Raw genomic sequence first — 288,358 nt, forward strand, 5'->3', positions numbered from 1 at the left:
CTCCAGAAAAAAATGCTTTTAACATCAAACCATTTTGGAGAAAAAAAATTTTTGCCCCAACATAAACACGTATCAAAAGATGCTCGCAAGACTGCATCGGATCTGAAGACTGCCATGAAATGCTACAAGACAGCGTCAGTGTCAAACTGAATGGAAATTATGTAACATATAAAGTGATGAAAACAGGAAATTTTACATTTCAGATTTGGTGATGAACCTTTCTGTAATTCAAATGGAATATTTAACCCCCTCCACATAATACTAGTTCTTTGAAGATTTTGAAGATGACATGGTATGCTTTAATCTCTCTGCTCTATCAGAGGTGTCAAATTATTTAGCACTTTTCCAGCTGGAAGTTTAATGAGCTTAAATGGGGTGTGCAAATGTAAATATCTTACTAAACTGATAAACACACTAAAATAACTGTAAATGAAAATGGCTGACAGTCCTAAGTAGCAACAAACCATAGCATAGCTTCCAGCAGTCTCCTGTAAAGCCTGAGTCCACTACAAGGTTGTTCTTTTGGCTGTTACTCAGTGAAAAGATTTTGTACCATTACTTTGCAATTCTAAATTAGTTCATGGAGAGATAAGCTTTCTTTAACATTCCGGAGACACACAATAAACCTTTAAAAACTAGAAGTCCCTCAAACATAAAAGTGTGTATTAACTTTTCCAAGTACTGACTTCCATCCAATATGGACCTAAAGAAAAATAAGTCTAAAAAAAAAAAACATCCAAGGCATCAAAAATATAGTGAGACACCATGAACAGACAATTCAAAAATATCAACCCAAATATCTGAGCATCATTTGAAGAATACATTATGTCTTACCAACATAAAAAAAATGGAGTGTACAGGACATTAATATCTATCTGTGATTCTGTATTTACACTTCATAATGAATCTCTGAAGAACAATAGACATTTTGGCACCCAGAAATAAATGGATGCCACACTGACATGATTTGACCAGTTGAACAATCAAACCTATGACGCACAGATTGGGTCAAGTGACTCTTCATCAGAATAAAAATAAGTGGATTTCTCAATCATAATAATTTCACCTATAATTCTCTAATACTATCTTGAAAAAAATACAATAATGCATGAAAATGTTCCAGGCGGGTAGTCATTCTTTCCCCTCTCTCTCTCTCTCTCTCTCTCTCTCTCTCTCTCTCTCTCTCTCTCTCTCTCTCTTTCTCTCTCTCTCTCACACACACACACACACACACACACTTGCTCACACACAACAGTTAAACCAGAGATGTGTAGAAGACATTTTGAGTGGTTAACCACAGAGGAGCCGACAGATGGGTGTAACCTCTGTACAACAACAGCAGCATCTCTCCCTCTTTCACTCTCTTTGACAAGAAGGAGACTCCGTCTTGGGCATCTGTGGAATCTGAACGCGTTTTGCACAAAATCCAACACACAGCCTTAACACACGTACAATATCAGCTTGGCCTCAGAGGCAAAATTGTGTGGTAAAATAAGGTGAAAAAACAACAACAACAACATTCTGTACTGTTTTTTTTCTCCTCAGGCAGTTAGAGAGGACAGTACTCAAATCTCTGTGAATCTCTCAGGACCTCTCTGATGGTCCCCAATTATCCACACACACAAAATTCCCAGCAGTGACTAAAGCCAGGAATGTTTGCTGGTATTAGGTTCTTTCTTCCCTCCTCCATACCCAGGAGGCTTAAAAAGGCCAGCAAGGATAGAAGTTCTGCCTCCTGATACAGAGGACGTGCCCAGAATGAGGACGTTTTCAACTTGTTTGGCACAGCAAATCTTACCTTACAAGAACAAAAACACACCTCAGTGATTCAAAACTCTGAAAACAGACAGGAAAATGCACTACATCTCAAAGACCACTTCCTACTAAATGCCCTGACACAGGATGTGGTTAAGGCTCATCGTTTTCGTTTTTCATCGATATTCATCGAAAAATACCTGGATTTTTTTTTTTGAAAGGAGCAGAACTGACTTGGACTCAGATTTTAAGTCCATGCTCATCCAAAAATGTTTTTTTCTTACAGAGAACACTTTTCAAAATTCTGTATATTAAACAGGGTTCTCTAGTGGAGAGGATGCTTCTGGCAATAGAGGGTGGAAAGAAAAATGGAAGGAAAATGCAGATCAGCTGCTGATTCGGCACCAAATTCACTCAATATTATGAACAATAAAAAATAAAAAATGTCACATTTTCACTTGGTCTGTTGTATTACTGTTATTCAAAAATTCTAAATAAACAACCATTCACCTTTTTTTTTTTTTTTACAGAATTAAAAACTGAAAATAATGAGCCCTAAAAATGATGAACTGGTTATAGGAAGTGGGTCAGTGCGTATTACTTATCCTGACTATTGTCTTTTTTTGTGTTAGCTGTAGCTGCTTCTTCATCTGTCCTGAAAATCTACCTCTTTAATAAATAGTAGAAAAATAATATTTTCTTCTTCTAAGTGTTTCTTTCTGTATTTATGTGAATCAATGAAGATTTTTCTTACTTTGAAGTTCACAGACATTCATGAAAATGTCAAAATATATTCCCAAACCATTTTCTGTAAGACCAGCAGATGCTCCTTTGGATAAACTTTGAGTGTCTCTCTGTAGAACCAAGCACAGTAAAGCTGCAATAGAATCCATACTGTAATCCCACATTAGATCCAGGTCAGTGTTGGAAAGTTTTAACTCTTCAGAGACATTCAGCAGTTTTCACAAATGTAAGGACTGACCGGCTCCCCTCACCACAAGTGGGCTTAGTAGGGCAAAAAACCTGTGTGGAGGGTGGGATGGAGCCCTGACGCAAAAGGGTTCACATCAGGTTCTAGATTTAATTTGATTAGGTTCCAGTTGTATCCTCTCCTCATCGAAGGCAAGTGAATGAGCTCAAACGGTGTTTTGTTTGCTCCCAAAGGTTTGTGCATGCACTTACAGAGTCCTGAATGTCAAATTTCATCAGAAAGCAAACAAAAATTCCAATTTGGTTATTTCTACTGGCCCAGGTCTGGCAATTTTCGATGTGTAAAACTGTGTATGTGTGTAAGATGTTGGCACAATGGGAAGCTAAGGAGCCATTTGTGGCGGAGGTCCCCACAGCTCATTGGCACTATAGGTTTGAGTCCAGCTGTGGCTGTCTCCCTCCGTCCATCCTGACAGTACCCACTGTGTAATCAAAATGTTTTTTTAAAAATAGTCTTTAATTTAAAAAAAAAAGTTCCATCCCTGGCAGGAGGGGCAATGCCACGCTGAGGATCAGCACTCTGCATCCACACTGTGCACGGTGACCGCGGCTTGTAGGTGGTGCGTGTGCAGCGGGTGGTGGTGTGTGTGCGTATGCCGGTAGGGGTGGAACTTGTGGCTGAGCAACGCAGCCGTTTGGGGAGGTGTGTCTAGGTCCAGGTCATCATCGTGGTTACCAACGTCGACGCCTGCTGACAGAGGATCGTTGTTTCCGGGTGGATTCTCACTATCCTCCTGTGGACTCATGGTGCTGTAACCTGGACACAAAAAACATGCAGAGCTTGGCATTAGGGGACTTTTTATCTTACAACTCTTTCTTCTAAATAAAAAACCCCAAGTTATTCCCAGGCCTAAATCTTTTCAGTATGCACAGCCCTGTTGTAAATCAGACTCTCTCAGTCTTAGGGTCATGACCCCACATGGGCTCACTGAATATACAGATGAGGCCGATGGAAAATTTGTAAAACTGATATAATCTGGTATCACTGACAGATAGATTTGTTTTGATGGGTTTGTATGTTTTCTGTGTAATCCTACACATTCATGAACACAGAATATAGTAGTATGCCGCACTCATGCTTACAACTTAAAACTTAAAAAGCATAAAATTTAAGTGATGAGTCAGAAATTGTAAAGAAACCTTGCCATAACCCCTTCTTGCTACCTGTTCTACAGTAATTAGTTTTTACTCTTAATGTCAGAGAAAAAAGAGAAAATACTTAAAAATGCTTATCATAAGCATAAAGTAACATCTCAAAATTTTTAATACTGTCCAACTCACAGTCAAAAATGCAAAGATAATCAATTTAACTGACCTACCATTTTAGTACAACTCGTAAATGAAAGCCTGAAAGTTGAGCCATGAGCCCGAAATGGTTGGAAAATCCTACCTTGAGTCCTGCTAGTAAATTCTATCATCTTTTACCCTTCACAGTGTTCATGTGTATTCACGTTTACCCAAAAATATAAACATGCAACATGTAACATAAACCAACAACATTAATATGTTGCAAGCCTCTTTTAAGCACTGGCTAGAAAAGCAAATAACAGTTTCATGTGTACCTGTTTGGCCTAGCCTTCAGTACAAAGAAATGGGAAAACACAATAAAAGAAACTACTCAGCAAAGGACATCCTCGAGTCACAGGCATTCAACGCAGAAACATGCTTGCGAAAACAGGCTAACACACAATGTTTCTGAAAGCATTACAAACCCTTTGATGGCGCACTGACAACTAAATATCCCTGCTGGGCAATTTCTTCTCCATATGAAGCAAAAAAAAAAAAGAAGCATACATATTTATGACCAATTTCCTACACATTTTGCACATACGTTTGGCCTGAGGAGACAGCATCATAAGCCAACATGGCAGTTGGGAAACGTCGGTAACTGTAGCACTGGAAGGGCTGCACTGCTGTCACAGGGAATAGGGGACTACTGGGTCAAAGAATAAGTAAATAACTGCCTGAACATAAGGAGACCAATAGTTTATGATACTACACTGTACTGATGAAGCCAAAGTAACCTCTAGGTTGTTGTCGTTTGAGATTACTCATGAGTAGTCTGACTAATTTTCACAACAACCTTGTAGTTCTAAGTTTACACAGTTTGCTTAATTGCTTACATTTCTCCACTCAAATTTGACATAACCCTTCATCTACTGAGTGGGTTTCATCACCGTCAGAGCCATGAAATCCATCTGAAACATAGTCTGACTATGAAAAAAAAATATTTGGGAGTTGATCTGGAAATAATCCCATTTTAATTCCTGCATCATCTTTTTCGGCCTCTGAAATGACACAAACAACGTGCTGCACAATGGGAACATCTGTTATTACTATTCGAGCAAACGCTGCAAGCCTGAGTGCCTCGATGATTATATTTATAGGAAAATCACTGCCATTTTGGATGATGAAACATTAAACCTCCAGAGATGCTGAACCAAGTGATTTGTGAGAGTGTGCACGCGTCTGTGTCTTGTGTATATGTGCGTGACGATGTGTGTGGCACATAGGCTGAAGGCGGTAGGTAGACGTATGTGTGTTTGTGTAGCCTTGTGTCAAATTCATCTCCCAACAACCGTTTCTATCCTCCAGACACTTTAACATCTAAACCATCAAGTAAACATATCTGATCCCTCAACATTCCTCTCAGGGTTTTGTGAGTTCACATTATAAAGCAGAAACCTTGTTTTGTATTGGCTATCTCCGGGCAAATGCTTAGTAAGCCAGGAACCAAGTCAAACTGTGTGCTGTGCTAATATTCTTGATGCTAAACAACTATTGTTTACCATAGTTTTTGTTTACTATATTCACCATCTTAGTTTAGCGTGTTGCCATGCTAAAATTTGCTAATTATCATATATACAAAGTGAAATCAAGGCTGATGACAATGGAATTAGGTTTCTAGGAATGAACCTAATTCCATAATCCATCTGAAAGTTATTGAGATATTTCCACAATGTAGTCTGGATGATGGAAATGTCTTTCATGTCTCACTGAGGTGTCCTAAAACAATGAACTAGAGTCAAACTGAAAAGTTTTCTCACATATTTCCCTCCCTGATTCTCCTAAGATCAGTCTGGCTTTGATACCAAAAGAAAGAAAACAGACAAAGAAAAGGAGAGAGAGAGAAATGAGCAGAGGGAGTGACAAGGAGAGAAAACAAGAGAAGTGAAGGCTGAGGGAGGGATAGAAGAAGGGGGTAGATTAAAGGAGAGAGAGGGGGATGGAGACTTCAAAGAGGTTCCAGACTTGGAAGATGCCATCTTCAGCATAGTTTATCCGTCATTTCCCCAGAGCAAGAGCCACAGTTTCAGGCAGGTCAACACCTCACTGTGTCCTGTTGGCAATTTTCAGTTGCACCAGGTAAGGAAAGCAAATCCCACTTAATGTCAAGAGATGTGGAGCAACAGGGAAAACTACTGCACCATGGAGACAGACTCCAAATGTCTTATTGTAAGTGGACCTTTGAGCTCTCTCTGAACACTTGGAGACTTTTCTTTAACTGCTGGAAACAAATAATTGAGACAATTATTTGACAGCTGAAAAACTGAAAGAATTTCTTTGTCATTTTGAAGAAAGAAATGCACAAAACACCATTCAAATATAATGATATGTGCCTCCTCTTCTCTCAATATATGAATGGTAAGTTGGAGATTTAGGCTACGTATTATTGCAGTGTGGAGTGTTCATTATGAAAGCAGCAGCTGAAATCCACCACTGGCAAACAGCACTCTGTATGTGTGCATCACTGATTTAACAGATGCAATGCTCTGATCCTTTGGTGATCTGCATGTGTCTATGTTTGTTACACCCTTGTGCAGTACAAGTGTGTGGATTGTGGTAGGTGGGCACCTTTGACCGAGCAGAGGACAGCAGCAACTTTGTTGCGTCAATGTATGAATTTGTTTCACTCCCTGACGGACTAACATCCTCTCCTTCCATTACTTCAAACTCATCTTCCTCTTGCCCTTCCATTTCACTCTAATTTCCGCTTTTTCATCATTTTTGCATGTCTACATTTCTGCACTTGTCCTCCATTTCCAGTTTTTCATAATGAAGTACAGCGAAAATAACACTAGAGTCACTAAAGATGAACTTCTTTAGATCTTACTAACAAATTAATCTCATTTTCTCTGTTCCTCTATCTCACATTTCTTTGTCCTCTCTGTTTTAAGCTTACTCGTGTCTTTGTTTCACTTTAACCCACTCTCCTCTCTACATATTCATCCTCTCCGTCATCATCAGTTATGCAACAAGTAACAGAGACACTCATTGCCAGGAAGTGGAGTGCTGCCATATGTAGGTGGTAAGAGCCCATGTGGGTGAAACTATCCATCCACACTCATCGAGTGTCAGACTTACAAGCTCCACAAATGGTTACAGTGAACATGAGCAACTCTCCCAGAGCTAGAGACAAGAGAAAACAAGGTTCTGAGCTGTGATATAATGAAAAGAACAAACCAGGATCTGAACCACAGCCAGTGAAGTGAGAGCTAACTGTGGATTTGAGACAATGCTTTAACATTCAAAAAGGAATGATATTCATTTAAAAAAGAGGAAACCTAAGTCCCAAATCTGATTTTTTTTCCCTTGTTGTTTTGTTAAGGTTTTATGTTCTATCATGAGTATTTTTACATGCACATTAGTTCCCTGGTTTTGACCAGATTTGGGGTATGGCCTTTACATGGAACATGAGAGAGCTGGTTATTCTTATCCCTGTACATATGATAAATACAGCACCAAGGTTTCTGATCATCTGTGTTTGTGTCTTGATCTCTCACCATCTCAGCCACTATGCTCTGTACCAACAAAGAATCTTTGTACTAACAAAGATTATTTAAGTTCTGGGTAAAACCTTATCCAGGTTTCTGAAACCATGATAAGAGGTTCACATGCACACCCAGCTCTTTTTTGTGGATCCAGAGGCTTTCCCAGGCCAGGTGGGATATGTAATCTGTCCAGCATGTTCTGGGTCTACCCTGGGATCTCCTCCCTGTTCGTCATGTTCAGAAAGCTTCCCGATTATATATCAAAACCTTAAGTGGTTCCTTTCCACACGAAGGAGCAGTGGCATCTGAGCTCCTCACCCTGTCCCTAACAACAAGGCCAGAAACCAGAAAACCTACACTTCTCTCCTTGGGCAACTCAGGAGAGTCCACCTCCTAATGCAGGAGTTTGGTTCCAGAGCTGTTGCTGTATGTAGAGGTGCTGCTGAGCCTACGCGGTTTTGTCAATATTCCAAATTTACAGTTGTAGCTATGCTTATATTATCTCTGCCTCAGGCAGCACAACTTGTGTGGTTAACACTTATTTTGTGCAGGATGGGCCAGTTTTGTAACCACTGAATGACACATGATACATTTTCCACAAACCAGATTCTTTTCGACTGAACAATGTGTTGTGTAACAACATGACACAACATGAACATGAGATGGGAGCTACTATCGGTCAGTTGCAAGAATCACTTCCATGGAAAACAATACCCACTGATTGTTGTGACTCAAATCTAAGCTGTCATTGAACTGTGACTTTAGCTTGACCCTCATGCATTTCAGCTTATTCAGTTAAGTTAGAAAGGATTTCGGTAATTTTCAACCTACAGAGAACCATCTGACCATTAGTGGGAATTCTATATATAGCCATAAATAGCCACAGCATTACTGGCATGCTGAGGTAATGCATGACAGTATGCAGTGCACACAGCTAGTGGTTTTGAGTGTCATCACATCTGTGCTTCCACGCCTCAGTTAATCTATGTACATGTTTGACATAGAAGTAAAATGTCTTACCATGGTCACTCTCTGTCCCAGATCGTCCCCAGTACCGCCGTCTCCGTTCAGGAGTGTGTGTGTGTCTCTCGATCACTGCAGCTATAAATCTAGTATTACTGACTGAAAGTGAAGAGAACGCACAGGTCAGCACAAAGGCCCTGTTAAGTGGTACTCAAATATGTCTACTGTCTAATACTGTGAGACCTAGCCAAGCTTAAAAACACTGTAATCACTTCAACCAAGGCTTTCAAATATTTAAATGCTTCTCCATCAGATATCAAACAGAACTTACTGATTCCTCTGTCCTCGTGGCTGTCTTCATCCCTCTCATCTCTTTCATTATCCAGGTTAGACATTCTCACTGACATTTCTGGAGCAACATGGAGGTGAAGAGAGTGGGAGGAAAGAAGCAGAAGGCCGAGATGAGATAGATGCTGCTGTTCTAAAAATGTGAGGTATTACAAGCATTGCAAGTAGGAATGAAATGTGAACAGGAACTTCTATATCCAAACAAAACCAAGAACAGTGGAATTACAGCTAAAGTGGAGTAACATTTAGCTCCTCAGAGCCAGATGATAACCTGTGTACAAAAATTATTATGCTGAAGGAAGGCTTGTTTGTGTAGTTAGAGCATGTGCATTTAAGTGTTCAATTGTACAAAAGGGAGGGCATGCATGCTGTGCCTAAAAACTGCAATTACAATTACTGTTAACCTTGCTTTGCCTCATGTATGTGTGAACTGATGGTTGGTTAAACCTGCAGCTTCAAAAAAAGACTGAATGCACAGCACATGCACACAGATACACACGCACGCACGCGCACACACACACACAGACAGAGACAGACACACATGCACACACAAACAGATTCAAACAGTTGGTTAATACAACCAACTAGCAGACATATTTTCATTGCTGACCTTGCGTTTTTTTGGCACGACAGGTCAAACAGTTGATATATACGACACAGAAAAGAAGGCTAAACAATAGACAGAATTCACCTATCAGCCATACTCACCCTGTGCTGCCAGTGGTGACATGTGCTGGTGAGAGCGCCTATGGATCTGGTGTCTGTATGCATACACAGCCAGCACCAACACCATGATGCATCCCATAATTCCCCCGGCAACTGGACCCACAGGGGCGCTCTTGATCATATTCAGAGATGCCACCTCCTCATCTGCAGAAGAAAGAGAGAAGAAGCGAGAAGAGAGATACAGGCAGAAGGTTGTTTAAAGAAGTTACAAAAGATTTCAGATGGCTCAAGATGTGACAGTACAACAAGCCAGTATCAAGCAGCTCAGGCTCAGATTCTAACTCATGCTGTGATGCTGGTACATTTCTACTTCGTTTCTATTCTGTCAACAGTGTGAAATGCCACAGAAAAATCATTCAACAGCAGGAAAATGGCCAATTCCCCTTTTGAAAAAACTCGGAACCAAAGAAAAATAACCAAGCAACAGAAAAGTTTCAGTCTACAGAAGTAATATTTCTGCTGTCTCAAGGACCATGGTACATTTAGGAAAAACGTCTCATAACTGTGGAATTGAGCTTAAGTACTATATGTGGGCAGATGTTCCTGAAATGAGAGGATGCAAAGAGTTTGAAGGACTCGCCCACTTTGCAGAAAAAAATCACAATATTTACAAAAGAGATGTCAGCAGTTGATCTATTTCTTTGGGGTAAGTAACTCACCTAGAAGCCCCAGGCCATCCGCGTATGGACTCTTGGCGCCAACGATGCCTCCGAAGCACTCCTTCTGCAGGGCACAGTATGGCTTGTCCAGGTGAGTCTTACCATCACTGTCCACCATGCACCACTCACAGTCCAACACGCCAAAACAGTCACTGTAACAGGGAACAGAATACAGAAATATGTATGTATATATATATATATATATATATATATACACACACACACACACAAAGCCTGCTTGTTGCTTGTAGTTTAATTAAAAGTGCTTTAGTTTCTCTTTCTCCCTCCCAGCACAGTTCTGTGAATCACGCAGACTAACAAAGTCAAGCGGCTGGGTAAAAAAGACGGAATCAACCCAAATCTACACTTTCAATTTGTTTCCACTGGGTGGCACTGTGCTGTACCATATTCTCATTGTTGGTCATGTAACTTTGTTTAAATTCACACTCTGTTCTCTTTCTGTTCTATGTGTCTGCTGGTATTTAGCTCTGTAAGAATGTGTGAGTTTATACTGGCAGTGTGTGTAGTTTGGTGCATGTACCTGCTGGTGTATCTCTGGCTACAGCGGGTATTGATGCACTGGGGCAGGGTATCATGCAGACTGGGATCAATCACATTCAGACTGACTGGCTCCTGATGCACCTCACAGCTGGGGTTCCTATGCAACAGAAACGCACAATCATAAAACACACAAGGTGAAAAATACAGAGAGGTGCATGTACAGTACATATTCTTGGTCAAAATATACAGGCAAAATCCATCCAAATCCTAGCATGAAACATGATTATATTCAACAAAAGCAAACACTGTAAAACTGACAAAAAAAGAAAATAAATCAAAACACACAAAGTAATGTCTCTGGCATGTCAGTGTATGCAAATCAGCTCTAAAAAGGACAAATGTCAGAGCTGCTTGACACAAAACAGAGAAAAATCTGAAAAAAAAGATAATTGCATGTCTTCCCAAAATAAAACAGGAATTGGCATTTGAAAAACTGACGTGCTGTCAAAGGCTGCTGATGGCTGATGAAAGGATTTGGGTAAAACAAGAGAGAGTGGGCGATGTGAGAGACAGAGAATGATGGACAGAGTGGCAAGAACAGAAGAGGAAAAGACTTAGACAGATAAAACATGAAAGACAGTGAGAGAAAAATAAAACTGAGGAAACACCCACAAACATTTACATAGCGCCCAAAATGACTATGTAAAGACACATTGTTTACATTGATGACATAAGTAATAGAGTAATTTTTGACACTATGTGACTTTGCATGACTTGAAATGCTCCAACATTCACACCTCCCATGCTAGCTCTTTCCATCCATCATCAATGTCCACAGCACAGAAGTTATAAACAAACAAAAAAAAAAAACAGTTAAAAGAACACTCTAGTAATGCAGACATGATTAACAATAAAAATTTTAAGTGAATGTAAAATGCTAGCATTTTGAACTGTTGCTTCCCATTAGCCTCTGTTATTATGTGCGCTGCTTTTAAGGAAGCCATTTAGGCACAAAACATCTTCAAGCATTTAAGAGACAATGGAGATATGACCACACCTCAGATCTAGCTACATTACTGCTCTAACAGTCCGCACTTCAAAAGAAAAGGGATCAGGTGTCAACTGAAAATTTCCATGTTACGTCATTATGTTTCATTCATAAGAAATGCAGAATTTGTGGGTGTAAATGTAGCGCCTGTGTGGCTCATACATCATGTATTTTCCACTGACCTGTTTTCAGCATTTGTGAGGTTGCCTGTGCACTCGTTGACCTCTAGAGGGCACTCACATGGACACTCACACTCATTCTGCTCCATTCTGAAAAATACAATGTTATGTTCAATGAGAAACAATGTCAACATAGCTTACTGTTATGGCATTTTAATCTTGATTTTGGTCAAATAATAACTACTTTTACACATCTACATGTGTAATTGTCACAGAATGAATTTCTGTTTGATTGCATGATGTGATTGTAAATACAACACACGCAATCTATAATGACTCTGCTGAGGCAGTATACGATCATATCTGGATCTTTATTAAACTGATAGGTTATTCTTGTGAACTTGTACAAAAAACATGCAAAAATCAAATTTGTTCTCTGATGTTTTCCAAATACTGTCATCTCACAGTAAATCCCTCATGAGTGTGTGGGTGAAGCAAAGACCTGTGGCAGTTGAGGCAGAGACGATCCACGGTGCTGCAGGCACAGAACGCCAGAGAGTCACACGTCTCGTTGACAATACCAGCAAAGGCGTTAGTACCAGGGATTCTGGTCAGACGGTACTTGGAACAATGGCTACCATGAACCAGATTGGTGAGGTCGCCCTGAAAGAAAAAGAGTTAGAAAGTAAGATCAGCATGTTGTCCCACTGGGTATCTGGAAGTTTAACTTACTTTTTAATCCTGTCCTATTTATAATCCTATCTATTTTTTTTGTAATAACCCATAATAAAATAAACACTTGATCCATAAACAGAACATAAAAATTAACAAGACATCGATAAAGCAACTACTAAGGAGCAGGTATTTAGACAAAGTCAAATTTGTGGCATTATATTCAAGAACTTATTGTTAATCTAAGAGCAGGCACGAATGAAAAAGAATTGCATGTTTAAAAAAATGATCCTCATACTTTGAAAGCTGCAGACTTTACACTGGGATAATACGCTTTCAGGATCTCTAACTACACAAAAACACTCCACAGTTCCAATAGAACTATAGCATCTAGGAATAATTCATGGTTGCAACACCAATGATCACCACTAGGTAGCAGTGTAATACTATCAAATTTTAACATATTGTTTATGTAGGCCTGGAGGAGTGTGCTGGGTCATTCTAATACTAAGTGTATCAGTCTGAATCTGAATCTGTGTTGTCATTCATACAAGCAGTTACCCTACTATGTCTCTGGCTTACCACTATGCTTGTGTTGAACTTGTAGAAGCGCTGCACGGTGCGGTCGCTGAAGCTGTTACACAGGTTTTTCTTGACAAAATTGGGATGGTTAAGGATGTCATTAGCCACCAGTGGCTCCTGCCATCAAAAAGCCAGAATGAGCAGTTGAGGACAGGAATATAAAAAGGTGAGAATCAGATACAGTTCCAAAATAAATCTTGCAAGGAAGCTCCTCGTATTGATCGTTCGCTGGTTTATGGACAAGAATAAATGTGTTTGGGAAATTTTCCTGTAGGTTGAGCACTACAATGAAATCTTTCTGCAGTTAGCCCATTCATTTAGTTATTGGACATGTTTAGAGTGAGTTCTGATGTTACTGTTGCATGTCTGTGTGACAGATGTTACTAATAAATTTGGTTGTGTTACATTTGCGTATTTGTCTCTGGGTGCTTTACCTTGTGTGTGATGTGCTGTTGCTCTGCAGGGGCGTGACCTTTGGGATCAATGAGAGTAGGATGTGCTACCAGGTACCCTCTGTCCTCCATTATGAAGCACCTACAATGTACACACACAGATATAACAGAGCAGACAGCGACCCTTAATTCTTTAAGGGCCAAGGCAGAAGAGTAGTTGGGATCAATTAAAACTAAATATGTCTATTTTCTTTTTTTAGATTCTTCTTTTTCCCAGTGCTAAATTCATCTGCATGACACAGCTCCATTCTGCTTCCCTCTGTTCCTTAAACATTCTGCCAAATATTGCTCCTCTCTCCGCCCCACACCCCCTTTGAGCTAATCCTGTTTTATATGGCCCCTGAACACCAACAGAGAGAGCATGATGGAAGTAGAGAGAAGGAGGGGAAAAAGACAGGAGAAGACGAGGGCACTCGGAGTGGAGGGGGGTGGAACAGAAAACATGAAGGAAAAAAAAACAAAAAGGGAGACATTAAAGCTGGAGAAGGACTAAGGCAGCAGCAACGCCACATCTCTAGCAGGAATGCTGTGATAATCAGCTTATCTCTTTTTCTCCTCTTTCATTTTTCTTCTCAGTCTCTCTGCAAGTTGAATTCTTGCTCAGTAAAACAGAAATATAACCCCCCCCCCCCCCACACACACACACACGCACACCCCAAAAGGGATTCAGGGGTGAGGGAAAAAGAAGAAAGAAGCATCGATTAGCATACAGAAGAGAGAAGAGCAGAATCATCGCATCCATCCCGCACTTACCTGATCTTGTTGCCTTTGTCTTGGTTGCAGATGGGCAGCAAGTCGAGCAAGACTTTATAGAAGTAGCGAAGGGTAAAGTCGATGCCCATGACTGCAACTGCATAACCAGGGGCCATCTGAGAGCTAAAGAGGGAGAGCAGAGAGGACAGAGAAGAAGACACCAAGAGAAGGCATGAAAGGATTAAAAAATACTGGAAACTTTTCAGGTAAACTGTTTGCTGTGATTCTGTGATAAATTTTAAGCTGATAGAAGTCATCGTCAGTTACATTGTAGGTCTGTAGGTCACCTCTCTGCTGACCTTGAGGATAACATGAATGTTTACTCAAAAAGAAAAAAAAACATACCCAAAATACACAATATATGAAAGTAGTCTCAGTCTTCTGGACCTTGCTGTACACATATACAATACACACCACACACATAGATCTGCACATCCTGCTAATCTGTGTTTACAGAATACAGACTGCATGATTACATGCTCACTGAGCCAGTATACAGTACAACACCGCACTAATCCTGGTTTATCACACGCTGATACTGAATGTTTGTGTGTATAGCGAACATTTGCATGGACCATGCAACGGTTCTTATTGCACTGATTCAAAAACAGTGCTAGGCCATTGTGATGAGCTGCATTTTAAGCTCACTGAACTAGAAACATAAACATGTTAATCTAAGCCACAGTAACAGGGTTTTTAAATCCTCCACCTCACACAGGCTGTAGAAAACATTTTGCAATAACTTTTATTATTGGCCAAAGGGAGTGATATCATTTTTCATTTGGCCTTTCCTCCTTCACACCACCATGACTTGGTAGGAATACAGCAACTCGCTCGAGGGCACTTTGGGAGAGCAGATACTTGAAGATAACTATGACTGAACCCAGACGATCTGGTTAAAGAATATCATGTCACTCACTACACAGCCCCCAAGCAAAAATGGTCAACAGTCTCCTTCAGTTTCCCTGAAATTACTTCCTGTTTTGAGAGGTGGTGAAGTCTGGTTCAAGTAACTTACATCCAACAATGATGTCAGGACTCATAACAACAGTGAATGTGTTAATGAGCAATAACTAATAAGGAGAGCTGATAATTTTACTGCCAAAGTGTAAAAATTCACGCAAATTTGTCAGTCATGAGTCATACTTTTATTAAACAGATGCTTCAGGAAAAGACTTGACTATTCAGACATGATTTCCTCCGATGCAGTCAATTAGTTTGATAGCAGAGTTGTAAAACTACACATTATTTCTCTTACCTAGAGGCATGGATGGTGTGGCTGATTGTGACAACGTATCCTGCCCCACCCACATCCAGGTATGGCCCCGTGAAGGTGATGAGGCCAGGGTTAGCCACAGCATGCTGATACCTGTACAACACATCACACAGGCAGAGGGTTATCTCACAAAGTTTGGACCATCTCATAACTTTTTCCTGACTAACAAAGTAAATGAGATATACCTTACTTTGGAAAAATGTACTGTACTATCGGCTAAACTTGAAGACAAAACTAAAAATAATATTAACAAAACTTGCAAGAATAACATAACATTACTAAAAACCTTACTAAAAACACTGTTATGTTGAAAAAGTACTTTGGTTTAAGTTTTGCCTTCTGCCTATTCAACTGGCTATTTGTCAGCTCATTACAATATGATGAGAAAATAACTGGACTGAACTCAGTAAAGACTGTAGATCATTTTTAAGCACAAACATGCACCTGCAGTTTGCACACATTTTAACTCTTACCTACCCAAAACTGTTTCATACCTCCTAATGCGAGAGCACACACACACACACACACACACACACACACACACACACACACACACACACACACACACACACACACACACACACACACACACAGACAGACAGACACACATCTTCCCTCCTTTCTCCCCCTCTTCACACCCTCCAGAGTAAGCCTCACCATTGTCTGCGGGTCGGGTCGAAGGCTTTGTCCATCAGTGATCCTGGGTAAATCCGGAGCACCCCACTGGGGGTTGCTATGTAACGGCGCACAATGTAGCAGTTGAGGCTACTCATTTCCATTAGTGTCATCCACTCATCCGTGACGTGACTGGTCGCCATAACTTCGTTCCTGACAGAGGACTGCAAGAGCAGGGATGTAAGGACGGAGGGACAGAGGAGAAGGAAGGCAGAAAGAGAAGAGAGATGTTGAGGGTGAGGGAGAAGGGTGAAAGGACATAGAGTTTTAGTCAATGGTTGGCTTAAGAAGTAAACTGGCTAAAACTTTTGGCAAGTTTCCTTCCAGTCAAACCACAAAAAATACAAGAAAAAAGTTAATCCTGTTTTCAAACAGGTGCAACTATGCCGCACCTAAACTTGAAATTATCGTGCTGTATAAGAAATCACTATAAGTAGGGATCATACAACTACTATTTAGTTAATAAGTTGAACTTGGTAAGACTTAACCCCCCCCCTCAAAAAAAAAAATCCTGAAAAATCATCTCAGTACCAGTTTCACAGAAGTTTCTAAGTTTGAAAGAGTTGATGAGGTCGCTGGAGGGGGGCTTTAAGACTAGCCTGGGAATCAGAACTGGAACTGGGGCTTAGAGTTCAAACTCTAACCTCCTACTCCCCCCAGGACAGGAATGCACATGGACTGCCAAAACCACGAGGGGGTATATCCCCCTTCTTAAAGATGCAGAACTTCATTTAAAGTTTGCTTTAACTGTAAGCAGCCTGAAAAGCTAGACGTGCTTGTCAGATTCTGTAAGAAATAAGGTGGTAAAAAGTACTTCACACATTACAAAAATAAATTGTGTTTAATAGTGTTTGTACCTACTTGCATGGAGAAATATTTGTGTACATGTCTGTAACCTGACCGCAGGGATGGCCGTGCGCCATGTGTCTGTCAGGTAAATAAATTTAACCCTTGTATTGGAGCGTGTGTACCGCCAGACTGGTTTTCTGCCATTAGTTGCATGTATGCTCTCAGATTCGTGTGCTTGTGTACCTTGAGGCCTGGGTTGGCTATGAGCCTGGTGTTATCACTCAGGTAGGCGGTGTAGTGCTCCACCATGCGCTTTGTTTCTGGCTGGCTGAGGTGCTCATAGGGAGAGGAAAAACTACCAGCTGCCAACATCACTGTGGGGGACTCTGGGAAAGACACAGAAAGGGAAAGAGAGACAATCACAGATGTCCAATGCAATCAATATTTTAGAGCTGTTCATGGAAAAAAAAAAAAGACCTAGTAGACAACGTTATTACTTTAAGTTATTATCCATTAGTTCAGGTTTAGAATTGGGTGCTTTTCTTACCGACAGTGGCAAGCTGTTTGAAGTGAAGGCAGGAACTGGGTTGACCCAGCAGGTCTAAACGATGGTAGAGCAGCTTTGAGCTGGGAGCTGTGTTCAAGTTCTTCAGCTGCTTTACTGGGATCTCGGGCTGCACGTACACAATGCACAGGATGAACGACGTGTCCTGAACCTAGAGGATAAGACAGGGGAGGAGAAGCGTTTACGCTAACATAAACACTATACCAGACACTGCTGCAAAATGTGGAGATGAGGGCCGAGAGAGGGTAACTGATACACAAATGTTTACAGATAAGTAGATTTAAATGTAGGGTTACCTACCTTTGATTCCTGACTTTAAGTATGATCATTTTCACTCTGCTTTAATCACTGATAACACAACTTTCACCACAAGAACTCTGACTTTGAACTAATGAATGACACATTTACCTTTTGTGGCCAGGCTTGTAAATAAAACAGGATGTTAATATTACTTACAGACGCCACTCCAACATATTTTGTGCAAAACTAGACACCAGGGAGACTGTGACATTACACAGTCTCTCCATTCCTATCTGTCCTCTTTTTTCAGTGTTTAGTGTCAGACATCACAGCCAGTGTTTTATAGGCTGCAGGCATCTTCTTCAGATACATGTGTGTGGTTTAACAACTGCTTTCACTCGACTGATTCTAAACGAACCATGAAGGGCTAGTCCGGTTTTAAATTTGTTGTTAACTCATGCAAACAGAAAACAGAACAACTTAGGAGCTTTTGATGCCAGAGAGAAAAGACGGGAAAATCACCTTAGCTCCTAATTTTTACAATGAATTACGAATACAATAATATGAAATACTCATAAATGAATCCCCTGATATTATCTGGCAGACGAAAAGGGCAGAATGCTGTGGGAAACAACAGACTCCATTGGATTTATGTTTTCAGTCAGTTTACTATTTTTCTGGCTCTGCAAAGTTCACTTTAAAAAACAGAGACAGCTGCCAAACTCATGGCAAATGTGACGTGTTTGAACTTGCCTGTGTGGAAAAAACAAAAAACAAACACAAAATGTCAAAAGCTTTTAAAAAAGGCTAAAAGTGAAATGGCTAAATTAAGTGTGATATTCTCACTCCTGCCAAAAGTCTAAATGTCAGCAAGCAAAAAAGACTCAATATGGCATGGTGTTATTGCTGTCCTGATGCCATTTGTTCCTAAAACATGACACTTTGGGGTCTGAGAGGAAAAGCAGATTCGAGGGATAGACAGTGTCTGGGTGTGGGAGCACTTGTTTTTTATTACACCAACTAATTTAAGGTGGCGGAGGTTTGGTGGAGACACAAAGGCTGGGAACATAAATCTCTACTGCATTTAAACAGCGGTACAGTAATGATAAATAACTTTAGACAGAAATGGAAGAGTCTGGGAAAAAGTGTATGAGTGAGTTATTGTGATAATGCTTTACTGGCCCTAAGCCAAAGATCATAATTTGTCTCTGCTCTGAGTGTGCAAGTGCTTGTTCTTAGTATCCTCATCACCATTTATTTGACTCTTCTTTCATTCATTTAGTTTTATTTTTTTCACTTTCACTAAAATAACGAGCAAAGAGTTCATGGTCCAATCTAGGCTGAAAATGTTGGACAATGAAACTAAATGTCATTAGACACCATGTAAATATGTCATATGTTGTGTCTCTGTTGTCTCAGCCATCACCTACCAGTTTCCAGGCATAGCTGACATTGTATGCATCTTTGCTGTTGTCCCTGAGTCGGTTGGTGTGCCAGGACAGAGAGGAGTTGACTGGGACAGCAATGACCTGACTGCCCAGAGGAAGGCTGCAAGACATACAAAGAATTTATCAATAATAAAATAGGTTATGGATGTATCAATAGCTGGCTGCTTCAAAATGGGTTTTGAAACTGAAGGCAACTTAAAAACCATTTTGTTTTTTTTTTTTAATTCAGTGAAATCTCTTCCTCATTCTTTCCTACCTGAGGATGTTCTGTCGGACAGCAGGGAATCCTGGGATATTCTCATAGTGGATAATGTCTGTGTGCAGGGGAGGCTCTGTCATCAGGTAGGGCCGCGTCAGCGATGGGTGCATCAGGGTGTAACCTGGGAAATCAAACAAGTTCACAACAGCAGCATCATTAATTACTGCTTATACATACTAAAACATAAACAGTAAACTGTTATGAGCCAGCACAAAATTTTCTGGTCACTGTCAAATAAGATGCTGCCAAGTGTAGTCATACTGCACAATCACTCATGCCATTATCTTTGTGTAACATTCGGACCTTTGAATAAAGATTCTATACAGCAACAGAATATACAGGTCTATTTAGTTGTTCTTATAATTACTGTTTATAATTACTGTGTAAAGGGACAGGGGACACACTACAGGTATGCAGTGCCATAAGAAGCTATGCAAACCAGTTTGACATCAATAACTAGATTATTGTTTCTGAATATGGTGAGTCTATATGCCACTTAATGTCCTACTGACCTATTCTGGAAACTTGCTTCCATATATTAAGAGTATTAACAGAATGTGCAACAGCTGATCCAAATATTGTGAGAAACATTTTTTCAAAAAAAAAATCACTTGATGCTACAAAGTCAAAGTGGGCAATGCTCATTTTTAATGCTGCTCTATGCCCAAAATCTAAAGTTCCACTGAACAGAACAACTGCATTTAACCTTCAAACCGTTCTAAAGGAGCTCAGTAGCAAACACTACTCTAGTAACGCTAAGAAGAGCAGCGCTGTGATAAACACAGCTCGTAACAGCAGCAGTAATCATTCTAGGAGAGAAAAAGCCCTCAAGAAACGGACCATCTGTTTTGAAGGGGGTAAACAAACAAAATATCATGAGCTTTTTACACAGCTCTAATACACTGTATATTAAGTGAAAAAGAGTGTGTGTATTTAACAAAGTAGCAGCAGGTGTGATGTGTCACACTCTTAGAGGGAAATAAATCCATCTGCCGTGTTATACAAGGCATCTCTGTTCTTATTAAATACAGCCAGCTACAGTACACATCATTCATAAATCTATACGTAATCCTGCTCAGGCACAAGCTTGTTTAATTCACACACAGTCTCATAAAGTCACCAAGTAAGACCCTCCATGCAAAAGATATTTCTGAAATATGCATCTACTATTTTTAGCTTCAGGTCCGGAAGCCTCTTGTCAGCAGTATATTTACCTAATTATATTTACATAAACTCTAACTGGCAGCAGACGACTTGATTGCCAGCTAATAACTTTAATAGGAGTCATTTGTCAGTGTTTACCAAGTTACTGCACTAATAAGCATGGTGTAGTAATAAACTATAATTTGATGGTGTACTTATTACAATAACAAACATTTTAGAGGGGGAAAAGAGACTCATTGAATGGTGCAGCAGAGGATCAAAGCTCACACAGCTGCAAAAATTAATTTGCAATAATTAGTTTTAATTGTGAAAAATTCTGATGCTGAACACATATTCCAACCATCTAGGTGAGTACATGTAATTTATTGTGCATGTTTTATGGCTTTCCTGCACCATGCTTTACCTCATCTCTCTACTCTAAACATTTCCCACCTGTCTGTCACTGGCTTTTTTAACTCCCTCCTCCTTCTTGCATTTAATCAGCATTGCAAAGCTTCCCAGGCTCCAAACCATACACAAGTCAACCCTGGTTATTGCAGTTTTTGTTTTGTCAGAAAAACAAAGAGCAATACCGCAAGTGAAATTTGGATCCTGTCCCAAAGAACAGGCTGGACCAAAAAATTAGCTCTGCACGGCTGCCGCTTTACATTGTTGAATTTTTTTTTGAAACAGCTGGTAGCGTTAACAATGCAGGTGTGCCACCTGTAAATGCATTAAAAATCCATTTTGAAGTTTTCAAAACTTTTATTTAATTTCATCTTATTTTCATTAGTTTTCATCTTTAGTTTTTGCAGCCAATATTACTCAGGAAAACTACCTGTCCATTAATAACGCTTGTCTACAGGCCCACAGAGCATAACGTACCCGTTATACTGCACCAGTGGTTTAGTCAAGACCCCTCAGCTGGAGCCAAGACAAACCAGAGAGCGGACATGAGCACTACCGCCCAGCACTGTGGCAAAGCACTGAGCCATGGTTGCACAGAGAATGAAATGCCAAAGAAGTGCCAGTGCAACCAAGAAGATGTCAATTAAGTCTAATAAGGGATAATGGCTGTGGAGGAAGTTGAGACAGACAAAATAAAGTGTAGTTCCACTTGTATGTGAAACAAGAACACCAAAATACACTCTTTTCCAACTATTTGGAGTGTTTCTCTAAGACTGTGACTAATGAAGACTGATACCATTGGAGTCTGTTAGATCTGCAGACTGCAAGATTTTTCCTGATGTTTGTTTTGATACTGGCTTTGCAATCTACACAACAGGCAATGTGTGACACTGACCTGTTCTGTTATGTTTTGTATGAGCTGGAGAAAACTTAATTTAAAGAAAAAGCTGTAACAATTTAAAGCTTTATTTGCAAATATACCTACAAACCCTGCTGTTAATGCTGCTGACCCCAAGCTGGAAAAAGGGAGAAGTTAATCCTGCTAATTCTTTTGTGATGAAGATCATGCACGTGTGGGAGAGTCAGGAGTCCAGTGGAGCTGATTACTACCCCTGCTCGTTGTCACATGACTGACCTTTGTTGTCAATGAGGAAGGTGTATGAAGCCAGTGAGTCTTGGTAGTAGGTGACATCCTCTAAGATGTAGGCCAGGTTCACATCCACCCCGACCACGCCCAGGAGCAGGTTACCAAAGTAACAAGGCCGGCTCACCGTCATAATAAATCCTGGAGAAAGGAGAAGAAGAATCGAAAGTTTACACAACAGCTCAGATTAGTTATGTAAACTAATCTTGTGTATTTCATATATATCTGTGTAGTTCAGTCAAACTCAGTCTAACTAATTCCAGTTAAAGTGTGTATTAGCTTGGTTGCAGACTTCGGAATCACCTCCCGTTTATGTGATTTTTTGTTTTTAGGAAACTGATGGCTTCTTCTTAGCTGAAACAATCAAGCCAACCATAGTTTTGGAGGAGAATTGGTGCTTTTTTGTAAAGTTTATGTTCATTCAGTTCCTTTTGATTTATCTCATTACAACATGCCCTGGATGAGGTTATTTGGCCATAATCTAAAATATGACTCAGTGTTAGCCCAGACCAAAGTTTATTTTGACTGCTCACCGTCTCCCATGGGGTCAGAGTAGGGCAGGCTAAAGCGCGCCAGGTCGATCATGCGGTTGGGCAGGTTAATGTAGAAGCGACCCACTGTAGTCTCCAGGTTGCTTAGCTGGTTTAGTACCATCATGCTTCCCTTTACTACCGGCATCATCAAAGCTCCTGCTGTTCCAGATGATGACGCCACAGAGGAGCGGTCTCGGTCCGTCGTTCTGTCAACGCCATACTTCACTGAATTCTGCTCTGCGAGGTCCCTCAGGAAGGCCAACTCCTTCAGGCCCGTTACTCCCTCTGAAGGAGGAGGAAATGGAACAGAGAATGAGTTTAGGATAGAGAAGGAGAGTCAATGACGGAATCTGTTTCATTTAATCAAGCAGGGACATTAAAAACAAATCTGTAACTGATGGCATGACTAAAGGCCTACTGAACAGGAGGAGGTGTATTTTGAGGACAACTAGCCTCATGTTGTTCTTGTGGTCAAGCACCAAGAGGCTAACATTAAATGGGATCATTAATCAAGGCACACATTACATGTTGCCACATGGATTTCCCAAACTGATTTGGTGTCAGCAGCAGAGATGTTTCATTCACGCAGGCCCTGACCTGTGATCCCACGTCACGGTCTCTATAGGCTTTATTCCTACATTCCATCTGTCACGCTCAGAAATCATGACATAATAAATCTCTCGTCACTGTAAGGAAAATATGTAGCGGAGACATAAATGAACACTTCAGACTTTATCTTTCCAAGCTTTACAAGGTCATTTAGAGGAGAATGCATAACTATGGCTGGGCCCTACAGCTGTCACCTGGAAAATTTGGCATCCCACAACCTATTAAGAGGGATAGGAGTATAGAATGTCTGCCAGTATCCAATCATTGACTGGATTACAGCAGAATCCCTCTTTAATGCCAGGGCTCTGCTCTGTGACTGACGGGTGCCAATGTCGTCATGGGAGGCAATGTCAAATGAACACAAAGGGGAAATTTGCTGACAACAGACGTTTCAGTTCACTTTCATTTCTGAAGGAGTAGCTTTTCCCACTTTTCTTCCTAAATGACGGTCCTCAATTTTCTTCTTATGTAGATTTATTTAAAAACAGTTCCTCTTACAGTTAGTGTTTCTCACCAGAACGTTCCAAAAGTCCACTTTTGGAACATTTAGAAAACTGAATGGTTTAGATCATATGTGCTAGAAGATTAAAAAAAAGGACAGGACCAGAAACGCTGCTCCAAAGTACCTCTAGTGGTCAAAATCTCTACGTGTTACCTTTAAGAAAACCTGACTGAAGAAAATTTGATTCAAGTGAAACTTGCTGCTTTGAAATATCTATGATGAAGGGTCCTCCAATCATATCACATCTACAAAATCTCATATACTGTGTAATGAATATTTTTGCATTTTGGACTGTTTGTCAGATAAAACAAATGTGAAGACATCATAGTGGGGAAATGAACACACACACACACACACAACTCACAGAACTGTGTATTATACTGCCAAGGGACTGCTGATCTCCTTGAACAATCAGCACTTCACATTTGGCAGGGGATGCAGGGAATAAGACATACACACACCCCCACAGTGGTCCTTTCAGCTGTGTTCTACAGCATCAGCAACAAAACAAATGTTTTTTTGGATATGCAATGCTAATAAACTCAGAGGATGATAGATTTCTGCATCCTTTTCATCATGGAGCTCTTTAGACAGCCAAGGTCCTCTGTCAGTCACACACAGTGAGCAGTGCACCCTTTGAAGTCTCACTCACTCCTCTCTTAGATGTAGCTCATTTCCATTCTCCAATGCAAAAATGATTTGTATTAATGGTGGACTAATGCATGCACAGCAGAGGTGTGTGTATGTGTGTGTGTTGCAGAGGGAGGTGGGAATTAGAGGAGGCAGATGCATGGACAAGGACAATGAAAGAGGAAAAGGAAGCACACACAAACACACACACACACACACACACACGATAGAAACAAAAAGCCTTTGAGGTTTCTGAGCACCTCTCTAACCTTCAGTCTTCTCCTGAGCATATTGTACCCAAGAACACAGAGAAAGGATATATAACAAATAATAGCAGCTCCCAACAAAACGTGTAGTACTAACCTTTGTAATATTTGAGATACATCTGAAATCTCCAACATTTCATTTAGTTTATGGTACACTACAAACACCTGCAAAAACTTTTTACATAACAACATTAAATCAATACTTGACCCAGCAAGTAAATAAAAGTTCAAACTGAAAAATGTTCCTCTCCCCTATTATCAAAGTGCAGACAGGGCTCCTCCATTTACTGCTGAGGGATAATCCGCTGTTCATTTTTGTTTTCTTTTCATTTGCCCCTTTACTTTCACATCACTACATATTCTGATCCATCCTCATCGCAAGAGAAAATCGTAACTGTTGTGAACAGCGTCTTGCAGCAGAGCATGCAACAATTTTTTAATGTGCAAACACAGAATCCATGTGAAAATCAATTTAATCCCCCGCTCTTTGTTTATGAACATGTTATGTCTTTTATGGGAGTGACCTACCATTCATGAGAGCGTAGGTGAGGATCATGACAGAGTTGTTGAGGTGTCGGTTCTCCTCTCTGACCACACTGAGCGTCGCTCTCTTCTCCTGCTCTGATGACTCTCGAGACGTGATACCAGATGACAGGTAGATGATCACCATGTCTGTCGCTGAAAACAAACACGAACACACGCCACACATTTTAGTAACATCAACTAAAATGACAAGAGAGTTGATTATGCTGTTAAATGCAAAGTGTACCAACAAAACCTCTGCACAAGAGCTGGAATTCATCACTGAGGCAGGAGATGTATACTGTATATGCAGCGACATCACAATTTAACACTATCGCTTTTTGCCATAGTTCTTACTGGTGCTTTGCTTGCTGAGGCTGGTGGTGTTTCGGAGCAGCTGGAAGGCCCTCAGGAAGCCAGCTGCGTGCTGTGTGGCTCCATCAGAAGCCTTGATGTTGGAGATGAAGGTGCTCATCTTCCTCTTGGTCTCGCTGGTGGCTGGAGACAGCAGAGTCTTATAGCACTGGTCCAGAGAACAAGAACGAACCATCTCTGCCACCGACAGAATGGAAATCTGAAAAGGTGTGACAGCGAGATTAGAATGAAAATATGAAAATTTATAAAGCAGGGTAAGAACAATAAGGTGTATTGCCTGTCACTAACCTTGTCATGTTCATCGATAGCATTAAGGATGACAAGTGCAGAGTCCTTGGCAATCTGAAGCTGGGTGTCAGTTACAGACGCTCCATGGTCGACCATCACCACGATGTGTTTAGACTGAGGACGTACTGCGGACACGTACACAGGCCTGCAGGAATACACACATGAATACACAAAAACATGCATGGCCAGATCAGATGCTGGACGAGGAAGAAATATACATACAATCCCGAACGATAATATTAACACATCCTGTAAAAGCATCTGTGCGGTGATGATTAAAAAAGTAAAATTAACAGGAAAACCAACAGTATACTAAAAATGCAAAAGAACAATGTATCCTTTTTAAAGCTGGAGCAAATATTTATCGAAAGCAGCAACGTAACTCTGATGAGTCATGAATCTTCTAACCAAACAATACATCCTTGTCTACCCTTTCCTCATCCCTCATCTTTCCTTGATGACTTTTCCTTGTCTAGCCTGCACTCTGCTACAGTTTTTTCTGTAGATTCCCTTCCCTTCACTGTTATTTTTGGTGGCGATTCAACGCTTTCTTTATTTCATGTTGTTATTGCTGAGGTCTTTATCCAACACCATGAAGAACTGTACAACTGTACAGGACATCTTCAGGCATTAAAAGTTACAAAAGGAATTTTACTTTTCATTTTATTCCCATGTATTTTTGAATTATAAAAAGATTTCAGCAGCGTTTCAGGCCTTATACGGTCATGGTTACATAGAAACCTTTAGTAATATAGAAAACTCCCAGTTTGCGGTTAGAAATACCTCCATTATCAGCACAAAAACTGAATGACGTACTGAGGGCAGACGTGTTGGCTGGGTGACAGCACAACCGATTTACAAAAAGCAGACTATGTGGCTCACTGTCGGTCGGCTGCTAGCATAATAACAGGTCTAAATCTACTATTATGAGGTAATCACTATGCCAAGAGTAAAGTAGTGTTGAAGTATAAAATATTCCTCCCTTATTCTAAAGCTAAAATTTCTGTATTTGTTGCATCTCACTGTATGTACATGTATTATCAGCTTGGCAGGGTACAGAGGGGTTCAGAGGGTAGAGGGATCAGCGCCTCTGTGTGTGTGGTCTGCTGGACAAGAGGACAGTAACACAGAGCGGAGAAGGGGAGCAATGTATTCACAAAGCCTCATTCACACTTGAAGCATGCCAGGCAACATAATTTCTCTGATGGCCATATGCCAGCTCACTGACTTGAACAGCAAGAAAAAAAAAAACATCCAACGAACGTAGTAATAAAAAAAAGAAGTGCATCATAAAATAAAAGACAATAGAGACAGAGACAGAGACATCTTTCAGCCGCGGCCATAAAAAAACCCACAACACTGGAGGTGTGAAATTCCAGTGGGCTTTAGTGGTACAAAGCCACATTCCTGCCAAGGGCATGTGTGTCAGGGTGTGTGAGGGCAGCATGCCATCAACATGCCCTCTGGGCCACCCCACAGCAACTGACAGACGAGCAGGAGGGAGAGGGGGGAAGAGGGTGAGGAAGAGGCAAGAACAAGTTGTTGTAGATTTAACCTTAGTCGGTCTGTTCTAGTACTTTGCTCAGTGAGCGAAACCTGCTGACAAACCGTATATTTGGCAGGGAGTTGGAGTTTTGTTCTTACGTCTCTTTACCCAGTCAAACAGCTGAATGACAAAAAAGAAAAACATGATTTAAACAAAGGGGAGGTTGTTCGATACCTGCTGCGGTGCTCATAGCTTCCTTTACAGTGGAACTTGTGGGCAGGGAAGACAGTAAAGATGCCCTCCTCTGAGCTGAAGTACTGCCACTTTATCCCCGGATTGGACTTCAGGTTGTCTGCCAACACTGCAGAAGAAAGAGACACGGAGAGGACAGGGAAAATTAAAAAATAAGTGGGCAGGACATATTGGAAAGAAGAAACAGAGAAAAAAAGGAGGACAAAGATTAAAGAAGGAAAAAGGGGAAATGTGAGGAGCAGAAGGGAAGGAGGGAAAACAGATGAGTAACTGAGGAGTTTGGTACTTTGACTGATTCTCTTGCTCAGGCCAATCACTACAGTTTCCAGGCAAATTTCAACCTCACTTGCATTTGGGTCTAATCTGGTCTGTCAATTGAATTCGCATGCAATTGTGCCACCTCTAAAATTTGATCTGTGTTCAGAACAAACAGTAAAATAATTTAACGATTAGTGTGACGGACAACTTGTTTTAGGGGAATCATTTTGGGAATCTCAATTAATAACTTTTGTGTACACAAATTTCCTACTCAGACATTTCTGCACTGCTTTCTGTTTCTGGCATTTTCAAACCTAGTCCAGGTGCATGTAAGCCTGCCTGTTAAGGCATGACAAGGAATTAAATACATCCCTTTTCTGGCTGGACGTAAAGGGTACACATGCAAAGGCATTTTCCTTTTCACACCTCACACAGAAAAAACATCAAGAAGAAAAAAGTTTGAACTGTTCAACTACTGCAAAGTATAGCGTACATTTCTTTCATTTGGCCTTATAATACAAACTCTCTAAGCTTTTGCTCAACACTAACAGGCAGATTTTTTTTTTTTTTTTTTACTGGGTCACAGAGTAAACAGTATCTTCACAGAGATCCCATCACAAAGCCAGCAACTTCCTTTCCGCTCACTGCAACACAAAACGGCCATTCACAAAGGGATGGGGCGGTGGGGGTGGGGGGTGTGAGGGAGACACAAATAGAAACTTTGGGCCTTTAACCAGGCAAAAAGAGAAACAGAGAGGGAAGAAACAGAGCGTAGCCATCACAGTAGGCTTCACTAAAATAAACAATGATGCAGCTGTTAAAATAACTTCTCATTAATTAAAATACAGGAATGCAATATACAAAATTACTAATCTTATCAATATACATTCACAATCTAGCAGAAATCCTGTTTGATGCAGGTTAGATAACAGGCTGAAACAGTGAAGAAAACATAGCTATGTGGCTATAATGTGCACTGGAATTTCAAATACATGTCTGTTTTTTGTCATTACTTTGACCCCGTTAGCCATACAAGACTATCAGCTCTTTTTGGTTAAAAACTTAATCTGGTCTTAGTATTAAGTATAAATAAAGTCCAGTATAATCTCTCCTAAGTGAAAGTTTGGTTTCATTTAGCCAGATTTTGTTTAATGTTTAAAATCTTACTCCTAATAAACATTCACTGTGGTTTCTGCAGCTTATTAGCAGCAGTATGCATTCACAGGCTATTTTGCTAATTAACTGACTGGATTTTCATGACCTGGGATAGGATTTCAAATATCTTGTTAATTAACTCTACAGTCTACATGCTATCCGCCATTCTTGCATGTCAGCTGGTTGTAAGCAGTCCCAAAATGTGGTTCTTGGCTTGTGGTCACACTGAATTAATCACCTGCTAAAGACAACCTGTTCTGACCTTTCTCAACACTCCAACAATACTACGAGCCAAAGAATCTTTTTTTCCTGTGGGAGAGGTGGAAAATCAAAGTCCAAATACTCAACTAACATTAAACAAATTAAGTATATACACAAACAGATAAATTACAGAACAACTGTGGAATCAACCGACTGCCAAAAATGATAAACAGTACCAAAAAGCACCTCTGGCTACATGTACTTGGCAAAGAACTACTTTTTTGAGACACAGGAGGTTCTTGCACACCGCGGTCCCCCATCATACATTATCCCCGCCCAGTCACTCCATCCATCTCCAAGGCTCATATAAACAGGAACCACTCAGTTGTGTTGACAGTGGAAGAAGGGCTCTGTATACATCTGTCAGGCTACAGTGCTCCACTCTGCCACCAATGTTTAGATCTTCCCAGAAACAGATGGGCAAGCCGAGAAATAGGACCCAAATTAGACTGATTTTCAACAACCGTACTACTCATGCCTATCCGCAAATGACCCACTTGATACATCTGTATCTACATCCATACATAAGCACACAGTACAGCTTTACCTATTGCATGTCAGTAGAGAATCATAAAGATAATGCAGAAACATGAGAGAAATGTACTCAAAGTGTCATCCAAAATGTATTACAGATTTTGACCTTACAATGTTGATACATAAAAAGTCAGGGGATCATTAGTTATACTTTATCTTGAGGGGAATATGAATACCTGTACTAAATTTCATGCACTGGCCGGATAGTTGTTTCCCATAGACATTTCACACCAAAATAAAGATGTCAGCCTTGTGGTAGCCCAAGAAGAAAATGTAAACAAAGTCCATAGAATGCATCACCTCAAAACTATCCTCTCTGAACCATGAATGAGAACAGGCTGCACCAGACTATAGTGAACAACAGCATGTCATTTGTGTGTGTGTGCTGCTTCAAAGGCAGGTGGCCCCACATATGCAGTAATTCTTGAAGTTCAGGGCACCTCAGATTAAATTCTGTTAATTACGCAGGTCTTGCAGCATGAAAAGACAATTGATTTGTTAGTACTTGCTGTCATTTCTCAGGCCCCAGTCAATTTCATTTTGCTTGTCACATACGTAGCCAAAAAATTTGGTATGGTGAATACAAGGCAGTGTGTCCATGTGTTCAAAGGCACTGCGGCATAAAGTTGGAGTTGAAGCTGATGGATAAGTTGGTCTAATCACACAGCACTCCAGCCCAGCCATCTTTCATTTACCTGTCTTTTCAGTCCCTCCTGCTGGTATCACTTCTGATGCCTCCCACATCCACTATCTCTCTCCTATCTTCCCCTTCCTCCCAATAAAAGCAAAATGGAAGATGAGAGGAGAGAAGATGGAATGAATACAATGCTGTCTTGATACAATTACTCCATTTCAATCAGCTCTCACCCCTCCTTTATTCCCCTTCATTCATCATTCTCTGCCTCTCAATTATCCCTCACTCTCTCACCCAGTTCCTCCCTCCCCTCTGTGGCTGCTTGTTTAGACTGGGCTGAGACAAATGGGAGAGAATGAATACGCTGGGAGCGTGGGGGTCAAGCACGGCTGAGTGTGAGGGGCAGGGAGAGAAGACGGGAGGCGGTGGTTGGGGTGGTAACTTGAACTACCTGTGACTGGCTTGTAAGGAAAATAAAACCCTGCTGATGGTGACGCGTTATGAATGGCAGTCATTATGAATGGTTTGCCGAGAGACGAGCAGGCTGGGATATCTGGGAGAAACAGGAGGTGGGGTGCGGCAGTGGGATGACAGAGGAAGAACAAATACAGTTGGAGTTTTCGTATGTCAGTTATATGTCATTAGCAAATTCGGCTAACAAATCTGAGAACTTTGGTTGGAGCCATAATTATCACGGGGGCAAGCATTGCCTGACAACATGTTAAAAGAGAAACAGTCCTCCACTATGTAGTTAAAAGGAAATGTGTTGGTGGAGTTTAAAGCCAGATTTTTATTTGACTTTGGCTTTTAGAAGTGGTTATGAAACTGATTATTTTCATGCAGTACTTGGTGAATTAAGCAACATTCTTCCGATCTGATCATTTTCAAAGAGGATTTGAAAACTTGCACATCTTAATAGCCATACAGTACTGACTGGGCAGAATTTGTCTGAATTCCTTCAATGACACAAATGAAAATTTGTGGACAAAAAACACTGTGCGTCAAGAGTGCATGTAGTACAGCTTGATATTTCTTCTCTGGACGTAGTAGGAGCACACTGCAAACCAAGCAATGGCAAAAGAACAGAAAAACCAGCAGAGGAAAGTTGGCCATTGCCTGCTTTTTAGTCAGTTCGGTCCATTTTCTTCTTAATCAAATGCAGACCGACATATGTGGTGCAGACACATATGGGTTTTACATGGTAATAGGCTGCAATGTGCTTTTGCAACCTGGAGCGTCAATAAATGTATTGTGGGAGCAAAGAGAACACCATCAAACAGTTTTCCGTTGCTCTTACTCATATAACTGATAACTGATTTGTTAGGAGTATGTTGAGGTTACATATATGTGCAGTTCTTGTGCCAAATGATGCAAATTTATATTTGAGGTAAAGCGAGGACAGAAACAAAGAGCTTGCAAAGCTCTTGAAAACAGGATGATAAAAACATACACCACCTGAATGCAATAGCAGACATGAGTTCAAAGTCAAACTTGAGTGCATTTGATCTCAGGCTATAAAAAAACCATTTTAAAAACAAAGGGGTGAAAAAAAGAGGAGAAACAGGAATGAGGAGGAAAGAGTGAGAGTGAGGAAGCACAGGAGGGACTAAAAAAAACTCTTTGGACATGCACAGCTCATTATTTCCAACTTAGATTAATATCCTTTCCTTTTTTAACATTTATGAAGATAAGAGGGATAGAAAAGATAATATAGCTTCTTAATTAAGAACTGGTTGCCATGGCAATTGCTGTTAAATTATTATCCGTTCGTACAGACCATTGTCAAAAAATGGATTCCAAAGTTTTAATGGTGTAAACTGTGAGTCCATTTTTCATTTGTTAAAGTAGGTCAGCTCATATAATAGAAAATTCTTTGTGCTTCACATGATGTGTGTGTGTGTGTGTGTGTGTGTGAGCAGCAAACCTGAGTTAAGGTCTCGTCCAGGGTTGAAAGCTCGGCTGTTGACGGTGGGGGAAAGTCTATCACAGCAGATGGTCTTGGAGACATTGGTATTGAAGTTTCCATCAAACCTAAACACACACAAACAGGCAACATTTGAGAAATTTATAGAGCGTGTCCAGCTCATTTGTTGGTGGAGCAGCTCTGGCTTTTCTCTCAGCATTAACAGATTTACTACTCCACAGCTTCATTTCCAATAAAACCAAACTCACAGGTTTACACATACCTCTGAATTTACGGCAATGTACATGTTTAAACTAAATTTTAAAAGAAAAAGCTTCTACTGACATACAAGATTTACACAAATACTAAAAAAAATCTATGTAAAACTGTGAAATTAATCCAATTAGACGAAACATCTGTTGAAACTAATAGACCCTGCTCGTTTCATTTGAGCTAAACTGTATCACTGGCTATATTATCTGTTGCCCAGACCTCATATTAAAGTCAAAGCTATGGCTGGTGAATAATATTTTCCATGGAAAACGGCTTGAATTCCGCTTTTCCCCCAACAAAGCTAATACCCAGTTCCCTGAATACATCTGAATGTGATTGTAGGAAAGGCTGCCTGCTTAATTCAGTAATTGAAATCATGTGTCACAGAGGCCCAACTTGTAGTGTCAGTCTTTGTCAATTTTTTTTTTAATTTTTCCCCTTAATGTCATTTTTAAAAGAACATCACACTGACAATAGTAGATTTGTAGTAAATTGACTGTTTGCCAGTGAGTCATTGTTTTTCTACAGTAATAGTGATAATGAGTAAAGTCTGCAATCTTGATTATATTAATATTCTCTCTGGCGTCATGAAAAGACAAAGATAAGGATGATGCTAAGGTGGTAACTTAGGAGCTGAGAGGAAGCACATGTGAAAGGTCTTTGTTTGAGCAACGCACTTTAAATGGGTACTTAACGCCTTGGATTAAGCTACACATGAGGCAGCAGTGAGATGCGAAAACTTGCTTTCATTCAGTTGAACATCACATAATTGTTTGCTTTATTTAAAGTAGTAATGGAGTTGAAAACTCTTTTTTTTGTCTGTCACATTATCTTAAGATAAAAAAAAATCTCAGTCGTAAATGTAAAAACCAAAATTAAATAACATGCACTCATGTATAGCCTCTTCAGTCCAGTTCCTGAGGCTCTGAACACATATGGATTCCTATATTCTTAACAATACATGTAAAAAATATCCTGTAGGGGCTGACATTGAGGCATTTCTAATGTGCAATGCAGAGTTATATTCTATATATGGCATTTGAGGAGATGAAAGTGGAAGGAGACTGGATGCTATGATCAGAGAAAAACCTAAAATAATTGCTTCAAACATTGGCGTCATCCAAGTCAGCCACAAAACTCATACAATGTAGGGCTGAGCCAGAATCTAATTGTTTTCTCTGCTTCAGCTTGTGTGGCATTTTCATTTACTCTAACATTTAATGAGCTACGGAATTTAAGCCTTCCACCAAACGGTTCCTCCTCATCAACCAGGCTTAAAACAGCCAATTAATAGAGATGCAATTAAACCGCACCAGAAGGCAGATATTCTTACAGTATGTAGGTCGCTGCATTTGCAAAATACACATACACTCTGATCCCTATCTTTTAAAAGTCTGAAATAAGTCAGAGAGAGGGAGCAAAAAAGGATGGACAGAAAGAGAAAAAAAGACGAGATCATAGGTGGAGGAGTGTGGCTTCCAAATGACTTGGATCTGTGACTCAAAAGAGCTTTAAAAAAAATGGATACATAAAATAGGAGTGTCCCACTTTTGATGGAGGCAGGATCTGGATGTAGTTATAATGCAGTGCTTCGTGCAAATATTTTGAAATAACTTTGACTACAAGAAAAGGCAAAATCAGGACAGCTGGATATGAGCCATCTGACTCCGTTATTAATGTGCACAGTACAGTCACAGTATCAATCACTGACCAGACCAATAAAGAAAATAACTGCATACAAATCCCAGTTGGTAACCTACCTATAATGTTTTCTCATTCTTTATCTGATTTGAGTGCCAGAGGACAGAGGGTGCTATATGCTGCACAGGTTATAAAGCCCCCGGAGGAAAATTTGTTATTTTTGAGATCAGGCTATGTAAATAAAACAGACTTAACTTGACTATCTCACATCACAAACTGTATTATACTCCAAGTTTGTTACAAGCATACTGCATTGGATCCTTAGCGTATCAAGGATTCTGGGTAATAATCTCAGACAATCACATCTAAACACACATAATCATTAGCCTGTCTCTTTGGTACAATTATCTGTTTAATTTGGCCCTAAACAGCAATATTTTCTAATTGCTCTTTCTCTCATGTAGTACATGATGAACGACCCTGCAAGGGCATGTGTCTCAGGAATACAGTGTTGTCCTTGGGCATACACACACCCAAAAGTGTAAAAGAGGTGTCAAACAATGAGATCTGTGTTGCAATCAGCACATCTTTAACACATTGAGTTTCCACAAACACATTCACACATGACATATCATTTTTCGCTAATTTGTTTTAGTGTTAAACAACAGCATAAGCACTGTTATTTTAAAATGTCCTCTGTGTGTGTGTGTGTGTGGATGGTAAAGCACAGTTTCCACAGCCTTCATCTCTGGAGTTAAGAGCTGACAAAAGAGAAGGTATGCAGAGGAGCAGCCAGTTCTGCACTGCACCAAGCCTGGGTGCTTTGATCCTTCCACTCCCCCCCCCCCCCACACTCCCCTCTGGCTTAGCAACACACAGACATACGTGGGCACATATAAACACATGCGCGCACGCCCGCACACACACACACACACGCACACACACACACACACACACACACACACACACACACACACACACACACACACACACACACACACACACACACACACACACACACACACACACAACGCCTTCTTTGCCTCCCTGTGCTTGCAGACCTGGCACTCGCCTGGTTTGATTGACAGGTGCTCTGATGTACAGGCTGCGTTTGAACTTCACTCATTTAAAGTCCCATAAGGCCAAAGTCATTACTACTCTCCTTCAGCCCACTTTGCATAGAAGGGGTGGGCAGGACGCTCAGCAAAATGTGTGCCAGATAAAAAATACATTTGCAGGCACTTTGAATTCCACATCAAAAAAACATATGAAAAAAAGGGAGAGAGAAAGAGAGAGAGAGAGAAGGGGAGGGAGAGGAGAGAGAGAGAGGGAGGAGGGCTTACATTCTGATCAGACATCTAAATGAGGGCAGAAATATCTGTTTTGCAAAAAGGGATTGGATTTGATATTTCATATATATATATATATATATATATGTGTGTGTGTGTGTGTGTGTGTGTGTGTGTGTATGTGTATATGTATATGTATGTAAACTCTTATCCATGAATGTTACAAATGCAATGCACAGTGCTTTACATAAGTCATCCACTGACTATGCATATTAATAATGTATTGTAGGGATGCTTGTTACCATATTTCCCAGAAGGGGAGTGATCTCCAAGCAGTAATTAGAAATGATCTTGAAGAAAATTCAACAGCCAGCACCAGTAACAGGCATATGAGTGTCCTTAAGAAACATTCAAACTAAAATTTATTGATGTTTCTTTGCATTTTTACCAAAAAAAAATATTTTTTCTATGGTTTTAAATCAGAATGAAACAACAAAATATGTATAATGCCTTCATTCCGAAGAACAAAGATGCCCTTGAGAGAGAAGACCTTAAAATTTTCTTCAGCTAGACACTAGAGAAAAAACATTAAACCCAATGTCTTATAGCATAGAGTGAACTAGGCAGACACCTCTAAATAAGCAGCACCCGTCGTGTTCAGTACTACCCATCCACTGTTTATAAAATCCATTATATTAAGCTGTACCCTGCTGCAGGAACCATGTATATCCACAGAGGAGGCAATCATACGCCATTCAAAAAACCCAGTGAGTACAATTGCCTTGAAGAGGCTTGCTGTTGTGCAAGCTCCAATGTCAAGAGTAATACCATTTCTAATGTGTTTGCGATCCCTCGGTGAATAACAGCAGTGAAGCTGGCAACATGCTAGCTGGAAAATGGAGAGTGCTTACAGAAGGCCTTTCATATGTCTGGGTCTGACAATAACTCTATCCAGACAGATTTCATTGTAATATCAATATGCAGAGAGGCATCTGGAAGCCTGTTTGGTGTCCGGCAACTCTTCAGACGGCATCTGGGGCTTTAAGTGAGAAGTCCTCTCAAAAGAAGGACAACAGAATAAAAAGCTCTTGTGGATTTTGATCCTGTCCTTTAACACGGCATTAAACTGAGAGGTACTTTGAATTTCCTGATCTCCCTTATGGCCTCTCAACACCTTTCATTGTAATACAATCCAAATCAAAACTGCAACTAGCTATGCCTTAAAAATCTCTGACAAATGAGACAACAAAAACTAAATGTAGATTCAGAATGTATTTCAGATATGTCAATAAGACCTTCGCGTTAGATTGCATAATTGTATTAGGGCATTCAGCTGTAATAATCAATTTATAACTCAGTCTGAATTTATAACTCAAAATGATGTCACAGCTCAGGCACCAAAATATTATTCAAATTTATGCTTTGGTCTTTAATTAGCACCAGATTTCAAGAATTGTTACTGTATTACTGCACTCGTGCTGACGAGCAATTATACTAGAGAACTATGGTACAGTTTTATTTATTAGATCAAACCAAGAAATTCATTCATTCATTTTCTATACTGCTTGATCCGTCAGGGTCGCGGGGGAGCTGGAGCCTCTCCCAGCTGACTATGGGCGAGAGGCGAGTGATTAGTGATTAGTTGTAAAGAAATTGTTATTATTTGACCAATTATGTATTTAGATTGTGGGTTAGAGTGTGATGGACAGTAGGCAGAACACTATCTTGATATATATATATAAGATATATATATATATATATATATATAATAAGATATATTTCTGGCTGTTTATCACAGTCAATAGTTTAAGCTTTTGATTGAGATGTTAAATACCAATATTCTACAGATTCAACTTTGAATAGGTAAAAAAAAAGGTAATGTAGACAGGCCAGACAGTGGAGTCCTTCCTACTTAATCTATCCTTGAATATCAACCAAGGAGGAAGTAAAGAAAAAGGGGACAGATTGGAAAGACAGGGGAAAGGAAGGAAGTATATAAAAAAAGGGAAACCTGAGGCTGGAAGGAGGAATAAATAAATGGAAGCATGAAAGAAAAGGAAACATTTAAGGGAGGCAAAGACAGGGGAACAAAGGAGAGCGAAAGAGGGACAGGTTGACATTAACAGATGCATGTGGAGAGAGAAAAAACACTTATGATAGTTACCCAGCATTTACACCTGTTAAGGTCACTTGTACAAAACCCCCTCCCAATCTGCCTGGTATGTTGCCATCTCCTTTTCTAATATGCAAACAGAGGTATCATCATCATGCTGACGATGATGATACCTCTACCAGTAGATCAGCTTGATCTGAAGCTCTAAGTCTGAGTAGCTGCTCATGGCTGCCACATATACTCTTGATCTAGACTGTAAATCAGCCAGGAGCTCAGATAGTGAGAATTCTTCTTTAGAAACAGGAGCTAAGTATTAGCACTATGGTGTCTTTAAACTCCACGTTTAATTTATGAGTAAAGGTACTGCAAATTCTTGGTGCAATATCATCCCTCGTATATGATACTACTACACATTGTACAGGAATGCTGTGATCATAGGAGTTAAGTTAAGCTTTTGGTGTTCAGCAACCCAGACACATGACACATTCATGTAGGAAAAAATATAATATGAAAAAATATTATTTGTTTTAATGTGGGGACAACCTGCATTTTATGGATTAGTAATTGTATGAACTTCCTGCACAGTACCAAAAAACAAAAAGCTGCTGGACACAAATGGAGGTATTAATGGAACAGACTCCATAAAAAAGCTGCACCATGAAGGTAGTTTTTAGTAAAATATCTCCATAACAACTGAATGGATTGTCGTGACATTTGGTACAAACATTCAAGTTTCCGTCAGGATGAATTGTGATAACTTTGGTGCCTTCACTTGTCCTCTAGCACCATGATCACCTCAAAATGTTTGTTTTTATTCAATACTTTTATGACCAAATATCAGCAAAGTCTTGTTCAAGAATACAGGTACTATTTAGGCGTAGTCATGGGAAAAATGTCAAACTGCACTGAGGATTAACATGCTGCTGGTCAAACACTGTGATGTGGGCAGGCCTGCACAAAGCTAGAATGGCCCAACAGTTTTTAGGTACAACTTTGGTATGTCTTGTCTCCCTCTACCTCTATCATCCCTCTACCTTTCTCTTCTTCTATTTTTGTGAGACACTTAAATATAAAATATTTTTAAAAAAAAACAAAACTAAATATAAAAATAACTCTTCAGGATCATATGAGTAACATTACTTGCACAGCCCGTTTGCAGCTTATCTCTTCAATACCTCTTGGTGAAATGAGACCATTAAATGCCATCTGGGCTGCTCCCAAGCACACTTCTCACTTTTACAGCTGCATATCAGTGGAACTGTTGAAATGAGCACCTTTAGATTGCATGTTAAAAATATAAACATGCAGACACACAAGCATGCACACCAAGAGTTACATACTTTTTCTATTTTCAGGTACAGTCTGTTGTTGAGACTGAGCAGTGATTAAAGCATACCACCAGGCGCTAAGCACTGTCCTCTGTGGCCTCTCTGTGAAATGATAGCCTGCTAGCCTGATGGCTAACAGACATGGACACCCTGCGAATCACCTGATCCGCCTCTAAACTGAGTGACCTGACTGAGACCCCCAGAAGCAGCTGATGCCTGAGATTAATGAAGGACACTCTGAGGTGGACTTCATTTTTTTTCTCTAAATATTCCAAGTGGGTCAATTAATAGTATGCCAATTTTTAAGGTAAAGTAATCTTGCATTCTACAAATTTAGTAAACTGAAAAAAACTTTAGCTAGGTTCCCTGAGGCAGAGTGCACAGGAAGACAGAGCTAAATTATTCGACTTCTATTCTTCTATTCTGGAGCTCCTGAAAGTACCTCAAGACCCTACGTAAATGCAAAAGCAAGAGAGCTCTATGCCTTTTACCCAATTGAGGCAGATCCTTTGATGTTTAGGGATCTATCAGGCACAGCTTCAGTTTGGTATTTCCAACTCCACCACCACCACCACCCATGTGACTCCCTCTGTATCATACTCTGTACCATCCTTCCGACCCAGGCCTTATATACACTCTTTCTCTCAGCAATTTCTGCCTCAAACTGTCGCTCGAAGCTGTAAATCCATAGTTTAAGGCTGCACATGATTGGACATAAAGCATGTTTGCATGTGAACAAGTGTTGAATATTTGTACAGTATGTCAAGTGCATGATTCGGCTACAGGTGGCCAGTGGCCTTCAGCCAGACAGCCTTCCCGTCTGCACGAGTGAAGGAAAGACAGGTGACCTTGCAGCCTGTGAAGTCTGCAGTGCAAAAAACGTCAGAGAGCAATAACTGGTTACATCGGCTGATAAAGGGGAGGCAGATAGAGAGAAATGGAGAGAGGGGATGAGGGGTAGAGACAGCTGCGGCTCTGTAGATTACGACAGAAAGCAGCTCTCTCTTGCTCTCTCTCTTTCTGAGCTCAGCTTTGAACTGTGTTTCTGCCTGCCTGAGCTGGTGATTGGCTGAAAAGCTGCGTCTACACTGTAGACTGGGACAATTTTAAAATCTCTCAGCACAGGATTTAAATATGACATATTCAATCTCACAATCAGTTTCATAAAAATAGACTAACACTGTTGTCATGTTGGCATCCTCTTCACAAAGCACAATGGCTTGATTCAGTCCCCAAACTGTTTGTAAGAAACACAATGAAAACAATAGGCTGAAATTGAAATTTCTGTCATTTTGTCATTAATAACTCTGGCATTGTGTTGCAAAAGGTTTAGAAGCTTTGCAATTTCATGACCAAAGTTAAAAATCTAATCAATATAAGTTGATGCCAATACAGCCATCAAATCTCCAGGCTTTCAAAAAACTTCATTACTTATGAAAACCCAATATCTCCCTGCCTTCCTGGGCTCCAAGTGCCATAAAACTTATAATTGTTGACTTACACTGCAGAAAAGCAACAGCTGGCACAACTGCTAACTGTTGAATAGGTTCTGAAATAAGTCTAAATAAGCTGCCAAGTATCAGAGTGCGCCAGCACTGCTTAAGGCTGTAAATGATGTAATTTAAACACAGCTATAACTAATCCAAGGATGATCAAAACATGTTTGAACAAGGAAGAGATGGGGGTTTGTGAGTGTAGTTGGAGAATAAAGCAATGTATAGAGAGCTGAGTGCAGGTGCTGACAGTGGGAGGTGGGTTTACACATAGAGAATGAACCTCCCGCAGAGATTTTTGTGCAAGTGAAAGAGTATATAAAGTGTATGAAAGAGAAAAAGAAAAGTATGTCTGCGTGTGTGTGAGTTACTCACTCCATCATAGATGCTGGTATGGAGCAGCAGTCCTGTATCGCGGTGAGTGGAGAGGTGAGGTGGGCAGTGTATGAGGCTTCCACCACCTGTTTGTTCCTGTTCACCACATCCAGGTAGCGGTTAAACTTCTCCCGAATCTTCTTGGCCAGCTGCACAAAGGAAACACAGACATGTCAATTAGAAGCAGTCAAAAAGTTACAAGTGTCATATAAAGGATCTACAAGTACGCACACAGACACAGATGGTCAGACAGATACTACTGATACTTTAATAAGCCTGTTCAAATACTTTGTATTGTCAGAATTTAACTTAACTTCAGCCCACCATCATCAGAGAAACAAACATCTATCAATCCAGGCTTCAAGTGTGATTAAACACTCTTATACAGACAGGTGTCCATGTGAAAAACAAGACTGATAGGCCAAATCCACACACACACTTACTTCTGAATGACTACACGCACAGCCTAAAATCGTCATTTCATCCTTACATAAATTCGTACACAAACACATACACATTAATATTCAGAAATGATGCTAAACAAGATCAAAGGTGTTCAGACCTCAGGCTGCACTAAGTGTGAAATCCATCACTGTTACAAGCAGAGCAGAATGATGGATGTCTGAGGCTGGAGAACATTAACTTCTCTCCACTTCCACACGGTAAACCCTTCATCATTTAATAAGAAAATCCACCCATAAATACAACACAGGGATGACTTAAGTGAAGCTGCAAAATTGTAAGTATTTGTGGAAAAAAACAGCTGCATCACATAGCACGTCATTTTCTCTGTCTTGTGTAGTGCATTTGTGTAGTGCATGTATATTTCTCTTGGTGATTATCATGCACGATACACGGTCAACTATTCTTCTTGTTAAAGATGAAATGTTTTCTCAATGTTAATTTAAAAAAGAGAAATGTCAAATGCAAGGTTCAAAGAAGTCTCCAGTGAGTTAGAAGTTCTGTCTTAAGAGTGTAATTTACCATTAAAAGGCATGAAAACCAGGAAGCAGGGAGGCAAAAATGGAATTTCTAAACAAAGGGAGAACAGCTAATTCTGTTGTGTCTACTGGGACCCTTAATGCAAACCCTGAACATGCATACATTATGCTTTGTCTTTCTTCCTCTGAAGGACTAGGTTCTGGTTGAGCACACATCTCACAATGCTCTTTCAAAATAGGGTTCCTGCTTCTTTGGGGAAACTAATAACCAGCACTGTGGCAGCCTCCTGGGGGACATTAATAACCAGCGCACCAGCAGCTTTTCACAACAGATCCCTGTTCTTGGTTTTTGTTTGCCAAAATGCCTTAAAGGGATGCTGTGAGGGATTGTGAGGAACTTAAACCCCCTCAATCTAAAGACATCACATGTATGTAATCTGTTACGGATTATCCTCTTAAATTGAAAGCCATCACATGATCCACTGGTTTGCTTGAGGTCCGTTAAAGAACTAATCACTTGCAGTCATTTTGGATGAACTTTTCATCTAATAACTATTAAATAATTAAAAGGACAGATTCAAAATGTTTCATATCTGTCTTAAAACAATCAACAATCAGTCATTTGCCCATATGAACATTGCAGCAGGTTTTGTTTGTTGTAATCATTTCTCCTGTTCATAAAATTAATAAATATTGTTCATAAAAATGACATATTTGACATGCTCCCAGTTTATCAACCTGGCAGATCTCTCAGGTCACAGGACAGCCGTTTCCTCCAAGCTTACATTTTTAAACTTTCCGCCCACCAGCAATTGGTCAGGCATGCAGGTAAGCAGGGTCTGAACTTCTTTCTCAAGAATGATGTTGCTTCTGAATGGCAATGCCGGTCAGCCAGTCAACCAAACACTGAAATATCCAGTCTAATAACTAGCAACTTACAAGGCTACCAAGTTTTTTTTGCAAAGAAGATTTTGTGCATAACCTTAAAATAACCTAACAAAGTTAATTTACTAAACAGGTAATATCTTCTCTTTGGGTTTGACATTATCTTATTTGTTTGGGCCACAGTAGCCTTAGTTCAGCAGAAGTCATTGGCTTGATTCAATACTTTTTGGGGTTTAAACCAAGATGTTTTTTGACCTTTTAAAAATATACTTATCTTTTTAAGTTAATAAAAAGGGGTGGCCTCTACTCAATTTCTAGAGAACTCAGGAAAGGAAGGAAGGAAAATGAAAACTCATTAGAGGTAAATGGATACATCTGACACACCGGTTACATCAAAGGGTTTTAATACATGTGTAATTTCTTTCTAAGATTAAAAATGTTTCATTATTATAATTATTTCTCATCAACAGCTATCATCATATCATATCATGAGCACCTCGATGGCAACAATAAGACAAAAAAAGTAGAAAAATGGCAGTGGTCTGAATACCTTCCAACGCCATTTTAAGTTACCTACTCAACCTTATTAAATGCAGAAAAAGGCTTATTTCCACAGTAACTGGACCCCCTTTGTTCACATCCCATAATTGCGGGTGCCTGTAAAAAGGTTGTGATTCAAGCCAGGAACAGGGAAATGTACCACGACCCACTGACCGCATGTACACCTAATCAGCTGCCCACTATTCCTATTAGGGGTTTAACAGGGGCCTGAGGCACACCCCACAATTACTGCTACTCCACCACAAGGAACACACATGCACACCAAGACATTAACATGTGCACTCTCACACACAGACTTAAACCTAAACACTACACACCCCCACTCACAGTACTGTCCATGTATGGCAGCACGGCAATTAGCTGTAGTAGACTTTGTATTAAAACGAGGAAAAAGGGCCAGTGTTCAGCTGAGGAGTGTTTCCATAGAGGGGGGAGGGAGAGACAGAGAGAGAAAGTAAGGCTCGAACTTTTAACAGTGACTTTAGAGAAACCAGAAACTTCGAGCTATGCGAGTTAAAGCTTAAGTTACAGTCTGCCACAGTGCAGCCAAAGCCAACCTGTGCTCTGCAGAATAACCACATTCTCCAGCACACAGCGCTCCTCTCTCTGCTCTCTGACCCATCCAACCATCTTGTGGGGTTTGCAACACCCATGAAAGGTTGGTCCAGCCACAGAACTGGAGTGGACGGAATGGGTGCACCCTGAAATCTTGTGCTGGAGTCTTAAAGTTCAGCAGGCTGTCGTCACAGTCACTGGCAGTAGTGTTTATGGCAAGTCCTACTTTGGATTGCAGGGTTGAAATTAATACAGGAATGAGAATAGGATGGACACAGGTCTGCTCTGCAAACATGAGAATCTCTGGCAGTGGCAGAAACTTGACTGCGAATGTTGTACTTCTCCTTGGATGAACTGATTTTGGTTATTAAATTAGTGCATTTCCACTGGTCCGAAAATGGACATGTTGCTTCCAATAATGGTCAAAAGGCTTATTAAGCTTTTACACTGAGGACTTTGTTCACTCTGCAGATGCTGATAGAAACTATCCTGCATGTTTTGATAAAGTAAGGAAATGTGTTTCAAAACAAAAATGGAAACAGGCCCTGCTTACAGGTCTGTCATGAAAACCAGTTTACACTCAAAGAAGTGCAACAGTAAAAGAATGAAGCAGATTACTTCAGAACATCCTTGTGAGACATTACTAGCTAATGGATGGAAGTAAAAACATGTTTCACATGAAGTGTTGCTGCCACACAATAAACTATATCAGTGAGACCAAGCTAAGGCTGTGGGCTGTTTGTTTACATTACCTTTATATGTCATCAAGAAGAACTGACATGAATTTAGACTTTTTTTTGCAAGATCAGAAAAACTGTGCTGTTGTGTTCCAAATGTCAATCAAGTTATTATCTTTAATTGACATCCTTTACAGTAAGCCGATAAAACTGTGCCAGCACAACATGCCAGCAGTGCAGATCTGAAAAGTGGTGAAGTTATCAGAATCTCATTTTTGAGCTGAATAGACCCAGTCCTACTTGTCCTTTTCCTTCCATTTCTTAAATGTCACCTTGTGCGGGATGCACCAACTTGAGCTGTGGCTGAAAGATGTAACACCATTTCATAAACAAAACTATTCTGAACTGCAATACTGCTGCAAATTTTAACACCTTCCATGGGCCAATTTTTATTTTATATACTTTGGAGTAACTGGGTGTGTTTTAAGCACAGTTTCTCATTCTCAACAAGTCCTTGTTGAGAATGCAAATAAGGAGAAGTGCATAACAAAGTTAAGTAAAGCTCATGCATAGTTTGTAAAGTATCCATTACATTGTCTCATAGACACTGCCTTTATGTGAGCAGCAAGTTTTAAATAGTAATAACTTAATGACTGCTACATTAGGACTGGGGACCAATCATGACAGTTTAATGGATTGTATCGGCAATGTTCTGATCTATTAATTATTTAAAAGTCTTTTTATAATTTGTCTCCATGGCACTCCACATTTGAGCAACTCTGAAAACACCTCCTTGCTTTGTTAAAACAATGGAACCTCTTGTTAGTGCAGTGTTGTGGCCATGTGAACCACGAAACAGCAAGAAAACATGAACACAGCCAGCAGTTTTAATTCATCATGTTGACTCTGTCAGCACGTCAGTGAAAGAAGCAGAATACATTCATAAAACAGACAACAACAGACTCAAAGACAGACAGAGAGAGGGAGGGCCCGAGTCATTAGAGAGGTAGAGATGTCTGTGTCTGTCTGAATAATGAATTTCCAGAGGAGAAATATGTCCGAGAAATCAGTGGCTCCTCTCTGTAACTCTTTGCCCTCTCCCCTCTCCCTCTGTCTCTCTGCAGATACACTCCTAACTGAACCTCGCCTTAGCTTGGGGACACAGCCCCTCTGCCCAGAGCCAACAAGTAAGCCAACTATGCCTTAGCTGCCATCTGAAGTAGTTGGAGTCTGCCTCAGAAGGGTTATGGGCTGAATGTATGTCTAAGAACTGCCCATGGAAATAAAATAGTTTAACTGCTTGAAGAGGGATCCATAATGAATGGAGTCAGCGCTGCCCTGGGATTGGGGCTTATTAAAACACACCAAATCCATGTGATATCAGTTTAGAACCTCATATTGAATAGTGTAGCTGAGGTTTCTGTGAAAGGAATTCCTTTTAGACAAGGCCTATTCTATATGTCTATTATATATCTATGAAAGATATGCTGTACAGCCTGGAAACTCTATGAGTTCTGAATACTGCTTATGTGCAAGTTATTGAGGAAAAAGGCCAAATTTCTACTGAGAAGAAGAAACAGCAATGCTTGGTTGCCAATTTGAGCTGCCTCTGGAATAGTAAATAACTGCAAGGTGGGAGATACCATATATTGTATGTCTCACACTCACACACACACACACTGACACAGATGGATACAGTGGTGCACAGTCACAGGAGACATACAAATAAACATCAACCTGTCTGTTCTTGCTGGTGGCTGTTTACCAGCTTGTTGTTTACTGTCACTCTTCCAATATCCCTGAGTGCACACACATAAACACACACACACATACACACATGGCATGCTTGCACACAATCATGTCTGACTTGACACCGGACGCCAGAAATTCTGCGCATAGTTTTCCAATCTAGGACCAAAATGATGCACAGAAATTCTGCCTTACAGATTCAGGGTCACTTAAAACACATCTTGAAATTCTGGCTCTACCATTCTCTCCTTCTAGCCTCCTTATTCTGTCTAACTGCAGCTCTACACTCATATTGTGAGTGAAGGGAGAGACAGAACACAGATGAGTGGGAAAGCTTCAAAACTTCAAAGCCAATGAGACAGCAGTCGTAGAATTTTAATAAACTCCCTTTTTCCTCTGATGGTAAGTGTGTGTGTGTGTGTGTGTGTGTGTGTGTGTGTGTGTGTGTGTGTGTGTGTGTGTGTGTGTGTGTGTGTGTGTGTGTGTGTGTGAGACCACAGACAGACACCATCTATGGCACATGCATGCAAAACCAGGCAGGCACACACACACATGTACACACACAGAGAGGAAAGTAGAAGCCTTTGTTACTCACCTGCTGCACCTCTGTCTCTCCGTTTGATGTCTTCTCTGTGTACACAAAAGAGTTGAAAATCCTCTGTAGGGAGACAGAGAAGGAACGAAGCAGAGACAGTCAGGTTAGATGAGGAGGAATGCTCAAGATTTAGATCCAATAACTGAAAACCACTGCCTGAGGACAAGTATTGGCAGAGTTCATTTATACAGGTAGAGTTAGGTTTGAGATGTTGTTGAGCAGAGAGCTTTATCATTAACATGCTGAAATATTTTCTAAAAAAAAAGTGCAGCAAAAAGAGGGCGATTGCATGAGTAGCCCCATTATGGGGATTTACAAACTATTGCATTATTATTACATAGCTACTGAATAGTCCAACCACTAACACATTTTTATGTTTGGTGTCATGACTGCACTTCCTCACATATGTAATGAATCCAGTCAACCCAGGACCTTTTTGTGGCTGCGTGCTAATTAAGCCCGATAGCTGTAATGAAGCCACTATTGCAACTGGGTATTGAACTTTTGAGTGCAGACCAAATCTTGTCCATAGCAGTCAGAATTGAAAAAAACAAATGTTTGCACTGGACGCTTGGTCAGATTCTCAGTGTTGAACAATCTTTGACTTGTTTTGTCATAGTCAGCATAAATAAGCGCTCAGTAACTGTGTGTCCTGAATGTTGTGAAAATTAAGTCACCCAATCTTTCTGTTAAATAATTTGGGAATATATAACTAAACACATTAACTTACTATTTTTATTTGTCAAGCAAATGTGTAGCTAAAAATTCGAATAGCAGCATTCCATGCTGCTGTTCCTCTGTCAGGGCTCTGGCATAGTGTATTTTGGCTCACTGGCTTATTGGCACATCTATATGTGTCAAAAACATTAGTTGCACTTTACAGGTTATTAGTAACAACTGTGCTTCTCCTGCTATGACAAGTCAAAATGTAGGCGAGAAGGTTAAATTAAGTCATAAATCATTTATAATTTACAGCATCACAGCATAAAACATAGGACATAAAGTAAATGACTGACTATTTTGTGAGGTATTTGGGGGTTCCCAGTGTTGTTGGACAGTGCCTAACAAAATATTGTGTGACTACAGGTAACTCACATCAAACAAACAGACTTCACTTCACAGTTCTGAGTTGATTCTAGATCTCTGAGCGAGGCCGATGTTAGCATGAGTACCGATGCATTTCTCTACACAGACAGGTGCAGAGCCATTTTTATTACTGGTCCTGAGAGAATGATAAATCTGTTTATCTTCCATAACAACCAACCCATAGACCCAGACAGTATGTTCCTGTCATTTCCATCAGTTTCTAGGTTGGGGAGGAAAAAAAATGCACCACCTGTCTAAGCCTGGAGATCAGCCATAACACAAAATGATGGCTTTCATGAGCCTGAATCATAAGGTGATGCTAAATTTCCCCATTCACCTTCCAGGCTGAAGCATTTTAATAGTCCCTGATTTATATTGTTAAGTGAATAGGAAGTGCGGTACATTAAGGCATGGAGAAAATGAGTCCTGGTGTGACCTCAGTGCTCAGAGAGCACCAGAGAAAACATGTTGAGAGTTGCCTAAATATGGACCTGCTCTCACACACACTAACACACAGGCATTTATTCAGGTGGTCTCTTGGGTCCATTCAGCTAAATATTCGTTCGTTTACACACACACACACACACACACAAAAACACACACTTCCCAAAGTACACGCAGTAGTACGATGTGGCAGCTACAAACAGAGTAAAACTAATATTTGTGTTGAGGCAGCAGGTAGACAGGTGGTTCACTGTAAGCTGCCCCACTGCACACAAAGCCTTAAATTACCTGGTTCCACACTGCAACCATTTCCTGCTGCCTGTCCACACCTTTTGTTAGACACATTCCAGAGGACACCAATTACCCAGAATGCCCCACATCCAACTAACCTTTCAACAGATTGCTACAAAGCTTGATACTGTAGCCTCCTAAACATCAGGAGAACCTGAGTTATTCCAGGATGCCTGATTTTTTTACCAACTCTTGCACAGAAATCGAAGGTCAGGCTGCAACAAAATATTATTTTTAATTCTGACATATGAGAAGCTGAAACCAGAAAATGTTTACCCCTTTTACTTGAAAGCTTTAAAGCTGATGATTAATCGATTATCAAAACAGATGATCACTTTCCTTTTGATCAACTAATTGATTCATTGACTATTTGTTGCAGTTGACTGAGGCTGATTGAAATATACCTTCATCTAATAAAAGGAAACGTACACAGATGCAAACAAACAGATGCAACAGTCCACTGAAATCTCTTTACAATGGCCTCTTCTGAGTCATAATTAGGCCATAAAGCTTACACTGACAGATTGTCTAAATGGAGTCAGAAGTCCTTGATTGTTTTTGTGCATATTGCTTTCATTTTACAGTCTGTGACAGTAGAGTGCTGTACAAACAGTTGTGTAATGTTATTATTACACACGTACTCACACACACACGCACGCACCCACACAGAGCTGCATATTTCACTACTGAGTTATTTGCAAAGTGCAAAACCAAGCCTAGACAGTCTACTGTTCCCCACCCATCTCAGTGGAAAAACAGCAGGTCCAAGATGTGGAATTGTCAAATAAACACGAACAAGCACACACAAACAGAGCTGCCACTACTTAGCAGGAATCATGTGTTCTCAAAACACTGCATTAACAAAAGGAAGGCAAAATGGGGGGAGAAATAGGCAGTGGAGTGGAAAAATATTCTGTCTCCATTAAACCAGCAATTCTGAAAAACTGAGAACAAATTGTGAAGAGAGAGAAAACTCCTGTTGTTGATTAGCCACAGGTTAGCTGTCTTTCCCCCAGTGCCTCGAGTGTTTGTTGTTCGAGCTGCTTTGCGGTTTTCACAGCTATGGAGCAGCCAGGGAGGAATGCTGGGCTCTGAAACCTGAGAGGCCTGAGGCTGCCTGGGCCACCATGGGCTTGTGGCCTCCCCGACCCAAAATCAAACACTGAAATGTACACAGACACATACACACCAGTGCATAGGCCATACAGATGGTTACACAGTCTCAGAGAAGTACTCAAACTTCTCTTGACACCTTACGACTACCTCCTCCAGCTAGGGCTGGGCAGTATGGGACAAAAAAATATCAAAAACATCTAAAGATAACAAAAATAAACACAACATTGTTCTGTTGACGTCCAGCACACAAATGGGATTTTTTTTTTTGATCAAAGAAATCTGGCTTTATAAATGTTTTAGGATTAACTTCTTCAAAAAAATAATTGTGATTAAAAACTATAAAAGGTGTCCCAAAAAAAATAACAACAACAGACAATAAACATACTCATGTATATTCTCCAGCTGTCTAACTCATAATAGCAGCAGGAAACTCCCATATTTTCCAGAAACACAGACACTCCATCTTAAACAGCGACTTTATGAACCCTTGGCCTCATTTATCAAGCTGTGGAACAAAATCATTTTGCAGTAATAGCATGTGGAGTGTGCATACAGTAGAAAAAAATCCTTTTGGATGACTAATGTCAGCTCTTTCAGAATATCCTTTTTTTTGGGGAGGGGGGAGGGTTCTAAAGCCACGTCCAAGGGAGCACCATAAAATGCACATTTAACAGACACTGGATCCAAATAGGCAGCTAAGCTCACAAGAATTGCATTCAAACTCCTGTCCAATGATCACAGAGCACAAACCTTTGTCTCATTAGGCCAGTTTTTAAATCCATCCACCTTGGGGTTAATCTTAACCACAGACGAGTGGTTCACAGGAATGGCTAAACCTCAGTGGAACCTCAAACTGCAGGTTACAAAGATAACTACCAGATCCTGCGGTTTTTCAAATCCTGTAGGACGTCTGTTGTAATGATCCAAGGCTGTTAGTTATTGTAGTGAAATTTGGCTGCATTTATCAGAACTGCCCTATCATTTAAACTCTTTTCCTTGCATTCCTATCCAGACTTATAACTCAACCTGCTCTACTCTCAATTATAGGAAAAGAAGAGGATGGAGATTAAGATTAAACAGACTACCCATCACAAGAAAACGCCTGCAATCCTATCAAGTTTTAAGAAACACCATGGGATTTAGTGAATGCTGTTAGATTGCATTGTTAACGTGCTGAGTCCCACACAAAGCACTCTTTCCATTTCTCATTTTGTTCCTCTTTCATGGCTCCTCCATTGTCTTTGCACCCTGTTATACCATCTTACAACAACGGTTACACCTTGGGAACTTGCCATGTATACGGCATCCATTTAATTGGGCTTGCCCCTTAAGCTCTTCTGTCAGGCTCACTTTGGGATGCCATAAACTACCCCAAGAGGCCCTTCTTCTGTTTTTAAGTGACTCTTTTGTTCTCACTGGAGCACTGAATAAAATCCAGACGGATGACTGACAATACCAGCCCAAGGACAGAGACATTGAGAGTCATACCCATGTATGTTTTCAGGGGAAACACACGGAGAAATGAGAGAACAGCACAGAAATGGAAAGTAAGGGAAGAAGGGAGAGAAGAGGCAAGAGTGTGAAAGGAAAGAAAAGAGGAAGAGAGGAAGTGGAAACCATTTGCAGTGGTAGGACTGAACTGGGAATATACCTATTAGCAATTCACCCATCTTCAAAGGCCAGAGTGGAGCCTTAAGCCACAGTAACTTGGAATTGGACTGCACATTACACATGTACACACACACAATCACACACACACACTGCACACACCCATTAATCCTGTCTTTAGGGCTTGTTCATCAGCGGTCCAAGGTTTTATCTGTGAACACACTGGAGGGCAAGACAGGAGCATCACTTGGGTGGGGCACATCTCAAAAGTGTGTGCATGTGTGTGTGAGCAAGGGAAAGTGACTATGTGCCAACTGTGAATCAAATAAGTATGTAGGCTATGCATAAGGAAACCTGCACAGGCCTATTGAGTGTGTTTGTAGCTCATATGTTGCTTATCTCATTTCTATGAATGTGAACATCTCTCACACACACACACACTTTGCATGCCCACATTAGATGTTTTGGAGCTGTAGGGCCTCAGAGATTGGTTTCAATACAACTGACAGATAAAAGCCTAAAGCCCAAGGGACAGTAACTGCTGCTTCCTCCATGTTGCTGGTATACAGCTCAGCCTCTCTCCTTCCTTCAGTACTTTAACCCCCCCCCCCCCCCCCCCCCAGCTTTTCCTCTCTCCATCCCTCCCTGCTCCCAGCCAACTCTCTGCTCATTGCACTACAAAGAGCTAGAAGCCTGGGATACGGCATCAGAGCCTCGCCTCTGATGTGTGTGTGTGTGTGTTTTTTTTTTTCTAGACCCTTTGCCACGTCTCCATCCCCAATCTTACCCTCCCATCCCGATCTTTTCTGAACGCTACAAAGCAGGAAACGGGCACCTGGGAGTGGGAAAAGCGGGTTGGGGTGGGAGTACAGTTTCTTTTCAGTTTTTTCTCTATAAAACAAAAAAGTCTGAAATAGTCTGTATTCATTTGTATTTATTTATTTTTCCATGGGGATAAACCTGGTGCACTAACCCAAAAACTCAGAGTTCCTTAAAAAGGATTCACTGTGTTTCCTATCAATTTTAACAATACAACCTGAGCTCAGTTATAAACCAGATAACAGATGCAGTTCTTCTCAATCTTTTCACTTGGCTTGGAAACAGCAGTTCTATTGACTTTACGCTCTCAGATGTCCGCCCACCCCCACTGACCCCAAATGGCCCAAAAAAAAAAAAATCTATTAGCACAAGTTTAAGTTTCTCAAAACTGAAGCTATGACTGAAGTTGTGTTACTCAGATTTATACATGATGGGACACTTTTCAAAATGGTCTGGGCTAAAAAATGGTGAACATAAAAGAAATCACAGGAGGAACTTGAGCACGCTTACTGAAGAAAGAAGAAAAACTAGACATATCTTCATTTTTAAGCATTGATTTTACTGAAAATATAAACAAATCAATAGATAGACTTGATTAAGATATGATTAATTCTAAAAATCCCAACAGAGTTTAATGCACAACACATGGCAAATTCTGGGCAGGTTTCCAAAGCATGCTTGAGCTCTATGGAAATAACTGAAACTCATCAAAGTTGTGACAATGGCTCCGTAAAAAAGAAGGGAAAAAGAAGGAGGGCTTGAGCAGGAAGATGCATGTCAAATCCGAATCCCTAAATATCACTATAATGGCCATAGAGAAGCCAAACCCTTGCTAATTAAGTGCGTCTCTGTTTCAACCCAGTGGAGCAGGTTGGCTAATTAAATGGCTGGCTGTCAGTGTCTGCCAACTGCTTGCTGCTGCTTTTAGAGGGTACTGGGGGTCAATTTAATTTGCTTGAATCTAACTAACGGACAATCTGAGGCAATGGTTCCAAAGCCTTGGCCCACACACCGAGCTAGCAAACGGAGTGTGTGTTTGTGCACAGCATGATAGTCAAAGGGTGGAAAAACAATGGTTAGCTCCGGATCACTGTGCTCCATTTTCCATCTTCTATACATGTATTTGTGTGCATGTGGACGTTTATGCACGCTTGAAAAAGAGGCAGAAATATGGAGGTTTGCTGCCACATGCATTTATGATTCTAAGCCTTTATGCCTTCATAAAAATATAACTTGATTGTCACAGTTATTTGACTCAACATTGTAATGGATCATTCAGTCCTTTTTTTAGGACCAAAACCTCTCATACTGCTGCTGCTGAACTAGATTTCAGTCACAGTAACACTGAGAAAGGAAGTAAAATGGCTGGATCCTCTATGCATTCACAGAAACTGGTGTAGTGATATTAAATTCTGATGTATACACATTGATTAGACTATATTTTTGTGCTAGTATAATCAGTTGGAGGAAATCAATGCCAGACCTAAAGACTGGTGGTTACTCGATCCAAGCAGTAAGGGTGTGGTGGTGGTTTGAGCCTGCTGTTAGGGTATCCAGCTTTGGGACATAAAGTGAAAACTGGGAATCTGCTCAACATTTGACAAGTTCAAGACGTTGGACAAATGTGTCACCCAGACCGCATATGATAGCTTTTCAATGTGGAGCAACTTATAAAAGAAGAATGGTTTTTAAACATTTTCCACCCTAAAGTCCCTAAATCCAAATCAAATCCCTGGAGAGGGAGAAAGAGAAACCTAAACAAGTGTTTTAAACTCACATCTTCAGATAATAAAGATATCCATGCCTCCATTAGCTACACCTCTTATTCTTTGAGGGTCGTGGGGGGCTGGAGCCAATCCCAGCTGACACTGGGCGAGGGATGGGTTACATCATGGAGTCTATCACAGGGCTGACAGATAGAGACAAATGAATCATTCACACATTCGAGCAATTCAGAGTCTCCAATTAACCTAACCTGTATGTCCTGGGACTGTGAGAGGAAGCGGGAAGACACGGATGAAACCCACACAGGCACAGGAAGAACATGCAAAATCCACACAGAAAGGCTCTGGCCAGCCGGCAGGTTAGAACCCAAAGCCTTCTTGCTATGAAGCAACAGTGCTCCCCCTCCCTCATTTCAACCAAAGATTCTTCCAGTCCAATGCAGTGGGAGAGGGAAGCTTGTCAACTATCGGGTGCTGTGGTTCTGAAATAACAAGACCCCCTTTTGTCCAAACAGCGTCAGGGCCAGAAGAGAGGGAGAGGGGGAGAGAGAGAGAGTGTCACCACCACGCAGATCCCAACAGCCTCCCCACCGCCCCCTACACCTACAGGAGAGGCTCTCAGTCTCAGCCTGGGATGTTTGCTCTCCCTCTCCACCAGACAGGATATAATGCTTTCCACATGTGAGAGAGAAAAAGGGAGGGAATGGAGGGTGGAGGAGAGAAGAGGGGAGCAAAGAGGGGAAATGAGAGAACTGTGGAAAAGTGGGGTGGGGTCAGACAAGAGCAGTAAAGAGAAGAAAAAGATAGCAGAACCGTGGTTTGATAGTAACTTCTCCACAGCACAGTCAGACTTCATGTTTACCCAAAGCTATGACTGTGAATGAAGATGGAAAATTAGAATGTCTCATGATGTTTTAGCCTTTATTTAGTAGTTAGTAATAAAGAGAAGCAGAAGAGAAGTTTGGGGAGGAGACTGAACCAAGGACATCAGAGGTACAAATGATCCATGGCTGAGCCTAGTGGCATGGATAGCATACACACTACCAGTCAAGTTTTAGAAAAGCTGCACAGTTACATGATTTAGTTTACATGATTTTCATGTTCAAAATGCTGTTCTGCAGCCACCTCTAGACACAGATTGGGATCTTAAAAAATAACTTGCGTAAAGCAAGAGAAACATGACCATAGAAAAGACACAGTTTAGACAATTAATCTTCTTTTCTCATTGGAATCAAATATACTTCTTGCATGTTTATATTACCCCATTTCACCCTCCTACAAGGACAAAGGATCATAATGAAGCATCTGAATTGCGGCTCAGCTACAGTCCAAAAATGAAGCATTGTGACTCAAATGAGAGACATAATCAAGCAGCTTAGTGAGAATAAATGAGGTTTCTGCCTCTCTCTCTCTCTCTCTCTCTCTCTCTCTCTCTCTCTCTCTCTCCCTCCCTCCCTCTCTCTCTCTCTCCCTCTCTCTCTGAGTGTTAGGAAACAAAGACAAAAGGGTTATGTGCACTCAGCATCAAACGATGGAAATGGATGGGGAGCAGACAGACATCCCAGGCAATGTGCCCTGAACTGCACTAAGTTTTTTTTTTTGTTTGTTTTTCTTAAAATAAAGGCTCGCGTAATAAGTATGACATTGTGATATCTTAGGACACATGGTTCAAAGGTCACACTTCTGAGCACAAACTATGAGGTATGTGTCTACAAGAACATATGTCAAGTAAATGTGGTAAGAGCCACTGGGGCCAAGTTATTAACTCTCCACACAAAGCCCTTTAATGTCAAAGCAGTCGAGTCATTAAAACAAGGCCTCAGGCCGCAGTAACATGCAGACTTGACTAATTAGACATACTAAAATGTGAACTTGAAAAACTAGTTCTTAATGGTGGCATTCCCAATTCTTTTGTTCAATTCAATTTTCAGTTCAATTGTATTTATATAGTGCCTTCTACAGTCAAAATAGTCTCAAAGCACTTTACAGAGACCCAGAGCCTGACCCCAGAGCAAGCGCTTAAGGTGACAGTGGCAAGGAAAAACTCCCTTTTAACAGGAAGAAACCTTGAGTAGAACCTGGCTCATATGGGGGACCCTCCTGCCGATGGCCGGGCTGGGTGAAAGGAGGAAAAGGAGGAAGGTAGGACAGCTGGGAATGGAGGAGAGGAGGAGAAGGACATGCAACATATAAAAATATGTGATGATTTACTTATTTTTTTTAAGCCCCTTGCAAAACCCATGATCTTAGGGACATGAAAATCTACTTAATATATCTAAATATACAGCATTTCTTGACATCTCGTAGAAGTTTTTAGTGTGAAAGCAGTAACACACACTGTATGTAGCAGCAGTGTCACCAGGCCAGCGGTGCATTATGGGAATAGCAACTCGCTGTTAAAGTGGAGCCAATGTGAAAACGTTCCAAAGACACATCAAAGCTGCATACCTGAGCGCCTCCATTAAGCTGATAAAATCTAAGAGTGAAAGAGGACGAAAACAAAACCTCACACACTGCGGTCAAATTAGTTCAACAAAAGAATGCAGGATAACGAGAAAATGCTGTGTTTTTATAGGGGCTTTAAATGTTCCTCCATATCAAAAGACCCATAAATGATGATGTTTATGTTCACATAGAGACTGGCCAAAGAATGATCATAGTCAAACCACTGAGCACCATGCAGGCATGCACAAAACGTCACTGACCAACATCATGACATGCTAAATGCTAGTAAATTGCTTTGGGGATCAGAGAGAGAGAGTTCATAAAAAAACTAAAAAAGGGCTTTTCCTGGATGGCTAATCTATGCCATGCATTCCTTTAACTATCTGGTGAGACCTATCGTTGGATCATAGGCCTGTTTTTAGTGGAGGAATAGAAATGCATAGAGACGATACTTTTCTTTAGGATGAATTCTGAGGTCTGCAACTTCTTACTCATAGAAAGCAGGGACCAGCTCTTTAATGACAAAACTGAGAAAAGAAAAAATACTTTCAAAACATGCCGGGATAATGTCCACTCTGTAGTTTATTTTACAGCTGGAGTTTACCACAAAATAAAAATAAACTCACCCATTACCCATTTCAGGACCAAATGATTAGAGTGGAATGACAAATGGCATGACTGAAGCAAACAGGCAGCACAGCGGTGGAAACCAAGCAAAATTCTCCAAAACACTTGACCTTCAGCCACCTCAGGGCACAATGCCAGTCTGGCAGCAGCCTCTGGCACCACGAGTCCCAGTCACACCCCAGTGGCACACCCTTGCCAAGGCAAAAACTTCATACTTCAACATACAGACTCTTTCAGGTGGTTTTAGAGACATGAGAAGGAACAGAAAGAGTATGCGAACGAACCGAGACTGATAAACTTTAAGTCAGGGTCAAAGAAAAGGCAGAGGAAGACAGAGACAGCGCAAAGGGCTTGTCAGCCAGTGCCAATAACTTTAAAACTTTGATATACGTTTCCTGCCAAGAGAGCCCCTCTCTCAGCCAAGTGAAAAGATGTTCAGATGGGGCGCCTGCTCTGTCTGCACAAACTATCCTGGATTATCTTCACATTCCTATGCTGTGGACTCATCAGTAAGGCTTTAACTTGCAGTTTACAAGCATCCCTATATATGTACGCAAGAGCCACACTACAGATAACTTGGTACAAATGTTGTCACCATAGTAACAAGAAAATAAGGAACTGCTGTGTTCAATTTGTACCAGTTCTAACTCAGATACTTCTCTGAACAGCCATTTTAACAAAAAATAAATAAATAAACGGAAGATGTGTTTCAAGAGATTTTCAAAGATTATATAAAAGTTGCCCGTGGAGACTGAGGGATACAGAGGCTCAGAGGAAAAGATCAAGATGGAAAAGGCTTTAGAAACATCTAGAACAACTAGATGTCCTCATATTAAAGCAGTGTCTTCTATGTATTGTACCATACATATATATATCTATTTCATTATTCAACCCATCAGTGTTTTGTGTGTTATTTCCAGAATATTGAGTGTTTTACAAGCAATTTCTGCCACAATGTAATAGACAGATAAACGTGAGGGAGAAGCAGAAAAAAAAACACAGACAGATGAACAGATCAGAAAGATGGAGAAGAGATAAAGAAGAGAAAGGACATAGGACAAGAGGGAAAAAATGTTCCTGGGGTGGTCTCCAGCTCAGGTTTCTGAGCATGATGTGAGATCATGTCTGGCCACTGTTATAAGGTCTCTCTATAGACAGGGTGCTTTGTTCTACTTCATGTAGTCTTAGGCCAGTTACACGCACTGATTAATAGAGGCCTGGGTCTCTCTGCACAGAGGCTTAAGCTACATATGATACTGGTTTTCCTTTTGTCAATTTAAACCTAGCACAGCTTGGCCTTGCTGACCCTTGTTTGTATGGCATACTCAAAGAAATATCTCTGAGATATGTGAATGATTAGATTGTAGTAACTCTCAGATAACAAGATAAATGAACATGACAATATGTCAATATGTGATGCACAACTGGTGTCCAGTGAATAGAGTATAAATTCAACAATTTCTAGAATCCAATTTAAAATTATATCCAAAGAGTTTGAAGCATTGCGGGTGCTGCATCTGCACTCCAGTTAGATCATATTGTTTTGCCTGCTGCATCAGATGTTTTTTGAAAAAGCACCATGGGTGGTCAAAGTTGAAAAATTTAACTCTAAGAAGAAAAATGTCCTTCGTCACTGCGGCTTTTCTTTACTATCTGGATAAATGAAGAGCAGAACTTTCTTCAGTTAGGTCTGGCTTAAGTACAGAAAATTATACAAAAAATGCCTGTTGTTCCCATCCTGTTTTCAGCACCAGACAATATCAATAAACATCATCAGCCTTTGAGTGTTGCATCTAAATTGACTACTTTTTTTGTTTAACTGGCTGTTTTGTTTAACAGTATTAATTCATGTCATCCTGTAGGCTAGTTAGGTAATTAAAAGAGCAGATTTTGCAGTTGCTTGGTCCATCCTGCATGATCTGGCCCATATGGGTATAACTCACCAGTCACAAAAAAAAGTTTTCTAGTAATAGTTGCAGATAGTTTTTAGTTTATTTGCAAAGGTTCTTAAGTCTTCTATTGCCACCTCCATGCACTGGAGGTGAACTGAATCCAGTTAATCAGGATAATCTAGAACCCCCGCCATCAGAGGCTTTCATTTGGATTATTTTTCCACTAAAATAGTTCCCAAATATTTAGTGCCTGTTGACAGAAATACAGAGAAACTCAAAAATAAACCCAGACAAATGATTGGGGCTTAAGGTTTTTACCATAACACATAGCCTAAATGACAACATGGTAAAAGAAATTTTCAGAATACACTTGTGACTATTTCTAATATAAAATGTCATTACTGCATGGAGTAATGCATGTCATAGCATAACACAGCACAGCACTATAACATGAGATGATTAACGGGATGCAGGATTTGTGTTGGCTGGTCAGCGTGCTGAGGGAGGAAACCTAGGGAGCTGTGGTGAGGCAGGAAAACATCAGCCCATGCTTTGCTAAATTACAGAAATGCGTATTCAAACACATTTATGCACAGTCATATAGACTCACACATAAAAAATGTCTCATTCGCACAAAGTGCATCATGCATCCAAAGTCAAATAACATACCGTACACTGAGAATTTTCTTCGCTCTAATTTGACACCCGACCTGTCGACATTGCAAGTGCACACACACACACACACACACACACTTTCTCTCACACAAGTGAATTAAAAGGAGGACAGCTTATAAGTTGTGACCCTTACTTGCGGCAGGAAACCACAATGCCAAAGTACACACATAAAATACATGCACAAACACAAATCCTCCTTCTCCTCTGTGCTGTCCTGCAGATGCAGTATAGTAACTCACAAATACAATCTGTATCAGAAAACTGAGACATACAGAGAAAGAAGATGTGAAAAGGAACCAAAGAAAGTCTGAAAGTACTGGAACCTATATACCTCAGTCAAAAATTCTGGAACAGAAACATTTGGAGAAGCATTTTAGAAAAGTAGAGATGTGCTGAGGGGGCAGGGGGGTCCTCTAGAGAGATGAAAGGCAGGGTGGAATAAAGATAGAGGGGAAAATAGAAATGCAAACAAAGTGAGATCAGTATCTGTATCCAGATACAGATAGTTGGTTTAGGCTGAGGTGAGGCCCAATCAGTATTTCAATCACCAACCAACAACAAGAGCATGAATAAAAAGGCTTCCAGCCTTTCAAATTTGATGAAACATACAGAGGGAGAAATATAAATAAACGTTTGTCTTTAAAAATGTCCTTGTCTCAAATGAAGGTCTCTTTCACTGCTTGAGGTAAATAAATAGTCCCAGTTATCTCACAATTTACAGTCTAACTTACTATATTTGAAATTTAACCTCTGCAGATGGCAGCTAACTAATTGTGAAGGAACACCCGTTGGAATTATACAGGTATTGCACAGGACAATGAAGTGTCCTGCAAGACTTTTTTGAATAAAACCTTCTACAGTTTGTTGTTTTGTTGTGCATGCCACTTTTCACATAGAGCTTTTCAATCGCAAAATGCAGTCTAAGCAGACTGTGTGTGAACGACTTCACTGTGACAGGAGTAATGTCCACACACTTATCACAGCAATAGTCCTGAATTCATAGCCTGCTAGGTGGAATGTTTTAAATATATAGGTACATTTCAGGTCTCTTTAATTCAGAGACACTAGGAAGTGATATATGTTCAAATAAATACCTAGAGGGTGGACCGTGGTGGACCCATGTGAGTGAGCACAACTGCCTGCAGGGGTTACTGCACTCAGAAGGAGAACAAGCACCCCTGTTCTCCTGGATACTCCAACCTGGATCACGTGAATGAAGAGAAATTGAAGCCACTGGCAGTTTCCTGTTTCTTGTCAAGTCTAAGGAGCCCAAAGTTTTCCCACTGCACCCCAAGAATATGACTTTTCAAGGATGCTGCCTGCATGATAATTTAAGAAACACGAATGGCATATGCACCTTGTATGCATCAAATTGAAAGAAAAAGAATGAACTAGGTGTATCACTCTCTGTGTCAATGGCACTGGAACTACAGGGCTGCAGTGAAGTCCAACAGCAGAGGCCGAATTTGAATTCCCTTAGTTATGAGTGTCATTCTCCCTCCCTCATTAAGCACCACAACATTAAGTCCGAAGTCTTTCACATAGTAAAGCATGGAGTCATATAAGAACTTTCAGTACAGGATATGGTTTTGAGTAAAAAATATTTACTAAAAGGGGATAACGATTCAAATCTAAGGCTTTATTTCATATGCGCATATCTCATATGTGCACAAATATATAGATAAAATATATAGTTTACATTCATTAATACTAAAGCAAACCACATGCACTCGCGCATACAGTGTTTGCGTTTCACAGACGTGTCAAGTCAAGCTCTTAGGCAGCAGGCAGGCCTATGGGGGATGTCAACTGAATATGCATCAGGGCTTTTTTTTCCTATGCTGTCTAAACATCAGAAACCTCTCCTATTCAGATTCATGAGTCGATCATTACTGTGTGCAGAAGCTAAAGTGTGAGCGCTTTCAAAAGAGAGAGAGAGAGAGCAACGGAGACAGAGAGAGCGTGTTCCCCGAGGACATTCACAAATTTCTGGTATGTAAATGATGAGTAGCTTTGCTGTTGTGAATGTGAGGAGAGGGAGAGCAGTGTTTCTGTTATGATGTATGCAGGACACATATGACAGCTCCTCTCACAGCAGAATCTTCCATTTGGCTTTCCTGCCATGACGGCCAATCCAAATGCTTTGTTTGGGACCTCATTAAACACCAAAATAATATTCACATACTCACAACCTAAGGGTGGGAGATATGACAGCACGTTATTTATATATTGATATCTATTACTATCATTATCAAGCCCTATTTTCTTTTGTACGATACAAACCTTGATGATTTAAGAAAGTTCATCTTCCATGAAATGTCTCAATGAAACCAAAATATTTGGGTGTACAGACAAATCAAAAATGACAATGTTTGTCCCTCTTTTTATGTGTTTTATTTTGCTAATATTGTCTGAAAATCCTGGAAAAGAAGATTATTTATATACATACTAATATTTAGTCTTATTTCCCCAGTACTATCTAGTTATGGTTTTTGCCAATGATTTATGAATTTTGTTGACAATAATGTAGGTCTGAAGATTCAATTGTGAAGATTTGATTTGATTTTTTTACCTTTTTTTTTATAGTACTTTGATCTCTGGTTCTGGCTTATATGAATTCAAGATGGGCAAAGTAATGTGCATTACTCGATAAATACTTCATTTTTTGATTCGGTCATTGTAATATAATTTTGATTTTTTTTTAATTAAACAGCAGATAAATAAAGACCCTTTATCCCACCAATGCAAAAATCCAGTAATACCATAAAGTTTATAGTTTCATATTTATATTCATGTTTCAGAGTTTCATATTTACCTAATACAACCAGAGAAATTAAAGGGAGAGCTTTTAAACAATATAACAAAATCAATCAACTGGTTAATGAAAATGTTTTTCTGTGAAAATGAAAATCATTACACTATTACATGTGAACACACATGGGCACAAGTGCACAAGTACACACACACACACACACACACAGGGGCACACAACACAAAAAATGAACACATTCACACAGGTTCCTGTTCCCACAGAGCTCAGTATCAGTCTAAGACCCCTTTCACACATAGACCAAGTAACACTGACAGATTAATGTGTCCGGAAAAGGTAAGAGATCTGCCTTGTTCACACAATCACCAGCTGGCAGTCTTGAAAACAGAGCAGGGTTAAGGCTGCTCCACGCTTCAATTCAAGGACTGTTCAGAATGTGACAAAGCATGAAATGTCACCAGATTCAGGGATTCTGCATCCAGATACAATTGCACCTTTATGTTGAAATTTTCTTAAACCTGGACGCTGTTGAAGTTCTATTTTGCCACGGCATCAGTTTTAGTTGCTATCTACCAAACAATTAATGTTTAATGTGCCTTTGTGATTTTTATTAATTTAATGACTCCACCACAGAGGCAGATTCATCCAAATTTTTTTCCAGTTGTTATGTGAGTCACAGATAATAATGCAGAAAACAGATTCAAGAGCCTCCTCCCTCAGGACCAAACTAAACTCACGCAAATCATACTTTCTGATGCGACAATGAAACAAAATTTGTAAGATTTCCACAGGGGATATTTGTTTGATGTTACGGAGTGTGGAAAAATGCTCAAAACTGCCTGTAAATGGCCTGTAAAATGTTATTTTCATCTCCCATAAGAAGTGACATCTTCAGTGATACATTAAGCCTTACTTATTCTGCATTGTGCCATTTATAAAATACATGTATTAAAATATCAGTAGTAGCTATTAACAGAAGAAGTTAGTGGCACTGACTGAAATATTTATACAGTCTGAAACAGCAGTTTCCATTTTCACAATGGTTATACTATAAGTATAGTTTTTATACATGTCAGTCAGGACATTCACAGAAAATTTTAATTCAAGTCTAAAGCTAATTTTCTGCAAATCTGACTATAAAATTTACTTAAATATCACCACTCCAAAAAAGTTCCATAAAATGCACAGAAAGGCTGCATGTGTAAAAGGGGATTGTCTCCTGACCAGCTGCCAAGAGATGCCAGCAGACACCTCGGCTGGCTGTTGGTGCCAACACTGGGCTAGACAGACTGAGAAAAGCTGGCATGGCACCAGACAGCCAAACTTGGCAACAAGCAAGCCTTCTGGAAAGAAAAAGTCAGTGAGATAGAAGTTTGGAAGGTTAGGAGAGGACTGGATAAGACTGGATAAAATGAGAATGCAGGTTTCTTTTAGGAAGGGGGTGACTGGGCTTCTGCTGGAGAAAAACACAAATGTAAATAGAGATACAGACCAGTTAGCCATACCATTGACTCCAAGTTGCACCTCTCAGCTGGTCTGCAAGTACTGATGTCAATTTGGACACGTACAAATACAAAGACACACACTGACAAAGGGGTTTCTTCCTCCACAAAGTACTGTTTTTCATATTGAGTTTGAAGGAGAAAAACATTCAGGAAGGATGTGGTGATATTCAACACCGGGTCTACAGGCAAGTCATCCTCACTAAAATGATTAAAATGTTTAAAATGGGTCTCCACGTTATTTTGTCTCTCTGTTTGACCCTAAACAGTCATTGCTGTGGTGTACCTATGGTCTACCAGATATGGGACATTGGTTTAATATATAATATTTAAACCAAATTTAGGCTTTACAACTGGCTTTTTGGCTAATCAAAAAAATATTTATAAATAGGGTTGAGTAGATGCTGAACAAGTGTTTGCCAGAGTTTGTCTAATGACAATCTCCTGAACCATCTCTTGTACGTTTCTCCTTCAATTGGATGTTAATGAAGTGTCTTTAGGTGGTGCGTTCTTCATTTGTCTGTCCAGAGTAGTAAACTCTTGTTGTTCAAATCAAACTGATGCTGCTGCCAGACACATAAAAAAACACATGATGTCCTTGGTGCTAAAGATTTTTCCCTGAAAATCTGATTGTAAATGGACATGGAATGCAACCAAAACCACCTTCTGAGACTGCATCAATGAATGTTAATGACAACAGGTTTAAGAGAAAGAAAAGAGCCCAGCCTGCAAACCAGCAAGGTAATCCACACAGAGACCAGATGATGCTATCCGCCTAAGCCACCAAACAACCAACTGTTTTTTGTAGCTTAGCGGTGAAATCAAACTGGAGACACCACAAAGGAAACCTGAACACAGACAGAGCCAGCCAGAAAGAAAAATCTGAGGAAAACTGGCAAACTTCTTAAGCGAGTAGCCAAGATGTAAAATGTGCTGCAAGATGATTTCAAGATGGTCCCTACGCAACAAGAGCAATATGTTTTTATGAGTCTGGGACCCACTGTGAGGTGTAATGGTTATCATTTGGGCACTGAGCTGAATAAGTTCAAAACCTAAGGGCTCATTTATTGTGCCCAGCCAAAGTGAGCTCTGTTCTCTGCTGGGATGATATCACAGTGGGGGGGAAATCTCCACTATGCAGAAAAACCACTATATTCAGACACTAGATGTGCAGGTAAATCTCTGCATTCAAATAATTATGTCAAAAACATACTGGAGTTCTCTGGAAAGACTGAGAGCAGATTTTCTTGGTAATCGTTAGTGATCTCGGTTAATGTTGACATGCCAGCAGGAGAAAGTGTTAAACACGAAGCCTGTTTGGTTTTCCTAATGCTCGTCTTCCATTACTTGTGAGTCAGTCCAGATCAAATAAGCCACTCATTTAGAAGACACATAACTGAGCTCAGAGACACTGATAGCTAAACACAGCTGCAGTCACTCCATGCATGTAGCTTTACATGCGTCTGTGTTTATGTGAGGTATGTGTCTGTATAGGTAAAGATAGTGAGACACTGTAAGAGTGTGACTTCAGGTGTTTACATGTGTTTGGAACACTGAATATGTTATTTCAGTGTCTTCCAATTTTTCATCCTACACTCAAAGCCCTGACACTCCTCCTTGCCTCCTAATTAGCAAGCTGTATCACATTTTCCCCCTTGCCATTTTCTCTGCGAGAATGAAAACACTGCATCTCTTTTCATCTTCCGACCAGCCTTGTCTTACAGAGATAGAGGCAGAAAGTCCAAAGTTCAACTCATTAGCCCCGGTCACATCCTGACTCATCTTCAAAGGTGGCAAAGCAGCAGAAGACAAAAGGCACAGGACACGGTTTCACATACCATCACCCACAGACACAATTACAGCGAGGTATAGGAATGGGTAGCAGAGAAGATGACAATAGTGGATAAGATAGACAAAGGAGAAACCAGGAACAAAAGTGCAGACAGCATGTTGTCAGACCTCAAGGTGTGAAGGAAAAGCAAAAGAAACAGAAAAAAACAGATGACACTTTTCCCCTTTTTTCCAGCCTTTATCTATTCTCTTTTAATATCACATTATAAGCTCATCTCAGTACGAAAGCATATGAACCACAGAACTTGTACATCCCATTGTATGAAGGTTATAAGCCTCACTTTTCTCCAAACAGCTTTTTCAGCAATGCTGTATCCAACAAAAACCATATGTGAAAGTTATAATATCAGACCAAGAGAGTAAAATAGCTACAGTTGCAACAAAAACATAACTGTTACCAAAATGTTTACGGTATTCTTTGATATTTTATGAAAAGAGAAAAGACTAATTTCAAAAACTTTAAGTTAAACAGTTTACATACAATAATGGCTGGAGGCAGCTCAGTGAAGCCATATTAGCCATTAATAAGGGGGCTACATATCAAAAAGACCCATGGTTGGAAGCAAACATTTGCAAACCTAAACCTTCTATCTTGTGTGGTTGATCCACAATTCAGAGTGCACAGATAGTAAAAAGAACTAGAGAGGCTCCTAGGGGTATTTCCCAGCAAATACTAAGAGTCTGCTGAGAAAGTTTGAAATCCTCAGCAGCCACTAAGGTGGCAGCAGTGACTGAAAATTTTGTGCAATTATTTCCTATTGGGCCTTTAACTTTAAACTCTAGACATTACCCAGATGTGTGTTTGAGAACACAAATGTCTGAATCAGTTGGACAGGACATTAAAAAGACATTACCCTGCCATCTCCCTAGTATAAAGTCTGTGTAATATGCAATTGATCCTAAATGTAAATGGAAGAGCAACTGGGAGTGTTGATGACGTTTCTATCCTGCCTCCTACATGCTATATCCAAGCACTACCCCTCGCCTAAGCCAAATGGAGTATTTCTAGTAGGTGAGAACGTGTCTGACAAACACGGTCTCCTCTTGTGCGCTACATGTGTGAAAAGAGAATCAGAGGGGCCACCTTATTCTCCGGGCACTGTCCGCAGTTCGCATTAGAAAACGGCTTAATTGAGCTGACATTCACAATCCTGTGACCCCAGTGTAAGAGAAGCGTCATATAATTCCTCACCACCAGAGACAAAGATGCAGACTGCAATGACAGTGGTTGTGCTTTGTGTTTGTGTGTATGAGACGCCACAGTTTGAGGACCTGCCATTTCTCAGCTTCCACACTGTCTGTTCCACTCTTCTTTCATTCCTACCCCCTGCACCTAATTTAGCATTTTTCCTTAAACTCTTAACCACCCTCTGCCTCGAGCAAGAACCCCAAAGCCTACAGCTACATATGCACAGTCAGGTCTTCACCCAAAAAAAACTGCACCTATCCAAATACAAAAATACTGCAAACAGGCATAAAAACATGGATGGAAATTCGAGACAACTTTGGAGACAGCACTTCTTCAACGACTGAAGTTTGGGTTTACCACGAGTTTATGTATGCAACACAGAGCTCTGGGAGAGAGGCATAAACAGAGAGAGAGAAAAGAGAAAAGAGGCATGAAAAACAGTCTGATCTGCTTCTCCACAGTAGGAGCTCCAACTCTCTACTCATCGAGAATGCAAAGCCTCTTCTGCAGGAGTGTGTGTGCATACTGAGGGGGATGGGGGCCTTACAAATGCATAGTGTCTGGGGGAGGGAGCTGGTCCCTCCACTCTGCTTGCCCTCCCAAACGGGTATTTTGCTCACTGCCCCTTTGCCTTCCCCACAAGCCCCCGCCCTTTTCCTTTCCTTCTCTCTCTCTCTTTCAGGGAAAGTTCATTTTGAGTCTTGCCCATTGTGGCGAGTGAAGGGACTGACTTGCTAAGGGGTGGCCTGGGGTCCCTTGGCTCACACTGCCAGGTCAGCCCTGTTGGAGCTAACTAAGTAACACTGGCAGGAATCTGGAGGAAAAAAAAAGAAAAAGAACACAAAGCCTGGATCACTAATAAAGATCCTTTTCTCTCTCTCATTGAGTGCATTTGTTATTGCTTTGTGTGTGTGTTGAGAGTGTGTGTGCCAGTGTGTGTCAGAGGGAAAGAGTGAGGCTGTGTGAAGAAAGACCAGGCAGAGTGGGTGATAGTGAAATGGAAATAAAGAGTGAGAGAGGTAATAGAGAAAGAGAGAATCCTTTTAAAAAGTGAGAATGAGCTGATTAAACACTGCCAGTTAATTAGTTCTCCTCTTTAATACGCAGAGGACGGAGTTAGCTACTTTCACAGGAAACCTTGAGGGCTCAGCCATATGAGGATAGATGGGAGTTCAATAACAAAAAATATTAGTGCTGAAAAGATTTTTTATGTCATAATAAAGTGAGTATCTGAATATATATTAATGAATCCATTTATATATAAAATACGAATAATGAATATTTATTATAAAATATTATTTGTCAAATAATGAGGAGGGATTTTAAAAAATGCGTGGACAAAAAAATGAATTGTGCAAATCAACATTTGCTTCTGTGAACTGAGAGTAAACTGGTCATGGAATTGGTAAAATGCCAACCATAATTCCTCAGATCTCAAGGTGATGCCTTCAAATTGTTTACTTTGTCTGAGCAAAAGTCTCAGACTCAAACCTTCTCAGTGCACAATGATATGAAACAAAGGGCATTTTAGCTTAAATAATAGCTGCCCTGATTAATTATTAAAATAATCCCTGATCAATTTTCTGTTGACAAAGCAATTATTCAAAAAAACACTTTAGCTTTGTACATAATTATGATACACTACACAGATGTGGACACATGTTCATGCATGCGCACATATAACTGTCATCCTCATATTTATCTCAGGTGAAAGATAACAACAGGATGTTTGAAGCTGGGAAAAAAACGGTTATTTTCCCTAATCAGACCATGTTTAACTATATTGCACTTAGATAGGAATGTTCTCTCTAGATTCTTAACAGGAGGTTGGCATTTCAGGGCAGGTCAGTACGAGACATAAGCAGGGTAAGATAGAGAGCGAGGAAAAACAGACAAAAAGGTGAAGGCTGAGGAAGCTGCAAAAACACTGCAAAACCAATTTCAGTCAAGGCCAAGCAGAGAGAGGCCTTCTTCAACTGAGAAATGTGGGAAACAGATCAAAAAGCGGTCAGATAAATGATCTGGCCACGACAGTACAGACAGATTTAAACCACAACAGCTGGTGCAGAAGGAGAAGAACATCAGTTTCATGCTCAATCCCGACCGCAGTCCAGCAGGAGCCAAGAGACAGTGCACTAGGCTGTACTTACACTGGCAAAAAAATTAAAGGGATTCTGATTGAAATGAATGGGAGTCATGTTGTCCAAAAGCTCTGGAGAAAAAAAAACATATCCCTGAAAATGTTTCTCTCCCCATTTCTTTCTTCCACCAGGCTTCTAGCACAAAGTTAACTAAAGCAGTAGGCTGCAGGTAGATTCAAAGAAAGCTGAAGTCTGACACAAAATGATACATGATGTCTGTTCAGGTCTCTGTGAAGTCAATTTGGCAAATGTTAAAAATGGATATGGCCATGTTTTGAAACTGAAAATATATGCACACCCTTCAGTTCTGGATTTTTCAATGAGGGATGAGAAGTGGTTGAAATTTTCCGACTTTTTAACTAGGAGTAATCAACCTTTTGATTCAGTGGGTTGAACCCGGCAGGAATAAGTCCATTCCTGCTGGGTTCAACCCACTGAATTAAAATTCAGTGTTTTAAAATATATATATGTAGGGGCTCTTTGAGCTTTGTTAACAATGTTGTAACTAACCCAGTACTGGTCTCCTGAAGACCAGGATCCCAACACTGTGCCACATTTTGACCCTGAAGATCGGAGCTCTAATTTCAGGCTTCTCATATCTTACTTCTAAAAAAATCAGTTGTCCAATTGTAGAACTTGAGCTACTTGGCCAGCAATGAAACAAGGATCACAGAAGGATATTGAGATGCAGGATAAGTGAAAAACTCTAACCAGCCAATGCCACTAGAGGAAATTTAGGGGATCAATAAAGTCAGGAGCATCTTCATCTTCTAGGTACCATTCATTTCTTTACAAAATTTCATGGCAATCCATCCAACAGCTGATGAGGCATTTCAGTCTAGACCAAAGTGGTGGAGCGAGTGACTGGCTGATTAACATTAAAATACTTTGAGCTGTGAAGCTTGTGTGGAAAACAACTATAATATACAGATGGCAAGGTCTTTTCAATCATGATTACACTTTATACTATATTATAGCAAAGCCCATGTAACCAACCGGTGACCCCAGGCAAGAATTCAAAAATTTAAGTCTAACAATTTGGAAATATGGTTGTTTTTCTTAAATCCAGAAGCAAGGAGGTTACTGTCTGACAGCAGCACTTAATTCCCTGTTTCGTCCAACAAGTCTGGAGACTTTACCATGTCTGGTGTGTGTTCGGTTTGGACGTTGGAGACACTGCGGTGCAAGGATGTTGGACAGAAGGGGCGCCTGAGCCGCTCGGTGCTTGGACTCAGGCCAAAACATACAAGAAGCCCCACATTTAATGAAACGTGGCCCTTTGCTCTGTTCTCTCCTGCATTGTGACAGGAAGATAAAGGTAACGGTCGACAGAACTGTGCTGTTTCCATTGGTTTTGGACAGGCCAAGAATTTTGAAGACTGATATGGAGGTTAGGCGAAGTTTTAAAACTCTGCAGACATTACTGTGGGACTTTGCAGCTATTGGCAGAGCGCCTCGCTTTTTCATTTTAAAAAATCCTTAATTTCAATGCAACTTTTACAATAGTAGAAGTTGAGTTTGGAAATAAGGTCACATGGAAACACCACCTTTCACACCAGTTACCATGTTCATTTTGAATTCAGATAGTATAAAAATGAAAAATAAAAAGAAATAACGCTAAAGTTCACACACAAACAGAACAGTATAACTCTGAGTTATACATTTTTCATGTATCAGCAGCAAACTGGGACCAAGAATCCAATAACTGAGTGTGAATGCAAGGAAGTGGAAAAAAATAGTCTCCCCGCAATAACAGTTTGGAAAAAAGAAACAGTTAAAATGGAAAAAGAACAGAGGTGCAGATGGTTCAGCACAAGCCTCAAAAGGCTCCTAAGTCACTGAGGCGCATCACGATTTATGGCTGCACTAAAAACAAGGAGCTGACTAATGTATAGCACCTGTAGCTCAGTAAACCTGAACACTGAGACTAACCTGTAAAAAATGAGCCTATAGGTCGTCTGTGCAAGCAGCATATTATGACCAATACTTGCGTTTTATTGTTAGATGACCTCTAGCGGCCATATTAATTTTGAGAGGAGTCAAGTGAAGTAGTACTTACAGTGACAAAGTCTGCGTTAGGAGAAAGTGTTGGCAAAACATACGACTTAAGGTCTCACTTAGGAGACCACTCTTTGTTTCCCCTAAAGGAAATTCTTACTTTAACCCAAACGGTTACCTTTTCCTAAACCTAAGCATGTCGTTTTTTATTTTTGCCTAATCCTGAACGTTTACTATTGTTACAATGATGGCAAAGGTTCAATATGTTTATCGCGGCACAAACCTATAGGTTTTATCTGAAAACAAGGACAACCCACCTATATAGCTGTTTAGGTTGGAGGACTTGTTGTGGACATCCCATACAAGAGAAAGGAGGGGTGAGGAACGGGAAGAAAGAAGCAGAAAGTGACGGCAATTCAGTGTGTTGGGACCACACGAGAGGTGTGGTCTACGTGATATGCAGGTATACACCATATAACCACTAAGAAAGGTCCAGGATACACGTATACCCACTTAAAAATCGGCAAAGATACGGGACAATATACTTTTGTGAAAGAACTTCAACTTCAGTGATTCTGTTTTGCAAATACCAGGTAGAATATAAATGTAATAAAAATAAGACCTCCAGGGGAAGGCATCTCCTCCATTCACTTCCATTCATAAATTTCCACATTAGCCATTTCAACCAAAAAAAATCTAATTTTCTTGACTATAAAGACACATGAATGCTACATTAGTAAATTAAATTGATAAATGTGACCACATGAAGGCATACAAAATTTTTACAAAAGTTAGATTCTCTGATTTAGCTGTGCTACGATGGTGCTACAGCTGCACAACAGGGTCTTATAGAAGATGTGCAAGGTGATAAGCAGGTACTTCATCAGCAACCTAGAGTTTAGCTCAGTAATACACTGAGTGTAACAAATAAAAAATGAAGGTATCCATCCTCCTGTATTCTGTCCTTTGCAACAGGACACTAACTGGGAATAGTTGGGTTACATTATGTAACCTGTGTGCCCTGAGGGAAGGGGAACAAAAAGAGCTCAACAAGACAAGTTCAGGAATGCACTTAGGGATATATTTGACACCTAAGTGTTCATTTGTCCTTTGGATGAGTGCTACTGTAAAGAAAAGTGTTATACATGTCCTCTCCTTTCATAAAGCCTGTGGTATATACTGTAGCATATTCAACTGAACACGGAGTCAGCGTCTACAAGCCCTGCACGGAGTGATATAACATGGCAGACTATGTGCATTGCGGTTCATACATATCTTAATATTATTATTTGAAAATAATATGCTTGGACATTCACAGTGTTGGGCAGCTCAAAAAACGAGAAAAATACAGATTTAAAGTCAAAAGAGAGAATGAGAGAGAGATTGTAATAGTCCCACATGTAGCAGAGGTCCTGTAAGGCTCAGAGTAACCTTGGCTGTCTGAGCACACAGCCATGTAGGCAAGGCAGTAAGATGCAAGAAGGCTTTGAAGCTGTACTGCAGAGAACCTAGCTGGAATTCTGATGTCCTGCTGTATATCCTCAAACCCTCCTCCTCCATCTCTGCAACGGATTCAATTTAAATTGAGAAAGAGAGAAGAAACACAGCGTATGCAGCCCAGAGACAGACAAAAGAGACAGTAGAGAAGTGGAAATAAGAAGATTAACATGAATGCAGGTGAAATGAAGAAAGACATTAAATATGTTAGAACAAACCTAATCAATTTCTCTAGTCCATGTGAAAGAAAACAACAAAGCAGGAATTTGGGCTCTGTTGCCCTTGGAGCAAACCCAAACCAGAAAATCACAGCCTAATGACAGCACCAGAGCTACCCCAATTTTCTCTTCTCCTGCACAAACCTCTACTGCCCTCAAATTACTATCAATATTCAATTAGGGGGCCGGGGATACTGGACGAGCCAGCCTCAATAACAAACCACACTTCTCTGTGGATTATGACCCTTAAAACGAACACAGTGAAATTTCCTTCATAAATAATCAGCCAGAAGGGCGTAAATACCCTGTCAGTAAAAGCAACTGGGTCTTGGACTTGTAACACAGTGATGAGTGATCTCTTTTTGGCTTCACAATCTATGTATGCCTTTACATTAAAGTCTCCCTGTATTTCCAACAGTGATCAAGTCCATGTTGCTATAGCTGTCGGTGGAAACATGTACTGGTGTGTGCCCACATGACAAGAGTCACAGCAGGCCCATGTTTTAATAATATGGAAAAGGGAAAGGAGGTTAAATTTCATATTTAGATCCAAGCCTAAATCCAGGCTGCCATGTAAAACCCTCTGCTTTATAAACCACAGAAAATCTGACATAAAGTGCTCATTAGTTTCATATCAGGCACGATTGTCTGGTTTCACAACAACCACTGAGAGTCGCACAGAAGAAATCAGTCGTGATTTTTTTTTCAGAAACATAATACAGTGGGAGATTGTGCTTATCTTTCTGATTTATACACTGTGAACCTGCAAGGCCTGAGAAAAAAAGCCAGACAACAACAAATCAAAGATACAACAGAGCGTGTGTATTTGCAACAGCCCAACAAGCTCCACAATAAGGCCTTTTCAAGTATATAGCACATTAAACACAAGGGAAATCTGACATGTAAATAATACTAAAACAACAGAATATTTCCAAATCACAGAATAATGGAAACAGAATACACATCACTACTGCACTAAACAGCTGCATGAACTGCAATAGAAGCAACATAATACACAGATCGAGGTATCAGATGTAAAATGTAGAACTTATACCATACTGAAAAACAGCTTTGAAAAGTTGACCCATCAACTTAAACAAAGTGTCAACTGTACACCCTCACGTCCCCTGATAATTGAGTAACTCAATGACAGATTGAACAAGGTTGACCCAGTGACTCAGTGAAGCACCGACAAGGCGAGCCTCAAATTACACATCTGCCGGAGAATGAAGGGTGGGGTGGAGAGGGTTAGAATTACGTTTTAAATAGAGATGCTGGGATGTTCGCTTGATAACAAAACCTTCAGATCTCTTCCGAAATAACACAACGTTAACTTTGCGTGTTGATGTCTCGGTTCCCAAAATGAAAACATAAAGAAAAAAAAATGTATCTTAGAGATAACAGATGTCAGCTGTGGCTCCAGAAATCAGAATCTGAATCAAAGTCAATGATTCTGTTTGGATCAAAATATGCGGAGAAAAAAAAAAAAAATCAATGCTTCCTGCACTGCACAGGGGAAAATGCCGAAGAGACAGAAAGATAAAGTGAAATCCAGTTCAATTGCCACACCTGCAGTCTGAGAGTCAGGCCACATATGAGCACCAGAGCAGGTGTCCACACAGCCAGCATGGCTGACAGATTCCTGCAGTTGTTTTCACGGGCAGATGCAGACTGTTTTTACTGGATGCACATCTCTTACATTTGTGGAAAACCGCCCTCACAAATCAAGGAAATGTATCGCTTCAATCAAACTCACATTAGCTTCATGCCAAGTCAGATTTTCACAGTTTGTACAACAACATGATCGCCTCCAAACTGTTTTCCCATGCTTATTTTTATGATAATTTGACAGGGCTATATGAAATTGAAATGAGTCATGAAGTATAAAGTGAGAGAGACAAAAGGCAAATTTATTTTTGCATTAATTTAATCTTCACAGCTGATAGAACAATTTGACTCTGATGAGAGAAAAATAGAAATAATGGCAGACATGGAAAGAAAAGAATAGGGAGGATAGTCATTTTCAGTATACATACCAGCACACCAGCAAAAAAAAAAAGAAGAGAAGAGAAAATAACAGGAAGAGGCGGAATAAGACAGAAGCACAAACTGGAGCTCAGGTAGGGATGAGTGGTGACAAAGGCGGATCCAGGGGATCAGAGGAAGCCCTCAAAGCTGATTCCCACAGATGGGATGAAGGCTGCTCTGTGTGGAAGCAGAGATGATGAAACACCATTTGGGGCCAGGGCCCCCCTGCTGCCTCCCCTCTGTGTTCAGAGCCTGTGAGCTCCTCTGCCTCTGAAGTGCTAAACACCCCCCCTCACACCCAGCACTGCTGCACCCTGCACCTCCTGCCATTTGGTGACTCATTGCAGCTCTGCACGGATGGACACGGCAAAGAAGTGTTTCTCCTGTGTTTTCACAGATATGTGTGTGTAACCCTAACCCCCAACCCTAAATACATATACATATACACATATACATATACATATATATATGCATAGGTATATATAATACCCACATTTGAGAAACTATAAACAGGGTATTTTTGGCATATTTGCTTTGTTGATGCTGAGATTTTTTTTGTGGATCAACTAATCAATTAATCAACTGAACATCTCAGCTTGAAAATCACTGTGTTTTTACAGAAAAAATGGCATGCATGAACCATGACACTCCTAATTAAAAAACAACAACAACAAAGGAACCACATCAGTTGGAGCTGAATCCATGAACCTTTCGTTTGACAGAAAATTGATCAGCGACGATTCTGGTAACTGAGCCATGTTCACGGCATATATCAGGAAAAAAAAAAATTCAAAGGGAAAAAAAAAAAAATCACTGGCTCCATCTTCTCAGATTTACAAATTTGCTCCTTTTCTCCTTTCTTTCTTCTATACGTAACTGTGAACTGTGAGTATGTTTGGATTTTGAACTGTTGGATGGACAAAACAAGCACTTTGTAGATGTCACCGTACGCTCTTTGAGCTCTGGGAACTTCTGAAGGCATTTCTCACAATTTTCTGACACTTTAATGACTGAGCAATTAACCAACTGAGGCATTAGCTGCAGCTGATTGCAATCAAATCTGGTCCAAATACAGCTGACGGAGAGAATATCTCTATTTACATGTTATGGTGAGAGAATCTGTCTGTATTTATTCATAAACATAATCAGTTCTCCTTATATCCAAAATCTGATTTTCTGAATGGACTTCAGGCTCCAGTCAACTCAGCTCAAAATGGATTTATTCCTGCTGATTGATGTTCAGGAGACCTACATTTTCACAGATCCTCAAACACACTGGAAGGCATACCCATCTGAATTATAACTAGCTATTTATCTGAACAATGGCATATGTCGATCTTTATATTCAGGCCTAAATCATATGACCTATGAATAAATCACAATTAACAGAATCAAGCTGATGAGGACATGATTCAATCTTTTCAAAGAAAACGCAATTAAGCGTTGCTTCATGGCTGACTGCTCCTGATGATGACTGTAGGTGACAGTTTATCCCCATTTTTCATTTCCCTTTTCAGCAGACTCAGACACGTTAAATGTGCCAAAATACATGTGCTCTTTGGTAAGAAAAAAAAAAGAAAAAAAGAAAAGCGTCTGTTTAAACAGATCGGGGAATAATAAAGGTGAAACACAAGATATCCAAGCACACCAAACCTCCAGCGTGTTGATGTCCCAGATAAATGCGTCCTAACTTCAAAGCGCCTGTTGTTGCACTGCAACACAGAGCGAAGCAACGCTGGCAACCAAACAGCTTATTGTTTCCTAACACCGAAACATTACTGTCAACAAAGTTTCCCTCTGTGATTAATATATTATTTTAGTGTGTGAACCTGTTTTGACAATCTTGTTTGTGCCAGTTTGGGGGTTTTAAACCCGCTACAGATCGAAGTGCCACATGGATATATCACAGTTTTACACAACAACAAATCTAAAGACATTTAAAAAAAAAAAAAATCTCTTTATCTTATACCTGCATAGTGAAGACTCCCAGTTCCTGAGAGGACAGCTTTTTCATTTGATCGGCCAAAACTTGTGCTTCTTCCAGGATGGAAAACTCCGTCTCGGCTCCGCAATATCCACAAGAAAGAGCTGAGCAGATTAACACGAACCTCAAAGAAAAAGCAAATAAGCCCCTGTGAAACTGGAGGTGTTTATCCCGGAAAGCAACGCGCGTACTCGGCTTCAAAACCACGGATCTCCCCCCTGTCCGCCTCGCCATGATGGCTGTGGGTCTGCAGGCTGGAGAAGCACGGAGTCTGAACTGGTGTCGAAAAAAAAACTTCAAGGGAAACTACTTTTACAACTTTGCAACACAGAGTACGTGTGCTCTTTCTCGCCTGTACGAGTCTCCAAAATTTCTAGCCGCGCAAACCATCGCACCTCCTCGAAATCCCTCCAGAGAAGAAAACAGATCCATGCGTGAAAGAGGATATGGTTCTTCTTTTTAGCGTTGTCGGTGTTCCGTCTTCGATCAGTCGCTCCAACTCCTGGAAGTCTGGCAAAGTGTGTGTGTGTGTGTGTGTGAGTCGGAGATTCACCACAGTGGGGGTGAAAGTAGGAGGCGTGGAAACGCAAGAATCCTACCGGCGCCTGGATCTCCGGATCAGTGGATCAGGGTTTCATTATGCCTTCAACGAATAAGAATAGACTGAACTACTGCTGGAAATCAGATTTATTATTATTATTTTTTTTTTTTATGATTTAACTTACATATAGGCAATATGATATGCAACCAGCAGGGACCCAAACGCTCCACACATCCCCTCATAACATCTTGACCAGTCATCGAAAAAAGTGTCTATCTTGCAACTAGATATTATATTTTAGTTATTAGCTTAACTGTTTAGTTAATTATTGTGATTTTCTATCATAATTTAAATATGTCCCAATGTGAATGAATAAAGTTCCAGTCGCATTATATATATGTAGAAAAATGCTTCAAAGGGGTTCACAGGGTACAGCGCCATCTAACCTTAATGATTATCTGCTAAAAACCCTAAATTTAATACACAGGGAATGACTTAACTTATAAGTTGCTAGAAGTGGTATTACTGCCCCTTACATGGTCAGTGTTTAGGCTACAAGGTTATTTCTACGCACAACACTGCCTCTGATACAGTATTGTAAGAAAAACAAACAAACAATAAAAACAATTGTGTTCAAAGTTCCAAAGCAAAGAATTAAAATAAGAAAGAGCAGATGGTTTAAAGGTTTACACAGACAGCCTGTGCTTTTAGGCGTTTCAAGAAAACCAGTGATACATGTACAATTGTGGTATCACTTCTCTGCAAAGGAAACTGATGTGTGGGAAAACAAAGTGCATTTGTATGAACAGGAGTGAAGGCAGCACTGGGTGCAGTAACCATCAGAGACTCCACTTCTGTATGAATCCAGTTCTTGGTTTTGCTACAGCTTCAATTTTACTTTGGCTGAGAACCTTTGAGAAAGAGCAAAGGCTTGTATGTATTTGGGAAATTCACATTGTGATTGGAGACTGCAAAATTAAAAAAAAAAAAAAAAAACTAACTGTGACGGATAGCTCATTTGGTAAAGGCTCTTGCAGTCAGGGCCGATAGTACAAAGCTTTGAAGCATAACAGCACTTCAACCCATCCAACAGCTGACCTCTAATCAGTGCTCTCTCTGTCTCTCTCTCTCTCTCTCTCTCTCTCTCTTTCTCACTTAGTTGCAGAGTGTATTTGATTTGCAGCCACACAACTGGTCTCTCCCCAGCCATCTCGCTGCTTCTTGTAACTTTTTGGAGATTTTCTGGTAAACCAACATTGCATTTAGACACAAAAGGTCTGTTCCATGGCTTCTGGAACAGGGAAATATCAAATCACTGAGTTTGTTTAGATTTTACAAACAACAAAAAAAAAACCAAACCTCATCATCTTACAAACTGCCATAACATGGGTTGACTTAGTGGTATTATTTCAGGTCAGTGTTTACATTTTATTTTGTGAATTTGAAATGTAGGACATTTTAAGATTTTTTTATTGATCTGCAGAGATTCTGACTACAGTGTAGTAGATTTCACTCAAGACAGACTTACCCATCAGTCGTGTAACATCTCATAAGGACAGTTTTGGTTTGGTAACCTCTTACTGAACATGTCTTTAAACACACTCTTCAGAATGAAGAGGAGCAACATTTAGAAGAAGAACAAGACAGACAGGATAAGATCAAAACATACCTTCTGCCCAGCTGAGGCCCCCAGTGGCTTTTAACTGCTTGCTTTATGAGTCATTCACATCAGAATTTACAGTATTCTTCACTGTCTTTAACTCATTATCTATTGTCATCACAGACAATTATGGGAGGCTATTAATGAAACTTATACATATTTACCGCCAATGTAGTTCTTGTAGTTCTTGAAATCCTTGTGCCAGAGTGACCAACCTCAACTAAATCTTTGCAAAGTAAATGTCTTTGTGCATCTTTAAGTTTGGTCTGAAACCCTTAAAAGCATGGATTGATTAGCATGAATGATTATTTTCATAGTGCTCATGAGACATCACTTGCTGGAGTCCTGACACACAGAAACATATAATAAATATATAATTTCTATGTTTTAGTCAGCCAGTCAACCATATTTAGTCATGGATTTGATCATCAGAGAGGATAGAGCAGCCTGCCCACCATGATCGTTTCACAATGGAGCCAAAATAACTTCAGTGCCTCTTAACTGAAATATCATCTGTCAAATGAAGAAATATTTTTGGTGTGTGATATTTAGAGCAGTACAAATCAAATCTAAAAACCTCCCATTGTTGCATGGGCTACAATGAAGCTTGTTTTGCGATCTTGCAATGTGACAGTAAGTCATTTTATTGAATATTCCAAACTGAAAGTTTATTTTTCAGAAAAACAAAAACAAAAAACTGAGCTCACCAGTGGTGCTTTTTCAGGCGATAATGCTCATAATAGGAATCACTTCTTTCTTTTACTGAAAACTTTTTTTTTTTTTTGCTTACAGTTGTCTTCTCATGACTTAACCCTGTGAGACCTGAACTATGAAAGAATGGTCAGAAAATTCTAATTTTTCAAATATGAACTCTTTATTTGTCCCTTTGACAAAATATAAAAAAAAAAATTAAAAAAAAAAAAATTCTAAGTATATTTTTTGTTTGTATCACACATGTCAAAACATTTAGAAAAGTGAGGAGTGTCTACCAGGAGTCAGTATACGAGCATAAGAGTTCATCTAAAAGGGTTAAATGCAAAGTTTATGCTTGATGGTGATGCAATGAGTCCCAGAAATGTGGGTATCATATATGATACGTACGGGCTCACAGGGTTAATACATACGGACTGCTCTACTTGTAAAAAGCAAGTGTGATTGATGCAGTCGGTGAACACACAGCTTTGCAGACCGTGGTCTGCAGCAGGAAAAGAGATCCTGACTTCAGACTTTGCTGTGTGTTGAATGGGTCGTTTGTCTGTCTTTGGCTGCAGTCTCCATCAGATGTTTGCACGGCCGTCAGATGCTTTTAGACACTTACAAACACAAGGATGTTTGTGTGCACCACATACATTATCAGTTCTCCAGAAAATCCCTGTTTTCTTGGGATTGTATTTCACTTTCAACAGGCAAAACTGTAGTTTATTTGCAAATAGTGTTAGAACCCAGCCTTTCTTTTTCATTCTTTTCATTTTCTGATTTAGAGGCAATATTTGCACAGAAGAAAATTTATAAAGATTGTTGTGCAAACATTAGAAAGAATGTATAAATTAGCATAACTTGAAGCAGACCAAAATAACTCAAAGTCAAATTTAAATGGCACAAGTAAAAAAAAAAAAAATTATATGGTCAATTTCTCTGCTCTACCCTCAGCCACAGAGGCAGAGCTGACCTCTTCAAAGCTCAGTGTGAGAAGTGTTTACGAGTTTGGAGGATTTTTAAAACATAATAAACTTTCTCTGCTCCACACCTGTTATGTATGTGTGTGTGCATGCATGTGTTCATAGTCGCGTACAAGAATGTGTGTAGTACTACAACAGGTGCACTGTGTTCACAGAGCCAAAAAAGAAATGTGCACCTGTGTCATGTCTCTGATGCAGGTAATAAATAAATATTGATCAGAGGGATCACAGATTATGAACAGAGAAGTACCACCAAGATGGAGTTACCATTGCCACAATCTGTGGGCCAGTGGTTTGTCCCTACACCACTCATGTTCCCTGTTCAGAGCATTAATTAATTTCTTACCTACATCTTCCATTAAAGATGGAGGTATCCTCCCCTGGTAGGATACCTATGATACTGACACTTGTAACGTCTTTGCCAAAAATAAGTAATCATCATACTGTAATCTGTAAATTAATGGCATCATAAAATACATCCTCAAAAATTACAGTACATTGAGTTCAAAGACTCTCAGGAATGGTCTTGGAAAAACCTGCAAACAATGAGATTCATAAAGTCAGGAACTATTGTAAGCTGGTTGTATTTGATTGTATTAGCTTGAGCTACAGGTAGATAATAAAGCGCCAATATAATGTAAGACGGACAAGACAGAGAAGGGGGATTATTTGTGTTGATGTGTTCTGGTATTTTAATTAGATTTTTTCATGCAAATCCATAAAGATTCATCCAGTAATCACAACAGCTAGATTTCCCAGTAAACACAAGAATAACAATTAAATATTTCTAATTACATGCATATCATGATCTAGAATAGGTTAGACCAACGGGAAAGTCATGTTTCATTTAAATATGATTGCTGTGATGTGAATTTCATGTCTTCACTTCATCAAGAACATTAATTTGCTCATTCCTGATTTCTAAAAAGCATCAACAGGTATGATGAACACAACGCCATCACCCTTTATCATCCTTTATCACAGAGATTTTTGGAAAAACGTGTAAAGCAGTAAAATATGTCATTATTTATGTGCTATCACAGGTGTGAGTTTATGCCAGTTTGAGTTGCTCTCATTGTTTTTTCACTTTATCTCTTGGGTCATTTTAAAATTGTAGCTCAGCCAAACCTCTGTGTCTGTCTGTGAAAGAACTAATCCTGACTGGCATATTTCTGTGGAAAAGCACTGCTGGTATATTCAGAGATAAATATGCCATTACACAAGAAAGTGGTTAGGGATCTTCTTTAACAGAGACAGGAGGATTTGTTTTACTGACTTACCCTTTTTAGCATTATTTTAATTACAACAAAGACCCACAGAGCCACCTGATTTGGGAAGATAAAGGGCAGATGGGGAGAAAGTGAGGCTGGTTATCCCAGGATTCAGGATACGTGGAGGCCCTCTTCAAAGACTGGCATTTCACACCTGGCTTGGAAGTCTATTACTGAGATTTTTTAAACATGCAAATGGGCAAGATTTGGCTCAGGATCCAGTATTACTTGTTACCTGTAGAAGTGGTGAAAAAAGACTAGATTACACCTCTTAGTATAAAAATACAATTGCATTGGGGTAGGTATATTTGTGTGCAGGAAGTAGACAATATTACAACTGGATATTCTCATGCTGAGCAAATGAAACCAAAAGCAAATGCAACTGACTGAGCATGACAGTTTCCCACTGCAATAATCAGTAAACACAGGGGTTGATACTGACACGTGGAGGCTTGCTAGACTTTTACAGCAACACTCTTCCTGGTAAACAAGGGCCTTACATAACATGGGAGGTATGGAATGCAAGTAAAAAAATAATAGGTGGAAATGAACACAGAAACAAAACAGGCACACATAGTGTATGTTGGAGTCAACTGAAGTCTAGTTGGTTTTATTACATCTTTTGACAGAGGCAGTCCACGAAACACCCTTTTACTGTGTATGTGCATGAAAGTGAGTTTTTCACAATATGTCACATTTAACTTTGGTGATACTTTAACATGACTAAGTACAGCCTCATAGAGCTGCTAGCATGACCGTAGATCCATCTGATTTTGAGGGTTCCTTTTGACTACATCAAATTTAGACTAATTCTACGTTTTTTTTTCTGTTGATTAAATTAATAGGCATAGTCCCTATAAAGAAACTTTAAAAAATTGATGTCTATAGTAAAAATTGTGGAAAACTGAATGAAGTCATTGTCTCCTCAGATGTACAGAAGGATGCCATTGTGGTAAACCGGGGATAAACTTTTCTGCCCATCCCAGCTGGCATGACATTTTAGTTTTACTCTGTACTGACTGTTGTTTACTGCTCTGGGGATCTTACAGATGCATTTCTGTTTCTTGTTGCATGTACTGCATGCAATAGTGGATTACAGCTCCACAAATATCCCTTTGATGAGAAGAGTCTGGTCACTTTTCATGATATAACAGACTCATAATTCAGGTCACACCTCCAATGGTCGAAATAAACATGACAAAATATAAAATAAATCATATTCATTAACATGGAAATCAACCTGCTTTCATCAATTATGGGGCATGTTGACTGACTGGAGAGGTTGTATGACACTGGTTATGATACATTGCATGAGTGTCCTCACCACAGCTCTCGCCATTTCTTTTTTTTCCCCAGCTGGTCCTGGGTCAGCCTCAAACCGCTCAGAGGAAATGTTCTGGGTACAGCTGCTCCTAATACTGCACTCTGGTTTAGACACCGGCCTCATCATGTCAAGGAAAATCATCATTCACTCTCTCTTCTTGTCTAATCAGAGAGCCCATCAGGGAGATGAAAGGAGTTTGCAAACAAAATGCAAAAAGTTGCACTTTTGTTGCTCTTATCCACCTATAATCATCGATGTAGTTCCGGTAGATAGCTGCTAACATAACAAACAAACTGTAAAAACATCCGACATGTTATGTAGAACATTACCCTCTTGAGTACCCTAAACACAACAATTAAATCTGATAATATACAAGTATAGAGAAATGGTCTTGACTGACTAACCTGATTTTCTCTCTTGATGACATGGCGCCTCGGTGATCACCCTGCGGTAAAAACAGAAATCGTTTTAGGCATAAACAACCTCCCAGTTCCCAGCTGATGTGAACTCACTGGCGGCTTCAGAGCTTCAGCTCCAGAGTCTCTGGGCAGCCATCCATCTGCAGACAGGAAACGCTCCCGGGACAAACTAGCTAGACCCAGTTCTTAATGCATGACAGACCCCTGTGCTTCACATGGCCATGAAAGGAGGACAAAATCAGGGAAAAAAAAAAAACAGCTGAGAAATGGATCAAAAAGGCAGAGAGGCGTACATTGTTCAGAGGTCATGGACAATCATGGAGGCACAGCTGGACATAATATTTATTGACCTGGGTGACCTTAAAACCTTTATGACATTATTACCAAAGGCCTTTCTAGGAATAATAATAAATTTTGTAAAATCAAAATTTCAACAGGAGCATAGCACAAAACTCTGGGTCATGGTTTTATACACGTCATACGTTATATTGTTACCCATGTCCAAATAACAGAGTCAACAACTAAACACCCACATCACTAGTGGTTACTAGTATTATAGGTAATGAACTATTCATAACACATTCAAGAAAATATATCAATATAAAATTAAACCTGTGCTACTGAATGTGTTTCAGTCTTCACACCCTGAAATCTCAGCTCATTTAAGCCCTCTATTATCTTCATTCTTTAGTGTCATCATCTACAGTGCAAAGGGATTACTGTATCTTTGCAAATATGTGTTAAACATACATAAGAGAACTGATCTCTCAAACTGCTTTTCATCCAACGATATCACTTTTGATCCTACCAAAAAACTTTTGCAGCTAAAAGAAATTCTAAGGCTCTTGAGGGCCCTCGGCACGTTTACACCATTCACATATTTGGGGCCGCTTTAGTTAGCCCTATCATTTCCATGACTATGTCTCGTCAGCCTTTAAAAACAGCATTAAAAAGCACAAAAAATGATTCATCATAGATTTAGAATTTCATCACTAAAACAAAACAGATAGCAAGATGTCAGCAACAGTAAGGATAAAAAGTTTTTTTCACCACATTTTCGAGATATGTATTGTACTTTTTACTCTGCTATGTTTATCAGACAGCTCGTATTTATTATAGATTAAGCCACCCATTAGTATATAACTGAGACTATATAGCTCAGAATTCCACCTTTATCTGCTGCATCTTTAAAAAGAATTGAGCCATAATTCTAATGCTAATACTTGTACACTTTTGCTTGAGTGTAATTTTAAATGCAGGATTTTTACTTGCAATAAAACATTTCTGCACTGTGGTATTGCTACTTTTACTTAAGTAAAAGATAAGAAAGAAAGTACTTTTTCCACCACTGTTTATCTCTGAAAGGATGAAGGTTTAGCTGGTGCTTAAAAATCAATTTAAAAGTCAATAAAAGAACAGCAACACACATAAAACATGGTCTGCACCATCACTGACAAGGACAAGACATACTGGGAGATGGATCTGATTACAAAAGGAATTTAGATCCACTGGCTATGAAGTGATAGCATGTCATAATTACAGGGAACAAGCCCCCAAACAGCTACACAGGAAAATCTGAAGAAGCAACCCCAGTACTGTCAGATAAGACTAAACCCATCATTTCACACAGAAAAACTAAAGCATTGGCTGCTAACCCTATTGGGTTTTAATTAGCTGCAGTAGTACCCATCACTACATGCATCAATATGATATCTGCTGGTAAAACAGTATCCATGAAAAAGATGGTGGAGATGGAAAAAATTAAAGTATTAGGGAATAAGTGTGCACCCACTTCACCACTGCTGCCATCAATTTTTATGAATACATTTGCTACATGTATGTGTGCCTGAGCGGGGGGGTGGGTTGGAGGGGGGGGGTTGGGTGGGGCTTTAAAGCAGGCACCATACAGTTACCATGGCAACATGAGTCTTTGAAGTTCTTTTGCCCCCTTTTTACAGCTGGATATAACAACCAGATCTGCTCTGTTCTCCCCCAGTATACTCCCCCATCTCCCTCTTTCACCCCTCTCTCTCTCCATCTCCCTCTCACTCTCTCACTCCCTTTGCTACATCAAAAATGTTCTCTTTGAAGACTTAAGCCGATTCCAAGTCAAACCCAATGCTATTTCTGGCTCTATTCAAGATTCGGGCTGTGGCTTTGTTGCAGTGCTGTGTTTGACATGTGTGTGCGAGGGAGAGAAAGAAATATGACTCAGTGTGCTTGTGTATAAAAGATGTGTGTGGAAAACCAGAACAGATAGGTATACGTGTGTGTTTGCAGCATTACAAACATAAACAAACAGCGTGATTACAAAGCTGCCTGCTGGCCGGGACCGATAATGAGAAATGTAGTTCCACGTGTTTATGTGTGTGTGAATATGAGTGTGTGTGTGCTGCATGCAAGTACAGACACAGACCTTAAAAAGAAGATATCAAAAGAAAAAGGAGGGGAGAGAAGAGGAGATGAAAAGAGAAGGACGGCAAGAGCAGAGGAAGAGGGGAGGAGATGAAAGGAGAATGGGGGAGGAGAGGAAGAGGAGACAGACAGTTAGAGGAAGATGGCTGGAGGTAAAGAAAAGAGAAGCATTGCAACATGCCATGTTCTGTTATTATGTTCCCAATTTTATGTCTTACACAAGTAAAGATTTTTAATGAATTAGAACATCCACAGATCTGTGACTTTTAAAGCTTGATGTATGTGAACGCATTTCAGCTTCTACTTTTACAAAAATAAGTTAACTAACTGCTGACAGTAGACACGATGTGGTATCAATCCTCTCATGTAACTCTCACTAATAAAGTAAATACATGTACTTTCCAAATCATTAAACTATTCCTTTAAACCATTACATTAATGAAATGGGGGTTTTGCAGGCTGCTTTAGATACCTGCACATAAACTGTGCTTCAGATACACATATGTTAGCCTGTTTTTATGTGCACACCCAACTGCTTTCAGAATAAGACTGGGACCCAAATACATAGGATCGACACAAGATGCTCATAAACACCATGCTCATACAATAAGTTAGCTACCAGCCATTTAGCTTAGCTTAGTATAAAGGCTGAAAATACAGAAACAGTGAGACTGATTCTGTCCAAAGTTGACAAAATCTGCCATTACTCTGTGTTTTTCTGTACAGGTTAAACAATAAGGAGGTGTAAATGAATTAGCTTTAGAGGTGCTTATAAGTAGGCTTTATAATTATAATTAATAATTTTAACAGAGCCAGGTTAGCTGTTTGCCCCTGTTTCCAATCTTTATGATAAGCTAAACTAACACACTGCTGGTGGTAGCTTCATATGTAGTGTACATGAGTTCATGATCAATCTACTCATCTAACTCTCAGCAAGAGAGCGAACAAGCGTATTTTCCAAAATATTCAAATTATTCCTCTTAGAACAGTCTTTCTCCAGACTCTTTTAATACTACAAAGACATCCAATTTCACCTTTATCACCAGGAAACAGGAGAGTGATCGTAATCACACATTTGATCTCAACAGTGATTCTGCACAGTGGAGAGGAAAGAAACCTTGAGCCAACTCACTCTCTGCTTTTAAACCAAATCAGGACATTTCCACAAAGGCAGTTTTGTTGAGACTGCAGTATTGCATTGGTCACAATGTGAGAGGAAAGATAAAAGCCGGAGCTTTTCTCACAGCACAGAGCTGCATGAATGTCTCTGCCAGCTATACAAAGCAAAATCTCCCTCAAACCATTTCTTCCATTAATTTGTTAAAATGGATGACTTTTGTTGCCACAGAATTACTGAAGAATTCCACCCTAAACAAGAATTCCCATTTTATATTTTTCTTTTAAAATGAAAATGAGGCTAATGTTGAAGTCCAGTTTCATCATCGTCACAGTCTCAAGTCTTGGTTCTCTGGACTCATCCCCTCAGGTAGGCTTATGTCATGTTCACAAACTCCGATTAATATGTTCCAAAATTAGAACATCACAGGGCTGCATTCACTTTTAGGGTGGACTCTCCCTTTGATGGCACAAGAACATTCCTCCACCATGACAAGATGTCATTATACTGTAAAATCTCCTGCAGAGTTTGGGCTGCCCTCTATACAATTAGTCTTTCTTTAAACATCAACATCACTGTCATAGTTCGCTTGCTGCATGTAGTCTCACTGGGTGGTCGGTATCATAATCACATAATTTTATTGTACAGTATGAGAGGATTTATGAGGATTTTGCTAAAGAAAATAGAAAAGACTTCACCATTCGGGTGCAACTAATATACTGTTGCAGCATTTAGATGACTTACTGTTTATTCAGTGTAAGATGTTTCACTGTCATCACATGTACATAATGCAGATAAGGGATGTTGCTAACAGTCAATTTTATTACCACTTAATCCAATTTTAACACTAAAGCACAAATCCCTCTATTTAGCATTTAAAAGCAGTGAATAAACATTTAATAAACATTTATAACACATGATGATGTATTGTCTTTTAGTTCGTAAAATGTCTAAAACATTACCATCCCAAAGTTTCCCAAAGTTCAAGCTGACATATTCAGATTGATTGTTTTATATATTTGAAATGTTTAATTTACTATGATATAGTAAACACAGTATAAACATAGTATAAACACAACAGCAACAAATTTTCACATTTGAAAATCTGGAAACAGAAGATCTGGAAACATAAGCTATGTGATTAATTGGCCCATTCATTCATTTAATCATGAATCAGAATCTCAAGGATCCAGGGTCTGCACAGATCCAGGGGCCCAACTGACCTCCCTCTGCTGCCTCAGGCCAGGAGGGGCCCCGGCGTGAAGAGGGATCTAAGACTTTAGAGCTGAGTGGAACCAGACTCTGGGTTTTGTTGGAAAGGAGTTGAAGTGGAAAGGGGGGAGTGAATAAAGAGTGGCAGGCCTTGCCCTTGGAGCCCCACCAGTAACACACACAGATGGAAAGCATTAGACCTCCATTCCAGCACAAAGATGGATGGATTATTAGATAGAGAGTCTGAGTGGAGTGGGAGGAGAAGGAGAAAAGGAGAAAGGGGAAGGAGTACAGGGTAAGAGATTGAGAGGAGACAAGGAGGCATGGAAGGGAAGAGTGAAGAGTGGGATGAATAAAATGAGAATGTGAATACGTATTCACTTCTAACAACTAAAAAATACACATTTGATGAACTGTATACAAGAATATTTAAGAGATACTATATGTTTGAAGGAGGAAGACTGAGAGTATTATGCTGAATCAAAGCACAACATTTCCACTAATGCCTTCATCACTGGCCATGCAGAAGTAATAGCTGAGAAAACCACATCATACACATTTTATATCAGCATACATTCAAAGGATCCTGCAGCATAATCACATTATTCAGCAATCAACTTATAAAAATACAACAGCACAGCAGTCCATCAGGTTTGATTCACCAAAGTGATTGTTGTTTGAAACTACATTTTAAGTGATCAAAACATCTTCTATCTATCTTTGCTACTGTTCCATGTGTGTTTTGTAAGATATAATTTTCTCTAGAGCTGCAACTAATTGTTTCATAATTAATTACACACAACATCTTTGCACAGAAATGCACACACTCACTTTACTATCAACTGCACCATGTCTCAAGATATCTATCGCATCCTCTAACAGAAGTTCGTTCACTGCATCTGGAGTGCAGCATTTAACACACAGCCAATTTAACAATCAGTGGTCTCTCCAGTCATTTAAATCTCATTAAGCTTTACTACAGTGTTTTTAGGCTTCAGGCTGCAGCCTAAGACTGGTCTGGTCTCTATTTAGTTGGCTAAACAAATCACACACAAATCACAAAACATTTAAAGCTTAAGGTCAAACTGGTGCCACTGCAGGCCAAGTGGGGTTTGATTACTGGAATAAACACCTGTGTGAAATGTGTTTCTCTATTTGACTGACAGAACAGAGAGTTTTCTAATTAATTACATGATGTATAGCACATGTTAAAAGAAATCATAAAGCTGGAAGGATACTCACAATGAAGCACTTTTGTGACCTGCTTGAATTATTCACTCTGTCAGAAGAGGACCTGAAGGTGTGTTTGTGGTAGAGTTGCCAAGGTTGGGTGACTAAACCTAACTTTAGCATTTGTGATGTCCCGCCCTCTCTGCCTGCTGCTTGTGTGGTTGGTTGGGCTTTCTGTCTCAAGAGCCAATAGGCAGCATAGGTAAGGACATCAGGAAACAGCCTTCACCTTAGCAACTTGGTTCCAGGTGTGTTTAAGTGATGTCAGTTTCTAACCTCTCTCTCTCCTCTCTTCCTCTAAAGCTTCCTTCATCCATTACCAAAATGCATTGTGTGTATCTCTGAACTATAACAAATGCAGTGAATGCATTTCCTTCCTCATGAAAAACTACTTTTTTCAGTGCTTTGAATTAATTGTTTACATCCATTTTACGGTTTATGTCATCCTTTGCTTTCCACTCCAACACTCCTGTGAAAAGATTCATTTTCATGTTAAGCTGATGTGGCAAATGTGATAGTACACTAGCCATTTTTTTTAGAAGGGTCATGTGATCTCAGACCTGTAAGGCATGAAAAGAGAGAAGGAATGTGGATCCATCTTTCACTCTATTGTTCTCCACTCATCTTTCTGACTCTGCAGCCATATGAGTATCTGTCTGACAATGAGTCTGTTAATGTTTAAAACAGCTGAATGCTTTCCACCTCAACAATGAGTTTCAGCTGTCAAAGACACAGCTAGCACAAGACCGTGCTTCAGTACTTCAGCAGATAATGTTACTAACAGGAAGTTTAGGGGTTCAGTATCATGTATGTGGCCTTGCGAGTTTTTAGACACAGTATAGCAGAGTGGTTCCATGAATGACAGTCCATGTAAATTGGTCTACCACTTTCATCCAGACTATATATAGTCTGTTTATATAAACAATATCTCAACAGCTACTGGATGGATTGTCTTGACATTTTAAAAAGACATTCGCGGTCTCCAGAGAATAAATCCTAATGACCTGAATCCTGATGACTAATCTGATTTTTCCTTTGGCATTACTATAAGTTCGACATCAAACGTTTGGATGGATTACCATGAAATTTGGTACACACATTTATGTTTCATCAAAGTTAAATAAAACTCATGAAAATTCACTATCCTAAATATATAAATTGGGATCAGTTTGTGTATAACAGTCATTGAGACTCAACCATCTTGACAGTATTTATATTATGGTTTTTATTCTTAAAAGGATTTGTTGAAGTACAAAAATAGATGTCAAAGTGAAATTTTGTTTCAAAAGTTTCAAATCATCTTGAGCAGATATCAGAAGTTACTACTTTTCAGTTTAATTTTTACAAGCTATTTTATATAAACACTTCAGGTCAGTCATTTGAAAATAAAGTTTAAACAAACCAATGGTTGAAGGTCATAAGGAAAACAAAGATTCAAATGTGTCTCTAAAGAAAATAATTTGCATGAACCAGGCAGATGACTGTACAGTCTACATGACCTGTCCTAACTGTCAAGGCCCCTGGGGAAATTAAACCAAGCACTGATAGTTCACTTGACAGTGTTCAAAGGCTTCACTTCACTTCCCCTCTTCAAGGTCAGTGTGTGTGGCAGCACGGACAGCAGAGGTCAAGCGCCTGTCAGCCCCTCAACAAAAACAGCTCATGTTCCACAACAATCGGGGGCTTGTTGGAGGCTTCCAGCGCCATCGTGACAGGGTGGGAGGGCGGTGAAACTGTATCCCTCTCTCTTCTTCTCACTCCCTCACCATGTTTCCTCAACCCATGCTCTCTGTCATTGTATGTGAAACGTACTGGGGACTCTCCCGCCCCATGATTGCTAATTATTGTCCAAACAACAGTCCAAAATGAAATGATATTCAAGTTACAATTGTAGTAATACACTGAAAAGTGTCTTTGATGAATCAGTTAAATGATTAAGTTACCATCAAAACTGCTGTACAATTTTCTGTTGATCGACTAACCAACAGTCATTTTCTACTTCCAATCTCATATCTTTTACTGGTTTTCATTAATCTTTGGGTCATAAAACTTAAAGGCCAACTCCACAGTGGATGTTGGAAGAAGGATAAAGCATAGCTGCACTGGCCTTTACAGGCTGAAAGGTAAAAGTCTCTTAAACCCCTGACAACACCCACCCAACATCACAGCTGGGTGTGGTCATAATTAGAAAGACCACACCCAGCTTTGTGGTCTTTAAAGATACCCTGTGGAGTTTTTGATCGCTTGTAGTGCTATGAAGCAATGTTTCTATGAGTGAGTCCCCAACCTGTTTGAATACACATATACAACATTCATATATCCACATGAGCAAGTGGTGCAATACCCTTTCCTTGCCATCAGTTTCAAAGTTTTCCAGTGATAAATAGAGACAGTCTCTGTCTCTATCTATCACTGGAAAACTTAGAAACCATGAACTGTGTGTCACAGCCGCTGCTGCAACTCCAACTGCTGACTGTTGATGTACAGGCCAAATCAACGTGTCAAACTAAAACTAGTTCCCGTTACTGTAGAACACCTGCATTCACCTGTCCCTCTCACCTCATGCAGTATTTCTGCCTCACGTCTCCCCCTTTGCACGGTTCCTATGACTCTCCTGTTCCCGCCCCCCCTCCCGAGGAGGCAGGTGTCACAGTCTGCTCTCTTCCACCTATTTTACGTTGACGCCCCCTTCCTGATCCTCTCATTGGGCTCAGATGAAGCCAGACCCCACAACTGGAAACAATCAGGTCCTGAATCCCTCTACATTGCACCACCCTCCTCTGATTCACTGTTTACATGTTGAATCCATAGAGACCTCATGGTAAATCTGACACACATTTAACCCTGATGGTCCCTTCACTGTATACTGTACTTTTAAACCACACATAATCCCTCTCAGCCATTCAATGCACTCTACCTGTATTGCTCTCCTTCCACCCTTTATTCATCTGTCTCTCTTGCTTTCAGCCAAATGCACATTCATTTTCTTTTTCAGCCTCTCCTTTACTTTCAAAGCCCATTACAGGACATTACCCTAAACTCAAAAGGCTAAACAAGACTCCTTTAGCAAAGAGTGCCCTCAGGGGTCGTCTGTCATTGGTGGAGAGGGATCAGTCGTCCTCAGTTACATGGTCTGGTTGCAGGAAGTTCTGACTTTGAACCAGAAGGATTTTAACATTGGGACAGGACACACCCATCCCTACTACACCAATTATTCAGACTCTTACAGTGTGATGGTTATGTCCATTTATCATTGGTGGGGAGTAAATATAAATAAATACATTAACTCAGCTGTGCCAAAGTATAACTTCAAGGTATTGTAGCACTTTATTATTTCAGTTTAATGTTACCTTTTACTCACACATTTATTTAACACATTTATTTAACAACTACAGTTACAAGTTTTACCTTCTTCTTACCTTCTTCTAATTTACCTTCTTATTTTCTACCCGGGTTAATCATCATATGACCCTCAAATTTATTTGATGACCCTTAGAATGGGCTCAACACTAGGGTTGGGAAACACTGGATTTCCTGACCTATTTTCCTCAAGTGGCCAAAAACATCAAAGTCATTGCAGGTTTAGGTGAGGAATGAGTGCAAGACTTTTACTTGTAACAGAGTTTATTTTTTTTATTTGTGTAATAGTCCTTAATGATGGGATAGCAAATGATTTTAGGTCTTGCTTTGGGAGAAAGTGCAGCCAATAGTTTCAGGGCATTGTGCCTCTGATGAAGAAGTCATGGGAGTTTACTCCTCTGCTAGTGATGATTGTTGTGCACACAGAAACACACACCCACACACATGAGAATGAATGAAAAGCTCAGTGCAAGCACTTTTTAGAATTCACTCACAAAATAAAAAGACAAAAAGGTCAATTACCTAATCATCTCAGGTGGTATCGGGTCTCGCAGTAAGCTTTGCTTTTATTTGTCCAGGTTTTGAAACATCTGTCTGTCTCTGAGATATCTGCTCCAACCTAAGCACAACAGAAGAGAAAAGAATTTATTTTCTGGATTGAAAAAAAAATCTGCTCTTCTGGAACAGAGTAACACTCTTGAAGACTCATCTCTTCTCTGTAACATCCTAACATGCCAAACTCACACTTACTGTGCACTTGTTTACCTGATCGCCTTGCACATTTTATAGAGCAGATTTAGTAGTCTCCTACTGTACTGAGGCTTTAGTGTTGTCCCAAACCTTTAAGTTGCTTTAGATAAAAACATCTGCCAAATGAGTAAATGTAAATTTAAATATGAATAGGCTCCTCTCTCTCTCTCTCTCTCTCTCTCTCACACACACACACATACACACACAGTCACCCAAAATGTGACTTTGAGCAGGGAATGAGAGAAAACACAAGCACACACAGAAGAACACTACACTAGAGTCATTTTTCCATCTTTGGCCAAATTCTAGCTGGACTAATATTATTTCCAGCTGTTTTTAAGCAGATACCTACACTAAAAGAACAGCTAAAGTGCGCCACCACCTGGCTGACAATGGTCACTGAGATAATGAGGCCAACAAATTCAATAAAATTTACAGTGGAGGTGGTTTGGTGGTACCTAGTGGATTCACACTGCCATTGCAACTCTGAAAAAACTGTGTATGCCTAGAAAAGTAATGATCATACTACTGACATATCACTGCAAGGTTAACCAAACAACATCATTTAATAAATGATTTTGCAATACAAAACATCTGTGCAAAAATGTTCAGACAAAATACAAAGACAAGGCCTCTCTTGGTCAAAAGGACAAGAATGTAAACCTTTTGTGATGGGTACTCTGTTATTGAAATATAAATTTATTTGTATGTATTTATGTAGTTCTTTAATTGCTCTAGAATATAAAAAAAAAGTAAAATAATGATTTGTTTTTGCCAAATACAAAAATACCTAGACTTGATTAAAATTCACAGTCTTGTGTACAAGTGGTTTTTGCACTGTCAGAGTAGTACACATACATCCTTTACATACTGGAGGTCAAATGTACAAAGTCAGATGCCTAGGTAGCTCAATCTGCTTCAGAGGGGGAAAAAGATACAGTACAGAGACAAAAGATAGCAATGAAATAAAAAAAAGTTGATGGAAAAATTTACCTAAAAAGATTCAAATAATTTTGGACTTTAGGAACAAATCTCCTCCAAAGTTGGAAATAAAAGCTTCTCCCTTCATATTGCTAATGGCAGACAATCAGCTTCTCTTTTGATGGTATTTGGTTTGAATTAATCATCTGGGGGTAAACTACAGCTCAATCTGATTGATGTAAATCCGATTTATTTTGATATTAAGTTTGCAGCCTAATTCGAGCAGCTGCTGTTTACTTGTAATGACATCAGATATAAGTCATGACTTTAAGACTAGATGAGCTAAATGTCTACATTCAACAAATGGCTTCTGAAAACTTGGCCATTCAACAATGAACTGCGTAGGCTTTTTTTTTTTTTTTTTTACTGTGCTTTTTGCTTGACACATTCACAGTGAAAAGCCATCAGAGTATCCTGGTGTCATGTGAAATGTGTGCTTGATTAGCAAATATAGCTGATTGGTAACACAACAGTCTGTAAACAACAGCAGAGTACAACACTTACAGTTAAGAACTTTAAAAAGACCAAAACAATGATTGTCTACTTCACAGGTACTGGGGGAATTTCATAACAATAATCACAACTAAGATCACAAACTGTTCTGTTACGGCAGCTGGTTCTATGACTTTTCTTAATGATAAAAGCTTCATATTTAGCCATGCGTCTAATCAAACATCATTATGAAATAATAACAGACAGATGAGGCACGTGTGTGATTACAGGACTGAAAGTTAATCAATTACCGAACACACACACACACACACGCACACACACACGTGCGCGCGTCTTCATGTCACAAAAGGATTATCAGAGTAAATGCATCCAAACCATACATAATTACATGCTACTGGACACTGGATGTGTGAAAATATAAATACAGCTGTAATTAGAGAGACTCAGAGAAGGAAAATTCTATTTATCCTTTTTTTTCTTTTTTAAATGGGAATCACCTTCAATTTAGAACAGTTGGTGCCAGGTGTTATAAAAATGTCTCCATTTACTGATACAGAACCAGATAAAAGCAACATACATACATCTCTCTGCACACAGTATTACAATCTGTCCCCAGCTCATAAAATTATTATTTTTTATTTCATTTCTGGTTTGTTCATGACAGCACTATCTGATATGAGTGTTGCATTTGTTTGTTTTTTTTTACCCTCCCTGCTTTGTACTTTCATTCCTCCATGCTTTTAATCGTATTTTATTTGCACAATACAGATGCACTAAAACAGGAAAGACAAGGACAGAGATATGAAGACAAGACCTGTGAATAAAAATCTGTGAATTCCTTCAAAATTTAAGCACTGAAAAAACTCTGCCATAAAAAGTATTGCATCCAATATATAATAAACATGTTCTTTTGTGAGGGTTGAAATTTCAACTTACTTTACTGACAGTAAAATTGAGCCCAGGCCTTGCATGGTGAATGAAGTGTTTGCCCTGAGAGCGGTCCAGTTTAGCTGTGCCTGTAAAGGATATGAGTGCTGTGTGATTTAATTTTTAGATCTGTCGGGGCTTTGAAGTTTGTGCTGGGAGGGTGAGTGTTAGAGAAGACTGGAAAATGAAGGGAGAATGAAAAGCTGAGGTGGGGTTTAGTATTCAATAATAAAAAAAAAAAATCTCCTTCTGTGTTTCTCAGCCTGGACAGCTTGCAGTATGATGAGGTTTGAAAAAGGCAAAGAGGCCTGTGTCTGTGTTGCAAAAGTCTCACGTAGTCATGATGAGGTTGCACAAAAACATTCAGGTGTCATTTCTGAAAAAAGGATTTTGTGTGAAAATGATGATGTATGAGTATTTTTGTTCCAGCTGCTTCGATGGACAGCTCTCATATTAACAGTCTACAATGCTAAGGTTTAGCTTCAGGTACATCACCTGTGCACCTTGTATACTGTTGCACTGGGGCAGGTCGGTGCAGGTCTTCTCAGAAAAACCAACACACCTCTGGTTTATTCAGGCTGCTGTTTCCATTCTTGCTTGCTTGGCTGTCACTCACTATCACTGTACAAGCAAATGTACTGTACATTTTAGCATTTTAATGTCCAGAAACAAGCAAGTCACACCACTGCTGCAAGGCACCTAAAGGTCATGATATGAATGTCAGTGTCTCCTTAACATCCTGCATGAAACAGCCCTTTGAGTTGTTGACATGAACTTTTTGTCAGACTGTTGTACACAGTAAGGAGACGGGAAGGACTCGCTACTTTTTCACCTTAAAGTGTTTTCCACAATAAAATGTTCTTTTGAATATATATCTTTGTATCTCATTCATTCAGGACTTATGTACCGTATTTACACAGAGGTTAAAATAATAACATTTCCAAACCATGGTAACAAGTACACTTGCTTTAAACAATAAGGCATTAAAAAGTCAAACTGCTGCGTATATACTTGTGTAGCTGCGACAGTGTTTCTTGCAGACCCAGATGTGCTTCCAGGCCTGTTTCGCCTAAGTATGACCAGAGTAGAATTATTAGACCAGGTCCCTGGCTGAGAGTTGAAACTTCTCATAGTTGGGTCCCAAGAGGAAAGAGTGTGAGTAACCATCTATCTATCTACAGGTCTGCGGTGATGACCGAGTCGTTGTACATCAGTACGTCAGAATCACCAACGAGCAGCGCTGATGTTTGGTCCAGCTGTCCCATCCCTTTCTGGGAAACTTGTCCATACACCTGAGCTGGCCCTCCGCCGCTCCCCGGCATGATGCAGTGGGAAAGCAGTGGCGCGTTGGCGTCATGGTTGGAGCCCGTGGTGGAGGGTACACCGCTGACGTGACCTGTGCTGGTGGAGCCACTAGCGCTGCTGGGTGAGCGGCTTTTAGGAGGTGGCAGGTGGTGCTGGATTACCCTGGTGGGTGGAGCTGGGGGAGGGAAGTGGGCAGGAAAAGCTGCATATCCAGGTGGAATGGGGTATCCGTTGACTGGGATAAAGCGCTGGTGGGTCTGAGGCACAGCCATGGGCGTCCAGGCTGGAATCTGAGCCATCTGGCCCGGCGAGGGAATAGCCTGGGCTGGGTAGAGGTATCCTGCTGCGGCAGCGGCAGCAGCATAACGAGGGTTGCTGAGGTTGCTGACAGGGCTGGCACTGAGTGAGGTGGTCTGAGTGGTGGCGTTGCCTCCGCCTCCAGAAGGTGTGCTGGAACTGGCGTGGGATGACAGCCCCTCCCAGGCTCGCAGGCGGGCGTGGATGTCCTTGAACCTCGGTCTACGTCCTGGTCCCTCTTGCCAGCACTCAGTCATCAAAACATAGAACCTGAGGGATAAAAGTTTTAGATTTTTAATCATGTACATCTATCAAGACAATTTAATTTAATAAACTAAACACCTAAAATTCTCATGAAGATTTGAAATTACATTTCAAGCATTAGGGTGCTCTTGAAGATAAAAAAAAAAACTAATCACAGCAAAGAAAAGAAAATGTTCTTCAGGTACTCTTAGGCAGAGCAGGGAGTGGAGAAAAGTGGTGAAGACCTGGTGTTGTCAAAACTGGTCAGCATTTAACAAGTGCCTGACAAAATAAAAGCTTATAATACGTCTCCATTCCCTGCTTGCTGCAACCCTGCAAGAAAGTGAATAGTTGTTATGTTTGAAACACAATAACACAAGAGCCATGAAGAGGGAACTGAAGGTAAAAAGGTGCTGCCTTAATCTTTCAACACAAGCTATACTGTTTGCCTAAACTTCTGAAACAAGATGAAGATGCGGCTGAAGTTCAGGTTCGAAGGTTTCGTATGCACTCTCTTACCTTCTCATAGTTAATTAACAGTTTATGTTGACGTATAATATTAACATGAACGCACCTTGGTGGGCAGTCCTCAGGGCAGGGCAGCAGCTGTCTCTTTCTCACCATCTCCATCACTTCCTGGTTGGAGAAGCCGTAATAGGGCTGCAGGCCGTAACTGAAGATCTCCCACAGCACAACTCCGAATGACCAGATGTCTGAATCTGTGGTGAACTTGCCATAGGCAATGGCCTCAGGGGGCATCCAGCGGATGGGCAGCAGGGTCTTGGGCTGAATGCAGTAGTAGTCTGAGGAGTAGATCTCTCTGGAGAGACCCAGGTCAGAAATCTTAATGTGAAGCTGTTCGCCGACTAAAATGTTCCGAGCAGCGAGGTCTTTATGGACGTAGAAGTGGCTGGCCAAGTACTCCATCCCAGCAGCCACCTAGATTAGATTAGTAAGAAAAAAACAATAAGGATTTATTAGGTGTAAAGTATGTAATGAAAGGAGCTAAGGGAGGGCAAACAGAGATCACTTAACTGATTTGTGATTTTGAATTGAATGATCAAATAGGAAAAGACACACTCATCAACTATACTGCTTCCAAATCTCACCTGTATGGCCATATGCAGGAAGTCTCCATGATCCAGGCTGGATTTCACCGTGCCGTCCTCATCACTGCTGCAGCCAACGTCAGAGTGTGGTGAACGCATAATGAGGAACTCATGGAGGTCGCCCTGAGGAAGAAACTCAAACAGCATGCACACGGGCTGCTCCTGGGTCACCACACCCAACAGGCACACCACATTTGGGTGTTGTAGCTCAGTCAGCACTGCAGCCTCCTGTGTTGGAGAACAGATAACCAATAGTGATTTTTGAGCAAAAAGAAAGCCACTCAAACAAAGATGAAGTGATACTCCATCTGAATTTATTCAGATGGAGTATCACTCCAACCTGCCAGTAGTTACGGTTTATTTTTGGAACTATTTCAAATGCATTCATCTGTTGTTCAGTGATTTTGAGCCATATACAGTCTCCCATTGCCCACCACATTTACCTTCTGTGGAAACATAAGTCATGCTTCAAGTTTTGTGGGAAGAGCAATCTTTCCACTGGGAAAGTTGTCCCTTGTAGTTTAAATCACCAGTATTTTAGTATCACATTTTATTTTACCAATCCACGCACAATTGCCAGTTAGAAGCATGTCTTTTAAAATGACTTCCTATTTAGACCTAGAGCTGTTATACTGATTTTTTTTCCTTCTTCTTTAAAATAACACTTGTTGCACACTATCCCATATATATATATATTTATATAATATTGTGTATTTCTTTATTTATTTTGTAAAATTGGAAAAAGTTAACTTAAACCTTTGGTGGCAGTGATCGATTCTGTACCTGCTGGAAGTCGCCCCACTGCTGGGCACTGGAGATATCCTTCAGGGTCTTTATGGCCACAAGCTGAGCCTGATCCATGCCAGGGAGATACAGGTGACCCTTGTAGATCTTCCCTAAAGTGCACTCTCCAAGCTCCTCCATGAAACGCACAGCTGACAAAGGTAGCTCTTTGGCCTTACTCTGCAGAGAGAAAACGAGAAAGAGGGAAAGAAAAAGGGAGAAGTGAGATCAGTGGTAGAAGAGATGTGACAGAAAAATTACATCATTATTTACTTTGTTAGGCCAGTACTCTTTCCTCACCATTATCCTCATATGGAAATATGAAATGTTGACATGATGTTTGCGTCTAATTCGATGCAGGCAAACTGCCTGATATAACACCATTAATGTGTTTGAGCTTGTGCGTGCATGTCATTGCATGTAAAAACTAGAAGTAAAGTCTGGAGAGTTGATAATTGTCATAATCAGACTCGGTCCATTACATCAGCTCCTAATGACGCCATTTAAGCCTTTGGAAAGCAATGTGGGAAAATCATGAAATCTGGCAGCTTAAAAATGTAATTTATCTGACAGGTTAGCAGCATTTATGAAAACTAAGCAATTAATCCTCTTGCCAGTAAAACTGTAGAATCAGCTGCAGAAAAACCAGAAAGAGCTTTAGCTTTCTTTGTGAGGGATGGCATCACCTTTTTAGTATTTCATGCCCAGTGAGAAACTCAGACTGGAGGTTTATTTGTGCAGCTAAATCCAACAACACTGAGCTGAGCTGTGGGGTTTTAATGGGGCAAGAAACCTTCATTACTGAATTGAAGTTAAGAAAATCTAGTTCTTTAGTATCAGTGGAAAAAAAGACAACATGCCAGTTTAAAGGGTTAAGTCTTAATACCAACAAGAATTTATTATTGTCAATGAACGTGACTTCTGAAGTTTGAGTCAGTTCCATTTTCCTGTTGTCATCAATACTCTCATAAATATATCTATGTTTTAATCTGCAGCTAAAAACATTTTCCTGTTCGATTAATAATGTTTGCTGAAAACTAAAGTGTCCAGTTGTTTTTAGAAAATTACTGAGCCTTTTTTAAAAATCAAAAATACATTTGTAACCTATTTTTACAGATTTACATCTTCAGTAGGACCAAATGGGCTTGGACATTGTTACAGACAGAATAGGGAAGCTGAGGAGTATTGAGTGATAAACTGTCACAATGTTGGGTTTTGGTGTTTTCGTGGAATTTGTTTCCTTTACAGTTAGACTGAAAACAATTTTTGGGCTGCATTATTATTATATTTTTTGTCAAGCCATTTCTAAGGAACCCCCTGGTGCTAAAGATCAAAAACCAGGGTAGATATTTAAAACATGAATTGTAGTTTGTTTAAAGAACTGCACAACTAGAAGAAACACAATCAGAGAATAAGTGTCCAGCACTTTGACTGTGTGCAAGTTTGTTTATGAATGTGTTGGAGTTCTTTGTCCCTTCTGGTTTGGTTGTTTATCCCTGGTGGCTCCAGCTAAACTCTCATATGTGAGAGCTGTCCAGGTGATCTCAGAAACAGTGGGAATGTGTGTGTGTGTGTGTAGCTGTACTTGGGAGAAGATAAAAGGTGAGGAGAGGTTGGCAGAGATTTTCAGATTCCAGGAACTCAGAGATGAATAATGAAATTCCTCTGTGAGCAGGAGACACACACACACACGTAGGCCTGTATGAGCTCTGAGGGGGGTGGTCTGTGTGTTTCTGATTGTGTGTAAAATTGTGTGTATGAGAGAAGTGTGGGGCCTGCTGATGTTATGAGAAACACAGATGTTTTTAGTTATGGGTTTGTTTCACCCCTTCTTTTCCTCCCCACACCCAAACCCTCAGATCCTCCTCACACCACCACAGTTTTGTGTGTGTGTGTGTGTGTGTGCGCGCGCGTATATTTATGTGTGTCTAAATGGATTGTCACAGGCACTGGCCCCTGGGTGACCTTGCAGCAAAGCCTGCTGGGTAGCAGCCTAACCCTAACCCAAGACAAAGTTGTAGATAAGAGGAGGCAGAGAGGAAGACCCACCTTGGCAATAATACATATAAATTATTGTATAATACGAGGATTTACAGGTATCTAAAAAGGTTTTAAAAGGCAGAAATTACATGTAAATCCTCATTTATTGAAAACTGTCTTCTAGGTTTTAGTCATTAGATACTAAGTTAGATACATGTGGTGGATAAAATAGGTGATAACTGTACTTCTGTAAAAGCTTTATTTGCTTTTGAATTGTTACAGTGAATTGTTCTGTGGTCTGATATCTGTGAACCATATCTCAAGATATGGATCCACAAAGACAATTTGAAATCAACTGTATCATTCCATAACTGCCTGGCTGTCTCTCTGAATAATTTCTTTGATGTACCGTAAACTTGCCTCTTTGCAGATACAAGGTCGTCATTTAAACACATCGAGGAAAGATTCCCTTTTTAGGTCAGTGAAACATTTGTTCCATTCGAAAAAACAGAATAAACCAGATATTAATGGCTTCTGATGCTTCTGTGATATTTTGCGGTTCACTCCACAGCTGTTGATGGTAATATCATACATTCATATCAAACACATTACCTTGAGCATCAGCTCTGGTTTTGCACAAGCAGACACGCTGTCTAGATAACCATGCCACCCACAGACATGATATGACCGAGTATGCAGCCTTGAAAGAAATATGATACAAATCCCAATGTGAGCAATGTGTTGGCTGGCAGAGCAGAGGCTTGATAATCTACATTACAAAGAGAGTCTGTGAAAGAAGGAGTGGAGGAAGGAGAGAGTGAAGGATGACAAAGAGTTCCAGGGGTAAAGGGATGGAGGGAGAGAGAGGAGAAGAGCAACAAAGAAAGATGGATTAAGTGAGAGGAGTGTGGGGAAGACGTGGAAAAAGAGACAGTGGGAGAGGAATAAACAGAGAGGGAAAGAGCTGCAGTTGAACACTCATGGACCTGCTGAGCTCTGATGATAGAGATCTGAAGCTTTGGCCGAGACAGGTCATTTCCACACACACACACACACACACTCAGCTCAGTAACCCCAGCATGCTGCGATGTATCCCAGTTGACACACAGAGGGCTGTGCCAGTGTTTTGACTCCTTCCACAGTCTGCTCTTATGACTACAAAAGATCAGTACAGCAAAACATTGCTCATTTTGAGTCACCACAGGAGAGTCCAAAGTGCTGTGTGAGTATACACTCAGTTGCCAGGTTATTAGTTAGTCCTGCAATACAGCTTCCCTTCATGAAGATTATAATCCGTTTTTGTTGAAACTATTTTAGAGAGGTGTTAATTCAACTGTACGGTCACTTCTGAGGGTCATGGTGCTGTTTTTTATTATTTTGTTCATCCCATTGGTGTCAGTGAGTAAGGCATCATTTACTTTACACACACAAAGCATCATCTACTGTGCCTCTGTACCTTTGGCTTGTATGCAGTTGTGAGCATGGACATCTCAACGTTTTGTCCTCGGACTGGTTTGGGCTGGCGGGGGGCAGGAGGCCTGGAAGACTTCTGGTTGTTGCGGCACACACAAATGAAGAAGAACAGCAAGGCAATGGCTAGTGGGATGGCAACACTGGGAACCAGGATGTACAAGATCTCCATGTTGCTGCCGCCAGACTTGTCTTTATGATCTATGGGGATGAATGGAGAGAGACGAATAATATCAGATCTAAAGATTATTGCATGATTGTGAAATACAATATGACAATTTTGCCACATTCCATACTATTATTGTTGTTGATAAAGTAATAATTCCAATAAAAAAGAAATGAAACCATCTGTCATCTGCCCTGTCATGCATGACAACATCAATAAGTGTAAATGTCATTAGAATAGACTTAAACATATTGTAGTCTCTCACCGCAGATGGGTATATCACAGAGCTCCATGCGGACAGCCTCATCCAGTGTGAAGCACCAGGGGGCCTCATGTTTGTTCCCTGGGTTGCGACAGTACGAGTGTCCCCCGTTCAGCTCTGGATAGCGGACGGCCAGGTAGGTGTGGCTGTGAGGATACTGGGAGTTCCACGGCTGACACTGACGCCCCGACTTTGTCATACTGACTGTCCCGCGGTAGTCTGCCCCACTGCTATTGTAACACTTGTGATCTGGAAAGCAAGACAAGTGATGAGCTTATTAGATTCATATTATCACTCTCCTTCTTTCTGGTTGACAAATTTCTTGTAAGCTTGACAAGAACAGCAATGATTCTCTGATTACTTGATGTGTCAATTAAAAAAAATAACTCAGCAAAAAGCTTAGCTACTACAACACACAGGGATACCTCTCCTCAGACAATAATATTAAGTAGTATTTAGCGGGAGCAATAAAAAAAGTCATGTAATCAGCAGGTGAAGTAGTCTTACTCTTGTTAATGGGCTCAGCCATGGGGATGCCTATCCTCAGACAGTTTGCAGCCTCGGGACTGTCAGAGGCAGCCAGGTCCTCACAGTTTGGCAGCTTCAGTCTCTTCAGGATTAAAGGGTTTGAACGGGCGATGATGTACTCGGTCTTACACAAGTCGTTCTCTAGGATCTCGCACTCATCCTTACACAGGTCCCGAGGTTTGTCGGTTCCGGAGCTGCGGTCGCATGTAGGGAAGGCAAAGTGGCAGAGAGAAGGGATGGCAAACTGAGAGCAACGGTCGGACAAATGGTTGGATGTCCCAATCATGGTGAAGGCCGCTGGGAACAAAGGAGGCAAAGGTGGTGTTAGAACAGAAAAAGGCCCTTGATGATTTTTGGTGATATATCACTTCAATTTATTTTAAACAGTCTGGAATCAAATTTCATAAAAAAAAATATTAAAGTTTTTATTGTTGTTAAAAAGACAGGATATCAAATAAATTTGATTGTCTTTCATTCATCAAAAGAAATAAAGACTTGAGCATCTACACACCTGAGGGATCAAAGAGGGAGATTGACAATGAAAGATGCAGCTTTAAACGTATGATTCATAGTTATACTACACATTTATTGCAAACATATGCTTTTCTATGGTTGTCACTGTCAGTAAGGCAGATCTGTGGGAGGTGGAGGAGAAGACAAGAAATTGAAAAGTAGATAAGTAAAGTTGGCTATTGTCCAGGTGCTTCTACAGCACATGTTGCTCGGATAAAATGATAGTAAAAGCAGTACAGGTGACATTAAATTTTAGTTGATGAATGGCCAGTAAATGTACATTTTCTGGCTATAAAATGAATGATTAACAGTCCCACAGTAGGCTTATTACAGCTCTGTGGCATCATAAATCTTAATTATCACTTGTCCTTGATGTTTCAGATTAGAGTCTGGGTTCATGGCCTCTTTGTCCCAGAACTGTTTGGGGGAAAAGCTGACAGCTGCATGGATGTAATCAATAACATGCACGTTACACTGACCTCTGATGACATATGCATGCAAACACCCAAAACAAAAACACAGAAGCAGAGACACAGAGATTTAGAACAGTATGAAACAGCGTGTGGGCCATGTGTGCTCCATACAGACTGGTGACCCTGCTGAACTTCCTTTGAACTCCATTAGTGATGTTCTCTTTTCTTCCTACTGCACATTAATTAAGGTTTACTTTCTAAACAGTCCTTATTTGCAGAAGGTTTTCATTGGGTTAGGGTATGCAGATTTTTCTATCTGCGCTAGCTGCGGAAGACATATGTGAACAAAGTTTTTCAAGTCAGGACAGAACCGCTAAATGATGGCTGAACTACTGAACTCACTGGATGAAAGCAGGCTTTTCCTGTCAGGCACACAACTCCTGAGAGGGAACAACTAATTTGTCCTTAAAAAAAAAACATGTAAGGCCTTGTTGTTGATCTGGCAGCATATAATTACAGATAAATCTATAAATCTAAAATAATTATGTTCAAATGGTTCCAATCGTCATCCAAGCCTCTGTGTGAATTCACATGTAAGTGTGATACCTCAGAAAAAGCAGAATTTTACAGAATCTGTTCAGCAGTACTTTCTTTCAGTACACCTGAAAGAAATACCAATGTGCTGCAGAGGAAAATGTATATTATCAATGAATGTCATCTCATCGTACATGCAGAAGTTGAATTTGGCCCATGGCCCAATGAGAAATTAACTTTTTTTTTGCAGTAAGGTGGGTCAAACCCATTAAACACATTGCCTCTTTCTCACCTGTAATCTGGGTCTCGATCTCGCCCTGCATCTGCAATGAATCAACAAAGATGCTGCGGTTACCGATGAAGCGGGCGCAGGCTATGCCTCTGTACGGTTGGCAGAAACCCTCTTCATCAAATTCCTCCCTGAGACATACAGAAACACAGAAAGGAGAGAGTTGGAATATTTAAAGTTAGTTTACATTTGTCTCAACAATAACACACCTCTCTGTCACATTTATACTCATGGGACAGAGTTAAAGAAGAACAGATGCCAAAATGTGTTGCAATGCAAAGAAAGACCACTAGATGTCAGTCTCTCTTTGTCTATCACACAGAACCAACTGGTTGCACTGGTTGCAGCTATTCCTTGTCATGGGTACTAAAATAAGAAGTCTCCCTTTGCTTGGCTAAAGATAAGTCACGCTCAATCAAAGGCAGAGATCTAAAACTCCGACACACACACATCCCAGTTCACAGTACAGATGTAAACCGCATTAAGAATGAATGTTTGGCTGTTTGACTTTATTCCTGTTTATGGCACAGAGATGCCATCACGAACCATAATTTGAAACACATGGATAGAGAGAAAGAAACGGCTGATGATTCTGTTTTCACAACTACATGACTTCCTCCTTCAGTGACTCTTGACTTTATAGCCCTTCTCTGTTTTCTGGTTATGTAGTTGTCCTGTGCTCTTGCTGTTCTTTTTTTAATCCATTTATCTCAGCTCCTCATACTTGTTCTGCCTCAGTCTCTCACCTCTTTCATTCTGAATATACACTCTCACATATGCACACACACACACAAACCACATGCTGACTAGCAGGCTATGCATTCAGTGTGAGATCACTGTGTCATGTGTTTTAAGTTGTGCCATATGAGGACTGTAAGACCAAGCGCAACCACAATATATAGGGGAGTGCATGATGCCACTGCCCATGCGCATACACACATGCACACACACATACACAGCCAAGCACAAAAGAACCATATTGTAGCTAGAAGCTGATTGAAAGTAGCTCCTCATGCTTCAGACACTAATGCTTGAGTAATGGCAAACAAAAGCTCTCCATTTGAAACTGACAGGACTGTGAAATGTTTGGAAAAACTTCAAAATTAATAAAACAGACAGATCTTTATCTTTAGCTCTGATTTGCCAGTAAATAACAAAAACACTTACTGAACTTACAAAGAAAGAGCTCTGTTTGAAATAACAACAGCCGCTTACATCTTTGTTTGCCTCACGTTGACTTAACAAACTGTACATTTCATACTTATTTGATACAGTGTTGCTCCCACTTCATGAAAACAGCAACACAGTGCTTCACATTGTGTCTAACACTAAAATTGTGGCTTGGTGCTTCATTATCACACGTCCACGGCTGCTGCCTCTGCTGACACGAGTCAGATAGTTTACAAGTGACATTACTATGTGAGAATTACTCTAATTACTCCACAAACTGTAACAGTGCTATAAAATACTTTAAAGATGCATCTGAAAACAAGGTGACAATGGTGTAGGCATGCACGCACAAACGCATGCGCACCCATCATGGCACAAGACACACACACACACAACTTTAGCAATGCCAAGGGTGTGTAAGCACGCTGTGAGTTCAGGGTCATTAGGTTCCCTCTCTCTGAGGAGTGTTAAGTGACTGAAGGGCCAAGGTCAGTTCTCTGACTCTACCCCTGTCTGTACAGATCTAAATGAGCTTTCCAGACAGGGACACACACACACACACACACATAAACAGAAATATAGAGCAGTGGCCTGCATACTGCCGATTCCACAGAGATATGGTAACATTACATTTACAGCTTAATACAGGTTTAAGCAGATTTTATCCTTGAAATATGTAATTTCCTAGTAAAATGTGGATATCAGTAATAATGAGTTCATGTTGTGGTGTGCCTGCAGACGGCTTAGCACCCCTTCATCAAACCACAAACTGCTACATCTTCAGATATTTTTCCTTTGGCGAAGGGCTTCTTCTCTTTAGGTGAAAATCCTGTCTGGCACTAAATCTGTAAGAGGAGCAAGAAAGCCACCACTCTAAGAAGTACTCGAATGATTTGACGGACAGTTGATTGATTGAGCTGCTTCCGTTCTGAATGTAATGAACCAGAATATGAAAACGCAGCTGGAGCATGAGAAAACACACACAGAGGATAAAGAGTGAGGGCTGGAGTGTGTCCAGGCAGCCGAGAGGTTAGCTTGGTTGTGCGTCACCGAAGATGGTGGACACACACATCCACGCTGACATCAAGCCACACACAGACAAGTAAATGACAAGGGAGAGTAGACGATCCACCGCAATGCAGCCAGATCCCCGCGGGCAAATTACAACTCAAGAAAGTCCAAACAGCCTCAATCGAACCAGCTCAGTCCAAATCAGAAATCGCCCCCACCGCTTTCTATATTTTAATTTCTTTCACTCTTCTTCAAGTTGAGTTAGATTGAGAATCATGTCTACGAGGCATATTAAAGTGTCTGTATCCTGTCCAGTATGGCATAAAAGACTTGTAACATGCTTAAAGAGAGAAATGGGCAGGAAAGACACATCTACAAAAACCTAATCACTGTGAGACATCTGAGGTTTTCTGAAAATCTTTTCCTAGTATCCATTTATTTCTGTGTCTGTGTAAGCTATCCCAGGCAGGGAGAGCCAAGTGCGGTTGCTATTTGTGTAAACAGTGGATGGCTGTTTAGGCCTTTTATTTTACACACCAACGCCACGGGCCCTCTGTGTAATGTTTTATAATAGTTAATTACAAGGAGAGGCTTTTCCCTCTGAGACCCAATCTATAATCCAGATCTAAACAGAAAGGCGAGCCCCACCACAGAACCTAAACAAGGTATGCAGGACATTGATTCATTGTCCAATTACATTTTTTCCAACCTCATTATTTATTCAGGGAAGCGCTTGCTAAGCAGCCATGTTCTTTTTTTCCAGCACCACCCTGATTCATATCCATAAGGTTCCATACATTTACACCTGAGTGGTGCCAATAAGAACTGAGTGAGAAAGAACTGAGTGCATCCTGATGGGTTGTGAGTTTTAAGTATGTTTTCTAAAAATGTGCACATATGCAGAGTTGACATGTAAGAAAAGAGATACAAGCAAGCAAGCATGTGCAAAAAGTGGAGAGCAAGAAAGAGAACGTTTAAAAACTTGCACCATCCATCGTACCAGAGATGCATATAGACATAGATGATGCAATAGATGATCTAGAAAGTTTTCCTCTGGGTCATGTAGGTGTTGTTAGAGAATAGTATATAAAAATGTTAAGGATCATTAAACTATTTAATATAATAAATATCTAAAAATGGATGATTCATTCACAGTCGACTCCACACTTCATCAAAAAAGAAGTTCAATTTGGCATCAAAAACAAAACAACTGGACTCTTTTAAAACTCATAATCAAAATGCAGACTTGCCCTTTTCTCGTTACCTCCACAGGACCTGTCAACAACCCCACCCCACCCCACCTCTCAACACAAGGCTCTTTCCCCTGCAAACATGACTCTTCTTCAGTTTCATCTGCTTCAAATTTTCCATACAGTCACACAGGACAGTACTGAGAGCTGCCAGATAAAAAGCAAACAGAAAAAAAATAGCAAAGTACAACAATAAAGTAAATGGAAGACAAGAGAAAGAAAGAAGCTAACTAACTGATCAGCTGCCTGTTCCAGTTCCTGATAGTCTTCTTTGGTTTTCTAACTGACCAATCAATGAATCATCTTTTTGGCAAAGCTAGTGATATGTTTTTTAGAGCTAAGCCTCCCCTTAGTTTTAAAGTTACTCTGTGTGATCTATCCAAACTCTTCTGCTGGAGCAGAAAATCTATTCCAGCATTATTGTGAAATTTCAAAGTACACTGTTGAGAGTGACTTGAATTATGCAGAAGGCTTCTAAGCATGGAAGTAGTCCTCAAATTACCTTCAAAAACAACACAAAAAGTGTGTGACATTACCAATGTAGTGCAAACACTGTTTATTCCAGAATAAGCAAACCTTTCTTTCCTTAGCGATCCTTAGTTAGGTCCATACTTTGGTTTATGTTTTGACTATGGGCAAAATCTTTAAGCTCTAAGCATGTAAACTTGGGTATTTCTCATCAACAAGCTGTGGGCTGGGATGATGGGTTTGTGTTGAGTTTTGGGGTTAAGAGCATGTGAAACTCAATACTCCTTGTTGGAGGGGATATAGAAAGGATGGGATTTGAGGGTAAGGATGCCAGGGACACATCCCAGAGACATTTTAGATTTCAGGAGCTGCCGTGGCTGATAAATGAAGAGGAGATGAGCTGCATGAGGTCACAGCTGTTGTATTGTGATTGGGGATGTCCCTCAGACTGTGTTATATGTGATAAGGTTGGTGGAAAACTGGGCATTTGCTGGCAGTATTCAACACTTGAATGAAATCAGGAAATGTGTCCTAGACAGCCAATTGTCATTCATTTCCATACAATATGAAAACCAGTTTGCAGTCCCCTTAAACCTGGTTGATCCATCACCATGAACATCAAATCTGCATTGATGTTGGTTAAAGTTGTGCTATTTCTACATATGAGAGCAGTTTGAGTGCAGATTGATTTGAAAAGTGTAAACTGTAATCAGTCTGCACTTCAACTGTTTAACCACAAAGCAAGAATGTAACAAAATGCAGCCTTGAAGTTCACTCTAATATACTGCACAACTCAAGCAAAGTTCCCTTAAAACCACAGGGAAACGAACGGAAAGAAAAGGATGCCTGAAATGTTAAAGAAAATGTATGCAAATTCCTAAAACACAGCTGTGTGGTTTAAGTATGTATGTACAGTCCTTTAAAGTCTGATTTGTAGGTTTATAGTACATTTATTTTAGGGCATTTCTGTATTAATTTGTAGAGAACTCACACTATATCATTTAAGATAAGGTGACATGCTGGAGAATCATCTAACACTACCTCCTCTGAGTTTGTGAACATGTGTATGTGTGTGAGATGGTGTGTGTGTTGTAAAGGGAAGGTATCCAACAACGAATCAAAGACACTTGTGGGTCTGGAAAGGAATGCATCGGCAAAGAGGATGAGGGTAAGAAAACAATAGACAATCGTGTGGTCACTGTCCTCAAGAGATTGTGTTTTCTCTCTAGAAGTAAGTCTGACTCAGACAATAAAAAAATTTGAAAACACAATTTGTTCAGTATCATGTCTGTTTACAGTTATCAAAGATAACACAGGATTAGTGCTCAGCTGAAACATGAATTTAGGATGTTGCCAAATTCACTTTTTCAGTTTTATCTGTACAATGTTGGTGAAATAGATACTGATATTTTTCAATGGCCAACAATGACTGAAGGGCAGTGATTCATGCGTTGGGTGCTCTCATACTGTCTCAACTCACAGACAGTGCCATTCAATTATCATAGGAAAATTGGAGAATACATGTGTGGTTGCAGCGTGTAATGATCTCTCACTGACAGGGAGCCAAAATGGCCACCAGAGGCTGAGGTTGACTGGGGTCTGTGGCTGCCAGTGGCCCATGACCGCACTGGGAATGAACAGCGAGTGAGGGCGACTGAGGCACTGCATTAGGATACAATGGAGAAAGGGAAGGCCCTCCTGGGTCCTCGTGTTACTACTGCTCACTGACTGCAACAATAGAGGCTTCTGTCAGAGAGAAGGTTGGAAAGATTCAGAGTGTACTAAAAGAACAAGGAAGCAAGAAGAAGCATACGAGAGACATTTAGAGAGGAAATTGAAAAACTAGTCACTGTGGCAATTATTTGGTTCTCTGGAGAATCTGTTACGCAGTAATCTACCTGTAATAAGCACATGCATGCGTTCGATTGGCCAATGCAGTGCCTTGCTGACATCATATAGTGTAGTGGCAAACGAATGTCTGAACACGGGCTCACAGGTTCGCTCTGACAGAAGAGCTCAGACCAAAAACAGCCATGCCTTCAAAAAAAAAAAAAAAAAAAATGCAAGAGCCTGCCTTGGTGGGGGAGTGCTGCTTCAGGTACTGGTGAGAAGACAAATATAATTCAAGAAGCCCAGTTTAAATAATATTTTCATGAGTTTGAATTTTTATCAGATGCCAAAACACTGTGAGGATGGATTTTATTGCTTTGGAAAGTTATTGAAACAATCACTGAGTAAAAAGCAGAAATACATTATTCACACAATATTATTGTACACTGTAACCATGGAGTGGAGTGAGGGGGCTGCATTTTTACACGAAGGGCTAATGTTGGCTTGAATATGGCCTAAGTCATGATGGTTATCTCTGCACATGATAAATACTGTGTGCAGTTCTTGTGTTTATTTCAAACAAGCTACTGTTTCTGTTGCCAGAAATGTAAAATGTATCACATCCAGTAAGTCAGAGGAATTTTCCCAGAAAAAGCATTGCAGGCACTGGTGGGTTTGCACAGTAAATGCTAAAGCTTTTAGGAATTGCTCACGGTTGAATTATTCTTGATTTGAGATAGAAAGTAAACATTCATTTATGTTAACATTTCACTAAATGTAACTTGGATACAAATCTGATTTAAAATAGTCCACAGAATGACTCCCAGATATAGACGCTTGTGTTTGAAGTATTGGACTGCACTCTGCAGAAGAATTTGTTTAAGGGCCCAGTCTTTGCCCACACAGGCTGGAAGTCACGACTGTGGATGAAGCTAAAGAGTTTTAATAACAGGGTTAACACATACGCGGTGATTTGACATGCGGGGAAGGACCCTACATCAATCCTGTCACTCCTCACAATGCTCCTGACCTGGTGACATCACTTCCCTGGAGGACCGCAGGGTATCAGAGGTACAGTTGGGGGAGGGTTTGGGGAGTGAGGGTGTCAATCAGTCTGTCAATTAGCAGGATAGGAGGGCAATATGTCTGCTAAAACTTAACCCCAATGATGTTTATACATACACATATACACACAAACAAATGGAGCACAGGGGTCACACAGTAGGACCCACTACTACAGAGGTGAATTAGAGCAGGAGCGGAGGAGGAAAGTGGGATGAGTTTGTTTGACTAATCACTGACCCACTGGGTGTCGAGATCACTGATAACAAATAACATAGATAGCGAATGCAGAAGGTCAAGGAAAGTAAAGAAGGAAGGAAGGAAGGAAGGGAAAGTAAAAAGTCCAACAGAGAAAAGTCAGAGAGAAAAACTAGAGGAAAGACATGGTACACACCCGCACAACAACAGTGCGTGTGTGTGTATGAGACCACAAAACAATTTTCTATTGTTGCTGTATTTTCATTATAATTTAAAGGTGACAACGTGCCACTGAAAACCTAAAAACTGTGAGATCTCAGCAGTAAAGGTGCTTTCAGACAGCGATCGTGGCTGCTGCCTTGCTACTTCCATGTTGCCTGTTTCAAATCAGTGGCGACTCCCAGCTACCTCCAGTCCTACCAGTCTGTATACCACAGGCTGCTGCTCGTCATCTAGTATGATCTCATCGCACATTGGAAATATGACACAATTAATACAGCAAGTTTTGCTCACTAGTATTATTAATGTTGTTTATTGAGGTTTGAAGTTGTATCAGTACCATTTCCCTTCATTTATCAGTATGTTTTCTTAAGAATTATGGTGAATAATTCATGGGAGTCCAGTGAAATCAAGTCTTTAACCGTTTCCCTGTCTGTGTTTTTTGTGGTTGCTATGGTTACACGGCGAGGCACAGCAGCAAGTAAGAAAAGATGAACTATCCTATGCTCTCCTTGCTGCTGCTTATGCTGCTGCCACCACTGACTTTGGCGTCATGGCCTGGGCCATATGACAGTATCTGTTGTTTTGGCTTGACTCTACCTCTTCTTTCAGGTCCTCGTTGAATGCTTACAAGATGGCTTCCCCACCCCCTCCTGGAAGGATGGTTTTATTCGGTTTGATTTTGTTTAATTTATCCTATGTTTATGCCATATGTGGTATTAGGTTAATCTATAGTTTCATTGTACCCAACACCCACACTTCACCACTGACTGCTTATTTCACTCATCACGCTTTGCTTATTTTGAGTTGACTTAACCAAACTAAGTTAAGAAAACAGATCTCCCTTCTTTATGGCCTGAATGAGTTGGACATAACTAATTTTGATCACCTCTAGCATGACACTGCAGTACATTCAATCAGGAAACGATGTATGAAAATACTTCATACACACTAAAATCTTTTACTTTTATGTTACAAAATGAGAGACACTGATTTATAGCACTGACAACAGAGTATTACAAATATAGCAGATCATAATCTATTTTTATAATAGCCTTTATCCCCGGAGCAGTGCTACAAACGTCCTTCTTGTTTTCCATTTGTGCTGCTATAAAAATTCTTGTCTCTACTTTTTTAATAGCATTCCTTGAATTGACTCCAGGCTGCTTCCAAACATCCGTGTGGAAATAATAATAACAGGAAAAGCAAAGAGTTGACAAAAGAAAGAAAAGGGGAGAGGGATAGCCGAGAGCAAAGCCACTCCCCCCCACGACATCCCACACATGCGCGCGCACGCGCGCACGCGCGCACGCACGCACGCACACACACACACACAAAACACACACTTTCCTGCATGATTTACGACAGCTTATTGCCTAGATCACAGATCCCACTCTGAACACACAAAGGCAGACACTTAAAACAGACAGGAGAACCCATGTTTTGGCTGACAACCTACTGACGGTACTTAAGGAACAAGAATACACATGTTTGAACACAAGCGTGGCTTCCTGAGGAAAGTGGAATAAGCCTTGATGAGAGCGATTAAGCGTCACTAAAGGCACGTACTGTGGGGAAGGAAAACACTGTCACACTGTGGAGCCCATAAATAATCCTTCTTTACACACTATGATGTCAAAGGTGTCTGTAGGACACAGAAAACAAACAGAATGGGTTTTAAGTCTGATTAAAGGATAGACACCATGATACATTCACGTAGTCAAACAAAGCTGCTAATAAGCTACTGGCATATACGCTTTGTTTGTTCAAAGGATCAATTTTCTGTAATGTCTTCAGGTACAAATCATCAGAGGAAACTATCAGATTTTAATGTCAATCCCTACAAATCAAACTCTCTCTGCTTTCATGAATTCACGCACTGATGTGAATTGAGGCATGAAATTTCAGAGGATTATGGGAAAAAAGTAATAAAGATATCACTTTATGAAGCTGAAGCACAAAAGAGATGTTGAAGGAATGTGGGCAGTGCAGAAAGGTAATTCACAACACTTCCTCAGAAAAACACTCCTGGAGCACACTGAATATCGCAGACAATCAGATTAGTGAAGTTAATCCTTTGCTGAAAGACAGCTTGTGTGCAACAAGTGATATTTACTTAGGTTTGCTTTGTCAAAAATCACAGGGAACTCTAAAGACACACACATCTCGACAGTTATCAAATGGATAAAATAACACGCAGGCCAAGAAATTGACATGCACATGAAGACACTGAATATTTTTGCTGCCTTTTCAAAACAGTCTGGGCAGGATACAGCTCCTGAATCTTCCAATAAAAGATAATTTACAGGCTCCTGCACTCTTAAAAACAAATAGACTGACTAGCACATTATTCAGCTGGTACAAGGGCCAGACACACACACTCAAGAGTTGTCACCCATATTTACAGCATGGTCTAAATGTATGCGCTTATGCCATGTGTGCTCTTCTGTGTGTTCAAATGAACTTGCTGCTTAGGGTCAGCTCAAGTTTAAAAAAAAAAGAAAAGAAAAAAAACCTCAACTGAAAACTGATTGAAGAAAGCGGATGAGATGATGACATTTGCAGAACAAACAAATAGAGTCTGTGCAAGTATTCACCTAAATTTCAAAGGCAGATTTGTTTTAGACGACGTAACTGTTGCATGAGGTGACATGAGGTGGGGGATTGATGTGGAACTAACAAGATAATCAGAGTGGTTGGCCTGCCATGACTAAATTAATGTAATAATGGATAATGGAAAGACTGAACTGTATAATGGCAGTCATGACATGGCCAACACCCGATCTGTTTAATAAGGTCAGTACTGGGTTTGATACGAATAAGACGAATAACGTTAGTATTGGCTAGGTGTATCCCTGCTTCAATTTGTCACTTTATATTGGTAATTAAGTGTACACATTCATTTAATTTGGGTAAATACCAGTGGTTTGTGATTTAAAATGGTAAAACAAACATATATATATACAAACAGTATATTAGAGTGGATTTAAGGTCTCTCAGAACTAGTTCTTAAAACATGATGTCGGACTACGTTGAACAACAAAAGTGATTATGGTTGTTCTGAATGGCCACACTGGAAGGTAGATTGACAAGCCAGTCACGGGGGGAATAACATTTAAAAACAGGGATTGTGGTGCCTATTTCTCTCATGGTGTTGTGCCTGGTTGTTGCACATTAAAAGTGCAACAAATAGGTTCACTAACAAATAAGAGAGCTAGACAAAGAAGTTCAGTCCTTCGCTCCTTTCTCATCTCCGCAAAGCTGGCCAATCACAGTGAGGTGAGTGAATCATCCTTAACAGAAATGGACATTGACAAAGACACCCCTTATCCAAAATCAAAAAGGTGTGTGTGTTATTTTACTAATTTCCATGTTGCTCAGTCTCTCTTAATATAATATGTATGTTTATCCCATTTTTATTGTGTAACCCCTGTGAAGCAAGCTGCTTTTGGTGTTACTCTCAGTCGTCATTTGAATGAGTCCACTGTTGTCTGAACTTGACATCCAAATGTCTTCCTACTAAAATCTTTCTCTGAGGCAGAGGTTGGAGCTAATTTTAGAGTACTGACGTTCTGATCTATCAAATCCCAAAATGTCCTCCAGTCATATGCATGTAATTTGGTAGGCGCCAGGACCAGTAACAGGACAAAATTGATTGATAAACTGACATCAGTGGATAAAGGGAAAGGGCATCTTTTATCAACACTCTCTACATCACACTGCATTGATCCTATTAAGTTCTTACAAATTACTAAACATCCCCTGGCTCAGACTCGCAGGCTACAAGTTCAAACTGCAAACAAAAGCCTCTATTTAGAACTTGAAATACTAAGGGTACACTGTCCCTCCCTCTGTTTCTCTCACACACTTCACCACCACTAATGGCAAAGAAAGAACACTTTCTGTGCATACGTGTCTGCATGTATGTGCGATTTTTTGTTTTTTTTTTCTGTGCAGGAGTGTGTGTGTGTGTGTGTTCATAGGAGGTTTAGGTCAGAGTTCAGGGAAACCCCACATACCCCATCTAGGCCTTGTAACCCTCAGGGAGAAGTCATGATTCACACACACACACACACACACACACACACACACACACACACACACACACACACACACACACACACACACACAGATTTTCTTAAATCACAGACTTTACCAGACTTGACCTTGACCAGACCTGCCAACAGGATCGCCAACAGACAGACACAGGGGATTCTGGGAAACAGGAAAAAGGAAGTGGGCCCTGTCCAAGCTAAGTGTGAAAGCCCTGTTCATAATGAGTTGCGTATGAAACTCTCTGTGTGTGGTAAAATGTGTAAAGACAGACTTGTGCCCTTACTAACGCCTAACAATGTAGATTGATTTAATGGTTAAAGCCGGCTACACATCAAGACAGTCTCCACGTGTGTGTGTGTTCACATGTGTTGGCCTGTATGTGTGTGAAGCCCTCTGAACTAGGCAGCATTTAGCAGAGAGGCATCCAGGCCTGTGGGAGGGGGCTGTAGTGGGGTTTCTAGTTTCAAACAGTGCTGGTGCCCTGGGACTGGGCCATGTCAAAGGGCCTGTCCCTGATGAGCCATATTAGGACCCTGATCCCCAATCAATCAGCACTACGCTAAAAAGAATCCACAACAAGACGGCAATTAAGCCCCACCGAGGACTTAACAAAACATATGTGAGAGATAGGGTTTGTAAGAGTAACTATGTGTGTAGTTCTTTGATTCTGTGTTTTATGTAGAGGTGCAAGTGTGTGCGTTTGTGTGAGTACTTGTGGGTAAAAAGCCTTGGGAGACAGGCAAAAAAAAAAAAAGCCTCAGTCTACTCCGGACGTGCAGAGTAGAGGACAGAGGTGAAAAAAGTCTCAGTAGGCCGTCTTTGTTTTTACTTGTGTATCAGCTTAACTACATACACACAGTGGTAGTGCACACACACATTTAACAACTGAAACCCCACCCAAAAATGAATGCAAACATGGACAGAATACCTTTTTTTACCGTTTGCCAAGAAAGTTTAATCCATTTTCCATGTTTGGCAGTTAACGGGACTACTGTGCAATTTGGGGATACTGCAACAGCTAGTGCTCTCACTCTGGGTTAAAGTATGGGTTGAGAAAGCTCCACTGGTACAGAGCCTGTTGTTGGCAGGTCCGAATAGAGCCTCAATGAGTTCCAGAGTGAGAGAAAGATTTTTTTTTTTTAACCAGATCCCAAAATTGAAATAAGTTTAGCAGAACCCCCTGCGTTAGTCTGATGTGGAGTGCTGAAGTGGATCAGTATGTGGCAGAGGGGTAGTGCATCCAAAAATTGAGTGGGCCTGTCATCCCCTCAGTCTGAATGGGTGCGATGCTTGTGGTGTGGAGCAAATCATCATCAATCCTGGCCAGCATCTGAGAACCACAGCAATGTTGACACTGGCACTGAGGTGAGGAGAAGTGAAACCAAAATCCAGAGTTTCTCAATACAGTACACACACATTCACAGTCTGAGTTAGGAGGCTATTGTGACCAAAAACAGCACTTACTCTATGCTAAGGGCAGCAGGGTGGTGGGTTGGACAGGAGGCTGGTTTTTAAACAGTGGACCTGGGTTCAAACCTGCATATATACCTCAACTGTCCTTGAGCAGGACACTCAGGATCACATTAAAGTTTTGTGCGTCATTTCAGATTTGGAACCTAGGAGGGTGTATGATTTATCAAACAGGCCCACCAACAATGTAATGTCAACTAACAAGTTACCAGCAAGCTGATCTTTCTCCTTCATGTATATGTGTTTAAAGCAATAGTTCAACATTATGGGAAATGTGCTTATTTTCTTTCTTGCAGAAAATTAAATAAGAAGATTGATACTCCAACATAAAGCTACAGTCAACAGCTGGTTGGCAAAGCTTTACATGAAGACTGGAAACAGCGAAACAACTATCCTGGCTCTACTACCAAAACCTCTAAAGATCACAAATTAACACATTACATCCCTATTATGCAATCTTTACAAAAACTAAAGTGTAAAAACTGCAATTTGTGGTTTTACAGGGAGTTGGTTATTTGAGGGAATGCTTCTTGGCTAGACGCAGTGACGTCCTGGAGTCTTGTTGTCTTTTTTGGAGGGATTAAACAAACAAGACAAAACATGCTAATCACTGAGCTTTAGAGGTACTGGTAGGCAGATTTTGTTACCTTTAGACAGAGCCAGGCTAGCTGTTTTCCCCCTGTTTCCAGTCTCTGTGTTAAGCTAAGCTACCTGGCTGCTGGCTGTAGGTTTAAACTTACGGTACAGACATGAATCAATTTTCTCATCTTGCTTTTGACAAGAAAGTGAAAAAGTATTTTCCAAAATGTCAGATTTTTTTTTCTATAAAGAGAGATTGTGGGAACATAGGGGAAAATACCATAGCTATGGTTAATTGCGTATTCCTGTGGATTTACTAAGGTACCTGCAATTTGCAAGAGCAATTTTTGTGTGAAAAATTCTCTAAAGATGCAGGTGATTAAGAGGTGCAGGTAAATTAAAAAGAAACAAATTCATCAACCTTGTATTTTACAGAGAGACAACTGAAAAAAGAGAAAGTTTCAGAAAGACAACTGCAGGGAAGCTGCAATAAATATGAAACATGCCAACACTATATGAATACAATATCTTGCAAAAGCTGATATTATCATGACATCAAGGAATTTGAGCACCTAATGCACTATGGCAGATGCACTACATTGATATGACATTTTCTTTGCGGCGACTTTTGCCAACATAAGTGGCACAAGGCAGGTAGATGCCATTGCCAGCTGGCTGATCAGTCAGTTCATTTGTGTGCCTGTCGGTCTAGATCTTGAGAGGATGATGCAAGATATACTTGAGAAAAAATGTTTGTAATGGATTCCCTAAACAGTTATCTAATTTAATAGCTTAATAGCAGCTTAAATAAATGCTGTAACATGCTGTTACTTCATTAATGAGGGTTTCTGGATGCTTCGCTGATCAACGATAAAAGCCCTTGATGGAATCTTTTGATCCTCCTTCATTTGCAGAAAACAACAAGAAGGCACTTATTGTGTAATTACCTGCCTTCTTAGTAAATCATATGTTAATTACACAGACATTGTAAGTACAAGTCTATCACAACAGCTGCTGTACAACAGAAAGGAGAAGAGAAAAGAGGTTTCAGGGTATCAGCCAATCTATTATGATTACACTACACACGTTTTTTTAGCGCCTAATACCTTTGAGCGAGTCTGAGCAAGCTTTAAGATCAACTTAGTGTGACATCTTCAAGTCATTACACATTTTGAAAACTACTTCCTTAAACTAATTTGTCAATCAACCCCTGCACTGCTGTGGGTGATACACACACGCTACAGTCCTGTCTATACAAAGTCTAACTTACTCTTGCGTTTTTTTTAACTCTTTGATGCTTCAACTGTATAATTGGAATGTCAGTGGGCCGATGGCAGTGCAGGCCTCACGGTCCTTGTCATGTCAGCTCCAAGGTCAATTTAATCCAGTGTGTTGACAACTGGCTAATTACAGAGCCATCCGCTGTGTGTTGGTTGGTTTCACACACACACACACACACACACACACACACACACACACAGGATATATATACGGAGTGTATATATCCTGTGTATCTGTGTGTATATCTATGTATCTATATCTATACACAAGTTTCAGGAAAAGTTACAGTGTATGTGTGTAAACAGTTATACACCTAATTAGAATAAACATTCTGAGTCAAGAACAAGATCTTAACAGCCAAATTAATTACAAACTTATTAAAACCTAACAAAGACCTTACTGTATTACACAGATGATTCATATACATATACATGTGCATATGAACATGTACATTTGCACGTAAAAATCACATTTTTATCAAACCAGTACTTACAGCCATGATTGAGTGGATCTAACGTCCATTTTTCAAAAAGGGCAAAATCTAGAAGCAAATGACAGTAAGATTGAAGATATGCAAGGAGCAGAAAGGTTAGAGCACAGGAAAAAAAGAAGGCAGAGAGAATCTGTTCTTTGTTAAACCTGTCTCTCCTTTATACTACAGTACAGAGCTGACAGAGGAGTAAGCAGAGAGGCACAGCGGAGGGGAAAAAAAAACAGCTATTTTTGTAATTGCTTTTTTTTGCCAGTGCTGAAAGAAAAGTGGTAGTGAAAGTTTTGAGAAATTTAAACAGCCTTGACAGCCAGGGTGTAGTGGTATTAATCTTTTCAAACAGGGAGAAAACCCCTCTATTATAAACACAGACAGAAACTCAGGGATCAGCGGCAGTGTTGCATAAAGTCTGTTTATAGCTGCTGTCAGATTAAACACTTCTATATCCAGAAAGTCAACATTTTCAGAAACGCAAAAGCAGCTGTTCACTGGAAATCTTACAAGAAATCAAGAAAAAATGAAGTTAAATCTACAGAACCGATTTTTTTGGACACCTGGAAGCAGCAGAAACTAGATGTACAGACAAGATTGATAAATTGCCAACTTTTAAGTTGGTGTTTGTGCTTATTTACACGTTCAGCAGACAACAGCCAACTATAGTAATGATTTAGTCATGTTTCTGGCCACCTGATGAATGTACGTCCAATAGTTGCTTACATTTAGTTCTGTTTTTGGTCTCTTGAGGGAAATATCTGTCTCTTTAGCCGCTAAATGCTCCACTATGTTCCCCAGCTAATTGCTAACTTTGTCCGTCTGCTGTTTGGTGCTGGCCAGGCAGCAAACAATGGATTTTTCAGAACTGACAACAACTGCCTGCTGTGGCCAAACACAAAAAAAAACATTGCTATGAGAGCAATGAATTGGAGCCAAAAAAAAATGTAGGCCATAAAACCAAAACAATGAGCTAAAAGATGGTAAAACTCCACAGAGCTGAGAGAAAACCCAGTTGAGTGAAAATTCTCAGGGGGTTTAACACTACAAGCATCATGGTTACATTACTCATAGTCATTTGATTCATCATTATTATGAAAATATTGATTACAGTCACTTTAACAGTGCACATAATGCAAACGTTACAGCTCGAGGGATTTTCGTGTCATACTTTACTCATTTTCTCCGCTCTCTATTATATTTTGATTAATTCCTTTAATATGTCTTTGTCTTGGAATATTTTCTTTCAACATTTTTTGTGATTACTTTGCTCATTCAAATGGCTGTAGGAAAAAAATACAAAAATAAAGAAAGACAGAAGAAGGTCAGCTTCAACCCCACCTGCCCAATATGCATCTTATACAAATCCAGTTAATCCTACTGATTAATTCCTTTGACAACAGACTAAGAAAAAATACAGACAGAATGAAAAGAGCATATGATTGCATCAAAGACACTTCTTTTGCTCTGCTCTGTCAGAGTGTAGGCAGTTAGCGCGCAGGCCTCAGTTAGGAGGGTTAGGGTTAGGAGTTATTAACTGCCTCTGATCTGAGCTCACAGCTAAACCTCCTGTCGGCTCACACAGCTAATCACACCTGAATGCTGCCAACCCCGCAGAACCCGGGAATCAAAGAACAACATGCAACCCAGAGTGTTAATGGTACCATCCTCCTCCTACTCCGCTAACACTGTTTTTCTTTCACTCCTTTCACCCTCCCGCCGTCTACATCGTACTTTTTTTTTTTCTGCAAACGAAGGAAGTGTGGCAGGGCACAGAGAGAGAGAAAGAGAGATGGAGAAAGTTGGGGGTCTAATTTTGGCAGGCGAGACTTTTTCCCCTCACCCTGTGTTTGTTCTAGCTCTATGAAAACATCTCCACAGAGGGGAAGGAGGAGGAAGATGGAGGGAGGAGAATGTAGAGGAGGAGCATGGGCACTACTTAGAGGTGATGCACTAATATTACTTATTTTGTAATGTCTGCTGCCATACTGATAAACTTTGGATAGGACATTAATTTGCATCTGAGTTGGCAATGTTAAACTCTAGACTTCAGTCAAGCTTAAATAACAAAAAGGGATGTGAGACTTGACTTAGAGGATTAGTTCAGAATTTTGGGAAATACGTTTTACAAGTAATAGTCCGCCACACAACCCCCAATAAAATCAGAATATGTCACTTTTATACTTTCTTTATGTTTTTTGTATGGGCTAAACAAACAAACAAGCTAATTTGTGTTAATTAGGGAGGTTAAGAAGTGCTGGTATATGGATCTTGTTACTATTACACAGAGTCAGGCTAGTTGTTCAGATATGAGTGTGGCATCAATGCTTTCATTGAACTCTTAGCAAGAATGCGAATAAGCATATTTCCCAAAATGTTAAACAAGTCCTCCACTTGACTGCAATGTTCTTGCATTAAATTCTTAAGTTTTCCGGTTGTGACACTGATCACCTTGCACAGCCACATAACTTATATATTTAATTAGTAGGCCTTGATATTGAGGGACATAAAGTTTTGAAATTTCTGAAGTTCTGCTGTGTCATTTTAATGGTCAGCATCCAGAGACCTGAGACAATGACTCAGGTTTGACTTTAGACATTGAGACACTGACTTGAGACTTGCTCTGACAGGCTTGAGACCTGACTTATAAATTTGTCTTGAATGACTTGAAACTTCAAATGGATGTCCTTTTACAGTTCTGGAAGGAAGACTTAGAAATCTAAAAATCTCTGTGCTTCAGGAAAGGTTTATGCTTCAAACTTTCCACCGCCTCTTCCCTCTTTCTCTGTCCATCTCAATCATCATCATGTCTCCTCCTTTCTGTATTTCTGATGTGCTGTCCTTCTCTGCCCTGAGCTTCCAGGATTGTAGCTGAAACCTCGAGGCTGTCAGCTTTGAGTTTGCCTGTGGCTACTCTCAAAAACCCAACCCTGAGGATATATATGAACACACACATAGTGTAATGTCCCCGCACACCACAGAGTGTATACTTGAGGCCAACGTGGAGGGGATGGAAATTGGAGCACAGACTGAAGCTAAGACAACACAGAGGATATGAGGTTCACATTATGTTCAGGTTCAACAAGGTGGGTGGTAAGAAATTTTTCCTCAAATTTGTGAGTAATATTTGTGGCTAATTTATCCCAAGAAAACGGAAGTCCCTGTGCTGTTAGTTTGGGAGAGAGAGGTGAAAAAAAAAGTAGTGGAATGCAAATGAATATATTCCATTTAAACTGACAAGCTTCTGCACCAGGTGTCTTTCTGTAAACTTTTGAGTCAAGGGGCAGAAATTTTGACGTTTGAACAGCTGCGTTATGAGGTAAGCGTAGCCACAGGTCATCATGTGTCATCATTAGGTGACCTTGTCTTCTTGACGGCTGCCACCCGAACTTTACAACTAATAAGTTGGCCGTGACACTAATGATGAGCAGCAGTGACAATCTGCCCACCACCACCGCAGCTCCACCGCTGTCAAAGGAGGCCCCTGTCTATTTAAATGAAGTCTTTAATGACTGTAATGAGACTCTAGAGCTCATGCTGGTCTTCGCTTGACTGCAACAGTTTCCTTTACAAGTTGGCAGGGGAAAAAAAAAAATCACAAGAAGTTAATTTATTTTTGCAAACTGGAATGTAGTGTGTGGCATGTAAAAGCTGTACTTCAGTGAGTTTGACTCTCAGAAATTTTGACATTAAAGCAGTCCTGAAGATGAGGCAATAATCTTGTCTAGGGTTTAATTCAAAATATTTGACTTGCATAAAAAGTAATGAATATCATCATGGTGATTTTCATGATACTAACTCAAAGAGTAACTCTTCTGTGGAAAGGGGTTGTTTCATCGCCAGTTAAGTCGATGAAGCCCTTTAAAAGTCTCTATAGTCAAAACTGCATTATGGTCTTGAAGCTAGAGAAGAAAACTTTTTTTCATTTCTGAAAAGAAAAAAAGAAAAGTTTTCACTGGACAAACAAATCCATACAAAATTTTATTTGTGCGCATGTATATAATACAGACTTCAGATTGTCCAGATAAGGACTATCTAATTTGCTGCAATATCCTCCTCTAGATAAGAGAAACTAACTGGATAAAAACAAATCTCACACAAACATCATAATAGTGCCAGCTTTGCAATGTCATCCTGATAATCTCTTAGGTCAATGTGCAACTTGAAGCCAAAATCTTTTCACTTTAATTCTCATTCAATTTTCCATTAGTTTATTTCTACTATCTGCACGACTGTGTTGTGAAGCCAAAGTCTCTTACATTTTTCTTATTGATGTTTCCCTTGAGAAATTGCGCTGTGATTTCTTTGTGAGCCAGCTGTCTCATCTTTGAAACAACTATAATTTAGTTCTGCAGGAAAAATCAAAAACATGTAAACAAAGAAACGGCAGAAACAGATGTTTGAGACGGAGCACGCGCACGTACTCAAATGTGCGCATATGTGAATCGTCCCAGCGTGTGAGTGGATTTAGTAGGTGTCTGATATCCACTTTGTGCCAGCAGTTTTGATTCACAGAACGCTGCATGGAACATGGCAGTGAGCCTTGCCATAATGTCATTGGGGAAAATCGTCCAGCTTAACCCCTTTGATCCTGCGAGAATCAAACGAGCTGAGAAAGTTCATAGAGTTTTATCCCATAACACTGGGGAGACGTCAAAACAAAGCAAAGGAAGCTCGCCAGAATCAAACAAAATTTTGATTTGGGCAGCAGTATCACTACTGCCAAAGACCACGGACATGTTTTAGTGGGATGTCATTTTTTGATACTTTCTTAAAACAGTTTGTATCATTTAGTTTTATTTGCTGCTCTCAAGACCCCCCTTGATTTGATATGCATGTTCCTATTAAGAGATCAGGACTGTGGTTGGTTTTGCTGTACATTCAGACAGCTGGCAGCTAATTGGGTGACTATAAAAAACGTTACATAACCGCAACCACAGAGACAGATGTGGGCCATTGTTCTATACAGCTCATTTTAGGAGGCCATATTTCAGGTGAAGTTCAGTTTATCAACCAAACTCCCAAGCAGACACAGGACATTCACTCCTAATTATAATAACTTCATTATAGCCCTGAAATCATATGGATGGCACAGGTTTTGAGGCTGTTAGCATTTTGAGTCATGTCTTGTTTTCTGATGTGAGTTGGCTGAAAGTAAATTAACCCAATTTCACCAATACAGTGAGGGATGGTGTGTCTTAAAGACACCATATAGCGTGTTATAGATGTCAACATCTGCATTGGCAAACGGAGCCCTACAGTCCACATGGTCCACATTCCAACTGTACACAATCTGTATTCAAATGTGAACCATGTGAGCTGTGATGGTTGGGCAGCGTAGAACATCAGAGTAAATGAGGATTTAGAGGCTCATATTAAATGTTCCTTCAGCCACACTGAGACCTAATACCAATAAAGTGTAAAATTACAGGCCAGGCCTCAATATAATGTGAGTGATCATTCAGTGAATATGCTGTATGGGACTGTATAGGGTCAGTCTTTGCAAGCAATGACTTACAATGAGAAGCACAAGATGTTTTCAGACTGCATCAGCAGCCCACAAGCAGTATGTCAATGAAGTGTGGGGACTTTGTTGAAAATGTTAGAGGCTCATTAATCTATTTCTTTTATGGCATAATCAAGATTATTTTATTATCTTTCTCTCGATGATCCAGGGTCACGTTTGACCAAAATGTGGATGAGTTCTGTAGGAACACATACATCTATCTGAAATGAGACACTGAGACCATCTGCAATCCATGTCTGATTGGTGCTCACAAATCATTTTTGTGAAACAGTCCCCTGTATTGTATTCTGGTAAGTGCAGTATGAATAGACTGATAGAGGACAGAGGAAGAGAAACTTACGTTGGCCTTCCTGGCAGAGGTGTAGGGAGGGGATCTGGAAAAGAAGACAAGGGAATTTTTTTTTTACAAAAGGATAAACAATATTGCTCCCAGACTTTTCTCTGAGCAAGCTGCCAACTACAAGCAAGAATCAGTTGAGACAGTTGTTGCAAAAAGGAGACAGATCTCTAGTAGGAAATGATGGACTGAGAAAAAAAAGACATGTCATCGTCATTGTCACAGAAAGCCTGTGCAATACTTGCCATAAAGCCAATTTATTGAGACATCTGTGTACCAGTAAGTCTTTAAAAGCTTGCCTGGCAGCTTTAGATCAAATGAAACTCTCACCACTCAAAATCCTCTCACCGAATTTGACGAACAGCACGCCCGTTGTTGACACTGTACCCTGGGAATTGGTGGCCACACACTGAAAGTAGCCTGTGTCGGTGGTGTCCAGGTTGCGGATGCGGAGGCGTGATCCGTATGGCATGGACCGATACGAGACACGCCGTGGCTCCTGGACAACAGGGGCATCGTTCTTCAGCCAGCGTACAGTGGGTGGCGGGTTGCCAGACACACGACAGAAGAGCTCGGCTGTGTGGCCCAGAGAGGTGGTGATGTTGTTCAAGGGAGCTTCAAGACGGATAAAGAAGGGCCCTGGAATAAAAAGTAGAGATAAAACAAGTCAGATAAAGGGAGAAGAGAAGGGGACAGATAAAAGCATAAAGATTGAGAGGATAAAGAGAATTAGAAGAACATAAAGAGAAGGTGGGCCATGTGAGAAGAAACATTAGGAGTGAGATGATTGAAAGAGGAAAAGACAATAATAGAGGGAAGATATTGTATTACACAAGGCCAAGAACTAAGACATAAATCAAACAACACCTACTGTACTGCATCAGAGCCAGATATTGAAAAAAAACATGCCGCTGTATGAAAAAATAGTGGTAAAACAACTCAGTGTTTTCAGACACACATTTTCAAAGACTGGTTTTGCAAGTTATTCTGTGGTTGCCACTGTGGTGACACCTAATTTCACTTTTCATCATGGCTGAATGATGCCAGCGGGTTTTCTCCAGCTTGTGTATGATCTTACGAGGCAGCACCACCTGTGTGGTGGGTGAAGACTTTGAAAAGGAAAAGACAAAAAAAAACTTAAAGCAGAGAATATGAGGCGATCAGAACCCATTGTAATCCTTCAGTGTGACACTGATTAGTTTAGAGGGTGTTGGAAAAGAAAAAGCTAAACATTTTTGCGTGATTATCTCCAGGACCACATTTTTCCTCAAGGTGGTCAGGGAAAAAAACAATCTAGAGGGCCACCTAAGAGTTTAATGTGCAGGAAAAACATTGGTGTTAATGTCATGAAAAACCTCTGGAAAGTTCCCTCAACCCCAAAACCCATCTTAGGTATGCAGAAATGCTCCTGGTTACACAAACTGGCCAAAACAAACAAAGGAGGAAAAGCACATACAGGGGAATCTCAAATACTAGTCAGAACTTCAGTGTGTGTGAATAGCGAGGCTGAGGAGTAGAAATAGAGGCACACACTTACATATGCAAGTACACCCACACATTTAAATTTTTACTATGCCATGCAAATGAATTCTTTAGGCCATCTCTACACTCAGCAACATAACTTTTAATATGCACTGCTTCCTGTTTTTGCAAATTAAAATATCAGCTCTCCATAGCTTGATATGGGATTTTGAGACATCTGTGATGAAATCACATGACAGACCAGGAAAGTTGTCAGGAATGTGGCTTTAGAGGGTAGAGGGTAGTTGGACGATTAACACATAACTACCAAAACACTTCACAATAACCAGGTCTTGCTTACCAACCAGGATTTTCCCTACCATTACATTTCATTACTTGGTACTCTCTCGGTCACCATGGCAACCTGTGTGGTTGTATGTACAGCTCGTGTGTGTGTGCATGTGTGTGTGTCCACTGTGCCCCCTAAAGCCTCAGGCTTAACGCAGCAATGTGGTACTAACAAGTGTGTGACAATATGAGGAGACTCCCACCGTCGACCACACCACCACCACTCTCCCCTCACTTCTCCCCCTTCTTACCCACTTTCTATCTGTCCTCCTTTTCTACATACACAACACCATGTCTTATTTGTACAGTGCTGCCTGTCCACATTAAAGCACTGCAATCAGAAGAAAAACAAAACAAAAAAACTCCAACATGTCAATGCAGAACATTGGGACAATGTTCAGAAATGCTGGGAAAGGTTTCAGGAAAAAAAAAACAAACAAAAAAATTAAATATTTCTGTTGCTAATAATGAGATATTTTACTCTTACTCTCCCTATCTACTTACTCTCCCTATCTACTTACTCTCCCACTCCTCAGTGCTACAATTTTAGACATAAAAAACATATCTCACTTAGGTGTGTATGGGGGAGATATGCTCTTGCATTACATCATATAGACACCATGCATGAGCCAAGCAATGTATTGTTGTATGGCAGGACTGCAGAGAACTGAACCTTTTTTTTCCTTTCATTTTTCTACACAGCCAGCAATAGAGATGCACACTTTGATCTGCTTTAATGACCAGACACAGATCCCTGTGTGTTCTGTTTGCTTTAACAAGCCTCGTAAATTGATTATAGAGGCAAAATTTGATAACGTCAAACTCTATTATGATCAAAAATGAAGAAGAATGCTCTCACAGAAAGGGAATGGAAAAGCACAAATAAAATGTACAGCGTGTATGAATGCGTGGGAGAGACTACAGGAAAGAAACTTCTTCAGTGCAGCAGTTTCTGCAGTTAAGTTGTGTCACTTCTTTCTTTTCATAACTTGTTTACTCAGCTGTTTTGCTACTTAGGGCTCTGCTTTACTTTTCAATTTAATCTGTTGAGTTGAATTTTGTTACCATTTGTAATCACTTTAAATGTCATGAGACAGCCGAATGAGTACTGAGATGAAGAACATGACTGTGTTTCTCCCATATCAAGGTCAGTTTCACGAAAATAAAGTAACAATATTTTCCCATTTCTGCTGCAATATGTGCTCTGCATTTGTCGCATTGGCCAAATCAATCTCCTCACAAAATCGAAATTTCCCATCTCCACGTGCCATGACTTGAAGCATGAAACCGTCGCCATCACTGTTCAGTGTTCTGTAAGTCTAGAATCTAAAATTTTCAGGGATCCTTGTTTCATGTGTGATAACAATTCAATTTTAGACCTCTGATTTTTTTTTCTCAAAGACTTTTACCAGTGTAGGAGGTAGAAAAATTTTCTCAGATCAGAAAAGATGCATTCATAGGCCCAGCTTAGAAAACTCTGCAGCCTCCATTAGGAGACAATCATCCTACCATTGGTAGAATCTCTGTCCTAATGTGTAGGTGGGTTCAGATTTCTTTAAAACCACATGGCTAAAGGTATGTGAGTGAATGAAATGCGAAAGGTCAATCATTTATTTTACTGCTATAATTATAATTTGTCTTTGTGTTATTTAATAAGTAACTGGTCTCTGTATAAGTGGACTCTAGGTTCTTTTGATTATGTGTCTAGCTGTGCTTTTGTTGTTGTATTCCTAAGTTTCTTAAAAAACCCCCAAAAAACTATGATACCTCAAAATGTGTGAGTCAGACAGACAGGAATAATGTTGCAACACTCATTAAAGTCACGGTTCATTAGCTCTCACAACCAGTACACACTCTAAAACATCCACACTCAACATGCACATGCTTGCACCAATTACGTTGTGTAAATGCACACACTGGTCATTCCTCCTGGGTGATAAATTCAGCTTTTTGAGAGCACAAGCGATGACAGTTTGTCTGTCTGTGCTTACTTCTGTGTGAGGGTGTGTGTTTTAATTATGATTTGTATGACTCCCAACTATCAACACAAAGTCATGGGGGCCTGCTGGGAATCGGGGCCTATGCACAGTTGCAGAGTGCAGTGGACTGAATCCTTCTTACATGTTGACGCAACATTTCACGGCCTTAATGTGCCTGTTGGGTCTGACTATATTATCGAAAAACAAAAAAGTGCTTCATATATTAAATGAGACCAGACCCGCTCTTAAAAAGACGTGTGTGTCTTGCCAAAGGCAAGAAGGTCACACAAACTGACTCACTTTATCACTGTCTCATTAGTTGAGTTGATGGAAAAGAAAATGGTTTTTGGAGTTGTGCGCCGGTACACTTCATTAGCTGTTATAATAACTGACAATAAAGCAGTGGGGAGCAGAAAGAGGGAATGAAGAGACAAGAGGATGATGAGAAGAGAAGAGGAGAAAGAGAGCAACGAGTAATTTAGCTGCAAAGATGTCCTTCCAGTGTCTGTGTAACAAAGCCACTCTGTATGTAATTGTCTCGCGGTGAGTGTTGTGGTATTTGGCACCAAGAGCACTGTGAAACTCAAACCCTTGCTGCGGACTGTCCCTTTAATGTGGCAGGCGACTAAATGGTGCCCTGTCATCAGCCTGCATTTTCTCGCACTGGTTTTACAAAATCAAACACTCACACGCAAGCACACAAACGTAAACACACGCACACCCACATGACCGCAACACACACAAATTATCCATGCTCAAAATTAGACAAGTTACACTATACCTTTTCATTTCACAAAGCAACACTGTATTCTTTTATTTATGTGAATATACGTCTATACTCAGTAACATACACGACAGTAAAGCTGTGCGAGGCAGGCTATTCTCAGCAAGACACAGGCTCAGAAACCTGAGTGGCTGCACAGCTAACTAAACATACTCAGCAGATTCACTGAGGAGCTGGGACTGTAGCACGGCCAGCTATGGTTACCGGTGAATTTCATTAAAGTTGGGTCACTCTCCAACAGAGAAAGAGAGGAGAGGAAGTAAGAGAAGAAAAAAAAAGCACAGAATGAAACAGAGAAAAAGAGGGGAAGAATGAAGGAAAGCCTGAGGGGAAAATGAGTTCAGTAAACTATCATCACCCTTGATTTTAGCCCAATAATGAGCCTCTTTCAGCATGATAACTTCCTGCTACTGATGCATACTGATAGAGCCACGCTACCTGAATCCTGTCTGCTTGGTCAATCAAAACCATTCCCTGCCTGCAGACAAAACAAGTGGTGCAATCACCATCCATCCATCAGATAAGAAACAGATGTTAGTCATGGAGCTCAGCTGAAAATGACACACACACAGATACACTACTTTGAACACACGGTTGCGCGCGTGCACACGTGTAGTCTTTGAAGGTTTTCATTTTTCATGTTGTTGTGGAAAAATAAAGCTGTCTCTATGATTTGTTTGGAACTACTGCTTATTGTATTTATGACTTTTTAAACATTCTTGATTGGTCACCATAATCATTATCTTGACAATCATGTAGAAAAACTACTGTCTTCATTCTTGCCTGTGTGTTTAACAGTGTCTGTTTTTGTGTACACAGAATCTGCTGTGGGGCGGATGTTGTGGTAGAGCTGGCTTTGCAAGAGATGAATTAAGCAAACCAGACAAAATGAGGGAGCAAAATAAAGGTCAAGATCAATAAAGTCTTATGTTGAAGATCTTCCAAGTCAGGGTGTCTTCGTGGGGGATTAGGCGGATGTCAGCTCTCCAAGCCCAGGGAAAACAGAGCAGAGGGGGCAAGATTTGACTGATAACTCTGGGCAACAGTGTTGAGAAAATATCCAGAAACCTTCACGGATCTGACTCGGTTATTCCTGCTCTGCTGACAGAATAACAGCAGTTTTAAATGCTTCCACTGTCAGGATCTGCTGATCTAAACCTGGGCAGCTCCAGGAGACATGACCAACCTCACCACAGAATAAATAATTTTAATAAACTGGAAAGAATCCTTATTGATCAAAGAAAGGAGGGAGTTAGCTGACCGAGTCTGTGTGGGAGAACCAAGCAGCCTTTAAGACATTTTCATCTCCATATTACAACCCACAGCCAATTTTTTGAGGGTTTTGGACCAGGTGGAACGCATGTGACAATGTGACTTGTTGACAACTTTCTTCTCAACAAGCCTGGCAAATGTAGAGGTTATTGCTAGACTGTGAAATCTTGAGATCTTGAACATATTAGTCCAGTGCAGTATCCTCTGCAAGTGGCCAGCTCTCACCATGTACAAATACCAACTCTGTAAGACAGATTGTGAATGCTGGTTATGTACATTCTCCGAAATGATTCCAAAAGACATCAAGAGACCACCACTTCGTCTACCATTATCTTAATATCAACACTAGTAACCGTATCGAGTGTCGTCATTTTTAATTATGTTCGTTTTGTGCAAAACGAGTGTAAAAAAGCGGTCAAGGACAATATCCTGGTGTCGCCAAGTTCCAGACCTGTTCAGCAATTCAAGAGGCTCTGGTGCTGTGATTCTTTGATGGTAGTTTCCATATAAATCAGACTTTTGTAGGTGGGATTGTGCTTAAAAGGTTGTGACATCATCTTCCGACATAGCTAGCTAGTTCAGTGCCCCCCTAAAAAACAACAGCAGCTAAAAAAAAAAATGTAGCCACAGAAATGCCCAGCGTGGATGTGGATGTACCAGCTCCACTGGTAGCTTTTGCTTAAAAGAGAGAACTAAAAGTAGGTCAGTGGAAATTAGTGAAATGCAGTGCACCTGTGGCTGTATTCCCACATGCTGAATAGATCAATGTGTAATTCGTTCCATCAATTATACTCTACAGTGGCCTACTCTGGGACAGTGGGTGTTGTCTGGGTTTCTGAAGGTGACCATTCACAGAGGATGTCTAATTTTTAACACTTCATTGAACGTAATTTCAGACAACAAATGTGGGGATACAGTTCAATCCAGCATCTGTCAGTTGCATCGTGAAAGCATCATCATTGTGTTGCCTGCAACAGATGTGTTCAACAGTTTTCTTGGGAAGAGCGTTGTCAAGGGTGTGTTCAAACTGAACCCTGCCTTTAGTGTGTGTTTATGTGTGTGCATTTACCATCACTAGAGATGTTCCATGAGGTGGCAGCTAGCACACTGGGGTCTTGGGGAAACTCAGACCCTGTAAAAAGAGGACATGGAGACAACTATTAGAATGTTTCTCTGTGTTGGGCCTTAACAAAATACATATATAAAAAGGGGTGGATGTTTAGCAGGGTGGACTTTCATTAGTTCCATTGTCATTTAAGTTGATGGATCATGGGCCTGCACTTTAAAAGTATTTTGGAGTATTTCTGTGTTACTCGTTAACGTGGAGTAAAGGCCCATAGTAAATGTGGAAGAGCAAGAAAGAAGATGTCAAACAGCTCAAACTGTGGGCTTTAGCCCTGTCCACGTACATGTTTACTGTTGAGAATGGGAAAGCGGTGCGCAGGAGCAACAACACATTGCGCTTTTTTATTTCCTCAGTTAAACAGAAGTATTGCTCTATTGACTCCACTCAACTGCATACTTTCAGTTTAATGGAAGAAACACTAGGTGTCCTCCATTAACTCAGTGACTCCCAAAATCTCTATAAATCAAATAAGCGACTGGGATTTGAATATGAGAGACAATGGTGTGAAACAAGTGTGGCACCAGGAGAAAATAACTGCCCAATAAGAGCTGCAAGTTTAAATTACTATACCAGCTCAATGCTAAACACACCTTTAAGCTTCTTTCTGAATCTGTATGTGTGAAAAGAGCTTATGTTCAAACAGGAACACTGGATACGTTGCTGTCAGCCAATTTACAACAAGAATAACAGCGGCAACAGCACAAAGGCTGCTCCATTGACATCAAATAAAGTCAAATAACAAGATAAACATTTGAACAGCGGCTAATGCTGTTTTATTTATATTATTTATAAATTATAAAATTTAAAAATAAAAGCTATAGTGTTCAGCCTCTTTTCCTGGTAAAAGACTGCATACAGAAACAAACACGTATTGCTTTAAGAGTTTCCCCATCTTAAATGTTAAACAAAGCTGATTATAGCATTGTACATTTGCTTGTGTAGATCAAAGGTTTGAATGTATAGCAATGACCCTATCAACAAGCCATGTGGGACTAATGCTGCGTTATTACCAGCTGACGACAGAGCAGCCCTCTGCTTTTCATTACAGGAGAGAGGAGACAGAAAATGAGCTTCGGTGTGTAGTGCCACAGGTCATATGGTGATTTGTGAACAAATGAAAAAGCCTGTGTGCGACTTAAAACATGCAGGATGGAACCTGAAAAAGTTTTATCTTTCCTGATTCTCAGGGCACCACACCACTGACAAACACTCAACAAACATACGTTATCCCACGGCTAAAATACACCAATGAGTTCTACTTTTGCCTGTGTGTGCGTTTTGGTGGCAGTCTGGGATAGTTTAACATGATGAATGAGTAAATGGCTGCCTGCCAACTAAGGACATGCACCCTACAGTCACAAGCACGTGCAAAAAAACGCAAGCATGTGCAGTGTCACAACTGAACACGTACAGATTTATCTGCAAACATGACCTGTTCTCAAACATGTTTCAACAGCAAAGCAGAAAGCAACTCCATAAACTTTTCAAACAGTTTACATTCTTGAATTTACAACATGAAAACAACTGTGTGTGTGTGTGTGTGTGTGTGTGTGTGTGTGTGTGTGTGTGTGTGTGTGGCATGAAGGGTGACAGTTGGGGTGTGCGAGGAGAGAAAGTCTGCACTCAAACACGACCAGCCGTCTGACACAGGGTCATGCTAATTGGGTGATAATGTGTTGTTTCACACTGTGCTGTGTTGGGATGGTAAAGACTATGTGGTAGTGCTTGTGAAATGAGCTGTGTTAATGAGCAGTGCTTTGGGCCTCTGCACCTGTTAGTGAGGGAGTCTGGAGGCTTGGCAACAGGCTCATAACAAGAGGCTGCCAGCTTTATGAGTTATGGTCAAGATCATTACAGATATGTCTAGCAACCAGCAACTGGGGGGAGATATGCCATAAAGATAGGACTGCGTTTGTTTTGCGATCTCTTTGATTAACTCATACTTATTTTGTATTCAAACAATAACTCATAATCTTGTATATCTCTGTCTCTTTGCTTATTTCACATGCTCCAGGCTCTCACAAGTTGTGCTACATTATGGGACCCAAAATGTCTTGCAGGTTTGTTCCTGATGGCTCCTAACATGACTGTGACTTATAGGGAGTCTTGGCCCCAAGGTGAGCTTAAATTTTCTCTGTGTTCTGGGTTGACAGACTTTTAAGAAGGACAGGGCTCTGTGAAAAGACAGATGAGAGGGGGCGATGCAGCTCACTAGCTTCACTAACACAAAGCTAGCCAAGCGCAGCCAGGTGAGAGTTCAATAGAGGGGGCCGGACATGCGAATAGACGTGAAGGGGAAGGAGGAGGGAAGACTGAGAGTTGCACCATGCCAAAGTTTATAAAATCGATATGATTGAGGAACAGCCACATACTTTTGTTCAGGAACAGTGTTGGATCTGCCCATTCTTACAAAATGTATTTATTCGGGAATAAACAATGGCACATGATTTTGTTGACATTACTTTGTCAGATAAGACAGTTGTCCGAACAGACAAGAGGTTATTCACTCATTTCTCTATTTCCCTTCCATTTTATTTCTCCTCTATTTGGGTCACATCTGTTAGTTCTCTTATTGAGACAATCATCTGGAATATCTCGGGATGAAATACAGAGCAATTTTGAGATTAGCTTTTTAATGTTTCTCAGCAATGGAGGGAAGCAATTGTATTAGGGCCATTTGTTAATGTGGGACTAAAAATAGGCAACTTCACAGTGCATGTGTCAGCTTAGATCAGCAGTTCTGGCAGTTGTGGTTGTAGGCCCTGATTGGATCATGATCCTGATTGTTCCCCATTTGTTGATCCTTGTCTGATGGTATGAATCATTAAAAGGCATCAAAGGCCCTGGTTCTGATGTTTGTAGAACAAAGGAAGAAACTATTATGAGCTTCCTTAGGTTTGAGATGGTATAGTCCAACATACTTAATTTTTTTAAACTGGGTGGTAATAACTATACAGCCATCGCATCACAGGTACAGTATGTGGTTCACAGCTACAGCAATTTATTTGCATTGGTCGAAGTCTGTTTCGTGCTGTCTCTCCTGCCAAGAGCAAAGCTACATTTTAGCTAGGTGTCTATCATTTCACATCACTTGCATTTTTACAGCCACAAGTCAGCTTCCTAGAACTATTTGTGCACTGATACCATCTCTGCCCGTTGGTTTTTATTAGAATGACGATTATCTCGACTGTTTAAAACCCTAATTTTACAGTAATTTCCCTTTAAGCACCTTCAAAGAAAACCAATATAACCTGGACCATAAAGTTGTGCACATATTTCCATGTCAGCAGTGATACGTTGACTTCAGGCCATTTTGGTATGGCAGTGAACACGCAAAAAATATCTGGATGTCTGACAACCTTATTATAGTATCACTTTCCCCCCCGTGGCTGATATGACATATTTCATACAGCTGAAAGTTTTGGAACGTCCTCTTTCATTTGCAACCGGGTGCCACTCAATTGCCATCCTCGTGACAAAATACACTGCAAATGGTTAACATGAAGGTTCTTTTGAGAAGTCCAGACAGCAAATCTCCATACACAAAGTTCCATGAGAGCAGCCTCTGATCCCCCTCCAGCTGTATTTGGCTTATGATGATAAAAATCACGCAGGGACATGAGCTTAACCCCTATAAAGCTCTGAGAATTTGGTGTGACTTTACTGTGACAGCAGCATATGGGAATTAGTGCAGGACTTCAAACTCAAAGGCATGGGAATGAGGGAAAGGAATGAAGCAAGGAAAAGTGAAGGAGAAAATCAGAAATGTTGAATCTGAGCGGTTATGCATAGCAACTAATACGCTGTTATATGGTCTGGGGAGCTGTGTTTGGAGCCAGGGTGGTTGGTGTGGTGAGTGAGACTGATGTATGAGCTCTCCCGCTCTGTTATTAGGGCCTCTCCCAAGGTCCTCTCCCATCCCTATTAGCTGGAAAACTGACCTAACTCAGAGGTTATCTGGAACAGTAGAGCAAAACCACTATTTTCACAGTCCAGCTATGTCATATTTCTGCCTTAAAGAGGTGGGAGATAGATGTGCATAGATGAGGAAAATTCAGAAATGATAATTATTTCCTTTTCAGATTTGTCTTAATTGAATTTCTCAAATTTTAAATTTCTTTTCTGCTGTGTGCTCACTCAATTTGATTTTTATCTTTCAAACTTGGGTGTTTCTGCAGTAAAAATGCTCTGATTTCCCCAACAAACCAGTGTCTCATTTCACTTCCCACTGCATGCTCATTTAAAGAAAAGTAATTAGAATTTTTATGTGAACACATACTCCCTTCATATACCCAAGTGCTCAGTTACAAACAATACTTTTGTGAGCATCCAGAACCAGACTAAGTACCATATAGGGCTCTAGCTGCCTTAATGACTTATTAGCACAATTAGGTTCAAGACTGGAAAACAAGTGGAAAGTTAAAGTCTTGGCGAAAGGACAAGGATCTGAGAGAATAAAGATTTTTCATGCCAAGAGGAAGAGAAAAAGAAGAGTGGCGAGAGCAAGGGAGAGAAGAAACGTCAGGGTGGACTGCAAAAGGAGAGTCGAGGTATTGGAGATAAATGGAGGGAAGAAGACTTGGAAAAAGTGACAGTGAAGAAAAAACAGAGAGAGAGAGAAAATGAAAAAAGAGAAAGTTCACAAGAAACCCAGAGTGAAGGCGCTCGTAAAATCTGCTTTTTAAGAAGTGGGCTTCTGTCCCACCGAGCAGAGCGCAGATTTGTGTTGGCTGGAGATTTTATTCACTGTCATTGTGTCAGATGTGAATAACTGTTTGACTGGTCATACAGGGGCCTCAAAGAGACGAAGGAGCGGTGACCAGTGGGAAGGAGGAGACCAAAATGAGCTTAAAGACAGAAAATGAGAAGGTAGGCGGTAATTTTACTCACTCAAATTGAGGGGTTAGGGTTTATTACAACTTGGACAGCAGCATCACTATACCACATCATTTCTAGATGACAAGCCAACTGTTTAGGCACATCATATACTGATGAATACACTGAACTTATAACTAACTTATGACCTCTGCTTTTTAACATGGTATGCCCCTTCACGGTGGACTGCTACAGACTGAACACTGCCATTAATCCTTGTGTTTTTCAGCTAAAACTGTAATAAAGCAAAGTTCAAATAACCTGAAATTACCCTTAAAAGAGGGATAAGACAAGGAGATAGTAGAGCTACTAAAGGATAATAATGTGTACCTGTGTGTGTGTGTATGTGCATGTGTGTTTGTATAGCTGCACCTGTGTGTGCGCGCAGGTGTTAGTTCCCAGGCTCAATTGGAGCGTATTGAGAAATAAAAGCAGGCCCAGTTCAGGGACTGAGTGTTCACCTGAGGACATCATGGACCAAAGAACACAGGAATCACTAAGTCACACACACACACAGACACACACACTTCTGCATCGCCTCAGAAAGTTCTGCTCTGTAACCTTATAAGACCACGGGGGGCGGGGGGGGCAGGAGGGCTGATGGAGGGTGGGTTAGGGTAGATGACAGGAGGCTGCAGGACAAGGCCCTTTTTGGATCAGAACAATAGACAACAAGAGAAAGAAAGGGCTCAAGTTGCAACAGACATTTGGCTCTAATGTGAAAAAACAGTTTAAAAAAAAAAGTAAAAACTGTTGCTTCCCCTCCAACAATCACACAGAGCTGAGCAAGGAGGATGTTTTATGTAACTTTTACTACGTGTTGGAAAGCTGCATTGCATCTGAATTTATAGTTTGGCTTGATCTCACATTCGTGTTAAATTTTGGAGCGAACTTTGGCTCTTCCCTTGAGCAAAACATGCTACGTCCGCATGTTTCTATTTTCTTTCATATTAAGGAGCTTGATTGGGGTGTCGTGGAGGCACAAACATTGAGACATTTTCAGTTTTAACTTTTTAGAAATATATCTTTAAAATAGCTGCGTACACGAAACAATGATCAGCACTTATTTGAATTGTATGTAACTTTGCAGAAACCTATCAAACATCAAATCCTGACTGCAAACCACCTCAGGAGCTTTTCTTCCAACTGCTGCAGAGATACCTCAGAGGAAACCTGAGCACACCAAGAATAAGCTATAGCTGACACAGACCAACAAGTGCAGAGAGGATCTCTTTAAATCAGCAGCATGTCACTTCACAAATTATCTCATATGCTCATATGCACACACTCACATTGACAACTGTTACTACCCGGCATTCCTCTGTCCAGGCTGCAGAGCATGACTGAGTGGACAGCACAGCAATGTCCTTATGGAAGACACTAAATCCGTACAACCTGCTGGGATGTTGGTTTGTAGCAGCTCCTGACCTCTGACTTCTCTTGAAACAGCAAACAAAACAAGAATAGAGCCATCTGTGGAGATTATCTTGTCTAAACCGTTAGTTTAATGTTTTCTCTCTGTCTCCAACATCACTCTGCGTTAACCACACCCAGCACAAACAGGCAGAGGAGGGCTCCCACTATTCCACTGAAACCCTATATCAGCATCTCTCCCACAACAAAGCCAAATTGGGTAGCATAACAGTGCACGTCATTTACTGAAAATGAGGATATAATGAAGTCGATAACAGCATGGTGGCTAGATACAGATTCTAAAATATTGTACATGTTTTTACCGGATAGAACATAAGAGGTGTATATAAACAGGAAACAGGAAAACTAGGAAAGAAGGTGGTTATACTGCTGTGTTGTTGGGACGCCTTGTAAATAAGTAGTTTAGCATCAACCATAATCAGTCTCTATGATATGATATGCTGTTCCTTTGACCTTTATAGCTGGTTAGGATCTAATTAGCTGACATGAGGGGATGGGTGATATTTTTCAGTGGAATTGAATTATGATATGATCATATCATTTTACTAAATGCTGTTTTTTGAAGTAATGATTCCAAGCTAATTGTAATTTAAAATTACATGCATCATATCTGCATGATGCACAATAATATCAACCTAATCAGGTCCACGTGCACAATCATACCAGCTGCAAATGAATATTTTCTAGTCCAGCAAACCTTAAAATATGGGAGGAAACCTGAGAGTGCTTAAGGAAAGTTATACAAATACACAGCATGGGCTGGAGCTTGGGAATTAACTTAGCTCTCAGTGGGTTTGTCTGGATTTATGCACAGTGAAGGTGATTTCACACATCTCCTCTGCATGGAAAGACTGGCTGTGTGCTGTGAATCGTACACAAGCCACAGTCCATCTAACACATTTGTTGTTTTCACCATGACATAATCTTTGCTCTTAGAGTGACTTCATGCTGTACAGACGCCTCTGCAGAAGCCCTGTCTCTAATTGTTTGTCCCTACTGGACTTTTCTAGGCCTCGTAGGTTAAACAGGCCTGTGAACTTCTGCACTGGAAACCACGTGGATGTACAGTATAAGGCCTGGTTAGTCCATTTTGGGTGAGGCTCCCCTCAGCTCGCGTTACAAGTGGTGTAAGCAGACTAGTGAGGAATCTGCACAAGCATGTTACCACCTACTGTGTAGCTCATCTGTTTTCACCTGACAGGTCTGGTACGTGTGTGTGTGTGTGTGTGCGTGCGTGTGTGTGTGCGCGCGCTCAGCTTTCTGGAAAACCTGATCGCTTCCAAGCAGACAGACTGAGCCCTGAGACCTTGACGTAATCTGCAGAGGTAGCCGTCTGTCTGTTCATCTGTCTGTGGAATGTGAATCGAGTCATCACACCTGCATGTTAGTGTGTCTTTTTATTGCAGAGTGCAACTTAGTACACTGTGCAGAATGAGTATAACATTTAATGTGACTACAGTGCACGTTTATGTTTTATGTCTGTGATGAGGACTGTGGGCGTCATGGGTCAGGTGTTGAATATAAGATTTAAAGCCAAAGACAGTCAGGCTGTCTGTGTGTGGGACATGAATGTAGTCATCTGGCTTGACTTTTTGTACGTGACTTTTTAGGAAATAGTGTATCATGTGTGCCAACAGTGTGAATAGTGTGAATAAGACACATGCCATGCTACATGCTTGCTCGTGTGCTGGACCAAAACCTGTGTATGCGAGCGCGCGTGTGTGTGTGTGTGTCTGCTCAGGTGCAGCCAGGGACACATACACACTCCATAAGCTCACTGCCGGCATTCCCAGATTCCTTGAGTATGACAAATTCAAAAGGAGAGGCCCTAGCAGATGGAATCTGGGAACGCCAGGATAATGCTGCTGGATTTCAAACGTGACTCGGATTTAGACATCATGTGACTACAGTTGAGCTGGGTGCCATTCCAAAACCATCCTTTACGTCTGTCTGTATTTCCTCACTCTCCAGGCTGAATCTCCCCTTGTCTGCAGGACATATAGAAAAGTATTTAGGCCAGAGACTATTAATGAAACACAGAGTGAGACCATTTCAAGCTGAGGATGCTTGATTTAAATGACACATAATTTGGAAAACAGCATCTCTGCTTGAAGCTAGCAGGTTGAGTCTACATAACCAACCTTCTTCTGCATCAACTTTGTTCATTTTTTATAAACTGTCCATTGAGTTAGATGGTGTTATAGGATTGCAGGGTTAGATCAGAGAACTCTTTTAAGCTAATATAAGACATCTTCCATAAAGAACTCCCTCCATTTAACCAGTGTTAACAGGCCACTGTCTGCACAGATAAACTATGCTCAATAATTCTGAGATGCTTCTGGGAAACTGAGTGTGGGACATCATGTCTCCATCAAGTGATGACTCATGGTCATGGCTGAAACTTTGCATCAGGCGAAAGTGAAAGTATGATAGGGACAGAGAGAGAAATTGGAACAGAGATATGAACAGAACAAGTAGCGGGAGAAAAGAGAGACAGAGATATAATGTGAGAGACGAAGACAGAATGAGATGTGAGAGGAAAAACCCAAAATACTCATGCCAGTAAAAATGTCCTGTTTTCTTATTCTTTGGCTTTCCTGGCCTATATCAGACACCAAGTCTAGGCTGCCAACAGCGAGAGGCTGAGGCAAACAGAGAACCTCTGAGCATTTCCAGCATCCTTAAATCCAGCTTCCCTGTCAATCACCCTGGTGCTCGACAGGAACCCTCTCCTCATCCCAGATTACGAAAATAAGCACCAGCATTCCTCCACTTGTTTGGAAGAAAAAGTAGCGGACTAATGAGGGAGACAGGAGGATGGGAGACAGAAGAGGACAGAGAGAGAGAGATGAATGGTGGGAAAGAGAAGTGAGACCTTCATGTCCCCAGAGAAAGAGCTGAAAACAAGCCAGGGAGAAAAACCCACACTCTGAGCACACACTCAACACTTTCCGCTACTGCAGATAAAATTATTTAGAGCCACGGAATTGGACTGGAGCTTTTCCACATACTATACCACAAAAACAGATTTCACATACAGCTCAGAAAGTGCTGAGAGATACAGATTCAAAATATAGAAACACTCGTAAATGTTATGAGTCATTTTGAATGAACACTGGACTTAAAAGAATCACTTTTTTCCATGTGTCCTGAGAAAAACGTGAGACAAAACCATGCAAAACTAAGCCAGTAGCCAAGTTTGTTGTTAATGCTGGAAAAGGATGAAAAGTGGATAAAAAATGGAAAATATATGGACAACTTTGAAATCTAATTTCAGCTTGCAGAAAAGGTACACTTCTGATTATGTTACTATAGTAAATTAACAACAAAATAAAAAAAAGAGTACTGGATTTTTTTTACTGTACATGTGAAGGAGGATTTAGGTGATTCAGGGTCAATAAGCCTCCCTTAATGGGAAAGATTTGTCAAAAGGGATTCTCGTCTAGAGAAATTTACCCATCTATCCTAATAAGTGAAAAACCAGATGTGGTGTGTTTGTATGAGTATACACTAGGTGCATTTTGGAGAGATAGAATCCCTGTTTCCGATTCTACTTCAACCCATCCCTGATGTCCAAAGACGGAAGGGGAGTAAGGAGGGGGGTTGGGACACCTGCTCCGGATCTGCTTTAGACTGGGGGGAAATAAAGAGGGCAACAAAATGTGAAAGAATTAAAAAAGAGAGAGAGAGAGAGAGAAAGAGAAGGAGAAATGTCAGGCAGATGTGATGAAAACTGTGCAGATGATACAATGTAAACTTGACAATGTGAGAAACCCACAGCACAGAAACACAGACTGGATTTTGAAACTGTAGGTTGGGAATCATCAGTGCATGAGGAGGAAAAAAAAACAATGTGTGAAGAAAAACAATCCTTAGAAGCAGAAAAGGGAGGAAAAGGACAGACAGGTTTCATAAGGTAATGGAGTGATGAAAAGACAGAGAGATGAATGATTGAAAACCCAGCATGAAAAGAGACACCAGGCGAGCGGAATGCCAATCTGAAGGAGAAAATAACAGAAAGAAAAATATTTGATTAAAACATAAGTGAATCTGGTTTCACATTCCTAACATATGTGTGGAGTGCTTGGTTTAGCCCACCTATCACTCTAAAAGGCATTAATGTGAATAGTATTGCATGTATTATATTTTAATATTTACTTCCTCTCATGAGCAAATAAAGCTTTTTAGCAAGTTTTTCTGTTGTTTCTTTTCCAATATTGAAGGTCTCATCATTAGGAATTTGTCATTTATTATGACAATAATTTGTGATGCATGAGGCCTGAAAGACACCGTTCACGCTGGGTGCAACATCATGCCTGATCTCGCTTTACTTGACGTAGTTTTCCAGTGGCTGCAACTATGTGCTGATAATGAAAACACTTCCACCCTAAGATATCTTTCTGGATTGAACACAGAGAACATATAAAAAGTAGAGGGGTTCCGGATTCTGGCTGAGGGATTTACAAAACCTGGATTATATTAGAGAGGGCAAATTACAGAGAGCAGAAATATGAGTGCCAGAGAGAGAGAGAGAGAGACAAAATCTGCCACAAGAGACAAAGACGATCACAGTTCTTCTCACATTTCCAGAGCTTGTTGTCATTTCCATCTCATTTCACCAGATGACCGGTGCGGGGGCTGACTAAACACACCTTGTAAAGCATCCCAGCTTGCTTCTCCAAACACAGTCTCACCTCACCTCCTATAAACCTGGTTCTCTCAAACACACACTTCATAACTGATCCACCTCCAAGCCAGACGATGGAAAGGAGGATAGGCAGATGGTGGCACGGAGAAGAAAGAGGTGTTAAAGGAGTACTACAGGCACAATGATCTCCATTGTATTACCTCATTTCCTGTCCAGAATCTCCCAGGTTGCAGTGATGAAGTCTGTTAGATTCCTCTGAGTGCAGGATCTCACAGCCTGCTACGCACCTTCATATGTTATTTCTACTCCTTTCTTCTCATCAGTTTACCAGATCTTTGAACCTCTGACTGCTTTTGGCATTTTTTTTGCTCCTTTTTTCCACAGTCATGCAGCATAGTTAATACTCTTCACCATATATTGTTATTTCCCAGATAGAAATGCCATTATTTGACATGTCCATAGAAATATACATCTTCTAGAGTTTGGGCTTTTTACTTGCATTTCTAAAAATTCTGAACACACAAAAAATATGATGATCTTAGTGACCTATGGATATAACAGCTAAGCTGATGGGACATTTTTGCCTTAGAACTGTCAAAAAACATACCGACTCCTCTGTTTTACTTGTCCATTGGGATGGATATGGTTTGCCATTTAGCACTGCAATTGTCATGTTAAGATGCTAAGATGACACTAACAGGAAGTGTGATGTTGCCATAGAGTCAAAGACGTTTGCCCTGTTTTTATACCCTGATGCTCTTTATATTTAATCTGAATCTGCACTGTACTTATTTTTTTTGAAGAGGGACAGAAGAAATGGAATGGCTGATTTATCCAATTTTGAATACAGCTGAGGTTATAAGCATTTGTAACTGTAGCGTGTGAAGTTTATTTGTAGCATATTATCGCATGCTAACTGTATTCAGAAAACACTCCAGTGCACAGAGCATGCCTCTGTAGATAAGAGGGAAAAAGAAACGCCAGAATAGTTTGCTGCTGATGCTGAAGAGTATATGAGCTAGTTTAGCTTTTTTAGTTTAGCCTAAAATATCACCAGCGTCACTGTCATGGGAATAAAAAACGTTTGCTGGTCTAACATTTAATATTAATTTTTATGAGACTGCTGTGGAGGTAAGTCAGAGAGAAAGGGTGGGGTGAGAAAATGTGTGCAATATAAGCCCTCAAATGTGGTGAGCTGTGTGAAGGCTCTTGTCATGAGCAAGCCTGCTTGTGTGTGCGAGTCCCTGCATGTGCAATGTCCATGTATGTGTTAGAATTGGCAGCAGCTTGGGGTACTCTGGCCTTGATTAGGCGTCTCTTTCCCGTCCACCAGTCGCTGACTGAAGCAGTGAATTACGCTGCCATCTCAGCAGTGTAATTGGGGACACATGCAGCCTTAAACTCCTCCACCCTTCCTCCACCGCGCCCTCCCTCTCTCCGTCTTTAGGTCAAAGCAGCAGTAAGATCAAATGCTCTCCTCAGCGGAGCATTCCTCAATAAAACAACAAGAGGGGGAAGAGTGAAAAGCAGCAAGAAAAGGAGAAAGAAAGGAAATCGAAAGAGATGGGGTGAGGCAAGCAGAGAGGAGAAAAGAAGAAGACGGGTGGAGACAGTGAGAGCATATGGAACATGTTTACAGTAATATCATTGGTCCCTGATGTTATCGTGGTGCTTCATTTGGTGGATCAGAACTTCTTGTCAAGTTACAGTATGGTCTGTCCTTTTCTTTTTTCCACCTTGCCACATTTCCTCTCTCCTCTTCTCTGTGCAGGAGAAATATGCCCCTGCATAGTTTGTCTTCTTTACCTTTGCCGGAACCCCCTTTTTCTCCAAATCTTATACTGTATACAGTGTCTCTCTTCTATACACGTTACACAGCGTCCTATTAAAAGCCATGATGTGCTCAGGTCTGGTTCATGCTAACATAAACAATCCTCCATCCTCTTCAAAAGGCAGGGAGACACAGAGGTTGAGAAATGGGCTGCTAGGCTTCTGAGAGTCCACTCGTTTGAGATCCCCAGTGACAAATGGGAACACAAAAATAGTTTGGATTAAAGAAGTTGCATAGTTTGTGAGAGCAAAAAAACAATTTATCATGTGTTTAGGACAAAGATGAAGGAATTTTCCCAGCTCTATTCCAAGTCTTTGATGATACAGTTGGAATCTAATGACGCACACAGCTAGGCAATGTCAGAATGATTTTACAGGTTTCTTAGCTGTTTTATGAAAGGTGTGAAATTGATGTCTGAGATGGGGGAAACCATTTAGGGGATAAACTGAACCCAGGTCTTGTATATTAAGTTGATAGATAGTTGGATTGTCAGTTGGAGCAAGTGAGCAAGAGAAAAAGACATAGAAACAGAGACAGAAAGAGGAGCAATGACGCTTCAAGCTCCCGATGATGAAGTGGAAAGATCTATTAATTCTACAGTTTCATGTCAGTGTGTATATGTATGTTGCTTGCTTGTCAGTGAGTGGACTGTATAGCTGCAGGCTGCAGACAGACAGCACAGACACTGGAGTGTGTCAGACTCCACATCTGGTGGATGGGCTCTGTTAGCTCAGTCTGCCTGCATATTATTATATAGTATGAAGCCTTTGAACTGAGCAGCCACTGCTGACAATCACCAGACTCCAACACACCGGGTCAGTCCCCTGATCTTAAAGAGGAGACGGGTGCAGTTCTTTCTCACTAAGTGTTTTCGTGCTGTAAAGAGACAGTACAGCATGTTCACTACCCTTCAAACTCAGAAAATATGGTGGTGCAGGAGCTTTTTATCAATTCAGAAATGTTCTCCGTTTGTATACTACATTGTTTAAGACAATCAGTTTCCAGATGTTAAAGATGGAGGTGGTGGAGAGAGAAAAAAAGTGGGGAGTTAATTATTCTTCAATCAATCAATAAATCCAAAGAAAAAGAAAGACTGCAATACTGGACTAAAGTTGTTACTAAAGAGTGAAGGAGAAAGTCAAAGTGTTGCTTCACAGAAACCTGCAGTCCAGCTGGACCTAACAACTATTTCTTAATGTGCACCTGTCATCACTTTGTATGGAGTGGCCTTGATATATTGATGAAGTGCTTCAACACATTTTGATATACACAAGACCTCCATAAGTCTTTCACAATGGGAAACTAAATGTGGTAATGCTGGGTGGTTCTCACTGGCTGGCACCATGTTGAAAAGTATGGAGGCGTTCTGCTCCTCCTGCTGTTTCTACCATGAGTCAGTCCAGCTTTTTCAGCCGTCCCCAGTGGCAGTTTAGACAAAGACTTACTAGAAATATGAGGCACAGAAATAACATTTAAAAGACTTGTTTCTAGTACTCACTAAGGATTTGAAAGGTTAAGTTCATGATCTGTTGCTCCAAATCACACTTAGAGGTCCTCTAAAAAAGGAAAATATTCAAGTGTGTTGCCCATGGCTCTACAGTGAAGCTTAGGGGTATAAATACCTCTGCCTAGGACTAACTGAGGATTAAATTCAACTAACAATAATGTTATTTGGATTATATGTATACCCCAGGAACCAGTATATAATATTCATAGCTGGTTTCTGTCTGGCTGAAGAGTTCACTAAACAACATACTTTTCTTTGATATCTCCATGAAGCTTGATAGTGTTATAAATGAACTCAGTGTCTCCAGCTTGCGGTTTGCCAGGGTCACGGCAAGTCAGCTGAAGTGGTGACTTCCTCCTGATGAGCTGAGCACACACAGAGAGAGTAGAGAAACGAATGGAGAGTCAAACTATTGCTAATGACATTTACAGCTCCACTAAGTCTATTTGTGTGACTGTAACACACTAAGAACTACACAACACCAAGAACGTTACAAAAAAGTCTTCCCTGTGCAATTGTGTGTGAGTGTCTTCACACGTGTGCACCACTGACCATGTTTACTTCTGGATTTACCAGGAGCAGCAGTGTGAAATAGAAGGTGCGTGTTAAAATCCTGTAGTAAACAAACACAGAACCAAAACAGCAGAAAAATATGTCTCATGTTACTACTGAGAGGGTAAAATACAAAATGCACGTTGTAACTTAATTAAGACGTATAAAGATGATTTCTGTTACCGACTGATTGTAGTGGTGTGACTTAGATGTAGCGTATTGGAATGAAACTCAACTAAAGCTAAGAGATAAGTGACATGAGACAAGAAATTTCGTCATGCCAGACCACAGAACAAGTATGAAATAGTGACTGCACCACGGCCCATGAGGATGTGCACCAGCAGCCACTTCCAAACCATTTCTAAGCTGACCAGAAAAAAGGGGCACGCTTGACTCTGTTTCTACAATGCAGTCAAAAGTCAGAAATCAAAAGAATTTTGATAACTGTTTATATAACTGTTTTTCTTAATTTTATAAGTAGGAGTGAAAGTGAGTGATATTTGCTAGAAGTCCAGATTTTAGTTTTTTTTGCAATTTAATAAATACTGGCCCCTGTACACACAAGATTCACCATAACCTGCTATGGAAAATACTTTAAATCCAAAAGTTTGCTATAGCTTGTTTCACACAAACTCAAATCTGAAAACAGTTTACAAGTCAAATTTCATCAGCCAACCGCTCCAGCTGCAATTGTACACAGATAGTTAGAGGGCAGCATGTGTACTGTACGTGTGTGTGTTTATTTTTTTTGCGTGAGTGTGTACTTGCACAAAACAAACCATACAAGTCCAAGAAACCATAAAATGCAGAGAAATGACTGTGAAACAAGCACATGTGAAGATACAGACACACACATACAAGCTCAGTCACACAAATTTCTTTTGGATAACAGATTCTTTATTTCTCCTCTTGTACTGGATACAACCACATACACAATCTATGAGCACCAACACATGCATGCTAACAAACACCACACTGTATTGTCAGCCCCCTGATTTAAATCACTTGCAGGCTCAGAGTTTTCCTGCTCTCCAAATGCCTTATTACTCCTCCTTTGTTTGACTGGAGCGTGATTTGAGCTTGGGCCCTTTTGCATTCTTTCATTACTCTCCAGTCAACACACAGGCCTGCCAGAGGGACTCTATGATCCACACTTCACTTACTTTGATTGTTTTTGGTAGAAATTGCTATTCTGGCTGGTACTCTCCGATTGCTGCAGCACGCCTGGGGTCTACTAAACGGGATGGTCTGTGTAAGTGGCGGTCTGCTCCAAAGCATATCACCAATGCCTCATGAAAAGGTCCTCAGACATTTGTGATTTTTATATTTTAAACTAATTTGAAGGATTTAATGCTTCTATAAAGGTCATAAATTGCACAACCGTTGGGTTTATTAACATAAAAGAAAGTGTTTCTTTCAAGACCCTTTGTGAAAAGCTGATATTTTGGGGACATTTCTGTATTTTTAGCCACACTATAGTGTCATGGCTTTAGGGTTAACAGTCAGTTAACATGGCAAATGCCTGCAAAAGTTATCAGATTTTTATCTGACTTGGGACAGAATGGACGGCAAAGCACGCAAATTCTCATTTGTGTAACTGTAGTAATATTGTGTACGTCAAATACGAATTTTCAGCTCTTCTTCATTTAGTTGATGTGTGCCAAAAGGCCCCTGTAACAAACTTTGAGCTGCTCAGCTGGGCTAAGAATCCAATATTTGTCAAGGTCACTGCAAGGACAAGCCAGTATTTATTAAGACCCTTGGTGCTGTTATTGCTTTCAGAGCAGATGACAAAACAGCAGACATAACCGCTGCCTATAAAGGCACAATAGTAGCGACTGTACCATTCATGACTATCTGACCCTTCATAAGAGGCAGAGTGACAGTGAGGCAAGGCAACCGGGCAGAGAGGAGAAAATGAGCAGTCACTGGCTATGAATAGATCTTTGTATCAGCACTTCTGTTAAGGAGGAGAGGAGAGGAGAGGAGATTGGAAAAAATGAAGAAAAAACTAGACAGGAGGTGAAAGGAAAGAAGAAATGAAACAGTAGATAAGTAGGAAGGAGAGCAGAAGAAAAGGAGTGACCTGGATGGTGTTAGGAGATAGCAGGAAGGTTCTCCAGAGTCCCATTTAACCAGTTAGGATCTGAGGGATCCTCACTGCTGTAAATCCACTGGAATTCCGAGTGTGCCCGCCGCCTCGAAAACAAAGCTTGTGTTTTCCTTCGGCCCTGTCGTCTAATCACTTGCACATGAGGGGAGGAACAACAAAGCTGGAGCAGTGGAGGCTAAAAGACAGAGAAGGAGGGAAGCGCAGGGATGAGAGGAGGAGGCCACTCGGGGCCAAAGCCTTTGATGCCCATTCTGTCTTTGAAGCTTTCCAACAGTTGGGGAGGACGGAGAAGACAACCACAACAGCTGAACAGCAAGAACAGACAATAAGAAGATCCAAACAAGGAAAGCATTGTCCACAGAGACAATGAGGAGGAACAAGATGATAAATTGTGGAAAATAGGAGGTGAGATCAGCTTTATTTACAGATACATCTGTGTTCCCTGGACTAAGAATAATGAATAGGAACTTTTAAGAAACTGTATCCCTGTGGGCCACTGGTAAGATCACCATGACTATCACCTTGACCATGAAACCTCTTTACATGCGACAGCTTACACAGATTTGTCATATTCCAACATTGTCCTTATAATACAGTCTCTTTTTAGTCAATCAACAGGTGAAAATGTTGCATCGTCTTGAAACTCAACTTTCCATCGTAAAAGTTCTTTAAACAATAAACTTCTGTGTATTAAACCTGATAACGATTCCTGTGCTGGCATTAAACACAGCAAACTATAAATCCAGTTCACTCCAGGAGCTCTCATCCCTCTCTCTCCTTCCAGGACAAAAAACTTCAGTTTTATATTCTTGCTCGGCTTCCTCCACTTATATTTGTCCCAAAGAAAACACTACAAAAAAATAACAAGCATTGCAACCCAGGAACATTGTTGTGCTTATCAGCTTCATTTTTCAAACTTTAAATTCATTTCATCACATATTTAAACTCAGATGACCTTGTTGTGCTTGGGGACTGTTGTGTTTCATGGTAATGCAAAAATCTTTCAACACGTTTACTTAAAATTTGTGTGTCTGAGGCCAAGTTTCCTCTTTGTAGATGTTTTCCAATGTCATGACAAAGTGGTGACGTGATGCCACTCTTCTGAAGTAAATTAATTTGATTTCAAATATCTGAAAAGAAGAACAATGTTTATTTTGTGTGATGTTTTCTGTTTTTAAACCTGACAGTTCAGTTGATCTCCCAAATGCAAACTATAACACAGATTTTATGTGAATTAGCAAACAGCGGCAGCTCCCTGTGAATGGTGATGAAAACACTGCACATGTGATGTATATTTCTAAATATAAACAAGTGAGAAAGACCATGTACTCCTGCGCTGTAAAATTTGTTTCAAATACTGCAGTTGAAAGCCAAAAGCTCGGCTGTTAAAATGAATTATACCCATATTGTCTTACAGGATTCCCCAAACACCCTTCATGTCTTATTTTATATTTTATTTGTGTGTCTGGTGTGCTTCCTCCCCTCTCACTGCAGTAATGCGTTTAGGAAAAAATCTCTTCTCTTTTTTTAGTTTTATTTTTATTGTTGTTTTATTGGACATTTCACTTGACACTTGTGCAAATCGTCACCTTACTTGAAATTTTAGAGAAGGAAAACAGTAATTTATAGCAGCAGTCCAACATAAAGACAGGAGCCATGGTTCTGAATTCTGGGGAATGCGAAAGACTAAACAGAACAGCCGAGGCACAGAAATTAACTTCATCTTCTCCACGACACATAAAATATCTCAAACATTCAGCCTGAGCTTTTCCACTGCACACACACACTTTATTACTTTTCATTATCTTTGATGGCTATCTGTGCTGCCAAATCCAGCTCTGTGTTGTTTTTTTGGCTCCGCAGTACAACGCTAATCCAGTGTATTGAAAGACAATCCTCCTGTGATTCAGTTTATACTTGAGCTTCCATTTCACTTTAAACTAAATGTTTATGCGAAGCAACACAAGCCAAATTTATGCTTACACAGTGGGCTCTTAATTTAACACTACCAGGAACACTTTTAAACTGTTAAGACCTTCATGCTAATTCTTCTACCATTGAGAAATAGCTCAGCAGGCTACAAACTAACGTCAAACTAAGTCAAATTTATCAACAGCATGGATTAATAAGTATCATTACATCATGTGAAACATGGGGGATATGACTGTCATTTCACATTATTGTTCTAGTATTTCTGAATGGATAAAATAACCTTGTCTACTCCTTTAACTCACAGTTAAAACAAGAACATAAGTTTCCCCGCCAATAAAAGTAAAAGGCAGCCAAACCCAAGTGCTCTTCTCTGACCCCAGTAGGAAAATCCGACATGCCCACTTCATGCGATAACGGATTTTCATGAGGGCTTGTGAACGGGAATTGCATTCCTCAAGTTTGCCCTCATGTTCTTAAGCCCTATGTTTGTTTGAATCTACAGTCTTCAGTCCCCACGGAAAACTCTCTGTTCGTGCAATATTAGCTAGCTCAAATTCTCCGAAACCCATCACACCCACCCAGAGGCCAAACTAGGCCACTGACCAGCGCTGGGAACACCAGCCATAATACTAACAGTGTTGGATTCGCACCATTACCCTTCATCATGTGCAAAATGATGGTGTGGCCAGTAAAGCAAACTTGCCTTTGTGGAACTTAGCCAGTGTTATTAGAAAGTTGTCAGCCTTGGCCTCTGACCTGCTGACCCTTTGTACTTACAAAATCCGCATTAATCATGCTTAATCAGTCAAGTCAAGACTAGATCCAAAGCAATTTACTGTCAATTTAAAACCAAGCACAGCAGTAAAAAGATTAAGTATCTCTTCTAAATGACAAAAATGCCCAACAAGGATTAAGGGATGTGTAACCAAAGGACTTTGTCTTTTTGGCAACCTTAAAAAAAAAAATACGGTATTGGAAAAATAATATCACAGAAAACCCTGATGACAGTCATCACTACATCTAGGAGCACTGACCAAAAAAGTGGCATCAATGGCCTGGTTAACAATACTACCAAGGATAAATACATGGGTCTCCGCACCAGTCAGTCAGAACTGAGGAAGCCTCTTTGATGAGAGGCAAAACGTCTTCAAGAATCTAACACCAGTCCAGTTGCCATGACCTGGATGACTGAGAACCTTCAGTGAGACAATTTCAGGACGTCATAAAAAAGACCCAGACTGTGTTCAAGTAATACCGCTCCTTCTGTATGTACAGTGTTGTGGCCAGCAGAAACTATAGTTACACATAATGAGGGTTCTGGTGTAATCTACACCCAATCGTTCACCCGCCCATAACTCTTCATCTAGTAACATTAGAAGACCTGGACCATTTAAAAGCTAAGCCCTGATCTCACTATTTATGTATCTTTTCCAGTGCCAGATGTTACAAGGTCCTAAAAAATGCTTCGGCTCTGTGTATGATGTTGGGTAATATGGATTTGTGGCGGGCAAACACAGGTAGTTAGGCCATAAAAATAGTCCAAACGCTTCCAGAGTCTGGGCCTGTAGAGCATATTGTGGGCTGTTAATGTTGCTCAAAGGACCTTTCTACCCTTTCACTCCCTCATGAGTGTGCCCTGGATATTTTCTGGAGCTGTTGGCAGACATATTACAATTCATTTGTTTCTATATGTGCATGTGTTATGTATATCTTTAATTTATCTGAGAACAAACTCCATTGATTGCTATGTGTGGATTTAAACACCATAAATTCTTCCCTGTTTTGGCACTTAAAAAAATTTCTCATTTTCCATTTTGCTCCAAGTCGAAAGGTGTGACAGCAACAAGCTCTGACTGCAGCTTCCAACAAGACAGTCCAAGTTCTCAGTGCAGTCCCATAAAAAGAGGTCTCCTAAACTTTTACAGGCTGACAACAGCCTGGCTTCCACTAGCAGCCCAAACAGTCACAGTCAGATTTATATTGTAGTTATGTGACAGTTTCACAAAATCATAAATAGTATTTCAGCATTTTCTGGGACTTTTATTTTTTGAAGCTCATTAATACAGTTAATTTTAACTGTGTGCATCCAAACCTTTTATACCTAACACTAGCTTTCACTTATGTATCTCAGTTGGGAAGTAATTTCCACTTGTTTAGTCAAAATTATGACACAGCTGACAAACCACCAGTCAAAAAGATGCAACTGTAACACTGTTTGCACTGAGTTTGGCAAAAACATCAAAGATTATAATGTATAAAATGACAAGCAGACCTCAGACTATCACTTTGAGTCATTTACAAAATATCTTATATTTATCTAGTTGACTTTAACTGGCAGATACGTTATGGCACTAGGTCATTTTTATGCTTGTATACTGATTCTCCCCTGGCACTTGACAGTTGTACAGGACAAACAAGATGATAATAACTGACCCAGCTGTTTAAGTTTGCTTTCATAATGTCGGACAAACTGTGAAAAACTACCTAAAACAAAGTACTAAATGAAACCAGGCTTGTGCAGCACCTACTGGAGGAACTGTAATAAATATAAATATTAATCTGGATGCCACTGCACTAGAAGCTACTTTACACTTGAGCCCCTGATGAGTGGTAGTAATGATTGAAAATGTGTCACTCCAGCAGAGCTGCTATAAAAAGCCGAGGCATAATCGCCAGTCTGAGTCGCCTCGCTTGTGGAAAAGAACTGTCTTTCATACTGTTGTCTAGCAGATTTGGCAGCGCTCTCCATCCGTCTGCTCAGACATACAGCCTGGCAATGCCGAGCAGCATGGAGCCAGATCCGATTGCAGGGTTTACGCATGTTGCAACATTGTCATTATCCCCAGAGACCTTCAGAAATGCTGTGCCCTGGAATAACTGCAAATAATAAGCAGGAATAACTGAGAACGGCTGGTCATTCCTTTGGTGATTTATGAATGGTGGTTGACAGTTTGTGCCATCTGAGGGTGATTGTATATCCATATTTATGACTGTATTTTTCTGGCTGATCAACACATTGGCTCCCTATGCCGTTCACATTCTCTGGGGTAAATTCAGACTTTGTGTGGCTCTTTGATGAGAGCTTTGCACGTCATTTAGAGCAGCTTGTCACAAGGTCAGTTTTAGTCCAGTCTGAGTACTGAAGAGTGAATCATCTTCGGTTTAATGGCCTGTTGAAAATGGCATCAGAGAACTGAGACAGTGAGGTCTCTAAACTATAAACCATAGATGGGGAGACCTGAGGAGGGCAAATAGATGGGAGAGAGGAGCAAGTAAAAGAAAAAAAAAGGATCGAGACAAGAAAAGACTGTAATGACTAATAAAACTAAACTATGTGTCACAAAGTACTTTCACCCTCACAGTGAGAGATGGTGAAAGCAAAGACAGAGGGGTGGAGGGGAACGGATCCAAGACAGAGAGGAAAAAGTCAAAGAAAGCTCATAAAAGTAGCATGAATCTCTTTAATTTTCACACTTGCCGTGACTTTTACAGGCTGCTGTGGCAGAGCTGGGAAGCGGGTGAGTAAGCGACACAGGAGCGAGGCCCCAGGTGCCCACATTAAACTGCAGCACACGACCCTGCTCTGGCTATAATGTGATCACAGGTGGGGCAGGTCCATTCCTGAGCTGAAATGATCCAAAGGCAGCACTGTGTAAAAGCATGTGTCGTTTCTCACACATCTCAGAGAGGGTGTTTGATGACAACACGTCAACGCACAAGCTCGTGTTAAGAACAACAAATGAAGGGGCGCGCATGAAAATTTTACTGATCTCTTAATGCTCCTTATAATCTGCCCTTATCTACAAACGTGACACGCTCTTACAGCAAGCAGAGTGTGCTGATGCTTGTAGCTGCGTGTGTGTATGTTTTGGGAGGCGTGTCATGGTACATATATTTTGCGAGGAGGTGGTGGCGAGTTGTGTGGCATTGAAGGAGGGGGATGCGTGAGCTCATTGGGGTTTGGCAATGTAACTTGATGTGCTTACAGGTGTGTGTGTGAGAGAGAGAGAGGGGGGAGAGAAAAGAAAAGTGCATTTGTATGCAGACGTGTGCCTGTGCCTAGGAAATGGTTGTCTTGTTTTGATATTCAGTTTTTAAAGAAATGCTGACTCTCTTCTTCTTGACAGACCTGTAATTTCACGCTCTTAATTCAAAGACAAGGGAGGAGGAACATTATTAGATGAAAGTGGAAGGTGTGTATGTGAGAGCTCTTGTTGGAGTGTTTGGTCATGGCTGCATGTAGTTATGTATGACTACCGTTTTGTGAGTGAGAGATAAGAGCCACTTTAAGAAACAAGCCTCAAGGTAATTCAGAGCCAATAAATCTTTGTGTGTGTCTGTTGGTGGTGTGTGTCAATCTGAGGGCTCTTTGGTGGGTGGAGGATAAGACACTGATGTCAAACTTGATATGGTAACAGCTGGAAAGTTCACTTTACCTCCGCCCTCTGCACGCTCTCTCTCTTTCTCACCTTCTTCCCCTCAGGGCAGTTGTTCTGGTTGGCATGTGGCTAATTTGGCTAAGTTCTGCCGTCTGTCTGCTTTTCGGGGGGTGCATGTTGCACACGCGTGTACATTTCTGTGTGTATTTTTATTTTATTATCTCGGTTCCTCGTTGCAAGTAACTTTTGGACCAGGTCAGTGTACATTTTCTCTTAACAATCAGAATTAAATGAGCTTAATAGTGTTGGCACCCTTATCCTTTTACCAGGCCCCAGTCCAAAATCCACGCAACTACACACTTCAGGCAGGTCAGACACGATTAACAAGATAATCACCTCTTCTACATGAGTTAACTTTGGACATCTCCATTACCTCCATGTGTTTGTGCTCTGAGCCCCCGTGAGCACTACAGGGAAATCGAACCACAAGGATGACACAAGCCCCCAAAAATGTTAGTCATGAAAACTGAACTGTTTTATTTGACTTGTGCATGATGAAACATAAATAACGCCCATTTACAAAAAACAAAAAAAAAAAATCGATCAATCTTTCAATAAGCCTTTAAAAAAAATTCCTCTCATCCTACATCGTCTAGACATCTCCAGCCACCTTTTGGTGACTAAAAAGCCTGACAGACGAAAGCCAATCAGACAGTTATTTACTGCTTTGCTGGAGTTCTGCTACTGTACTGATAAGTGGAGTAAAGGACATATCAATGGATTCCTCTTTTATCTTCACTATCTATGCTCATCTCAACCTTTTTACAAACCAAAGGCCAAGCTGCGTCTCTGAGCTCTTCCACTCCTTTTTTTTTTTTAAGTCTGGCTGTATCTTGTCTCTTTCTAAGTGGTAAGGAGTTTAGATCAAGGACGTCCTAAGGGGGACCCATTAGCTGTTAGTGGACCTGTCTACTTATGCAAGAATTCAAACCTGTGACCATGTGGTAATATGACGATCTTTTTCTGCACATTTTCTATTCATCAAGTCATTGTTGTGCTCTCCACATCACCCCTCTTTCCTCCTCCCTCCCTGTTTTCCTTTGGGGGAACCCTTGTCACTGTCTTTACACATCCCATCCTCACAGAAAACCTCACAGGACCCAGCGGCAACATTCCTACTTGCTTTACAACCTTCTTTCTACTAATGGCTCAGTATCCAGCTGCTTCCCTCTCATTTCAACCCTGCCGCTGTATTGCATGCACACACACACACACACATGCACACGCACACAGACATTCAGGGTGCAAATGAAAGAGAAATGACACATCCTCGCATTATCTGTCTGTTTATCCTTCTTCCATCTTTTTCTTGGCAAAGCAACTTATTATTAATTGTTTCTCCTAGACACAGGAAGAATGTACAAAAACAAGATGGTGTTTCACATCTGGGAAGTGCAGTGTAATTCCTAAATGGGGGAGAACAATGGGACTTCTTTACCAGCACATACAGACTGGTGACAGCAGGGCTGAGACAGATGCTGAATGTAGCCCAAAGATTACAAATGCACTTTTTGTGACGTCAGCTTCAATCTAATTAAGTTAAGCTGATGTCCAGCTAATGAATCATCAGATTCCAAGCTCCCCGGCGTATAGACTCGCTCAGTGTCCCAGAACAATCAGTTCTTCAGTCTCTAAATCATTGTCTGTCAGAAATGTTTCCCCTGTTTGCATTAAACACTGATGGATGAAGCATTTAAATACTTCACATAACTAAAGTAGCAATACCACAGTGGGAATACCACTGTTTTAACCCAGAATGGCAAACTCCTTGTGCACTGCTGTTTTGTTTTGTTTTTGTTTTTTTTTACCACTAATAAAAGTCACTTGCTGTGACTTTTGCTGTGAGAAAGACAAGGACCCATAAACAAAGCCAGTTATATTAAACTAAACCAACTGAACCAAGTTCAAACAGTGCCAAGCTGTGAAGTGATTTTTGAACGGTGGCCACAGTCAAAACTACAGAGCATGTGACATGTTTGAGTCACATCAGTATATTATTTTCTTGCCCTTCATATTTGTGAAGAGTCAAGCAGCTCAGCCAGGGAAGGACTGCATTTATTTGTCACACAAATTAGTGAAACAATAATCTTTGGGTTTTGGACCATTGGTTGAATAAAATAAACTATTTGAAAATGTCCCTTTCAGCTCTGGAAAACAGCACTCAACAGTCTCACTCTTCTGACATTTTTTATAGGCAACGTTTCTGCAGTGTTGGGCTAGGACTTTACTGCACCTCCTTTGTGCTCTAGCTTAACAAACTTATGGATTTAACAAATTCAGACAGGTCAACAGCAGGCAGTGACTAAAAAATGAAATGCTTGGACAGTGAAAGAACTGGCAACTGTCCTTTAATTAGCCCACCACACGCATGCACGCACGCACACACTTACACAATTTTAAATATTTTCAGTGTTACATGAATCTTCTGTTTTCACCCCCAGCAGTGTTAAATCATATTTATATCACATTTCATTAAGACAGCCAAAGATTGTGTATCTCCAAGGTCATGAACATGAACACAAGTCATGAACATACAGCAGTGGAGATGATGACAATGTCTCATTCAATCATACACCCTAATACATACACACATACACATACACATACACACACACACACACACACACACACACACACACACACACACACACACACACACACACACAAGACAAAGGGCCTATTGAATGCAGTGTGGTAACAGCCCTTCATAATAAAGGCAAGCTGGAGCACACTGAAAGAGGGAGCACCCAGCCAGGTCCAAAGTCTTCATGAAACTGGACATTTGATAGCTGCTTGCAGGGCTGTTTGTGTGAGATTGTGACATTGATACGTTCTAATAAAACAGCCGACTGCATCCATGCATCCAGCCCGTCGAAAGGTCACACCTAACAGGTCAACCTCGGACAGATGGGCATGGACAGAGAAGGTGGTGTTTGCGTGTGTGTGGTTGGGGGTTTGTTCCTAGAGAACTATTTGCCTCAGCATGCTTTACACTGCTCTCTCTCTTCCTCTACTAATACACGTTGATATTAAAGGTCAAGTGAGAGAGGAAGCAGTATACATATGCACACCTCATTAAGGAGACCACAGTCACCTCTGATTGTTATGGAAAAACATGGTAATGATGACAAGATGACCAGCAGTCTATAGGGTTGTGCACCAACAGAGTGTGTGTGTGTGTGTGTGGTAGGTTGGTAATTTTGTGCCATGCTGGGTTTACCATCTTTTTTAGGACTGCCCCTGTTCCGACAGCCTTTTTAAATTACTTCCAGATTTGGGATCAGTGAACACACACACACACACACACACACACACACACGCAAAAACAGTTTAGCATGCTTGAAGAGGTGTTGTGCTCATCCACATCCCTTTGCCAAGTTCTGACCAGAGATATATCTATTAAGTCTGCATGAATGTTCATGTGATCCTTCCGTGGTCTACGCCTGGACTTTTTTTGCAAAATGAGAAAAGATGCTTTCATCCAAGAATCACATTTTTTTCCTGGAGGAGAAATTTTAAATTCCTCATCTCCCTCCACCTTAAGACATGCATAACTTCCATTGCACAGCATGTCATTTCTTTTACATATGTCAAGGAAGAAGTTATATTAAAAAAAAAAAAAAATCATTTTTGTGCTTAAAAGCACCCGTGAATCTCACAGTTCTACAACTAACATACAAAGACTGTATAGAGAATAACAGGAAAGGTGGAAAAGTGAGGTTATCATGCGACATGAGTCAAAGGCCAAATCCAAACACATATGATACATGTTATTTGCTTTGGCTCACCACACCACAGGGTACCCCCCACCTCATCATTTCCTCCCATTTCCCCTCTTCATCTTAGTGAGGCATGAATGAATGATATTCTGGTCGAAGCGGGGAGGGGGGCAGAGTTTATAGCAAGACTTGGTTCAGGTGAAGCCTTTGGCTGGAGTGAAGAGAGCTATAGCAAATTACACATCTAGGGAATCTGGGCAAATGTGGAGAGGCGGGTGTGGGGTAAAGATGGGGTAAAAGAAGAAAGAGTGAGAGACAAATGAGAGAAAGATGAACAGAATAAAGTGTTTGGCAATGCTGCATTATTTCCATAGGGAACTGCTGCTCATTTTGACAGAGGAACTATTTTTGTAAGAAGCAGCTTAGGAACACACACTGAGAGACACTAAACTGATAAACTGGGAAAAAAACTAAGGTTACAGTCATTTAAACAACCTAATCTTATGCATTTCTACTCCTGCTTCTTCCCGAATTCTTTGGCTCCTTTTTGACTGTGAGTGCTTCTGCTGCATGCAGGTGTGGGTGGGTGGGATGGATAAAATCTATTATCTCAGTATCTATGTAATTTTATATCATCATGTGGATTTCAATTCTCTAAAACCTACTGCACTGCACTCACAAATAACATAAAGAACAGATGAGGGAAAATCCAATTAACAAACTGTTTTTTGACTGTGGCCGTGCAAAATGTCTGACCCCACTAATACACCTGATAGATGGCAAAATACCACATCACCACAAATAAATTACCAGTTTCCAGCAATTTACACTAGACAAAAGAAAACAGCATGCATGAACACATAATGTCAGGATCTATCAAGGCATGTCACTGATTCAATGATGGACCATTTCCTGCATCATCTGACTGGACAAAGCTTTAGCGTGCAGAAGAGCCATTGAGGTCTATTCTCTGTTGCTGGCTACAGTTATCAACCATCTGGTTGCAAGCAAGGAGAAAAACAATCCCTTAAGAGCACTTGAATGCAGCAATGACATTCAATTAATTTAAGGTTAATCATCACCGGATGTCTCTCAGGCCAACCTGTGAAGGTTGAGGAAAAGCAGGAGGATGTGGGTTGGTTCCAAGTGGAGAGTGAAGTGGTAAAAGCAGGAGGCGGCAGGAGGCAGGGAAAGAACAAGTGGTTTGTGAACTGCCATTAAAAGCAGACTGCTCAGTTATGAATGTAGGTTGTGGGATGGGTGTACAAGCTAAAGTTTCTATTGATGTATGGGGGAGTTTCCATATAAGTCCAGGGCCAACAGCCGTGACAGAGCTTCTCTTTTGTGTCAGCTTTCTTCAGTCTGGGTCATGGGTTTAAAGCAGAGGTCAAATGTTTCCTTTAAAGACCTTGTGAAGAGAAAAAATTGTTGTTGCCTAAGAGTTGTTGCCTAAGCTTCTTATAGGCGGATGATATTACTTCTTACTTTGTTGAATTCGAAACTTCTGTTATTGCCGACAGATATGTACATGAGGTTGACTTCTCAAATTAAACCAACTTACTTTATCCATCTTACAAGTTTTTGCGTAACCTATAAAACTTGTACACCCTGAAACACGTGCCTGGAATGTGCCAGTCAGGGTATGAATACAACTGAATATGATTATGTCTCTGTCTGTGCGTGTATAGATGCATATTCACACCTACAGTCTGAGAACAGAACTGTTCTGTGGTCTTTTGTAAGTCAAAAACTGCTTCAACCAGTTTTTGACTGGAGTCAGGTAGAGATCCACTCCAAAATCCTGGTCATGGAAATGACACACATAAAATGACAACGGCCGCACACTCCAATAATTTTTCTACATGACCACACATTTTGACCACACCTGGTCTGGCAAAATTTTTGAAAAAAACAAAATACACCATGACATTAACATCAAAGTCATGACACAACAATTTTCATCACAATGGTGGAGTTGAAGACAAAAACAAAGGCATGTAGGCTGAGAACAAGCAAAAGAGATAAAGACATTTCCAAGCTTTCATCTCACAGTGCTGTTATCTGCTCATCATATCACAGCCCAGAGCAGCAGGACAGCTTCGCTCACATACACAGAGCTCTTCTTTTCTGGCCTGCATGGACACAGCATACCTGGGATGCCTCTGTGCATGTGTAGTGCGTGTGTATGTGTGTTTGTGTTGGTTAGAATAGAGGACCAGGAGAGCAGGAGGTAAAGAGGGAGAAGGAATCAGATAGAGTGTACATGCAGGGTAGGTTAGGCAACAGTTAGGCAAAAAATCAGAAAACAAAAGCAAGATGAGATCTTAAAAGTTCCTGTTTTTTCTAAAAAAAAACAAAAAACAACAGTCTAAAACCTAAACATATTAGATTTAAAGCATTTGGTATGCTTGGTAGTTTTTTGGTCAACTTATTCATCAGTAAAGTGGCTAATTGTTTCAAGACTTATAAGATAAAAAGAGGTTTCAGTCAGAAAGGTGGAAGAAACAAAAATCACTTTTAAGATACAGACACATAAGCTGGAAACCAGGAAATCAATGTTTCTTTTAGCAGTCTCCTTATTTTGCCACTGTCCTGTCCCTGACCGTGAGGTCCACTCATAGTGTCCAGCACTGAAATTCAGAGGAAGATGTGGAAGAACGCGGTGTGTGTTTAAGCCAGAGAGGGATATATGCAGGGACTTGTCGGTTACGCCTCTCAGATGGCACCTCAGGGTCGGATATGATTTCTCACTAACACACTCACATACACACCTTTGATTTACTGCTCAGAAACAGATTTCACAGATTACCTGTGCAATATCCAAAATTTTCTCTAGGCTTAACACAACACACTCACCTCTAGTGTAGGGGTAACCCATCACAGTACTTTGTGGGGGAATTTTTTAACATCTTAAGTTGAAAAACTCAGGGCTATATTACACTTGAAGCTCAATGTTTTCACTTTTTACAAATGCTGAGCAAAAACACCAGAATTGTTATTTTTTTTAAAAATCCTGAAATGTGTGTTTCCTGCTGCTAAAAGAAGCAGACCATAGTTTACAGTAAACAGGATCATCTTGTGGAAAAGACAGCTCAAACAGTCTTCTAGTTAAAGAAAGTGAGGAGAAAAATGCAATGGAGACAATGCATATGCTATTCTGTGCTGGTCTTTTTAAATAATATACAATAAAATACTTTAACTACAGCGGGCTGCTAAGTACATAGAAAAGCAAAAAAAACAATATTCATACAAAGTTTGGTTTTATTTTTCTCATTTTTTTATATTCAAAATAAGCACTGAATATTTTTTGAACAAGTTTTTTTCATTTATTCTTTTTTCTAAGAAATAATGAGCTATAATTACGACCCTTTTTAGTACAACACCCTCTTGTATTATCACCAAACCACAGCCTGACATTGGCATAATTAGCTCAGTGAAACTACACTAATCTTAACTTCAGAATTCCCAAATGCCCATGTAACTGAATAGGTAAGCACAAAACAAAAGGATAGGGTTTTCCACCGCAGTACTCCATCTGCGGTGCTCCCAAGAAAACCTGAGATGGGGAAAAGTGTGGAGAAACAAAAAGAAGGTGGAAAAGAAAGAGTGAGGGAGTAACAAGGGAACAGAGAGATGGAGGGAGATGAATGGTTGTGTTTTCGCTTAGAGTCGAGCTTTTCCAGGCTACATTTTTTGCAACAGCGGTGTAAGGTATCCCGCTGTATAATCCTCTGGTGGTGACAGACACAGAAAGATGGAGGGAGTGAGGGATGGAGGTGGAGGCGATGTGTGCGAGCGCGGTTGCATGTGCGTGAGAGTCCACATGCTTGCAATAATGCTAATTTGTCACAGTGTGCCTACTGTATGTCGATACAGTGTGTGTATATGTGTGTGTGTACGTGCACGATTTGACAAGTCATCTATCCCCCTCTGAGAACAAATTAGTCTTGTTCACCTTCAGAGTCCTGCTCTGCCTCCATTACACTGTAAAACCCATTTACACTCACTCTGCATTGTAAAACCTCCTGGTCCAACTTCAAGTTTTGCAGCTGCACAAATACTCAATTTAAAGCACTTGTGACCGTAAGCTGATTAAGTGGTTTTTGGGGTCTAGGACACCTGGGGATATCATGGCTAGATGGACATGGCTATTACATTTAGATGCATCTCCAGCACACTTTATCTTTTTGTTCTAGCAGACATGCATGTACAGTATAGTTGATGGAATGATGTGTTTTGGTGACTCATTCCTCCACCCCAACCTATTCCTCATGTAGACGTTGTCACTCTTTACACAACACCTGACTTCCTGCTTTGCTCCTGTCATAATTACTATGGCTGCCAGAGATCATCTAACAACCCAACAGTCTCTAAAAAATGGAAGGAGTCCTCACACAACAACAAAGAGCTTCACTTATCAGTCAGTTGTCACCTTTACGGTGACCCCTCTGCTTCCCACATCTCCTCTAAATCTGCCCCAATCTATTTTGCCTTTATCTCTGTCTTGTCCCTCAGGAGAATTCAGTCCAAACAGCCAGTCCATTCCCCTCAGGCCTGGAAGCTTTAGTCACAAACTTAGAAGCCTCCTCTTCACTTTCTTTGACCTGGAGTCAGTGGGGGAAGGGTAGATGCATCAGCCTGGCCAAAGGAAAAGATCGGAGCCCTTCAGCCCTGTGAAGCCTGTCACTGCAGGTTAGCCAGGGTCAGGAGGACAAATTGTCACGGACTTCCTCCTTCTCAGTGTCTGCTGTGAAGGCCTGAAGCATGTTGCCCCACCGCCCCACCTGTGAAAGCTTAGGGTCTTAGCAGACCCTCAGCTTTCACAGGTGGGGCAACATGCTTCAGGAGCAAAGCAAAAAAGGTCTTCATACACTTGCCTTCAGTTTGGCTTAAATAGCACAGGTCACAGCTGCCAACATAAATCATCAGGAGATAAGGATAATTTCAAACATTTCTGTGACTTTCCATGAAATATTTACAGTTCATGCTGATGTGTGTGTATGTGAGTGAGTAATTGAATAAGAGCTATAGAGACAAATGAAAACATACAGATACAGGCAGAAAAAGACATCTTCCAACTCTGGAAGCCATCATGATTTCAACAGAAGGTCAGCTTTAAGGTAAAAACTAGTAAAAAAAAAAAAAAAAAAAAAAAAGACTTATTTGTATTGATTAGGGAGTGAGTAGAAAATTAGCAAAATGAACAACCGTGCGACTGGTTAAATACACAGAGGCAAATATTGTCACGCAGCGTCGAAACCTGAGGCCAATGTTAGGGAAGTAATTACTACCATTGGAGAGACCAGCGCCACGTGTGCTTTAGAGACATCCTGCATAATGTAGGTGCTGTGACTCAGAGAAGGAGGCAAACTGAGTGCACATTTCACATGTGATAGTGATCTTTTAATTAGTGATCTGACAGCTCACGTAAGAGCTTTCAAAGACATGTCAACTTAATTCTAACCACTGAAACTGCTGCACAAAATCTTTACAAAGATACTTTCATTCATTTATTGTGCATAAACGCCATGTAAAAAGGAGTAAATGGTACTCAGTAAGATTAGTAGTGGAAATTGGTTGGTCACTTGCAGCTCAGTGTGCCTACTGTAACTGAACAGAAGTGAAGTGCATTTTTCTCCCTTTGGACACAGACGCTGAAGTGAACATCTACGTAAGGTTCTTGGGTTTTGAGGTAACAGGATCGTGGTAGACACACTGATATTCCATCTGCTTGTCTGTGTTTACGTGCATGTGGGTGTCTACCTATAGGCAGTCAGTCTGTCTCTTGGTCTGAAGTCTGGCCAACAGGTGGTCTGGTGTTCTTTAACTGCAGTCATGGTAGGAGAAAGAGAAAGCTCTCTCTACCACACTGGCACAGGCGAAGGACTGGCACCTGGACAGGAAATATTTGCAAGTATGTGTGCACGTGTGTATTTGTATGTGCTGAAACCAGATGACCCTCAAATCTGATCTGATCAAATCGGTTTTGAAATAACTGTAGCACACTGACTGTAAAAGCTCATCTCTCTTATCCTTCTCATATCTCTCAGCAGGTATAGAGCAAAGTATCAGACTCTGATCCCTGTCTCCATTAAGACTGTGCTTTTTTCTGAATGGGATGAGGAGTTGTACGGGAGGGGGACATTAATCACTGACATGAGTACAGAGGTCATCAGCAGTTCACCGGGTAGAAGAGATCGAGGCAGGGAGAATGACTTACAAGAAAAGGAAAGGGGTAGAGAGGGAGCATGAGTGGATTAGAAGTTGAGTGCGTCAGAGAGAGCAGCAAAGAGTAAGATAAGTACAGAAAATAACAGAATTAACATGTCAGGACAAGGAGCATGAGCTGATTTTTAGACTTCTAAGGAGTCCAATTACACAGAACTAATGAAATAAGCAGACCTAAATCTTGAGCTTCACGATCCCTTTGAAGTCTTGTACATCACTACCTCAGCCCATTTACTTGTTTATTTACTTCCCAACTGCATTGCTCCAATCATTCCGAATTTCTGCATTAAAGTGCGGCATCTCTGCACACATTAAAATGTAATATGCATTAATGAAAATGTGTAGTAGCATTACCCAGTCATCCCATCGTGGAGCAGAAGCTGCATGTATGTATGCATATGTGTGTGTGTAAAAAAAAAAATAAAAAATTTCAAAGCAGGCTATCAAACATGGTAAAGAACCATACTTAGCCATTCCACAATGTGTCCTATATGTCAGAACTGCTATAAACTACATGTACTCCTATGCACACACACACACACACACACACACATCTACACACACGGTGTGGCTGAGAAAGTCCTTGTGTCTCCCCCTCTCAGTGGTTTGGATGAGTTATCTTCCTGCTGAGATGTATTTATTTGTTGGTTCGTTCCCAGAGTTCCTGTTTGCGGAGGTGAAAGTCTGCACGCAGCTCACAGTAAGGATGTACTCACACAGCCTGCAGTGATTTAAGGCAGGGTAAGAGGATGGCGTCCCCTTGTTAGTGTAATTTACTACATGCGCTCTCCGTATTTTCAAGAAACTCATTTTAGGGAAAAAAAAAAGTTTTTCCTCCCTAACCCCTTTTCACCTTCTTAAATCTGAGAGCAGAGCTGCCTGGCTTTGGGTGTTTCTGCAAAATGAAGGTCACTGGGGAGACATTAAAGACTTGTGAGGGAAAATTCTGTACAGTATCAGCAGAGGAGGTTGTTTGCTGTTGCTTTTAGCTTTTATCGTACGGTGTACAAAGATGTCAAAGAGAGAACACCTTCCTATGTCTGGACCTTGTTTCAAACCTTGTATTAGCTAAAATGAGTACATTTCAGGCACAGTCAGGTCACTGAGCTTTAGTAATCCCCCTCTGGGGAGTGTGACTGTTCCTGGATCAGTGACTATAGCAGACTCCATGAGGCTGAAATGAGCTGGCCATAACTTAGACTGGAGCACTGGGAATTCTCTGTACAGTCTGAAAAACGGCAGGGATAAATACGAGTGGAGCCATTTCTATGTCTAACACACATATACACAAACACACATATACACAGGGCTGGACTGTACTGTGCTCATTCTGTACTGGATCAAATTAGGCCTTGGGTACCTAAATTTATCAATGCATGAGCCCTAAGATATTTGAAAGAAAACTCTGGGTAGGTAGGGGTATGGTCATTGACTGTTCCAGATCCAGGACCGCTCAGTCTACATGTTGGCTGAGGAGTTCTCAGTACAGGAGAAAGCTCATAAATTATCTGCAGCAAGTGAGTGAGTGCAGAGTTAAAGCTGGTGGAACTTCACTCAACATGACTCCATGTGGAGAAAAACTGTTTCATAAAGATACTGACATAATGTCCCATAATCCCAAACACATCCCAAACTACGTAGGTTTTTCACTGTAAATGTATAAAAGAGGCAAGTATGAGAAAAATGCGATTACTGTTCAACCACTGACTCTGCAGGGGTAGAAAAAGTACTCCACTACAAGTAAAAACCCTGCATATTACGCAAGCAGAACAGAAGTATTTAAAAGCAGATCAGCACAGTACTTGAATAAATGTACTTAAATGCTTCCCACCACTGCAACTCTGTAAGCCAGAAACATTTCAGAAAATGAATGAGAATGTAGACTCAACTGCACAAAAGAGGTTAACTATAAAATGTCTTTAATTACAAAAGTCTAAACTGAACAATTCATTTAAACTAATGTACAAAATATAAGGAACACCTGCTCTCTTTTCACTGACATTTACTGGCCAAACCCCTGATAAATGACTTTGTGAGAAAGTGTGCGTCATTGAGACACTCACTTAAAACAATGGAGGTAAAGGGGAGGGGAGGGGGGGTCATATCTGATCTGGTGTGAATCAGGAGGAGGGAAAGATGTTGAGAACCACAGTGTTAAAGGCCAGCTGACCCTGCCTGAGGCTGGGAGCTGGGGTTGACAAGGGGGAGCAGAGTCCAGGAGAAGAGAATTTGGACAGCTACAGTAAGCAAGGGCTGTAAAAGAGTCATAAAACAGGGTCAAACAGAGGGGACACCGAGAGGTCTGGGAAAACACACCCTGACACACTCAGCATCCCTCACTCCCTTCTCCGCTCGCTCATTCGCTCATCCACATTCCTCCGCTGTCTCTCAGTGTGTCTGGCTCTCTTTACTCAAACCGCTGGATCTATCATCATCTCATCCCTCTGCTCCCAAACTTTCACTGCACTCATCTGCTCTCACTCCTTTTGTTTTGCAATGCCAGAAGCCATATTACTGTTTCCTTTATAGTCATTTAGATCGATTGCTTCCAGGTGGATTGGAGATGTTAAAACAGACTGCCCAGGTAACAAAATATAAATATCAAGGTGAGGGATGTTTTTGCGTGTTCCAGCTTCTCAAAATGTAATAATTTGCATAATTTTTCAGTTTCACATCTCTGTAAATTAAAAATATTTTCATTTATTGGACAGAACAAGCACAAATCACAAGTGATGGTCATTTCTTGTCATTATAAATGTAATTATAAATGAATCAATAATGAAAATGAGAACTGAATTGATAAGTTGACTGGCAACTATTTAACACTCAGTTAATTGTTAAAATTTTTTTGATGGTTCCAGCAAGTGTTTGCTTCTTTACTAGGTCTTACATTGGAGTTATTTTTGGGATTCTGGACATTTATTTGGACAAAATAATTTGACTATGTTATCTCATTCTGTGAGATACTGTTTTGGCCACTTTGCTTTATCTCATGTGATAGAAAAATGAACATCTTTGGATTTTGGACAGTTGGTTGGACTAAGCAAGCAATCTGAGTACATTACACTGTGATTGTGAAAAAACACCAAATGAAATAGACCAAACTATTTATCAAAAAAAGAAAAAAGCAGCACATTAACAATTATATGTAGAGGAGAAGCAGCATATCTAAAAGGTGAGCACACAGTTTTCTTTGGCTTGTTAAAGTTGAGAAAAACCTCACTTGAGTGAACCCTGACCTCTGTGTTGCCTTGTTCACTCACCCATCATATTAGGTACCCTCCCTCTCTCCCTAAATCCATCTCTCCGTCCTTGCCTCCCTCTCTCTCTGTACCTTCTTCCCACATGTAGATCTAGAGACTGATATATGCTGCTACTCCATTATCCCTGACAGTCCTTTCTCCCTCTTTTTTTCCTTTCATCTCTCCCTCCCTCCCTCCCTCTTGCATTCCTTTCCCGCTCATCCTCAGTCTCTGTCTTGAGGCCTGCTCTGATTATCCATAATCCACCCTGTCCCCTCCGCCCCCCAGATGATGTGTGGGCTGACTTCAACCCAGCACTGTCTTAAGTTCATGTTGAAGAATGGTGATTTGACATCACATCAAGATAAGCAAGTAAAAAGATGCCAGTGGAGGTGTGGAGAGCCTGACTCAAACCTGCCTGACTGTTATGGATAGTTCTTCGGTGACAGTGCAGGCCTGGATGTACTGTTATGCACATGTGTGGATTTAGTAGGCTTCACTTCATTTGTCTCTTCTGTGGTTCTATTCAGTCATCTTCTTTTGAATATGACTAAATAATCAACTTGGTCTTCTTTCTATTGTGATTCTTTTTTCTGTTGGCTCAACTTAGCACTGACGTGTTCAGTTTTACACTGCATTACACATTGCATTACACAATCCCACATCTTTAATAAACATTTACGATCCGCCTATAGAAGCTCACGTTTCAAAGATATGGACTTGGAAAAAGTGTACAGCTGCACCTTCAATAAAGACATTTTTAACAGTCACAACTGACTTTCCAGCAGTGCAATAAATAAGTACTGTTATATAAATACCAGCTTGGTATTTTAAAAAGGGTAGATCATCAGATAATAAGAGGATTAATTAAATTACAATGTCAGTTCTCACAGTCCTGACATTCATAGTAAGTATCTGGGAGCTCAGAACTTTCTGCAAACATATAAGGAGCTGACAAAAACTAATGAACACGCACATGAATCTCATGTAACCCCTCCTAGAAAAAGTTATCCTCCTTACACCTAACTGAAGCCAAAGTTAGGATGGACAAACAACATTCAATAAATTGCAGACATCAGAAATCTCTTACCATCCTAAATTTACTCATTTTGCGGTTTTCAATGAATGTCATTAACTGACAGCTACCACAGCCAATGACATCTCATCAGAAGTTCAACCAACTAGTCAGCCAACAGCAATAAAAACATTACCTTTAGCAACAACAGCAAGAATATCTTTAGCAAGTCGTATTTCTTTTGATTTAGATTTTGTCATTTCATTCAATCCTAAGCCAAAGTGGGACTGAGTGTCAAACTGACTGACATTACTGACCAGCACTCTCTCCAGTGGCTCTAAAAATATATTTTCCAACTTATTCTGGTCACTTTGGTTACATGAGCCTTTCCACCAAACCACAAAGTTGGTTTGGTTTGGTTAGAAACGGTTACTGTAAAAATACTGAACGCCCCTACTGAAGACCACAAGAAGACTTTGCAGCTTTACTCAAGTAAGCTCACATGGCATACAACTAGTGCTTACCTATTTTAGCCTGGTAAATTTCACACAGTGGGATCTAGAACAGCTACGGCACAGTTTTGGAAAAAGCTGACATGGTCACAAAGCCTAAATCTCACTGTAGCCAGGGGGCAAAGGTGCCTTGGGGGGGCACTCAGAAGCCCACTCTTTGTGCTTAGGACGGAGCCCCAACACATCCACCCAGTAACTCCCACCCGCCTCAGCTGGCCTTGACCGAGGCACTGCGTGTTCGGCACACAGCCCTTCTCTTGCCACCTGCCTGAGGAATGTTCCATGTGTGCAGCTGTGTATGTATGAGACTCTCTAATTGGCCAGCACCAGCTCAGATTGGCTTGTTGAGAACTCCAATTGATTGCTGTACTGACCCTGAGGTGGGTAACTGAAAGCTCATTAGTCCCTGAGTACTACTGGTCCGTGACCTGCGAGGGCCAAGCAGTGGCTGGCTGCCTGTGTGATTTTTGACCTACTGATGGTAGATAATGCAAAGACAAGTTTAGAGGAATTAGATGCAAGACTGACAAGCTGGATGCATTATTAATTCCTCGGTAAATGCTAAAGCATGAAGCATTTTTGTCTGTTTGGTCTTGCAAAAACAGCACAAATTTGTTGAACTTAAATTGTTCAGATTTGATAAGCAGAATTGACCCGAGTGACGACAGCTGCCCAAAACATTCTCAGAATTCTGGCCAGTATTTATATCATTGATTAACACTCCTGCTGCAACCTGTCCAACCTTCAGTATTAAGAATCAGATGTTCTGCTTTTAAGTGGTATATAAATTAGACTAATTACTTAAAAAAAATCTACATGACAAAACCCAAAGCTCATTTTCCTCTTTCATTTCATCTCCCTCTCGTCATTCAGCACCCAGAGGCCACAGTAACTTGATGACGTCATGCAAAACCTGGCAACTCATTTCCGTATTTCTTGCCTCAGGGCCCACCTGCCTCATTACCACTGATAAAATACAGACATAATGATCTTGTTTACAATTCAAGTACAGGAGTAGTTAATGTAATATGTAATGATTAAACACATTAAGTGTTTGTCACAACTTCTGACTTCATATCTCCAACGCAGATTGTCTGGCTCCTGTACTGAGGCTTTATAAGATCCCCGAGTGTGTTCAGTTTTCCAGGGGTGGGCCCTCGGCACAGAACACACAATTATGAAAGCAAGGCCAAATATATTCAAATCGCCTGGTATCTCAATATGCTCGTTTCCTTCTCGAGATGCTAGTTTGACTCATGTGAATCATAAAGCGCTGCAGTTCTGCATCTGCGCTAACCTTAACTCTGCTAAATGGCAAACCGTGTGAGTGAGCCAACCCTTGAGGAATGTGGGTCACATGTGATGCAAGTCAGCACGCAAGCCTGAGCACACACACACTTAACACTCTCTTTTCACCAACCCACAAACAAACTCAATCCCCAAGTGCTGTCGACTGCTTGATAGGCATGTATGTGTGTGTGTGTTAAGCCTTTTTGTATTTGTATGAAGTGGTCTGAGTTTCATATGGGGCACTATTCCTGAGCCAGCCTGTTTTCAGCACTTTGAATCTGACATGCTAACTAGATACTCTTACTCCACTCGCCAACAGCCAGTTGTTGAGAAGGCCCAGCCCCCTGCCAGATTTAGACTCATTAATGACAGCTGTCACATACACCATCAACAGAGGGAGGGAGAGAGAGCGAGACAGGAGTCAACGAAGGACACAAACTTGGTCTAAGAAAGAGGGGGGGAGTAGATAAGAGAGTGAATAAATGGATGCATGGGTGGAGGCCATGGCAAGAAGGGCTTCTGGGTTTTAGGGACTAACTGTCTGTGGGGCTGGCAAAGCAATTAGACTAGAAAACCAGGATCCATCCAGCTTAATCTGTCATCTGCCAACATTGTCCAGATCCACAAATGTTTTGAATATAAACTCTGTCCAGTGGCTGCTTCTCCTGCCCTTGACCTATTTAAAATAGCCTTCTAGATTTTCAAAAAAATCTAATATAATAACTGGTCTCCAGTTATTTATGCCAGGAAATTGTCATGATCTCTTCCCATGGAAAACAAGTGGATAAGTTAAAAAGCTAATTGCCTTTGGGCCTGGTGGTTTTTTGAGTCAGGGCTTAAAGGAAGGTAGTGGTGTAGGGAAGTAACAGTGCAGCGCAGAGAGGGACAGCGAGCATGAATGGACACTTTGTGGAGTGCAGGGTCAGTAATGACATGCAAATACAAGGTCCAGGCCACAAAATGAGAAGACAAATATCCTCCGTTTGCCTTGCCCCTACTTTAGCTGTCTGTCAGTGCAAGTTTGTACTGTTTCTTAAATCTATCACAGGAGGTGTCAGCAGACAGGTTAAATACCACTGGTATAAATCAGGATTCAGTTTTTATGTGTTTACCTGTATTTCATTAATGGGCTCTAATACTGATATTAGCACACCTATGTTTTGGTTTAGTCACTGTTTGGACTTCTCCGCTCCATATTTTCTTGATTTCTTTCCAGGAAGTGATCGATCGAACGCACAGCCATCTCTGCAGTTTAATCTGGGACCTTCCCACTTCTGCGGCACCCTAACAATTTAGATTGGCTTTTAACAGACGTTTTTGCTGACAGATAGCGGTTGCATGCTCTTTATGGGGCTTCTGTTGGACATCAAACATGTTTTTGACCAACAGTCAGGAGGCCTCTGAAGGGCGGGAGGACAGATGACACCCCTGTCAACGCTGCCACCACAAACACCATGAAAACACACAGACGACCATCCCACGATGCTATATGCCTCCCCTGTTCTGTGTTGAACATCTGTGTTGTTCTGTGCCACATGGAGCTATTCCCATAAAAAACAGAGATATGGAACCTATTAAAGCCATTGCGACTGTATTTTGGGACTGTGCGATTTTCCATTGCACAGATGAATATACGAAACTGATCATGGCCCGACATTTTACGATTTCATATATTATAGTGAGAGGAACTGGTTCCAGAAACTATAGCCAAGGATCTTTTTTATACTGTTTATTGGGGAACTGGAAAAGTGAGAGGAGGGGTGAACTGTTCTAAGGGCAACCTACAGTCCTACAGGTACCTTTGTGGTTACATGAGAGCCACAGGAGAATAGACAGATGATACAGGTAACACAGAATGAGGCCCTGATCATATGATTCCACTTTTAATGGAGTAGAAGCTCTCTGGAACAAACTAAAGACTGATAAAAGTGCTGACAAGCTCTGCAAAAACTACAGAAATAGGGTTAAGGATCTTTTAGTGGTGTGGTGGTGAAATCACTGACACACCATGTCTCATAACACTGATTTTTTCAGATGTTGTTTGATTATAATGAAATCTGATCCAAATTATATTCTGATTTGAATATATTATTAAGCTTTATCTGTAAAAACCACAGCAAATCTAACCTTTTATTCAGCTGATAAAGGTAGCCATTTCTTTAACCAATTTCTATCTTTCGAAAAAAAAGTTCTCACAAAATGAGTACTTATACAGTATATTAGAGAAAGAGAAAAGGCATTTCTATCAAAATGTGGTTTGTACTGTTGAGTCCCAGCCAGGTTCTCACCATACTAAAATAGTTTTTATCCTTTAATATGAGGGCTGTTAAATTTTTTTCAGCCTGAGACCAAGAGGAGACATTTAGTCTCTTGCCTTCGATCCAGAATCATGAAAGCATGTTTCTGTACTTGTCAAGTGAGAAAGGGGACCCAAAACAGGTAGGCCTGTGGCCAAGTGTGGCTCCCTGACCCACAGTTTCAGAAACAACATCTAATACAATCATTCATCCACAAGCTCTTAAAAAGAGAGCTTATAAAGTCAGAGGGACAGGTCTAGAGAGGCACTTATTGTTTAATATTACCAAAATGTGGCCAAATTTATGAAGACAATTCTTGCTTTTCCACCATGTAATTACACAGAATCTCTGCCACAAACTTAAACACATCACATAACAGAGAATTTTTAGTGGCTTTTTTTTTCCCGTTCATTCAACAGATCCTGGACTGAGTCGTATTGTTGTGGCCATATTGTGCCCAATAACTTTGTTTTTGTGTGAATGACAAATTTAATCAACAACCTGTAACGAGACATGCCCACTTTTTTAAAGGCCAGTACAATCAGTACCTGCTGTGGCACAGTCCCTCTTCAGCCGGACTCTAAAATACGGCCGCTGCTTCGCCAATTATTTAACTTACATCCTGTGATTTGTGTCGATGGATACATGCTGAATGTACATAGCATTAGTGACGTTTTGCTGTTATGTTTATGTGTCTCTTCATTTGTGATTTTTACACATTTAATAAGGGGAAACAATAAAAGATAAATTGTTTTCTCAAGAGCCATCCTATCAGTGCACTTCAGTAAAAGCCCTCAACACAACAGTGTTGAGATGTGCTGTAGTTCCCATAGGCAGGGGAGGTCTCACGAAGCTCTGGTCTCATGTGAGTATGGTATTAGAGGTTCGTTCCCCAGCGTTAGTCTTGATCTCCTCTCATTAACATCCCATCTATCAAATGGCTCGCTGTCATCCTGCGCTGCCACCCTGTCATTTAGCTCACTGCAGAACTACAACACACTCACACTCATTACTGTCCTTACCAAAGCCTGAAAAGCAAAAGTGCACTTTTGTACAGGGGTTGTGTTTTTTTAATCACAGCTTGTGAATGTATTCATGTGGAATTTGTGTACGTGCAATTTCCAAAACATACTTTCACTTCCATTACACACCCTCTCAATGATAATCTCAATGCTGGGGGCAGTTCTTAACCAAAAAGAGGAAAAACCCCCCACCCTGTTTAAAAACAACTTCATTATAAGACTAGTAAAAAGCACTACGTCTAATTCACTGAGAATGTGAGCCATTTTGAAGTGGCTTGTAAATGTGGTCATGTGTGGTTTATGTGAGCGAGGCTGCTTTCCCCTCCGAAGGTTGAGGCTTCGTTGAGCAGACGAAGGTGCTCCCCATGTGTTCATGCTCTGCTGATTTCAAATCCAACTCATGAACTATATCACATACCTCTCTCTGATGAAACACAATCAAAATACAACTCTTCACTGACTAAGGTCCAGCAGTATCCTTTCCCCCACACAGAGCCAAGAGATCTGTGCCTAAGAAAGTGTGTGTGTGTCTCTATGACTAAGTTGAGAATGACATAAAACAGAATATTGTGATGGCAAATTCAAGCTGGTCTTATTTTCTACAGTTCTGGCCAATATGCAAGTTAAAGAATGATTAGTCTGTATAGCAGACCTCAGTGTGCTCTCTGACTGAGACGGGACTGGGAATATGGGAAATCACACACATATACAAGGCCGGACCTATCTCTCTCTCTTGCTCCCACACAAACATACAGGGACACAATGCACCTGGTCTCTCTCTCTCACTCTCTCTCCTCATGGCTGCAGTGACACACTGCAGGTCTCAGACTCCAGAGTCCAACAAAAACAGCAGTGTGTGTGTCTGTGTCTGTGCAGTCGTACACTGCACTGTGTAAGGCATGCACAGCAATGTCAATAAACTGTGAGACGACGCAAAACCAAACAGAGAGAGCTCAGATTGAATCTACGATTTGGCAAGTATACCACCCTCACAGAAATGTCTCGAGACTGGGCTTCTTCAAAGAGTCAAGAGCTGTAATGTAAGATAATTTACACTTTGATGCCGGCACAGTAGGAAGAATCGTGGAAGGGGAGACACGCATTACATGATGCAGTTTGTTTATGAAAACACATACTTCATGTATGTTTTGGCTCAGGCGTGTCTCTCTCAGTGTCACCCAACACATAAATCAAAGTTTGCCCACTTGCTTTCAGGCTGAAACTAGCCGTTTGTGAGAAAAAAGCCTAACTAGACAGAAAAAAAAAGATTTGATATTTATTTAAAAGGGGTCACAAACAAAAGCTTTATAAATATCTGCAACATTCAAGTAGGGGCACCCGTACACATAAATTGCTAACATCTCTTAATGGCTGACCACACTCAGACACACTTCCTGCAGATTGACAGTCTTTTCAGCCAATGGCCTGAGTAAATGTAGTTACTATTCATTTCAGATTTATTGCAGTTTTATAGTATTTTTCCACTGAATGCAAAGCTCAGTCCCGAAACAGTTCTGTAAGCTCTTGTAACACACTGTCCAAACAGCAAAATGTACAGAGCAGTGGATCTAACCTTGAAAAAGATGCATTAGATGAGGATAAATGAGACTAGTGCAACATGTTGAATGCTGCTTAAAACTGATCAGTTCCAATGCTTTGAACAAGTTCCCAAAGGCGTAAGGTTATCTGGAAAAGACCGGAAAAATATGGGCCAGGAACTGAAGTCACAACATGAAGTCAAAGTCAATTATTTCTTTTTTATTTAAAAAGGGGGGGGGGGGGGGGGGCATGAAACACCTGCAAATTAAAAATAAAAAATCTTTTGCTACCCTTTCTCGCTGTGAGTTCGTCATTTCTCTCACTGCAGGTTTCAACAAATGTTCAGCATGACGGAGAGAATAACTTCCTCCTAAAACACAAATATGACGCCTCCACAATTGAAAACAGCGACGGATTTGGAATACACTTGACCAACTTGTGTTGAAAATCTTTTTATGCCTTTACTGCTGAAGCCAAGCCCCCGCCTTTTCCTCTCCCCCCTCCCCTCCCTTCATGGTTTCAGTTAGCCAGAAATGCCTGCACTTGATTAGGGCTTCAATGTCAATAATGCCTGTTTTGAAAAACACCCTCAAAGGGCCCTGGAACAAAGACGAAGACGAGGGCAAGTGGGAGACAGCAAGAGGGATATTTGAAGGCAAGAAGAAGCATAATAAGGTATTATGACTTGACATTCATGTGCAGTCCACATGTTTCTATATTGTGTTTGCTTGCCCCTCACCATGATATGACAGCTCCGCTTGAACTGCTAAAACAGAAACCTCTAATGGCTATGGCCATAGAAACAGGAGGGGACACAGTAAATATAGTATAATAAAATGTAATAAAAATGAGTGAGAAAGGAGAAATATCAGTGACCAATGAATAGGAGAGTATATGAACCATTTCAGCTTACAGGTGATGAACAAAAAGCTGTACAGACAGGAGAAAAGCTGTTTTTTTTTTGTTTGTTTGTTTGTTTGTTTGTTTTTTTACTGGAACAAAGTTAAGTTTAGTTTGGCTGACTGTTGGGTCAAGTAAATGTTTGTATGTGTAAGGAAGATAAAAATGTAAAACTGTTAATCAAGCCTTTTGCGAAACTCCTTAAATTTCATTCTCATTTCAAATAACAATCATTTGGTGGTTTTCAGACTCTCTGCTGTTGTTTTTCTTCTATCATATATAATAGTAAACTGAATGTGTTTGAATTCCGGGCTGTTATTTGAAGGAAAAAAAAGCCATCTAAAAATTGCCTCCGATAAACGACATAGACATATATTACTATTATCAGGCATTTTACTGAAAAACCACTCATCAACTGATCTAAAAAAAATTCTAGGTATAAATTTAAATGTAGGTCTAAAAAAAGTCTGACCTTACTAATTCCCATTCAACACACACACACAAGCACATTTGGAATACAGTGTTGCTTCATGAAGCTCAGACACTTTCTTTTCTGTTGTTGTTTTGCAGTGATGCGACCAGCCAATCATGGCCCACCCCGAAGCAAAACAGCTTGTTGTTTTTGAGATTCAAGTGAAATTTAGCGATGGTTGAATGCTTTGCAGCTGAAATGCACTGCAAAAACCACACGTCAAACGTCTGCATGTAGGGTCATGCTGTAACAGTGCACACTTGGCACTCAATCTGCCAGCAGCAGGTAAGCCGAGCAGTCGCTATGAATCAACAGTCAGCTGATTGGCAAATATGGAATATGTAAGTGTATATGGGATTGTGTGTTTGACTGTATGATGTTGTATTTAGGTGTCACATATCGTGTATGTGTGAACAGACAAACTGCATGTGCCTGTGTGTACTCACCAGACATCGCCTCCCTTATCAGTGTGTGTATGCTTGTTTAAATCAATGCCACAGGGGAAGTGTGTGTATATTTGTGCCAAAAGAGAAAATCCTTTGCATGGTCCCATATGAGCAGCTGAGACAGACAGTTTATTTGAAAACTATGGGTGGTCCTTTTTGTTTCACTCTCAGAAAAATAGCTTCTCTCTGATCCTTTTCTCCCTTAAAGAAAATGTGAAATTACAGCCACCAAACTGTCACCAGAGGATCTATTGGATTAAAGAAAAGGACCTTATTAGTACTTAGTGACATTAGTGATGTTCCTTCAACGGTGAACATGTCATTGATATACCTAAATATGAGAATGTGGCTCTGTGGATCAGCATATCACTTCCTCAGATTTTGAAGAATGACTTGCAGTAAACGCACTACAGGAAGGATTTTAACCTCTGCTTCAAGTTCAGCACACATCATTACAGGCGTTCACCCTCGAATGAAACATCTGCAAACATACAGCACTCTTAACCAAACCCGCAACCTCCAAATACTCTCGTGGCTGGCTTTGATTTTTTTTCTACTACTGACAAAAAAAAAAAATGTCTAAGGAGCCAAACAGCGGCCATGTCACCAGTTCACATCTCAGCATCATGCTTAATCAGAATTACTGTTGATGCAAGGGATGCATCTGCGACCAGCACTGGATTTAACGCCATGACTTGCTGGCATTGATCTATGTTAGTAACTGACCCTCAGAACAAGGAGTCCAGAACCAGATGGCCCTCAGAAGCCTGGGTAACCCAGATTTTCAGCAAGTTTAACACACCGGGTCAGTCAGTGCTTTTTCTGAATCTTTTGTTCCTGCATGATGTTATCTTCATCAAGTGAGCCAGGTACTTCCTTCACAGTTACACATTTACTCGCTCATACACAATTCATAACTTATAAACTATGACACAATGTGTGAGAGATGGAAGGAAAACGTGGTGAAAGACAGATGGACAAAAATAAAAAAAAAAACAGGACCTGTTGGTAAGTGTGAAAAAGGAAATACATGTATCCAACAGCACTAATGAAAACAGAAATATAGGTACATTCTGTTGTGTGACACATTAAAATGGACTATGAAGGATCAGAGAAAGCATGGGACGTGATGGTGGTATTGAAATGTAAGTGCCCGCAACAAGAAGTACGAAAACTAACAACATTTATTATGAGATCAAATGCATCAAACATCCTCAAAGCAGTTGGATCTTTCTAGACAGTCACTAAGAAATGGCTCCATTTCACAGCGCTGAGCATGAAATGTGGCAGGGAGAACTCACGACCTTTAATGCATATACACATACACATACACATACACAAGAAATGGCAGGACGGGTAGGGGTGTAACACCCCATGTCTCCCCCAATAACATACCAAATCCATCAAGGTGCCCCAGCATCCAGAACTGAAAGCTGCCACTGCTGGAGGCCCAGAGGGTTTAATAAACAGCACCAGAGCAAATTAAGACTTTGTGGATTAAGGCACATATTGTGTGTCAGTCATATCGTGGATCTGACCCACGATTATAATATATAATCTCATTATGGTCAAATAGTCTTCAATGCAGACATTGGGTACAAATGCCAGCCTTTCTGACAAGTAAAAACATGGAAAAAAGATTTTAACTTATCTTGAAAAAACACAAACGTGAACTTTTCACAAATTGACACAGGAATGCTCTCAATGCCGCACAACTCTCTTGTATAGCAGTCAAAATCAGTAAAACCAAGGGGCGGTGAGGCAATATGGATGTGGAGCATGTTAATAAAAAATACTGAAATACATATCAAAAACAAAATACAATTGTCTGCCAATAATTCGGACTGTCTAGTTATGTAATCTTTGCTGTTCTTTCCCAGAAATGCCATACACTTTACACAAACGCCAGAACACACACAAACACTTTACTCCATTTTGTATCTGGAAGCACATTCCACACCACACAGCAGCAGCAGGCAAAGAGTGCACTCTAAAATGAACAGCACACAGGCCGGAAAAATGTTCTCAGTGTTTACATAACCCACAAATCAATTAAAAGAATATTGCTCTCATGTAATTAAAAACAAATGAGATTATAAAAGTCAGTTCACTTCCTGGAATGTGGTTGAGCTCGGCTGGGTCAGGCCACTGGACATAGATCGACAGAGTGGTGGAATCCACATAGCAGTGGGATGGGAAGAGAAGGGAAGAAGAGAAAGAGACACACAAATGAGCAAATATTCATGTTGCTGTGCTGAGTCTCATTTCTGGCAAGGGAAATATGAATATGTGTCTTTGCTTTTTAAAAAAACAAAAAGAAATTTTAAAAAATGGCTGAACAGAAGTGAAGCTGATAGGAAATTTAGACAAAATACAGGAAAAGTAATGCTGAGACAGGTTTGGGTGTAGGCAGGTGTGTGTGTGTGTGTGTTGGCAGAATGGTGGGGGGTTAGAAGGAGAAAGAGAAGCCTGTGAATTAGGAATGCTCCCTGTTGGTTTTAATAACTAATCTCATAAGACTGAAGCCTTTATATGACAAGCCAAGCTCCTCGAAACACCTGGTGGCAAAGAGATGAGATAAGGATTCTGTTCACTACCTCAGTGGTTCTTCAGTTGATAAGGTTTCTACTGGCACCTAAATTTCACCTCATATTTGACAGAATGTGAAATCTCTAGATTTTGCCTTTGACACTACTAACATGATTAATGGCACATATGCTGTATCTTTAAAAATTCCCAATTTGTTCTTTGTTGCATCAAGTAGCAGTATCTACATAACAGAACACTGACCCTTTACATCGCTTGAATTTTTTTTGATAAAACTTCTTCTTACCATATGATAATCAAATACTAGTAGCATCAGTACAAGAACAGTAAACTAAAATTAATCAAAAAAAGAAAAAAGAAAAGATAAAGAAGATAACAAATTTGACCAGATATGTGATACCAGCTTGACAGTTTCAAATACTCTGCCCTCTGGACACATTTTGTATTATGTGTATTTTGGTTGGAACCAGTAAAGCATTGAGGTTTATTAGCCCTGCTTTTTTATAATAAACGCTAGAAGATTCATGAATCTTTCATAAAATCAAATATCAACTAAACATCAAATAAGTCAGAGTATCTTAAACAATCAGGTTTATTTTGGCATTTCATATCCATCTCTCTGATGAGTTGACACTGCAGAGTCAGGGGCCAGGCTGGTTGACAAGCATCCTACTGTATCCTTAAGGTAGTTTAAAAGGCCAAACACCCCAAGGAGTCTCATACTGGGAGCACTGGTCCAGCAAAAATTCAAATTCCATTCATCATAATCAACTTTTGTTCCTGCACGTTGTATTAGCATTGACAGGTTACAGTTGCTTCTGTGTTTTTTCTGTAAAAGGAAAAAAGTTAGGCAGCTGTGCACAGAGCAAAATCCTACAATAAACATGTCAGCAGATGTGGGATTTTAACTTTTTGCTGCTGCTTGGTAGATCAGTCGGTTTATTCAAACTGCGAGTGGAATAAACAAAGGTCTGTTCTATTCTGTCTCGTCCTTATCCAACCCTGCCTCCTAGAAATTCTGTTTATATACAACTAAAGTGCAACAGCAAAAACATTTTGTAGGAAAAATAATTGCCGACTGGATTACGTTCAGATGCAGCGCTTTTAATGAATAGAGCCGCACATTTATCAACGGCAGCGGATTCGCAAGGTGGTGGCTGGGATGGGTGGCTTGTGCACAGAGCACATGACTGTCACACCAGAGACTGGAGGTCACATCCACAGTCCAGTATGTGGAAGGGTTTATGCAACAAAGGCACTTTATTTATGGTTAGGGAAAGATGGTGGTTTTGGTTAAATGTAAACATGTTGTGTCTGAAGTTAGCGCAAACTTTTTTTTTATTAAACCAGACCACATCCTTTCCCTAACCTTAATTGAGTTCCATGAGTGCCTAATCATAACCATAAAAAAGTTTAATAATGCTGTACTCGCAACAAGGGAACATTGTACAGCAAGGTTGGATATTTTGGCAGAAAATAAATAAATTTGAACATTTTATCGATATGTTCAGAATTAATATATTTAATATAACTTCTCAGTTAGTAAATCAAAAACATATTCTCATTATTTTTTATAGAAAACATAAATGGGGTGGAGTCGTATTTCCTAAGAAATGTATTTGCTATTGCAGTATAGCTGTAAATGTAATTTTTAGGAAACAGGGTTGTACTTAGCAAAGCACAGATCTGATCAGTGTTCTATCATCATTACACAAACACATAGATGCGCACACACACACACACACACAGGATGTCTGTTTCCTGGGAGCTGATCAGTCTGCTGTCCATCAACAGTTCTCTGTTCACACTGATCCAACTGCTGTGAACAAACACGTAAAAACATGCAAAAGAAGGATTCCTGCACCCAAGCACAAACACACACAGCCACACACTACAGAAACCCCCATTCTCACACACACACACACACACACACACACACACACACACACACTGCTGCGTCTGACCTGTCCGCCTGTCAGCACACCAAAAGGCTCCTTTGTCCTTTGATAACCCTTGTCCAGCCTCCTCTACAGGAGGCTGTCTCCCTAACAAGTCGTGCCTATGGCAGGAGCTCTGAGCTGGGGGCAGAGAGCAGAACAATGCTCTCTCTCCTGAAGGAGGACCGTTCACACAGGGACCTCTAATGAAATCCGTGTCTCACCAGCTTTCTTAAACTCTAACAGCCCCTTCCTCCTTTTCTTCACCTCCTTCTCCTGATATTACATTTCCTCCTGTTGTGATTTGCGCTTCGTCAAGGAATTCATTCCTTTCTGAAAACACAGCTAGACCTGTGTTAGCTTCACACTCAAAGATGAAACCACGGCAAGATGTTACTGATGACTAACTGCACCTTCTTTTTTCTTTTCAAATCCAGGAAATAATGAACAATGCACTCTCCCTCTCTCCTGCCTACAGATAATCGAGAACAAGACATTAAACAAGCTTTTGGCCTAAAGCAGGGAAATGGCTTTAAATCATCTGGCCTTCTGGATTTGAGTAAGACAAATTTCCTGAGCCAAAAAGCAGAGAGAGAAATGGTAAGAAAGGCAGAAATCAAAAAAGACAGGCAGAATAGAGAAGGAAGAAAAGCAGAGACAGAGGGGATAAGGAAATGCTGACCTCTGTTTTGTGTGAGATGGGTTATGAGGAGTGAAAAGTGGCGGGATCATAAAAATCCCATCTTCAGTTTCCATCCGCTGTGGAAATCCGTCTGGACCAGTCACCACAACAAACATTCGACTGTCTATGAATCACATTTCTCTACTTTCTCCTCTCAGTTTATCCTTTTAAACTTCTCGACTTACGGTCAAAAATAAGAGATAAATCAGCAGATAGGTACTGTCTTTTTTTTTTTTTGCATTATTCTTTCATTGGAATACTGTATGTATTTCACAATGAAGCATACAGTAAAATGTTGTCCAAAAAGGCTGCTGACAGCTTATACTAACAACTAGTTGATGTCATTATTGTTAAAATCTGTTGTAACAATGACAATCACTAGCCAAAAACAACATTTCTGGTCTCAACATCACCATTAACGCCTAAATTCTTGTTAATGGCAAACAGCTATATATTCAGTGTCACTTTCTCCTAAATTTAATATCTCCATCCATAGTTTTTTAAGCTAATGTGAACTTGCCTTGGTCTTAAAGCCTTGCGTCAGTGACGGAGGCCTTCGTGTTTAATGTCTCTGTCAACACTTTAAAAGAGTTGGCGGTGTTGTGAAAAATGAGCCAGAGCGTATAGCGGAGGGAGGTGATTTCCCCTGAGCCGCTTGTAATTGCTTCAAGCTTGGACCAGACAGGACAAAACCAGGAGGCCTGGTGCAGGAAGTTGGACAGGAAATGGTTCGGATTCAGCCAGTGAGGCAACATGCTGGCTTCTCATGCTGGCTTCTCCTAGAAGTGGAGTGGGTACATACATAATGACATTGCCATCTTTCATGGTATCTGTTAGATGGTGCTCAGTGAGTTTTGTTCTATATTAATTCTATACTTCTCTTTTTCTAGGTCTTATGAGATCATCTATTCACCACATCACCCTTTAAATATGTTCAGTTTTTTGCTTGCCATTTGTTTTCTAGGTCATTTTAAGTCTAAGTCCATGTTCCCTTAGCTCCCAGTGGTCTGGTTCCTATCTGGGGGGGGGGTCAATCTAATGCTGCAGCTCTGTCCAGCATTCATACAGAGGCTTTGAAGATCTGCTTTAAATCAAAAGGCTCAGACTCTCTATCTCTTCCCATGCTTGGATTGAAAACATAACTGCTCATGCACACTCAGTAACCCAGCAGTATAACTGTCGTACAAACAGATTCATAAAATCTTTACATGGCCATGTGCAAAAAAAAAAAAGATACAAACATGTAAACATTTCCAGAGAAAGAATAGATGATTCTGTCCAGGAAAAATATCCAAGTTACAAGTTAGATGATTTAAGATTCTCAGCACAATCTAACAAATTTGAACAGGGATTTGTCTGGTCTAATCTAAAATCCTCCATCCAGTCATAAACAAAACAGGCTGAGGTAGGTGTTTGTTTCAACATAAATGCCACTTGAGGGTGAAAATGGCATTACTCACTCTCCTCAAGACTAAAAAGACAAGGGAGCACTGGGCCATGCAGACTGAGAAAAGCTGATCTAAAGGACTTCACCTCTCAAATAGTACAGCTGTCTCATTAACTCCAAATGCCTCCATAACTGAACAGAGACCAGTTGGACCACCAGCGAAAAAGAGAACACCCTAAAGCCATAGAGAGAAAGCAGGTGAAAGTTAGAGAGAAAGTAGTGAATGGGAAGAGGATTTTTTCTCAAGCAACCCTTTCCACTTCTGCCCAAACCATCTTTTCGTCTCCTCCCTCTCTCACTCGCTTTCCACATTTCTCCTTTCTTCCAGCTAGGATTAGCTCAGCAGGACACCAGCATTCCTTCTCTACTGGTAGTCTTTGTCTTGACAATCCCACTCCTCCCAGTGTCCTCTACAGCACCGCGTCCAACCAAGAAAACCAACTGTTCCATAAACTGCCAACAGTTCTCCTTCTCTTTTTATCCCCTAAAATGTTACCAATTTTATCAGTGATATTATACCAGAATTAAATTAAATTAAATAATAAAATATTGTTTTGTTTTTTGTTTTGTTTTTTTACTGTAAAGCACTAGTGGATTATTATAATTCACAAGTGCCTTGTGGATCTATACCACCAACATTTAGACAGGTTCATGCCTACAGAGCTGCAGCCCTGTTCAATTAACACACAAGGTTGGGGGTGTCCTTGCAGTGACTTTGATCTGGAGTCAGTCTTGCAGTCCAGACTACCTGTTGTGAGGTTTTGTGTGAGGGTAAGATAACTGATACACAGTCACACATGGAGGTTAGCTGCACTCCATACTGTTGTGCCCCATCAGGGATAGCCTGTATATTGTTGCAGTCATGTGCTAATCCTGTTAACCTAATTTTGGTGTTCATGTTTAACTTGGAATCAAAGTTTGGGCCACATGTTCCTTCTTTTGCCAAATTTTCAACTCACCATTGGACTTTAAAAAACTATCAACCAAATGTAGCTTTTTAAAGTTGTATTGGTATAAACAAGACTGTAATTAAATCAGATCAGTGCAGGAAAAGTTGAACCTATTTTTAGAGATCCAAAAAGATACTGTATAAATGTTTAAACACTGGCTATTATAGTATTTTCATACTGAATAAAATATGTTTTATAATCCACAAAGTATTCCCCCTTTCTGAGTCCCTCCTCTGACCTCAGAACTAACCACTGATAACCTTTAAAAATATCCATTCCAATAAGTGCCAGAAGATATCAGTGTGAAGTAAAAGGCCTGTCTGATTTAGCCAAGCTGTGTAATGTCTAAAATCTTTTAGAGTCAGAAACAGATTTGAGAGCAAGAAAACTGTTTATCAGGGGAATCTGTTTTTTTCCCATGTAAAGTACGGTGATATTTTCCAGGGGATTTTTGCATGATCAAGCTACTGTAGCCATCAGCCGCCCGTCCTTGACTTACAAGTGTGGGCTGTTATAACCTGTTTCGATCTTTCAATCTTGCACTTTAAAAAGTCCAGCGACTCTGAAAGTGTTGTTGTCTGTCTATTAATGAAAATCAAACCTCATTATGTCAGTGGGGCCTACACATGCAGGACTGTTTTTGGAGTTCTAGTCAAACACTGTGCAGTGATTGCATCTGTACAACAACTGAACAAATATCATGCTAGGAGCAGATACTAAAGGCTAGCGAGGTTCAGACTAGCAAGAATTTACAACAGCATGTAAGACAGGGAGATCACAGGTATAAGTACCAGCTGCATTATAGCAGCATTACAGCTGTCAGCAATGATATACCAACCACAGGATACAGCTAGGTTCTACATACAAATACACACACTCACACACAAACCTGAAAAGCACATGTTGCACTGGAAAGCAGGGAGAAGGTGGGTTTTAGTTTTAAATTCTAATCGAGGCTGAAATCTGTATATTCACGCTACTTGACCTGAGCACATAAAACAGACATAAAGAGGACAACAGGGAGAAGGAGAGAGAAAAAAAACAGCAATGAGAAGATACGATAAAAAGTAAAAGACAGACATACTGTAGCAAAACAGGAATGTTAGAGCATGGTGAAGACAAAAGGCAACCTGAGAACAGGCAGAGATGAGGAGGAGACAGATGATTGATGGAGTACCACCCCCCCCCCCCCCCCATAAAAAAAAAACATGTTCTGGCCTTGGGCCTTGACCTATCAGTGTTTAATCCTTTCACCTGCCCTTAACAACTGTGCACACACACACACACACACACACACACACACACACACACACACACACACACAAACACACACATACTATAGAAAACACACAGAGATCTATACTGCACACAAAGATAAATACTTGTGCACTGGTGCTCCAGATAAGGGTACACTGGGCTCTTTGCTCTATGTGTTGAATACTACAGTGGTTAATAGTTTTATTAGTACCACTGATTCTTCCATAAGGCTTTACTTCTTAATCTCCATGGTGATTTGGCCTCACCACACTATGAACACACATTACTCTCAGTGTGCCAGTATGTGTTCATGTGTGTGTGTGTGTAATTACACAGACAGAATTGTTCATATGCCGTCCAGGTCCCAAAAGGTCCTCTGTGTATGTGTGTGTGTGTGTGCACTGCTCTCAAGCTTAGTTTACATAAGAAGGTCATTTTAATCAGGTGAATACCAGGCTGCCTAATCTGCAGGTCTTTGCCTGAGCATAAACAGAGGATATCCCCGGGCTCAGCCAGGATCACATACCTGGAGTCATGGAAAAGTCATTTCTGGAACTGACCGGAGCAATCCAATAACCCCCTGCCCTCCGTGCTCCCTTTCTCTCCCTCCGACTGTATCACAATCACCTCAGGTGCTACACAATTCGCTCTCACATCTTTCTCTTTCACTACATCTTAACTTTCCCTCTCTGCCTCACTCTCTCTATTCCCCTGCTTCACGTAACATTATTATTGTGATGGTGTCAAATTTAGACCAATGTGCAAAAATGAAATACACTCCCTTATATGGGCATTTAAACGTATGTCAAGCATGCATCTATGACTTCGGTAATGTAGGAATTACATGCATGGTCACATACACCCCTAAAAATACACTACACGTTGTCATCTTCTCTGATTTTAGTCACTTTGCATCAGGGTTATGAATCACACACTTTGGAGGAAACGTCAGACTATAAATAATTACAACCTCTTATTAGGTTCACAGCGGCATACATGTACTAATGCATGGTGGAGGGTAAAGGGTCACTGTTGGCCTCTGTGCCTCCATCTGCCACTCTTTTTCTCTTTTCCCTACTCCTTCCATATCTTCTAACTCAATAGTGACAAAATATTTTACATACGATATCTTTTTATGAGGAAAACCATCTCACGTTAGTGCTGCAATAACCTTCAGGACACCAGGGGAAAAAAGCAGGACTATGACTGAACCATTGTCGGCTATTTCTAATCCATACAGGGATTTGTAAATACCCCCCTTCCCCTTTCTGTAACTACTCCTGTCTGGCACGTTCCCTCTCTTCCTGTGGGTGATAACACAGATAAGGTCTGGCTCATTATCACAAATGGCCACCAGTTAAGGTAGTGGAGCAGCTATGAAGTGGCGACCTTGTTATCACTGTCTTATTTGAGTTTAGATAGATAGGCATTTTGCCTCAAGTGTGTGTGTGTGTGTGTGTGTGTGTGAGAGAGAGAGATCTTGGGAAGTTTTACCTCTCCTATTCAATCAAAAAGAAAGTGTTAAATAAAATTATAGGACAAATGTTTAGAGTCACTGGATGTCATTACAGAGACAGTGATAACTGTGACATTGCCTGTGTCAGTCCTTAATCAGGACGAGTGTAGTGAATTGTTGTGGTTGTTTCTATTTCGGGTCTGACTCTTATCCAGTACTGTTTATCAGTGCTGCTCTCTTCTGGAGGGGACTGGAGCCTGTGATGACTCTGGATCGTTGAGTAGCGGCTCATTGACTAGACCAACTAACAATTCCAACCTCCAGAAAAGCATGTGCAAAAAGAAGGCAGGTAGTATTGAAATGCATGTGCATCATCTTGTGGCACAGTGAGAGATTATGAGAGAGAGAGAGAGACAGACAGAGAGACAGACAGACAGACAGACAAAAAGATGAGACAGATAAGCAAAAGAAATGAGCAAGTGAAAGCATACCAGAAGTGTTTGTGGGTATGGGCTGCTGTTGGTGCTTGATGATCTAAGTGTGAGTGTGTGTGGAGGGGACGATAAGCCGTGATTCAGACATTCAGACCAAAAAAACAGTTGCATGCCTTCCTTCCAGATGTTTTACTGAAGCTGACTGCTGTATGACGTTGCTCAAGGTCACAACAAGAAAAAACAGTCACTGTGAGACTAGAACCAACAGTATTTCAAAGACTACACCATCATCCTCTCTGCCCGCACAGACAGGCACACCTTTTATGTTTTGGCAGACCAGAAGATACACACACTTGTCAGTCATACCAACTTCCAAGCTTTCCAGTTGTCCTAAATGGGCACACACATCATTCACACAATAGAGCCTCTGTGAATCACACTTAGAGTAGAGGGGTTAAATGAAAGCTATGCTGTCTGCTATTAAGAATTCCTTTTGACTCAACTGTCTTTACAATAACAATAATACAGTTCTTACTGTGGGCAAGGCGTGAGTATGCTTAGTATTCCAAGATCTTTCCATACCACAAACCTTCACATCCTCCACACATCTTTCTGCAAAATTTCCTCAAAATCCAATCAGTTAAGTCTGAGGTATTAAATGTGACAGACTGAGTAAGCCTGCCTTAGAAAACCACAAAAACTTAAGCAACAATCACTGTGTAGACTCCACATATTAACCTATGAAAATGTGATTGTGACATGCCAAAACCAAACGCCACTGAAAGAGACGCTAACTGCATTACATTTAAAAAGGGCAAAATGTTGAATCGCAGACTGATTTAATTTCATTTAACAAAATTACAAAATGACTTCAATCGGGCACCCCCCCTGTTTTTCCAGCAATCAAAACTGGATTTGTGTACTATTCTTCTCCGGTCTTGAGCTGCGGCTTAATAACCTCTGGAACACGATGAGAGGGCGCGATTTTTACGTCAATCTAATCTAAATTAATTTGCCAGCTGGGTCAGGCAGAGTGGAGCAGTGGGAAAGCTGTCCATCTGTCTAAAGCAACAGGAGTTTTATACGATAGAAACCACAAAGCCAGGTGGTCCTGCTGCAGTGAGGGAAAGCACAGAGGAGCCCGTGGAAAGGAACCTGGGATGAAAGGAAAGGGGCACAATTTGGTAGGCTAGATTAGATCAGAAGGATAAGGTGGTTGGATAAAGGATAACAAAAGAAGGTAACAGAGAAAGAGGGAAATGACTAACAAGTGTCTGTTCTTGGGCTAGTTTGCAGTACTCTCAGTGGACCAGTGCTGGTGGGGGGAACTAGAGAAAAGGAGAGGTGGGGGGTTGTAAGGTTTGTCATGGAACACCTGCCTCCACTTAACCCCTCTCCCTCTCTTTCTGCTTGAGCTGCCTCTTTCAGCCATCTCCTCTCCTCCTACCCCACCACCCCTTTCTGCCCCAGCATTCAAGCAAGGAGTATCCTGGGGGCTCACGGGCCCAAGGCTTCTTCTTTTCCCAAACATGGGAGGGCCCCATAGTCTGAGCTGGGGTCTCTCCGGCCAGCCAGTGTGCACGGATTTTCTTACAGCTCCACTGAGCAGTAAGACTGATACAAACAGTGAATGAGAAAGAACTGGAGTTACAACTAATCCAACTGAGGATCAATATTCAGGTCTGTCAAGAGTCTGTATGTTTTTTTTTCCATTGATTCTCACCAAAATAAAATTCACTAAAAAACAATAAATACTCACATTTGAGAAGCTTGAACCAGACACACTGGCCATTTTTTTTTCTAAGAAAAATCAAAATTTCAAGATTGTTGCTGATTAATTTTACGTTGATTGATTAATCAAATACTTGCTTTGGATCTACGTAACTGTAAACATGCATTTACACACATAAGTAAATGATGCACATGTTAACTAACACTTCATCTTAAATGACAGAAAGGATGACAGAATGTGTGTATTTTCTCAATTTCACACAATACAGCCAGCATAGCACTCCAACCAACTGGTGGTTATACCAATTAAAGGCCTGTGTTAGGTCAGGAGTTATTCATTTGACATTAAAGAGGACATGGGGTCCACCTATTCAGACCCACCACATACTTCAACTCCCCCCTTCTCCTCTTTTCACCCCGTTTTCCATGCCTCATAAAAGATTTGCCCCTCACCTCCCCACTTACTCTCCCTTCTCTCTTTCACTCTCTTGTTTGTTCTTTCTCCCTGCTTCATTCACTCATTCTTTTCCTCTCACTCATTCTCTTCACCTCTTCAACTCACTACCTCTCACAGGCCCTCCTGCCCCCATCTGCTGGGCTTCAGTGTAATCTACAGTCACCAACTGCATATCAAAACAATCAGACATACAACACAGCATTTCAATGATTACCAATAACCATCTCTCTCTCTTTCCTGTTCTTGTCTGGCTCCTGCCCTTTTTTCATTTGCCGCCCTTTTACCCTCTACTGGCCTCTCCTCTATTCTTTCCATTCATGGATGGTAATTAAAGATAGAGCTGGAAAACACTACCATTAGCCCCATATCTGTGGAGCTGGTCTGCAAGTCCTATCCCACTGTTTCTGTTTGTATTAACTATAGTGGATGTGCTGTAGATGAGCCTTTGCAAGATGCACACACACACACACACACACACACACACACACACACACACACACACACACACACACACACACACACACACACACACATACAGATAAACACGACATGAGCTGCAGGGGTCAATGGCTTCCAACAGTGTGTTATACAGTAGCTTTCCCAAAGGTGTTATATTCAACACAGCTTTCAAAAACAGGAGCACAAAGATGCAGTGAGTCTCTCTTTTGCTGTTTAAACGCATCATTGCCTGACCGACGATCCAGCAGTTTTTAATGTTCTGTGAATCTCTCACTTTTTCCCTTTACAACACCAAATTCACGAAAACACAGACAAAATAGTGATGTAGGGCAAGAGTTAGTGGGATCTGGGGGCCAGTAAACTGCTAAAATAAGTGCTCAAAACTTAAATGCAAAGTGAAGTCAAATCCAATCTGTTTTCTACTCAAAAACTGTGAATCAGGCAGTCAAATAATTAATTTGTAATTTTTTTTTTTTTAAATGGCACAATAGATTCCTGTGTTTCTTGGCCTTTTGACTTCTCTTATATAGCCACAGTTCACCTTCCTGCAGAACTTTATTATTGTAAGCCAAATTGAGGAAACAAGTTAATCAAATTCCACAGCATTTACCAACACAGGTAGAACTGAGGTCAAAGTTTGAAAAAAAGTGTTTAAACAAGAATATTTTAAGGGAATGCATCAAAAATAAATTATGGAATAAGCCCAACATATATACACCATACAGAAATTCGAGAAGATGGGCAGAGGATTAAGAATAATGTGTAGCTTCAGAAAGTTTGTGGACTGTAACTACATTTAGCACTCAGCTGAGGAGACTAGAACTAGTTGAGAGTCTCGGGATTTCCACTCCAGAGCCACTGCTTCTGCACAGCTCTTGCTCGTGGAGGCTGGTTGAGGGACAGGTCTGACTGAAGTCTTGGTGGTCCAGTGGTCCACTAATGGGAGTAGGGTGAGTCAGATTTTGAGGAAGTGTACCGATTTGCATGGGCTACTTTATAGATCCCAGCAGAGACATTTTCTTTTCATTTTCCCCACTCTGCAGGGATGTCAGCGTGCAGGGTCAGTTAATGAAGAGCCCTCCAAGGGCCAGTAGGCGTTCACTGTCTTGTTTAGAGACACTTGAAGGGCGTAGGCGTTCACCAACACAGGCTCTTGAACTCAGGCCCTGTGGTTAAACAGGGGCTTTCCTGCTTACTACAGTGCACCACCCGTATGACTTATGATCTATGCTACTTGTAGATGATTCAATTTAAACTCCTTACAAAGGCGCAAAGGTAATAATAACAGGACAAAGCTGGCATGAGGGTCAAACTTTGAGGACATGTAAAACAGCTAAACAAACTATACCATACTTATTTTTGTATGGTCTGCAGAGCCTGAAACCTAAGAACTGTATTACATGATAATACAGTTCAAACAAACAGAGTGCAGAAGGTAAATTCAGCTGTGACATTTAACTGAAATTGACTGAATATTACAGAGCAGACTGCACTTTATATCTTCATTATATTCCTTTTCAGGATACTATTGTGATATCACACAAACAATTTTTTTCTCTTGATTTTTTTTTTTCTTTTACCAGAATGATGGAAATTGCAAATGGTAAAGTAAGTGCAATAGGTTCTCAATGTCTTGTCTGGGTCTGATAATGAGATTACTCTTAATGTTTGACATATGTGTTGACTGTGTCAAAAACTTGAACACATGAGTTTTACAAACAAAATGTAAGTAAGATATTGGTGTACATGTAAATACACTCAGTGGGATTTACATTGTTGTCTAAATCTTGTCTAACTCTCCTTGCAAGGGTAACTGTAGTGTGTCAGCTGCACTGGTTTATTGTTTATTCAGTGCCAACTGGTGTGAAATCTGGAAATCCTGAAATGACAGGTTAAGAGTGAAAGGCAATAAGCCTACTAAAGCTCAGCTGTGAGCCCTGCTTTGATAAACATGGTGCCTAAAATTACTCCCCGGCTAAGGCAGCTTTCTTCCTGTCTGGGCAAGAAAAAGAGTAGAGGAGGATGAGAAAGGAAATTACAAAAAAAAGAAAAGACTGTCAAGACATTAAATTGAGAAGAAATGCAAGTATCTGTCATGAAAGCACAAATAATGTTGCAGAGTAAATGATGTGAGCAGGGGAAAGGAAAGAGGGATGGCTACAGCAACCAGTGAAAACTGGCAGAAAGACTGAGGGGTGTGGATAGTTGCTGATGGAGTCTCCTATCTCTCGATGTCAGTGCTAAAGGGTACAGTCCAGACTGAGGACAGAAAACTGATAGCGTATCATGGCTCTTTTTGAGGGAATACAGGCAGAGGCACTTCTGACATTTCCATTCAATACATAAAGTGTGCAAGATACCTGATTTATTCACAGTTTGGAAAGAACTAACAAAGCCTGTGATGTTAAATTCAACATGAGATGGAATTAAAACAACTTGTAACCTTCTGTCTCTCCAACACACTGTACCTGCAGCCAAACTCCAACAACCCATCTCATCACTCAAGGTCATCATTAATCTACAATGCAAAAACTACACTGATTTATATGACTGTTGGTGTTTGATCTATAGCTGGCAACGATTCCGTTTTGTTTACTTTGCATTTCAGCTCTTTCATCGTGTTGATTTTTCTCTCCCCTTTTCTTTCCCTCGTCTTTTTTTTCCCTCTCTGCGTACACTTCTGTGTTTCCAGTTGTGCTGTATAGTTTATGATTTGCTGATAGAGCAGCCAGGCAGAGGTCTTGGAGGGCCACTTGAGACAAAAGCTGCTTTTCAGCTCTCAGGGCTGATATCTCCCAGCTCTGCTCCCTTCAGATAGCCCAAATATGCCGGCTGGAGGTTTGAGGTGAGTGGTGGGGGTGGTGGGTGGATGTTGCTCCTTGCCTCCTCTTCCCACAGCGGCCGAGGTGAAAATGACTTTACCATGTGAGGAGGCTGTGGTTGCTCCTGCTATGCATGTAGCCCTGCCAAACTGTCCTTCTTGTCTTGTCTTAATCTGACTTCTGAGGTTATGCTAGGACGTATGTACAGAATATCTTACTTAAGAATATAATCATGTTTCAGGCCTGGTCGCATGTTTGTGTGTTCATGTTAGTGCACCCATAGCTGGGCTACAAAAAGACAGGTATATACTGATAGGGGTTGTAAAAGAAGAAAAATGCAAACACAGCAGGCTGCTTAAAGTGTTTGTGTGAGTGTGTGGGTGTGTAAATCTGCATGTTTTGTGCAGTACAGTGTGGAAGAGGGAGAGTTCTGGGCAACAGAGGGTGTGAGAGAGAAAACAAGGAACTTAGACGTCTCTACACCAGGTGAGCTTTCCTGAGGGCAGCTGGGAGTATTTTTCCCCTCATTTAGCAGTTCATGAAAAAAACCACAAGCTGCCAGATGTGACAGAGGGCACGCACCCTGCTCACACACTGTAAACATACACACACACACACAAAACAAAAATCTCACACACTGAGGGAACTCAATCTAACCTAGTGTGGATGTGTGTGTGGCACTGATTTACTGTATTCCTGCACAGGTCAGAGGCAGATCTCTATCGAGGAGAATGTCAGTCTCATTAAAATGAATGTCAGATGAAGTAAACGGAGGGCAAAGACATCAAAGAGGTCTGCGGGGAGGTGAATAAATCTGGGTTTAAACTTGCTACAAACCGATTTACGTCAGGAATTTGACTATGAACCCTACCAAGAATCCAAAAATCACTTTGCTTGGAAGCTGAAAGGCTTGAAATGCATCCAACTGTTACATTTCTGTTGCTGTATGGTTCCTATTCAGTATTTTGTAACATGAACTGTTTTATCTCTTTAAGGATTTTATTGCTTAACGTTGTGGGCCAATAAGTCATGTCGCAGTATACAAAAAACTGACAGGAAAGAGCTAAATTAGCTTCAAATGTGTACCTTAAGTATCTACAGATATGTATAATAACTTCTTCAGTGTCTTAGTAGTTTGAAATAACTAGGCATGGTCCAAAAAATTGAGATGGCCACATCGTGTACCTATGGCTCATGGCTGACCTACATTCCCCTTTGTTATTCCACACATAGCGGCACTGCGTAAAACCGCTGGCTGCTAATTGCTTTCACATTACAGAGCAGCCGAGTGATCTTGGTGGCTTTCCAAGACCACCAACACTGGGACATGGGGCGTGCACATTTGCAAATGCATACCACCAATCACACTCTGGCTACATTACTTGTATAAGCACAGGCTGAGGGCAAACGTGAAGGCTGCTATCTGCTGTAACCAGCACTAAAACACTTCCCTGCTATTGTCGGGGTCCATCTTACCTCCAGCTTTTCTTTAAGTTTTATAACTGTGGAACCAGGAAATCCCATGTATCCTACATAAAAAATGCATAAATGTCCCATTAAAAGTAAGGAGGCCTCACTGCACATTTCTGGAGGTGCATGCAACTAAGTGATGTAACTCATTCAGCGAGCAGCAGAGTGCTTGGGTTACTTCCTAAACACATTTACTAGCTTACAGCACAGCAATTTACTAGCAATGGGTTATTTATGTAAATTAAACATGGAGGGCAGTGGGCAAGAAAATTGTGCTTTCCTTAAATAATCCCACAGGTCTACAGCTTATATGGAGGCACTTGCTAAAAATCTGACATGATGTCTCATTCTGTGTCATAGTGCACCCTGATTATTGTATAGTGAGGCACATAAAACCATGAAAACATGAACAACTACCAATAAAAATATGGAAACCAAAGACAAATAATTAAAAGGAAGGCAATTTCTGGAGCAGATAACAAGAGAGTGGTTTTGTGTTCAGGATGATGAGCAGGATATGCTTTTTTTTCCCTCGAATGAAATGAATTTCACAGCAATATCTAAACAGAGATTCTGAGCCACAATATCTGTTTTATATTTTCCACTCAGTGTCTATCAAGATGTGCAAGGCTGAGCATTTTTACTTATTAGAACATATTTACCACAATAATCATAACTGGTATGGAAGGAAATGGAAAAAAATGTGCACTAGGACGCTACATTATTATTTTCTTGTTACAACTCTGATCACAGAACAATAGCTTTACCCTCAAAGTTTATGGAAGAGTGTCTGCTATTCTTAGTGGCTATAAAAAGACCTTTACTTAGAAGTTTTTTTAATGCTGGTGAGCGACAAATGTTTGGAGGGGCACGTGTGTGTACTCACATGCACACAGAAGCAAATATCAAGACAAAAGACAATGTCCACTCCTGCTCACAGCCATCATGGGTAGGAGGTTAAGCTGGACACCTGGCTGGAGTTATATCAAGTTTAAATTAAAAGAGTAAATGGACTAACAACGCCTGGGGTGCAAAGCGAGGGCAGTGGGGGACAACAGGTCACTGCTGTCTGCTCGTAGACACATAGACAACTAACGTAACAATAACAATGAGCCAGAACAGAACTTGCTCCAGCATATAACCGAAATAACTGGAATACAAACACTTTTTATGACAAATCCTCTGCTTTGGACAAATTTTCAGATGCTGAGAAGAGCGAGGACAATAGGTCAAAGACAAGTAGGAGAAAAAGTTGGAGAAAGGGTAAAACAAGGAAAGCTCAGACAAACTCCTGGCCTGCCAAACTCTACTACAAGTCCCTGCCGTGAGCTGACAGTAGTCCAAACTGTTGAACAGTACCAGCAGGGGAAACTTCGGACCGACTCCACTAATGTTTGAACTTCCACTCAAACAGTCATGAATCACAGCCACGGTGATCTGTCTCGCTCCGAATTATCAGCACAGGCCCATTTTGAATCAGCGCTTCAACAGAGCATGTCAGGAATAATAAGCTGCAATGCCCATAGCTGGGATTTTGTTTTTTTTTTTTGCCACAGGACCCTTAAGGCTGCATACATCTACAGGGAAGGGCCCCAGCCTTGTTGCAAAACATCATTACACAATGCATGCAACAGTATAAACAGTTGTTCAACTCTATGAAAAGCTCAATAAATATTCTATTTAAGTGTAGTGGGACTGTGGCTAAACGTCTGGAAAGATGCTGAAGCTATGCCATCTCTCCTTTGCTCCAATTATGGTTGTAGTGACATGACAGGTTTTATGTTCCACTAAAGATTACTGTGCGACAGTGAAATGCTGGGAATCTGTTTTCTCCTGTTAGGAAATCGTACTGTCTGCATGCATTGCTCAACATTTCCAAACTGGATACTGAAAATATTGCTATTTTGCAAGCGTAAGTGTTGATGTGAGTTTAACTTATATTTTAACAGTGTACCTACTCTGAGGTCTTTAAACCCATGCACGACGCCTGGATGAAATAGTAAGCGAGACAGAGGGCTGAGAGGTAATGAGCTCTTGTGGGCAAAGCTTAGCGCCGCTGAGGCAGCCACGCAGAGGTTAAACAAACAGGCAGCGGGATCACGCGGGTCTAAGCTTCTTATATAGGCCCCTCTGAGGAGAAGATCATTGACTTCTGATAGAGGGATGAAGGTCAGGAGTTGTCAAAGATAAAGTCCTCGACTAGTGAGAGCCCCTTTCTTCGCTCTTGCTCAGCGGCTGTTTATTTCTGTCCACGTTTCTATCGTGTGTTTTTTTAATGAGTCAAATGTTTCAGCCTTTTGGTCGATGTGACTAACTGTGAGTCCATTTAAGCCTGCTGTCAGTCAAACGCCATTATGAAAATATTTTCTCATCTCAGTATCTTTCTTAGCCCTCTCAGCTTTCTCTGTGCTGAGCCAGACCCATCCCCATCCTCACTCACATCCTCACACTATCAATCTTTTCATCCCTTTCTAAAAAACTAGTATTGAACTTCTTTTTCTCAGTGAACCTCTTCCTCTTTCCCTCCCCAGGTCTCCCTCTCCTGCTGGGAGTTGCAGGGCAATGGAGTTTCATTTCCTGCCCTGCTGAAATCAATGCTCTCTGAGAGAAGGAGGGGAGTGGGGAGAGAGTCAGGGAAAGACAGAGACAGATATACTGAGAGACGGGAAAATAAGAGTGAGGTGTGAGTGGACTGTTGGCATGCAGGACACAAGAACACCAGTAAGTAAACTTAAACTCGGGTTGTTCCAAGTCAGTGTCAGCCTTGATAAACATCTACCTGGAAATTAAATGACTGTTTAAAATGGAACCATGAAAAATGGGGGGGGGGGGGGGGGGGGGGGCTGTTTTAACGGGTAAACTCAATTTTCCCCTCAACACTCACCATGATTTTTTTTTCATACGCCTCAGAGAGAGAGAGATTCTATGGAGGGCATGACCGGCATTCGGCAGCCCACAGGATAAATGTATAAATTCCTGGTAGGGAGCGTCCGAGCTGATGAGATTCCTTTCTGCCCACCCCGGGTTAAATACAGAGTTCTCCATGCATGAGCTCAACTCTCTGACTGAATGAGAAGGAGACAGAAGTGGAGAAGATAGCATAACTTCTGTCACAGTAACACAAAGACAGATTCCTGCACTATGAATATTCCATACCATTTCATTATCATTCCTGCAGATTTAACCACGAAAACCCACAGACGCTAAGACATCAAACGCAGGACTCCCTCAGTGATTCTATGAGCCTCTGGTTAAAGCATCTGGACAGTCAGTAGTGCAAAACGACTGACTGTGTCCTTCCACCCTGCTATTCTTTTCACTCACTTGTTTCCGTTTAAAACAGACCCACAATCTGGATAGCTGGGCTACAAAGAAGTCAATAGCTTTGCCTTGAAAGAAGCTGCCGTATGGCAACGCCATCAAGCCAAAATGGATTTAAGAGGCTACCAAAGAGTGTGTGGGTATGGCAACAGCTTTTTCCCCAAGACTGTGAAGAAAGCTTTGAAGATTTGCCAAAACTCTCAGCGTTGAGCATGTCATAATCTGCACACTCTCATACTCCCAGCTACTCTACTCTCCAGTTTCTGGGGGAAAAAAAGACCATGATCTTTTCAAATTTCATCTTGAATTTTTAAAAATGCAATTCAAAAGACTCGCCCAATCATTGAAGAATTTTCCTTATGCCCTATCACTAAGTTTGATTCATGAGACAATACTTGACCACTTCTAATGCCACATGGGCAATGATTTCCCAGTTGGTGCTGAATTAGACAGATGGCTAGCCAGCAGTGGTTTGGAAGATGGGCATTTAACTAACAGTACTTCAGAATTACAGCCAGTAAGACCTTTAACTCCAGATTCCTTGGTCAGTGTGGTCAACACAGGATTAGAATGGATAGAAAGGGAATTTCCATTTGTGTCAAATTTCTTATGGTCTTTGGTGCCTTTTTCTGTTCATGCTAAGTCACTGCTTTATTTATGGTTTCTGGTTCCTGTTATAATTTTTGTCCCTGGACGTTACTGTCACATTTTGCAGGTATGGTGGACGTTCAAATGGACTTTGTTTTGCTGGCAAATCACAGCAGCACTGCTTCTACGCTGGATGGTTCTGTCCGTATAGGATAAAAGAAAGTGCTGCTTAATGTGACAACATCACAACACAACAGTACTGAGCCACCAGTTCAAGGCAGCCCCTCTTAAGCCTTTTGTGTGTGACTCAAGTGGCTGTTTAAGCACTAGCTGCTGGTTAATGGGGGGTTTGCTTAGAGAACAGTGTGACAAAGCCTTTGGTTAAACAAACATGGTAAGTCCATGTCCACTCTCAAGCAGATACATTTAAATTAAACACTGTTTAAGGCCATGTCTACACTAGGCCAACTAAATCTAAAAGGCACCATTTTCCCCTTCATTTTTGGCTGCCTGTTCACACACGATTTTCACAACTAAAATTGGTGCATTTTAAGACAATTTTCCCTCACTTTTGTTCACTTAGAATTCCATTATAGCCAATCACAGAGTTATACATTTATGTTTATGCTGTTACAACTTAAAACAACTTTGAATGCTCAACATAGTCACCTGATCGATGGCTGAAGTGTGGCAGCACAGGAAACACAGTTCAATCTCAAGTTAATTATAAATTAAGTCATGCCCTGATTTGATAAAATCATGGTTATTTCTTTTCATTTTTGAGTACCACCTAATACGAACATTACAATGATGCAGTTCAGATTTGGACTTTCTTTAGATTAGAATTTTTTTTTTTAATATGGAGAAATTAAAGCAGACAGAGAAGGGAAAAATTGCCAACGAACAACGATCACAATGAATCCCATTTCATAGTTATGCAACACCTAACATACATATAGCATAAGCCTGCCAAACTTTTTCAATGGAGTAGAAAAACACATTACACAACATACAGTCAGTGCCCACAGCAATGATGGAAGATGGAGGACAACAATACATGTGGAGGCAACAGTAAATTGAAGATCTGTTGCAACACTGGCAGCAGATATTCAAGAGCTGGATCACTTCACAGTCAAACAGCCGTTTGATAAGACAATATGATCTATATACAGGTTAATTAAAAAATGATTTGATCAGGTGATAATCTGCAAGACACACTCCCTTTAAACACAATAGTTCAGTCTGTAGGTTCAAGAAGTGCCCATGAAACATATCAAATTTGAATCCCCCACAGAAAACAAGTTAAGGGGAAAAACCTCAGACAGTCACAATCTTATTGTTATGACTTCATCAGATCCACAAATCAATTTGGTGGCCAAAGCAGACTTGTTAAACTGGGAGCTTAAAAATAAAACCCATTCAGAGGAACTAATCTTCAAAAGACAGAATTCCTCAACGTCAGGCTGCAACAGGATTATAGTTTCTATAGCTACTGATTGTAATTACGAAGCCATAAAAGACCAAAGACTGCCAAACACACTTCTGTCTGTATGTTACACATATACATGCACAGACATACACACACACATTAAAACGGGAATCACTGAATTAATTTGCACTGACCACAAATCATTAAATGCCCCGTAAAATTCAATTTCCTGCAGTCCACACATCAGTTCAATAATTTCACAAGATGAGTGAACACACTTTCCCCATTACACAGTATTACAGGGGAAATGTGCTAGACAGAAACAAAGACAAAGAGAGATTTGACTGATGAAGTTGCCAAGAATAATGTTGGAAATCCACAACTGTGAAAAAAAAATACATGTGATGATGTTCTATTAATAACAGCAGAGTGATAAGTTTATATAAATGTCTCAGTGGAGCTGATGGTCCAATGGTTTCGCAGTGTAACCACAGTATTGTGTGGGCAAAACAGCAGACGTGGAGCCACAAAGACGTATCAGGACTGATACTGAGAGAGCCAAACTGTGATTAAACTCCCCCCTCATAATCATCACATAACCGTAATGAATGAACTAAAAGTATGAAGTAAGCATTTTATGTCAGATTGCATCACATAAGATCCATGTTGCTCAAACTGAAGATGCTATTTACCGAAAAACTATTACCAAAGGCCAGTGTGAGTCGTTATGGTTGTGTCTCTAAAGAGAGCAGGAGCTGGTGCGGAGCCACCCTGCTCTCAGTTATTGTTGAGTAAACACACACAGAGCAGCCAAGAGCAGCATGTCAGTCAGCCAGGCAAGAAGGGCGAAGTGGAGGAGCCACCCAACGGCCAAAATGAACTGTAGAGACACAGAGGGAAATGGACGATGTGTGTGTGTGAGAGAGAGAATCCAGCCAGGAAAGTGAGAAAGACAGCAAAAAAGAAAACAGGGAGATGGTGCCAGCTTTTGTCTTGTGCCAGCCAGATAAGAGGAGTGCCAAGGAGTTTTGATGTCATGCTGATGGTGGTGGGGTGACTGAGGGGTTGACTTTTTTTCTGATCTCTAGCAGGAAGAAAGTAGGTCTGTGCGTACTACTGAAAACATACTCTGAGGGACGAATATTAACAAGTTTTCTAAAGAAACACACATCATTTGTATCCACAAACAGCATGTACTTGACTAGTGCTTTTGACCTTTCATTGAGCTCTGACTTCTCAAAGTTGAATGCCATTTGCTGCCAAGGATACAGATGATTTGGTTAGTGTGACAATTGCACTTCACCTCCTCAGACTAAGTGGTTTGGCCAACTACTTGAGGAAGGCTGTGAAAAGGATGAGCATGCGGCAAACATAAAAAAATATGAAGGAAGAACGACTGATTTCACACAAGCAGAAGTTTGACAGTGACACATCTTTGAGCAACGGCTGATCAAAGCTGATCAAGTGAAAAAAAAACCTACACTGACTGACACATTTTTTGGAAAATAAATTCTAATATTTTTGGCAGAGAAGCCCATAAAGTTTGAGGTATTTAATACCTTGGAGGGAGTGTGGTGTTCTACAAAGACCTAATTGTGGGTGGAGGGAGATCTGCCCGTCTGCTGGCAGTGGGGGTTTCTGAAGCTCTTAATGCTATGCAAACAGGGTTTAAAAAGATTTACTCTGACACATATACAGGAACTGAAAAAGCCATGTTTCATCCTAACCCCTATTAAATGAAATGTAGCATGATCGCCACATATTAAGCCGGAGCAAAGCTAGCAGCAGAGGACGCTAGCAAAGTAGTAATTTGATAAAACTGCAACCAAGAGTGGTCTCGATGAAATTAAGACCTCTTTTCCCTGCAGTCCTCAACACTAAACTGTGCCAAGTCCATATGGGAAATTGATATGCAGTTTGTGAGGCTTATTCCATTACTCATTAAAGTGTCACTTTGTCATCAGCACACTCTTGCACTAACAGCTTGCCTTACAACTGCAGCAAAGGACTCATTGTATTTTGTGTATAAAGTACAGCAGAGAACATTTTTTATGTGGCAGGCGTAATTTGTCTTCCAGACAGCAGTTGAAAGACATCAACACAGACAGTTTTGAATAAGTGGTACAGAATGTAATTTGTAGTTGGACACACAGAGCACAGGTCAATCAATGGAAAAGGGCAAACATAATTTTATTCTATTAATGTACCCTGCACATGTGACTAAAATTAATGCTACCTTGCCGCAGCTCACTTCCTCACTCAGTCCAGACTCTCCCTCTGTTCAAATCTTTGAAGTGACACACTGTCATCTACACACCGTCTTCTCAACCGCATCACTAAAACCTCAACCAGTGTGTTTTGTTCCTTCTCTTAATCCCGTGCTACATTTCCCTGAGCCCTGTCGAGGTTTTTCTCTCTCGCACAGACTGGCCTCCTGTGCAGACAGTAAATTGCAGGAAAAAGGTTTTCACGCTTGGCTACAGTTTGTAGTGGCAGAAACTTTATCAAACGTCTCCAACAAGGATCTGACTGAGCTGTGTTTAGCTTTTGATTAAACGCTGCCTCTCCGAGGAACTCTGACCACTAGAAAACAAGCATGCTCCTCAGAGTCCGATTTGTGGAAATAAGAGCATTTTTCAGCCAATATTACGCAAATTCAGGAAATTTACACTTCTTACTACTTATACAAAGGCTTTTGCTCAACTTGGCAGAGAGTAGATCTACAAAGAAGGAAAACCTAAATCAGGCTCCTTCCAAAATTCCTCTGTAAACCAAGCATTGACAACATATTATCAGGACATTCCAGCCAGCAGCTCAATGGAAAACAACTGTACCATTACTGGCATCTCACATCATGAGGAAACTTCCTATTTCGTGAGTTCTATAGCCATAAATGATGTAGTCCTGGTTGCAAAACAACTACAACAAAAGCACAAAAAAAACAATGTACAGAAGTTAGGAAAAAAAAGCACTGAAAATCAGTTATCAGCTTTTTTTTATTGTTTAAAGAAAATCGCTCACTGGCTCCACATCAGTTAAACAATTAGCACACAATATTCACCAAACAGTTTGCCCTATGGCAACACTGAGGCACACTGAGCCTTGGCAAGCACATGTGCTTAACAACGAGTGGGAAGTAGGTAATTGCCAGGGCGCAACATGGTTTACACACCAATGTTTTAAATCAGTGACATAAAACAGAGTCGAGGCATATGATTTATGGCCATGTTCTGATTAAATTAATGTCTGACTTTCTTCCCATTTCACACGCTCAAAATGGAGTCAAACTGTCTCAAAAAAAAAAAAAAATTCACCCCCCCTTCTCCCAGAAAAAGACCATACATCTGTTTCACACATATAGTTCCTGCCACATTCTTCTGTGTCTGCCAAAAGCTTTTAGGGATGCACAGCACTTGATGCCTGAGTTGGTGTAGCGTGCACTGTGCAGAGTGGGAGTTGAGTTTTAAGCACAGCGGACTCATCTATCTGAAAGAGATGTACCACTCAGACCATGACGGAGCCCAGTATTTCCCAGACCATCTGGACAAAATATCGATAAAATGAATATGGTCATTCATAATGGAGAAATCCTAGCAATATTGCAATGATGAAATGTGCTGAGCAAACTAGAAACCACCAGAGGGGGTGGCTGATTTGCATAAATTTAAGAATGATGCATACATACATAGACCATAAACTTTGACATCTCTTTCACCTCCGTGTAAATCGCTCCCCTAATATCTGTCTGAGAAAACGCCAGAAGACATATAACAGTGCAGATAGACATCTCAGTAGCAGGGAGAGCAGGACAAGCTCCTACACACTCAGCCTGTAGGACGGAGGACATTTTTTTCCAGGGGTGAAGTGCCTTTAGTGTCAACAGTGTGTCCTGTTGAAAACTGTACTGAGGCAGTTCCACCCAACATGATTTATAGCCTTCCTGAGTGTTATTAAAAGGCTAAATGCAACTCTAAACAGATTTCACATAGTCACTGCCCTGCAGAGGACCTTTTATGTTCAGAGGTGAATGTCCCACATTCAGAAACATTTACACAGTTTATATAGTTGGAAAACATTGTTGTCAAATTATTTTTATGAACATGTCACAGACTATTACTTTGGAGCTCGAGAGCAAAGGGTGATAGATGGAATGACAGTGACTGTTTTGAAAATATGCTGCACCTACAGTATCTTAGGTTTAAATAAACTGTGCATTTACTTGCACTGTGGTAATCTGATTGTTCCCCACTCTCAGCAAAAAAAAAAAAATCTGATTTCCATGCTGCAAAACCTGTGTGGGTGTTTTAGTTTTTTTCAATTGAGCATAAACACATGGAAAAGACCACCAGAATAGGACAACTGTGATTTGCAAATGAACCAATGCTTATGAGAACAAAATCTCATGATCTGTTCCACACGATTCCATCCTTGTTTAGATTAGCACCTGGACGCAACTTGATAGTGATGCCTAAACTGCTCATGGCAATAGGAACACAAGTACAAACCTGTTTTTTTTTTTTATTTCCAGCCCGATCACTTACTCTAATCAGAATTTTGTGAGCATGTAAGTTTTCTTTTTTGAGCAGTGTATGTGGTGTGATGTCTAGTGAGCCAACCCAGTTTCAGGTATTGTAAGCAGCTTAGAGTATATACAGTTCCTTAAAATACATAAGCAATGCATGCACACGTTTTTATTGTTGGTTTATACCTCAAGTCTGCAGTGTAAACAAAACTCCCTTGCTGTGGCCAGGGGAAGCCCTGCGTGTTCCTAGAAATGCTGGCCTTTGAACCACAGTGACAGTCCAGCGACCTCTGACCTCTGGCTGATAGCTCGCAGACTGACCAGTAAACCAGACAGCACTAAAGAAAGACAGCCTTTCAGTTTCTTCCCCGTCACGTTTGCTCAGATGACTCCACAGTACAGCCATATTATATCCACTGGCCACTGATCACAGGGTGTTGCAATCTTCTCCTCACATCTGATTACAGCTGAACCACACTGTTGTTTCTCTCTGACCATTCCCATCAAAGTGTGCCAGAAAAGAGACAAGACTCCCAGTGTTATCATCTACAAACACATCCTGGAGCTGCGTCATTTGCAGTGAACAAGAGGTCAAGTTTTTGCATTGACAACTGGAGGGCACAGCATCTTAACGGGTGTCATTTTCTTGTCCATAAGTGTTAAGGCTACACTGAAGCAAGAATTATTGGGATATACAGGAAAAAAAAAGAATCCACATTCAATCACAAAACTCCACTTGAACACATGATAGCCAGCTCATCCAGTGAAGTAATGTGGATTAACATTTCTCCCTGTCCCAGAGCAAGAAAGAGAGACCGAAAGATAGACAAGAAGAAAGAGACTGTAAAGGAAGAGCCATAGCAAACCGCTTTACCGTACACCTCCACTGTAAATAACAGCCAAAAGCATTTAAGGAGGACAGAGATAATCCAAACAAACCCCCGAAAAACCTTCTGGAGATAATTCATCACTACCCATCAGGGATGGGAGGATTGTTTTATACTTCCTATACACTTAAAAGCCAGAGGACAAAAAAAAAAGAAAACGCTTTCCATGAGCGGCTTCATAAACAATTCAAATTGAATTCAAACTGAATTCAATCATACTTATATTAGTCAACCAAAAGCCAGTTAGGCCTACATTTACCATCAGGCCACTCTATCCTTCAGATGTGAATACACATACACACACACAAACAAAATATAATTTCTGAGACTGCTGAAAGAGCAAAAAATAAACTAAAACGTTCAACCATAGTGCACAGGCAATTACACTGAGGATGGATTTTAGTGTTTGTTTTGTAAAAGGCAATTAACGCAGACTCTTGTATTACTTCTTCGAGGCCACAGGCCGGGTTAGACAGGCACTACACTACTGATATCAGCCAAACCTAAATGTTAAATACAGCAGCTGTTTGCCTCTTCAATGGGACGCCATGTATCCCTTATCTTTAAATTGACCTGTATTACTGGGGGTTGCGGATAGAGGCACAATAGCTATCCAGCTGACTAGTTAAGAGCCCCCCTATTGTCCGTCAATGGAGTCAAATCTTTCCCCGTGCAGAGGGTTCAGAGTGACAATAGGGCGATAATCTAAAAACCAAAGACCATTTACATGTGAGAGGAGTCTGAATGATGGCAAACAGCTCTGCTTTAAATCGATAGAACAACAGTGTCAGGACATTAACGAGATGCGTTCAGGAGGGAAAAACAAACAAGACTGGTCTTAAAAAAATATACATCCCTCTATGAACATGCTGATGGATGACTTAAAGTATCTTTAAAGTGCAATAAAGTCACAGTGCATCCAGTGATTTTTAGTCAAACTTGACAGATTACATCGTTTAAATTCACTCGTGTTGAGATGAGCCGCAAAGTGGGTAATGCCAGCAGAGAAACAGGGGAAAGACGGGAATGATTTCCGAGGTAGGGGGGGGACAAAGTCTTGAGACTTACCAGACGCGCTCAGGTCCAGGACGCTTTGGAGGAGCAGGGCGATCCAGAGAGCGCAGGCTGGACATCTCCAGAGACGCTGGCACGCCGCTGTCCGAGTTGGATACATTCCTCCGGCTCTGTGTTAAACCTTCGCCTGTTGTTCACATCCACCGCACTCACAATTTAATTTCGAGCTCCTCCAAAAAAAATCCGACGACTCAAAATTCAGTGACTTAATAACTTGTGCGCTTTTTCCAAAGCGCACCAAAACTCTCTCCGTGAAAAATGTGAGTCTGGAAGAAAGTTGTCTCCGTCTGTCCTGGTTTCTGACTCTTCCCTCCTCTCTGGAGCCCAGCTCACTTTCCCCCTCTGTCTCTCTCTCAAACTGAGCGCAATCCTTCCTACAAATTCATCGAGGAGACTTGTGCCCACAGGAGCCACATGGCTCTGATTAGCCATGTGTCGCCTCCACGTGTTCATTACAGGAACTGTCAGAGTCATTCAGAGACATTTAAATTCTAGAAATGCATGTAGGTAAATTGAAAGTTTAGATTCACAACTCAGCAGGAAGCATCAAGATGGATGTTTTTCGAAAGATTTCAAGGTACTTTCAGTCTCAACTTTAGAGCCAGCATGGAGAAGTCCTGAGAAATGTGGAGTCCCGAGAAGAATGGAAATTTACAAAGCTCCAGAACAGCTGCTAACACAACTAACACAGCCACTGTTTATATGGCCAAGAATGACCTTCAGCTGAAAGCTGACTTTGCAATTTGCAAGGTGATCACCTACAAATTATGAAAATTAAAATGATTCAAAAAGAACAAAACCAGATTAAAAATGAACTACATAAGTACAAAAAAGCATGAAAAAAAATAAACAACCCCCTTTTGTAACTCAGTAATATTTTGTCATGCAGGGATATTATGTCATGAAGAAAATCACTAAAATATAGTGATTAAGCATGGCATTATTCTTGATTGCATTTATGGTATTTCTGAGCGTATTACTGTGCAGGCTTAGTTTTTCTGCTGTAATCGTTTGGGATCCACAACATAATTCACTGTTGTAAAAAATACACATTTTTGAAAAGACTGTCCACAAATTATCCCCAAATATTATGACACGTAGTTTAGTATCTGGTTTGTTAAACTGTGTCATGCCAGCAAGTTGTACCTTTATACTGTACAACCGTATGACTCAAAATGATGAAAACAGACCTGCCTTCCACTACACACACCCTCGTTTGACTAAGATGCAGTCCACAATGATGCTAATTAATACACAGCTGTTAATAGAGCTGAATTTATGTCTCAGGATGATCTGATAATGATCCACCTGGAGCTAATAGGATGATCACATGTGGTGGTGCTGACTTTTGCAAGTAGATCTAACTTGTTATAATAACTAGATGAATTACCTGCCATATCAAAACCATATCCAAGTGTTTAACTGAGCAAACTTCATTTGCTTCGCAGCCATGCATTATATGCACTGAGACAAAGACAGATGACTGGAGGAAAGAGTCAGTATAAAGGGAAGAGAATAAGGTTTCTTGTGCCTTGGACAATGCCGCCTGCAGACATGTTAAACACAACTACACACACACATGCACACAGACAGACACACACACCTTTACACAATTATTAATTCCAGAGCCTTACAGTATTATTAGCCCACCTCACCTTCTCCTCTATAACTCCACACCTTGTTTCATTTTACTCTCCTCACTTCTGGCTTTTGACACATGCTTTGTCTCTGCATGTGTGTCTGCACACACAGAGGACTTTGAAAGACTAATACCAGCATTTTGGGGGCAGGAAAAGAATGGTAGCAATTTTGCATCTCCGGTTCTCCCATATTGTGACCCACCCCTGCTCATTAGAGCGAAATATCATCCACTCTCAAATATGTTTTGATTTAACTGTTACAGAGGAAAGGAATAGTACGAATGAATAATGCTTTAGACCGGATTATATTTGATTGAAGATCTGAGAGAGGGTGTAGTCGGTTGCTCACAAGTGTCAGGGCTTCACCTCTGATATCCCTACTCCTCATCAGGCCCAGGGTTCCAGGATCTGGTCCATGGTTACCTTCTGAGAGCTCCTAATCAAAACCTTGCTTCCTTTCATTCCCTCTTATACCCTCTCAGAGTCATCCATTGAGAGATGCTGCTAACCAGAGTCTGGGATTCCAGTTAACCTTGAGATAACATAAGGGTGTGTCCAAGTGTTTGTTGGGACGAATAGAAGCTTGAATTTTCCAAATTTTCATTCAGTGGTCTTCATTCACAGCGTACTACTGTACACTGTGTGTCAACACATCCTTGCACTGTCCCTGGTCCACTGTAGCTCGAATGGCTGAGGAAATTAAGAATATGGTGATTATGAGGGTTGAGGGATACAGAGCAGCAGGCTGCAATAGCTGCCAAAAACTCTGATCAAAACCAGGGCTGTGGTCAATTCAAGCAATTCAACATGTAAATAGAGACTGCAGTTCATTTGCTAATGATGATTGAGCTTTCAGTCTCACTTTAATAGATTGAGCATAATTTTTTTTTTCATGCCAGAGGTTGTGATTTTGAAAAAGTGGAATTTTTAAGAATATAAATTTTCTTGATTTGATTGAATTGTACTTGAAACGGACTGAACTTTGAAATACGTACATGCTCAGCTCTAACTTCTGCAAAACTGCAGCCTGAAACTTCACAGACTTCAGGTGCTTTGAGATCAGAGCCTCTCCTGTACTGCAGAATGAAAGTGACACACCAAAAGTGTGTGTTTGCATGCAGATGTGTGCATGTGTGTGATTTCACATAATATTTCAATTAAAACAACAAAGGGTTTTTGTGCTCCAGTAATATCATAGAGAACAAATTCAAAGTAACTCTAAATAACTGTCACACCAGAGGAAATTAGGCATGACTGATTACAGTTTGGAGAAACGTGTGAGGCGATGTACAGCGTATGTCAGCTCCTTTTGAGGCACCCTTTTCAATTTTCTGTTTAAGCAGCCAAATGAAGTTAACCTAAGCTGTGTTTACGTGGTTTCCTCTGTAATAAGGAGCCTCAGAGGAGTGGAAGAGGCATCGGAGGGGGAAGACCTCACCACTGAGCCGATCAAGTAGCGAGATTATTTCTGACATTGGCCTATTTTTACTTCTTGATGTCTATCAACTTCATTTTGCCTAAAGTAGGATACGATTATTAAAATTGCAACCATGCATGGTGAAAGTCATCTGACTTTCATGGTGGAGTGGATTAGGGTTCCGCAAGTCTCTTTGAAGATCCCCGAGGCTTTCTGCACCGGCCACAGCACATGGACAGGGGGTCTCTTTGTTGCAAAGTCGGCAATGATGTCTCAGTCAATAAAAGAGAATGAAAGGATGAGGGTGTTGATGGCCTTTCAAAAATATATGCAACATATTTTTTATGTTTCTCCAAAATGTTTTCGGTCTCTTTTCCTTCACATTCCCAGATCACTCTGAGTTTGTGCTTCGACCTGACTTTCCCTGCATCCCCCTGAAAATGTGCTAGCACTTTACGCATTCTTCAATCAGCGAATAAGTGAAGACAGTTTCCGTCCCAGTGTAGGAATCATTAAATGGCTGACAGACAATGTTGGCCTCAGTGCATCCTCTGCACCTCCCTACCCACTCCTGTCCAACTGTGTGAAGATTAAAGTTTAACTCAGTGCTACACGTTGGATTACCTTTCAAATACCTGTTGCACTGTTCCAGCAAGGTGTCTTTTGGAACAAACTGCAGTCAGTGCAAACACACAACAAATGAATGATGGAGGGAACTTTTCGACACCAAAGATTGTAGTCTCCTTGCATTAAAAGAAAGGGAAATCTTCACTGTAAGCAGGCAACATCCATGTGATAAGCAAAGGAAACTATATATTCTCCCTTTCTTCTCTACAGGGCCTCCAAATACGTGACGTTTCAGGCAACAGAACAGTAACTGCTTGCAGCTGAACACATGCACCACACAATAAATTAGAGAGTTTGATTGTGTACTACATTTCCCTTCTTTTGTTTGTATCTTTAGTGCAGCACATATGGAGTGAGGATTAATGGGTTGTTGAAAGAACAGCTTTTTTGTTGTTTAAGGTTAAATTAGGCTAAAAGAGAAGAAAATCACATTCCACTGTTGCCTGCTTGCAGTTTACAATAGGTTTTAACATGCTGAGAATTTCTGGTACAGTATAAATTTACAACAACCATTTTTCTTTCATCTGAAATCCTAGTCTCTGTATCAAACATACACTTCAGAGGACAATGGGCAATAGAAGTATGGAGTCTCCTGGTGTATTTGTTTTCTCATTCACTGAGAGCGGCCTGTGGACACAATCCAGCCTCTATCCCTCACTGCTCGGTTCAACTGTGTGGTTAGAAATGTTCCAACTCATCTTGTCCCGTTGCTGACCAGTTTTTATGGCCTCACACATCATCCTGTACACTTCGGCTCCAGACCCAGAAAATTGAGAGTGTAAAGATGATGATGACTCATGTGGAGCCTCTACATCTATTAATACCAGGTTTTTTTTTTTTGCGGGGGGGGGGGACTGTCTGAGACTTTGCTAACCTCACACACCCTCTCAAATCTTCATCCAGTTCCACTGCTTATCCAGTACATCATCCACAATAAGCTATATATTGCTCAGCTGAATAATGAGGCACATCTGACCAAATAAGTAGTGAGGATTGTGGAAACCTGCCTTTGGATCTCATTAAAGAGCAGTCACAATCATCATATCAACTGGGCAAAGTGGGTAGTTCACCAGGTGCCCCAGAAGAGTGATGTTGTATGCCTGCTAACATTGTGCACTGTCCTCGTTGGCTGCATCCAGCAGATGAAACAATGTAAAATATGATGGCCGTTTAAGTTTTCAAGTGATGACATTAAATGGGAATTGAAATATTAACCTTGGAAGAAACAGTGGGATAAAATGATTTTATGTGGTCATGTGTTATGGAAGCATCACTTCTTCTAACTCTAACACTGTATCACTTGAAGCAGAAAATTGTGCTTAGGCAAAGGAAAAGGCTCACAGAAAGAACCAGAAGAACCAGAGGAGTGAGACACACTTGCATGGTACAGAACCACAGCCTGTGCTCTCCTGTGTCCTTTTTTTTTTTTTTTTTTTTTTGAGGACTTAGGAGAATGATGTCTTTGTCCACCGCGTTGCCCTCATCTTGCAAGCGAGCAATGAGCAGGCTGCTCTAAAAACACACGGCTCCATGCCAGCGCCAGAGAAAGCCATTTGGACATCTAATAGCTGTGGACCAGGCCAGCTTAATGTAAGCCTTATTGTGATTACCTGATGTAATGACAGCCAATCCAAATACAGCCTGTAAGCCATTACGAGCCGAACAAGAGGAACACATTATGCATTGCACTATGTTAACCTGACAGGGTCAGAACAATGCAGCATGAAAAAGGTTCCACCCGGTTATTGTGACCCCTAAGGGAAAAGAGAGGAACTGTTTAGGGCAGTTATATATCTCAAACACAGTGCCGACTATACCTTTGAAGGCTGGCAACAGGCCTTCAAAGCCATATCCACAATCTCAAAGTAAACACAGACAAAAGGATTGGAAACATTTATTCAGATCTGGCTGCTAAAAGCCCACCACACCATTTGAAATGTGTCTCAAAGCTTGTGTCAGTAAATCACGGGAAACGTAGAATAGCAGTAATAGTCAACTCTAACATAATGTCGTCATACATCAGACTCTTTAGTTATCTGTGAGAAAATACAACTTGATTGGCCAATTAGTTCCAGCTGAGGAACTTTAGCTATTTACCATGTGTTTTGGGGGCGGATTACTGCGAACAGGTAGAGCCGATTGTGCTGGTCAGAATGAATGACACTGACATACATGACAGAAATTGGTGGAAAATGTGCCATCTGTGATTGAGGCCAATTTTCCCTTTGGAGTTCAGAGAGAAACACGGAGCATGCACCTGATTTTCCACCGTCACTCCGATTAACTAAATTGTAGCCAATTTAAGTCTAGATATGAGAACTGTGAGAGTGAGAGAAAGTTGACAGCAGCCCAGTACTTTTAGAGTCTTGAATAGTCCAAGCTGCTTCGAACATCGTTCACTCATTCCCCTTGTGAAATACTGCATCTCAAAGCCTTTCCAAAAAAATCAAAATCTGTTTCAGCTCTTGTCTGTTTGTCTTTAGATATAGCCTGTGGGACCCCCTGACCTCTTTTGACACTTTATATCACTAATCGTTAATCAAGATTTCACTGACTATCTCATTACACCAGACAACTTGCGAGGGAGTGAGAGAAATCTGCCTCTCTCCTTGCCTCAGGAATGCCTTTGGAGAGGCTTTGACTTTTTCAAAGAACTTTATTCTTCTAGAAGCTTGTCCCACGACTTGGCTCGCTCACCGCAGGACAGGGTCTTTGCATTTATCTAGAATCATTTTCCTGACTGAAAAGAAACTATTATTAATACCACCCCATACACTCTTGTTTCAGTCCCTCAGTCTGCTCAGTTTTCTAAAACCTAGTCTGCTAAAGCAATTACAACTGGCCCCAACACTTTTTCAGGCACCAGCTGGTTTCTTGGAAGGAAAGGTACAGTATCTATGAATACTTGGGAGTTTTGTGGGTTTGTGTGCCTATGACAGACATCTCCATATTAATTAAATGCATTAAATATTGTGGAACCAGAAATTTAAAAAGACCAAAAGCAGATATGAAAAAAAATGACCAGAGAGTCTGTCATGTGAAGTTCTTTTATTAATGGTGGATGTGTTAGTTCTCAAGGCTCTGACTGTGGTTCATGGTTCACATTACAAGGCTGTTTTGGTGGTTCTGGAGAACAGAGGGAAGGGAAGGCACCAGGTCAGTAAGGGAAAAGTGGCGGGAGAGGGGTGAGGTTGCCCCAAATTGCTTTTGTGTGGTCAGTTTGGCGGTTTCTCCGTTTAATGATTTAATTCAGGGTCAGGGTTAGGACTGATCTGGACAATAACATATTTGAACAGAAATTACACGAGGCACACTCAATTTAACATTTTCAGTCTATTCTGAGTCTTTAAATTTTGTTTTCTTTAAATCTCATTACGATGTGACAGAAGGTCACTTGTTAGTAATGCCAAACCTTTTTCTATAAATTTGCCTGAACATGAGACAGTCTCTATATGTCAAACAAGTCACTTGAAAAGTGCCAGTCCAAATGATCTGACCTCTCAGGCAGATTTTATCCAGTGTTTTAAGAAAACATCATATTAGCATCCACTCCAGTCTAACATTAGGAGATGGCAGTAAATAACTTTCAGTGTGAGGTAAATCAAGAGCTCCTCATGTATTTTCTGGTATTCAAAGGGGATGCTGAGTTTCAGTTTTTCATCCAGCTCTGTTTTTAAGAGGGCCAGGAACCGAAGCCAAGACAGCGTTCAAGGGCAGCTTCACCCCCATGAGAGCGGAGGTATCCTGTTGCTGAGGGTGAGTGGAGGCAGAGGAATCATGTGATCACAGTAGGGCCGGTGCGTCCAGTCCTCTCATGGAGCTGAGAGACCTTCAGGGCGATGTCTACCAGGGGAGCCAGCATGACCTGGACAACAAAACACACACACACAGAACATATGACTTCCTGTTCAGGTCATGCTGTCCTCACACATCTTCCAAAACATGCATCATTTTATATCTATGTATTCCCTGCAGGCAATAGCTGGAGCAAATTATTTAATGTGAAGTGAAAACATTATCTCTGAATAAGTATAAAAACATATGTGATGGGAAAATTTCGCCTGCATCCAACATTTTAACTTATTTGAGACGTTTATTTGTCTATACCTCAACAAATCACTTAGCGCTGTAATGATCAGCTGATTTGACGATCTGTTGATGAACAGACAATTAATCTGCAGCTCTTTCATAATTGATTCATCATTCGAGTCTCTTTTTTAAAGCAACAATTTAAATCATTCTCTGGTTTTAGCAACTCCAGTGTGACAATTTACTGCTTTTCTGTGTTTTATATCACTGTAATATTTATGGATCTTAGACTGTTAGTAATAGTGACGGACGTTTTTCACTGTTTTCTGACATTATATAATTAAAGAAATAATCGAGGAAATAATCAGTCAATCACTAAATACAATTTTAACTCTTATTTGCAGCCGTAGTAACTGTTAGTAAATTTCAGCCAGTTGTGTGGCCTGGGGGGCATTTTAATATGCTATTATACTTAATATAAAAATCACCCCACACAAATAAATCCAGTAAAATGCTTAAAGTAAGTGATGCAATCATGTGAAGGAACAGGTCATGTATATTCCCTTGAGACGACAGCTAATCTGAACCTATGAGCAGAAACTATAACTGTAATGGTCCAACCACAGATCTGCCAGAAACAATCGTTTTCTGGTAGTGACTCTCAATCAGAGTGTGAGTCAGAGAGTGCTTCCTCTTCTCTAAACCTGCTCTTATCAAAATGTAACCCTCTGGGTGTGTAAATCAAACTAACCCAAAGTCAGCCAACTGAACCATTAACCCACTGGCAATTTATCTGTCTAGTTAAGATTCTGAAGCAATATGTTTCTGCTTATCTGTTCACTCATGATGTGTAAGCACTGAAGAGGATAAAGGGCTTGAGCAGAACTTTTATTTGCTTTTTTTTTTTTTGGGCTTGTCTCACTTTCTTGTTCTACATCACCTCCCTGTCCACACCAGTCAAAATGACTTTATGAAGTGTCTAGTTGGAACCTGCGCTCTTTTATTTTTCCCTTATGCTAAGTTTTCCTCTTTTCATGCTGGACCTGATAAGCTGCCATAACTCAAGACTTGGCCAAACCTCTCCATCATCTCCCATGTGGAATACAAACTTGAACTCGCTTTTGGAAAGCTCCATCCAATGTAAGCTGGCTGTCTCACATGTTACAAATCATTCCACTCATAAGCATAAAGGGGTTGAGGGCACATGCCTTAAAATCCACAAGGTACATCTTGACCAGTTCTGTAGAAGCTGTTACCTAGGTGAGTATTCTTTCCTTTCTCTTTCAGTGTTTTTTTTTTTTTTACATATGAAAATATTTAAGAGAAAAGAAAAAAAACTGTTGCTGGTCCCATTGATGTTTATTTTCCTATTTGATGACTTCATTGTCTCGTCTTTTTCTCACTGGATCTAGCTGGATGGAACTATTCCTTATTGTCCTGACCTGTGGATCCTGGTAAATCTTCTGGGGGTCCTTCTCATAGCTGTCTATGTAGAGCCTGATGGTTGCTCCCGCGCTGCCTGTACCGCTGAGACGGAATATAATCCTAGAGCCATCAGAGAAGATGATCCTCAGGCCCTGAGAGAGTGAGAGAAAGACAGACGAAAGACGATGATGAATGAAACTGTAAAGTCACAGGAAAACATGTGGAGGTAGAATGTACGAGGTGCAATAAATCAAGCTGTAATACACTGATAGTTATTCACTGGTCATGATTTATAGTGGGGATGTGACTTTATTATGTATTCAGTCAATTCTAACATTTACATGTTAAAAACCATTTACACTGTTTAAGATGAGATCAGTTCAAAGTATTAAGGACTAACTGCTGTAGGAATAGTAGGAATGCATTCACTAGTTGAACTGAAAGTGGACAGTAAAAAAAAAAAAATAAATTAAAGCTGCAAGCAGCGATGACGGGCCCTCGCACCCCTTGCGACCCGCGGGAGTCGCAGCCGGCGCAGCCAAGAGTACCAGAGTCCTCCTATGCCCTCTCCTCTTCTCCCCAGTACACGTCATAGTACAAACAGGTTATTTCCTGTTACCAGCAGGGGGCGCCACGAGTAAGGCGGGAGTTTGACATATGGAGGCGTTCAGGGCAGAGCCCTCATCATGCTCATGAAGTTTGACGATGTTTGGATAAAGTATGTGGATGTGAGAGCCATTCAAAATGTCATGGCAAATTCACCAAACGCCATCGAACTTTGGCGAGCCACAGAGGCCACGCCCTTTAACTTAGAGAAAAGTCTCTTATAACTTTTGATCATCATGGTCTTGAGGTGAGGTCCACCAGATATGAAGTTGATCGGGTGAAATCCCTAGCACGAGTTCATCCGCATACCAGTGGTGGAAAGCAGTGAAATTTGGCCGCCAAAAACAAAATGGTCGACTTCCTGCTGGGTTGAGGTCATGGTGTCAAGAGACTTTTTTGTGCGTCTGGAAGTGTTCTTTATGTGTACCGATTTTCATCTTCATACTCCAAAAAAACCCATATGGAGAGGGGTATTTTAAATTTTCAAGGGGGCGCAGTTGAGCCACTTTGCCCCGCCCAATTACAAAAACCCCATCAGAGTCTAGGACCAGCCCCCAAGAACGTGTGTATGAATTTTTAGGATCATAGGAGGTGGTTAAGGTCATTACAAATCCAAACGTAATTTCACGGCGAGGGATCGTCAGTTGCCGCGCCGCCACACAGATGCCATTGCACCCAGCTTCACAGCCTTTATAATGTAGCTTCACCAAGTAGTTGGGAAGGTTGTAGAGCAGAAACCAAGCCGATGGTGTCAACTATTAAGGAGCAGTACACTTCAGAGTAAAAATAGGTCATTTCCTGTTACCAGCAGGGGACGCCACGAGTAAGGCGGGACTTTGACATATGGAGGCGTTCAGGGCAGAGCCCTGATCATGCTCATAAAGTTTGAAGATGTTTGGATAAAGTATGTGGACGTGAGAGCCATTCAAAATGTCATGGAAAATTCACCAAACGCCACCAAACTTTGGCGGGCCACAGAGGCCACGCCCTTTAACTTAGAGAAAACTCTGTGATAACTTTTGATCATCATGGTCTTGAGGTGAGGTCCACCAAATATGAAGTGGATCAGGTGAAATCCCTAGCACGAGTTCGTCCGCATACCAATGGTGTAATTCGCCAAAATCGCCAACTTCCGACCACAATGGCGGACTTCCTGTTGGGTTGAGGTCATGGTGTCAAGAGACTTTTTGGTGTGTCTCGGTATGATCAACATGTGTACCAATTTTCATGCACCTATGACAAACTAAGCCCAATGGGAGGGGGGTTTTGAAAATTTCAAGGGGGCGCTGCGGAGCCATTTTGCCCCCCCCATTTACAACGACCACAAAATATCAAATTTTTCACCAGACCTGATGAGTGTGCAAAATTTCAGGCGTTTTAGAGCATGGGAAGGGGTTGAAAAATGCAGTTGTTTGGGAGGAATAATAATAATAATTAAAGCTGCAAGCAGCGATGACGGGCCCTCGCACCCCTTGCGACCCGCCGGAGTCGCAGCCGGCGCAGCTAAGTACCAGAGTCCCCCTATGTCCTCTCCTCTTCTCCTCAGTACACGTCATAGTACAAACAGGTTATTTCCTGTTACCAGCAGGGGGCGCCACGAGTAAGGCGGGAGTTTGACATATGGAGCCGTTCAGGGCAGAGCCCTGATCATGCTCATAAAGTTTGAAGATATTTGGATAAAGTATGTGGACGTGAGAGCCATTCAAAATGTCATGGCAAATTCACCAAACGCCACCGAACTTTGGCGAGCCACAGAGGCCACACCCTTTAACTTAGAGAAAAGTCTGTTATAACTTTTGATCATCATGGTCTTGAAGTGAGGTCCACCAGATATGAAGTGGATCGGGTGAAATCCCTAGCACGAGTTCATCCGCATACCAATGGTGGAAAGCACTGAAATTTGGCCGCCAAGAACAAAATGGCTGACTTCCTGCTGGGTTGAGGTCATGGTGTCAAGAGACTTTTTTGTGCGGCCCGAAGTGTTCTTTATGTGTACTGATTTTCATCTTTGTATTCCAAAAAAACCCATATGGAGAGGGGTATTTTAAATGTTCAAGGGGGCGCCGTTGAGCCATTTTGCCCCGCCCAATTACAAAAACCCCATCAGAGTCTAGGACCAGCCCCCAAGAACGTGTGTATGAATTTTTAGGATCATAGGAGGTGGTTAAGGTCATTACAAATCCAAACGTAATTTCACGGCGAGGGATCGACAGTTGCCGCGCCGCCACACAGATGCCATTGCACCCAGCTTCACGGCCTTTATAAGGTAGCTTCACCAAGTAGTTGGGAAGGTTGTAGAGCAGAAACGGAGCCGATGGTGTCAACTATTAAGGAGCAGTACACTTCAGAGTAAAAATAGGTCATTTCCTGTTACCAGCAGGGGACGCCACGAGTAAGGCGGGAGTTTGACATATGGAGGCGTTCAGGGCAGAGCCCTGATCATGCTCATAAAGTTTGAAGATGTTTGGATAAAGTATGTGGACGTGAGAGCCATTCAAAATGTCATGGCAAATTCACCAAACGCCACCAAACTTTGGCGGGCCACAGAGGCCACGCCCTTTAACTTAGAGAAAACTCTGTTATAACTTTTGATCATCATGGTCTTGAGGTGAGGTCCACCAAATATGAAGTGGATCAGGTGAAATGCCTAGCACGAGTTCGTCCGCATACCAATGGTGTAATTCGCCAAAATGGCCAACTTCCGACCACAATGGCGGACTTCCTGTTGGGTTGAGGTCATGGTGTCAAGAGACTTTTTGGTGTGTCTCGGTATGATCAACATGTGTACCAATTTTCATGCACCTATGACAAACTAAGCCCAATGGGAGGGGGGTTTTGAAAATTTCAAGGGGGCGCTGCAGAGCCATTTTGCCCCCCCCATTTACAACGACCACAAAATATCAAATTTTTCACCAGACCTGATGAGTGTGCAAAATTTCAGGCGTTTTAGAGCATGGGAAGGGGTTGAAAAATGCAGTTGTTTAGGAGGACAAATAATAATAATAATAATAATAATAATAATTAAAGCTGCAAGCAGCGATGACGGGCCCTCGCAAACCTTGCGACCCGCGGGAGTCGCAGCCGGCACAGCCATGAGTACCAGAGTCCTCCTATGTCCTCTCCTCTTCTCCCCAGTGCACTTCATAGAACAAATAGGTTATTTCCTGTTACCAGCAGGGGGCGCCACGAGTAAGGCGGGAGTTTGACATATGGAGGCGTTCAGGGCAGAGCCCTCATCATGCTCATGAAGTTTGAAGATGTTTGGATAAAGTATGTGGATGTGAGAGCCATTCAAAATGTCATGGCAAATTCACCAAACGCCACCGAACTTTGGCGAGCCACAGAGGCCACGCCCTTTAACTTAGAGAAAAGTCTGTTATAACTTTTGATCATCATGGTCTTGAGGTGAGGTCCACCAGATATGAAGTTGATTGGGTGAAATCCCTAGCACGAGTTCATCCGCATACCAATGGTGGAAAGCACTCAAATTTGGCCGCCAAAAATAAAATGGCTGACTTCCTGCTGGGTTGAGGTCATGGTGTCAAGAGACTTTTTTGTGCGTCCCGAAGTATTCTTTATGTGTACTGATTTTCATCTTTGTATTCCAAAAAAACCCATATGGAGAGGGGTATTTTAAATATTCAAGGGGGCGCCGTTGAGCCATTTTGCCCCGCCCAATTACAAAAACCCCATCAGAGTCTAGGACCAGCCCCCAAGAACGTGTGTATGAATTTTTAGGATCATAGGAGGTGGTTAAGGTCATTACAAATCCAAACGTAATTTCACGGCGAGGGATCGTCAGTTGCCGCGCCGCCACACAGATGCCATTGCACCCAGCTTCACGGCCTTTATAATGTAGCTTCACCAAGTAGTTGGGAAGGTTGTAGAGCAGAAACCAAGCCGATGGTGTCAACTATTAAGGAGCAGTACACTTCAGAGTAAAAATAGGTCATTTCCTGTTACCAGCAGGGGACGCCACGAGTAAGGCGGGAGTTTGACATATGGAGGCGTTCAGGGCAGAGCCCTGATCATGCTCATAAAGTTTGAAGATGTTTGGATAAAGTATGTGGACGTGAGAGCCATTCAAAATGTCATGGCAAATTCACCAAACGCCACCAAACTTTGGCGGGCCACAGAGGCCACGCCCTTTAACTTAGAGAAAACTCTGTGATAACTTTTGATCATCATGGTCTTGAGGTGAGGTCCACCAAATATGAAGTGGGTCGGGTGAAATCCCTAGCACGAGTTCGTCCGCATACCAATGGTGCAATTCGCCAAAATGGCCAACTTCCGACCACAATGGCGGACTTCCTGTTGGGTTGAGGTCATGGTGTCAAGAGACTTTTTGGTGTGTCTCGGTATGATCAACATGTGTACCAATTTTCATGCACCTATGACAAACTAAGCCCAATGGGAGGGGGGTTTTGAAAATTTCAAGGGGGCGCTGCAGAGCCATTTTGCCCCCCCCATTTACAACGACCACAAAATATCAAATTTTTCACCAGACCTGATGAGTGTGCAAAATTTCAGGCGTTTTAGAGCATGGGAAGGGGTTGAAAAATGCAGTTGTTTGGGAGGACAAATAATAATAATAATAATAATAATAATAATAATAAACATTAGAATTACAATAGGGCCTTCGCACCACTCGGTGCTCGGGCCCTAATAATAAACATTAGAATTACAATAGGGCCTTCGCACCACTCGGTGCTCGGGCCCTAATAATAATAATAATAATAATAATAATAATAATAATAATAATAATAATAATAATAATAAACACTACAAAAACAATAGGGCCTTCGCACCACTCGGTGCTCGGGCCCTAATAAAAAAAAGTTTTTCATCTAAGAAATGGATCACATCTGATGACAAATGGAAAACTCAGGGAGCGTAGTATAGAATTTTAACGAGATCTGCTTTGTTGGCTCTGTACCTGGTTTTTGGACACACTTCCATCAACAGGGTCTGTGTAGGCGAAGTTGTCAGCAACAGCCACCTCATAAGTCTTATCACCTGACGAAAACTTCTTTCCTACGAAGGCTGGGTCAAACATGGCTGTCTCCAGATCCTTGATCATCTTGTTGGCAGCATCTGAGTCGACCTCTTCGTAGTCGTACCTTAAGTTAAATGTTAAAATTAGATTGATGGAAAAATCTGCTAACAACTGAGATCAGAAAATTACAGATCTTTGGTTGAGTAATTGCCTGAAGTTTAATTTGAAGGGATAGAAGTGGCGATTCTGCGTTTCTATCCAAGCTACAACTTTTTACGATCTCTTTTTTATTTGCAAAAGTAAAAACTTGTTGAAATGGGTAATAGGTAATCATAAAAAAAACTTTGATTATTTTGGAGGATATAGTTTGTGGTGTAGTTGAACTACATTGCATTACACAGATAACTGTTTCTGTTACTTAGCCTATCTTCAGTGACAGAAATGGAGAAGACAAAGAAATATAAGCTCATGTCAGGGTAACACAATGCACAATGCATTTCAACCGAACCACAAACCTAGCTACCTAATCAAAACTGGCAACTGTGTGCGCATTAATTGAATGCCTCTTGGCTTGCACATGCTGCAGTTCTCTTATTAGCCACTAGACAGCAGCAGAGTACCAACTGACCAACCTACATACTTGCAGCATCTCAGTAGGTTGTACAACCCACCCAGGTCCTGGAGCTGACAAATACTAAAAACATCACTGGCAATCGGAAATACTTCTCTTTTGGGACTTAAGCCCACATTTCATAAACCATTCTACATGGTTCAGTGCTGACCTGGTGAAGAAGTTCCTGCCAAACTTCTGCCAGTGATCCTTCATGATCTCTTCCACGCTCTGTTTCCTGGAGGCTAAGATTGACAACCATGCAAGCACTGCCCACAGGCCGTCCTTCTCACGGATATGATCTGAGCCTAGTTGGTTAGCAGAGGGAGAGGAAAAGGAGTGAGTGAGCGGGTAAGTGGAGTGCACTACTTTCCCTTACTGGAATTCTGGCTACGCAAATTTGATGACTTTTACTCACCAGTGCCGAAGCTCTCCTCTCCACATAGTGAGAGTTTGCCAGCATCCATCAGGTTCCCAAAGAACTTCCAGCCTGTTGGAGTCTCGTACAGCTGCATCTGAAGAGCTTTAGCCACACTGGAACCACATAAGAAAAGATTTATCAGTACTGTTTCAGTTTACTGCAGAGGAAAACTTTACAGTGGCTCTTATGTCATGTGGTATTTACTTGTCCAGGGCTCCACTGGTGGGCATGCTGCGTGCCAGTCCTTTGACACCAGTCTTCTGGAAGTAAGGGATGCTCTTAATGTTGGCAGCAATTACAGCGACTGAGTCTGAGGGGTTCACAAAGAAGCCGTGTTTACCCAGCACCATGTTACGGTCCTGAAGAGGGGGACAGAACAAGTAGCACAGAAAGACTGGGGTCAACAATCACAAATAGCGGACACGTTTTAGTTTACTTTACATGAATTCGTGTTTCCTGAACTGTTTGTTCAGTAGGTTTATTGGTTGCAGTCTTCCTCTGTTTTCTTGAAAAGGATTCCCTTCAGATGCTGAACTACAACTGATTTTTTAAATAATATTTCATCCAAAACTAAAACCATTATGTTATATATTTCTTAGATTTCATTTTGAATTCTGAAGGTAGTAGAAGAATGACAAATTGAGCATATTTCTTATAATATAACCAATACTGTTGTATATTATAATTTGGTCTGTTCTCTTCACAAAATATGAGAAAAGTGTTGGGGGGAAAAGCTAGAGAAAAACAGCTGACTTAAAACACTCGCTGTTCTCATTAAAGCCAAAGTCAAAATGAGTTCAGTTCAACCTCAGTCCAGGACCCAGGCCCATTACTTTGGTTACTGACTCCGGTCTATTTAAAAGAAAAACCTAAAATTTAAAACTTAATAGACCACACTTTATTAAATTCATTTTATGTGATCTGACATCATAGACTGAAATCCAGTTTAAGAACTTCATAACTCTGCTCTCACCTCTCCCCAATATACTGTCTGATTTAACAGCTATAAAATCACCCTCCCTGGAAGAAAAGCTGACTTACACCATCACCATCAAAGGCGGCTCCAAAGTCATATTCTCCTCCTTTCATGGTCTTGACCAGGTCAGCAGCGTAGGTCAGGTTGGGGTCAGGGTGGTGGCCTCCAAAGTCCTCTTGGGGGACACAGTTGACTGCTGAGTTGGCAGGAGAACCCAGCTCCTCACAGACTATCTTCTTCACATAAGGACCAACCACTAGAGGGAGAGAGTGTATTGTTAAAAGAAGCCACCACACCTTGCTTGAGATATAAAGGAAACATACACTCTACCAATAAAGCCTCCTGAAACAAAAGCCTGTGTTGTGCTGTTCATACCTCCGTGCATAGCATCCAGGCGGACGTTAATGTGATTGGCTCCAGAGAGAAGCTCTTTCAGTGCAGTAAAGTCAAAGATGCCCCTCAGCATCTCTGCATAGGCCTCCACAGAGTCCACAATCTCCACTGACACAAATAAAGAGGAAACAGAATATAAATAATAGAGCAGTAGCTGATGAGAGACTTGGGTAGCAAACTAACGTTTATCGCACACTGGTCACATTAGTTAATGGGTTTCACAAGTCAAAAACATTCACTCATTATTTCAGGTGACCAGATCAGGTTTGAAAGCAAAATGTGCTGCCACATTGCAAGTCACTGGTATTCACTGTCAACACTGAACAAAGGAATTAATGAACTGCCATGAGCTGACTCTGCTCTTCATGCTGATGTACCTGTGAAAGGCTTGAAAGTGTCCACTTCAAAGGTTTGCTTGCCAATCTTGGACAGATCCACTTTCAGGTCTGGACAGATGTGATACTCCTGCAGGCCTTTGCTGATCTCAAATATTTTGTTTGTGATGCCCTCTGGAGCAGGTCCTGGGGTCAAAAAAGGCATTGTATTCTTAAAAATACGCAGCGGTACATGCAGATAGTGTTCTCAAGTCAAAGAGCATTCTTAAAATCCAAGCACATCTCTCCTCATTGCTTGCAGTGTATTAAAGTGGGTAGAGAACCCTTAGTTATTGGCGCTCCTGTGATCTGGGAGCATAATGAAGTCTCCACTCACCTCCACTGGAGATGTTGTACTTGATGCCAAAATCTCCATTGGGGCCCCCTGGGTTGTGGCTGGCTGTGAGAATGATGCCACCAACTGCCTTTATCTTGCGGATCACACAGGAGACTGCTGGGGTGGACATGATGCCATTCTGACCAATCACCAGATGATTAATCTGCAGGCAGGAACACATACACATATGTGTTTATTAATGCACACATGCACAGACTCACAGATAAAAGGAGATAAAGAAGGACATACTAGAAAAGGTTCATCCAAAAACACTAAAAGTTTAATATGAAGGGCAAGGATTGTAATTATCTTATTCTCAACTATGTGCAAACGTTATCCATGCACAATACCATCAGGCAGGCACCTGACTGGTCCAAAATTAATTCTGCAGCATGATAACAACCCAAAACATACGGCCAGAGTCACAAGAAGTCCTGCAATATATGGTATGGTCCCGACAGAGCCCTGGTCTCAACATCATGGAGTAAGTCTGGATTACAGAAGACACTGAGACAGCCTAAATCTGTGGCAAGAGAATAAAACTATGGCAAATTATCAGAGATGACTGGAACAACCTATCACTAAAGTACCTAGAAAAAATGTGCAGGTGTGCCTAAGAAAATTAGTGCAGTTGTAAAGTCAAAAGGTGGTCACACCAAATATTGATTCGATTTAGATATTTTCTGTTTCAAGTACTTTGTATGAAGTTCGCAGACTTGTGCTTTTCTGAAGTGTTACATTCCTTTACCATTACTGCAGAAGAAAAATATAATTTATGTATCCTTATGACACTATCTCAGTCCAACAACTCTCTCAACTCTGTCTATTTAAACATGCCTAGGTTTGCTTTGTGTAAACATATGAACAGCAGTGCCTCTGTCTGTGCACCTTTGGCAATGATACAGTTCCTTCACTGCTTCATTTCCCAACAACAGCCACTTGTGGAGAAACTGCTAAAAATATCAGACTGCTTTATGCAACTTGAGCTGACTGGCATCAGGGACAAATCCTGCATTTATCATTATTTTCTTTGAGGTAACTGCACCAGAGACAGGCCATCTCACGAGAAAGAAGGTCACAGATTCAGTCTAACCATAATGTCCTGTCCAAATGCGGTAAGGCTCATTTTTGCGTGCTATTACGAGTGCCTCATTTGTGATAAGACCATGGGATGATTCAATACCAAAATGGCAAATGCAACGCAATGGTGCTGTTTGTACTGTTCATTCATTTCTGCACTTGACCTTGAGGTTCCCAGCTATGGCACAGACATATGCAGAGCAACGTGACTGTCTGCACGTTGCTCGTCACGCCCCCCCAGCTCGCCTAAAACCGTTTCAGCAACATCACAGTGAAGGCAGCCAGTAGCATCTCACCGCAGTTATTATGAAACAACACAATGTCGGGTTATCATGCTTCCTTTTACAACACTAAAACCTACTTCTGCTCATTTGTAGACCTGTGCAAGACCAAGACCCGAGACTCTTTTGAAATCCAGAAAAAGGTTTCAGTCTTTTTAGGCTACAGCAAAGCTATCGCCGTGTCAGTATGTAAATGTCAAAGGTAATGGTTTGATATACAAGTGACCTCCTTCATGCACTTTCTCCAAAAGATCACCGCGGTCAAGCTGGCACCGGAGACAGTGCAGGAAAACCCAGACGGGTGTTGATGACACCTGTCATTTTAACTTTTAACGATTCTCATTTGACCTCATGAGAATCGTTGAGTAGCGCAGGCTAATATCTAATAGCTAATATCAAAGCATAACAAGTAGATGCAGGAAGGTCTTGCTTGCTACACCAGAGTGTCATTGTTATACCACAGCAACGAGGGAAGCTTGTATGGACATGCAGCGTTAATGTTAGCTAAATAAAACTCATTCATTTTAGGGCATTGCATCACTTAGCGTTACACTGTGCAAAACTTTGAACGGGGCTAACGTGTACCACACGTCAGCATCAATAACGTTATAGTAATGTTAGTTACATATATGGTATAGTATCAGTGAGTTATTTCCCTGCTTTCGCTACAAAACGTTACTGTTTGCATTTACTTGTTAAGTCACTCAACTTTTCTTGGTAGCTAAATAACACCACAAAACATAATACAGAGTACAACTTGACAGCTAGCTCGACGTTAACTTGCTAGCTGACAAGTTATTCAGTAGGAGTCTGGACAAGGGGCTGTTTTAGCTAACTTAGCTAGCGACACACAAGCGGGGGAACAGCAAAGGTGGACAGTATATGTTTCTCCAACTGACCCCGTTGGCAGCTGAAATCTGAACGATCAACTGAATGGCGTCTTTCATGAAAAACCTCCCATCTCCTCCCACCACCAGAGTGGCCGCTTGGCGCTCAGCAGGCTCGATGACAGAGATAATGCTCTGGATGAAGTTTTCCGCATAGTGCTGGTTCTGCTGAAACACAGTCACCCTCTTCCTCAGACCGCTCGTCCCGGGCTTCTGGTCCGTGTACGGCTTGGTCTTCACTGTCGTTATTTTGACCATTTTTGACCCCCAGTGAGCACCTATTAGTCGCCCCGTGTGATCCGCAGTCTCCGGTCCGACGAGGAGGCGACTGCAGTGTCAGAACAAGCCACACGTACACAGCGGACAACTCCCCCCTCCTAGACCCGCCTTCTCAGTTTAAAGGGCAAGCAGAGACCCATAGACCGTACGTAGAGAGCATGTAGGATTTCTTCACACTCAACAACAACCTGGGTGTTAGATAATTATAGTTTCCATAACTAGTGGTGCATTCTTTGGGACTGTGAAAACAAACAAAAACAGATAAATATAAGTAAACGTATTGGACCGGATTTTAGGGATAGTAGCAGAGAGTGACAGGTAATGACAGGAGACAGGATGAGTCATCCTGTGTCCTGTCATTACATGCAGCCTAACAAAGTTCCTCTGCTGGCATCAGACACGAGATGTGATTGCATGGTTTTGCCTCGTCCATGCCATATCAGAGTTAGTATGATTACAGGTTTCCAACTTCTTAACTGTGCTCATATCAATGTCCAAGTAATAATTACAAAGGAGGAACTCTGGCTTCATATTATGGGAAAGTCTGAAAATCAAGCAATACCATGTCAGCCAAAGCCTGTCATTCAGTGTCATGAAACTGAAATGTAATGGGTTTATATTGGGTATATAATTCTGGGGAGAAAGGCTGAAATTTTTATTTATGCATTTAAAATGCTGCTGTCCTAAAGTGGTCAAATTCAAATCAATCTAAAAATACTTAACCCTAGAAAACCCACCATACATTTTAGAGAGACAAATATAAAGTATTCTCATTTTGCTAAACTCCAAATTCCCAAAAAGAAAAAATACAGAGGGCAGAAAAGTGTCCTCAGTGATAGCTCTAGCCCTGATGGTGTAAAATAATGTTCCCCAAATGGACAACCCAGCTTCCACCTTTGTGCAAGCATACAGTCAGTCACCCTGCTTAAGTGCCTGTGAGCTAGGCATTGAGGCCCTTACAATCTCCTGTGGTACTCAACGCTGCAGTCTTGACCTCCATGTAGAAATGCAGGTGACAAACATCAGTGAGGCCTCACTTTGAATTCATGCTCAGCAGAACTTTGTACCTTTGAGGTCACGACACATACAAAGAGGGGTCAATGACTGCAAGGTTTGTGGTCTAAACCTTTACGCCATTTAGAATACCTGGACAGTAAATTCATTAAATAATTTATTCTCCAATAAGTCAATGCTATTTACCAAATATCAGTTATGCTTACAACTAGTGAAAGAGAAATAAATTGCATCATAACTCTATTTGAGTGAAAGGGTGAATTTTGCAGGGAGAATGTTGTGAAATAGTACTCTTCAGGCCACTGCTATTTGCCTGTTACGCCACAGTGTGTTTGATCATCATAAGCAGAACAAAGTTTGACATCAGACCTGATATCTTGACTGTGGGGTGTGTGTATGAGTGTGGAGGCTGTTGTTCAAGCATACACTAGTGGTTAAAAGTTTTATAACACCCAACTGCAACAGTGTTTGGATGAGCTTTCCAAACAATGATTGAAGTGTGTTCGGTTTCTGCATGTGTCAACTTTTAGATTAAATTTAGAATTCAGGATTAGAGATTTCATGATTCGTTTTTTATATCATTTTATCTCTTAATAGCTTTAAAAGGAAGAAATGCCAGGACATACCAACCAGAATAAACTTATTTTCAGTTATTAGTGAATCTTAGCGAATTAAAAGTTCTAAGGCAAAATATTTTTTCTCAAAACACAATGATTTCAAATTACAGTGCAGAACTATAGCCCCACAAAGTAGATGTTCAAATTGGTTTACAACTCCTGAAACCCAGCTAACCTGAGCAGTCGAGGATTATTAAACCTCTGTATTGGGAAAGGAAGAGCAGACAGGGGCTCAGGACATTAAATACACCTCACATGCCATGTGACATTTAGTTAGCTGGCTCTACTGTTTCAGCAGAGAAAGTCAAAGGGCAAATAATGACCAGAGAGAGATATAAATAGAAGGTAAAGACTGTTCTCAGCTGAAAAGGCCAAGGGCAAATAAAGTTTAGACCTGAGTGCAATGCAATGCAAAGGAATGCATTTCCTTGCCAACCGCAAATCCTCAGAGCCCCATACTGTATTAAGAGTATGGACCACTGTGACCAGTAGCTACAGTGTAGTACAGATTTCATGCAGGGCTAATACAGACTTTGATTTGGTGAATAACAGTCTAAAGATGTCTTGGTTAAAACCAGTTTTTTAATGAATATCTTTTTTATGTATAGCTATAATTTCAATGTGAAGTAAGGCCTAACTACACTACTGAAATGCTACTGAAACATTCATCTGTTATCAGATGCTTAAATGTATAAGAAACATTCACTTTTGATTGGCAGCTGTCACCGTAGCAAATAATATCAACTGTCTGTTCAATTTACCCCCTTTAAAAAAAAAAAACGGTGAAAGAAATCCAAATTCTAGATTTCCCATGATGCACTGGATGCAAACCTACTGTGGTGACTCTCAAACTGTGTGTATATCAAACACTGAGAATGTGCCTGATCACAAGGCCTTAAAGCTGCAGTGACACTACATTTGGAGAACATGTGTCTTTATTTTATGCATTTCCTGTGATAGGAATATCGGTTGGAAATTTTTATTTACATCTACATGAGGAAAGTGATAAAATAATAAATGTCTTTCAAAGTAAATATATATAAAAGCACTAGAAAATAATAAGTTCGCACCTTTGTTTTGGCGTTTCATGACTATACTGCGAAATGAAAAATTATCTTAAAAAATCATAATGTTACATTTAACTGTGATTTTAGGAAGTTTTCTCAGAAGCTAAGTTGTGATGTACAAACTAATCTAAAATTGCCTGGAAAATCTCTGACAAGGCCCAATTTCTATTATAATCTTAATAAATATACAGTACACTATACAATAAAGTAACAGCACAGCAACAGACATACGAGAAGCTTTTTTGGTTGAAAATGATTAAATTCAGCATGACAAGAGCCTTTATTTTAAATGCTAAATTAGGAATTAAAGTGCCATGTTGGCAATTTAATCTCTCTGTATTTATAATGTTAATAAATGTTAAGGAAATTTTGAAATTCTCTACATTAGCCAAACACGTCACACATACAAAGGAACAACAAAAGCAGTAATAGCCATTATCAGCTGTACCTTATTAGTGTTTTGCCTCTGCCACCAGAGTTCAATACCTCTGATGCATAGAGTCACTGAGCACAGGTGAGCTTTCAATCTTTCATAGGGATACACCTTTATGTGCAGGTTAGTATGGTCTCCACACAGTTGTAGGTCCAGTCCTGTTTGTCATTGATTGGCAGCACATGTTGGCACACCTAGAAAACAGGACAAACATGTTTGTATTAGCATTTAAAACACAATATAACCATTTTATTCCAATGTATCATCATACGCATTAGCTTAATAGTATTTTTCTTGGTCAGGATGAGCAATGCAATTGTAAATTTTAATGTAGTACAGCATCTAGTACAGCAAGACGAGCATCTAATAATAACCAAGATTTCTAAGATTGTCCAAGACCACAAGGAAAAACTTCATACCATCTTGGTCCGGCCTGGTACCTCTACAGCAAACACATTCATGCCTCTACTGCTACTGCAGTTCCTGCTCTGCTCATTGTTTATGTGCACAGTCACTTTCTGGTTGGTCTGCAACACAAAGTGTATTCGTCAGTTTTCCTCTTGACATCAATAAATAGGAGAAAATCAATTTCAACAGCTAAACATACAGGGAGGTAAATAAATAAGAATCTATAAAAAAATCTTTACTTTTTTTCTCCTTCTTTTTACTTATAAAAACATAGTAATCTGCCTCGCACTATTCTCAGAAATGCTACATCTTAACGTGCCAGTTGTCATTTGGACATAGTAATGTGGATACATACACAACATCTAAGACAGATATTCTCCAATGCTGCTAAGGTTACTGTAGTTGAACTGTAAGACAATGGGTTAATACAAAACAAAATAAATAATGAATCTAAATGAACACTCTCATGATAACCAGGTAAACAGTTTTCCCTGTTCAGTAGTTCTTTTGTGTCACTGTGCCATTCTTTTAGAATAGCTCCTGTTGCTAAGAGAATGGATACCACCTCTGCATATCAATTACAAATAGGGTGAATGGTCTCCAGCAACCACAGACTGAAGCAGTTCACTGTACTAGAAAAGAATGTCTAATAACTGTTTTCCTATATTTAGTCACACTCATTATACAATATACAATCACTCTTCTCACACTCACAGATGCTTTGTGCTCTGATCAACACCACATTCAATAAACAATAGTGTAGTATTCATTATTTCTCTCATTCAAAGTTGGACTATCATCCCTCTACTGGCCATTAAGATGCATGGCAACTTCATTTCAGAATAAAACTCTACCTGCAGAGTTAGATAATCACTCCCACACAGTTTGTTATCTACCTTGTTGGCTATAAGGGAGGAGACCCTGTGCTCTCCTCGATAGGTGTAGACAAAAACATTGTCTAGTCCCCTCAGAGCTTTGGCCCCTGTCCTGGCTATGATGGACTTCTGGAGAGCCTGGTTCAGAAGCTTGGGCCCTGACTCCATGCTGAGGGGCTGTATAGACAGCTGAGTGCCTTCACAGTGTACATCTATCTGGAATGGACAAGCCTGACAGTGAGAGGAAGAGGTTTCAATTAGTCAGTAGGACTCAAGTGAGTTACTGAAATCTAGAAGTGTTTCAGTATGTGGAAACTAAGTGGAAGAAACAAGAATGCAGATTCAAAAGAGAATGTAATGTTGTGTAGAATAACTTACTGAATGCAGGTATAAGCCTTGAATTAAAGCATATATAAGAGTATATATAAGAGTACCACCATGCCATGTTGCTTTGAGTGAAATCAGATGTGTAAACTTACCTCAACTAGCTCTAGCATGTGGTCGTAGCCCATGGCTTCTAGGTTGACCCACAGGTCTGCAGGGTCGCCATCTTTCTCTGTGGCCTCCATCAGGTTCAGCTCCATGAAGCCCTGTCGTGTCAGTTGGTTCTTTCTCATATCAAAGTTTTCTGCCCCCAAAAATCATATGGTTAATACTAATCATTGATCACTCATGCTGCTTCAAAGTGAGTCACTAGCAGTCCTACATAACCGTGCTGTAATAAAAATTATTACCTTTGCAGACAGCCCAGGCATCCTGGTCACATTTCTCTCCACTGGTCCTCAGCTCAAAGAAATTGTACTCTTCCAGACTGAGCAAACCATTTCCATCCAGGTCTATAACCTCAAAGATGCCAGACAGCGCCTCCCTGTGGCACAAAGGGAGAAACACAGAAACATTTCATGCAGGACTGAAGTTTAGACAGCCATTTTACTGTCCATCTTGCCATCCACCTAAACATTACAGTAGCTACACTGCAAGCAAAGCAGCCAAGACTTTTGTCCAGCATCCACAGGGGTGCATCAAAGAGATAGACAGATTTCATTCTAAAGCTCTGTAAAATTAAAAAGGGGAAAAAAGGAAAGTGCACACATGCACATATTTACAGACCCACACACAAACCTGAGCTCCCTGGTGAGGTCTAGTTCCTCAGTGTCCGTCCTGTAGACAAGCTCCACAGGTTTATTAGAAAGGTTCTTTTTGCTCCTTTTCTTTAGTCTGCAGCCACTGGTGAAGGGAAGCAGGTAGTAGGTCCCAGCATTCAGTTCTCCTTTCCAAACATACTTCTATGGGAACAAAAGAGTGGCCAAGTTAAAAACACTTCGCATATACTGAAATTTTCAACTGGCATTTAAATATATACAATAATAATTTCTCTATCAACACAACAAACTAACTACTAAACTAAATGAAGTATCACTGGAAAAGGATTAGAAATGTAACAGTGAATATGAACAAATGGTACATGTACATTTCTCAACACACATAAACATACCTCTTTGTCTTTTGACTCAGTGAAATACACTAAAGTTGCGTCTTCTTTGGTTTCACCAGCTGACATGACAAAAAGAGCTGTGTCCACTGTCATCCAGGATGAACCCTTGTCTGAAAAGTAAGACAGAATTACAGGGGTATGTAAGTTAAATCAGATTGTGACCTTACAACTGTCTTTCATGTCCTTTTTGTGGGTTTTGATAAAATTGTTCACTTTGATTGTGAAAATATAAATATATATAAACAGAACAAAAAAGCAAATTAATTAAATGAACAAATGATTTGTTCACTCACACCCTTTTATAAACATTTCCAATGTTCTACTATACTATACTATACTATACTATACTTCTACTATATGGTTGTTTACATATTATGTGGTTGTTTACCTGTACCACATACTATTATTTTATATTACACTATTACACATTACACTATTCTAAACAACAACAAAACTTTCAATATATTCAATGGAACACTACCACATACAAAACATACGATGGAATATGTTAACTGAGAAACCTTAATTTCTGGATTTGAACACAGAATTGTTAATGCCTGTTTTGCCCTGTAACCAAGAGCATGTTGAGAATTTGATATACCAAAACATAAACAGGAGGACTAACTTTCCACCTACTACAGCATTCCGCTACCTGCCACTGCACGCTGCAGTTTTATAAACTGAACTACACCCTGTTCTTATTGTTTGTCATAAATTATCGTCCACTGAGCTGGAACACAATCTAGCACCTTTCCTACAAAATCTGACCGGCTGCCACATGATGTAAAATATAGTCCAGAGCCCAATAATTGAAGTCAGTCTTCTGTGTGGTCTTTTTGTTTATGATTCATCATCTGAAAATTACTGGGGCGATACTTTATGTTAAAATGTCACAATAAGCCTTTTTAAAACTGTGCAACTACAGTGTTTGCTACTAAAACTGTGGTGTAGAAGTGGCGCAGAAAGCAGCACAGCAGGCAATTAAAATATGGAATTTCTAATAGATGATCCAGAGGAACAAACTATTAAATTCTTACAAGCTCCAGAGGTAATATTCTGTTCCTGACCCTAATTTCTGACTTCCTTAATCATGGGAGAGAGTGAGTCAATTTTGTTGTGGTGATTTTTGTTTGTGTGTAATGTGAAACAGTGTAAGTACCAGGTCTGTGGCTGAGGCTGACTGGTTGGATGGTTAAGTAGACGTTGGTTGTCTGGGGGACATGGAGCTGGTACTGCAGAGAACTGATACTCCCATCATCCTCCAAGAAGAAACATCCTTTCATAAAACTGTGATGCCACTCCTGGAAAAATGGATAATATTGCCACTTAACCGACAGACCCACCAAATTCATACAAAATTTCATTTGCACAGTATGGCTAACAAAGCAGAAAAATTAGGATTTCTAAACTTTATCAGACATAGTGCCAGCTGTTTGCTATTTTAAGAACTTTGAAATATCATATGCAGTATTTCATGTTATGTGTATCCTAATAGGTTTGATGATGTGTGGTCTTTGTTTAGATCGTGACATAATCCCAACAAACTGTTTTGGTGCTTGACAACAAAATGCATTTATTCATTCAACAGAAACCAAAACTAATTTGCAGTTCCTATTAAAAGAGGGACTGATCTTGTGACAGGGGAAGTATATTTTGGCATGAAAAAGTGAATTAAGCAGTCAGTCATAACAGTTAGGTTGCTCACTTGATTAACAGGAATTGCCTTCGTGATAATTACCACTCCAACCTTCAGGGGGCATATTTATTACTTCACAGTTTATGTCAGCTCAGTGTGTAAACACTTGTTATTCTCCTGCTGATCCAGAGGAGGGCAGAAGTGGTGCACTGTGTTTCTGCTGCAGGCTGATGTAAATCTCCCTCTAGTACCTGATATGGCAAATTGGAGTCCATTTAACTTTGATAAATACAGCCTTTTCAATCTTGGGCCAACAGTCATTCAAAAATATCAAGAGGCTACTTTGGCAATATTTATGAATCCTAATATTTCTCTCATTTTGAAATCCTGTTGTTCCTTTGTCTGGCAGCACAGTGGAAATGAGATAATAATTTGAAATTGAACAGGAACATCAAAACAGGGAAGTTTTCCTTCCACCCACCGGAGACACATTAAATGAAAACACAGTTGGTGTGGACACACAGTAAGAGGACATTGAGGGCCAAGCAAGTCTGGAATAGGCTATATATCCTTTTAGTGGACAAATAAATCACCAAGTTAAACAAAGAAAGTACCATAAAGACGGAGCATGTCACTCCTTTAGAGAAAAGCCATTTTCTCAAAGTATTTATCTTGGGCTATGAGAGGCATAAAAGATCAAATCATAACACTTCAGTGGTTTGTCCAGACAATATTAAATGAGGGAAATTGCCATGGGCACCCGTCTACTGCTTAAAGACATCAGAATTAATGCCCCCATTGAGAGAGGGTCAGCCTGCAGACTAATACAGGCGCTGTCACCTGCTCAGGCCACAGGTCTGATTTACTGCTACGCAGACGGTCGCTGGACACCAAACCAGCCACAAACACACACACACACACAAACACACTCGACACACATTTAAACTTTGCCTCATCATTTTAACCTATACAAAAAAATCAGTAAGAATAATCCTTACTTTCCAGTTTTCTATTCATTCAGACACATTTGCATCCCACAAGACGCACACACAGATACACACACACACACAAACTCACTCCACAACAAAAACACAGCCTACCCTCCACCCACCACCTCCCAATTATCAGCCTGTGGCAATATAGCAGCCAATACAGCGAGCAGAACTTCCCTCAGAGGTAATCTCTGGACACACATTCTTTTACCTCGATGATGTCTGGCCCTTTCCAATCTCAACACAATGCTTGGACCTGAGAGATGGAGCACGAGGCTGTTATTTTTATTTATTTATTTACTTTTTTTTCCCCTTGCTGTAAAGCAAACCAGGCGAGGTTAAGCCAAAAAGAGTGAAAACAAAGAGCGAGGGATCAATACAGTGTATATCTATCCACCCAGGGCTAAATTCGCCCATCAAAAACACTGGGCGACAGTGATACTGGGAGAGCTGTGGAGCTGTGAGGTCCTTGTTATCATGGGGTTTCTCACATGGGCCCATTTACAAAGATTTCCAGCATTTGTCACTGATGGTAAAAATGGTTAATCTTTAATATTCATAATATACATTATCAAAATGCATTGTAAATCACATAACTTATATTACTAAAATTTGTCATATTTATATTAAGGCCTGTCTAGGGACAGACATTGCAATCTAGCTTAGGCTGTCAGTGTTGCATATGTGGCAATGGTCAGTGTTATAAAATTGTCTCAACTAAAATAAATACAAAATAAACATTAAATAAACAGAACAGTGGTGTTAAATTGGGGTTTTAATGGATAAGTGACTAATGCCTATAAATCTGTTTGAGTGTTCTTGAAAGAATTTAAATTTTTATAATTATATTAAATGTAACTCCTATGGTTTACCTGTAAATCTGAAGGCTCTGGTATTTTGCTGGCCTTGATGCTGCTGGATGTCACACTGACTGAGTTCGACAGCGACGACCGTCTGCTGCGAGCGGAGGACGGACGAGAGGACGATCGGCTGTCTGAAAAAAACACAAATCAGACGCAACAATGAGAAATCACAAAGGCAGAGACATATGCTCAAAATACATGTACAGAATTATTATCAGTGAATAATGTTGCTAAAACAAAATAGAGAGCTCCAATGACTGATGAACAGATTACGTACAGCCCTCCCCTCTCCAAACAGTAAACACACTTTCAAAAGAGAGATGAGGTGCACAACATAATTGACACTGTAATCTGTCTTCTCAGAAGTCCATTCCCAAGTTCAAGTGAAGATGGCTACTTTGTATTTGGGTTCTAAAAAAAGTACGAGCTCCCCATTTTAATTAATTATGGAGGCATTTTAAATCACAAATGGCATAACAGCTCCCTCTCAAATCCATTATCTTGCACAACTTTTTTCCTTGAACACTAATTGAAGCCAGAAAATATCAATTCACTAATGAGTGGTCTGATTGTTTCCAAGCCCGGGAAATCAAGATGCGAAGTAATGTGATAGGCTGACAAGCAAATTACCGTAGCAGAGAATAAGTAGAACCACTGTCTTGGCATTTGTCATGGACCTATTTTGTATTGATGACAGTATTTTAAACTAAAGGACCAAATTGTATCTGTTTCATGAATGTGGACAAAGATGCACTGAAACGTGGCCTAACAAAAGCTTCAGTGTGAGTTTATACTGAATGTTTTGAGTATTCACACTTTCAGCACTAGTGGGTCCCTGGTGCTAGAACACAGCAAGAACTGAACTAAATAGACCAATTATCAGAGAAACACCATGACAGTTCATCAATTGGTTTAACTGTTCAACTGTACAAAATTTGATCTCATCAATTATTTGCGAAAAATCAGCCAAAATTATTCCATGTCACATTCAGTTATGCTGCATTTCTCAGGGAAGTGCTGGTTTATGCTGACAAATGTAAGAACAAATGAACAGTCAAAACAGTTTTTGAGCACCAAGAATAACCCATTCAACATGTGCAATCACGCAGCTTCTTGTGTCAGAGCCTTGTTAAAATGTAACGGGTATAAATCAATACCTGGGAGAGGCACAATAATGTGATAATCCTGACTACTATGTGGGAGCTCATTTGTTTTTCCAGTGGTGGTCGGCTGGGCCCTCCTCTCTACCACCATCTAATCCCTCATCATCTCCCCAGTGAGAAGTGGTGGAATCCTCCAAATCAATACCATGAACATGGACTGACCACTTAAATCAACCCCATCTATCTTCTCACTGTGGACCTGTCCCTGGCTTGCTCATCCAGGATCTCTGTTCTACTCTTTCCTCAAAATGCTGGTTTTAAAGTACGAAAAGTAGATTTTTACACCAATCTTCCACTGGCTTAAGGTTCTGTCTTTTACAGAAAAAAACAAAAAAACAAAAAACGTTGGCTCATTATCTGTGGTAGCAGCAGGCTGCAACTGGACTTGAACCCAGTCCTGGCTTGTTTAGGCTACAAAAACATATCTTTTTGGCAAGTGCTTACTCCAAAGCCAGAGCTGAAAGGCAACATTTTTCATCAGTTTAGACAGATCTTTTGTCAATCTCTTAACGGCAGAAGTTATTACCCAAATCACAACACTTTACAGTCTCCTCCCTCCAAACAAGCTGTTCTAATTGTGTGGCCATTGTGATGTGTGGACTGTCTTAATGAGGTGATTTGTCATACAGGGAGTGAAAAATCGATCAATAACAGAGCTATTATTTATTCATCAAAACTAATCGGTGAGGCGTATTGGGGCAATGGGTGTGCATCTTTGGAAAGAGAATTATACAGCAGTGTAATGATATCCAGCCACTGAGAACAGCAGTAAATGTCTATCGACATAAACTGATCATTAAAACATAAAAACAAACACAAATTCAGAGCCTGTCTACTTTATGTTAAAATGTTCTCACATGTTGTACCTTTCTTGAGTGTTGCGTCTGATGTGTCTGGAGGCTGAGGGTGACTTGCTGCCACTTGTGCTGCTGCTGATGATGCTGATGACACTGAGCTCTTCGGAGGGTTGTATGACTGACTGCCAAAGTTCTGTCTCTTCAGCTTGGCATCAGCCTCGAGCCTCTCCAAAGCAGCCTTCTGACATTGTTCTGCCATAGACACAAGCAATCTGCAGAACTGACAGCAACAGGAAACCATGAGTCAGAAGATGATACATGAGCACAGTTTTGAGATAATGGAGAGGATCAGAAAAGCTTGTATCTTGGGTGGAGGTAAGCATATGACACAGAATAAAGACGAGTTTGGAGCAAATGACGAGAGGGCTAAACTGTTGTTCCTTTGCACTATTGATTTTTTTTGAGTCGTTTATTCTTCTGTGTTTTATGTGAATTCAATTCAAATTTAGAGAACAAAAAGTTTTGAATGAATGAGACACAAGAAAAGGTATTTTATCCTTTGCAAATAATACTGAACAGTGTCTATTATTCATAGGGAGCGGCAACAATAAGGCTGGGAGACTGCAAATTCAATCCCATTGGCTATTGTTGGTATAATTTTACTGTTGCAGAAAATTTCTCTACTCACTGGATGGGACAGTCACCTTTGTTCTGAGGCTATGCTGGTGCATTCATTAACTTGAACTGATCAACCATCTTTGTGTATTGGTTTAAATAACTGCACAAGATGAGACAACTGTATTTAAAACACACTTTTCACAGTCTTTCACACAGAAGATAACCTGGCAAGTATAGTAGAACAGAAGCCACTTCATACTTCAAACTTACTTCTGCATAGTCCAGTTTGCCATCCCTGTTGATGTCAGCTAATGAGAAAATAGTATTCACCTCTTCACTGGTCATCTTTTCTCCTCTCTGGAAGAGTCAAGATAATTTCTTTAGTAGTAAAAACACCAGCATGAAAATATTTCTATTTAGTTTGAGCATGAGTCAATCAGTGATTTTAATCATTTTATGTTTACGCATCTGTAACACAACATGAATGGGTCCCCAGTTGATGACAAAACTCAGTTAGCTGATTGTACACCATCACTGAATTCACTCAGAATTAACGACTGTAGCCAAAACCGAAACATTAATTTGAAACAATAAATAGACAATCTATTGGAGATCTGTCTACTACAAAATGCTTTAAACTACTCACAGTCGTAAGGGCTTTCTCCAGTTCACTGTGTGTAATGTAGCCATCACCGTTCACATCCATTTTTCTGAAAGCTCTCATCAGCTCAGTTTCCTCAGTTTTCTTCTCACACTTGAGAATCTCACAGAAGTCATCAAAGTTCAATTTAGACGTTCTTGGGGTCCAGTATTTATTAAGAGTGGCCTGGGATGGATTTCTTCCCGCTTGCTGGAGAACTGAATTGGATAAAAAGCAAAAAAAATGAGTAAAGTAGTAGTAAAGACAGATTACATATGACTGTAACACAACTGTAGTTTTTTTTTCTGATACATTTTCTGACAAACCTTGCAGATGCTAGATATATTATTATTATTATTATTATTATTATTATTTTAAATCTCCCACAATGAGATGCTTTTTTGCATAATGTGACATCTGAACCACTGATTATTACAAAACTTAACCACTCAACATGCACTTTTCTGCTGTTATTCCCCTTAAGGAGCTTTGAAGGTTGGAAAAAACAATCATCTTATTTCACTCTCTCAGACAGTATCAGATATATTTTGCATGGGCTCTTTATGGAAGCTGTATGGTTTTTACAGTGAGTGAAATTAAAAAAACAACTAAATAAAAACGCTATAGCCAAAAAGAAAGAAAACTGCAGCTGTGAAACTGGCTAATGTTTAGCAGCACAGCATGGGTTTTTTTTTTAATGATGATCCACCTGCAAGTCAGTGTGGGTTTAAGAGTTTAAAGAGGAAATTTTAAACCCAAAACAAAATCATATTGGCCTCTTTCAAAAGCTTCTTGGACAAGGAAGTCAGTGTCTATAAACACAGTCAACTGGCTCTCTGAACTGGAAACTGAAGCATCAAGACGTGATATGATCAGCTGATATCTTCTGTAGAGTGGTTCATAAACACTGAATTAATGCTAAAGGCCAGCTAAGTTTGGGGGCTCATTAAAAATAAAATCGCTCATATTCCAGAAATATCATCGTCACTGCTAGCGCCCAAGGCATTATCGTATACTGTTTGTAGATATTTTTTTTCCAGATAATATCAACTCTATAGCCTGTTCCTGAACTAACGTTATATGTTTAAAAAAATAGCACGAAAATTAAATCGACCAAAGAAAAACTGACAAATGTAACATGCAAACAGTTTTTGAACGGGCAAGCTTAAGTTAGCTTACCGCGACATAACTGCTGTTTCGAAGCGATATTTGTCAAACTAGATCTGAACACAGCGAGGTACGCAGCTCTGCACTGCATGTAGAAAGCCTCCTCTTCATCGGAAGGACGAGGGGACTCTTGAAGAGACATCTTTGGGAGAAGAGTTCGACCTGTTTATCGTTAGCTAGTTCTCTCCAGCAGCCAGAAATGGTAGATAACCTAAGCTAAATGATATTATTTTACTTCTTCATCACACTGTAATAATCACCCGGAAGCATATTAGACACATTTTACTGAGTCGAAGGTGTGTTAGCAGTGCAATTTTGCTATCGTTGCTATGCGATGTCTGTTGCTACGTAAACAAAAAAACCCATTGGTGTTCACCAAAACACGATACTGAAGAAACAAACGTCAACTGTTCCCGTGGATGTAAAAAAAAATGTGATTTAATGCCTGTCGGGACATTTTCAGCTCATAAAAGTAAACATAATGTGTAGAATTTAAATAAGGATTCATTTCTATGGTTCAGAATATCTGGTGCGTGGTCCGAGTTATTTTCTAAATAAGGGGATACCGGAAACATATAAACGACATGTCGTGTTTTACACGAACTGTTTGAGTGTAGCAAAGGCGCCAGTTTCATAGATTTGGAACAAACTCTTACTGAGACTTTCTGAAACTCAAAAATGCCGTGAGTATTGTTGTCTGTATCTTTTTGATCTGTTATATCGACTATGTGAACTCTGATTTACCTCTGAAATACTTTAGTAGTACTCCTTTAGTAATACGATGCTTTTGTTGTTGTCGTACGTCCCTTAAAAGTGAAGTGGGAGGTACATGATAATACACGAACTGGGGCAAGTGAAAGGCCTTTTGTTACATGGTGTTGATTATTAAATACTACGGCAGACTGACACACGAATTTCCTGTATTTCAGTATCTTCATTTTATGATACATTAAGTTATTCATGTATTGCTTGTATTTATTTGTGTCACTGGAATACCATTCAAGTCAACTGGAGACTCAGATAACCAAGAATGGCATAGTTTCTTAATAAATTAATAACAATTCACTGACGTTTAACTTTTTTTTTTTAACAGTGTGAGAAGAGCTCTGCACATGGACAATGCCAGTCATGTAAGTAAATAAACAGTCCTTATATCAGGTGAACTAACAGTGTAATGAATACGCTGATTAGCCACAGGCAGCATTCTCCTTTCTCCTAATACAAAATGTTTCTGTGTAAAAGAATGGTTTAAAAGTTTAAAATGTAAGCTTTAGGCTGTCTGTGTTTAAAATATTAAAATAATATTTTTCAGTTTTCAGTTTTAATAACGTGTTTCAGTCAATTTTGTTTTGAATAGCATCCAGCTTCCAAAATACCAGTACCTGCAAGAAACCACTCAACTTTGACTGGGGCTTCAAGTTCTCAAGCAGGTGTGTTGACAAATGTCCTTACGTATCTCTGAAGAGATGTCCATGTGTTCACATTTATAGTTTGATAGTGATGTCGAACATGTGCATGTTTGACATCACTATCAAGCTGTAAATGTGGTCCTGTGTGCTTTGTCTTCTCCAAATCAGTTTATGAAGACCCATTTCAACAACTATGAGGCAGCTGAAGCCTAAAAGTTAGAGAAATGGGCATTTAGCTAGAAAAGCAACAGTTCATTCCCTTGAACTGGGAGTTTGTAATCTAGGGAGGGTCCCCTTGTCAGACCACAAAGTAACAATTACTTGCATATATGCTAGTGTACTCTAGATTGTGGTATTAAGGATGTGGTGCTTCATCAACAGGCAAGACCAAAATCACTGCACATCAAGAAGATGTCCAGGAGACAGAGCTGGAAAAGTGAGTACTTCAGTCACAGATTTGGAATTTATTTTAATGTGCTATTTATTTTAATCAATGAGTTAATTGTCATGAGGCTTTATTTTCCGCTATTAATTGTCTAAAAAAGAGAAGAGTGCAAAGTCTGTGTAGAGGACAGAGTTAGAGGGTTACAGTGAACTCCCTTTTATGAGTTGCTATATTTCAATTGTCACACTTTCCTGATGGTCATAATGACATATCAGAATTTAATGACAGGAGACACGGAATGACAGAGATCCATCATTGGCTAAATTATCAGTGATTTACATAGCACTAAAAATAGTTGTATAAGAGTCACTTAACACAAGAACCATTTCCTTAGCCCAGGCAGACATTTGGTGTCTGGCCCATCCATCAAGACAAGCATTAGTTTTTAATTTTATAGTGCTGTCACTAATACGTTACATGAGCTCGGTTTACAGTACATTCATAACACTCACTTGGTTATGTCATATTAGGGTCACTTGGGCCACAGCAGTGTTTTAATTTATTGTGGTTTTCAGCATATTTCAACATACATTTTATTGTGTTTGGGGAAAAAGTGGAACACCAAATGGCTAGAGTAAAAACAGATACACTTCCAAAGTAATACAGTAACAAAAAGCGGAGAAAAAAACCCCAAGAATAAAGAACAAATATATTAGTGAATAAATAAATACACAGACATTTATTCAATCCACTGTCATTCACTGATATAATCTGAAGACTTCTGAACATGTGATTGTATAGTTATCAGCCCACTTTCCTTTGCTTTGACCAGATTGGACTCTTTGCGATCTAAAGTGGAACAATCAGCAGATGCATTCATCAAGGCCAGGAAAGAGCTGGAGGAAATATACGTAAGAGACTTCTTCTTTGGTCTTAAATCTTTAGAATAGGCGGAAATTTCTTTGTCTCCTTCATATCTTCTGATTGAGAGATGATGGTTTTTATCAAATGCTGAATATTCACCTCTGACATGATTTTTCCTTTCAGAATAGCGGCTTGCAGGACTTTGTGTCTTTTTTTCTTTGTTCATTCTTTTCCAGGACAGCATGCTACCTTTTCCCTTTACTTGTTTTTTTCCTATATATTTTTGTGATTTTTGTGGTTCCCTTACTGTCCCCTTGATCTTGTATTGTAATTAGTCAGCAGAGGGCAGCAGTGAACAAGGAGGTTTCCTCACTGGATCTTCTGCTGACCTGAGGACTGAGCTTAAGAGACACAGAGAGCTGAGTAAATATGCAAAGTGACTTTTAATTGTTATATGCAATTGTGTCAGAAAGTCAGGTCAAAACTGAAGATGCATGGGATTTGCGTCATTTTTTTATGAAACCAGTTCCAATATATTTTCTGTTTGTAGTTGTTAATGGCATCAAAACGAAGGCACTCATTTTGGGTTAGGCTCCATATTTGTTTCCTCTTTTTAAAAATAAACATTATGATGTTTGTCTTTTCAGCTTCCAGAGTAGCTTCATCTTTGAAAGGGAATAAAGACCCCAACAGTCACAGTCAAGGTAATTTATCTGCTAATAAATATAACAAACCAAACACGGTTTATGAGCAAACAACATTTATTGTTTAACATTCATGTGTTATTATGCTTTTACACCATCTAGATAAACTGACCTTTTCACATTGCTAGAATCTTATCACATTGATCACTGAGAGGCTTTATGGCCACGTGCTAAGAGGAGCTCGGGGTTGAACAGTATCACAGGATTTATTGAAGACTAAAGCTGCCACACATATTTGAAGATAAGCGTTGAAGTTCAACACACATTTTCTCACAGGCAACACTGATTTTGGCCTTTCTGACAACTTGTATGTGGTTTGTGCTTTGGGGATTTTATAGTAAGATATGTCCCTGTTATATACTTGTTGAGTCAACTGACCAAGCCGCTCCACTGGAGAACGAAGGCTGGTATCCACACATTATATGGTATCACAACTGTTTTTGGTCACCCCGCCCATTTTCAATGACAGCCTTTGCCAAATTGCTCAGGGTAGACCGTTGTGATTGTGACTTTATCTGCAGGGCTGTAAAGGACAAAGAGAAAACCAATTGTTTGGTTGATTTTAAGATGAGAAGGAAAACAAATGTAGTCACGAGGGTGTTTGATTCCCAAGGACATTCACATCTGCCAATACTTTACTATTTGATTTGCATCTTCCTGGATCTTCTTTGCCGTTTAGCAAAACCAACATCAATGGATACTTGTTTGAGTTGCTCAGACAATTGTGTGCTCTGCAACCTTTGGAGAAAAACAACATTTTGTTATGGTTACACAAACAAGTCAGTGAGTAGATTTCCTAGGGAAAGAATTAATTTGATTATTTTAGGCACATGTTATGCCTGCAGCAGGGCAATTCTTGTGATCCAATCATACAATGGTGACTTGTGGAAAATGAATAGGGGCTACAGTCAGAAAGCGAGCTTGTTTTCCGATAAGGTTGTTAAATTATTTTAATTAGTTCCAGTAAGAGGGCTGAACATACATGATGCATTGTGGATCTACATCCCGGGAATGTCACATTTTTTGTCACATGGTGGATCCGTGAAATGTATCAGTTTTGCATAAACCTCCTTACAACAACAGACTTCACAATGTCAAGTCAGATAGCTGTGGGAGAGAATTGGCCCTCTGTGTGTATTGAGACACACATTTTAAGTAAACAAACTGTTATTCAAAGCTGCTGAAGAGTTCTGGCCTATATCTGCTGGGAGCATGAAATCCAGACAGATGATGCTGATGGTATCTTGAAGCGTGATTCTGCTCTAGTCTAAAATGTTTGTTTAGATTCGCTGCTATGGCCTTTAGGCTTTGAGTCCATGTGCTACATAAAAGGGAGGGAGGTATAAGAAGGTCTGAAAAGAAAAGGCTGAGTGCTTTATGAGGATGTAGGACTACAGTGGGTACAGAAAGTATTCAGACCCCCTTAAATTTTTCACTCTGTTATATTGCAGCCATTTGCTAAAATCATTTAATTACATTTTTTTCCTCATTAATGTACACACAGCACCCCATATTGACAGAGAAACAAAATTGTTGACATTTTTGCAGATTTATTAAAAAAAGAAAAACTGAAATATCACACGGCCATAAGTATTCAGTTCCTTTGCTCAGTATTTAGTAGAAGCACCCTTTTGAGCTAATACAGCCATGAGTCTTTTTGGGAATGATGCAACAAGTTTTTCACACCTGGATTTGGGGATCCTCTGCCATTCCTCCTTGCAGATCCTCTCCAGGTCTGTTAGGTTGGATGGTGAACGTGGGTGGACAGCCATTTTCAGGTCCCTCCAGAGATGCTCAATTGGGTTTAAGTCAGGGCTCTGGCTGGGCCATTCAAGAACAGTCAGAGTTGTCCTGAAGCCACTCCTTCGCTATTTTAGCTGTGTGCTTAGGGTCATTGGGTCTTGTTGGAAGGTGAACCTTCGGCCCAGTCTGAGGTCCTGAGCACTCTGGAGAAGGTTTTCGTCCAGGATATCCCTGTACTTGGCCGCATTCATCTTTCCTTCGATTGCAACCAGTCGTCCTGTCCCTGCAGCTGAAAAACACCCCCACACCATGATGCTGCCACCACCATGCTTCACTGTTGGGACTGTATTGGACAGTGCCTGGTTTTCTCCACACATATCGCTTAGAATTAAGGCCAAAAAGTTCTATCTTGGTCTCATCAGACCAGAGAATCTTATTTCTCACCATCTTGGAGTCCTTCAGGTGTTTTTTAGCAAACTCCATGCGGGCTTTCATGTGTCTTGCACTGAGGAGAGGCTTCCGTCGGGCCACTCTGCCATAAAGCCCCGACTGGTGGAGGGCTGCAGTGATGGCTTACTTTCTAGAACTTTCTCCCATTTCGTCCCAAACGTCTTCCATTTAAGTATTATAGAGGCCACTGTGCTCTTAGGAACCTTAAGTGCAGCAGAATTTTTTTTGTAACCTTGGCCAGATCTGTGCCTTGCCACAATTCTGTCTCTGAGCTCTTCAGGCAGTTCCTTTGACCTCATGATTCTCATTTGCTCTGACATGCACTGTGAGCTGTAAGGTCTTATATAGACAGGTGTGTGGCCTTCCTAATCAAGTCCAATCAGTATAATCAAACACAGCTGGACTCCAATGAAGGTGTAGAACCATCTCAAGGATGATCAGAAAAAATGGACAGTACCCGAGTTAAATATATGAGGGTCACAGCAAAGGGTCTGAATACTTATGGCCGTGTGATATTTCAGTTTTTCTTTTTTAAAATATCTGCAAAAATGTCAACAATTTCGTGTTTCTCTGTCAATACGTGTGTACATTAATGAGGAAAAGTGTTGGATTAACTCAGTTGATCCAGAGTCAAATCTTTTAATTGGGCTGTTTTACACTCACTATACTTTACAGGAAACTGTGATTCAGGACCTCAGACTTTAAATGAGTGGTCATGTTGTGTGTGGGCATGGTCTTATACTGAGCCAGGCTGAAATAGCACACAGTCACAGTATTGAAGATGTAGAACTAATTCACATTCAAATTAGTTTATGTGTATGAATATCGCTGGTACTGTTTCTGGTATAATATCTCATGCACTGATTAGAGGCACCTGTTTGTCTCCCTAAAAAAAAATTAAGACCACAATGCAAACCTCTGTTGTCATTAAAAAAAAAAAAAAAAGAAGCTATTTTTATTCTTTCCTCTGGGACATCTGGACTGGGGAGGCAAACGTGCAGTACAAAACAGAGAACAGTAGCACATGACTGTGGCATATCTGTTAAAGAGGCAACCACTGTAGCCACAAGTGACAATAATGGGATAATGGTAAGTGGTAAAACATAGTTGAACAGTAGCACAAGAAGAGGAGAGTCATAAAGTTGGCAAAAGGTCAGTTGCTGTACACATACTGTACTGTTTCTGTTTAAATCCGCTAAAATTAGCTGAGATGAGGTACCATAAGGTACTGGTCAGACCAGAATGCTGTAAATTGAAAAGAGTATGGGTGTTTTTTAATACTTCTTAGTTTTCTAACTTTTCATTTGTAAGAGGAAAAATGTCTTAGCACTCAAAAGTTACAAATTGTCTGACCGTAGTAGCCATTACACCTTTCTGCCTGTTCAGACTCAGTACGCTGGTCACTCCTCTCATAGGTGCTAAGCAAAGCCTCCGGCACCCCCACCCTGCCAAAGCAGCTGAGTAAATCTAGGAGGACTTTTAAACCTTAAAGGCCAATCCTCCAGTCCCACTTTTCCTCTTATATCTTCTTCTTCCCTCCTGCTTTCTATCCCTCTCTCTCCTTTTTTCCTGCCTTGTCATCTCCTTTTCTGCCTTATACTGTGATAGTTAGAGGTCCGTCTTTCTCAGAGAGAGAGAGAGTATGGTATTTAGAAGCGCTTACGACTGTCCTTTAAGGTTAACAAAAGTTTCAGTAAGCAGTCTAAAGAAGTCACTTTTGGTGAGCAATCAAGCTTGGGGCAAGCATAAATCCTCAGGGTATAGTCGCAGCATTACAAATACCCACAGTGCCTGTATGTGCTGATGACTACAAAATTGAAAAAGAAAGGCCCTAATAATTCTGAGGCAAGTTTCCCTCAGCTGTAGGTATTGATTATTTGTGTGTGGTGAGAGATTTGGAAAATTCAATTAAAGGAGTTGTGCAAAGGATTCATAAATTCAGCCCCTCCACCCTGTATCGAGACATGGTTATGTTCTAAATCAATGCTGCACTTCACAATATATTTTCTTAGGAACATAAAAATAAATAACATTTAAACAGTTCTGCTTACTACAGAAACAAATTTTATTTTCTCTGAAGCTTTTTAGTAACAGCCAAGTACTGACTTGTGCATGTCGTCGGGGTGGTAACGTATTTTTATTGCAGTTTTTCCCATAAGAAAATCCTATATAATATGAATTTTGAAATGACAAAATGAGGGGAAAGGGGACGGCTCAGCAGTGTAAAAATTGATCAGCCCATAGATAGGACCACATTGGGGAAGATTTGTATGTCAGCAGTAATGGACTGTATTAAAAAGAAGATTCCTTAAGATGTCATAAAAGTGATGGGGCTGTGTCGCAGGTTGTGGGCTACTGGCCCAGGCAGCTCCCAGACTCTGGTACATCAATCCTAAGAGGCCTCACAGACATATGCCACATACCCAGTGGGAGTTTTATGCTTTCTGATTGACCACACAGTTGCAATTAAAGGGGAGAGTTGTATATTAGGCTGTTTTGGTCCAACTGAAGCAGGTGGCCTTCGATCGACACCGTGGGTTGCAGAGTATGCAGTCTTTCCAGACGGGATTTCTGATTTACTGAATGTCATTGCATTTTATCTCAGGGTGCAAAAAATATACTTTCAAGATTCTTTGAAATATTAACATAACAAATAAGTACTTTCTGTAACAAGATATAGGTGAAAACACAAAAAATAGCCTTATTAGAATACATAATTCTTGTGGGGACTGTAGTTTACATTTATAGACATTTCCAATTACACAGTTCTTGCGAGAGTATTTGTCTTTGCATTTGCTTTTATTATTTTCTTGCCACTTAGGCATGTTTTTCTTAAACACTTCAATGTGTCTATACGTGCTTGATTTTAAGTTTCATAATTTCTCTTTTTAGGTCCTTTGAAGATGAGCAGCTCCTACGAGTTTCTCAAGTCCATTATGGGCTGAGGTACAATAATTTACTTCAATTCTAATTTTTAGAAATTGAATGAATTACAAATGAAGTTTAATGACTGACAGAAATCCATTACCATACATCTTGGTTTATTAACAGATAACCACGGTTTATAGAAAATATGCCTCCTGTTAATGCTCTTCTTTGTGGATATTCAATCTTGACAGCGACCGCCGTGTGTGTAATATCACTGGGTGCCAGTGGGGTTACGATCATGTTTTCTTCTCCCATATTCCCCAGGTTTTTGTTGGCGAGGCATCTCAGCTGTTGACAGCTAATGGAATTGCTCTTCACTTCTTGTGCGTACGATCCCAAGGAGATAAGGCAGGAGATGAATGTAGAATCTGTGCTGTCAGTTGTGAGGCTGAGATGTCTTGGAAGCCGTCATTCATTTGCAGGAGAAGTGTCTGAAACGGTAGGAGCGAATCCTCTGACGTGTTAGACCCCATCTACCTTCCGGAGCCTCTGCCTGGCAGCTGACAAATGTTGATTCTACATTAACCACAATGCTGCAACGCTGTGCAAATAATGTTCTTTCAGATGGCAACCCTCATCCCCTTTATGGTTAAAACTATGCAATCCTCCCCACCTGTGCAGTTTAACACCTTTGAAAAGTAAAGGTGGGGGTGCAAACTGTCTTACACAACACAGTAGTCTCTTTATTTGGCAGCGCCTGGGAAGGCCGAGGCCTCTCACTGCCCGAGTCGACCTAAGCAACAGCTGGTGTTCACAGCAACATTTCCTATTTCTGCCTAAGGTGGATCGTGTAACTCTCACTTTATCACCTTTAGAGGCCACGTGAAGGACAAAGCCAGTACGCCCATAAACAAAACTAATGTTTTGATACAAGCCCCTTAGGAGGTTGATAGAAGGATCCATGGTGTTTTTAATACCCCCTTCCCCCATCTATTAAAACACATCCACATCTTACCTATACTGTAATTATTGTGATTTTTTTTTTTAATTTCACTTTTTGTAAACAGCAGGAAAATCAGTAGAAGTAAAAAAAAAAGTACTCCATCAGTATATGATACTTTGAATGTCACAAAATAAGGTGGCATTTATATGAGTTTTCATTTGCAAACCTAATCTTTCTCAAATCAGTTTGAACAGAGCAGTGTAAACACAGCCAGACAAAGCAGTTTGATGCTTCATTGAGTGTTATATTTTGTGGCTTTATTATTGTTTATGACTGGGAATATTATGTCATACAGCAGCATGCTCCCCTTATGTTCCTCAAATGTTTATATTGATTAGCAATTAGTCTTTTGATTATTTTCTCAAATTAATCAATTACTTGTTTAGTGTCTAAAATGAAGAGCCCAAATTGATGTCTTTAAATTGCTTGCTTAATGGTTAAACATCCAAAGATATTCTCATTTAAATTAAAATAATATAAGACAGAGAAACGTGAAGGCAGCAAATCCTCACACATGAGAAGCTAGAACACACGCCTTGTGGGCATTTATTTTTGGTTGATAAATAACAAATCAAAACTGTTGTCAATGAATGGGCCGAAACTTTCTGATGGAACCACGGGTTCCACCAGCGACTGTTCTGCCGCTTTCAATCGTGTCACAGCAGATGAAGCTGCCCATATAAATGTCATATACTTAAATGTCATTTTCTTTTAACAGATTATTCAGCTGATTTTTTTAGCTCCATTTAATATTAACAAAATAGACCAAAGATTATGATTTTGTATGTTACTTTTTTATGTTTCACTTCAGCTGTATTTGTTGTTTACCTGTTTTATGACTTGCTTCCATTTCAGAAGTGAGAGGTGATAAATTCTCATTGCCCCTCGCATCTTTAAATGAATTGGCATTATGTTATATAAACACGTGTAATAAAAGAGCAAACCAATGCCTTTCACGCCACCTCTAATTGGCCCCTCGAGTTCATGTCCCATTGTAGTACCAGCTAACTCAGATCTTGGGCTTCTATTTGCCCCTATGGCCCATTAGTTGCTACCGGCCCGGAGCCTCAGATGCACAGGCAACCCTCACTGACCTGATAACATTTATAGTTGTAATGGATTTTTTTATGCCTGTCATTAACTCGCTCAGAGATTGGAGAAAGAAATTGCTTGTACCTTTTTCTGTGGTATTTCAACTTTATAGCATTATGTTCAGATATGTCACCTTCCATCATCTCTTTTTAAGGCCTCTCCTGTCACTGGTTTTGTTTTAGATGTACAGGTCTTTTCTACAGGACCCTTGTAGTATCCAGGACTTGTAATTAATATTTAATGATGTTGAGTAAAGGCTTTGAAAGATATAATTTCGGTCCAATTATTGGCTCTGTCTCTGCCAGACTGTTAGTGGGTGATTTAGCAGACTACTTGGATAATGTAGACAGTTTATATGAAGCTGCTCCAAATCAAATCATTTAACAAAGTGGCAATAAAACGGATGTTCACTTTAGATCATTGAGAAATTTTATTTATTTTCCCAAAAACCAACTTTGTACAAAATAACTTCAACGATGGATAAAAATATATAGTAGAAAACTGTAAAAAAAAAAAAGTTCACATGAATAGATAATGAACAACCATAACTAGTAGACCTGAGTACAGTCCCATAAGATGTGTGTTTAAGCACAATCCCCAGAGCAAGTGCTGAGGGTGGACAAAATAACATGAACACCACAATGTATCATTAAACCTAACCCCACCCCCAGCTATGGCTTCAAACATTACCTCAAAATTAAATCTGCCACGGTCTTAACAATAACTGAACATTAAAACAGGTGTTCCTATTATTGTGACCACCTCCTGTAGCTTAAACTTACAGGCACTGAGTTCTCTGAAAATGTTTGGGCTGTACACTGCTCATCTACTGCATGTTTACTTGTGATGTCCCCAGATGACTGAAGCCATAGCTATAGTCTAGTTTGAAGAATGAAGTATCAATGGTCCAAGCAAAAATAATTCAATAATTCAGGAGGTATATTTCTCATGAACTAGGCCATGTAGTTAAAGGAGAAATACATTAACTACATGTAAAAGCTAAAATTAGTGACTTTTTATTCATTTTAGAATTTCACAAAATCAGTTGGTCCAAACTGGAAAAATATGACTACCCTTTCCTTTTATTTGATGTCACAGCTCCTCTGAATTTGCATTTTGCAGTACAGTGATTTTTATTAGCCAACAAGATGCCTTAATAAGCACTTGTGCTATTTGTGTTTGGTACGTGATGGCATGAGTGAAAGGCATCATGCTCATTAAGAGGAGATACACCCCAAAGTGTAACACTGGCTTTCCTGAAGCAAAATTAGTTCAAAACCTTGAGGTCCGGCATCACTCAGTTGTTCTTCTTCTGGTTCTTTCTGCTGGGCGGCTCGCTGAACTGAACAATGTTAAAATATATAAATGTCCCCAAGAAGTGCAGGAAAGCAGTGATAGACACCAACACAGGAAACAAGTCAGGTAAGTGTGGCGGTGGGACCACAGCTACACTCACAATGCTCAAACCAGCCATGGCTGCAATGCTGATGTAGAACTGTAACAGAGAGAAAGAAAGAGATCGTCAGATTCAAATAAGTCCAAGGCCTCAAGATTGTGTGAAAATGCTGAGTTCACATTAAAATCCATAAAGGCTCTGGCTAAGATAAAATAGCCATGGTCAGGTTCTACTTTAGAGCTCCATAAAACAACAGCTGAAAGATCACATAACAGCTTGGCAAAATAATCTTACCTCGAGGTCTACACACTGGCTTTTTCCAGATCTTTCAGTTACATGTTATGGTCTTCATCATCTTCATCATCATCAAGGATGGAGTTTGTTAAGTTGTCATCTTGTGACCTCAGTCACATCATAAAATGCTCATACAAAAGTTTGGGCACCGGTGGACCACTGACATTTTTTTTTTTTAAGTAAATACAACCTTTGCAGCAAACAGACATGAGAAATGAGAAAATTCTTCAAAAGTTAATGCACTGGTTCTTTTTACTTTATGAACTTAAAAAAAAGTCTGAGTCTGAGTCTTCAAACCTTGCTGTTAAGTGGTAACACTCAACAACCATTGATTCCTCTTAGCAACTGACTGAGGATCTGAAAATTAAGCAAACTGATGTCTATGGAGCAGCATTTGATGAAAAGAACAGCTTGCCAACTGTTAAACATAAGGATGAAAATATTCTGCTTTGGGGTTGTGTGGCAGCCAGTGGAACAGGAAGGGCTGTACAGATAGAGGGCAGAATGGATTCCACTGAATATAAGCAAATTTGCAAGCTGTCATATCTGCCAAAGAGGGGGTGTCCAAACTTTTGCACATGCCAATTACTGTTCTTTTTTTTTATGTTTATGAAATAAAAAGGAAAAAGTGCATTAACATTTGGCTTCATGTCAAAAATAAACAAAATATGTAATTTGTCCAAACTCACACGCGATTTAAATTTTTTGGCCGATAAAGCCACTTTTTATCCTGTCACAGAGCAGCAAACAGAGGGGATGGTGAAAGTGAGATCATTCAGGTGTCTATTTGGGCTTTATGACCCATAGATAAGTCGCTGAGTAAGATGGAGGAACCACCTCATGCCCACACCCGCCTTCACTACCCCAAACCCATGAAACCTTATCGGCATCATCGGGGCTCGCTATTTATGCTGCTTGTGTAAATAAATATATCTAGGCAAACCTGTGTTAATGACATGTGCTATAAAAAGACACCTTCTCTTAATCTCTGACACCCTATCGGTGCCCCTGTCGCTAAGGGGCTGGCGGTGCAGCCACTTCAGACGCTGTGGAAACTTAAATAAGTGATAAATAATTCTTTGCCTGGCAGCGGCTTTCATCCCTGGACAGCTTACACAGCTTACAGCGGCACATGATCTTTATTTATACAGTTGGGTATATCTTCTCACACAGTTGCAATTTAGGTCTAGTGCCACTTTCAAAGTACAAGCCACCTGGGATCCTGAAATCACTATCCTTCTTATTACAAATGCATCAGCTGCACATCCTCCTCTTTCAGCGTACAAGAGCAGACATGAACTATTAACTACTAATCAAGCAGCAAAAGGTCTGCTTTGTTCACTGTTTGTCACTGAGCATGTGTCCTATCCGAAGCAAGCCTACGGCATACAAGAAAACACACTTACGTGTGCAGGATTAAAAAAATTTTTTGATTCTAGTGGCTCCTAGCGGTTGCATCAAAAAGCAACGTGGTTGACAGCAACACATGCCACAGCTAACGCAGGAAAACTTAATGGGCTGAGAGGAACACATAGATCACACCGACTTTCACTGGGATTGTCTCACTTTTCTACAAACACAAACGTGTGCCATCAGAATTAACTGAAAGATGCAGAATAAATCTGAACGTAGGGGCTTTAAAGTATTTATGTCTATGCCATTTGTCTGTGTTGGACATAGATGAAAACATGCACTATTGCAATCCCTGCCTGTGTTAAAGGATTTGAATAATTCGCATGACCTTTACCAACCTTTATTAACAACTAATGACAACTACAACTGCAGTCTCTACCTTTTGAACTACAAGATGTAACTGACATAAACCACAACACCACATAATATAATCTTTATCCCTTTTGAGGGCAATAATGTTATATCTGTTTTTAATAACATGGTTGAGGAGTTGGCAATATGCTCCTTCTTCTCCAGCAGTTAGACACACGTCTCAGTTGTGCAACATATGGCTCCTAATGCAGAATAATGTTCTGCATTTTGTAGATATGTGGGTTACATGGAACTATTTCACCAGAATTAAATTATTATGATTTTCATAGGTAGCAAATCCTGATTACATGTTAAGTAAACATCTATCATCTTGATTTACTTTACAACCAAATTTATTCTGGTTGTAACACAGACATTTAGATGTCTTTTGACCTGCAGATCACAAAATCAGTGCTGAGTATTGTACCATTAGTCAGTGTTCCAGGGCTTAAATACTGACCTTCCATCTCACTATACAGGCCAGGTCCATTTTAGGCAGGCAGAAAAACAGCTTATGGTAGGCACCCAGTCTCAGCTCTTCCTCTGAACAGTGCTCCAGTGCAGACAGCAGATAGACGCTGAGGATGAGGAAGGCCAGTGAGGTCACAACATAGGGCACCAGCAGACCGTCCTTCAGAAACAGAGGCAGCATGCTGCACAGAGGGACAAGGACAAGAACAATGGTGCATTTACAGTTTAGACTTTAGCCATTTTTGCTGATGTCTTTGTCTGAAGCAATGTACAATGGCCTAGAACGAAGCAAGATTCACATGCAGATGTAGCCACTGCAGAAGTCTTCCCCTTTTTGAACGCAAAGTGTAGCCGGAGCTCTGATACACGCTTGTACAACAGTATTATACATAGCATGAAAGTGAGTGTTAAGGATATATATTGACAACACACACATAACAAATTTTCATTTACGTCCAACAGTACATCATTAAGTACAGTATCAAGTTTATTGAGAGAAGGGCAACAAGAAACCACATAGCTTTTATCCAACAGGCCCGCACAAGCTTTATGTCCCCTGGGGAGAGATGGCTCTCACATTCATGCCAAGCTTATCTTAGTTTAGCAGAGGGGCATGGACAAGAACAACAGTTGACTCATAGTAAATCGCACATCACCTCACCTTATACAAACCTATCCACTCACAACAAACCACTCATTCTGATTTTTACTCCAACAATAAAGCTCCATTCAGTAGATAAATGTTTAACATTTGAGAAATACATACTTCTTCAATTTAAACAGACTGGCTGCATTATGTCCTCTTAAAATTGCTATGGTTGAGCATCCATTCAGCCAATTATGCTAACAAAAGATGTATTTTTTTTTTTTAAGAGGCAGAGTCTGTAGATAATGCGTCCAAGTCAGACTGTACTGGGAAGCAGCTACAGAATGACCTCCTGTCCCCACACAACGCACACTTAGACGGCAGGCATGCAGACTATGCCCTGTAATCCCCAGATATCCTTATACTAAACCACACGCACAACAATTAGTGCTGCCGGAAGAATTTAACAACAGCTGGTGAAAGTTAGATGGAGCATTTGCAGCACTACTTGTCTTTTCCATTCATGGTCCTTAGCTCAACCCACATCGCAGATCCATTTAGCTTTTTAGGATTATTTCTATGCTGTTTCTCATTTGATAGTTAGCAGAGACGAGGGACAGAATAGACTGTGAGACAGGAAGAGATGACATGGCCACTGATGTTATGTATTCTAGGGCAACTTAGCCAATTCATTTCTATCTAAACTTTAAAATTTGAGGGAAGTTGTGCTTGTCTCAATCTTGTCTGAATAAGCTTACCTTCCTTCAAGATAAAAAAAAAATGTCTCTTTTTGCACAGTTTGTCCATCTTTAAAGACATGAGGGGACTACAGCAAAGGTGCTGGTATCCTGCTGCTGGTGTTTAGCTGAAACAGCCATCACAAAACTAAGAACAAGTCCTAGTTCAGTTCTGAGCAGACATGTGACCGACCAATTAACATTTTTTCAACAGCAAAGTACACAAATGCTTGGCTGTTAGCCACCTTTATGTTTAACCATACCCGTCCATGCAGACTAATTTATTACTTTGAAGGAAAACATATAAATGATATGAAAAAAAAAAAACCCAACCCCACTAACAGCTTGGACTAAAGGTTGAGGTGGTAACAGCACAAAATGTTATAATGAGCATGGATACCAAACAAGGAAATTAAATTCATTTCCATTCTCATTTAGATTCTACCAAAAATCTATTCAGTTAAAACAGGTATCCATCTTTTAATCATCTATTGTCCAAGTGGTCCTTCCTCCACATAATCTTACCTGAATGTTGAGGCCTGCAGGAACCAAATACCCATCAGAGGCAAGTCATTCAGGATTAGGCAGACAGGCCTAGAAAGAGCAACATTTGATTTAATCACTATTGAACACAATCTGCTGTAAATACCAAATATTAAATATTAGTTTACAGTATGATGGGGAGTGGGGCAATGTTAGGCTGAAGCTGGATGTGAACCCATACCATGTGTATATAATAATAAAGCTACAGGAATCAATTATTGACAGTTGCTCACAAGACAGTCAGAGTTTGTTGTACCACTTTATTTAAACATCAGTGAAAGCCTTTTTCTGTAACTGCTCTGACATGTTTAGTGCTGTAAAATCTCCAGTAATCACAGCTAAAAAACCCAACCTTTATTGGAACATAGTATTCAGTTTCAGAATTAAGACCTCCAAATGTTTACTGCAATAAATGTATTACTGAATGGTGTGTATCTGTGTAGTACGCCTGTTGTTAACCGAACCTGGCTGCGTGTGTCGGTGTTAGTCGCACACTCTGCTCCGAGGGGGGCACTTTCCATTGGTCCCTGAGCCCATAATTACAGCCAGTGCTCTTTGGCGATCCTGTTACAGCCCAATAATTGATCCTGCACAAACAACGCCCCGAGCTGCCGCCTGCCATTCTTTCCTAATCCCGGGACATGCATTACTGATTGATTCCAGGGGACAGGTGGGAGATATAACTCAATAGTTAATAAAGCAACAATCTGCCCTAATCTAGATTAATAGATGAGCCCAGATCTAGGAACCAAATCCCTTGCTGTTCAATCTATCTAGGCTTTGCTCCCCGCCTACAGCTTTATACATATGTAGGTAAATGGTAATGAACCACACACATGCACATCTTACACTCACGTGTGCATTTAGTATGTTAAATATGATCCAACACTGACACACACCACAGCACATATCATGACAATGGAAGCTGGCACGGCTGGTTTTGTGTCTGTGCAGCACAGAGTGTGATGACAGAGGTGAACAACCTCTCAGTTAGCAAGTCTGTACTTAAATAGATTGTTCCTCTGCGACTCTGGGAGTACAGCAGGAGAATGACGTCACTTTTAACAAAGTGCACATGTATTCAACTTATTATCAGTCTGCAAGACATAACTTCAGATTTGTGGAGGGGATATGGCGAATGGCTCCTTTGTGAGTAGAAATTAAATCTATACTCATGAATATTTGAGATACCACTGCAAGATAGAGAAAGTACCATTTACATTCCTTACCATCCTTGCTGTTGCATGTCATCCAGTGGGACAAAACCTCAAAAAGTTATAGTTATCTTCTCTGTACTTACAAGGCAGCCAAGAGGATGGACTTCTCATGGACTTGATAGGAGAAGAGGAAAAATGCCAGAGATGAATTGGCCTAAAAGTGGCAATGAGATAACCAATGTAACAAATACTATTATTACTGAACAATAATACTTGTTAGAATACTTTTAATCAAACCACTGAAAAAAAAAGACATCAATAATTTTCACCTTAATGTCATATATTTAATGCTATGTTAGAAAAGACAGTGAAATGCAAAAAGGTATCAAATACATGAAAATTATTAAATTAAATATATTGTGTTAAAGCTCTTGTCTAGTCTCTCTATAAAGGGAGCATCGGTGCATTTGGCTGCTTTTGTTTAGAAATCAGTTACAGTAGACAGGCTGGTGTAATCCATGCCAAAAACACTCACCAAGGCCAGTTTAAACTGCCAGAATGTTGGCTTTGTCAGAAGTCTGATAGAGGAAGGTAGGACTGCCAGGAGAGTGAAGGCAAAACTGGGAAAACAAAACAAATGAGCATTTAGATTATCTCACATCAGCATTGTCAACAACAGTCAAGTGCACAAACATTCTGAAAATCCCCAGAGGAAGAGGAAGTGGTAGTGCAGTAGAAAAAAATATACAGTATATACTGTGGAAGACTTGTTGACAACATAAAAGCAAGAACAACAAAACACTCACAAATAACAAAGCAAGATTCATTTTTAGTCAGTGGCACTAGATGATCAGATTTTGATGTCAGTTGCAGACATTCAGTGTGTCGAACCATCTCGTTATTTTTTAGACACCGCCTGCTCTGCAACTAAGACCCCCGCTATGTGGGAAATGTCCAAATACTGGCCCTGTCTTAGGGTTACCAGGCATTAGTTTAACCCTTCAATTGTCACCTGCTGGGGGCAGAGGCACCGGAAGAGACTGACTATGTGTCAGTGTGAATGTGTATAAATGTGCTAAGAGGTCGGGCAGTGAATTAGTTCAAGGTGTGAGGGCAACAATGTGTTTGTACTACCATTTACAGAAGTGACAGAGAGAATTATATGAACACTGATAGATAGAAATAGCTAGATAAAGAGACAGAAAGACAGACAGTAGTAATAAAAGACAAGTCAGTGGGTATTCAGTGTGTTTGAAAGTGAGTGTGTTATGCGTGTGTTATGTGTAAGGGAGGGTTTTGTGTCCGGAAGGACATGGATCACTTTTCACAGCTGATTCATTCTATGTACACAGTATACCCACACCAGAGCATTTAGCAATCCAGTGCCTGCGCCAAAAAGACAAGAGTGTTTTTCATTTGTTTGAAATGCACAACAGTCAAAGTAGTCCAACTTGATCCCTGGTCTTAGCAGTCTGGCAGAAACGTGTCCATGCTGCGAACACAGGACTCCTAAATTTAGCTAGCCAGGTTATTTAAGCAGGCTCCTCCATGACAGACCTGCTGCACTGACTATTTCTCTCTCTCTCTCTCTCTCTCTCTCTCTCTCTCTCTCTCTCTCTCTCTCTCTCTCTCTCTCTCTCTCTCTCTCTCTCTCTCTCTCTCTCTCTCTGACTGCACAGGTCTTCAGCTTTTGTTCAAAATAACATGCCACAGAAGAAGACTTGCTGGGATGCACTGTGGAACAGTAGGCAGAGATACTGAAGGTTAAGCAGTGCTTAATGTTTACTACATGTTCTCACTTGATAGAACCATTTATTTCTCACCCTCTTTCTCTTCCTCACTTTATAATACAACATAATAAATCATATAATCCATCATAATATTTTTGAAAAGAAAATCTTGTTATCAGTTTGATTGACTCTGCTTCTATCTCTGTATATGACACATGCTTTAGAGGTTCCTTGGGCAATTCAAACTCTTGTCACCACATTTCCAAAAACAGCTGTGACTTCATGTTCTGAAGTTCCTCACAAGATGTTTCCTTAAGGGATGATCTAATTTCCATTCCGCTGGATCACAGTCTTCATTCCCTTGGGCAAGCTCTGCTTTCCCAGGAATTGAAAGTAAGTGAAAACAAGAGCCAGGAGGGAAGGAGTCAAGAAAAGAGCAACTGACGACACAGAAAAAGAAACAACAGTAAAAAATTAGGGGGAAAAAGTGAAAGCTTAATAGATAGATAGAGGGATTACCTGAGGTAGAGCTGAGACTCACTGGACAGAATGGATCTGACCTTTATCAGGATGTTCAAGCTGCACCATGTGTTGGCCACCTTATCCTGTACACACACATTATGTCAGGTGAAAATACAACAACATTCAAACACAGCAACAAACAAATTCTATTCAAAAATCCATTTTGAAGAGAAAGCAAATAAGTGGCATTGCTTTAAGTAATTATTTCCCCACTGAGAAAGCAATAAAAATACCTCAGGGCATTCCAGGGAGACATCTGTAAGTAACCCTCCATCATAAATTTACTCCCTTGTCAGAAAAAGCATGGCACTTATTTGTAAACTTGGGGACACAAGGTCAAGTGTCAAACCCGAGTAGTTTCTGCATAACCAGCAGATACAGACCAACCACAGAGCACTGCTACAAAATACATAATACAATTTTTAAGATTAAGAGTTACTTTATTATTATTATTATTATTATCATTGTTATTATTGTTATTGTTGTATTATTATTATGTTGAATAATTCCCTACATAATTAAAGTTCCTGAACAAAAGAAATAATTATATTTAATGAAAACTAGGGCTCCAAGTACAGTAAATTTCATTATCGAATAATCTGCAAGTTGTTTTCTTCACTAATCAATGAATTGCTTGGTTTATAAAATGTGGAAAAAAACTGTGGAAAAATCATTTTTCCCAGAATACAAATTGATATCTTCAAATTACTTGTTTTGTCTGAGCAACAGTCCAAAACTCCAAGAGATTAAATTTGACAATGATATAAAAAGGAAGAGATGCAGCAATTTCTCACATTTGAGAAGATGGAGACAGAGAATGTTTTCTTGCCTGATTAAAATGACTGAAACAATCCCATCAGTCTGTTATCAAAAGAGCAGCAGATGAATTTTTTGTAGATCAACTGATCAGTTGATTTACTAATCACTTCAGCTCTAATGAATACATCCTAAATTTTTCTCTTATGTTGGACCCTGCTCATATTGAATTGAATTGAATTGAATATTGTTTTTATGAATCTGGAAAAGCAGATCTTTATGGTTTGTGAAGGATGCGGGAGGTATGTTACAACTGTAATGTCAGCCAAAAAGTACTTGCGCGTTTATAAGCTGTGAGATCAGATGAGGAGGGCCTTGCTGTGCGATTCAGTTGATTTAAGCGCTTAAGCAGTTGTGCAGGGATCAGATGATATTGAGGCTCAAGCCGCCACTGTGCACCATGATATCACACAACATAGAGACAGTATGCCTAGATCAGCTTTACGATCCCACTGTGGATAGTTTCTCAGTGTGGCCCTGTCTAGATGCCTATTTCTGGCCTCCTCTCTCTCCTCTGTGCTACAGCTGCTCACAGCACAGCTGTGTGGATCTTAATGGCAGCCTAGTCAGCAGCACTGGGCCGTCCAGTGTTGTGTTGTCTCAGTCCCTTCCCTCTCTCTTTCCTCTTTGCCTCCTTGCTCCAAATAACCACTGCGGGAATTTTCCTGAACACCGCCTGAAGGCAACACATGAATGGGAGGGGGGCAGGGGGGCGGGGGGGGTCCCATTGGCAAATGTATGGGGGGGGGGGGGGGGGGCAGTGTGGCTCCTTCACCTATAAGCTAGCATGGAATTTCACAGGGAGAAGCATTTGGTGCCATTTTTGTGAGCAGACAGCAACGTGAGACGTCAGAATGCAGCTCAGTGGGTAAACTTACAACTGCTCCCTCCCAGAAGCCGCCGGGACCACCAGTCACCAGCCCTCTCCTTCCCCACCACCCCTTCTCACCCCTGTCCCCTTGTCCAAAGCTTCTGCTTACGTGCACAATTTCACAATTAGTTCAGGACGACTCACCCCGGCAGCCTCTCATGCTGTCGTCACAGGGGAGTATAGTGTCTCTCACACCCTGTGTATTATGTTTGCATCATTTCATTGAACAAATACTGCCGCGGTGCACGCTGGCATCCACTCCCCTGGTAGAATTTTCAATTACTTCTCACATCCATGACACCTTGCAGTGGGTGCCACCTTGGGGAGCGGGACTAGAGGGGGGTTAGAGGGTTTCAGATATGAGAACTGCAAACCTTGGCCTCTAAGCTGTCAGTCACACATTCAAGCACAGAAACACACACGGTTACTTTACCTCTGCTTCTTCCATGACAGCTTTTAACGCTGCCAGCTGTGGAAGTGTTTGCAGATCCCCTTCTCACTGTTCACTGTCGCTTTCCTTTGTAATTAATATCATATTCCTGTCCCTCATTTTTTCTCAAAGGCCATGACTTAGTGTCCACAGCATACAAATCTGCATGTGTGCTATAAAACAGTCTAACATATGCTTTCCAAAGAAGTAAGTCAGTGGCAGGGAGCAGTTGTCGGATCTGCTCTTCTACGCCTTTAAGTGTAGAGTTGGCCCTGCTCATCAGTCCATATGGATAGTGCATGGCTGTGCTATGAAGTGCTGAAAATACCCGGCCATAAATTAGTTAGATTTATCTACATCCTTCTACTGTACATCCCGAACCCCAACACCTCCCAGAGATAGAATGAAACTGATCTCCTGGCCTTTCACCATTTTATTCCTATGTTTTCTTTGATCCTGCAGGGTATCAGTTTCTAACCGGCTAAGCACTGGAAGGTGGAAGGGTGTTCACTGTGCTGCAAGTGTGTAACAACACAAGTTGTGCCTGACTTTCATAAAAGAAGCGGTCACAGCTTTGTGCTGTAAATTGTTAAAAACCCAAATTAAACGAGAGCTTTAACTCCTTTGTAATTTGATTGATCCTGCACAAACAGGGTTAAGCATAAATTCCTACAGTACCAGTAAAGCCATTATCAAGAAATCCCACATCTGTTATTTTATGTTACTGATAATTTTAGGATTTTCATTATATTTGATTTCTCACTGGAAGACTCAAGCTTCTTCTCAGTTGTGATTTTCAGGCTGAGTTTTGATTCAAGAAATTCTACTGTACCTCAAAGAGACCACGAGCCACGGGAAAGATCCTCCTGACCACCTGCAAGGCCTGGTTGGGGTCAGACAGGAAGGGCAGCCAGCAGAGGGCAAAAGTCACCAACACTGTTAGAGCAATTCTCACCAACAAGAAAAGCCTACATGAAAAGGGTCACACAGAGACATGCATTACCTGTGAGAGTAGAAGGGTCACATATAGCATAAATAAATAAAACTGAAGTTGTACTTTTACACTTTAAAAAGAATATTTTGATGGAAATTTCCAAAAATACACATGTTGACATCAGCAGGTTGTTCAAGTATGTCTGTGTCTGCTGGGATTGCTCAAACAATTAGTACACACTGTCTGCAAGTCCTAAATTTGGGATTTGACCCTGGTGTTGAGGAATGCAGTGAAAGCCATGCATCAGCTGAAAGACTTCAGTGTAGGTCAGGATATCTTGTCAGCTGTAACTGTGAAGCTGCTGGTTAAGTTGCACACACAGGCATAGCTGAGGAGTTTGGGCATGGCCAGAGTGTCATCTGGACATATCTTCCCCCCAGCTCTTCTAATCCAGCTCTCCATTTGCTACTAAATGCCCTTGGTACATTGTTACTAGATAAACAGACACTGGACACACTAGTAACAACATCCAATCTGATTACCTCAGTCATTCTGTGGCTCTCCTGAGGACACTGCTCTCTTATAGACTGTCATTACGTATCTGCTTTGAGCACTCAGTTGACACTTCTGTGCGGCATGACATGACTATATAACTAATGAATAGACAGTTGAATAATCACCGTTTTATGCTCTTGATCTTTTAAGACTTCCAAGGGGGAGCCTGGGCTGAGACACTTTTAACCAAAACCTGGAGTGATATGAGGTATAACCATCACTGACTACAAATAATGCATTCTTAAAAATCTGACTGTCCTCTAAAGCAATTTTCCTTTCCAACACAAAAAAAATCTCTTGTTCCATTTTTTTGGTCTAAGTTTTGTTAGTGCACTGTGGCTTGACCTTTGACCGATATACTGCTGGTTTCTCACTATTTTGGTCATCTAGGAACTGTAGCAGAATATTGTTGATTACATGTTGCTCTTGACAAATTAATTGACGTACTGCTAAACTGCCAGTGAGAGAGAGGAGAGAGAAATAAATAAATAAAGAAGGGACGACTGAAAAGAGTAAAAGAAAGACAATATAAACAAAAGAAGCAAATAAATAAATAGACTCACCCTCTCCCAAGCAGACCCAATTTGACACACTTTCCCAGGAGGTAGCAGAAGAAGGGTAGAGCGTGGTATAGCTCCATCTGTTTGTAGTTGAGAGCCAGGCAGAAGGCCATGGAGCCCGACATGTCCCAACCCAGACCCAGAGCCAGAACCCCCCACAGAGCAAAGCCCTGGCTCACTCCATTGTACCTGATACCGTTGAGGTCAATACTGGACTATAAGTGTCTGTGTAGTGTGTGTAAGCAACTCTGTGCTGATATGGGACAAGCACTTTAGACAGCAGTGGCTGATCCAGTGTCAGTTAAGTTCAGATCAGTCTTGTTGAACTCTTTCACTGTTGTATTTCTCTAGTGTCTGAATAACAACAGCTTAAAAAACTGGCACAAAGAGTCGTTTCTGTGGTTTTTGTCAGTACCCCCCCCCCCCCCCCCCCCTTTTTTTTTATTGCATCTTGTTGTTTTGAAGGTTGTGTCATTTTATCAGGATAAGATACAGTCCTACAAGAATGAAATACAATAACTATAAAATAAATATATATATTATGCACAATATCTATTAAGATCTGGCCTTTGAAAGGAAATGGCTTCAACTCAGTATTTGGAGTGTCTCCAATGTATATTACAATAATTGTAACACACTTTAAATAGTAGAAATGAAACTGTGCTTAAAGGATACTGGAAATGTCCATAGTCAATGAGAATTAGTCCTGGGTAGAGCAGGAAGCAGAACAGTGTTGAAACCTGTAGAAAAAGGAAGAGCATTTACAGGTTGATGGGTGGCAAACATGACTCAAATTTTATTACAATTTGCTTATTGGTCTACAATTAATAGCTGCAGTGATAGTCAATGAGGCATCAAAGCTTCGTGTTTTAAAGAGAGATCAAAAAAACATAAGCTGTTTTCTTCATTCATTCATTTATTTCTTCACAGTGCTTTCTTATTCATAGTTAGGTACCAGGAGTCTGTCCTGCCATACACTGATCAAAGGGCAATGCATGCTGGGATAACCCGTTCAAGTTCTGCCTTTTTCAGACAAAGCTAGTAAGTGTCTCTTTCATCTACTGGTCTTGTAATAACTGTTTGATAATGCAAGACACTGTCAAAACATCAGAAATTATCCTTCTAAACCGACTGCAGTGTAAAACGTATGACGACCCATTGAAATGCAGTAACTTCTTGGAAATGTAATAAGATCATATTATCATATTATATTGCAATTATGACTTCATAATTCCCCAATTTGGTGGACCAGTGCTCTAATCTGTTTTAATAAGGGTGGGTTCCCCGACTAAGAGGAAAATGTGGCTCATTGAGGTCTTTAGTTGATAAAAAAAAACAACTGTTAGATGTCATAACAGGCAAGTGTTTTACCTTTTTCTTAGAGGATCCATCAGTCAAGTATAAACAGTATAAAACCACAGCAGGGGTGTATATCAACAAATCTGCCACCAAGACTGAAATAGATAAAAATAACCATATCATATGTAATTTTTAATGCAATTAAAACACATTTTCACATTTATGATTTGAAGTTTCCATCCATATGTCATCTAAGCAGATGTAATGCATTTTAAATCATCACTGAGGTAAGTGAAGAACTGTAAGTAAATAAATTATTCTGATTTTAAGATTGAGGTAGACAGAGTTTAGTGTTTGGTGGAGTTGGTTTATTTTCCTGTACCTGTAGTCCTCATGAATAACTTGTGTGCTGGGCTTTCATAGCCTCTGGATTTGTGGAGCTCCACCCATTCAGGGTTTATCATCTTGGCTCTGCAGGAAAATGTTGATAATTTAAATTTAGACTTTTCTCTCTATTTTTTAAAAACTACTGTTGGTGTTTTATATCGTACACACTTACACATAAGCACAGATCCAGCTGTGGTAAGCAGTAAGGGGAGGGTAGTCAAGACCCCAGTAGTTCAAGTCATTGTCAGTGGTGTTGAAGTACCTGTAAGAGTACAAAGGTTGGTCTAATTCCACACCATTTGAGAGAAATGCTGATTCAACTGTATGCTAACTTTGGAGGACACAGTTTGTGCTGCAGGTGAGAGGTGTTTCTATTTTTAGCCTCTCCTCACTGATATTAATGGGGTGGGCAAAATAATAGAAACAACTGCTTGTATAACACAATGTAATTCACCAGCATCAGAGACTACATCCCCCAACATGATTAAAACGCTTCCCTATTTTACCACAAGCCTTTAAATACTTCTGTTACCGTCAAAACCCAAAGTAGCTCATACTCTTTTCAAGCTCCTGGGTGAGATTAAATTTCCTAAACATGACCCTCTGAGTAAACAAATGAAAATCAGACTAACCATTCCTGGAGAGGGAGGTTGTAGGTCACCTCTTGCCAGTGCCTTTGGGCTTCATAGTCGCCAAACATGGGAGGTTTTCCCGCCCCTGGAGAAAAATCATTCAGCTGTTAGTCTGGTGAATGTGAACCTGCTTCAGTGAATGACAGCAAGACAGCAAACACACAACAAGTAGCTGCTAATGACAGCTACTTGAGTCTGTGACTGCATGCTAACCGCAACACACTGACAAAAGTAAACCAACTCTGTCAGTAGTAAAAACAAATGAACTACACTGAAATGGGCAGTAAAAGGCAGCTGTGATTCTCTGATTGTAGCACGTTAACGCTAAGCTCCACAAACTTCCTACCTGAATAAGAATTGAACGAAACTCCCCATCGCACAACAACCCCCAACAAAACGCAGATAGATACGAGACTCCACGTCTGCATAACTTTAACCGGTAAAAATTAGCTTTTGGAGGAAAAATAAACGATAAAAATCTGCTCATTGAGACAGTTTTGAAATCTGTTTACATTTCCTGTATACGTCATCCATCAAGGCTTCGTTTCACCTTCTCATTGGGCACAGTATGTGACGTAGACGCGGATAGTCAAGAGGCGTTTGCAAGCATTTGGAAGAAAACATTTTTTCACTACATCGAACAATCGTTCCATTGATGAGGCGAGAATAACGTTATTAAACGACTTTTAACGGAGCTATGGCAGATAGAATTAAAAATACTGTTAGTCTGACGTTAAAGGTCTAGTTATATCGCCGTTGGTTATTGTCACCGTCGTCGTTTGTTGGTAGTTACAACTCGATTCAGGAAAAGTTACGGTTTCCAGGTACCACGAATGCATCATCCGTTGAGAGGCAATTTGTGATAAATTGCTGGATAGCATGCGTCAATAAATGTCTATTTCTTAAGTATCATCACTATTTTTTGTTGAGGTTGAGATGGGAAGTTGCCTTTCGTCTTTCGTTAGGTAACAAATTATCATTGCTGGAAAAGTTTAGTAATATAACAAAATAGGCTTACGACATAATGCAGACTGTGGAACTGTCAATTAATCGTTGACAGGAGAATTTCGTTCTTTCAGCATAGTAAATTTCCCCTGCTTGTTCCTTCAATTATAATATGAGTATCATAAAGCTAGCACACGCCTGTTAGTTTAAGCTTAACAATAACAAAAACTGAACACTCCAGTACACAGGCTACATTTGTTACTAGTTATTTTTGAGACATCTAAAAGTGATAAGACAAGTTATTGCAATTGTTAAACATTTCTGAAAACCCAGTCTAACCTTATTAAAACCAAGATTACTTAATATTAACTGTCAGCCTAACATAAAATTTTGTGGGTTCCAAAACTTTTCTTTTTCTGGAAATTAGGGGCAGTATTTAGTGAAAGTAGAAAAATGAGTGATTAAATGGCAGATATAACCAGCACATGTGGAACTCTGGCCATTAAAGAAGCAAAGTTCCTTGAATTAATAGTACATCTAAGTTCTGAAAAGGAAACTTAAGATATAATTTAGCAAATATGTATACTTTAAGTTCCAGAAACATATCAAGAGCACACAATTCCTTGTCTGACTACATGTGTGGCACCTATATATCCATTTTGTGTCAGCTAACCATAGTTAAGAAAACATCAGCTACATGTATGGAGAAGAAGATCAGTGGTCTCATGTGCAACTAGTTTGTTGTAACCTTCCGTATACAGATGTACGTGTGGTTATAACAGCTTCGCCTTGCCCTCCCCTCACAATGTAAATCTCAGCCCAGGGGCATTTTCTCCTCTGTGACCTTTTCTTCTGTTGACACCATCGTCTTTGTTCCCAAGGTGTTGGGATTTGTTGGGTGAGACGTGTTCCGTGTGGTTCCAGCATCAATTATGCATAAATAATAATAACCTCGGACAACTGCTGATTTGCAATGACACTTTCATTACAACGGCAGCAGCCTATAACTCACTGGTTCCCATTAGTTATTAATGCCTGGCCACACCAGCTTTACTTTGTCATTTATTGCTTCATCTCTATGCCTTTTTAAATATTCAGTAACTGCTGTACCTACATTTACTGTCTGTGATCTCCACCCAGGAGAAGGCTATAGCTTGTGGTGGAGGATGACCTAGTTATTATGGGGGCCTGGGCCTTGCTTGCCAATGCCATTGTTGTCTATCATAGCTAAAGTCTAGTTTGCTACAGCAAGTCAGAGTTGATCTTTTCTTGAAAAATTACTTGTGAGTATATCATCCTGTGATAACTTAAAATTACAGTCTACATCTAATTTCTGGAGACAGACAAGTCCTACCACTATGTCTTCACTGCAGATATGCTTTTAACTGCACCATCAGTGAATTCCGTTGAAAACACTGCTCCATACATAGTAAGCATGTACATGTAGTTTGAAGATATGAGGACTAATATTCACCATCAGCTCTTTTTGAAAACTCAGATTGCTCCTTGTTAGTTTTTTTTTTTTTTTTTAATGAAAGCAGAATGTGATTATGATCCAGTCTTTTTTCAGTGACACTCAACATGCCCTCTCTGATTCAAAAGTCACAGGTAACACAGTAACTCCTTCAATCATCAACCAGATGTTTAAAATCCTGCATGGGACAAATGGAATAGGAATCCCTCTGCTACATCAAAGCCAGTGCATCCATCTTCATATGGTGTCCTGTTAAATGTGAAGTTTTGACAAAGTGAGATGATATCATGGAGCAATTTTTTCTTTCAAGGATAAAAAAAAATGCTGACATTTTACACCTGGATATGGCAGTAACATGAAAGGACACACTGTAGGTAAACGGAGAAAAAAAATTGCGAAAATGGGTTCAGGAGACTTTTTAAAGGATCACTCAGCTGCACTGGACTTACTCTGAAAAGCCACATTGCATTTGGCAGTGGGCTTATGTCAGTAGCATTGAACAAAAGTGTTTGATTATGATTCAGACTAAAAGACATGTTTTACACCCTGTTTACAACACTGTAATCTGTCTTCAGAGTAGGTTCAGAGTAATTATTTACATCTCCTTGTTGTTGCATAGGTGTGATTCACAAATGTGTGGCTGCCCGTAACCACTCAACCATGTAAACTCCCAATGCTTTGATACTGTTTTAGGTTGAACAAATAATCAGAGTCTTCAAGTAAGTTTTTCTTACTTGTTCGTACACTTTTGTGTGGGAAACTGTGGGCCTCGGGGTCAAGAAAACCTTACAGTGAGTCGTTTGCATGCACTATCTCTAATAATAAATAAGCTTGCTTAGTCTTGTGTTAACATTTTTTTCTGTCAAACTTTGAAAATCTCAAAAATGCAAGTGAGAAATGTGGGTTTCGTCACAGACTGATAACCTTTGATTTGGTTAGGAGGTTGAAAGATGGAGGGCAAACATGACCTCCATCTTTCAACCTCCTAACCAAATCAGTTTACTGCAAACAACTGTATCCTAATTTCTGTGTCTCTTAGTGTTCTTGACAAAAAATCCCCCAGATGTCTTATCGCCATTTTCATGAAAACCCCCAGTGCTGCCACAAACAAGGGAACTTGTAAAAACTGAGTATGTTTTCTGCAGCAACTTGGGCCATATTAACCTGAACTGCTGAGTCTATATGTATTTGAAAACAGGCACATAAAACACGGCCTCTCTTTCCATCATAAATGCATGCTAATTGGACTGTTATGATGGACATGAACAATCATACTTTGGTAATGTAATAATTATCAAATAGATACATACATAATTAAAACTATTTTGTTGTTTAAAAGTTTAAATTGACTGTCATTGCCATGTTAATTCTATGCAGGCTAATTTACTTATAGAGCACAAGCTCTGTCTGCTCACGGCTTCACTGAAGTCAACAAACAAACACACAGTGTGGACTTTATCATTTTATGGACTGTCTCTCGAGACTAATATAGACCGTCCTGTGGAGCGGTGGGAACCACGGTCCAGGCTTTTCTCCACCTGTGCACAAGCACGTGCAGCTGTACAGGTCATTATTGAGTGAGCGTGCGCTCGCGAGTGGGGCTGTTTGCTCTTCTAAGACGTGTCAGCAAATAACACGAAAAAACAAATATATATATATATATATATATATTTTTTTTTTTTTTTTTTTTTTTTTTGGATAAAACAATTTAGAACTGACCAAAAGCATATGCAGATTTAAACGAGTTGCAGAGGTCTATGAAACTCTGTGTCTATCATCCAATTAAATATTTCCTTAAAATGTTATTATCGCCTGTCTTAAAAAAAACTTTTTATAATATTTTCAAGATAGTTTCAAGACAGAAAATGGTATATATACCCCTGTATGCCATTATGTTATGATGTCGTGGTCATATTTTGATTACTGATAAATGTGGATCAAAATATTTACCGTCCCTGTTGCACATCGTTATAAAAGAAAACTACTGCCAATGAACCATTAGACCTATTAATCGTTTGTTCCATTGTCCCCTCCCTAAAGTAAATTCTATATATTCAGTTATATTGGCTAATTCTAAAGATTGATTCAACTTAAAATGTGGGTTGAAAAATTGTTAATGATTTACTAAGTGTGTGAGTTGGTTTGTCCTCTATTAATTCAGGTTGTGATGTCTTCCTAAACAATTCTTTTATTTTTTGTTAACCTTAAGGGAGAGGCAGAGGTGTCAGTTAACGCCCCCTAGCGCCTCGAGTCTCGTCTCCTCCGAGGTGTTGTCAGCCTGCAGCATCACCGGTGCAACACAGACACCACCACAACGCATGGAGCGGAGACTGCCTGTGCATTTATACTAGAGGCTCTCTTATTCAGACAGGCATGTGAGCATGAGAGTCTGGCTGAGAGACCCTGCTTTGTGGAAGCTGCAACCACACATGCTATAACGTAAATATATCAGAGATGAAAATAACTGATATTATAGCTATAAAAGTGTCAGCTAAGTAAATGTCTGCTTTTTCCAAACATTTTTTTTTACTATGACTATGTTTCTTTTTTGTTTGTTTACCACAAGAAGTCATGGTGCTGCATTTGACAATGTCCCCTTTTGCTTTTCCACATACAGTTTAAATCAAAATTAAACTGTCCGACTGTTCCCTGAAACTCACCTATAGAGGTGCATAGATGTTTCCTTTTAACAACAGAACAGCCACTTTAAACTGTCTTTGAGTGAGAACCTTAAATACCCGAGAGTCAAAATAGAGGAGAGAGAGAAATTATAATAACAGAAATGATCAAGAAACCAAGAACAGAACCTGTGATTTCTATAATTTCAATTTATTTTTTTTATTTATTTTTTTTAGTTTGTTAAATGTTTCGATTTGAGGAATCATCGACTGCGGATAATGATGAGCGCTGATGTGACAAGTTTTGGCAATAAAAGTAATTCTATTATACAACAATTATATAATCCAGAACCATTATTCTACGCTAATATTACTGATAACCGTAGGCTAATAACAATAATAATAATAATAATAATAATAATAATAATAATAATAATAATAATAATAATAATAATAATAATGAAGATGTTTCGTATAAATACCGGGGTGACATTGGTGAAGCCTTGTGCATCATCAGCACCTTCTTCTGTGTCTGAAAGTGAATTGAAGCAGAGCGAGAGAGACTCTTTTCTCTTTCCCATGGGGATCAGATAAATATAGCGCGTATACACCCCCCCCCACCCCAACACACACACACGTACACACACTCTCTCTCTCTCTCACACACACACACACACACCATTTGCTGTTTGTGTAAAAGTGATTAGCCAGACACAACTGCGAAACTGTTACCTTTATAGTGGCCAAGCCGCAGAATATCCTGTAAAACGATACGAGCAGTGATGTAATGGTAAATTAAAAGGTGTCTAAACTGTGACCTCTAGTCAGGGATCATTGTCAGGAAAACAACCAGAAATATAATTTAAAAGCAATTAGACTATTTTATTATTTACTCCTACATGTTCATTTATTTCACATATGCCCACATACGGTTTGTCTTAACATCTAAAATATGGTGTCATTCAGGTTTAAGACAGCAAATGATCAGTTTGGTAAGTGTTGAGGTTTATCTGCACTAAATCTCAGGATAAATCCCGTCGTGACTTTGACGCAATAACCTGTTTCACCTATTCTTTAAATTTAAAATCCGTATAATTACCGTTGTAATTTTTCTTCATTCCTTATTTTTATGTAATAGGCAACAGGTCTCATTTAATTTAAAGAGTAACAACTGAAAATATTCCTTTACGTAATATACTGAATGGGTTAATATTGTTGACATTAGCTGTTTCCGTAACAATATAGTTTCCCTCTGTTACCTCTGCTATTATTACCAATTAAATTAAACATATTAAAAATGTAGATTTTTAATATTGTGAAAACTCGGCGATATTAATAATCATTAAGCCTGAAAATGATATATATAAGCACATAAGATCCACAAGATAAGCCAGCTTTGATTTTGTGTAATAAATACTATGATATACCAATATGTTTGATTATCAAAGTCATATTTCTATATCTTTGATCTTTTTTTAAAATAGCTGCATAGAAATTTTATGTAACAAGAACCTGATTCTCGTTAAATCTATAAAATAATTTAAAAACTCTAATAATGAAAATTTGTTTTGAATTCTTTCTTAGATTTATTTACAAATAAATTCAGTTTACAACACAATATAGCTACATAGAATTACATATGGGTTTTTTTTTTATTTATTATAAACAGTCTATTTTTTTCAGAGCTTTTTGTGTCTTGTATGAAAAGGAAGCCAAAACTGGGTCCACTTGAGCTTCCAATACAAAAAGAAAATGTAAAATAATTATCACAGATCTCAAACAAGAACAAAACAAAAGAAAAAAGACAGGTAAAAGTCAAACAGGTAAAATCATTCTTTTTTCTTTACAAATATTTACAAATATTACCTGTACAGAAATATCTCCTTTTTCTTTTTTTTTCTCTGTGTTTAAACAGTCTTTACATGACTACAGAGTCCAGTGCTGCCTATTGATTTGTGCTCTTCACACTTCCCCCAGTAATAATGTCTCTATATAAAAATAAGAGTTTATTTTTTTTTCTTGTTTTGAAGTCACTGTGAAGGCCATTTGGACACTGCCGCCGCCGTCGCTGAGGGTAAAACATGTCCAGAAATAATATTTGACGGTACGCTGAGGATAGGAGCGATCGCGGCTGAGGTCCGGGTCAGAGAGAGGGACTGCGCGCTCAGCAGGGCCGACTGAACGGTCACCGGAGGCCGCAGGAAAGCCTGAGCGGCGCCCGGTGAAGACGAGGAGGCGCTGGAGACGCCGATTATGTTCTCTATACTGAATGACGGTCTGTTGGACGGCTCTGATTTGATCATGGAGGCCGTGCTCAGGCTGTTGAGCTGGAGCTGAAGGCTCGGGCTGAGCTGAGAGTTGAACGCTTTTCTGTTCAGCTCCGCCGAGGGCAGGAGAGGGACTCCCGGGGGCAGCATGGGTCCTACAGGGGGGATGTATGGGTACTGCAAAGCCGCCGGATGGGAATATGCAGCCGGGTGAATCCCGTAGTGCCTCCCGTAAGGCCCCCCAAGGCTGTACGCACCGAAACTTTGCATCATGAGTGCAGTCTGATCCCTGAGCACGTCCGGTTGAACTCTCTTGAACCTTTTCCTTCTCCTGAGGAAGCTGCCGTTGTCGAACATGTCCTCTGAAGCGGGGTCCAAGGTCCAGTAGTTGCCCTTGCCGGGGTTGCCAGGTTCCCGCGGGATTTTCACGAAGCAGTCGTTGAGGGACAAGTTGTGGCGGATGGAGTTTTGCCACGCCGGGAACTTCTCCCGGTAATACGGGAAACGGTTGCTGATGAACTCACAGATCCCGCTGAGGGTGAGTTTTTTCTGTGGGCTCTGGAGGATGGCCATAGTGATGAGGGCGATGTATGAATAGGGCGGCTTTACCAGACTGCTTTTGGGCTTCTGGATCGCACCTCCAGGCGCTGCGCTCCCGTCGTGACCCTCTCCCTTACCGGTGCCAGTCTCTCCCTCCCCGGAGCTCTCGCAGCACGGACTCCCTCCACCGGACCTCATCTCCTCCTTCTCCACCTCGATCTCATCTTCCACATCCTCGTCTCCTGCTTCTCCTCGGAGGTCGTGCAGGATGCCTCCCCCCGGGCTGTCGCAGTCGCTGTCCACCCTCTCCATGCCCTCCTCGTCTCCCTCGCCCACCACGTCGATATCCACGTCCTCCGCTGTGAGCACAGTTTGGCCGGACATGTCGCTGGCTCTTTCGCTGCCTCCAGACAGGGTCATCTCACGGCTTACTTACACTTTTATAAAAAAAAGTCTTCCGGAGCCAAAACAACCGAGCAGCCGGGTGTGATAGTAGGTGAGACCAGCGTGGTCAGTGCGCACACACAGCGGGTCTGTTGGACTTCTGGTCGCTCCTGTCAAGAGATCGGATGTCTCCCAAAATCTAAATACGGTTGAGCCGGCAGCCAGCCAGTCAAGCCAAAGAGAAACTTCAACTTCTCCAAATATTTCTCCACTCGGTAAGTGAGCAGGCCTGTATAAAGCGGCGCGTCTTGCCTCGAAGTTGCTCGGAGATGTTGCGACTTCTGCGCTGCGACGTCCCTTCTCGGTGCGTATATTTCCTATAGGAGTGATATTTGGAGAACCAAGTCGAGTTGACACATGCTGCTTTTAAAGGCCGGAGCTTTTAAAAGATCTGTCTGATAGATTACTTTTCCCAGTATAAGATATACTATCAGTGCAGGACACGTGGTTTGGTGACGACAGACGCCCCCTTTCTTCTCCTCTCCTCCCTCCTCTGCTCTCTGTTAAACCATGCAAACTGGAGTTGTTTCATGGATTTGTCAACAATGGGACATCAGCAGTGCTGCTTTCCGCTGATTTCTGTGTTCGTCCGTCATAGACCATTTAACGGTGGCAGAGGGAGGAGGAGGAGGGGGAGAGAAAATTGGCCTGCATGATTGAAAGATCTGATGCGCATTAACGTGGCTGCGTAAAAAACAATCCAAACCTTTAACTTTGCTAATACAAACTCTGCTGAAAGCTGCAGAATGAAAACGACGACAGCTAAGTCAACGGAATCTTCCTTTAAGTTGTTTTAGCCTATGTGTTGACTTTTCTCTATATTTGTGAAATTGTGCATGCATGGATTTATTTATTTTTTCTCTACAATTTAATATAAACCAGTTTCCGTGAATGTTACTCTGCGTATAGGAGACTTTGTCAGTGCGTAAGGATTGAACATTTTTTTTACTTTATTTGGAGCTGAAATGCATGCCTCGATATTTCCAGCTTTACAGCCCGTCGTGTAAATCCAAGCAGCGAATGCAAAGCATGAATTCAAGTCTATTTATTCCCGCAGGATTAGCCGAAGGTGGGAAGGATATTGAGCAGCAGCAGCAACAGCAGCAGCACTGGCGACAATGAATGGAGAGAATAAAGAGTTTCCTTAAGAGTTTGGAAGAGGTGCTAACGACCCCAATCATTGCATGTTTTTACATTTGAAAAAAGTAGGAAATGCGGGCAGCGGGTGAATGCAAAGAGAGCATTTATTCACAAGCATTGAAGGTGAGCGGTGTAGGCTGGGCTCAGGGAGAGGATGTCACATCCAATACAGAGGAGTTCCCTGCGCCGTGTGAGAAAATTTAAGAAAGAACAGGCTTTTGTATTTCAGCTAACATTCAAAGCGGCTATCTGCTGTTGCTATCGTTTAAAGGAAAACGCGTAGTTAATAGAGAAAATGAGATTTTCCGATGATCTGCCACAAGAGATTGAAACGTACAATTGATTTTTATCGGGAGTCTTTTTTTTTAGGAGGTTAATGAAAATATCTATAATCAACACCAGTCAGTTTCTTTTTTTCCCCCTTTCATTTGCTTTCTCTTTTGTGTGTGTCAGAAGCTTAATTTGAATAAATGAAAACATAAACATAAATGAATAATGGAGATATAACCGAATTAATGATTATTTTTTTCACTTACAAGAGGTGCACTTTTTTGTCTCAATTAAAAACACAGTAAAGGCCAGAGTGTATTTTCATTTAGAATGTATTATTATTATAATTATTACAAAAATTACTAATACCACCCCCTTAATTAGATAATTACCATTAATTATTTAATTCACATGATAAAATAAGAATGCATCTTTAAAAAAAAAAAAAAAAAAAAAAAAAGCACATTTCATTAACTAATTTTGAAAACATTACCTTGCTTAAAAAGCCCATCGGTGTTCTTTTTGTATCTTACACTGACTTCGGGGTGTCAGTTTGATCCTTCGATTTGTCTTTAGCAAGTGCACAGAGGTGCTGCTTCTGCGCCTCCTCCGACATCTCTGTCGAGATAAAAAGTCGGATTAATCAAACGCTATCATTAATAATGCGCGTATGGGTCAAAGGAGGGAAACAGGGCTTCCGATTAGACTCGCCTTGTGTTAATCTCTTGGTGACCTGTGTGATCTGGAGGTTCGTCAATACGGACTACTTAGCAGATGAAACCAGAGTCTACATCAACTTTTATCCTACTTATCCGCATGGCGCATGTGTATTTAAGGAAGCACGTTCTTCTTTATACTTTCCGGTTTTCTCAGGCCAAAAATTATAAAATTATCTTCTTTTTTTAAAATGATGGTTTGTTTAGGGAATTTTTTTAAATCGAAAATTGATCAGATAATTTTTTTCTTCCTTTTCCCTGCTGCTTTTACACAGATTACTTCGTGCATTTCTTCAAATCAATTTTTATATATATATTTTTTAATATTAGAGAAGTTGTTCTTAACGGATGGCAGGTTTTACGCTCACGACAGAAACGTTTGCTACTTTAGCCATGAACAAAACCAAATCTCTGTTTAGGCATCTTTTAATCAATACAGCGAGAAATGTTTGATTCCAGCAAAATAAAATAGCTTTATGACACTTTTGGTTTATATTCGCATCATTTTTTTTTAATTTAAAGGATCTTGGAGGAATCAGGAGGTGATAGAGCCACTGTCTTAACTAACCTCTCTCTTCCTGTGTCAGTGTGCCTGTGTCGTTGTGTGTGGGGAGACAGGTGCAGGCAGCCTCCTTTTTAAAAATCCCAGAGTTGCAGTGTTGTGTGAAAGGCGGCGTAACTGCTGATATAACCTGACTGCAACAGCACCGAGAGGGGGTTTCAAACCCGTCCTTCCTGTGATCTTTTGAAGCCTCATAAATCCGCTTTTATACCTCCGCAGTTTGTTAATGAAATGTACGTTTTAAGCACACATGCACGGCTTAGCGCGACAAAACCTTTTAGTATAATAAGCCAACTCGCTCCGGCATGAAACCATTAGGGGGGGAGGCAGAAAAAGACAGCGGCGGAGCAGCGGCAGCAGCGGCACAGGTGATGGAGAGGAAACAGTCACCACATGTGATCACTGCAAACTACACGCAAGGTCACCGAACAAATAATTGTGATCATAATAATGTGATGCTCTGCTGATTCCAGAGGGGGAGAATTTTTCCCCCTCTCATCCCCTGCCCCCCTCTATCTCACTGGGGTCAGAGGTCAGGGTCACCTGCAGAAGATGGTGGCTTGTCGGTGCTTGTTCATGGGCCTTTCAGGAAGTTGGATGCTGGGGATTTAGATCATTTCAACTGTGACAGAGAGATGCAAAATATTGTGAATTCATTAGTAGTGACATTTCTCCACACTTAAAATATAGAGATAATCATTTCACATAAATGATGACTATATAATTTACTTCAAATAAACGTAAAATTGCACATTCTCGAGTTTTTGTGTTTTGAAGGTCATAAGAGAAAAATAATAGGAATACGGACTGATGTGAAGGTTTGCGAAAAAAAAATAAATAAATAAATAAAAAAATCGCACTTTGTGTTTGTGTAAAGGTCAAGGACTCTCAGTGAGAAAGTATATGGGACTTTCTGGGGAAGGTGAATGCCTAATGATGCTCACACACTGACACACAAAAACTCCGGGAGCAGTTTAAGGACCATAAACAGGTGGTGGAGAGAAAATGCTTAATACACAATAAAAAATTATTTTAGGCGAAATCCCTGCGCAGATGTGGATGCAGATTTTAATTTTAATTTTTCTGGACAATCACCACATAATCAATAGCGATTCGTCGCTCTCTTCCCGTTTTAATCCTTTGATTTCTTAAAACAGGTGCTTGAAAATATGTGGCATGTCTTTTAGATGATTTTTGATGTCACTGCAAGCACGACCCACTCCAAATAAAAACGCAGATTATTGACTATGATTATTGACCTTTTTTCAGTATTGTGTATTCCTACTGTGAAAGCGTGAGACTATGCTAATTTACATCATATATTTCCATTTGATTAAAAAGCCAAAATACAAAGACATTTTGCTATAATCGAAACTGCACCTCACTCCACTCACACTGTTGCCTCCACATCAGCTGTTTGTAAAAGCAGGTTTTTGAAAGGCGACTCCTTTAATTAATTAGGTGAAGGAGCAGTTGGGGGCAGCAGCTAGTAAAATGATATGATAAATTAATGGCATTGTTAGCGCGCCTGTAATTACGACCATTATGTTAATTATTTTACATCAGCAGCCAAATCTTCAGCTTGTCAGATTTAATAAAAACAAGATATTCTCCAAAAAATAGGGAGGGGGGGTGAAATCTCACCACAACCGCAAAGCTACGAGCCAAACAACATAGTTATGTTGCACGAAAACAATAAATTACTGAAATACATTTTCTACAATTGGATTTTTCATGGTCGGCACTGTGAAGGCTACAGAGCCCTGAAAGGCAGGCATGTGATCTCTCAGCTGCTTTTTTCCCCCCCTCTGTTCTTTTTGGAAATCACCATTTTCAGCCCTTCTCAAAGAATCCACTCTATCAACCTGCGAGTTTCTGTCAAACAATATGATGGAGCTCATTTTTTAACCCTCCCTCCTGCAGGATCAGCCGGAGCCATGATCGCTCCGTCACAACAAAGCACAAAGGGCCCAAAATAGAAGACACGGATCCACGTGTGTGTGCTATGTGCACGTGTGTGTGCTATGTGCACGTGTGTGTGTGTGTGTGTGTGTGTGTTCGTCTATTTGACGCGTCGGTATAAAGACACAATCCAGCAGATCAGGCTTCACAGTTACAGCAGAAAGACTCACCTCACATATTCACTCACTGTGGCTTCTCTTTTACATTTCGTTCATATTCGAGTTTCTATTTAATTCTATTATGATGGACTCATGGTTCACCTTAGCTATGGTATGTGATAATAACGGATTCACCAGTTTACTAATCTACTCATTCACCATCTTATTTATTGTTTCCTAAAATAAGTGTAGACAGGTGGCCTTACTGAAATTAAGTGTAAAAATTCTAAATTTACATTCAGAAATGAATGTAAATGAATGTAAATCAGATGTTTCTGAAGGTTTTGAGCTAGCTGAATAACTGGACATCAGGGTATTTAGGTTTGTGGTGTAACGGAGGTTTATCCATCCTCCGTAGGTTAAATTTATTTCATGTAAATATCAGTCTGCGGTTCCTTCTGGTTTTAGACATCACCTACACGGAGTTGGCTTCATCTTTTTAGAAATTCATTGGCTACTCACTATGAGATGAATAAGATGTAGGCTGTCTATAAACAGAACACCTGGACTTGTCTAATGGGATTTTTTTGTCAGGTGAAACATTAAAGATAAAATACAGACAGCAAAAAATGCAGAAAATATAACTAAAATACAGTTCCTATGTCGTTTTTTTTCTCAGTGTGATTGCCAAAATGTCTTATACAGATAAACGCTATCTTGTGAGCACACTGGCTGACCCTACATGGCTGTTAAGGTCTCAAAACGTCTCTTTCACTGGCGTCTTTGATCACAAAGATACAATTTTCCAGTTAAGTTGACTCATTGCACGTAATCCGTTTCCATATCAGTTGAGCGGAAGTTAAATAATTTGCAGGGCAACAGGAAAACAGTTCTTCCTGCTCATTTGTTTTATTAATTTCTCCGGATTTGTCTTAAAGATCATAATGTTATGAGTCTCACTGCAAACTTCTGAAAACACACCGCAGCGTCTCCACACAGCCCCTCCGCCCGTCCATCCCTCCTCTCCCTCGGCTGTCCGTCAGTGGGAAGCCCCCGGGGAGTGCTGCATGAAACACGCGGGTGCTGGTGGGAAAGTGACACCTTCAGCTAAATGCAGCCGGATTACCATGCCAATGTGTACTTGTTAAGTACGTGCAATGTCACCCAGTTTGTAGGCTTTTTGTCATTCAGATTAAGGCTGAAAAGTTGCACATCAGTATATCGCCGCAGCGATTCGGGGTGTAAACAGTGCAAATTGGCCCTACAGCGGGCATTTAACACGGTGTCAAAACACATGCAGCCTGGCTTTGCACCATATAATTGTCTGCATAAAACTATAGTAAACAATGTGCTAATACAGCCACCGGCGTCGAATAGTTGCGGTAATTGAAGTATAATAAACGGAAGACGTGAAAAACGACACAAAAGTCGACAGTAATCTATACCAACACCACATTCAGAACGAAATATTGTGTGTCAGCAAAAAAGTGTGTGCTTAAATAGTCCATTTCTATGTCAATACGACTGAAAGAGTAATAATAAGTCGTTAGTTATGCGTTATTATCACTTGTCTTCAGAAGTGCAATTGATTTTGGATTATTTGGTGGTAAATTATGAAACTCTGACACATATTTAACAGTGAGCGGACGCTGCATTCAACAGAAAAAATGATCGTTTATGTGCAAAAACAAACGAAAACGGTTAAACAATAAAGAAATCCTCACACAAAATGTTACCCTGACGACGTGTCCGACGTAAAACTCACGTTGTGTGTCCCCATGTGCCAGTCTTAATGTTTGCAAGTGTAGCAGCATTTCTTATAATTCACATCAAAAGGGAACTCTCATTCTGTACGACCCCTGAACTCAATATCCTCTTGCCTATTGATGCATACATATATGTAACATCACAGTAAATTACCTCCCACATCCCGCCTGCCCTGCCCGTAATAATATTCCTTCACATAATCTGTCAAGTTCCTCACTGAGACACTTTACCTCTTCTCGAACCCAATTATTCGAATTGTGGAAGAAGAAGATGATGATGATGGTGTGAGAAAAAAAAAGCTTCAGACTTAGAGAGGAATGATGTTTTGATTTTATGGTTGACTGAAATATGTTTAGAAAACGTCTGTGTGGTGGTAAGAAGATTTATCAGTTTTATATCACTGGTAGTATTCTAGGCCTGTGTTATTACCTTAAGGCAAATGATTTAATTGATCTTAAAACCATGATGCTTCTCCTCTAATGTGTAGCTTCCCTATAGCTTACATCCCTTCTTTTCTTTGTAAAAAGTGTCCTTGTGTGTTATTCCAGCTGGGAAGTGCATATTCCACATCCTAATCAAAGTCGTTGTGCTGTCTCTCTAAATTAAGGACTGCACCTTTAAATTGTCAATTACTCTGAGGTTAAGTGGACTGAATAGACCCAATGATTCAAATCAGGTGTTGCAATTCACTGTGCATCGCTATCTGACTTCATTTCATTTTGGCCTGGGTCTCTATAGCAGACAGTGAAGTGCATTTTATTATACAAAGGAAATAAAACTACCAAAACAATGGTTGTTTATTGAGTAACATTTTTATAGGATTTTAAATGTTTTAAACTACACATGAACAGAATGTCTTGATTGTCCTATATTGTCTTTAATAGTTTCAGTTCTGTTCAAAATAATAATAATGAGTTAACTTTACCCAGAATCAAGGGGTTGTTTCTATCCCATGTTAGTGTGATTTTTAAAATATTACTACTAACTTATTTACCCAAACTAAAAATGTGGTTATTTTTGACCAACTGCTGAGACACAAGTTTAACATTATAACTGTCACAAAAAAACAAGGGGTTGCTTTTTATTTAGTTATTTAGACAGACTAAAATATGTTACAGTTGTGAGCTGTCATAATCTACAGGAACCCATTTTAAAGTTAAAGTTGTGTTGGTGTTATATTGACCAAAGCTGGGTCAATTTTTAACCCACTGATTTTTAGTGTGTATTATTTTGTCAGTTATTCTCATATTACAGTGTTTCCTCATGGTTATAACACCAAGATTAAACACATCTTAATAATAAACTTAACAGCCAAAAAGTGTTACCACCCAAACAAAGTTACCACCCTCACACCCAAGCTGGAAGTCTACAGTCAGCCACACGAGCATCAATATTTTACATTCCCTCAAGAATCCTCTTTAAAGATGCAATCAATGCCTCCTATTCATTATCCATGTGTATGTCTTCTAGGTATGGCCTTTGTCATTAAGCAATAATTCTCCCCTCCACAGTCCCACATTACTCCGCTGCTCCATACTTTTACAAATGCCTCGGGGCTATAAATACTAATGAAATCTCTTTGCTTAATTTGATTTTGCTGGTACACTTGCAGTTATGGCTGAACTTTCCCACGAGAGAGGCTGATTGAACACTTTCAAGTCCTTATGGAAGCAGGAAAACATTCCAAAGAGCTGGGGAGATCATTTCCATAATTACCCCGATTGGCAGCCTAATGACCTTCTGTGACAATAAAAAGATCTCTTGTTAATTCCATTTCTGCCGCTGACATTCAAGAGATTCCTATCTTACATGTTTGAGGGTTCACAAGATAACAAGTGTACTTTTTTTCCCCTCCTGTTTCCAGCGAGCAAAAGAGCAGCCCCATTCAGTTTTGCTCCCCCAACACACTGCAGTGATGTGGCTCTGCTCTGCTCTGCTGTGAAAGGGATCTGCTTGTGCCTGCACAGCTCGTCCACCCTGCCCCAAAGTTGGATAATTTATGAGCCTGGGGAAGATTATAAAGATGGATCTTTGAAGCAATCAATTCTCATGTTGCGTTTTGAATGGTGGGATAGAAATGAAGTGCAGAATAATTAAAAAGATCACAAGTCCCCCCTCGCATGTAATAATGAGTGGCTCCAGAGGCAGTGTGCTCTGCCACAGTGTTGGAGGAAGCGCCTTTGATTTGACTGAGAGGACACGCGGTCCGGGTCCAAAACCATGCTGCACAATGGTGGGGTTTCACCATCGCTGCACATTGCAAATCACACTCTGTGACTTTTGAGGACTGTGTGCTTGTCCACCGGGCAGATCATAAGCAGACACTGTTGTCAGAGGAAACGGGGGTGGGGTGGGCGGGCGAGGGGGGGGGGTCTTGTTGCTTGGATGTCTAAGTCAAAATGACTCAGAGCTGGCATGAAAAGTGACGGGGGCGGTTGTTTGGAATATTTTTCACAGTGACCACAATGCTCAGAGTGTTATGGGATGTTAAAATAAAATCCATCCGTTCTTTGCATATGAATTGGTGTCAAAATGTACCGTCAGTCCTCTGCATGCACAACTGTGAGCTATTGTGCCCTGATAAATTCAACTGAAGCCTTTTTATACTTCTGAATGCATTAGACTAAATGTGAGATCTGCATCTGTTATTTGGCTTTTTGGTAAGCTTCTCAGTTATGTGATTCTTCTCCTTTTTCTTTCCGAAAATGCCAAGCTTCTGTAGAAATAAACTTCTTGTGTCTCAGCCCACTCAGACTGTGTTGCACTGGTGTGCTACGCTTAGTACACAGAAATGTGTTTAAAGGATGACAAAGAAGATCAGATGTATCCTCTAACATTATAGTCCCTCAATTATAATGACAAAATAAAGTAATAAGGACACCACACTGAGCTGGCGAGGGCATCCTGGAAACAGATGGTGGCATATGTGACTGCTTTTCTCTGCTGGAGGAGGAAGTGTAATGACACCTGGCAGCCGGTTCACATTGAATATCATTCTGCTGGTCACTTGGTCAACTCAACATTGGCACACTGCACACACACCCAGAGACATGCAGTGCTGCAGGCGGCAGTTAATTCAGAGTGGATATCCTCTTTAAAAGGTGTTAACATGTGCTAACTGATAACCTGAGATTGACTTCCACTACAGTTCAGGTTTAAGATGTGTACATGTGTATCTATCATCTCTTTCATAACATCTCTAACACCCCTGATGTCGTAAATGAAAGCCAGGGACAAAGATCCGGGCTGTTTTTTTGACCTGTACATGGATGAAGGTTTGTTCCGATAAACTGATCGAGTACCAGTCATTGTTTGCAAATGTCAGTGAGCTAGAATATGAATATAAATTAGCAACACTGTTATCTGGCTGCCTAGGGCATGTTCACAAACTATGGGTTACGACGAGCAAGCTTCCAAAAGAAAAAGGGCAAGACAGCAGGCAAAATGTTCATAGAAAAACTGCCACCACCATCATCACTGCTGTTTGTCTGATAGCCTGTTTGTGTCTGTAGAATTACATGCTCTGTTAAGTTGTGATGGTCCTTTGATCAAAACATTTGTATCACATTTTTTCAAATCATGTTACCCATTGCGTATGGATTAAATTGATTGTCATTGCATTTGAAGAGCTTCTTTTCTTCTCCTTTTTTTTGTCACTGTGTGGGCCGTTTACTTCATTTTTGGGGAGGGTA

At 40.5% G+C, this 288,358-nt stretch overlaps 7 protein-coding genes across 9 annotated transcripts; 1 reads left to right on the forward strand and 6 right to left on the reverse strand.

Moving 5' to 3' along the window:
* Window positions 1–2,235: 2,235 nt before the first annotated feature.
* cachd1 (cache domain containing 1) lies at window positions 2,236–77,354 on the reverse strand. Its single transcript, XM_041040916.1, has 27 exons — window positions 76,861–77,354; window positions 46,971–47,033; window positions 41,008–41,156; window positions 32,517–32,623; window positions 27,733–27,859; window positions 26,013–26,157; window positions 25,707–25,923; window positions 25,356–25,505; window positions 22,821–23,105; window positions 22,279–22,428; window positions 19,590–19,713; window positions 19,316–19,433; window positions 17,628–17,796; window positions 17,324–17,466; window positions 16,274–16,455; window positions 15,599–15,709; window positions 14,341–14,463; window positions 13,570–13,669; window positions 13,136–13,252; window positions 12,384–12,544; window positions 11,945–12,031; window positions 10,755–10,871; window positions 10,214–10,365; window positions 9,537–9,698; window positions 8,812–8,889; window positions 8,538–8,639; window positions 2,236–3,502 (listed from the first exon to the last, which is right to left on the reverse strand). Exons 1-27 carry the CDS (start codon window positions 77,107–77,109, stop codon window positions 3,258–3,260), a joined length of 3,933 nt encoding a protein of 1,310 aa, XP_040896850.1. The 5' UTR covers window positions 77,110–77,354; the 3' UTR covers window positions 2,236–3,257.
* An 18,902-nt stretch (window positions 77,355–96,256) lies between these two features.
* ror1 (receptor tyrosine kinase-like orphan receptor 1) lies at window positions 96,257–209,800 on the reverse strand. 2 transcript variants are annotated; one of them, XM_041041202.1, is made up of 12 exons: window positions 209,493–209,800; window positions 133,959–134,021; window positions 127,394–127,684; window positions 127,049–127,082; window positions 106,110–106,237; window positions 104,337–104,654; window positions 103,833–104,078; window positions 103,388–103,602; window positions 99,952–100,131; window positions 99,169–99,396; window positions 98,634–98,998; window positions 96,257–98,086 (listed from the first exon to the last, which is right to left on the reverse strand). In XM_041041202.1, exons 1-12 carry the CDS (start codon window positions 209,596–209,598, stop codon window positions 97,390–97,392), a joined length of 2,871 nt encoding a protein of 956 aa, XP_040897136.1. In that variant the 5' UTR covers window positions 209,599–209,800; the 3' UTR covers window positions 96,257–97,389. The 2 variants fall into 2 exon arrangements, with proteins under 2 accessions (XP_040897136.1, XP_040897137.1); XM_041041203.1 differs by lacking the exon at window positions 133,959–134,021.
* Window positions 209,801–216,215: 6,415 nt separating this feature from the next.
* On the reverse strand, window positions 216,216–229,939 carry pgm1 (phosphoglucomutase 1). Its single transcript, XM_041040434.1, has 11 exons — window positions 229,610–229,939; window positions 227,350–227,512; window positions 227,016–227,159; window positions 226,621–226,746; window positions 226,311–226,501; window positions 225,474–225,628; window positions 225,267–225,382; window positions 225,021–225,156; window positions 224,179–224,362; window positions 218,654–218,788; window positions 216,216–217,047 (listed from the first exon to the last, which is right to left on the reverse strand). Exons 1-11 carry the CDS (start codon window positions 229,853–229,855, stop codon window positions 216,958–216,960), a joined length of 1,686 nt encoding a protein of 561 aa, XP_040896368.1. The 5' UTR covers window positions 229,856–229,939; the 3' UTR covers window positions 216,216–216,957.
* Window positions 229,940–232,484: 2,545 nt separating this feature from the next.
* efcab7 (EF-hand calcium binding domain 7) lies at window positions 232,485–243,934 on the reverse strand. 2 transcript variants are annotated; one of them, XM_041040432.1, is made up of 13 exons: window positions 243,674–243,934; window positions 242,501–242,712; window positions 242,125–242,211; window positions 241,306–241,516; window positions 239,286–239,407; window positions 236,945–237,086; window positions 235,786–235,895; window positions 235,413–235,576; window positions 235,025–235,158; window positions 234,770–234,918; window positions 234,312–234,521; window positions 233,427–233,534; window positions 232,485–233,201 (listed from the first exon to the last, which is right to left on the reverse strand). In XM_041040432.1, the coding sequence occupies exons 1-13, from the start codon at window positions 243,801–243,803 to the stop codon at window positions 233,121–233,123; spliced, it is 1,860 nt and encodes a 619-aa protein (XP_040896366.1). In that variant the 5' UTR covers window positions 243,804–243,934; the 3' UTR covers window positions 232,485–233,120. The 2 variants fall into 2 exon arrangements, with proteins under 2 accessions (XP_040896366.1, XP_040896367.1); XM_041040433.1 differs by lacking the exon at window positions 234,312–234,521.
* A 351-nt stretch (window positions 243,935–244,285) lies between these two features.
* Window positions 244,286–254,487, forward strand: si:dkey-148h10.5 (uncharacterized protein LOC107988039 homolog). Its single transcript, XM_041040692.1, has 9 exons — window positions 244,286–244,344; window positions 244,755–244,791; window positions 245,019–245,091; window positions 245,452–245,506; window positions 246,288–246,366; window positions 246,655–246,742; window positions 246,967–247,023; window positions 252,109–252,162; window positions 252,409–254,487. Exons 1-8 carry the CDS (start codon window positions 244,340–244,342, stop codon window positions 252,159–252,161), a joined length of 447 nt encoding a protein of 148 aa, XP_040896626.1. The 5' UTR covers window positions 244,286–244,339; the 3' UTR covers window position 252,162; window positions 252,409–254,487.
* A 160-nt stretch (window positions 254,488–254,647) lies between these two features.
* On the reverse strand, window positions 254,648–270,389 carry alg6 (ALG6 alpha-1,3-glucosyltransferase). The gene is made up of 14 exons (XM_041039428.1): window positions 270,210–270,389; window positions 269,864–269,948; window positions 269,404–269,493; window positions 269,227–269,315; window positions 268,917–268,999; window positions 268,221–268,285; window positions 267,549–267,734; window positions 266,329–266,464; window positions 263,377–263,462; window positions 261,663–261,747; window positions 261,271–261,341; window positions 259,953–260,021; window positions 258,094–258,286; window positions 254,648–255,674 (listed from the first exon to the last, which is right to left on the reverse strand). The coding sequence occupies exons 1-14, from the start codon at window positions 270,289–270,291 to the stop codon at window positions 255,477–255,479; spliced, it is 1,518 nt and encodes a 505-aa protein (XP_040895362.1). The 5' UTR covers window positions 270,292–270,389; the 3' UTR covers window positions 254,648–255,476.
* Window positions 270,390–276,479: 6,090 nt separating this feature from the next.
* On the reverse strand, window positions 276,480–278,514 carry foxd3 (forkhead box D3). Its single transcript, XM_041039523.1, has one exon. It carries the CDS (start codon window positions 278,125–278,127, stop codon window positions 276,931–276,933), a length of 1,197 nt encoding a protein of 398 aa, XP_040895457.1. The 5' UTR covers window positions 278,128–278,514; the 3' UTR covers window positions 276,480–276,930.
* Window positions 278,515–288,358: the final 9,844 nt, after the last annotated feature.

The sequence above is a fragment of the Toxotes jaculatrix genome, chromosome 6 (genome assembly GCF_017976425.1).
Source record: "Toxotes jaculatrix isolate fToxJac2 chromosome 6, fToxJac2.pri, whole genome shotgun sequence".
Classification (NCBI taxonomy): domain Eukaryota; kingdom Metazoa; phylum Chordata; class Actinopteri; family Toxotidae; genus Toxotes; species Toxotes jaculatrix.

Coding starts and splice junctions, on each gene's coding strand:
- alg6 (XM_041039428.1), bottom strand. CDS start 270,291: ATGCAGACGTGGAGTCTCGTATCTATCTGCGTTTTGTTGGGGGTTGTT. Junction 261,342..261,662: donor GGCAGTTTAAACTGGCCTTG/GTGAGTGTTTTT, acceptor TGCCACTTTTAG/GCCAATTCATCTCTGGCATT. Junction 260,022..261,270: donor TCCATCCTCTTGGCTGCCTT/GTAAGTACAGAG, acceptor TGCTCTTTCTAG/GCCTGTCTGCCTAATCCTGA.
- pgm1 (XM_041040434.1), bottom strand. CDS start 229,855: ATGGTCAAAATAACGACAGTGAAGACCAAGCCGTACACGGACCAGAAG. Junction 226,502..226,620: donor CCTGGATGCTATGCACGGAG/GTATGAACAGCA, acceptor CTCTCCCTCTAG/TGGTTGGTCCTTATGTGAAG. Junction 225,383..225,473: donor ACCAGTGGAGCCCTGGACAA/GTAAATACCACA, acceptor ATGTGGTTCCAG/TGTGGCTAAAGCTCTTCAGA.
- si:dkey-148h10.5 (XM_041040692.1), top strand. Junction 245,507..246,287: donor CAGGAGACAGAGCTGGAAAA/GTGAGTACTTCA, acceptor TGCTTTGACCAG/ATTGGACTCTTTGCGATCTA. Junction 247,024..252,108: donor CCCCAACAGTCACAGTCAAG/GTAATTTATCTG, acceptor TTCTCTTTTTAG/GTCCTTTGAAGATGAGCAGC.
- foxd3 (XM_041039523.1), bottom strand. CDS start 278,127: ATGACCCTGTCTGGAGGCAGCGAAAGAGCCAGCGACATGTCCGGCCAA.
- ror1 (XM_041041202.1), bottom strand. CDS start 209,598: ATGTATCCAACTCGGACAGCGGCGTGCCAGCGTCTCTGGAGATGTCCA. Junction 104,655..106,109: donor GATCGAGACCCAGATTACAG/GTGAGAAAGAGG, acceptor CTTTGTTCCCAG/CGGCCTTCACCATGATTGGG. Junction 99,397..99,951: donor AGTGGGGCGACTTCCAGCAG/GTACAGAATCGA, acceptor TCTCCAACACAG/GAGGCTGCAGTGCTGACTGA.
- cachd1 (XM_041040916.1), bottom strand. CDS start 77,109: ATGGCGAGGCGGACAGGGGGGAGATCCGTGGTTTTGAAGCCGAGTACG. Junction 26,158..27,732: donor AGCTATGAGCACCGCAGCAG/GTATCGAACAAC, acceptor GTATTCCTGCAG/GCCTGTGTACGTGTCCGCAG. Junction 13,253..13,569: donor AACAGCACATCACACACAAG/GTAAAGCACCCA, acceptor TTTTGATGGCAG/GAGCCACTGGTGGCTAATGA.
- efcab7 (XM_041040432.1), bottom strand. CDS start 243,803: ATGTCTCTTCAAGAGTCCCCTCGTCCTTCCGATGAAGAGGAGGCTTTC. Junction 239,408..241,305: donor AGACGCAACACTCAAGAAAG/GTACAACATGTG, acceptor TGTTTTTTTCAG/ACAGCCGATCGTCCTCTCGT. Junction 237,087..239,285: donor CAGAGCCTTCAGATTTACAG/GTAAACCATAGG, acceptor CCATTTTTCCAG/GAGTGGCATCACAGTTTTAT.